The 272092-nt window shown below is 39.8% G+C and overlaps 3 protein-coding genes, 1 long non-coding RNA gene and 1 pseudogene across 9 annotated transcripts in view; 3 read left to right on the top strand and 2 right to left on the bottom strand.

Annotated features, from left to right (window-relative positions):
• The window catches only part of LOC143272908 (uncharacterized), a 92599-nt gene extending 74323 nt beyond the window's left edge, over positions 1–18276 (top strand). Inside the window, exons 7-12 of one of the 6 annotated variants that reach the window (XR_013050552.1) lie at positions 4263–4284; positions 6962–7033; positions 8427–8536; positions 8818–8972; positions 10924–11058; positions 18160–18276. This is a non-coding gene — a long non-coding RNA (uncharacterized LOC143272908). Of the gene's footprint in view, positions 1–3218; positions 3288–4262; positions 4285–6961; positions 7034–8426; positions 8537–8817; positions 8973–10919; positions 11059–18159 lie in introns of all 6 variants that reach the window. The other 5 variants (XR_013050550.1, XR_013050554.1, XR_013050551.1 and 2 more) reach the window with 5 other exon arrangements.
• Positions 18277–64852: 46576 nt separating this feature from the next.
• Positions 64853–135774, top strand: Itga4 (integrin subunit alpha 4). The gene is made up of 28 exons (XM_006972507.4): positions 64853–65319; positions 65655–65776; positions 81950–82056; positions 82150–82279; positions 84573–84640; positions 85912–86041; positions 87297–87382; positions 88278–88340; positions 88430–88567; positions 91981–92092; positions 93970–94064; positions 95184–95274; positions 95867–95912; positions 96277–96431; positions 99112–99266; positions 111507–111656; positions 113462–113538; positions 125804–125954; positions 126982–127077; positions 127719–127798; positions 128082–128171; positions 130254–130344; positions 131205–131312; positions 132129–132254; positions 133400–133519; positions 134592–134690; positions 135050–135169; positions 135544–135774. Exons 1-28 carry the CDS (start codon positions 65123–65125, stop codon positions 135637–135639), a joined length of 3099 nt encoding a protein of 1032 aa, XP_006972569.2. The 5' UTR covers positions 64853–65122; the 3' UTR covers positions 135640–135774.
• A 568-nt stretch (positions 135775–136342) lies between these two features.
• Cerkl (CERK like autophagy regulator) lies at positions 136343–242402 on the bottom strand. The gene is made up of 13 exons (XM_006972504.4): positions 242110–242402; positions 206200–206442; positions 175705–175836; positions 169375–169438; positions 162345–162487; positions 146768–146842; positions 145902–146079; positions 145768–145827; positions 145003–145028; positions 144809–144917; positions 142423–142519; positions 138780–138958; positions 136343–137975 (listed from the first exon to the last, which is right to left on the bottom strand). The coding sequence occupies exons 1-13, from the start codon at positions 242303–242305 to the stop codon at positions 137894–137896; spliced, it is 1584 nt and encodes a 527-aa protein (XP_006972566.2). The 5' UTR covers positions 242306–242402; the 3' UTR covers positions 136343–137893.
• Positions 162639–168605, top strand: LOC143272804 (tubulin beta-5 chain pseudogene; annotated as a pseudogene).
• Positions 242403–267049: 24647 nt separating the features above from the next.
• On the bottom strand, positions 267050–271031 carry Neurod1 (neuronal differentiation 1). The gene is made up of 2 exons (XM_006972503.4): positions 270947–271031; positions 267050–269447 (listed from the first exon to the last, which is right to left on the bottom strand). The coding sequence occupies exon 2, from the start codon at positions 269434–269436 to the stop codon at positions 268369–268371; it is 1068 nt and encodes a 355-aa protein (XP_006972565.4). The 5' UTR covers positions 269437–269447; positions 270947–271031; the 3' UTR covers positions 267050–268368.
• Between the last annotated feature and the right edge of the window lie 1061 nt (positions 271032–272092).

Genomic DNA, 272092 nt, shown 5'->3' on the forward strand with positions numbered 1-272092 from the left:
TCTGCAAGCTTAGCACAGCTCCCAGAATCATGGAAGCACTATAAATTATAGGTATACTGAATCCCCCACTATTGCATGAGAAAGTTAGGATCTTTCATGATCTAGAACCTTTAACTTGCCTTTCTCTCATAAGTAGGATGCCTTCACTGGGTTTGCCTCTGAGTGATTTTTAACAAAATGCGAATTAAAAGCTTAGTGGTTATTAGGTAATGGAAACAATGAATTGTTGGTCTACTTTGTATGATGAACTGTTGTTGGTTGTTTTATTCTTTACTCTTTGAAGGGCCTGCCACCAAGCTCCCAAATAAATAAACACAGGAAGGTTTATTCTTACTTATAAATTGTCAGCCTTAGTTTGGCTTGATTCTAGCCAGCTTTCCTTAACTTAAATTATCCTGTCTACCTTTTGCCTCTGGGCTTTTACCTTTTCTTACTTCTGTATATCTTACTTTTACTCTTACTCCATGGATGGCTGGGTAGCTGGGTGGCTGGGTCCTAGCATGCCCCTCTCCTTGTTCTCTTGCTCTTTCTTCTTTCTTGCTTCCAGATGTCTCCTTCTATTTATTCTCTGCCTGCCAGCCCCAACTATCCTTTCTCTTTCCTTGCTATTGGCCAGTCAGCTCTTTATTAAACTAATCAGGTGTTTTAGACAGGCACAAAAACACAGCTTTGCAGAGTTAAACAAATACAACACAAACAAACGCAACACATCTTTGCATCATTAAAAAATGTTCCACAGCATAAATAAATGTAACACATCTTAAAATAATATTCTACAACAATGAACATAATCTTTGGACACACTGTCAGGCATATGTCACCATCACTCATTATAGTGATGAGCATTATGAACAATTTTCCAAAACTTGGCTTTAAAGCAAAAAAAACACAAGAACTGTTGGCAGGACTATTCAAGGATTTGTCATTATTTGCTCTCATGATTATTAGTTACAGATTAAGGATCAGACTCTGGTGTTTCATATTAATTTGTAGATTTTTTATTTTTATTTTTAAGGGTGCAAGTGAATTCTTCCTGGAAGAAAAAAGTACAAAACTGTTGTGGTTATATTGACATAAAGTTCTTTTTTCTTTTGGCTCTAACCCAGATGTCTTACTTTGGCTTTATTTTGTCAATTACTATAAATAATAACTAGTCATTTTTGACACCATTTTTAATCATGTTGGTCCCCTTATTCATAAGTTCAACAATCCTTGACATGTTCTTAATTCTGTGTACGTATAAAACTTGGTATCCTATTTTACATGTAACTATTTTACATTAAACACTCAACTGATTTGTTCAGTTTTCAAAATGTTCCCAAAGGCTTTGTCATAATCAACACCAAAGTACTTTTCAGAAAAATAATATATATATTTTCAAAAAGGAGGAGGAAACCTGCTTTGTCATGGCCCAGTGCACTAAGGATGGGCAACAAACAGGGATGCACTTGGCTCATGCTCTTTTCTGGCATCTTTTTTTTTCCAGAGAAGTTTAAATAGTATGCTGTCTTTTCCTATAGGCATACCCTGAATGAGACATTATTGATGGAGTGGAGAAATGAGCTGGACATGGTGGTACAGGCCTTTTAACCTGAGCACTGAGAGGGCAGAGACAAGTGGGTCTCCATGAGTTCAAGGCCGACCTGATCTACAGAGTGAGGGCTAAGCCAGCCAGGGATATGTAGGGAGGCTCTTTTTCAAACAAACTAAAAAAAGAACAGAAGTGAGGAGGAGGAGGATGGTGGAGGAAGAGAAGGGGGAGGAGAAGGAATATGGGACTTCAGTGTAAATGATTCAAGAGCAAGTCAGAGTAATCGAATCTGTGCAAAAATATTTACTCGTTTACATCAATTGAATATTTAATGATGACCCTTGGGTTTTAAGGTAAGTGTTTCCTTAATATGGACATATAAAATAGAAAACTATCTACCTCTACTTTCAGAAGTGAACATTATCCATTTTGAAATACACTGAAATTGTACTGTGGCTTCATGCCCAACAAATGTTAGCAAAAAATCAGTTAGTGTAATTCACTCACCAATAGTGCAAATTATGAAATGATAGCAAAAAAAATCTACAATTTGAATTTTTAGCATATTAATTTATAGTAGTTACTCAGGAAGCAATGTTTTTAATGGATTAATATGCAGTTAAAGGGGGGGGGGGAGAAAAGCTTTGAGTATTGTGTTTAAACACTGAAAGAACACTGACATAATGCATGTGTGTTCAAGAAAAGCAAAAGAAATGGAGCCAAGTGTTGGGTGACACACACCCAGGAGGCTTCAGAGCAGCTCGACAGAAAAGTCGACTTATATCCAAGATATTCTCATCTTTGATTCATTATCTTTAGTATGATAATTACAGAATTATTCTTAATCTTGTGATTATTTTAAATACTTTTAATAATGTTCCTGGAATTTTGATGTTTTATTTTATGTCATATTTCTCTAGAACTTTAATAATACTCTATCTCCTCAGTATTCCTTTGTGTTTTTTAGACTTCCTAATTTAAAAATATTTAGTGAAAACAAGAGAACCTTAAACCAATACATTTAAAACGGATATTTGAAATGCTTCCTGCAAAAACAACTGCTACTTTCATAAAAATATAGATGAGACATAGAAGAACAATCCTGATATTTTGCACTGTTTTGGTAGTTTCCCAGCAAACTTTATTTCCGGTTGTAATTCATATAAGAATCAAGTGGTTCTGTGCCTATGACATATTTCAGTATGCTTAATTACTGCCGTTGGAGTTCTCGCCTTTCCCTAATGAATCACTGGCCTATTATGAAGAAATGACTCTCTCAAAGGACAATCATTTATTACACCTGAGCCCTTTTGGTTCCAACTGTACCACATGCTGCCTAATAATTTGCAATGATTTAGGAAGATTGCCATAACCGCTCAATTACTTAAGCGGCTTTGGATGCAATCTATATAGCACAAGGCACATCCTTGGCCTACATTTACAACTGTCTTGTTAATTAAAAAGAACCTAGAAACAGTTGTGTTCTGAGCATCCCACCTATGCTGAGGACTAAAAGTAGTCACTTATTTCTGTGGCCATCCAGCAGTTGTGCCATGGAATACAGCTGGGGAAAGGAAGACATAGACTGGGGTTCAGGAAACGGGATCTCAGATCTGACTGTCTTGCTTTTCAGCTTCGGAGCTTTGGGTAATAGTATTCTCTGAGCTCAGGTTCCTTCTCTTTATAGGATATGAGCCACCACTATGGATTTCTCAGCCATTTTCTTAATTAACATCATATCTCCATATAACCTATGGTAAGGTTAAAAATATTTTTGCAATAATGTTGCTAGAATATAAAACATCTCAGTGATTAATCAACATAATAACATATCAAATAATAAATAAATTAAAATAATGAAACAGTACTGTGTGATGGTTTGAATAAAATATCTCTCATCCTCTTGGGTATCTGAATATTTGGTCCCCAGTTATATTTTTTGGGTAGGTTTAGGCAGTTTGGCCTTGCTGGAGGAAGTATGAACTGGGGGTGGGCTTTAAGTTTCAAAATTCATGTGTCGTTTCTAGTACACTCTACTTCCTGTTTGATGTTCATGATATGAGCCCTTAGCTCTTAATTTTCATCTCCAGTCACCATGCCTACCTGCTGCCACACTTCCCTACCATGATAGTGATGGACTCGCATCCTTCTGGAACCATATGCCTCAAATAAGACCTTAATTCTAAATACATTGCCTTAGTTTTGATGTTTTGTCACAGCAATAGAAAAGTAACCAAAACAGAAATTGGTATCAGGGAGGAAGTATTGCTCTGACAGACCTGACCATGCTGGGATTTAAACCCTGGAATATGGGTGAGCATTGTAACCAGTGTTTAATGAGCCACCCGGAGGAGTTTGGGAGACCGTAGTGCTGAGAGCTATGTGGACTATGGAGGCCTAGCTCACAAGGATTCAGAGAGGACTAATATTAACAATTGGGATAGAAACCTTTCTTGCGATATTTTGGCAAAAAATGTGGGTACTTTTTGCCCTTGCCCTAGGAAATTTCCTGAGGATAAATTAAGAAGTAATAGACTAATTTATTTGTCAGAGAACATCAAGACAGCCTAATATTGACTCTGTAGTATGGTTTTTAGTAATCACTCTTATGGAGATCTACAAAGAAAAAAAAGCAAGTTGGGTAGAAGGAAGTGCAAAGGGTACAGTTTGGAGAGGAAAAGGACACTAGCAAGATTAATACTAAATCTTCTCTCTCTGTCTTTTATCTCAGGGTAGGAGCACTGGGGTTGCAGGTATGTGTCACCACATCTAAATTGTTTTAAATTTATATATATATATATATGTTTTATATATATATACGTTATATATATGTTTTATATATACACACACATATGTGTGTGTGAATTCCTGAATATATGTATATATACATAAATACATACATAATATTCCTAAATACAACATGCTTAGTCCATATATTAATTTTATGCATATGGTTATGATTTCAGGGCTGGTCACATAGTATTGGGTAATAATTGGCAGCTCTTCCCAGGGAAAGGTGATTTCTCCTGCTCTCAGCATTCCTTACTTGCCTGTAGTTCTTTATCCAGGCTTGGAGACCTTTCCACGTTAACATGTTTGATGGTGTTGTGTGCCACCATAGTTGACTTTCTACACTGGTTTTGGGATTAAACTCAGGATCTCATGTCTGCTTGACAAATACTTTATAGATCGAGCCATCTCCCCAGCCCCAAATACTCTATTAACTGTCACATTTTTCTTCACAGTTTCACTTGCGGCTTTTCTTTCTCTCCTTTGTCTGCTGCATCACTCATTTTGTTAAGCATGAATACTCTTTAAAATTAAAAAAATAATACCTAAGTTTTATGGTAAGTGGAATTTATATTTTGAAACACAGAGAGTTGTCGTCATCTTCCCTATGTAAAGTGTGGCATGGAAATTAAACTGCTGAGTTTCTCTAGTCGTACATACTCCACCTCAAATGTCTCACATTTAGCAAGAGTTTTATTGTTCTATTTGAAGTGGTCCAACAGCTAAGAAACTTCTCAAAGATTATATCTCATTCCCAAACTTTTGCTTGTAACAGTTTCCAAGCTAAAGCTTTAGTTACAAACATGAAGTCATTGGTTGACTAGTGTCACTGAGATACTAACAGCATCATAACATATGGTTTATATTCTCACATTATCAAATACTGATCAGTAAAGCAACGCCTTTATACATCATTTGTAGAAAGTATTTCAGGATAAGTTTATGTGGAAAGACAAAAATTGCACGTATACATAGTTTTTCTCCAGTGAATCATAATTTAATTTTTTAAATTTATTTAGATGTATGTGCATGTGCATGCATGTGTGTGCGCACATATATGTAGGTTGTGAACTTCTGCAGAAGTGCTGTGAGGCCCACAGAAAGCATTGAGTGTTCTGTGCTACTCTTGACCCATTCCTTTGATAAACTTATCTCTCTCTGAGCCTGGGGTTTACCTTTCTTTGGCTACACTAGAAGCCAGCCAGCCCCAGGGATCCTGTCTCCATATCCTTGAGAGTTGGGTTATAGGTATTGGCTGGAAACTTGGATTGTTACATGAGTACTGAGATCTGAACTCTGGTCCTCATAATTGTATGACAAGTGCTGAGCCCTCTCTATCTCCCATACTTTGAATGCTTGTGTTTATGTGAAAGGGGTGCAATAACTGAGATTTTGAAAATCCTTTTAGTCGTTTGAATTTTTATTCCTCACAAGGCCTTGCAAAACGTTTTGGTTAATGAAAAAGCAATAGTTTCAAAATACTAGTTAAATATAGAAGTATAATTCAATTGCTTCAATTAAAGAGTCAATTCTTCCGTTTAAACCAAATTACAAAGTAGAACCAACCCTCAAGTCATGAATTTTAATTTTTAAAAGCTGCATATATATCTCCTCCCTTTCTTTTAACATTTCTTTCAGAAAGAGCTCCTATTAAAACTCAACTTTATATATATAAAGTGTATATTTATAGAGCCCCAATTAATAAAGTATTTTTATAAGGAAAGAGCTCATGGTCATTAGGACAAGAGCCCCTAAAATTTGACCTTGTCTCTGACCACAAATGAGAAGCAATTATACCCAGAAGAATTCTCCAGGCCGATTCTTGCTAAGTGTGTTTATCCAGTCATCCGGCATGCCACACAGCTGGGAACTATTTAGAGGTCTGATAGACATTCCTGTCTAGGAACTTTGTCTTCCTGATTTTCTGCTTTGTATCATGTTAGAGACAATTTAACATGAGTACATAAAGTGTTTTCAAAACTACTTTGGTTTTTAAACAATCCCAATGTCTTTGAGGCATGATTTTCTCAAAAGCAGCTTTCTTTGAGACTTTGACACAATGAATTTAGCATATTAGGCATATAGGATGATATAAACAACCATAATTATTATTTTAGCCCAACATAGATACTGGCCCTGTGGATGGCAACTGGGCCTGGGGATGGGTGTTCTTTTGGGATTACATGCTATGGGAGAGACCTAAGGCAATAAAATAACAACAACAACCACAAGCCCAAAGAATTGAAAGAGCATTCCAGAAGAAAATGCTACATAAATAAGGGATATCTGGTCATCTGCTTTCTTTAAAGGCCAATTTTTGGGGGTCTAAGTATGAGAGGAAGGCATATAATTCTCTTCATGAAGTAGCTAATCTTTATCACACCCCTTTTTTCCAAATAGATATTTCAAGGTGTAAAGGGAAAAGATTGGGGACTGCAAAGAAAACACAAAGTAAAAAAAATAGACATTACCAAAGACAATGAACAGAACAGGCAGAAAGACAGAATACAGAGCCCTAGGTATGTTCAAAATAATAAGAGCCCACAGAATCACAAGGCATTCTAAGGGCCCGTGGCTGTTACAGAGTCTTAGAGAGCTAAAGTGGCCTATGTGTTTTTGTCCAAACCCCTTCCTCAACAGTAGAGTGACTGCCTGCTGGAGTGAAGATACGCTGGTGGTGTTTCGGGATTTAGAACTGGGAGTCAGCTTCTGGTATATTTTACTTCTTTCTTTACCAAGAATTGCTGTCAGCTATGATGTGTGTGTTCTAGCCATAAATCTGTGTGTTTCACAACAAAGACTCAACATGGAATAATATGCAATTTTAGGTACCCACAAAATTAGGTAGCTACTACATTTATGCCGTGGCAAAAATGTTCAGTGGGGAAGAACATCCCATTAATTGCTGGTGGGAAGGATTCAAGTGTCCTGTGATTGGAGTGAGGAGTACAAGTTACTTTCCTTTTCCCCAGGAATTCAGGCAGCATGGGAACTGACTATAAAGATGTCCTTGTTCTCTTGAGAAGGGAGTGCATGCAAAGTCCCCCAGCAAGAAAGGAAATTAATAGGGCTGTGATGATTATCTCCTTACTTATTTGAAAGGAATTCTAGGGAAAATTAAAAAGCACTGTGGTATGGTCTATAGTTAAATTCCTGGACATGTAATTTTAACATTGATCTGGGGCAGCCAGTACAGGGGTAATTCTGGAAGCTCTGGCAAAGTGGAGGCTTCATTCTCTGCATTCACATATAAAAACCTAATAAGAAATTTCCATTGATGATTAAGGAATGGAGAATAAAAATAGAAAGTGAGTGAGCCTTTGCCAGTGAATGTAGACAATGAAGTGAGTTCTGCTCACCCATTTACTGTGCTTATCTCAGGTGCTCCTTCCTTCATGAGAGGTAGGAGGCACCAATGAAATATGCCAAAAAATTTTCTGAGTGTGGGCAAGAAGTACCGCATGTTACCATGGAATTACTTGATCAACGTGCTTCTGCTCACATGGGAGAAGAAAACAGGTTTTTAGAAAAAGCCAACTTGGGATTTCAGGAGACTGAAAAACTCCCACAAAGCTAAGAAAACAACAGGGTGAAGAGATACAGATTTGGGGAATATTTAAAGAATACACATCTAGAAAGGTGTTAATATTACAAAATATGTGAGGAAATTAAATAACACAATAGCAAAAATGCAGACATAATTCAAAGTGGGCAAATGACCTAATAGACATTTGCAAAAGTGGACGTACAAAAACTCAATAGATTAGATGTAAAAGTGCCCAACGTCAGCAGTCCCGGAGGAAATACAAATGCAAACTACAATGAGCTACCTACCACCTTAACTCCAGTTAGAACCACCCTTGATAAGAAGACAAAAGGTATCCATCCAGTGAGAGTGGGATATAGGAAAAGGAAAACCCAGAGATGATGGGGAGAATATAAACTACTATAGCCATTTTGAAACAAAAAACAAAAAAAAATCATAGAAGGTCCTCAAGACTTAAGTGTAGAAACTAGTGCATGACTGGGCAGTTCTACTCCTGGGCAGATATGGAACATGGTATTAGCTCATCAAAGAGATAACTACACTTCCATTTAATTGCAGCACATTCTTCAGATCTAAGACTTACAGAACTGATGAGATGGCTCAGTAGAAAAAGGATCTGCTCACCAAGCCCAATGACCTGAATGTGACCCTGGGGACCTACTTACATGGTAGGAGAGAGCCCATTCCCTCAAGTTGTCCTCTGACTTCCACATGTAAATATATACATACAAACACATGTATATACACATGCAATAAAGATGTAATTAGATTTTCCAATCTAAGACTTCTATGGTTCCATAGTATTCCATTATACTACCATACTGTGCTTTATTGATTTGTCTGTTATTGGGAATTCAAATGAATTCCAAGTCTTAGATTAAATGCAAGATAAAAAGGAAGAACAAGCCTCTTGGATGTGGAGTCTTTTAACTACAGATCTCATGTCTAGGACTGAGCTGGTCATAGACTGCCCTGGATCTCCTCTGGCAAGAGTCTTTCCACTCATCAGAAAGAAGTCTTCCACCCTTCCATCACCAGAAGGAATTAGTGACATTGACAATACTAGGCAGGAGGCACTCCAGCTTCAGCAAGAAGCAGAGGCAAGTGGTGCTCAATTATGCCTCATTTAAGTGCCATGTAAGACAGGTTTCAGAAAAGGAGAGGAAAAAAAGCCAGAGAAGGGTTAACGGGATTCTCTATCCACATTTCCAATCCCAGCCATGGTGCTATCTATTAATTATTGGCTTCTGTACAGTAAAATAGTTTACTTTAGCAGCTTAACACACGAATAAAAATATATTATTCTATCCCACCTCTATGATGGTATAGAACGTGATGGTGTAGAATTTCCCAAGCTCTTCATGTAGTATAATGAGTGCTTGTGACTCATGGTACCTTGTGTGGTTGCACTTAAGTGGTTCCCAGCTCCCTCAGCTGGATGGATGCAAGAGGCCTGGGGGAAGGGGGTTGTTATTAGTTGACAGAAGACTTAGTTCCCCATGACATTGCCTTCTCTGCTGGGCAGCGTTTCATGGTACATTCATTAGCTTCCCCAGAACAAATGGTCAAGACAGCAAGAAGGAAGTCTTTTGACATAGTCTTGGGAGTTTCACTCTTTCAACTGTACCACATTGATAGACTACATGTTGGTCAAATTCAGCACCCTGCAGAGGCATGCACACCAGCAGTGAGGACCAGTGGAGCCATGGCTGCCTTTTCTACCTAACACTCACATTATTATTTAATGTTTCACTTAATCTGTATTTTTTTTAAGATCTTGAGTAATAATCAAGAATTCATGGACTCTATCTGCTCTATAAGCTATTACAATATGCTAATTTCACAAGCTTTAGTCTTGCTTGAAAGAGATCCTGCTGAGGTCAATGTAAGTGAAGAAACCCTCACTTGTACTAAAGTCCCTGTAAGTTCACTGTAACCATACTGGGCAGTAGTGGGAAGATGAGAGCATTACAACAAAGCCCATTGGCTGCTGTGCTTTTTCCTGACACTTGCCAGCCAGTTATCATCTGCAATTACTTAAAACAGGAACAAAGACTTGAACGATAAGGCTAAGGCAGATTTTTCCCAGGACATAAAACTAAACTTACCTTATTACATATTGTTACTCTACTGTCCACTCTCATAATGGAAGGCCATAAAGCACATTTAACTGTTCCCTGGAATGTCACCAGAATTAAGTGCTTTTCACTCTCCTCTTCATTTGGTTGTGATGGCTATAATGGTTATATCTTAGAGCTTTTGCAGCTGGGGCATCTAGAAATGCCTTCTGGTGTCAGAATTCATGGGAAATACTCAGTTTGGGTAACCTTGGTGTTTAAGTACGGTTGGAGAAAGCATGTCATGACCATTGGGTTTTATTAGCAGTCAGCCCTTTGGCATCATAAAATGCAGTGTTCTGAAACCAACTGCTTATTCTGTCCTAGGCTGATGACTTTATCTATGCTTTTGGCACTCCATTCTTGAGACCTCTTTACAATTTCCTGAGGATGTTGTCTTTACCTGAGTCCTTCATGGCCAAAGATGACAAACAGTGATGGTGAGGACCTGTGCTGATCATAGACTTCACCCATGATTCACCCTGAAGCCTGTGGCTATTTACAGGGTCAGGAATATGTGATTTCATCATATACCTGTCAGATTTACTTAGTGTTTATTTACTTCATTTGAGAAGACAATAAAACAATCTTGATTTTATTCTAAATTCATATTAGAGTTAATAAACTATTTAATAAAGTTATATGGTTAAGTAGATTTTCTTTGTCATTATGTTTTCAAAAACTGAGGGATAGTATAGAGACTCTCAAACAGAACATGTATTTGCCATGCCAATGCCTCCATGGTAAATCTATTTCCTTTTATTGCAAAACTTAACTTTCATTAATAAATATTTTATCAACTTAAAACTGAGCAGGTATAACCTCTTGGTCACAAAAACTGTGGGGAGAAATGTTAGCTTGATCTCATTATGTGACTCAGGTATTTGAAAGTGATTTATGCAATTTTAATCTTCCTCTTTTTTTTTTTTTACAGCCAGATTAGAAGCTCAGTGTATCTTCAGGACCAAGAACTCAATGAAGCTGGCTTTTCAAAAAAGAAATTATTTTTTAAGGCTATGACCATGAAGTGGGCATTCAAGGGACTGGAGTTAAAAGTGGATCTGAAAGTCAAGGTTGGGAAGTTTTGGTTATTTGATTTTGTTTGTTTGTTTGTTTTTAATTTCTTAAACATCATGTGTTTTCTGTCACTGTTGTTCCTTCACTCTCTTTCCTCTTTTCTCAAAAGACCTTGTCTGCTTGGCCTTGGCCCCTCCCCCATCCTTACATGGCATGATCATGTCAGTGTTAACCATCAGCTATCCCCATTCAAATCAGAGAAAGAAAAATAGAGTTATATATACCTCTCAATGTGTATTCTAAGAGGAATGACTTCTTGTTTTCTGGATAGGACTGAAAATATGTAAATGGGAGATTATGTAAATGTGGTGGTTTGAATAAGAATGGCCCCCATAGACTCATATATTTGAATGCTTGGTCATCAGGGAGTAGCACTATGTAAAAAGTTTAGGAGGCATGGTCTTACTGGAGGAAGTGTGTCCACAGGAGTGGACTTTGAGGTTCCCAAAGCCCATACCAAGCCCAGAGTCTCTCTCTGTAAGCCTTTGGATCAGGATGTAGCTCTCAGCTACTTGCCTAGCACTGTGCCTGCATGTCCCCATACTCCCCACCATGATCAGAATGGACTAAAACTCTAACACTCTAAGCAAGCCCCAAATTAAACGTTTTCTTTTATAAACACTGCCTTGGTCATGGTGTCTCTTCACAGCAACAGAACACTGAATAATAAGACAATCAGGAATGAAAATTTTTAATTTTTCTGAGAGAAAGGAAAGTTAAAAGATGAATTGTTTCAGCCAGCAAGAGACCTGTGTCACTGGTAAGGACACAGCTGTTTAATGAGTCATTTCATTAAGTTTTAGTATACACTAATTGTCTTTTGGGCCTCCTATCAAATCTGTCATATAGCTTTTGGATGACCTCTGCTTAGTCAAGATTGCCTTCTGTGGACTGTGGCTGAGTGTTAAATCAAGGTGAACATAGGCTGAAGAGCAAAAGGCTCCACTCAGCAGGATAGTCAGACCCAGGGAATCTCTCCTTCATTCTCTGAGAAAATGCTTCTGTAAATTTACCATATATCTGATTTTCAGACTTTATTTCTAAGAAGCCCCCCAAGCCCCAAATCTTGCTAGGATAGACTGATTTCTGTATTCCCTCTTTTATCATACTTCAGTGACTACATCATTATTCTGCCTCCTCTTCAGAACTTCATTCCTGCAGTTCTGAGAGCTACCTTAAATCAAAATCCAACTTGAAGTCTCCCCAGACTAAAGTCTTCCCAAGTCTGCTGCCTTTCATGTTGGAACCATGATAGTGCTGCCATACTATACCTTGCACTAGTTAGGTATTTACAGGTAAATACTGTCTTACATACTGTCCAGATTCCCCTCAGATGCCAAGCTCTGCACAACACATGTAAGCATTTGAAATTGTTTCTTGAATTAAATATACAAGTTAGTAAGTCAACTTACTGTCCAGAATTTTTATGATAATAGTTTGGAGTACTAGGCAAACACATCCATACTTGAAGGGCTGCATTTTTGTCGTGAAGATATTTTGACTTCTTGTTGGTCAAGTGATGGTCTTTGAGCCCTCTACACTATCATCTGTTCTAAAGCTAGTGTGAGAACATAAATGTGGAAACACTTTGGGAAGTGAAAACATGTGACTAGTAAATGTGGCTATTTATTGCTAGAGCCACAGTATAGAATTAACCCAGTGTTTTTCTGCACTGTACGGAATCATGGTAGTTTAGGATGATCTGATTTTTCCAAGTCAATTTCTTAACTGTGGAAGTAAACATTTGAAAACTGATATAGCAGTTGCAAGGGTGAATATCAAATTTTAAAAATGTGGCTCATGCCTATTTCTCTTTGTCACATTAATTTCATTTGCCAGTAATACGTTTCCATTGTACTAGATAGCAAAACTTCCACAATAGATTGCAAATGAAAATGTATAAGACAAAACGAAGTTGATCATTTAATATAGATATATTGTTCCAAATAATTCTCTCCAGATGGGAGATGCCCCTATTCTGAACATGGAGTGCATGGCAGGCAAAGAGACATGGCAAAATACCAGTACTCTCAAAGTTGATATGAAAGAATAGTAGATTGGTTGACAATGAGAATAGCACATCTGAAACATGGCAGTTCTAGTATAAGCATGCACTTAGACTTCCCCCATGTGTGTATTTATGTATGTTCATGTTCACGTGTGTGCTGGCGACATGGATACCCACAGGACAATGTCAAATGCCAATACCAATGTCATTCTTCTTGCTCTATCTATCTATCTATCTATCTATCTATCTATCTATCTATCTATCTATCTATCTATCTATCTATCTATCTATCTATCTATCTATCGAGACCGAGTCTCTTACTGGGCTTTGATCTGTTCATGCAAGTTCTGCTGGATGGCCAGTGAGCCCCAGGGATCCAAATGTCTGTTTCCTCAGAGCTGGAATGACAAGCATGCACTCCTACACTGCCTTTTTAAAATTTGGGTCCTCAATGTGAGAGCCAGGTCCTTATACTTACAAGGTAAGCACTTTACTGACTGAGCGATCTCTTCTGCCCTGGCCAATCTTCCTGAAACCCTTGATACATCTTTAGAAATGTTCTATACAGATTCTCCTTTTCAGTAAATGAATTTAGATTTTGTGACTTCTGGAGAAACAAGCAATCTCTCCTATAAGTGAGTTGGGGGTTTGGTTTGCTTAAAGAAAACATCTGTGCATTCCTTCATTATTTGTGACATTTGCCCAGTAATCTTTAAATTTGACTATCTTCCTCTTTAAAACACAACAAAACTCTAGCAACTGTGTGTTGTTTTGACAATTTAGCCACGGCTTTTATAGAATATTTTCTAAGTGGGAGCCAGAATGATATTTAGGGTAGCCATTATAAATGTTGTCAGAGTACAACATTTTCCTAGGTCACCGAGATAAGACTTTTCACATAGCTTTGGGGGGAGTTTAAAAACAAACACACCTATCCACATGGGCTCCAAAGTCTTACATTCATGAAACTTTTTGTAAATTTGGGGTTGAGGAATCATTAATTCAGAGTCACTGAATCATTAAGCATAGAGTTGGCTCCAAGAATACAGGAACTTCAGAGAGAATTGGACAGTTTCTTGTTGGGGGTGTGTGTTGTTTTGATTGTGCCTTTTCTTTGCTTTGATTTACTTGTGCATCCTTACTGGTCGTCTCCTGGAGTCTGTGAAGTCTAACTTTGCTTAAGATTCCAATCCCAAGCCATCCTTTGTCCTTGCCATGTTTTCTTCATTGTGACTCTAGCCAGGGCTGCTCTGTTATCATCACTAAACGCTTGAGCTAAGGACATTTCTGAGGTTCCCCAGACCATCAGATGGTCCTCTCACTGCCTTGCCCGTCCCAATCCTCTGCCTCCAATCTTGAGAAATTTCTCCATTCTGATCTTGGCTTTTCTTCGGTCTCCCACCTGTTTAAAGGTCCCCTGACTTCCTCCCTGTCTTTGTTGAGAATTTTGCCTACCTGAACACAGATAGCTGGCCCCTCCCCACAGTCACTGACCGAACTCTTCTCTCTCAGCTCATCTCCACTCAGAAACCTAACTGTGGCTTCAAGTGCCTCCAGAGACCTAGAAATAGGATCAGCTGTCAGGACCATAAAACAAAGAGCAAGACTGAGGTGATTTTATTGGTGGCCAACCTTCTGCTGGCTTCTTTCCATAGGCTCCTGTTGTTCTCTCTTAAGCAATGCATCCTCACTTATACGCAGAGGCCCAAAAGCTGATCTTTCAGAAGTAGATAGAAGAACAGTGGTTATCGAGTCTAAAAAAGTATGGAGGAAGGGTAGAGAGAGGATGATTAATGGATTCCGGTGAGCAGCTGACTTGGAGGAATGGTGTCTTGTGTTCCACAGCACAGTAGGAAACTATGGCTGGCAACAATCAGTTGCATAGTTTGAAATAGCTGCTAGAGAAGGAATTTCATGCTCCCAGCATCAAAAATAAATGAATGCTTGGGGTCATGGACATGTCTATCATCTTGATCATTACTTATTGTAGGTATGTATTGAAATTTTACCCTGCTATAGACACTATCTACCAATTTTGAATGCATTATAAGATGTTAGTTCAGTTCTGTTGAATGAATTAATCACATCACCTATATGTAACAATTTAAAGTAAGTTAAACAGTGCTGGTAACTCATGCCTCAGCAGAAGCAGGACGAGATGGGTGACCAAGAAGTGTCTGTGACCACATACTTGTATCATCTTTGCTTAGCTACTCTCAAGTCTTCAAAAAGCTTCCAACTCAGAAGCAAAACAGCCCTTCCTCAGTGAAACCCATCCCCGAGTCTGCTGTCTGCATCCTGCCCTGAGCAGCACTGCCCCATTGGCACGGCTGTGATCACTGCCCTCTCACCAGCACTGGCAAGGGTGTGAGCACTACACTATCACCAGCACCGGCACGACTGTGATCACTGCACTCTCACCAGCACCGGCAAGGGTGTGAGCACTGCACTATCACCAGCACCAGCACGGGTGTGAGCACTGCACTCTCACCAGCACCGGCACGGCTGTGAGCACTGCACTCTCACCAGCACCGGCATGGGTGTGAGCACTGCACTCTCACCAGCACCGGCATGGCTGTGAGCACTGCACTCTCACCAGCACCGGCATGGCTGTGAGCACTGCACTCTCACCAGCACCGGCATGGCTGTGAGCACTGCACTCTTACCGGAACTGGCATGGCTGTAAGCACTGCACTCTCACCAGCACCAGCACGGGTGTGAGCTATGCACTCTCACCAGTACTGGCACGGCTGTGAGCACTGCATTCTCACCAGCACTGGCACAGGTGTGAGCACTGCACTCTCACCAGCACTGGCACGGGTGGGAGCACTGCACTCTCACCTCCAGCAGCAGGTGCTTTCTGTGGTAAAGCAGCTGTGAAAGCTGCTCAGCCTGGATTTTTCACTTGAGTCCGTTTAACCTGAGCGCACACGGATGTGACAGACATAACCAGACATGTCTTCTCACCATTGCGTTCCAACTTCCCACCTTATTCTTATGCTTAGAGTTCTGTTGTTTGGTCTGTGCCTCGGGTTTTAGGATGAATACCAGAAGCTCCCATCGGTGATAATGCCTTCCCCACATTAACCATTTCAGTCCAATTCATTCCTTGAGAAAAAAAATAAAATCAACTTCCCCACAGCCTGGCTTCTCCCTCACCAGGTGTTGCCATGACAAATTTCATCTTTTTGATGGAAGCGGTCAGCGCAGTTCAACGTGCTGTTTCTCTTTTCCTCCCAAGTTTCATCTGGAGTTCAAACTGCTTCTCATTTCCTCCCAACTCTCAGGAGAATTGGATTTGTTCCTTTCTTTCCTCTTCCTGCCCACCTGCCCTGTTGTGTATTTATTCAGTATCCTCTCCGCGGCCTTAGTTTCTGGCCAGCTGTGTGTTGAAGGGTTGGACATCCTTGCATCTACTCACTGGTCTCATCTTTCAGCCTGTGGCTCCTATCCTGCTTGTTCTCACTAGCCACCTACCATTTCTTTGTTCTACAGTACCTGCTACTTGATAATCCCCTTAGGATCCAGGGTGAACACTGTCCTATTTAATACTTTAGTTTCTTATGACACTATTACATGTGGGCCTCACTTCTGACTGAAACCTATCTCTGAGATGCAGGTCCTCTACACTTGTGAACATTACATTGTCAAAGAAAACGGTACTTAGATTCTAGTTCTAAGAGATGTACTCTGAGAAGTCATTCCAGTAAGATCCCAAGGATCCTTAATAGCTGGATTTATTTTTGTTACATATCCAATATGGCCCACATTTTATGTAGTCTCTATGTGTGCATTCACAGAATTCTCATAAAGCTAGGGGGTATGGGACATCATCAGCTACATTCAAGCTAAGACACCAGCACAGAGGAGTTTGTGACTTACTTGTAACCCAAGTCCCCACTGACAATCAGCTTTAGCCAAGGACGTTTGCCTTCAGACCCCATGCTCCGTATCATCAGTGTCCACAGCATGTTTAATATTTATGTTCCTGTGTTCCTTCTCTTCTCTCAGTTCCTTTAAGTATTTCTAGAGCCACAAGCCCTTTGTTTGGCTGCAATCTAAATAAACAGAGAAGGAAGATTCCTTCTTGAGCTCATGAAATCTTATGACTTCCTCTTTATTCACCAAACTTCTATTTCTTTGGCAAATCAAACTCAGTTCCTTCCTTTTGATGACATGCCTTCAGAGCCTTTCTCATGACTCATTTTACCAAATATAGATGAACACTTGTAGTCCCATTGCAGACATTTCCTGTGTCATAGAAGAGCAGCTTGCTGAGAGCATGAGCCCTCCTCGGATACTCACAGCACTCATCTGAGCTCCCTGTACTGCAGATCCTTATTTCCCTCTGTAAGTCCTATGATGACCATTACACAGTTGAAGTCATTTTACAGCACAAAGGACCGTTTGTAGTCCTTTGCTTCCTAAGAAAGGGTCATATACTTCTTTGCTACTTTCCCTTTCTTCTTACAATGGCTAACATGGAACCTGCTGATATTTGAGTCCTTGGTCTGGATTCTTCTGTTTCTTTCCTTCCACCTTCCAATCTATAAGTTTTAAGACATATTTTTCTGGTTTTCAGTGGCAAGCAAGGCTTATGCTTGCTTTATTCTTTTACATCATCCCACTTCCTCATTTACACACGACTTAGCTAGCCTTCTTTCTGTTCTGTGTTACCTTTTCTACCTCAAGATCTTGCTAGCTTTCCATCTCTGGGGGATGGTCTTATCTCTGATTTTCACAGAACCTTTCAGAAGACGCACTTCAAAGGCTCCGTTTAGTGAGTCTATCACTACACCTCATTTTAACCTTCTGTGCCATTGTAAGAAAGATCTTAAATTCACCATCACTGCTCAACTTTCAAATGAGTTCACAAAGTAGTAGGCAGAAGAGGTTCCCCCAATTCAGAATGAGATGTCAGACCACCTTCATGACATGTAAAAGAGGTAGGCCAACTGGTTTTCCAACCCTTAGCTGAACATCAAACTGCAGTCTAGACAGTGAACTGGCAGAGTCATAACAACCACTGGAAATTAGAAATTACTGTTTCAGAGAGAACTGATGGCATGTTCTGAATGTCTCCTCACAGACAAACATGCTCACGAAGAAGGGATGAGTGTAGGAGTCATCATCCATTGGTTTGCCTGCTGGAAATAATTGAAGTAAAACTCCATGACCTTGACTTACATCCACGGGAGTCATGAAACATAGGCTGGTGATTACAAATGTCTAAAGGCAAGAGATGAATTGCTCTGACTGAGCAGCAGATTTCCAGCATTGATTAGAACTAAGGACACACAAATAGCCTATCTATCTACTATCTATCATCTATCTATCTATCTATCTATCTATCTATCTATCTATCTATCTATCTATCTATCTATCTATTTTTCTATCTATCTAGTGGTCGCAGGAGAGAGTACCAACTGAACAGTCTTTAAAATCGTGTCAGTAAGAGCCACTGTGGACAAGGGTGAACTTGAGAAGACCTGGGTTTCTGGATTCCCAGCAGCTGGAAGAGGAAGTATATGTGCTCACACAGAAGAATATTCATAAGGCAGCAGAAATCATGCAGTGATTGCATCACTGACTTCGATTTACTCTGTTTGCTCATTTCCTTACCTTCATATGGCCTGTCACTTGTGATTAGAAAATAAATTTGACAAGTGAGAGTAAGGACTTTGGAATATCATTAGTATATTTCTGAATGAATAATTAATAGCTATTGATTGGTTGATTGAAATAGATAAAGACCAGGAAGTCATAAACTGCCCCTCAACTCGTGAGAATCTACTTCCACCGAGTTTTGCAACTAAAGCTCTACCACCATGCCTATCTCTAGGCCAAATATTTCTAATTTCAACTGCTTTCTTCAGATTTTTAACTAGTTAACAACAATGATTACTGGATATAGTCAAAATTATAAATATCAAATACATAAGTTTAGACAGCATGATACTGGAAAATAAGAGTTTAGAACATCATAAGATTACAGATTATCCAAATGTGATATTTTAGAGGAAAAGTAAAATGTCAAATCTTAACAAAAACAATTTTACTTGTAATGAACTTAATGTAATCATTTACTGAGTACACATGCACAGAATTGGCTTCAACTTGTATTCATATGTGTAAATATATATTATATATAACAAATGAAGCTGGTATATACGTATATATTTATATATTTCATCTTATATTGCATGAGTTATATACTACTTTCTCAAAATGAAGCTAGACTGTTTATACAATACTGATAGTTTAAACAATAGTTTAGACTTCAGATTTCAAAAGGAAAATATGGGAAAAAACTATAAGACTGAAAGTAACTAACAATTACTATGTTAGGTTATTCCCTACCAATAATTACTTTAAGTATAAATAAATGCCCTGATCAAAAGATTATACCGTAGTTGAATATATTACAAAAAAGGAAAGCAAAATACAATTGTATGTTGTGTATAAAAGAATCATTTTATACTTAAAACACATACAGGCTGAAGTTAAAGGTATATAAAGAGACAGATTATACCAATGTCAGCCAAGAGAACAGCGGTGGCTATACATGTATCAAACAAGATAGGCTTTGTGTCAGAAATTGTCACTCTCAAGAGACAAAGAGGAACATTATATTGTAAGAAAAAAGTTAATTCACACAAAAAAATCACAATTTTAACTATCTAGGCACCAAATAAAAGACCACCTACATATATAAACCAAGCACTGACAGAACTTAAGAGATGTGAATAATAATGTAATGGGAGATTTCAAGACCCCACTTTGATGTATAGAGCATATGAGTAGAAAAATCAACAGGGAAATAATGGACTAGACTAACATTATAAACCAAATGTTCTAGTAGACATACATAGGGCATTCTACCAAAAGTAGCAGAATCCACATTCTTCTCGACTATACATGGAACATTCCTCTTCAGGAGAGATCACAGCCTTAACAAATTTAAGAAGACAAATCATATTGAATATCTGTTCAACTGACAATAGAATAAAAAGCAAAAGCAAAACAAAATCACAAATACATTGAACAAGACAACAATACATTAGACAAGAAAACTAGTGAGTCAAGGTGATGAACAAAAGAGAAATTAGATAAACACAGAAACAATACACATAACAGTAACAGGGTGCAGGAAGAGCAGGACCAAAAGAGAAGCTAATGTAAGGGCAAAGACCTGAATTAAAAAAGGAGGCTGGCCGGGCTGTGGTGGCATAAGCCTTTAATCCCAGCACTTGGGAGACAGGCAGGCAGACACTAATGAGTTAAAGACCAGCTTGGTCTACAAAGTGAGTTCTAGAATAGCTAGGACTGTTACACAGAGAAACCCTATCTCGGAAAAAAGGGGGAAAAAGGAAGAAAACTCTGATTTGATCATTACACAGTGCTTTGAATTACTGCAAGGTGTCTTATAAGTATTTTAATGATTAAAGAAAGAAAATGTCAAACTTGCTACCTCCAAGAAGAAGAATGAGTTAAGTTCAAAATTAGCAAAAGAGCTGGGCAGTAGTGGTGCATGCCTTTAATTCCAGCACTCAAGTGGCAGAGCCAGGAGGATGTCTGTGAGTTTGAGGCCAGCCTGGTCTGCAGAGCAAGATCCAGGACATGCACCAAAACTACACAGAGAAACCCTGTTTCGCAAAACAAAACAAAGTAAATCCACACATTACAACAGAAATGAAATGTAAATAACGCAAGAGTTGCATTTTGAAAAGATTAAAGTAATCATAAATAATATTAATCTTGAAAAGATTGATAATATCTAGTAAGATTAGAACAAAAGGAGAGAAATAGATAAAATCAATAGTAAAAGCCACCACAATCAACACCACAAAAATCAAAAAGGCTATTCAGAGTCTATTAGAAGCAATTAGACTCCTAATAAAAATATTCTTCCTACAAATACAGAGTCATGAAGGAGGGGAAAATATAAACAGCGCTATAGCTAGAAAGAAAATTGAATCAGGAATTATTACTCAGCTGTTTAAAAACAATGACATCATGAAATTTGCAGGCAAATGGATGCAACTAGAAAAAGACATCCTGAGTGAGGTAACCCAGACCAAGAAAGACAAAAACGTTGTATTCCTCTGTAAGTGGATATTAGCTGTTAAGTAAATGATAATCAAGCTGCAATCCACAGACCCAGAGAGGCTAGGTAAAAAGGACTCTGGGGGTGGGGGAGAATGCATGAATCTTCCTGGGAAGAGGAAATAGAATAGATTTTTCAGGTGTACTTGGGACAGGTGGGATCAGGTGGATGAAGGAGAGAGAGAACAGAGAGAATTGGAAGAGACAGCTAGAATTGGGTGGCATTTGGAAGGCAGTCTGGAAACCTAGTGCTGTAGAAACGTCCTGGAATCTATGAGGGTGACCCTTGTGAGGTCTCCTAGTAATGGAGGATATGGAGTTTGAACTGGCCATCTTTTCTAGCCAGGCAAGGCTTCCAGTGGTGGGACTGGGTTTCATTCAGTTGAATTGTTGGCTGAGGGGGGTCCCGTGGGGATCCCTAAACAACCCAGGATGATGCAAGGACAGTGGGTCACTCTCTGCAAACTGCCAAAACAACATCCACATAGCTCATTGAATGTAGCAAGATGGAGCTGGTACCCACAGGGAGTCTTTACCCCTACGTTCTAGTCTCTTTGGTATGGGAAGTTACTCTGCAAGATATGTACAGAAAGAGGAACCTGGATACCAACCCAGCCACAAAACCCATGACCTACAATCTGTCTTGCCTGCTAGATGTGTGAACCTGGACATCAACTCAGCCACAAAGCCCATGACCTACAACCTGTCCTGTGCGATAGATGTGCTGGAGCAGTGGTGGCACAGAGCTTGTGGGCGTGGCCAACCAATGTCCAGTGTAACTTGAGGCCCACAGAGGGAACCCACACCCTACTATACCTGGAGGGCCAGGAACTAGAGACTGGATAGCCAAGAGACCTAGGGTACAACCAAACACAACTAACAATCACAAAAATCAATAAAATGATTCCTAATGATCTTCTGCTACACTCAGATCAGTGTCTTGTCCAGTCATCATGAGAGAGGCTTCTTCTCACAGCAGATAGGAATAGGTGCAGACTCACAGCCAGACAAGCCAGGCATTATGGAGGTCTCAATTGGGTCCTTCCCCTCAGAGATCCAGGAACCAGTGGAAGTGGGGGAGGACAGATTGTGGGAGCCAGAAGGCATGGAGGACACTAGGAGAACATGGTCCCCTGAAGCAACTAAGCAGAGCTCATATGGGCTCACAGACTAAAGTGGCAATCATAGGGCCTGCATGGAGGATCTAAACCAGGTCCTCTGTGTACATGCTATGACTGTTAGCTTGATGTTTTTGTGGGAGTCCCAGCAGTGGGAGTGGGTGTAGCTAGAGTTTTCTCTCTGGGTCCCACCAAACCCCAGCAGTCCTACAGCCCACTTATAAAATAAACACACAGACCTTTATATTATTTAAACTGTTTGGCCTAATGGCTCAGGCTTCTTGTTATCTAGTTCTTATATCTTAAATTAACCCATTTCTACTAATCTATAAGTTGCCACGTGGCTCGTGGCTTACCGGTACCTTACAAGCGGGTGTGTCTCTGACTCATTTGCCTGTTCTTGGGACTCTTTTCTTCCTATTGGGTTGCCTTGTCCAGCATCACAATGAGGGCTTTTACCTTGTATTGTATCTTATTTTATCATGTTTGGTTGTCTGCTCTTTTCTGAAAGGAAACAGTGGGGGAGTGGATCTGGGAGAGAGGGGAGGTGTTTGGGGTGGGGAGAGAATGGAGGGAAGGGAAATTGTGTTTGGAACTATGAGAGAAGAATCTATTATCAAAAAAATAAGTAAATAAAAGAATGTAAACAAACAAACAAAGAAAAGCCAAGGGTACAATTATTTTTCTGATGAATTCCTCCAAACAGTTAAAAAATAAATATATATCCTTTCCTTCCAAAATATCTAAGAGGGTAGAATGCTATTTAATGAAGAATGCCAGGAAGAGAGGAGTGACTGGAAAAGCCTGCTGAGGAGGTGTGATAAAGTACAAACGATGAGGGTCCATGCACATGAACTACCAGAGTAAAGGCCCCAAGTAAGCTGGAAGATCCGTGACTATGAGGAGAAAGGGTGGGCACAGAGGAGCTCAAGAAGAAGCTGGGAGCTTTACCACAAATGTGGGGAGTTTTTTTTCCTAAACTCTGGAGGCAGCCATTGGATCATTTTAAGAGAAAAATTATCATGTAAAAAAAAAAACATTAAAAAAAAGTCACTGGACTGTCAAGTTGAGATCCGAGAACACACTTGACAATTGTTTGGGACAATTTATTTCAAACATTGTTTCCTAGTCTATTTTATAGGTCTTCTGAACTGTGGCCCAGAAATCTGTGCTTTAGAAAATACAATAGGAGAGGTGGATGTGGTAGTCCATACCTTCAATCCCAGCACCCAGGAGACAGAGGCAGATATCTCTGAGTTCCAGGCCAGTCTAGTCTACAAAACAAGAACCGGTACAGCCAGAGCTACACAGAGAGTCCCTGTCTTGAAAAACCAAAAAGAAAAAAAGAAAAGGAAAGGAAAACCCCCAGGAATTTGCCTTTTGCCATAAAGTTTGAATTCCATAGCCTTGCATTCAAATCCCCTTCAGGTTCTGGGCTCTATTTTATTTACAATTTCATACCCTATGAATACATTTCAGGTAGTGTCTTTAATAAATGCCTTAAGTGTCTTTAGTAAATGCCTTAATGAATCTATAAATGAAAAAAATAAGTGTATAGTATTTAAAAATAAGTGCCTTGGTATTTTAACGAAATACATATTTTATAAATGTATTTGAAAAGCAGCAATTTTCAAAACCAATTAGCATGAGGAATCCTTATGTATTTCAAATATTCATTAAATATCCACATTTTAAATTAGACCTTTGATAAATTTTATCAATGCAAAATATTACATTATGTATCTTCTAATTTTACCTACACATGGTTGGAAATCTATCATTAAAGAAGATTATTTACATGTAAATGAGTGTTACAGTGTGTGAAAGGGAAGAAAGCAAATACTCAGTAGTTTCGGTTGTTTAACTTTCAGTGTTTAGAGAGAAATTTCTAATTCCTTATAAATAAGCACATGAGTTCTTACATTTATATTGATGATTACCTTTTTTTCTCCTAAAGTCAAAGACATGCTAAGCAATGAAATAACAATCTGTAAAACATATATAAAAATATACTCAAGCTCATAAAGGGTCAACATACGAGATACATTTTTCCTAAATAGAAATAATGTGTAGGAATGAGCATAAACTAAACTATTGGGGCTTTCAAAAGTTCTTGAGAATAGCACAGATTGGTCTATAGAAAATCTTTCCAATACAGTTATAAATCACCTCCACAGGTAACATACAGCACACTAATTGAAACTAATGATTTAGAAGACCAATCTATGCAGACCTTTGGCTTTTGATATTTAGTGATTGACACATAGAGGGCTTTCCATAAACACTTTGTGGATTACTGAACACTCATTCCAGTTCATTCATATCATAATATGTCTAGGTTCATTTCAATTCATCTCAATATCTTTGCCTGCAGAATGCACTCCACCTGTTTTTCTAGTTAGAAACTTAGTCTGTACTGTGTAATGTTGCTACCACCCTGGTCACTTACTAGTCACAGATGAGCTGAGCAGGGCAATCCATCCAGACTAATAGAATCCATCACAGCTTTCCCACAAATATCCAAACCTACATGAGTACACATATTCCAAATACATATATATTAATATCATGTGCCGATAAATTTTTAATATGTTAATCAATACTATTTGTGCAATAAGCCATTATATTTGCATTAGAAAGAATCAGAACCCATAAGTTTGAGACACAATATTGGATTCCAAGTATGTGTTCTGAGGATATCCTACCAACAGCTAAATATATTTAAAGGTAATAAAAATGAAAGTTTTAAAAATTATGCTAAAGCTCTTTACAGAACAACTACTTCTATTGCCCTCTCTGTCAAAGCTTATGTGCTCCCAAGGGAGTAATTTGTGCATTTTTTGTGTGTTTTAATGCATCTTCTATTTTTAAATTATTTATTGTTCCAGTTAAATATTATGAGTGCATGCCAATTCCTCAAAGATCCAAGCAAAGATAGTGGGTACAATCATGCTGTACTCAACATAAATTCCTGGGTAAAGAAAACACTTAACAATTGTCAAATACTGGGTTGAACACAGACAAAAACCAATCTTGTGTAGCTGTGAGAAACTAAAACTTCAATCCAAGCCTTCTTTCTGTGATGCATAATTAGAAAACCAAATGAGGAACTTTCTTGGGAAGCATGGCTGGTTTAAGAAACCCCATCTGGAGGTGAGTGCCTGGGCTCAGCCTAGATCCCCATCCCTGGGCACCAATCACTCTGGGGAAGACCTGCCCAACTTGGTCCCAAGTTCTGGTCATGGGGCAGGATCCCTTCTACCCCCACCCCCACCGGGAAGGCTCCCCTTCCCCAAGACCCCCAGCAGATCCTGCAATCTCCAAGCCCTGCCCTCACGCCCATCATCGCCCAAGACCCCAGCCACTTCCTGAGACTTAGAGACCAGCCCCCAGTTCCCATCCTTCCTTGGACTTCCCATCTGGACAAGAGAGCTCCCATCTGGACAAGAGAGAGAGACTTCCTGAATCTGTCAGCTTTGTCTGGACCAAGTGCGCTGATAAGACCAAGAACAAACCACAAGGAGATGGGCAGACGTCAAGGCAGAAGTAGATACAACAAAATGAAGAAGAACAATACAGCATCACCAGAACCTAGCCCTCCTCCAACATCTAGATCTGAACATCAAAAATTGAAAGAAGCAGAAGAAAACAGCCTTATGAATAACATCATGAAGAAGGTAGAGGCTATTATAGAGGGAAAGACAAACAAAAAATGGGAAGAACACTATAAAAAACTAGAGGAAAGGACAAATAAAGCAGAAGAAAACAATAAAGCCCTGGAAGAAAACAATAAAGCCCTGAAAGAAAACTATGAAAATGCAATGAAACAGATGAAGGAAACAGTCCAAGACCTGAAAAGGGAAATAGAAAAAATGAATGTACAGGGGGCTGTACATTCAGACAGTGACGAGGCAGTCATGTGTTTGGGTTTACAACCAATGAGAAGGCAGAACAACATACTTTAAAAATACGAACCGACAGGAAGTAGCTCTCTTTTCGCGAAGCTGGGACAGCAGGAGGAAGGGTGAGATTTTAGCTCTGAGCTCTGACTTCTCGGCTTTCTCTTTTACATTGTTTCTGTGTTTCTTATTTAATAAGACGGTTGGTTACATCTACATCTGGCGCCCAACGTTTGTGTTACGAATTCATGAAACAGCTGTTTGCCTGTGGCCTTGTGAGCCCCAGCTCAGGCCCAAGCTACACTCAGCCGGTTGTGGTGGCACACGCCGGTAGGATTTGCTGAAGGAGACAGAGGCAGGAAGATCCCGAGTTTGAGGCCGGCCTAGGAGGCTTGGGAGAAGCTTTAGCCCGGACTGAACCACAAACAGTGGTGGGACCATGGAAGCAGTGGCTACTGCTCCACGTTGCCAGCTCCTTCTCATCGTGTTGGTGACTGCAATGCTGCTGCTACCTGGGACAAAGGGTTTACTGCTGCTGGTTCAGAGAAGAATTGCCAGGACCATCGTGTTACAAGAAAGCATCGGCAAAGGTCAGTTTGGAAAATTTTGGCAAGACAAATGGTGGGGAAAAATTGCTGTGAAGATTTTCTGTTCTAGGGAAGAATGTTCATGGTTCCGAGAGACAGACATTTATCAGACTATGATTGCTCCAAACCACAGAGGAGGCAAAAAAAAAAAAAAAAAAAAGTCTGCAGGAAACCATGACCATGCCTAACAGTGACTTTGAAATCTTTAAAAAGATGACAGGATCCTACAATGATGATTCCACATGGACTAGGATAAAGCCATTAAGCCGATTAACACCATGGAAAAATCGACTTTGGACTACAAACTGGTCAGGACAATTTCGAGAGGACTAGCTGAGATGATACAGCCTGACAGACTACTCGAACAAGGACTTGAAACAAGCCCTGAACTTTCCTTTTATGCAGAGAATGAACAAATGATACAAGACTTGACGATTAACCCAAAATTTTCTTTTCAAGATTCCCTAAAGATATCTTCACCCCTAGAAAGCAAAAAGAAAAAGAATATAGATATGAGATAGATAATCGAATCTACTCTGAGAAAAAAGATAAAGAAATAATAGGATAAATAGGTAGATCACTGAATCTACACTGAAGAAAAAGGGGAAGATATAAAAATGACAAAAGGTAGACTAATGAATCTATTATGAAAAGAAAAGAGAAAGAATATGGATATGATAAGATAAAAAGGGAGATTATGGAATCTACTTTTAAAAAGGAACTGCTTGTTTTAAATAAGATAAGTAATGAAAATTTTTTGGTCTAAGTTTATCAGATGTTATTGGACTGGACATTGTTAATATATATAATGGAGTTTTTATCTGAATCTGTCAAATGTTAATGGACTAGACATCATTAATGTAATTTTTGTCTGTATATATTGTATATACTTATTAGATAGTTTTTCTTGTATTAGTTATAAGCTTTCTTTAATTTTAGACAAAAAGAGAGGAGATGTGGTGGTATTGTGTTTCTCAAAATATTGTGTACCCTAATAAATTTATCTGGGGTCAGAGAACAGACAGCCACTAGATACAAAGGCTAGAAAATGGTGGCACTCACACCTTTAATCCTAGCATTCCAGAGATAGAAATCCCTCTGGATCTCTGTAAGTTCAAGGCCACATTGGAAATAGCCAAGCATGATGACACGCCTTTAATCCCAGAAAGCCAGCCTTTAATCCCAGGGAGTGGTGGTAGAAAGTAGAAAGATATATAAGGCGTGAGGACCAGAAACTAGAAGCATTTTGGCTGGTTAAGCATTTGGCTGGTTAAGCTTTCAGGCTTTGGAGCAACACAGTTCAGCTGAGATTCATTCTGGATAAGGACTCAGAGGCTTCCAGTCTGAGGAGACAAGACCAGCTGAGGAAATGGCAAGGTGAGATAGCTGTGGCTTGTTCTGTCTCTCTGATCTACCAGCATGGACCCCAATAACTGGCCTCGGGTTTGATTTTATTAATAAGAACTTTTAAGATTCCTGCAACATCAGAGGACACAAACAGAGGGAATGCTGGAAATAGAAAATGTGAGTAAACGAATGGGAACTTCAGATGCAAGTATGACCAACAGAATGCAGGAGATGGAAGAGAGGATCTCTGGTGCTGAAGATATGGTAGATTCTTCAGTCATCAGTCTGATTCATCAGTCAAAGAAAACACTAAAGCCAACAAAGTCATAACCCAAAATGTCCAAGAAATTTGGGACACCATGAAAAGACCAAACCTACAAATAATAGGGATAGAGGAAGGAGAAGAATACCAACTCAAAGGCACAGAAAATATATTCAACACGATCATAGAAGAAAACTTTCCCAACTTAAAGAAGGAAATGCCTATGAAGATACAAGAAGCCTATAGAACACCAAACAGACTAGACCCCCAAAAAAGTCCCCTCGCCACATAATAAATAAACAACTAAATGTACAGAATAAAGAAAGAATATTAAGAGCAGCAAAGGAAAAAAAGCCAAGTGACTTATAAAGGCAAACCCATCAGAATAACACCCAATTTCTCAATGGAGACTTTGAAAGCCAGAAAGACCTGGACAGGTGTAATGCAGTCACTAAGAGACCATGGATGCCAACCTATACTAATATACCCAGCAAAACTTTCAATCATCATAGACAGAGTGAACAAGACATTCCAAGACAAAGCCAGATTTAAACAATACTTATCCACAAACCCAGCCCTACAGAAAGCACTAGAATGAAAATTCCAACCTAAGGAACTCAGATACACCCTTGAAAACACAGGCAATAGATAAAGCCACAGCAGTAAACCCCAAAGAAGAGAAGCACACACACACTACCACTAAAAAATAAGAGGAATGAACAATCACTGGTCATTAATATCCCTTAATATCAATGGACTTAATTCACCTATAAAAAGACACAGGCTTACAGAATGGATATGAAAGCAGGACCCATCTTTCTGCTGCATACAAGAAACACACCTCAAATTCAAAGATAGACACTACCTAAGAATAAAAGGCTTGGAAAAGACTTTCCAATCAAATGGTCTTAAGAAACAAGTGGGTGTACCCATCCTGATATCCAGCAAAATAGACTTCAAACTAAAATCAATCAAAAGAGATCAAGAAGGGCATTACATACTCATCACAGGAACGATCCACCAAGATGAAGTTTCAATTCTGAACATTTATGCCCCAAACACAAGGGCACCCACATATGTAAAAGAAACATTACTAAACCTTAAACCATATATAAAACCCCACACATTAATAGTGGGAGACTTCAACACCCCATTTTAACCACTGGACAGATCTCCCAAATCGAAACTTAACAGAGAAATAAAGGACTTAACTGATGTTATGACTCAAATGGACTTAATCGATATCTACAGAACATTCCATCCTAACAAAAAATATACCTTCTTCTTGGCACCCCATGGAACCTTCTCTAAAATTGACCACATACTTGGCCACAAAGCAAATCTCAACAGATACAAAACAATTGGAATAACCTCCTGTGTTCTACCAGACCACCATGGTTTAAAGTTAGATTTCAACAACAACAAAAACTACAGAAAACCTACAATCTCATGGAAACTGAATAATGCTCAACTGAATCACCAATGGGTTAAGGCAGAAGTAAAGAAAGAAATTAAAGACTTCCTAGAGATCAACAAAAATGAAAACACCACACACCCAAACTTATGGGACACTATGAAAGCAGTGCTAAGAGGGGAATTATTAGCACTAAATGCCCACATAAAGAAATTGGAGAAATATCATACTAGTGACTTAACAGTACACCTGGAAGCTCTAGAACACGAAGAAGCAAAGTCTCCCAGGAAGAATAGATGCCAGGAAATTATCAAAGTGAGAGCTGAAATCAATAAAATAGAAACAAAGAGAACAATACAAAAAAATTAATGAAACAAAGAGTTGGCTCTTTGAGAAAATCAACAAGATAGACAAGCCCTTATCCAAACTAACCAAAAGACAGAGAGAGAGCATCCAAATTAACAAAATCAGAAATGAAAAGGGAGACATGACAAACATTGAGGAAATACAGAGAATCATCAGGTCATACTTCAAAAACCTCTACTCCACAAAATTGGAAAATCTAAAAAAAATGGATAATTTTCTGGATAGGTACCACATACCTAAGTTAAATCAAGACCAGATAAACAATTTAAATAGTCCAATTACCCCTAAGGGAATAGAAACAGTCATTAAAAGTCTCCCAACCAAAAAAAGCCCAGGAACAGATGGTTTCAGCGCAGAATTCTACCAGATCTTTAAAGAAGAGTTAATACTAATACTCTTTAAATTGTTCCACACAATAGAAACAGAAGGAACCTTACCAAACTCCTTCTATGAGGCTACAGTTACCCTGATTCCTAAACCAAACAAGGATACAACAAAGAAAGAGAACTACAAACCGATCTCCCTCATGAACATTGATGCAAAAATACTCAATAAAATACAGGCAAACAGACTCCAAGAACACATCAAAACAATTATCCACCATGATCAAGTAGGCTTCATCCCAGGGATGCAAGGGTGGTTCAACATACGAAAGTCTGTCAATGTAATACACCATATAAACAAACTCAAAGAAAAAAAAACCCACATGATCATCTTACTAGATGCAGAAAAGGCATTTGACAAAATCCAACACCCCTTCATGATAAAGGTCTTGGAGCGATCAGGAATACAGGGAACATACCTAAACACAATAAAGGCAATTTACAGCAAGCCAACAGCCAACATCAAATTAAATGGAGAGAAACTCAAAGTGATTCCACTAAAATCAGGAATGAGGCAAGGCTGTCCACTCTCCCCATACTTATTCAATATAGTACTTGAAGTTCTAGCCAGAGCAATAAGACAACATAAGGAGATTAAGGGGATACAAATTGGAAAGGACGAAGTCAAGCTTTCCCTATTTGCAGAAGACATGATAGTATACTTGAGTGACCCCAAAGATTCAATCAAGGAACTGATACAGCTTATAAACACCTTCAGCAACATAGCAGGATACAAGATCAACTCAAAAAAAAAAGTAGCCCTCCTATATACAATTGACAAACAGGCTGAGAAGGAAATCAGAGATACATCACCCTTTACAATAGCCACAAATGACATAAAATACCTTGGGGTAACACTAACCAAGCAAGTGAAGGACAGGTATGACAAGAACTTTAAGTCCCTGAAAAAAGAAATTGAAGATGTCAGAAAATGGAAAGATCTCCCATGCTCATGGATAGGCAGGATTAACATATTAAAAATGGCAATCTTACCAAAAGCAATCTACAGATTCAATGCAATCCCCATCAAAATACCAACACAATTCTTCACAGACCTGGAAAGAATAATACTCAACTTCATATGGAAAAACAAAAAAACCCAGAATAGCCAAAAGAATCCTGTACAATAAAACAACCTCTGGAGGCATCACGATCCCTGACTTCAAGCTCTACTATAGAGCTACAGTAATAAAAACAGCTTGGTACTGGCATCAAAACCGACATGTGGACCAATGGAATAGAATTGAAGACCCTTACATTAATCTACACACCTATGAACATATAATTTTTGACAAAGAAGCCAAAAGTGTACAATGGAAAAAAGAAAGCATCTTCAAGAAATGGTGCTGGTATAATTGGATATCAACATGTAGAAGGCTGCAAATAGATCCATATCTGTCACCATGCACAAAACTTAAGTCTAAGTGGATCAAAGACCTCAACATAAATCCAGCTACTCTGAACTCTGCTAGAAGAGAAAGTAGGAAGTAGTTTTCAATGCATTGGCATAGGAGATCACTTCCTAAATATAACACCAGTAGCTCAGACACTGAGAGAAACAATCAATCAATGGGACCTCTTGAAACTGAAAGCTTTTGTAGAGCAAAGGATATAGTCAACAAGGCAAAGTGACAGCCTACAGAATGGGAAAAGGTCTTCACCAACCCCACATCTGACAAAGGACTGATATCCAGAATATTTAAGAAACTCAATAAATTAAACCTCAAAATGCCCAACAGTCCAATTAAGAAATGGGCTATAGAGAATAGAGAATGCTCAACAGAGGAAACTCAAATGGCTGAAAGACATTTAAGGAATTGCTCAACATCCCTAATTATCAGAAAAATGCAAATCAAAACAACTCTGAGATACCACCTTATGCCTGTCAGAATGGCTAAGATAAAAAGCACTGAAGACATCTTATGCTGGAGAGGATGTGGAGCTAGGGGAACTCTCCTCCACTGCTGGTGGGAATGCAAGCTTGTACAACCACTTTGGAAATCAATATGGCGCTTTCTTAGAAAATTAGAAATCAATCTCCCCCAAGATCCAGCTATACCACTCTTGGGCATATACCCAAGGAATGCTCAATCATACCACAAGGGCACTTGCTCAGCTATATTCATATCAGCGTTGTTTGTAATAGCCAGAACCTGGAAACAACCTAGATGCCCTTCAACTGAAGAATGGATATATAAAATGTGGTACATTCCTACAATGGAATACTACTCAGCAGAGAAAAACAATGACATTATGAGGTTTGCAGGCAAATGGATGGATCTAGAAAAAAATCATCCTGAGTGAGGTAACCCAGACTCAGAAAGACAAATATGGTATGTACTCACTCCTAGGTGGATACTAGATGTGGAACAAGGATGACTGGACTGCTACTCACAACACCAGGGAGGCTACCTGGAAAACAGGACCCCAAGAGGATCGCCCAATGACAGAGAAATGGATGAGATCTACATGAACAGCCTAGATGTGAGTGGGGGTAATGAAGGGCAAGGGTCGAGGGAAAGAGAGCTTGGGGGATTGGGAGATCCCAGCTGGATCAAGAACAGAGGGAGAACAAGGAATAAGAGACCATGGTAAATGAAGACCACATGAGAATAAGAAGAAACAAAGTGCTAGAGAGGCCCACAGAAATCCACAAAGATACCCCCACAATAGACTGCTGGCAATGGCCGAGAGACAGCCCGGACTGACCTACTCTGGTGATAGGATGGCCAAACACCCTAACTGTCATGCTAGAAACCCCATCCAATGACTGAGGGAACTGGATGCAGAATCCACAGCCAGGCCCCAGGTAGAGCTCTGGGAGCCCAATTGGCGAGAAAGAGGAGGGTTTATATGAGCGAGAATTGTTGAGACCAAGGTTGGATAAAGCACAGGGACAAATAGCCAAACGAATGGAAACACATGAACTATGAACCAATGGCTGATGGTCCCCAACTGGATCAGGCCCTCTGAATAGGTGAGACAGTTGATTGGCTTGATCTGTTTGGGAGGCATCCAGGCAGTGGGACCGAGTCCTGTGCTCAGTGCATGAGTTGGCTGTTTGAAACCTGGGGCTTATGCAGGGACGCTAGGCTCAGCCTGGGAGGAGGGGACTGGACCTGCCTGGACTGAGTCTACCAGGTTGATCTCAGTCCTCCGGGGGAGTCTTTGCCCTGGAGGAGATGGGTGTGGAGGGTGGGTTGGGGGGAAGGGGAAGGGAGCGGGAGTGGGGAGAACAAGGGAATCCGTGGCTGATATGTAGGATTAAATTATATTGTAAAATAAAATAAAATAAAAAAGAAACCCCACCTGTTTTCCATTTTTGAAAAGACATTTCTGGTTAATATGTCTAAATAAAGGAATGAGTCAAAACATTGTGATTCAGTTTCAGACAAAAGAGTGCCCTTTTGTGTTTGAAGAAGACAATATATGTAGGATGTACCTCAGTTTATGTGTCCTGTGAGGTGCTAATTATCAATTATGTACACTGAAAAACAGCTGCATTCAGAGTTTGCATAGAAGATGTCACCTGAACAATGGCAACCATCCCATGTGACAGGCCAATGACCTTTACACCTTTGTCATCCGTTTCACACCATCAGGCTTCTTCCTGGGCCACGTGAGTAGAAGAGGAGCTGAACTAATGTTAAACTGAAGCATCCCACACCATCAGCCCCATGACATCTGTCTTGAGCCTTTTGGGGACACCTCGTCTCTTTAATTATTTCCTTTTCCACCATAACCATCTTTCTTCAAATCAATTTCCATACCCCATTATCTAGGCTGGGCGCTGGTGGCACACGCCTTTAATTCCAGCCCGACGGATCTCTATGAGTTCGAGGCCAGCCTGGTGTAGCGTTAGTTCTAGAACAACAGGGGCTATACAAAGAAACCCTGTCTCAAAAAACAAACAAACAAAAGCTAAAATATTTTATAATTCCTTGATCCTCTTCTGTTGTTTTGAATGAGAGGCTTGGGAATAAACAGCCTTAACTCAACCTAGTTCTATGTCTTTTTAAATGGCAATATCTGATCTAGTGCCTCTAGAGAAATATCATTGAAATTTGCTTATTGGTAGCATCCTTAGCTACATGATTCTCAAGTGTAGTGAGGGCCACAGAGTCCTGAAACTGTTTTGTTTTTTGTTTGATAATCAGAAGCTTCTATTTTATTATGAAATCTCCAACCGCATTCCTTATTCTCACTTTTACCAGGTAACCTTGCTTGTTTTCAGCTTCCACAGGGGGGAAAAAAAAGAAACCACCAAAATCGAACAGGCTGACTCTCCCACAGAGTCCACATTCCCTCCATGACAAACATACCCTCTTCCTGTGATTAGGCGACAGCCTTCCTTCTGTCTAAAAGTAGCCTCTCAACTGGGGTCCCATTTTCTCTTTGCTTCATAGGGGACCACATCCTAGTTGATAGTTTCCTTTACTGGTATATTCTCGGCCTCTTTTTTTCTATACTGACTGACAGTGTCACATTTAAGTTTCAAGATAAAAGTTTTTGAAACACTTCTTGATGTTTAATCTGTGGACATTCTCTCTTACATCCTTTAACTGAAAGTCTAGTTCATTTGATTTTAATTGTCTTCGTCTTCCATTTATATCTTGAAATTGTCTATAATTTAGTTGTGCTTCTACTTCGCAATGGAAAGGATTCTCATGAGAGACGTGAATGATGATGTACACACTGACGTTAGGTCATTGTACCCCACCCCCTTTATTCCTTCTTATTCCCCTGTATCTCCTGCTAAAAATCTTCCTCTTCCTATCTAGCTCCCCCCCCCCTTTTGTTGACCTGAGTTTAATTACAGTTGCTTGCATATGTGTGACTAGGGGGTTATCTACTGGAACACGGGCAGCTTTTCAATGACTATACCACTAAAGAAAACAAGAGTCCCACCTCTGTAACCATGAATTGCCCGGAGTCCCAAAGGAACGGGTGGATTTTTCGTGGGCTCCTCCTCGATCCATGATGAAATGGCATCGGGCTACTCTCATTGCAGTCTCGTGCAGGTAACCGCAGCTATGGCGAGTTCATGGGTGCAAGGGCTTCAACGGGCCCAGAAAATACTTTTGCACGATCCTCCCCAACTTCTGGCTCCCTCTTTCGAGATGTTTTTCAAGCCTGGGCAAAGTGACATGGATGTTTTGTTTAGAGCCGAGCGTTCCACGGTCACTTATTTTGTGCACTTTGGCCAGTTGTGGGTTTCTGCACTGGCTTGCTCACTGCAAAAGGAAGCTTCTTTGATGATGCGTAAGAGTGGTACCAGATGCAAAGATTCACGGCCAGGCCCCGGGTGGAGCTCCGGGAGCCCAATTGGCGAGAAAGAGGAGGGTTTATATGAGCGAGAATTGTTGAGACCAAGCTTGGATAAAGCACAGGGACAAATAGCCAAACGAATGGAAACACATGAACTATAAACCAAAGGCTGAGGGGCTCCCAACTGGATCAGGCCCTCTGGATAAGTGAGACAGTTGATTAGCTTGATCTGTTTGGGAGGCATTCAGGCAGTGGGACCGGGTCCTGTGCTCAGTGCATGAGTTGGCTGTTTGAAACCTGGGGCTTATGCAGGGTCGCTAGGCTAGGCCTGGGAGGAGGGGACTGGACCTGCCTGGACTGAGTCTACCAGGTTGATCTCAGTCCTCTGAGGAATCTTTGCCCTGGAGGAGATGGGAGTGGGGGGTGGGGTGGGGGGAAGGCGGTGGGGGGGAGGGGGAGAACAAGGGAATCTGTGGCTGATATGTAGAATTAAATTATATTGTAAAATAAAATAAAATAAAAAAGAATAATAAAAAAATTAAAAAAAGATTGGTGCTAATCTATGGGCATAAACAGAAGCATGTGGAAGCAAGTTTGACACTGTATCCATTTAGCAAAACAACATATTAGTCCTTCCCCTGGATCTTTGACTTCTGAGCCACAGATAAGGCTTATAGTACAAGGCATAAGTTCCTTCCTGTGGCATGGGTCTCAAATCCAATCAGAAGGTAGTTGGTTGCCCCCTCCCCCACCCCATAATAATTTCATGACTGCACCACTGTACATATCTTGCCAGGCAGATCATTCTTGTAGCTTTTGAGGTCCACAGATGAGTAGAACTATTAATGACTCTTCTACCTCAGCAGTTTGCCTAGCATCTCCAGGTACCGTGAAAGCTAGCTGCCAAGGAGGAAACTTTCAGCTCAGCTCTATCTTGATTTCTTAATGCCCTGCAACCCGAGTATACAGTGTATCCAATAATACCTAGGGTCTAACCATCTAATTCTGCTGGACAAGCAAGGGCATTGGCAATCAAATAGCCTATACTGTTCAGGAGCCTTGGAGTCTACCTGACCAACAACTCTTAGGACGATATCACCCACCTGGTACTAGGATTTTCCTTTAATTGCCTTGGGCTTCTGGGAAGAGCATTATTTATCCATGAAGGATGTTTCCATTCAAATTGTTCTGTTACTTTTTTTTTTTTAAAGAGAATTACAAAACTTTTATGTTTTCATAAGGATTTTTCATACCACTTTAATTTGGGTTAACCTCTTCCCTTCTCTCCCAAATCCAAATTTCTCATCCTGATTCACAGGTTCCACCCTGTCTTTTACTAGACATTTTCATTCCTAGAGAGCGAAATTTATTTTAATTACATAAACAGACAAGATCGTTATCACCCATGGGCTTTTACATGGTCTCTACCCTCTACTTGGCATCTGGCTGGCCCATCCTTCACTTTGCCTTCAAGTCTCAGCCTGAACTTCATTTCCTTTGAGCAGTTTCTTTTCACAGTCCAAGCCTCCGTCTTCATCCTGTCCTATTGAGGTTTTCATTTCTCACCATGAAACATGTTTGTTTATAAGTCTTTCTGGGCTCTTAAGTGTTGTGTGCTCAAGGATGGTATTTTTCATTTTCATTGTTGTGTCCCTGGCATCTCGCAAGGTTGCAAGCATTTTCAAATGAGTGAGTGAAATCACCTTTGAGACTAGGAAGGCACTTTACAGAGTAGGAGTAAAGTACATAATGGGCGAGGCTGTCTGCATCATAGACGGATCACATCATAACGCTGCCTGGAGTTTTATGTTTATTCTGGGGGTAGCGGTGAGCCACAAAATGTTCATAAACAACAGAGTGATGGGCAGAAGTTGTTTTAGAGAGAGCAGTTTGCCTTCTGTGTGTGAGGCAAACGGAAAGAGAAAAGAACTTGAGGTTGGGAAAATAACAAACTCGGGCAACGAGTAGAATTTTGTAAGACTGTAAAGGAAGGCTGGGAAATGGGAGCTGTTGGGGAAATACAGCAAGCAGAGCATCGACTGTAAAGGTGCCCTAGAAAGGGAAATGGGAAAATGACTGTGGTTGTGGCCCTTAGTAACTAAGGGAAACACTGCTGTGGTTTACTAGAATGGGGAAGCTGGAAAAAGGAATTCATTTAAAGGAGAAATTACAAAGAAAATGAAAGGATACAGTGAGGTCATAGGATCTCAGTACAAATGCACTTCTAAAGGATGGGATGGAGGACAGGACAGAAATGTCACCATGGCTTCTCAAGAAGCAATAATTCTTGGTAATCCCAAAGCATATAACCTGGCTCTGACTCTGAGAGCAGTGCTGGAGGACCTGGATTCTCTGTGTGAGCTGATGCATAAATGCTGGTTGCTAGAAAACATTGATACCGGTGTTGGACAGACAGAGGCATGGGCTACATCAGGTCTATAGGACCCCTTTCGGATGGCTCAATGAAGAGCAAGCCAGACAAATCCAAATCCCCACTGCTTTTCCTTTGTCTTTTGGTCAGTGAACTTCAGAGCTTTATTTTACAACAGAGAAGGCCACACTTCTGCCTGATCACCCCTGAACTTTGAAATTCTATTACTTTGAGGTTCCTGGTTTCTTACTTACAGTTTCTATTTTCATTATGAAATACCATGACCAAAAGCTACTTGGAGAAAAAGGAGTTTGTTTCTGTTTACAGTTCTACATCACAGTCTATCAGGAAGGGAAATCAAGGCAGGAACTTGGGACAGGAACTGAAGTAAAGATCACAGAAGAATGCTTCTTATTGGCTTGCTCCTCATGATTGCTCAGCCTGCATTCTTATACAACTCAGGAACACCTGCCCAGGGGTGGCACCATTTAATTGGCATTTATTAATTGACAGATTGTTTTAAATACAAGACTTGATGGTTTGTGTACATGTATATGACACCATATTATGACTTCTACAGATTCTCCTTTCATGATAAGAATTTAATCATGACCCGACACAAGAATGCCTACTCTATGTAAAAAGTACAGTAAAGACATTTACAAGTAAAGTATTTGGGCATATTCCCTTCACAACAATTTGAAACTGTCTTTTGGGACCTCATGCCTAGTCAATGTCATTTCAAGTTGAAGGGACTCTTTCCTTTGTGAGGCTTCTTACCACCAGAGCCTTCTGAATGTCTGTCTCAGTGTCTTTAGCTGGGTCCCTGTCCTTTGTGATTTAGCCTCTGGATAACTAGGTAGATACTTGGGGGCTTTCTACAGAGACCTTTCTGACACCCCTGCTCCCCAACATGCAAAGCAGCCTTCTTATCTAGGACCCACATGCATTCCTTGTGTTTCTCTTGTGTGTTCTCCATCCAGCATCGGCGGGCCATGGTGTTACTTTAAGAGCAGTTCCCTTTTCTTTCATCATGAGTCATTTCAGCCAGCCACCTACCTAAGCGTCTTATGACTAACGTAGCCCACCATGCTCAAGAAAGAGAGCTGGACTCACATAGGGAGCCTTGCATGGCTTCCTTGAAGCCTCTCATACTTTACTTAGGACAACAAACATGAACCTTTCAGTCCGTCTAAGACAGTGGTTCTCGACCTATGGGTCACAACCCCCACAGGGGTCACATGTCAGGTATCCTGTATACCATATGTTTACATTACAATTAACAACAATTCACAATAGCAAAATTACAGTTATGAAGTAACAACAAAATAATTTTATGGTTGGGAGTCAACACAAAGTGAGGAACTGTATTAAAGGGTCACAGCAATAGGTAGGTTGAGAACCACTGTTTTATAACATCTTTCCCTAGAGAATCTTCCTGTAATAACATTTTCCTGTCTTGAGCTTCCTGAACTTCTTTATAAAAGAGAGTCCTGTAGTTAATTATGGGTGACAAAGGCTTGTTCTTGTACTCATCCAGCTGAAGTCAATTAGCCCCCCATTTGCAGGTGTAGCTGAACATTCTATTACAACAAAATGGAGATACATTTTAGGCACCTGCCAAGATCATAACATCACCATTAGGCTGCTATGAAAATCTTGGTCCATAATGCCTAGAGAAAACTAACGAGGAAAACCATGGCATGTGAGACTACAAAGCTGAGTACATGGGACATACATACCTTATCTAACCAGATCTGTGGTGCTTGTTCACATAGAAACTGTGTATCAACTTCAAAGGCAGAATGAAGCTGCTGTGTGATAAAGGGTCCTTGAAGGAGGAAGAGATAAATCAAATAATAGATGTCAGAACACTTGCCTATGTGTTAAAAGCAGAGCACACATAAGCATATATTAAATACAGTCCACAAAATTATTCATCTGTTAGAAATTAGTTTTCCTTGTAGCTCTTACTTTTCTTTTGCAGCGTTAGAGATGAAAACCGTAACACCCTTGGAAATGGAAGTCAACTGCTTTGCCACTGCCCCACACTGCCATCTCAAACCCTGACTTCCTAAAACCCAGCTTCATCCTAAACAGAAACTCAGAGGGAGGGACTCTGAGACTTAGGAAGGCCTTTAGACCCTCAACACAGGAGTGAGGATGGGATTAAGGATTCCTGAAGAGGTTCATTGTGGGTGAGTTGCCATCTCCCTGTAAGGTATGCTTACTTCCCGTTCCCTACACTGAGTGTGGCTCTATGTAAGAAAAGGATCTTTGCACACAGTCAGATTAGAAAAAGTCATAGACCAACCTGGGGACACCATGCGATGACAAAGGCAGAGGATGGATCTATACAGATGCTGAACACCAAGTTCCAGCTGCTGCTTCCAGAAACAAGGAAATAAAGGATTTTATTCAGAGACCAAGAGGGAACAGGACCAGGTTCATACCTTCATTGCAGAATTCTGCCTTCAGAGCTGTAGAAGAAGACATTTCAGTTCCTCAACACTCCAATTTTGAGTACTTTGTTAGAGAAATCCTGGACAACTAACACTGAAAGAAAAACATTTTCATTTGTAAATGCACAGTATGAGCCCAGTGTGGTGGCCTATGAATGCCTGTAATCCTAGCACTTGGGAAGCTGAGGCAGGAGAATTACCCAAAGGCTGAGGCCAGCGCCTGGTGATCTACATAGTGAGTTGCAGGCCAAGCAGAAAATTAAAAAGAAAAAGAAAGCAAATACAGAACACGTAAAGTGTTTTCTTGGTCTCCATGAAGTCATGGCCTGGTTAGAGGAAGTAGCTTGAACTAATGGGCAGCATCTTCAGGTCTGGTGCTGCTAGATCAGCTGCCTCCACCTCTGTTTGTCAGCTGCTCTTAGTCTCTCAAGCTTGGGTACTGATTCCAATAAACCTCCTCAGTAGTCAGAAAAGGAAACAGCCTCATTTCTCAGCTTGATCAAAGATCTGCTTGGACAATTGTTTCTCATAGATATGAATTTTCTTGTTTAGTTTCAGACATTCTGATACAATGTAAAAATAATTCAGTCCAAACTTTAACCATCTCCACATTTTAAAAATAAACTCAGAGCACTACATTCTGTTCCAATAGGTTGTCAACTCAGTAAGAACCAAGCTGTCTGCACATTACTCTAACCACAAAATCTACAAATTAAATAATAACTTCACACTAGTAGTTTTATAATTATATGTCACATTGTATTCTTAAAGGGGAATTATTCATATTTCTTTCATTTTAAACCAAGGAATCTTTTTGGAGTGATGGAAATGTTAAAAAAAAAAAACAGACTATAGCAATCATCACATAATTCATCATATGGCATAAAATGATTGTATTACACATGTAAAATGAGCAAATTTTGAAGCATGGAGATAATTAAACAGCAGACTTGACCATCCTGGTAGGAAATATCAACTGTGGAGTTCCTTGCAGATTTAGAGTTTAGTAAGAGGTAATCAGAGATGGCATTTACCTCACTGCGGTATAGCCAAAGGGAGACAAAGATGTCATGGGTTTGTTGCAACAGTGTTTTGCAAAGAGAATCTGGCTGGATAAGCCAGGGTCTTGTCAGATGAAAGAAATTCCAGAGACAATGGCCCTCCAGAGGATAAATAAGTGATTTTTCTGCTATCTATAGCCTGCACTGAGGCTTTTGAAGACCTTTCAAGGCATTATCCCTGCCAGGATCTCTACAGGGAAAACAGTGCCAAATGCATCAATCCATTTGATGCCCAACTGTAAACATGTTGCAAATAGTATTCCAAAAAGTACAAGCAAAATTCCACTAATACATCATAGTATAGCTGCCTCTACTTTTAAAAATCAGATGGGATATTGTTTCTCAATGAGATCTTATGGAGACCTAGCTTTAAAAACCTTCAAGACAATAGCTATTTGAAAAGTATTAGACGTGGGGGTACATGGGTTCAGGTTTTGTTCCATACCATAATTGATTTTTATTTGCTAGTTCAGTAGTGAGTTTTGCATTTATCTTATAGGATCTTGCTGACACCAGTGGCAGACACCATTTTTTGACAATATTTTTTCACAGTTTGGTATGCAATGAGAACCTTCTTTGACAAATTGTTTATGTAAGCCATTCTCTTTATTAGTCATGTAATCTAAAATATAATTTACCAGCTTTTCAAGTATTTGTTTTTTCATATCTAGGAACTAATGACTTTGGTTACTTGGGAGACTATTGTGGCAGATTTTCCTGCAAATGACTATTTAAATGTGTTTTCTGTACAGGAAAAATATGTCACTTGCAAGTAATGGATTCTGATTATTTTCTAATGTTAATAGCTATTAATAAAAATCATTTTCAGCCATGTAGGTCATATTAAACTGTTAAATTCATTATTATTATATTATATTAAATATGTGTGACTCAGAAATAATAGGGGGATCTGAATGCAAAAGAAATAATATAAAAGTAAAAAGTAACTAGAGCATATTTTCTGTCTACCTGTGGCAAGCAGTGTTGTATGGAGAGGTAGAAAGCCACATGGTCATTAATCTTGAGCTTGGGACTTTATATACTTCAGTTTTCCCCTTTATAAAATTGAACCTCTTAGGATGTGGCCAATCTATATCACAAGATTTCTTTCAGTGTTAAGCGAGAAGTGCTGTGTAAACATACAGGACCCAAGACAGAGACAACGACAACCCTTGCTCATTTGTGACTTTGTGTTCTCAGCTAAGATGGCATTGCCTTCCTAAGTCCATTGTGTGGATATCTGTCCCAGTTACACTTGACTTCCTTCCCCTCTCAGTTCTGCTCTGGAGATGGGCTTCTAGTCATGGAGATGACAGGACAGATGGCCTCAGAGCTAAAGAGATGGTGTGCAGATCTATGAAAGACACAGAGCCACCTCTGACCTTGGTTGGAAGGAGAATGCTGTGAGCAGTCTTCTCAGCAGTGCTAAAATACACTGACAAGTGGGTAAGAGGGGAGGGAAGTGAAAAAGTGGGTTCTTCAGGAAGCTCACTGTATCACATGCATTTCCAGCTATGTCACTAAAAACGTTCTTAGATGTCATACAATCCCCATCAAAGAAAACAATCTTAAATTCATTCACCGGGGAGCACAAAAGAGACTGAACCAACCCTGAGCAGAAACAGTAATGTTGGAAGTATCATCATCATTCATTTCAAGTTATACTACAGAGCCATGGTAATAAAAACAGCACGGAGCCAAGCATCCCTGCATAAGTCCCAGGTTTCAAACAGCCAACTCAAGCAACGAGCCCAGGACCTGGTACCACTGCCTAGATGCCTCCCAAACAGATCAAGCCAACCGACTGTCTCACCTATTCAGAGGGCCTGATCCAGTTGGGGGCCCCTCAGCCATTGGTTCATAGTTCATGTGTTTCCATTCTGTTTGAAACCTGGGACTTATGCAGGGACGCTTGGCTCAGTCTGGGAGGAGGGGACTGGACCTGCCTGGACTGAGTCTATCAGGTCAATCCCAGTCCTCGGGGGAGACCTTGATCTGGAAGAGGTGGGATTAGGGGGTGCGCTGGGGGGAAGGGGAGGGGGCAGGAAGGGAGAGAACAAGGGAATCTGTGGCTGTTATGTAGAACTGAATAGTATTGTAAAATAAAATTAAAAAAAATAAATTTAAAAAAAAGACAAAAAAAAAAAAAAAAAACATCACGGAACAGGCATAGAAATCAATGGGACAGAAGAGAGGACCCAGACACAAACCACTGCCACTGCATCACTTCAACAAAAGTGTCAAATACACATGAGGGCGGACAGCCTCTTTAACAAACAGTACTGGGACAATTCACATGCTGGAGAACGAAACTAGTTTATTATCCCTCACCTTGCTCAAAATCCAAGTCCAAGTGGATCAAAGACCTTAATGTAAGACTCAAACCTCTGAAACCGACAGAAGGAAAAGGAGAGAAGATACTGTAAAACATGGGTATAAGTGAGTACCATCTGCTTAGGACTCAGTAGCTCAGGAAATAAGATAATAGTGACAAATAAGACCTCATAATACGGGAGAGCTTCCTGAGGGCTGGAATGTGGCTCAGCTGTAGAGCACTAGCCTAGCATAGCTAAAGTCCTCTGTTCAATCCCAGGCAAAACACACACACACACACACACACACACACACACACACACACACACACACACACACACACACGACTGCACAGCAAAGGAAACAGTTAAGCAAGTGAAGAGGCAGCCTGAAGAATAGAAGAGCATCTTTACCAGCTATACGTCTGACAAAGGATTGATGTCTAGAACACACAAAGAATCCAAAGCACTAAACAAATGATCTAATCACAAACTGGCCTAAGGAGCTGAACAGACTTTTTATTGCTGCTGTTGTTGTGTGTGCCCACCATGCTTAGTCATCGGGGAAATCCAAATTAAAACTACATTGAGATTCTCTGGTGCCATTCAAAATGGCTTTCATCGAAGAAGTATATAATACCCAGTGAGGATATGAGGAAAGAGGAACACACTGTATCCTCAGTCTGGTCTTTGCCTAGGAATTTTTTTTTTTTTGGTACCAAATTCTTCCTTGGGTTGAGCATTGGTGTTTCTTCAGCCTGTGAACAACCGGGACTCATTCAGTGTCCAATCACTGAGGCTTATTTACAGGAAGGTGGAAGTGACTCTGTGGGTGTTTATCTCAGAAACTACAAAGGTTTTTTCACAAAGCTGCTATGCATACCTAACCTTACTGCTTGTGGATATACCACTGTTCTCAGCACAGAGATAATAAGAAAACACAAAGCCAAACTTTGTCCTTAGGAGTTCAAGGACAAACATAAAGTTTGTGTGTGTGTGGTGTATGTGAAAACAAACAATTCAAAAACAAAATCAGCATTTTGGCAATCCCTTCCACATACCCACATTAATAACCACCAATTTAGTGATGTTACAGGCACAAAAAACTTCTTGGTGTATTGTAAAGAAAGCACATGGCAAAGCACTAAAAACTACACAGGATCCAAGTTTATTAGAAGGAAACTGTTCTCTAAAAAACTAGAAGTATCCACTCTATAACCCAGCAGGCCCCAGGGTTACTGTCCAGAGAATCACATTATTAAAAGAAGACAGAACACAGGGTTTCTTGTCAAAGGGCAGTGGAGAAGAGCAGGACAACTTTTGCTTCCAGGGAAATGAGTGTCTGTGAACCTCCTAGTGCCTAAAACCAGTTCTTTAACAGAGCAAAGCCTATGCCATTCATGTGACAGTCTGCTTTTCTCCCCCTACCCAACCCCACCCTTCACGCAAAGATAAACTGCTTCTTAGGCCCAATTGGAATAATCATCAGCTTTATATTAGAGAAGCCTGAGAAATACACTTTGTTTTTCCTTGGCTGTTTTGGTATATTTTGGTGTATTTTCAAACACTTTCTGTGCTTACAGACACTAAATCTCTTAGCACAAACCAGTCTGTTTTGCAGTGATGTTTGAGTGAACACCTGCAACCCACAGGTCACCTGAACAATGCTTCCCAATCCTGTCACAAAGGGAAAGGGTAAAGCTGTTCCGTCATCTTCTCAACAATGTAGCGATGCTCTCTTCCTCCAGGTACTAAGAGCCTTGCCTTAGACAAAGTAATATCATAACTGAGCCTTACAATTCCACTGTGAGTATTTTTAATCTCCCTTTGCTAAAGTTGGTAACTTTGAATAAATTAATGAGGTCATAGATTACCCTCAGAGGACTGATTTCTGAGAAGAATATGTGAGACTTGAAAAGGTTTTTTTTTTTTTTAGAGAAATACAAATGTCTTCCTCTGCTTGTTGTCCCACCACGTGTGCATTCAGCTTTTCTCTGCACTGTATCATGGTCAATGTGCTGGTCATTAGTTCAGGGCCTGGCTGTGATCATTCACAAGATGAACTACTGTGTCATGGTTTTGAACTGCAGCTATCAGTCAGGAGCATCTCTTTTCCCTTGATTTATGTTTTTGAGTGTGTTGAATGTTTTATAGATTTTAATATCTGTAAAACAAATAATGCATTTAGCCTTCAGACTCTGCCTCCAGGGTATTAACAACACCCTGCTGTACTATACTTGAATATCAAGAATCCAAATGCAGTGTGTAAATTATTTTACACTACCAAATTAAATTATTTTAAAACCTAGAATGAACACTCGCTCCTAACCTATTTCCCCTTCTAAATTAATCTGTATAATCTATAGACAGGCTCCAGACAAACAGAGCTTCTTCTTAAAGAATCTGCCTCTAGAATGTTAAATTGTGCTTTGATGCTTTCCTGGAAAGGATCTGTAGGTACTTTGAGAAATAACAGCCTAGATTTGCCTCTGATTAAGAATCTGCAAGCCATTTGCTTAACCTATCTGTTAGATGTGGTTAGTGACCACAGGCAAATTCACATTATGGGGCCATCTCTTTTCTTTTCCATGGCGTTATTTTTATGTGGTCTGTAGAAACATTGCAACTTGGGGAATTTATTTTTACAGAATCAGGAGGAAATCAATAATTTTGCAAAAAGATGTTCCTGGCTCTGAAAGAGTAAACATGTGCAGCTCGCTATTCCAGACATTGGAACTTTGTAAAGGTTGAGTTAGGGGACTCTGACACTGCAGTAGCAGATGGTATCCACGAAGAGGAGCCATCAAGTTTCCACGAAGAGGTGAGATACTAAAGCAACTCTTCTCAATTCTTAATTTGAATAGTAACAATTTTGCATAACAATCCAGCAGACACATGCACATGCGCTCCTACACACACACACACACACACACACACACACACACACACACACTCACATTTATATAGAATTGTAACTAAAACTTTATAAAGCAATACTACTAGAATTATAACAAAAACACTAATATATTGTACTCCATGCACCCTGTTTCTTTATAAGCTGACCACAACTTAGTGAGATATTTCACATCTCATTTAAGAATAGTTTTCAATTCTGGAAGAGCACCATGAAGTGGGTTCCAGAGAATCAGGAGGCTAGGAGAACAGTGCCAGGGCAAGCACATCATTTCTGTTCTCATAAAGACTGGCTAAGCTAAGAGGGGCAGTCTAAGGTTGAATTCAAATGCATGAGACCTTTGGTAAGTCAGTCTCCTTAGTTAATATAAATTCAATTTTAAAAATCAGGGAGCAATTGCTAATTATTATTTAGTCCAAGGCTGTTTGAAATAACAACTAAGTCTGTTTTCCAGTTTAAATTTGAAATAATCCCATACTTTTAGCAATGAATGGGGCAGCAAAAAAGCTATTTGAAGAGCCAGGGGCTCCTTTCTGCTCCCTTTCTGTTTTAAAAAGGGAGTCTGCACTGGGATCCAGCCTGATAATCTGCAGGTAAAATCATTTTCATGCACAAGAGAAAAGGTTAGCGTTGTTGTAGAATATTCTAGTCAGGCCGCAGGGGTTCTGTGAGCTCCTCCCAGTCCTTGTATTTAGGTTGGGACTCAATCCTTGGGGAAAATAAGGGCTGTGAAGAGAAGAAACGTTAGGAGCATTTGAAAAACTTGAGTTTGTCAGAGCATTTTGAAAGAACCAGATGCCAAAGGTAAATGCAGCAAGATTTAGGAGGGGATGAGGGGGAAGTCAAGAAAGCCTGGAGCAGCAGGAGAAACTGGAGCAGAGAGGGTGTGCTCATGTGGCTTCTCCAGGGGGAGGTAAAGAAAGGGAGTCAATGGTGGGGAGACCAGAACACTGGCTCCTGTCCAAAAGGGAAAGTGATGTGTCCAGGGTGTGTGGGGACTGTGTATAAAGCATTCGTGCGTGTGTGTGTGTGTGTGTGTGTGTGTGTGTGTGTGTGTGTGTGTGTGTGTAAACCTGCCCACCATTTGCACATGTTTACATAGAAGCCAGAGAATAATCTCAGATGTCATTCCTTAGATGTCATTCAACTCTATTTTTTTTTTAAGATAGGGTCTCTCACTGGATTGAAACTCAGCAAGTGTGTTGGCTGGCCAGTGAGCCCAGGAATGCTTCATCTCTGCTTCCCCAGCACTCCTGGTTTTTTACTTGGGATTGAACTTGGGCCCTTGTGCTTGCAAAGCAATTGCTTTACCAGTTGAGCTATTTCCCCAGCCCTATAAAGCATTCTTCATAGTGCAGATTTTGCTTGAACATCTATCATCAGGTTCTTGAAACAACTACAAAATCTTTCGAAAACTAAGCTTGTGTATTAATTTGAATTCAATTTTCAGCAGCTTGAAAAGAAGGCTTTAAGTTAAAAGTGGGTGCCCTTAATTAGTTCCAGGTTTCTAATCTAACTTCTATTGTAAATCATGCCCCCTTATTTTGATAGATAGAACGAGAGGCAACAAGGTATGATGGATTAGTAAGCCTTAAAAACAGAAGAGAAATCAAGCTAAGATCTGACAATATCATCTGCTCTCAAATGCACATAAGAAAAATTAGTTTGGGTTCTTTATATTTCAAACAATGCACAATGTCTGGTAAGTTAATGAATAATTTAGACTTGAATTTTAATGTCTTAGAAGATGTTTTTTAAGGAATATTTTTGGAGGAATGTAATACTAAAATTCAAAATCCAAAAGGCACCACCACTTATAATTCAGTGTCTGCCCATCTCAATATGTGATATAATTTTAGACCCAGTCTCCTGCTCTTAAGGCTTAGTAGGACATTGCTTATTGGTACTGATGCAGAAAAAGTCTCTTATTCCAACATTCAGGTGTTAGCGTTCTAAGCAAACACTACAGGCATGAACAACGGCTTCAGGTAGAGGTCCGAACTAAATGGGACTGGAGGCACAGAACTTTGAAATGAAATTTTGTAAGTGCTTTTCATTTTGTTTTATTACCAATAATCTCAGCCTCATTCTCAGGTTTAGATGAGAAAAAAAAATCCCATTGTAGTCTTTGCTACTTAAGGTTTCACAGTAGAAGTCTTCATATACATTTCTACTAATGTTTGTTACAAGTCAAATATCACCTTCTTTTTTCATCAATAACTTCGTAGCCCCCCATTCCTTCCTTCCACAGATATCTTCAAGTCCACAGTGTGAGACTCTACTGTTAAGTTTGAGTAAAGAGGAGGTCAGTTCATGCTTTGACACTTACGTAGAAGTGGTACAAAATAAAGCAAACATATGCTACAAGAAATTCTATTTGAACTCTGAAGAAGGCCACATTTGCCAAGTGTGTGTGTGTGTGTGTGTGTGTGTGTGTGTGTGTGTGTGTGTGTATGCATGCATGCATGCATGTGTGTGTGGTCTGTAGAAACATAAAGCAGCTAGGACTAGAATGAAACAAACAAAGCCTGAGATGAATTTGTGAAAATGCACAGAACCTTTTTACCTGTGACCGAGAGGGTAGAATGTAGTTATATAAAAGGGCAAAGCACTGAAAGGCTTTGTGCAGGGAAGCACCATGACATGACTTATGCTTTGAAATGTGCACCCCAACAGCTGTGTGGAGGGCTGACAAAGGAGACAAGAATGCAGGCATCAGTAACAAGCTCTTTCTGAAATGAGAAAAGGTGGCCGCCTGAACCAGCACAAGAGCAGTGAAAATGATTTCTTTTCGAAAACCTCCTAAAGGCATTGTTAGCTGCCTTCCTGGAAGCTACCCACCCCATTTCAGTCCTTACCAATAATGCTCGGACATTATCTGACATATGGAAGTCAAGGTTGGCCAGCTGTTCTCTGATATCCCATTCCTGTCATTATCCCTTCCCCTTCCTGGTATCCACCACTGCTCAGCATGTCCTGGTGGTCCAAAAAGACTTCTCAGAAAGTCAGCTGGGATATGTCTGCCAAGTATCTTGTTTTACTGCTGATAAAAGGGAAGAAATTCTATCCAGCTCTGCCTTCAACCCAAACTAGATGGAAATGGTAAAAGAGAAGAGGATGTGTCGTCCAGTGTGTTTGTGGTGGACAGGCATGTCTGAGCATCTCTGTGATGATTTACTTTTCAGGTGTTAACATGCAGTATTTACATAGATGGGCAAGTACACTGCCTAAACTCTCCTGAGTTGTGTGACTACAGGACTCCCATGTGGAAAATCATCTGGGGCACAGAGCTAGTTTGCAGAATACCATGATGGGAAGAGTAGACAAAAGCATGGTTGAAGGGAGTAGGGGGCTATCAGGGAGACCATGACCTCTACAGTGTTTCCAGGTTCTTATCACTGCCAGAAAAAGAACTCAGACGCATGATAAAGCAAAGAACTGGGAGAGAACCTTGAACACACAACAAAAGGATCCACTCAAGAGAATAGTGTAAGCTTCTTGGGTCAGTCATGTCAGTCACTAGGGGTAGAGGACCAGCACTTTTCCAGGAAAGCTTCCTGGAGTGGAGGCTTAGAGTTCACTCCTCTTTTCTGTCATTATGTAGGGGTTTAGGCAAGTGTTGTGGAGTTACATAATGTCTGCTAGGAACACCAATTGTGAAAGGCTAATGACAGAGGGATGTCATCATAATGAAGCAGAAGACACTTAGTATATCCTCTACGTCTAGAAAGTTGTCCCAGGTGGTTCTAGCAAGGTCTGAATGTCACTTCTGTGACAGGAAGTCCTATGGTAAAAATGTTCTGCTTAGGAATCAACCTCTAGACACCATGAAATTGCCTCTTCCCCTATGGAATCCAGCCTGCCTCAAAAAGCAATTTGATTTATAGCATCAAATAACATTCTTCAAAATCATGGCACATCAGTGGTGTGCTTAGAAAGCCCGCAGCAGGCTGCAGACATCTAAAGACATAGGTGGTAAAGCCTGAGATGAAAAAAGATCAACTACTTGGGAAAATCTACTAAAGGAAATGTTTGATGTTAGGATCTGAATACTTAGTCTTATTTATCATCAAGAATTAGAAGAGTTTTTAAAAGTCAAGTTCCAGTAAAGACGCAGGTAGAAATTTTTTTCCCAGATCCCCCCTTTTATTATTAATTAAACTCATTATAAACTTGAGTTTCTATGGAAACTCTTATGCACCTCCTTCTCCTTGGAAGAGAGAAATGGAGGAAAGGAGGGAGGGGAGGAGGGAGGGAAGGAGGAAGAGAAAGTAAATGAGCAAAACCTTTCATTAAAGGTAGTTCAGTTTGTGGTATAAAAAGCATTTAATTGACTTTAAAAATGTGAAACTACCCTAGACATTGTATTGTGACAATGTCCAGAGACAGGATTTTAACACAATTCATTGATTCTGGTAATAAAAGATAGAAAACTGTGAAATTTTATCTCATCATAAAAAAGATTAGTATGGCTTATAACTAAATGTCAAAATAGATTTCATTACATAATCTAATTCAATTTCTCAGATGCTCTGAGATGTTGGTAAAAAGGAACAATTTATGTTAAGCATCTCAGTTCAGATTTCTTTTTCTCCCTTCCTTCCTTCCTTCCTTCCTTCCTTCCTTCCTTCCTTCCTTCCTTCCTTCCTTCCTTTCTTTCTTTTTTTTTGCCAGCACTTCTGACAATAGGTTTTATGCACGAATTTGTAATAGAAACTCAAATAAGAGTATTGTCTTGAAAGTGTTCTACTCAAGAGTGTTATCCATAGTTAGCAGCTGTGACATCACATCAAAACCAGGAAGAATCTCAGGACCCACTGCAGACTTCCCAGGCATGGATTTGCACTTTAGCAAGGTCCCCATTGATCCATGCACACCTTGCATTTTGAGGAGTGCCACCTCAGGAGACAGTCTCGGGTGTTGCGTTATCACTGGTCGCTGAGTTCCCAAGATCAAGATCCCCACTCTGTTAGTCATATTTGTTCCCTAGACTCTCAACTGAGTTTTCAAAAATTCCCACAATATATCTAAAACTCGATCTACCTTCAAATATCTCACCAGTTTGCTTCTGTGATGGGAGTTCACTTAAAATTCCAAGATTTTCCATGTGTCTCATAATCTGACCTTTACTCACTTGTCTGAAAGGCAACAGTGTAATTCCATGCTGATTGCTCAGGCCAGTCCTGTGCCATGAGGATGATACCAGGATGATTGGCATCAGATATGAGGATCAGGTACGTCCTGTCCAAGAATTACCATGTCCTTGGCTGCCCCATGCTTTCTCTACTGAACCTAAGCTTGTTCTTTCTCCTGGCTTGTAGACTGTTGCTTCTCAGCTTTTCCCAGTACTCCTCCTTGTAACTCCATTCTCTGTTGAGGTTTTCAAGCACTAAGATTGATGTGCCCATCACCTCTTCTTAAGAATTGCTGCACCTACATTTGAAAAGAGTAAAGGTAGCAGGTATTTGGGACAGTGAAGCTAATCACAATCCACTGTCATCTAAGAATGAGGAAAGAGAACTGCCTTAAGACTGAGCCAGTGGAATCGGTGTTTGAAAAAGGGCTGGGTTAATGTTATTAATGGGAGAAGAAGCAAGGCAAAGTCTGCCTTTTCTGCTACAGAAAAGGACTAAGGAAACCCATCTTCAAGGGAAAGGGAACTTCCTTTCCAGGGACAGATTTTAAGTCGTGCTCTTAAAAATGATGATGTAACTATGTCAGAGGTGGTTCACTCAGGCTTCTTCATGGACAGAGCAGATGCGGGAAGGTCACTCACAACCCCATCTTTCTCAGCTTCCTTGCACATTTTAAGTTTTACCAACAGTGTCCTCTAAGAATTTCACATCACTAACCCTATATGCACTTTGCCTGTCATTCATGTTCTGCATGTAAACCACTTCTTACCACCCTCTACCCTTAATTTTCAGAGACATGCCCCTGATTGAATCTGATGATCATTTTGATACCTACTTATGGGTTGTTTTCCCTCTGTCTTATCTAAAACTCTGTTATTCATGAGGAGTCTTTTCATAATTCTCTCTGGTCTCCTGGATGCTCTTAACCATCCCTATCACAGATTAATAATAATAATGCTATCAAAACAATATCATTAGCACAAATTTCTCTTCTGAATCCCATACTCTGTGTGTGTGTGTGTGTGTGTGTGTGTGTGTGTGTGTGTGTGTGTGTGTACATGCATGTGTGGCATTTCACTTGCAAGCTCTCAGGAAATGCACACTCAACACAATTAAAGTGTCCCAAAGTATCTTCCTGTTTTGGTCCATTCATCTAGTTATACCTTATCGCAATAAAGAGCCACCCAGATCTGTGGATACCAAGTTGCTCTCTTGTCCTCGCCCATCCCTTTCTCTTTGGCTCTCTAACACCCATTTACTTTGAATTCTGGTTATCCTTTTCCTGCATTAGTACACCAGTTATTTAGCTAGACTCTCTACCTTGAATTCTGGTTATCCTTTTCCTGCATTAGTACACCAGTTATTTAACTAGACTCTCTGATTTTCATCACTAGTCTTCATAGACATATTATTCTATTGCATAAGATATTATCTTTAGGTTGCAAACAAATAATTGTCCTTCTTAGTTTGGCTTACTTCATTACCCATCCTCTGCTTGCTTCTGTGGCTTCTCTGACCACCACATGGTCCATGTCATATGTATAAAATACTTTAAATGGACTGTGTGACCTCACGTTTTCTGGTGCTCTGCTCCCCCATTCCTATCAGTTATGTACTACTCATCTCTTTTAACCTGCAGGCTCCATGCTATTCAGGAAGTGGAGGCAAGGGGACCAGAGGTCAACTCTAGCTTGCACTTCATGGGAAGACCGAGACCAGTGTCAACTACACAGAGCAATGTTCATTGGGTACAAAAGCATCTATTCATATTTGTTAACATTGAAATGAAGATTCCAGGTAGGTGCCTCCCCTTGGAAGATGTTTTTTTTTTCACACTTTATTCTTAGGTATAATTTACACTTTAAAGGAATAGCATTAATTTTGCTTAGTTTTATGTCAGTCCCATATATGCATTCTATAAATGTCTTGATCCTAATAAGTACAGTGCCTGGATAAGGCAGTTATCACTAAAAGTTCATGGAGAGAAAGGTGGACATGTAAATATGGAATAAATTCAAAGAATGCAGATCTGGCCTGCAGTTTTCTTGCTAAGGTCTAAAATGTATTTATCAGGACAAAGCCATTTGGAAACAAATTCCTCTCATGGAGTAACCATCACTCATCTGTAGGCTCATGGGTTGATGTCAGAGTCATTCTAGTTGTGATGTGGATGTGTAAAGGAGGAAGATCACAGGCCTAAGGATTCCAGAGCTGGCAAGTGGTCATGATGGCTCTAAGAGAAAGGGGCTATACTGTATCTGTTAAAGACGTCAGAGTTACAAACAGAGAATGAAAGAACCAGGCATCTCCTCCAACAAATGCTTCTCTCTTGCTAATTCCTCTACAGAAGACCTTTTGATGTTGTTGCTTACAAGTCAGACTGTCATCTCAACTTCAATCAATGTCCTCAGCCTGTTTAAACCCCCATGTCTCCCTTTGCTGACTTCTCTCATGAAAAATAGGAATTCCTCGACTTGAAGTTAAAAATCCCTTTAGAAATTCTGTCTGCAAAAGATTATCTAATGATGTTTTGAAATCTGGAAGAATTTTCTACTAAACATAGTTCTCTAGGCTTAAGAATAGCCTGGTGCTGTGGATAGTCTAGTATGGAAAGAGAGTCTGTCATGATATAAAAAAATTTAATCCCACCCCTACCTTTAGGCTGCTAGATTATAAATAGATGATGGGACTCAAAGTTATAGACATTCTCACCATTAATAACAGCATGGACCCCATGAAAAGCAATTACTTCAGTAGAGTCAATTAAATTTCATTTGACTTGATGAAAGTATGTTTCCCCCACTCCTGGAACTATTGCTATTAGCTGGAAACTAAACTGGAATTCAAAAGCTTTATAGATAATTCCGCTTCATCCGTTTGAACACAGTGTGAGGCTTGTAGAAGTGACAGTTGTACAAATTGATGACGTAAGATTCACATCACTCCCACCATGCCACTTGGTCTACTGCAAGGTCCATGGCTTTGCTGCTTGGCTGTGTCTACTGCCCCTAAAGAGTTCTTCAAAGCTGTTGAAGCCTTACAGTATAACCATTATATTATTAATTTGTGAAGATTTTAGAGCCCACTCATAATTGTTATCATCAATACATGTTATTATATCTCAAGTATGAGCAAAATAAAAGTCCTTCTGAAAAAAAAATCAAAATAGGTTTTTGTTTTGATATGTACACTTTCTCTGGCTAGATCAGTGAGCCTATAAATTATTTTAAATAAAACCATTAACTATATGAAAATATGACTTACTTAGATCTAGAAGTACATTCTATCTGATTTCATTCCTTCAGCCTCAGGTCCTACTGTCATACACTTACGGGCATGACAAGCACTGAGCTAGGCAGAGTGGCCTTTGATATCTGCTAGAGAGAGGGAGAGACTGAAGAGCTAGAATTCCTATAGCTTCTAGCTTCCTTAATTAATTGAGAAAAATTTAGTCTGAAGTCAGATAGGCCAGAAGTTAAGGTACATTATATTAACATATAAAGGCAATATGTCATGGGTTACTTCATGATGATTTAGAGCAAAGTCTTTCTCTGGTGACTTCAAACCCTGATTCATGGATAGCATTGGCCCTAAGCACATGGGGGAGTATAGTTAGTAAAGAGTAGACAATCACACTGGACAGTCTGTGGTGGCACACGCCTTTAATCCCAGCACTCAGGAGGCAGAGGCAGGCAGAGCTCTCAGTTCAAGGCCAGCCTGGTCTAAAGAGCGAGTTCCAGGATATTCAGGGCTTCTCAGAGAAATCCTATCTAAAAAAAAAAAAAAAGAGTAGACAATCTAAAGACCAGCCAGCCCTGGAGTCTCATATGGTCAGTTTTTAACATGGTGACTTTCTGTCCCATGGAAGCCCTGCATGTTTAAGACCTCAAATCCAACAGAGATAAAGCACTGCCCCTTCTGCCCGCTCAGAGCCTCTGCCTGGGGAGCTCAACTTGCCTTCTGCTTCCTTACTTCCTGCCTAGTCGCTGAGCCTCAGCTTTGTCTCCATTTCTCCTCTACTTCTGCCCCCTGGTTGAATGGATCGATCTTGGTTTCGTAAACTGCAGGGGGTTCTTCTTCACGTTAACCTCATTTCTGTACTGAGGCCTGAGGCCTGTCAGCCACTCTGATGGCTGTCTCTCTGGATAGGTCAGTTCAGTCCTTTTGAAAGGTACTGTGAGGAGCAGGAATGCAAATAACCACAGGTCAGATAACGCTGTGGAAGCCATTGACTCACCTAAATGAAATAAATAATCATGTTTAATTGGAGCTGAAGTTTTCTCTGGTCCTGCCCAGCTCCACGGATGCCACAGCCGCTTATAAAATAATCACTCAGAAGCTTATATTAATTAAAACTGCTCGGCTATTAGCTCAGGCCTAACACTGACTAGCTCTTACATTAGTTCTTAGGCTAGCTTTTAAACTCAGAGCCCATTTCTGTTCATCTATATGTTGCCACATGTTCTGTGGCTTTACCTGTGTGCCATTACATGTTACTCCCCAGAAGGCAGGCTGGCTTCTCCTAACTCAGCCTTCCTCTTCCCAGAATTCTCCTCTCTGCTTATCCCACCTATACTTCCTGCCTGGCTACTGGCCAGTTGGCGTTTTATTTATCAACCAAATCAGAGCAATGCACATTCACAGCATACAGAACAACATTCCCATCATTTTCCCTTTTCTTTCTATTTAAAAGGAAGCTTTTAACTTTAACATTTAATGTTTTATGGTGAGTACCAGTTGAAACCTGTAATCTGAAGTTTGCACAAACCATTGGGAACACACTTTCATAGACAGCATTTCCTGCCATTCAAGCATGCACTCTGAATGTCAGAGTTCAGATGGCAACTTTTAGTTCAGATGATTCTAGGCAAGAACTCTACACAGAATGACAAATAATATCTCTATATTTCATTATAGATTTTTCAGTGCTGTTTTCTTTTGTTTGGGTACTTTTTGTCTTATTGAGGTTTCTTTGTTGTTGTTATTGTTTATTTGCTTTGCTTTTCATTTTTTGTTGTGTTTTCTTTTTTGAGAGAGGGAAAGACAGAGAGAGGGAGAGAGAGAGAGAACATGCAGTTAGGTGGATAAGGAGGTGAGGAGGACCTGGGAGGAGTTGAGGAAGAGGAAACAATATGAAAAAAAATATTGTATGAAAAAAAAAACCTTAGGAAAAATAAATTATATAAAAAAGAATTAACTAAGACCGACTAAACTCATAGAGAAATATAAACATAATCTACAGTTCTTTTCCACTGCAAACTTCTAGCATCAATTTGTAGTGGAATAATCTCTGAGCTGCTGGCAGAAGCCAACACGTTGCCTGCATGGCTATTGATGCATCTCGTCCTCCTGACCTGGCTCCTCTGCTTCCTTTCTCTCTTTGTCCTCATTCTATGTCTGTGTTATATTAACTGGAGCGGAGATGGTGTGTGTATGTGTGTGTGTGAGAGAGAGGGGGGGGTATGTGTATGTATTCATGCACATGTGTTTGTGCCTGTATATGGCATCCAGAGGTTAACCATGTATGCCTTTCTCAAGTGCTCTCCATCTCATTGTTTGAGACAAGGTTTCTCTCTAACCTTAGAACTGATTCATTCAGCTAGACCGATGGGTCAATGTGCTCTAGGGAGTTTTCTGTCTCCTAACCTCACTCCCAATACTGGACTTACAGACACACAGCCATGTTTGGCTTTTGTGTGGGCTCTGGGGAGCCAAACTCAAGGTCATATGGTTGCATGGCAAGCACTTGACTGACAGCTGTCTCCCCAGCCCCAGCACTTCCTTTTAGTAAGAGAGTTCATCAAAAACACAGACTACTCAGTCTTTCCATGTATAATGACCTGAAGTTCAGGCCTCTCTAGTAGAAGTTTCCATGTCCTCTGATTTTAAACTGTAAGCTTTACTCAAGTCCATAATTCTCCTGGGACTTGTAAAGATGTTGTTATTGATTTTATTGTTATCGTTCTTTGTCATACTTGTCCCTAAGATCAGTCTGCGATAAGTCATCAGTCTAATTTTTTTATTTGACATTTCATTCTTTGAGTTTTGCAGTACTGATTTTTCTAATCACTTATTGATGAGAAGAATAAATCCCAGGTTAAGCCCTAAGTAAAAATCTTACCTGCACTTCAGAAATAGTTTCAGGTAGTCTTATCTGGCATGGTACCTTCTGCATCGGCTCCTCTGTCCTACCAGAAGCCCATGGGATTCCTAGCTTCCCTACTTTTAACTTCATAGCTACTTTGGTGCAGTTGGGAAATGTGCTCTTAAAATTATAAAACTTATGTGGTACCAATTTAATTTTTGATCATTTACAAATGGGCATATATGTGCATGTACAAAGGGAAATCAAACTTGCAGTTGAGAAACACTGAGGGAAAATGCCATATGACAGCCCTGGGAAGATAGATTAACCATTTCCATTCTGCATATACTTAAGCCAGAACAGATGATAGGTAGAAGATAGAGATAGACATATTTAGTAATAGGTGTATAGATAGATGTTGATATCTAAACATCTGGACATTAGCCTTGAAGATGAACCTCATCTTCTCACCTTTTTCCATACAGTTACCAACAGAGCTGAGGAACCCTGACACCTGTTAGTCTGCTTTTATGTGGTTTGCTGGTAAGTGTTGCAGACTTTGAAAGAATGAAATTTTCCTGCTGTTTACAGAGATGACAATTAGCATTTTAGAAATGCTTTACTTTTGTATTTCAACAAGCAAACTCTAAAAATATGTGTGCAGTTCCATTTTCAAGATTTCAGGCTTCCCAGAGCCCTATTTTGCTTATAAAACTGTAGATTTTTATGTAGGTCATGAAAGAGGGGAAATATCACTAGCAATGTTCACTATATTTTTAGGAACCTAAGCTGTAATATTTTCCCCAAAGTTTCTGCTGGATTCAAAGCATCCCAGGAAACTAGCACATTAAGGCTTGCTCTTGTTTCCCACTACTATCCCTAGAAAGCAGAGGCCTTTGTTCCTGTTTACATTCTGGCTCTCTTGTATCCTCTGATGATGCTTGGGTCCCTGGTGTTCCCTTATCTCTTTCATCTTGTCTGCAAGGACTAATCTGTCTGTTTCTCCAGTTTAGTCTGGCAAAAGGAAAGGAAGTTGATTTAGAGTTTATCTAAATGCTTTCTGACAATACTACTGTATCATATTTGGGGCTACACACATAACTGTTGTGTTGGAAGCTTTGAAATTCTTGTTTGGTCTCAAGCTTTTATGTCTCGTTTTTCTAGGTACTCAAATATTTAACTATGTCCTTAATTTCTTTTGTGTTTTCTAATTCTTTTGGATACATGTAAATACATTCTTGTTGTATGATATCATTTTATCTGCAAACAATTTTCCTTGTACTTTTTACCGTTCTCTTTTCTAAAGCTCCTATAAACTCTGTTTTCAGCTGGGGTCATATGTACAGAGGTTGGAGATAAAGATAGTGTTACATAAAGCACATTTGCATGGCCTCTACCCTCTGATAGCAGGAGAGGGTGATGCTGTTAGCTGTGTCTTGTGAACTGTTGGCATCTTGCTTGAACCAGTTGTTAAATCATTCCAGTGCATAAATCCAATCTTCCAGGTCAGATTACTTATGAGATAAAGCGTTGTCACATAATAACCATGTGCTGGGAGACAAGAATGGCCTTACACAAGGTCCTTTATACACTGTAACAAGAGAAGCAATTGTTTCTGTGTCTGAACTCAAGCATGAAATAGACTTGGTTTAAGAACTTATCAAGTATCAAGCAGTTTCTGGAGTTTAAGTTTCGAAAAACCATGGTAAAAAAAATGAGATTTGTCAAAATTGTCCATCTACTTTAGACAAGTTGCCCTGAACATATCACCCAGAAGAAACCTCTGCCACTGTTGAGTGACTTGTCTACACCTCCTTGCCTGGCATCCAACAGTTCCTTGTTTGGGGTCATTACTTGGTCTCTACCAAACTAAAACAATACTATAATAGGGGGAAAGATGGCTAAGTTTGAGGTACATAGAATGTTAGTTTGAGACATCCCATGGAGGGTATTAAGTTCCAGACAAGAACTTAATGGGGTTTTGAGTTGATTTCTGAGAGGAACCACTAGCAGTATCAGAGGTAAAGAGTATATGGATGGTGTGGTATAGGAGAAACTATGGACTTATCAGTGAACCAAAACTTGAAAAGTTGAAAATGGGAAATATTTATTATTTATTCTTGGGCTGCCCTATTGAATTTCATGACTTAACAAAATAAGGGCCATATGTCCTTTATCATAAATATCGCTATTTTGTAGTGGCATGCAGCAAATGCTCAATACATTTGCTGAACAACTGAATAAATAAACAGGAAATATGTACAGAAACAGTGCCTAAGAGTGCTTCTAGGGTAGAAGAACAGCACTTCTTGTTTCTTGTTGGGGGCTTCACTACTATGGGAAACAAAGTCCCACAGTATGAATCCTTAAGAGTGGCCGTAGAACCAACACTTGGACACACAGTTCATTATGGGGAGGGACGTATCCAAAGGGTAGATTAAAGGAAGGCAGGGAGATGGTAAAAATCTTCCTTTATGCATATATTTTTATTTGCATAGCAATATAAAACATACAATAATAAGAAACAGTTCAAACCACCACTTGCCAGCTATACCTCACTGAATGCTCTAACAATGCCTCAGACTTGACTGTGGAACTCAGCCAGCATCGTGCAAGCACACTTCTCTCCCCAGCCTGTTGTGTTCTGCCTCTTCTCTGCTAGTTGTTGTTTCCCATTGTGCCAGCATTATCTCAGCTCCTTAGACTAAAAAATACCAGTCCTGCTTTTCTGTGTTCCACTTCCATCATGGCAATCTAACCCATCCCCCACCCCCCCCACCCCCCACCCCCGCTGCCCTGCCCCACCACATTGTACTCCATGCACTCTTTCACTCCCCCTGCCCCATGTGGAGGGCTCCGAACTGATTTTTAGGTCTGCATTACTTGTATGTGGTTACTGCCTCTCCTCTCCCCATCTTGTATGACAGTCACGTTTGACCACATTCCATTGTTCTTTATCTGTTGTAAGTGTTTGAGATCTGGATCTGCTTTTTACACATTTAGCATGTCCCCCACCCCCCACTTCTGAAATTAGTGATGCTCATGAAATGGACATTCAAAACTACCCATTGGGTACCTACTCCTTGCCAACAGCATCTGAGTTGCTAGGACAGTAGGAACAGCTCCAACGTGTTCTCATTCTAGCAAAGACGCAAGGGAAATTAAATGTGGGATTCCTATAAAAAATGAGCAGGATTATCTGTGAGATGACAAGGCTTTACATTGGAAGGGAAGAAAATGTCTATAGAAGAAGCAGGAGGCAAAGAAGGAAAACCAGGAGGGAACGGGAGGAAGAAGGAGAAGAAAAGTCACATAAACATAAAGTCAGAGAGGACCATGTGCCCAGAGAGAGGGACAAGACAGTCAGAGACCTGGAGAAGAATGAAAAGAGCTTTGGAGACTTAAGGGATTAAGTAAAGTGGAGACGGCCTAAGCAAAGGCATCTAGGAACAGGCCAGGCCAGGCTTGGCATAGTCTGGGGCTGTGTCACAGGATCATACAGTTTGAGCTATAAGACCATAGGGGGCTGAAGCAATGGGTGAAAATGGACTTAAGATTTTACCAGTTCATGTGAGCTTCTTTGTGTAAAATTGATGACTTGGAGGATTTTAGAAGAAGACCAAGTAGCAGATTATTAAACAATAGCCCAGGTTAGAACATGGCATTGTGGGAAAGGGTAGAGGCTATAGAGACAAGGTATCAAAGAGATAAAAGGTAGGTATATGTTTTGGGAGGGTGAAAACTGAGTCTGCATCCACTCTGCCTCCCCAAGCAAGAGGAGGATGAGGAGAAAGAGGAGAAGGTGGGGGAGGAAAGAGGAGGTGGGGGAGGAAGGAGGAAGAGATGAGGGAAGCAAGGAGGGGAGGAGGGGGAGGAGGAGAAGGAGGGGTAAGGAAGATGAGGAAGACATTAATTTTATTCATCAAATTCATAGGATTTGGTTATTAATGGATTTCATGTTAGGGATAATAAGGAATCAAGGATTTCTTTCCAAGTTTCCGGTTGAACTGGCTTTTTTTTTTTTTTTTTTTTTTTTTTTTTTTTTTTTTTTTTTTTTTTGTCATGGAGGAGATTGGCTGAAGGAACAGTTCTGTTAGGGTGAGATCACCAAGTTAGTTGCAAGTGCACTGTGGAGCCACGCTGAAGTGTCACACAGACAGCTCTTTGTACAAGCCTGGAGCTTAGGAAGGTCAAGACTGAAGACATGACCGAAGACTTGTCATGTTAGGTGTCTTTTAAGACAAGACACAGGTTGGTACCCCCTGAGAAGAGATGGGGGGTGTGATAAATGCCCCTGACTTAAGCCCAGGGACTCTGCAGTGTTTGTCTTAGACGAAAAGGAGCCATCGAAGGAACTTGGCACTGAGGAGAGAGAGCATTAATTTTGGACTTGGTAAAGTAGTGTCAAGCATCTTTTATTGTTTAGGGAACAGGCTTATATGTGACTATCCTCTGGGCCAAGCAACCACCATCTTGGGGAGTTCAGAGTGGCCCTCTTGCAAAGTGATTATCCTAGCGGGAATTGTTGACTGTTTACAGAGGGCATGGCAGAGTAGGATGGCTCACAGACCCTCACCCAGGTATCCAGCTGCTCCCTACCACCATATGTGAAACTTGGCTTTAATTGCACTTGGCCTGGAGGAGGGGCCAGATTATGGGGGGCAGGGCTCCCCTGGGGATGGAGCTCCACCTATGGCTATAGGGAAGCCCTTATTTTTGCTGGGTTAAGGTTTTCCAGGTGTGGTCTGTGGGAGTAGAGAACCCATACACCAGTGATTAACCCTCACTTATGCTGTGTAAGGAGTTCAATAAACTTATTGGTTCCTGTGCTCGGTAGTTTTATATCAATGTGACACAAGCTAGAGTCATCTAAGAGGAAGGAATCACAATTGAGAAATTGCCTCCATAAGATTGGACTGTAGGCAACCAAGCCTGTAGGGCTTTTTTTTTTTTTTTTTCAATTACTGATTGATGTGGGAGGGTCCAGCCTGAGATGGGTGCCATTCTACCCCAGGTTGGTATTTTTGGGTGCTGTAAGAAAGCATCTGAGTGAGCCATCAGGAGCAAGCCAGTAACCATGATCTCTACATCAGCTCCTGCCTCCAGGTTCCTGCCCAGTTTGAATTCCTGTTTTGGTTTCCTGTAATGGACTATGATTCAGAATATGGAAGGTAAATTAATCCTTTCCTCTCCAGGTTGCTTTTGATCGTGGTGTTTTGTCACGGCAATAGGCACCCTAACTAAGGCAGTTCTCTAGAGTAAACTTCAGAACCATGCCTGGGGTTGTCATGCCTGGGACCTTAGAAGGAGTATTGTTTATGTCTCCCACTGGGAGGGATTTTTAGCAAGAGGGCTGTTTTCAAAGCTTGGGGAAGGAAACGGGGTTGTCATAGCATGTTGCGTAATTGTAATCAGAACGGTAGAAGTGGGGTTCTGCCCACTAGCCACTCTGCCTCTATCCGCCCAGATCAGAGTTTAACCCCTCCTTCCTGACTGGGTCGCGGCTCCCTTGAGTGTGCAGCCTATCTCAACCATCCTTGTCTTCCAACCCTCGTCAAGGGTCCCCAAACATTCAAACTTGGTAGAACTTTTTTCTACCATCTGGCCCTACTTTTGCCGGATGCTCCATCAGTCTTGCAGGTTTGTGGAGGTGTCCGGAGGACCGGGTACTGTCTGCTGCCCCAAATGATCTCAGTGAACGGTGACAGCTGCGGGCTGTGCTATTTCGTTGGTTTACCTGGCAGGCAGACTCTTCTTTTTTCATTTGTCTTTTCACGCAGCAATGGTGAGGAGGCCCGCATCTCTCCTGCTAACAATCATGGGCACTTGCAGCTTGCTTGCTCCAGCGCGAAACCAGGCCCATGCGGAGTGCTTTCAGCCGAGGCCAATCACCTGGTTCACGTGTGCTGTGTCTTTGGCCTCCGGTGGCTCTGTGGAGGCTCAGTATGACCTTGTTTCATGCTGCTGTCTACATTTCTGGTGGCAGGTGTGTCCTGGGGCAACTGAACGGCGCTGTGTACATAGGAACAGGTTATGAAGAAGTGAACAGGAGGAGGAGTTTGCTTAGTGAGGCAAGTCACAGAATTTCCTTAGCTAGCCTGGGTTTGGAGTCAGGCCGTTGCCTGACTTGCTCATGCATACAGACTCTACTTAAGAGGAAGTGTGGAGAGGAAGGAAGCCGGCACAAGAGGGTGCAGGCCTGGGAGCTTTGAAGAGACGAGTGCCTTTGTCACCAAAATGCTCCCTAAGCGCCTCCGGGTGTGCGTAGGGGGCAATTTTTAGTTCGTTGCAAACTGTAATTTCTCTCTGCTACACGGCACTTAACTGGCAAAGGGAGTTCTGGAGGTTTCTCCACAGTCCTGGTCCCCAAATTTGGGGGACCACTATTGGTCACGGAGACAGGCCATGGAGGCCAGTCACTGCATGAAGTGCCTCAAGGCTAGGCATCTAGCCCCAGCCAACTTTCAAAGGGGAAAGTCCTGCCCCGTTTGTGTTCCCCTCGGGGCCACTCTGGCTAAGCCCCAGAAGCCTATAGCCATCCCCATGCTCTGTGGGCTGCCAGAACCTGGCCAGGATGTGAGTCCCGGCAACCTAGGTCCCCTAGCGCCCCCTACAGCTGCGGCGGGGTGGGGGTGGGGATCGAGTTGGGGAAAGGGAGACAAGGCTGTGAGCCTCGGCACCACACCCAGGACCCCACCCAGATCACAGGAGCACCCAGCCCCAAGGCCACAGAAACGGGGCGTGGGCCAGGGCCTGAGGCATCCCTGGGCATTACGATTGCTCCGCCTGTGGCCACCAATTCCCCTCCCCTGGCGTCCCTCTCTCCGCCCCTGTCGCCCGCCAGTACCGGACACGCTGCTGCACTTCATCTCTTGGGGCGCTCTTCGCCTTGGCCAACCGTCGCATCCTGTGCAACTCTGGTCAGTGGCCGTTTGGTGTTGAATGTTCCCCACCAAGAGTGCATGGCTGCGGAACCGAGGCGCAGACCCGGGCCCCGAGGGGTCGCCCTCTGGGAAGCGGTGATGCTGTTGTTGTACCTGGAAGTGCCTGCGGGGTACCCCTACAACCTGGACCCCGAGAGCGCGCTGCTGTACCAGGGCCCCTCCGGCACTCTGTTTGGCTACTCGGTGGTGCTGCACAGCCACGGGGAAAAGCGCTGGTGAGTGCGCCCTCCCCAAGAGGCATGTGGCAGCGCCTCCGCCTCTGGGATTCCTTGTCTGAATCAAACTTTCCGCCCTCCTGGGAGGTCAGAGGAAAGCCTAGCTTCAGCCAGCTGGCTCACTGGAGAGCCTTAGAGCTAACTTATCTTAGGATGACAGACCCCAGGGTGCTCCTGGGACCTGGTGCTGGAGTCTGAGTCTCGGGTGATGGTGATGGGCAGAGGACGTGGGCGCCGCTCCCCATGTTGCCCACTGCCCAGCTGTGGTAACTCGGGGCAGGGTAGGTGGGCAGACTGGCTCACATCTGAGCGAACTTGCCTGGTTCTCGCTTTAGGCTCATCGCGGGGGCGCCCACTGCCAGCTGGCTCTCCAATGCCTCAGTGGTCAATCCTGGGGCGATTTACAGATGCAGGATCGGAGAGAATCCAGGCCAGACCTGCGAACAGCTCCAGCTGGGTGAGTTGAGTCCTGGACCAGGAGATAATGAACTTTCCCCGTGGGCCCATTGTTAGATAAGTTCTGGAAGACTTGGCGATGCCAGTTTCTTCTAGTTTAAAGTGCATGCTTTTCGATTTTAACCCCATGGCAGCTTGCTTCTGGTGATATTTGCCTTTTTCTTGCTTGAGGTTGTAGCCGATCGCAGTATCTGGTAAAAGCTCCCTCAGGGAAAGTTTCTTAGGATGCCTTTTGGCCAGCCACCTCTCACCCTCTACCATGTGTAAAACCTGCTTCAAAGCCAGAGGACCCAGCCCAGAAAAGGATTGTTAAGGATTGTGCTTGATCTCTGACCGTCTCAACTTTGATCTAGAATCACATCAGAAATAAAAACTTCGAATGACCCCACATCTCGTCATTTAGCCCAAGGGCTTTCCTTTCTCTTCCTTCCATAGAATATATACCATAAAAGAACAGGAGGGAAAAACGGCATGTCAACTGTTAAAATCATTAATATAGGAGGTCTAACGTGTAATTATTAATGTTCCTCCTCTCGGATTCTCCTGTTAAGCAGGCCTGTCTTCAGCCCTCATTTCTTATGTCTTTAAGTTTACAGAAACTTGAGACATGTGTGCTGATGGGGGAGGGACAAGTTTCATGTTTCAAAGTCACAAGCAAATCTGCTGCACACAGACACATGGGAAAAGAAAGGGGAACTAATATTAATTTAGATCTGTCTTGCTCCTAGCACTGTTGTGTGGATTGCTCAATGTTCCCCCCTCAAAGCAACTCTAGGTTATGATTGTAATGTTTCTGCGTTCCACAGTAGGACTCCAACACAGAGAGCTGTGGGTTCCTCCTTCAAAATTACTTACCGAGGCTTAGCCTTACTCTTCAGTTGTACATGTTCAGTGAAGAGAAAACCAAATGAAGGGTTTAGTGTGCTGGCTATAGAGATGATCTATCATCTATGATGATGAATTATAGGTGATAATTGGGACTTTTGAGATTGCCTTATTTCGTCTTTAACTTTTTAGAGTCATCTTTGTGTTGTTTGCTTGCCTGTTTTGTTCTGTTTCTTTCTTTGCACTTTTCCCTCAGCACCCATAAAAATGCAGGAGTTATCTGTGCATTGAACTAGGCTGCTGCTGCCACAAAAGTGCAAAGCATATTGGGAGTGGGAAGACACAAAGAGGGGGGAGGAGGACGACAATGAACAGGAGAGGGAGAAAACCAGCAAAACCAAATTTTATTTGGGAAAACAAGCTATTGTGAAACTTAGTTCTTTTTAAAGGAGAGATGGGCCTCAGAGCATCATTAGGCACCCCCTATTCCAAACCGCAGACAGGGGTGCATACAGGATTGACAGAGCTGTGTATTCGGAATGATTTTGCCCAGTATTTTCATTGCCTGAGAGAGCTGTGCAATGAATGAAGCCTTGATCTGACAGAGGCTTCACAGGGTATCCAGTCCTGGCATTCTTTCCAGATCCATGACATGACATCCTGCCTGGGGGGCACTGGATCTATTTATGGAGGCTTGCATTTAACTGGAAAGATCATGTCCTGGGATAGGCTTTTAGAAGTTGGCAGCTGTCAATTAAAGGAAAACCTAAATTCACTGCAGTGCAGAGCACAGCGTTTGCCACAGACGTTCAAGCACAGTAGACACATAAAAAACATTGCAAGTTTTGGGATGGATGAATAAAGAAAAGCACAAGTTTGATAGTTCTCAGTTTGATTGGTGGGTAGAAGAGTTAGCAATGGTAACCCAAAGTGCTGTTCCTTACCTTCAAGAATTGAGTCAACAAAAACACTGAGGTGAAAGACACAAAATGGAGTATAAGGTCCTAGTCAATTGATTGGTTACAACATCAACTATGGTAACACTTAGAATGCTTTTGTAAGGGAATTGGCTGAAGTTACTTCTCGGGGAACAATCTGAACAATATATTCCCAGTTTCTACAGAGAAAATTGTTTCTTCATTGAGAACAAATTTAAAAGTAATTTAAAGATGTAAGGTAAAATACTAATGCTCATGTCCAGAAAGAAAGCTAAAAAAAAAAAATCACCAATTGATTAGCAGGAACATATTAAGACTGTAAAGAGTATAGACTATGCATTATTACTTTTGAATACATTTTGTGTGTGTGTGTATGTGTGTGCAGAAAGAGAGAAAGGAGAAAGCTACCTACACACACACACACACACACACACACACACACACACACACACAAATCTTCTGGATGATTGAGCTATTTATAATTTTAAAAATAATTTTATTTATATTTAACTATATTATATAGTTATACTGTAAATAACTATACTTATAATTATATAGATAATTGTAATTATCTTATGTAGAATGTAAGTGATTATATTATGAAGCTTAAAAATGCTTAGCTTAGCTGGGCATAGTGGCACATGTCTTTAATTCCAGCACTCAGGAGGCAGAGGCAGGTAGACCTTTGTGTTCAGGTCCAAGCCAGCCTGATCTACATAGGAGTTCTAGTACAACCAGAGCTGCATAGTGAGACCCTGTCTCAAACTCTGCCCCCGACAGATACTTAGCTCAATATCCAGACATTGAAAAGTGAGTTATTTATTTTCTAATTAAAATATATGTGATATCTGCAATAAAATGTTATCAAAATAAGTAATTAGGGTCAATTAATGAACTAAAAATAAAATGTTAATTGTATAAACAAAAAATATAACAAATTGAAATGAAGCAAATGAAAAAGAAGTCATTGGCCCATCACAAAAGTTATGTTAGAGCTATTGTAGCTATCTCAGCAAGTAACCCCTTGCCTCTGGAATAACAGTACTTCTTATCGTGATTCTAAAAGTGTCCAGTCTTGTGAAATGGTGTCTATCAGATGTTTGGTTCAAAATATCATGAGTTGTTTCAACGTCTCTGTAGAATGTCAGACAAATGGCTGACTCAGATAGACTCCTAGCCTCTCCCACCCTAGCATCATCTATGGCTGATGTCATGACATACCATGCTGTATTCACTATAGCCATAATCAGAGTCAAGCAGGCATACTCATTTATCTACCATGCTCAGGGGAGACAGTGGCAGTGCCCCTTCAGCAGACCAAATTGGCTGATGAGGTAACACCAGCAGAGTTGCTTCTATAGCACCCAGGGTGTTTTCTTCCTGTGTTCTCAGCCTCTTTCTGGCACCCTGCCTATCTCGGAGGTGTCTGTTGTTTTGTACTCCCTTGCTACTTCCTTCCATGAACAAAAAAGTGGTCTCCCTTCAGAAGGACTGAGGTCTACATCCACTTGTGCAGACAGTGTCTAAGTAGGTCATGGAATTTCCACATGTCCACTCTCTTCTCTGTCATCTACTCTGTACTCTTACTGGGGGTTGTTTAATGAATTTGGTCCCTGAGAATCAGGATGCTAAAAATAATGACTTCATAATTAATATATTTAAGCATGATCCATGCTTAAAACACAATAATCAGCAAAGCAGAACACAATAACAATACATGAATGATTATCAGGTTTATTTGGGTATCAAAAGACACTCCAGATTTTTAATACTTTGTAGTTACCACAAATGTCTTCCCTTAATCCTCGTGTGTGTGTGTGTGTGTGTGTGTGTGTGTGTGTGTGTGTGAGAGAGAGAGAGAGAGAGAGAGAGAGAGAGAGAGAGGAGAGACCGTGGCTCTGGATGACTGACTTATCAGGGAATAGAATCTAAAGTTACACAGTTACACAGTTCAAGAAAGTACACTGGCCATGTGGCTTTTGAGGACGGGAAACGTCTGCAGTGAGAAGTTGTATTAAGTAATTTACCCAGTAGATGTCTGAGATAGTACAAAACTACGTTATGATTACCCCATGAAAGAAATATCTTAAAGTAGTATTGATAGCTTAATAACTCTTGAATTGATTTAACATTCCCTTTTACATTTGTAATATGGCAGCCTTGCATTTAAAAATGTCATGTGAGCACACATTACATCTCTATTGGACAGGACTAATCCCCCCGAAAACTTTCCTTGGGTGGGAGCACTCCTGCATCTGTGCCTGGGTGGGTAGGTCCTTCACTTCCCCTCATGTCCAGAGCTCTGACTGTTGAATGGTTAAGCTTCCTGTCTGGGCTTCTCTTTCTCTTGCTGGAAAGACCAAAGGTCCACAACAACTTGGTTACCTTTGTTGATTTTGAAAATATTTCTGGAAATAACATTGTCTTAGGAAATCTGTTTTTATATTTCATACCCTACTTTGAAACTGGTCAAGTTCCTAAGCATTGCATCATTTCTACCTGATTGGCAGGGATTAGTAATGCTAAAATACAAATACTTAACTATTCAAACTTCATATGTGTTCTGTGTGATGTTCTTTTTGTTTGCAACAAGCCTAAAATTATAGCTTATGAAGCTGAGATTAATACAGATTGGTCAACCTGAAAAATTGTCCCTGAACACAGGCCATTCTGAATACAGAAAATCATGGTATAGGATGCCATTAATAAGCTGAGGTTAAAAGGTAGAAGCTGGGGTTAGCCAAATGGCTTAGTTGTTGAAGGTGTATATCACTCTGGCAAAGGACCCAAGTTCAGTTCCAGCACCCACATCAGGCAGCTTTCAGCCACCTGTGATGATGCCAGCTCCAAAGGCATCAGATGTGTTTGGTCTCCAAGAGTACCTATATACACCCATGGTACACACCTACACACACACACACACACACACACACACACACACACACACACACACACTTAATATTTTAAAAGATTAGAAGTTCCCCAATCTCCCATACTTGACCTCTCAAAGGGTGAGATGTCCTTCTAATTGGAGAGATGCTTTCTTAAACATATGCTTATATGCTCATTGGTTAATATTTCTAATGGCTAAGATACTTTTCCTTGGCAAGAGATCTGGGGCCATGTATTACTACTCCATTGTGCATATGGCTCATGTATTCATTTAGTCATTAAACTGAGAGATATCCAAGAATCAGACCTAAGTGCCTAAAAGCAACACATTCTTTGTACAACAGTTTTCCTACCTAAGTGTTCATGTTGGACGAAACTGTGATGGGAAGATCTAATGACAAGAACAAAGTAGTGAGGAACTGAGACCCATGTGGGGACAGAGTAAATCTCAGCTAAAGGAAGAGATTATAAAAATAATATGCCACTGAGGGTGTGGCCATTGGTAGGTTCCCATGCTGCAGTGCATGGCTCCACAGCCTTGTACTTATGGGCAGCTAATTGGACTTAGCAAATTATTAGAAACAGGAAGAAGGACAGTAAGAGGAAGAGCAAGAAGAGGAGGAAGTAATGACAGGAGAAGGAGGTGCTGGGGGAAATGAAGTTATACCTGGTTATATTTCATTGCATACATCAAAAGAAAAAAGCATTCCAGACAGAACAATCATTGTGCATGGAAAGCCAAGGTCTTTGAGAGCACAGTACTTCTGAAGAACTTAAAACCAAGTAGGATTGCATCGCAGAGTGATATGGATGATAGATTACAGAGGTAATCACAGATTATTTCTGGAACAACATGACATTGAACCTATCCTGTGAGGTTTAAAACTTTGAAGTGGAAAGTTCAGATTGTGTGTTTGTCACATAGTATTTTAGTGTGGTATAATGAGTACTTTATAGTCAATATATCGAGACTAAGAATAATATGACAGTTTTTCCTATAATAGAGGCTACTGATGTTAAGTCCCTAACTAGTACAGTGGCAGATGTGATGGAGAAAACCAGAGATCTACAGATGTTTAGAGAATGGATTCAGAAATACTTGGTACTTTTCAAATGAGTTAAACACTAGGAAAAAGAAATCACCAAAGATGTCACTGAAGGTCCTGATTTTGGGGGTATTGGATGGATAACAGCGATAGATGCTCTAAAAGGATAGAACAGCAGGTTTTCTGGAAGGCCGTGTACTCCATTGGTGTGAAGTTTATACGACACAAAAGTAGATATCTATGAGTTAGATTTCTATGCCTGAGGACCAGAGAGAAGACTGTACCAGTGAGTCAGAGTCAAGAGTGATTGATATGGAAGGAACAGTCAATGCCATAGGGGTGAATGAGCTTAACCTGCAAACTGTAAGATAAGCAGATCAGAAGACCAAGGGTAGACACTAAGATTCATTCCTACAACTAGAGAAGGGGCAAGAATAGTACTAGTGAAGTCCACTTCAACTTAAACCATCCATGGAGCTTTAAGAATACCTGTTCTAGTTGCCCTGTCTCAAAATAATTGTCTCTAGGAGTTTGTCCAAAAAATGGAAGCAGGAGTTTCCAGTGGTCCAAGGATGATTTCAGTGTTCATCCATGGTTGAGAACCACTGGAGAAGAAAGAAGGGGCCTCGAGAAAGACAGAGCCTAAGAGGTAGCAAGAAAATCAGGTGCATTAGGCATTGTAGAAGTCAGAAGATGAGAGGGTTTTGAGAAAAGGTTTGTGGTTGGGAGTGTTAAAAGGCCCTAGACATCACAAAAGACAAGAACTTAGGTAGCTTCTCTGGGTTAGAGAGAATAGATTCATCAATAACCTTGGGAAGTCTAGTTTTAAGTGACAAAGACACTGTAAAGACTTGAGACATGAAGAATAAGAGCAGAGGATAACCCTTCCCATTGGATCTTCCTTCAACCCCTTAGCATGCTATATCGAAGAAATAAAGTTGAATAAGGTGTGATTGAAAGGCACAATGAATTCAGTCTAGATGATGAGAGGGGCAGGTGAGTGCATCATTAGTGATGACAGACAAGCATTGGCAGGAACAAGAAATCAGGTTCATCTGATACACGTTCTAGTGTGGGTCGGGCTGAAGAATAAGCCAGTTTTCACTACTTTAGATGACCACACAGGAAGAACCCAATATAACTAAAATGAATAGATACATTTTTCAGAGTTAGTGGTATTTTACAGACTTTGTTGCCAATTTCAGCATTTCCTCCAATGGGGCTGCATCAGCCTACATTCTGAAGACTTTGTGGCTTCTCCCCAGGAGACATCATTACCAATCCTGAGAGGTTTGGAAGTGACTGTCTTAAGAAGAAAGTTTCAAAATAGCTCAATGTGGGGAATTAGAACATGGAAGTGTGTTTGTAAGTGACTGGACCAGGCTCAGAAATTCCATGTTTGTTTTGATGTCCTTAGTTTATACCTATATATTTTTTTAAATTGTGAGAATTCTTTTTCAATTTTGAAACACTGTAATTCATATGAATATGTTCAGAAAAAATAAGAACTTACTTATTTTTCAGACCCCTTTTGTTTGGAAGGGTGTCTATGTCTCTGAAGTTAATTAGATATGTTCTCAAATTTTGCCTTGGGCTGAAGAGCTGCCTCAGTGGTTAAAGGTCAGGCTCAAGTCACAGCTGATCTGCAGACAATGTGTCAGTTCATAGCACCTGCGGAACTTCCCGATCATGACTTTACTCTGGGCTCAGGCTCTGTTTTCTTGGGAAGATTTTTTTTCTACTGGGCATTATATTTGATCACTTTTGTGTGCCAACTATGGTTTTTGCAATGTTTTATTCTAGCCTTTTCAACTCCCTACAGAGAAATGCCTCTGATCCTGTTGTGAGTCTTCACTAGCAAGGAAAATATGACAGCTCCTCACTGATTTTCCTTAAATCTTGCTGTCTTAGATCCATCCACCTATAGTCCTCCACACACACACCTATTTTACATGAGAACTGCAAAACAAAACAAAGCAAAAGAAAAAAACAAAAACAAAAAACAAGAGCACAGCATTTCAGGATGGACCACTCCAGGTTTAAGTGCAGGCAGGTTCCCCTGGATTTATTTTCTGTTTAGATTTTGTATTAGCATGCTTGAGTGAGTAAAAGTGCTTGCTGTGTTGACTAACAAGAAGTGGGGGCAGAAGAATCAACCAGAGGCTCCTGGGCCAACTAGCCTGGAGTACACAGCACAGTGGTTAAGGAAGATCCTGTCTCAGCAAGGTGGAAGGCTAGGAACTAGTGCTGACTTGTTCTCTGAACTATACATAGGATCCCCCCCAACACACACAAAATAAATATATAATAATTTTAAAGTATTTAAAGTAGTGTCCATTTAAGTTTTGCAAATGAATCTTTAAGTCCAAGAAATTACCAGACAACTACGAAAGTAGGAATTTTTTCTTTTATTATTTTCTAACGTCAGAAACAAACCTTACTAAATTTTAGTGGTAAATTATTTTAGAACTAGAATTAGTCCAGAATTGGTTTGTTACTAATGCCAGCATTTGAAAAGCTAACACTGAGAAGCTGGCTGTTTGTGTGGGTCTTTCTCCTTGCCCCCACACCCTCAGCCCCCACCAGGAGTTAGTTGTGTGACCTGGAACACTGTCTCTCCTTGTTAAAGCTTCTCTATATTTGGTGCTGGTATTCACAATAATGTCTACTTCAAGAATACTTTGAAAACGTTAGTTAATATGTGTGTTTACAGCTATTAAAATGCACTTGGTACACAGAAAGAATATAGTACATAACAGAATGACTCTCCTCCTTAAGTTATTCCCACCAAACATACCCATTGGAATACATTTTTTCCTTGTAGCTATTACAAGAAGTGTTACAGGTTTCCTGGAGGATTTTGAAGAAACTTGTGACTAAGAGACCAGCAGAGACCCTGAACCTAGAATCAGGTCTCCACAGATGACCTTGTTTTCTATAGTTCTGAGGCTTCAGAATGATTCAGGACCAACTCACATTTACAGAATTTCGACCTTATAACATGATGCTATTGCTCCGTAGGGACGGTCACTGTGGTGGGAAACCTGTACTGGAGTAGAACAGAACAGAACAGAACAGAACAGAAGAAGTTTAGAGGTGGCTTTGCCAGGCCTGTGGCAAATGGATTGCACAGACTCTTTTTCATATAACGGCACATAGAGTATGCCCGCTAGCCATTATTAGATTTTGCTAGCCATCCTAAGACCACATTTAAATACCTCTTCTTAACTAAAGGAAAATATCTTGAGAATGGTATCTTGTTTGGGCATTTAATTTGATATTTTCATTTCTGCTTGGATCTAGATTCGCTGGAAAGTGTCTTGAACATTTGACACTGTCCATGTCCTGTGCCACCTTTAACATGCTGGTGTTAATGGTTTTCATAACTCCAAATCATTTGGATTGCTATTGAGTTCTTAAACATCCCTGTTATCTTTTAGAAGAATCACCACCATGTTTAATTAGATATGTGAGAAAATTGCATTTCTAATCATAGATTTTATAATATAATGGGCTTATTAGTAACTATGGTTTGATAGGACAAACTAAATGAATGGGCCATTTGGGTTAGAGCTTGAGGTTGCTGCTCAACTCTCCCAACACTGTGAGCGCCCTCTGGTGTCTAAATTAAAATCAGCAGAAGGCAGGTTCCTTGGGAAGTGGAAGCATTTGCCATTTATTGAACACCTACTAGGCGCTGGGCAGTCGTGTATGCACAGGCATGAGTTTCTGTAATCCACATCTGTATGGATTGGTAGGTTTGATAAGTTGTTCATTTCATCTACCACTTTAGTTCTAGATGATTTTTTTTCTGATATTCTGAATTTGTTTAGATAATGGATTTTTAACAGGTTATTTTTACTCAGCAATGATTACTTCCTTAAAAAAAGATATCTGAAGTTAATGTCTCCATAGAACATAGGAAAATCAAGAGTTGTTCACTTTGTATGATTGACAAAAAAAAAAAGAAAAAAAAAAAAAAAGGACGGGCCAGTCTTAAATGTATGACATTTATCGTGCAAGAGAATGGAACTTCATATTCAAAAGACAGAAGCAACTTAAAGTAAGGGCTTTTGTTATTTTTCTGAAAACTGAAACTGTGTCATAAGTTTTGAAAGAGCAGATGCACTTACGCACTCTCTTACTATTCAGAGAGTGGAACTGAGCACCCCCACCAAATATCTGCTGGGGAAGCCACAGAACAGTGACGCAGGTGGCTAAACCAGACATCCCATTACACACACAAAAAAAAAAGCCCCAGCCTTCCTCACTGCAAAGCACTTCATTCAAACCCTCAAAGGTCTAGAAAAAAGGCCCTGGAGATTGACCTTTCCATTGGGTCTCTATTTCTTCAGTAGAAATTCCTCAATACTGAAGGTGACTAACATGGAGGAAAAGGGCAGGGCAGGACAGGGGTCAAGGAAATGAAAAGCTTCATGAACAGTACAGAGTTGACTTAACAAGTTATGTGATAAGTTTCAGGGCAGCTTGAGCTAGAGAGAGGCCCTGTCTCAAAAAAAAAAAGTTTATTTACATTCTGTGCAGAATTGCTATATTTCACACATTCTCAGATGTAAAAACAGATTTAGGATGTGAAACTGAATTCAGCTAATTCACACATCTGAATATTTGTAGAATTCTATTGTCGATGTTTTAGAATCATGGGAAACAACACAAAGATCAAAGGTTTTTTTTTTTTTATTCTAATCTTTTGATTTACTGGCTTCACAAATTTGGGTAAGTTCTTGATTCCTTTAAGACTTAGTATTGGGGGCTAAGGAGATCCTTCAGGTGGCTAAGTGTTTTCTGTGCAAGCACGAGGAACTCAGCTCAATTCCCAGCATCCAAGTAAAAGCCAGGCACTGGAACAAGCCTCTAATCTCAGCACTGGGGAGGTGGAGACAGCAGGATCCTTAGATCTCACTGGCCAGTCAATCTAGCTAAGAAGATAAGCTCCAGGTTTTATGAGAGACTCTACCTCAAAAAATACAGTAGAGAGCAATGGAGACTCCAAGGCTAACTTCTCACCAAACATATGTATTCACCCATGTGCACACATCTGTACACACGGATTTTACACATCCACAGGACTCAATTTTCTCATGAACAAAGGGATTAATAATGTAGTCTCCTGGCCTTACTGTGAGAATAAAACAGTGCTCATGATAAGGCTTCCCATAAAGTGATGGGCTGTGTCTATTATACAAAAGGATTATGTTGTGACCTATATACAGCTTAGTGTTTAACCAAATCCTTAAGATAACATTGATAGTGATATCATCATTTAATGTTCTATGCCCAGTTCTTGTGCAAGCACATCATATATCTCATTATTTCCCAGAATCCCTGCAGGAACCCACAGATCCCAAGTGACTTACAATCTCAAGTTACCCTACTCCCAGTCACACTTGGAAAGATCTTCAAACTCAAGTGCAATGTCCTTCACACCATCTGTTACTATGTCTTAGTATTTAAGGAAATAGTGTTGGGGAAGAGATGTAGGGAATATAGAAACAAATCGACTTTCTTCCATCTCTAAGTTTGATGAAAACACTGTAGTCCTTTGCCGTATCTAAGGGGTTATTATGGTGGTATAATATATTTCAAAATCCTCCATCCACAAATATGTATCAAGTGCCTGCTTGCTATGTGAGCAGCAGTGTTCTATGCTATGAGAATACTATTGTCAAAACACAGCCAGTCTCTCTTTCTTGAGGCAGTATAGAAGATAAAATTTCTACTCTTCCATTGTCCCTGCTCTATTTTCTGAGTGCTGATAGCAACACCAAGAAGGTCAATAGCAAAATAAAAGTGAGGGGAAGGAGAAGGAGTAAAGAGAGTACCCAGTTAACTTTGTACTAACAATCTTATTTTTCTCATTAAAATTACTGATTTTCATTTATGTATATGTTTGTATATACTGGTAGAAATCAATAGTTGGAAATTAAAAACTAACATAGTAGGCATATATCTACTGGAAAAGAGAAAGATGTATTATACAATGTATTTCCTCCCCAATTTGAAAAAAATAAGCTTAATTCTTAGAGTAAGGGGGATGGCTTCAATATGGATTCCCCCCCCCCTTAATTTGTACTGGGGAAATGCATTCAACTGTGCTAAGAATTAGCCATTTTAAGTGCAAAAGAGTAGAAAAAGATCACATGCTTATTTCCATTCACTTCCATTACATTCAACCATGTAAAGTACTTTCTCAGTTATGGGACTGATTTGGTTTGCTAAAAGTTTAGCTTAGTAATGTATAAGTTGACATGAAAACTGGATTATAAATCATTGCAGCATGACACTGGGTAAAGAAAAATATAGATTTGATTATGGTCTTGTCAGGGACAGTTATGAAATTGTCTTTTTTGCGACAGTCTTCACAAACATCACCTCTGTCCAAATGAATACCAAATTTCTTCATAAAGAAAGTACATTTAGTATTTAACTGTCTATTCCACTACCTAGCTGAAACCTACTAGGACAGATATTTCTGTTAACTTCTTCACACAGAATGGTAGATGCACAAAGTATAGAGGTTGAGGGAACTGTGACCCTTGGATACATGATGTGGTGACCCCAACCATAAAATTATTTCATTGCTACTTCATAACTGTAACCTTGCTACTGTTATGAATCATAATGTAAATATCTGATATGCAGGATATCTGATATGTGAACCCTGTGAAAGGGTCATTCGGGCCCCCAAAGGGTCACAAGAACTACTGTCTTAGAGGTCTGAGAAAAGCTTAAGAGATCTTGTCCATTCTGCTGGGATTTTTCTGGCACTCCCAAAGAGAAGGGGAAAATGTTCCAGAAACCAAGGAAGTTCAGAGCTGGATGGTGACTTACAGACTATTCCTGGAACTGATTCTTTCTAATAACCAGTGCTGAAAGTCCTTATGTGTTGTGGTTGAAGTTGAGGGTTAGCTGTCTGGGAAGCAGTGTCAAGAAGTGAAAAGAAGAAATATCACAACATGTATGTGTGTGTAGATGTCTGTGTGTATATGAGCATATGCATATAAAAATAATTCCTGACAGTTTTATTGTTTTCATTCCTTTATGGCTTTATAGTCATACTTTTGACACATATTTTGAACTGAAGATATGCAACACAAAGAGAAGATTGCTCTTTCCATTTATAGAGTTCCATTTTCAGCACTTCTTTCTGGGTTTTGTGTTGGGATGGGATGATGATCAATAAGATCTGAGCCTGACCCTAGATGAGTAAAGTCAGTGCTAAACCTTTGAAGCAGAGCAGAGCAGCTGCAAACAAATGTAGCTAATCCCAGTCAAAAGGAAGCCCTCCTTCCTACTGGTTAATGAATCAATGTAATTTCTTCCCAGTGATCATATCCTATGTCAGTAAGAGCCCTTGATTGCTAAGGTTGACAGTCCTTTATATAGAGTAGATAAATTATATATTTTTATTGTTTATATATTATATATTTTTAAATTACCATAAATCAGAGACCTTATATATAAATTAGAAAGTATCTGTTGTTTGCAACCACATAATAACACATGGGAAAGACTCTATCTAGTGGTACTTAACCCTATCCCCCACACTCCCCACATGCCCACTCACTTGGTGTTTATTCTGCTCAAGAGCAACTTAGTCTCACCACTAGAATCCTGAGAAAGTTTGACCACATTTCACGTCATTGTAAACATCTCTTCTCGTGGCTTCTGGAGGGCCTTTTGTTCCACTTCTAAGAATCATTGGTTTTTATGCAGAATTAAGAGCAGGGCAAGAGAGGGATGTGAGTCACACTGGAAGTAGAGGCCTAGGACCTTATTAGCTCTCCAAAGTCATCCTCAACAAGCCAGGTCATATAGAAGTCCTTCTGGAGGGCTCAGAAAACCCCAGACATGGAGAGAAGGGTGTTGGATGATAAGAAAGGGGCACCGTGAGCAGGAAGGCTGGGCAGCAACAGCAGTAACTGTCATCTGCAGGGCTACCACGACTGAGCAGGAAGCAGCTTGGATAAAACAGATAACAGCTTAACTTGGCAAAGGTGTCTCTAATGTTCGTTTAAAAGCGTAGGAAACAGAACTCAGCTAGGAAACACATAATTGCATACAGCATGCTATTCTCGAGTATATGAACTTCTGGGCCATTTTCAGCTAGCAATTTTCATGACATCATTTTTGTGGTTCCAAAGCACTGTGTTTGTTGTTTTTAAACTTGGGTGACTGTCTCTAGAAGAGAACATTTGTTTGCAAATATCAAATATAATCTTGGGGAAAACACCCATTTTTCATACATATGTGAACAGTGAAGGTAGCATTTACAGGCCCGTGTGCTCCTGCCTTTAAAAATGACAGCTGAACTGGAGGTGAATTAACTGGGTTCTATCTATAATTTTAGAAATAGTTTGGTATTTTCAGAGATCATATGTCATTGATTCTTATGGTAATGGAGCTTCAACTGCAGGCAGACTGGGTCTACCTTTGATGACCTGTTTTTGACATTAATTTTTAAATGTTGGTAATTTTAGAGACAAGTCAAACTAAACACTGCATCACAATGAAAATTAAATTTTCTTTTGGCCTCCCTTCCTGTATTGGTTTAGTATCATGTTGTTCTAGTAGCTCCCTGTGTTAAATGTTTTTAACCCTATTGACTGACACACAATATAAATACCTTTAATTCATTGGCTTTCTTTTCCTTCCCCCTTCTCCTCTCTCCTACCTCCACTCAAGCTTTCTTTCCTAATTTTCACACAGAAGATTATCCACGGGGCTGGAGAGATAACTCAAAGGTTAAGAGCACTGACTGCTCTTCTAGAGGTTCTGAGTTCAATTCCCAGCAACCACATGGTGGCTTACAACCATCTGCAATGAGATCTGGTGCCCTCTTCTGACCTGCAGTCATACATGCTGTATACATAATAAATAAATAAATAAATAAATAAATAAATAAATAAATAAATGTTAAAAAAAAAGATTATCCATGTCCATTTGGACCATTCTTTATCAGGGTTTGGGCTATGTCAAGCCTCTCTCCTGTTGCTTACCAGTAGTCTTTCTCTGGGTCTCTTTGCTTTCATTTCTCAGTCCGTCTCTCCTGGAATACTCTATTAGTAGTGGAAGGCATCATTGTTTTCCAAGAAACCAAGCCAGCAACACATTATCTATGTTCTATTCTAACCATGCTCCCGACATGACCTGAAATGACCCCTGCAATAGACAGGCCTGGCTGGACTCACGGAATAAGACTCCAGAAGAGAGTTTGGGAAACTTCCTTCAGCTCAGTTGTGTTGAAGGATTAGGTATTTCCATGATAGTCCCAAATATCTTCCTATACTTCTTACACAAAATCTTTTTGACTCAGAAAGCCAATACAAATGATTTCATTTGAAATATACCATCTTTATCAATGTAGGCATTGTGAGGCTGCCCAGGAAACTGTACATAGGGTTAAAGTTAGAGGGGTAAGCAGGTACTTAATGATAAGAAGGCCAGTGCAGGGAATTTTGCCATAGCAGTATAAAAACTTGGTGACCAGTGTTCAAAGTAAAGAGATCCAGCTTCCCCTATGCTTACCTCCTCTGATGGCTGCTAGTGCATTTATCTGCTGTTGCAACTGAGCACAGAATATTCAAGTGTTGACTGAAGATAAAATGTAACGATAGCAAAAAAGAATCTATGACACCCATCTTATTCTTCCTCGAATCAAGGATTTGAAATTACTTTAATACAGAGTTTTACTAAGACTCTGGCTCAACAGCAAAGGGTTTGTCCTGGCAAATCAAAGATCATTGCCATAAAGACGACTGTGGCACACTTTAGCAGGACTATGTCCCACCTTCCTTCATGCTGGGCTTTTCTGCAATTTATGCATTTGCCAGAGTGTGCCTGTTGATGTTTTCTTATTTACTGCTGACACTGTTCTGTTTTCAAAGACCTTTTATCTTTGTTGAAAGCATCAGTCATTCCACTAAGTCTAAAACACAGGGCATTTTGTTTCAAATGCTATGCGTTATTAGTATGCTAATTATAAGTTCCACTTTCTACACACTCAGTCATCATCGTCCAGCTCCAATAAATTGGACTTTAATTGCTGAGGACATTTTTGAAAGTGTTCTGATGATGTTGCTTATATTAATAAATGGGTAAGGCAAAAGCACACATTCATTTCAAACATTGGTCTCTGACTCTGGATCAAATAGACCTCCTTCATTTTGCTCAGGTTAATTAGCTACCTCCGGTATCACTGAGGCCACATCTTCATGGCATCTTCATCACTCAGAGGTCATTTCAAAAAAGAACATTCAGTGTATATGGAGAGCAAGTATGTTGGCAGAGAGTAACTCACTTTACCCTTAAATTGTACCCTGAATATAAGATATGACAAAACTGGCTGAAGAGAAACCCTGGAAATAAGCACCCAGCTTTAGCTACTCTATTCTTTTAGAATAACATTGTCATCAACAAAACTGATGATAAGCATATTTCTAAATTCTGCAGGTAGCCCCATTGGAGAGCCCTGTGGAAGGACATGCTTGGAAGAGAGAGATAATCAGTGGTTGGGGGTAACACTTTCCAGACAGCCAGGTGAAAACGGATCTATTGTGGTAGGTATTGAAGTGGGTCCACCTATCAAGATCCTGGAATCAGATATTCAAGGTGTGACTTTCACATATTTGTTTGACTTTTGTTTTATTCAGACTTGTGGGCATAGGTGGAAAAATATATTTTACATGAAGAATGATAATAAGCTCCCCATTGGTATTTGCTACGGGATGCCTCCCGATTTGCGAACAGAACTGAGTAAAAGGATAGCCCCATGTTATCAAGGTAGGTGTCACATGATGCAGCTAGATGGAGTCTCTGTTAATCCCAAAAATGGGAGGAGAAAGACCATTGACCCAAATTGTTATGGCCAAATTAATCAAAACAAGCAACTAAAGCAAGCTTTGGTATTTGTATACAGAGGTTGTTTTCCCCTAAGATAGGTTCAAGAGGTCTGCATTAGATGTGAGGAAGACAGGCTTTTACAGCTCACAGGCAGAGGGTTTCCAAATGGGGGATTTGGCAGACAAAATAGGTGGGGTTATAGGAGCAGAGCATAACAAGTTAGTCATAACAACCTCCTGAAGCAAAGACAAGATTGCAGGGTGGTCGTAAAAACAGGTAGTCAGTCATAAAAGGTAGCTGTAACAGCCCTTTAGAAACTAAAGTAGGGTTGCAGGATGATTATAAACAATTTTCTGAAACAAAGACATGATTGCTACTTCCTGGAACAGGCAGTGCAGAAGCATTTGTAGTTAAGCTCACAGGTGGGACACCGTCCAATCCTTGAGAACAGAGGTTTAATCATACACAAGAATGAACCTAATTTGTCTTTACTATAAGATGGAGTTAAGGCTAAGATGGAGGCAGGCTGTTTCTTCAAAGCAAAGGAAGGCTTTCACTAAGCGTTTCTTTGCATTTTCATTTTTGCCTGCTCACAGAGGAAGAAGATCTTTGATATGGCCATTGCTTAATGTAAAGCATCCTTGCCTTGTTTACCCACTACAGTCGCAATGCCCTATATGAGCACTCTGAGCTTTTGAAAAGCAACCCTAAAGGTTCATTTGGATAACTAGTGATAATTATCCACTTTTATACTAAATTTATTTTCAAATCACTATAAGCCTGTCTAATGCCTGGGAAGCAAAGGATCCTTAAAAATCATGAAATTACATAGAAAATTCTTATTAGAATGAGAATGACTACATTTCCTGTTTTTCTAGTAGCTAAGGAGTCTTTAAAAGGATTCAAGGCATAAGTATTCCTTGAAGATGTTAAGGATTAGTGTCTAAAGCAACTAATTGTGACCAAAGTGGTTGTGACCACTTTGGGGCTCAAATCACCCCTTCCATGTACATACAATAGTATGCCACCCTGCCATTTGGGCCACTGCAGGTGAATATGAAGAGCACCATAAGCCAGGCACAGAAAACAACACATAATAACACTTACATGTGAAATCTAAAAACACCAAATACTGAGAGAAACAGAACGGCAAAGTGGTTGGGGAGGTGGGAGGTGGGAGTGGGATGAGGAGTGTCTGCCACAGGATTGAGTTACAGTTTTGTAGGATGAATGAGTTTAGCAGTGTAAGGCACAGCATGACAGTTATAGCTAATGTTACAGCTTGTTGTAGGAGTTTGCCAAGAGGGTAGTTTGCCATTGTTTTTACCACCCACAGACAAAATGTCACCATGAAGACAGAGGTATATTAAGTTGCTTGAGTGAGTGGCCATTCTACCATGTGTGTGTTGACAGAATGTACTGTTGTGTACGTCCAGTATGTATAATAACTTGGGGAACCGTGAACCCAAAGCCAGAAATATTACGTTTTAGGTTCCCACACATTTTTTTTTTTAAATTTTTAGTACATGTTACAAATCCTTCCTGTGATGAGGAAGCAGGGGGAGAAATGCCTTTGCTTGTGATTCATGATGATAATTTGAAGATTAGTAGAGGAGAATTGAATGGTGTTAAATTATGACAATTATTATCGTTTTCAAAAGTGAAGTGCAAAATACAGATCTTAACAGTCATGTTTATGAAGACCTCTGAGAAAAAAAATAAATTACAAAGGATGAGATCATTATCATGAAAATTAATCCTGGGGCCAGAGAGATGGCTCAGTGGTTAAGAGCACTGGCTGTTTCTTCCAGAGGTCCTGAGTTCAATCCCCAGCAACCAATGGTAGCTCCCAACCATCTGTAATGAGATCTGGCACCCTCTTCTGGCATGCAGACAGAACACTGTATACATAATAAATAAACCTTTAAAAAAGGAAGAAAGAAAGAAAGAAAGAAAGGAAGGAAGGAAGGAAGGAAGGAAGGAAGGAAGGAAGGAAGGAAGGAAGGAAGGAAGGAAGAAAGGAAGAAAGAAAGAAAGAAAGAAAGAAAGAAAGAAAGAAAGAAAGAAAGAAAGAAAGAAAGAAAGAAAGAAAGAAAATTAATCCTGAAAAATTAGAGGACCAGGTGAGAAGGATCTTGTGTTCAAGGCCAGCCTGGGTTGCCCAGTCAAACTCTGTCTCAAAAAAATGTATATTCCAAATTTGTCTAAACCAAGATTGTATATTTTATTTTAGATTTTGTGAGAAAATTTGGAGAAAAATTTGCATCATGTCAAGCTGGAATATCTAGTTTTTACACACAGGTAACAGCCCAATATTAGCTCCAGGTATTGTGCACTTATAGAAGCTTAATTCCAGGGGTTCTCCACACTCATAGTAGATTTGGGGGTCAAAACTGAGTAACATTTGAGTATTGTCTCTTAAGCTGTAGACTACTATCACCTTATTTATCCCATTTGATTTTCCACACATAATTTTAGAAAATTAATTTGTAAATAACTAATACTACGCAAGACCAACTAAAATCCACACTAAAGATTACCATCTCCATTAAGAATTTAATGGACACCTAAAGTAGCTAGCTATTCATTTTGTTAACTTAAGAACCGAAAGTAGCTACCCAGTATACTGTTCTTAACTATGAATCGAGGGTGAAAGAAATGCATGAGTCTAGTTTTCATTAAAATTATGATAGTAGTGAGGGTTAACAGCTTAATAATACCCCTGAAAATCAGATAAAATCCCAACCACTTATTATCTAAAACTCTAGAGTATTATATGTGAGGTCACAATTATATCCATACCTCAGGTTAAATAATAATAAATAATAAATGTTTGGGGTTCTCTCAAAAACCCATTACAATTTTATGAATGTTTTCTTACTTTATGGAGATAAGACTGTATTGTTTGAATTAACTGCTTCTATACATGTTAACATATTTACAAATGCCTATAGCAATTCCTTCTTTAGTCCATGGAAGTGACTGTATTGAAAGTTCAGAATTACTTAGAGAATAGATTATACTTCAATTAGGGTTGATTGCTATAAGTTGTTATACAATAGAGACAAGGGCCTGCTCTCTTCCTCTCTCCTTCCTAGTTACAATAAAATATGACCTAAATTTCACTAGCTTTTTTATTATCTGAGCTGAAATTGTTAGGGACACTATTCAGTGATTTTTGCAAATTGAAATAAATTAAGCCCCTGTTAAGTCTCTGGTACACACAATTATCCTGGTAATGAACCCTAATGAATTACACACTGATGATTGTCTTTCACTGACCCACATTGCCTTTGTCCCCAAAGCTTACTCTATTGTTCAATGGCCCTTCCTACCTTTGGTCTCTGAAACCCACTGATAAGTGTGGAGAGAGCTCCAGAATTTCTTCTCTACAATTCTACTTTTAGCAATTCTGGTTTTTAAACATCTTGCTTTAAATGAATTAAATGTTTCCATTTAATAGCTTCATATAAAACGTATTTCCTGACAATTTACCTAGAATGTTGTATTTTTTTGAGAGGTTTGGGGTGGTGAGATTTAACTTTCAAATGATGATGGGTTTTCTTTTACAGGATTTGATTGTGATGGGGGCTCCAGGATCATATTACTGGACTGGTTCTGTCTTTGTCTACAATATAACTACGAACATATACAAGGCGTTTGTAGACAGAAAAAATCAAGTAAAATTTGGAAGTTACTTAGGTACTGTAAAAATTTGAGAAATTCAAATTATCTGTGCCTTAGAAATGATATGTGCTCCTCTAAACATCCTATTGCCCAGTAACAATTAGACACAACAGAAACTGTCTCAGTTAAGCATAAAGCAATTATGTTTTCATTAACTCATTATCTTATACTAAACATAGGTGACTCCAGTCATCACCACTATGTTTTTCATATAGGAATTGTTGAATGTCCTCTTTCTAAGACAGAGTCTTACTATGTAGTCCTGGTTGGTCTGGAACTCTCACAGAGATCTACCTGCCTTTGCCTCCTAAGTGCTGGAATTAAAGATGTGTGTCACCACTCCTGGGTCCCTAGGAAGGTTTTAAACTAAATGTTCATTCACTTAAACACATGTCTATGAATACATATGCATAAATTCTTACATTATCAAATGAAAACCAATGGGTCTTAAAATAGCATTCTAGATAAAGGAGAGCATTATGAAGTATATTCTAAAAGTTGTTCTTCCACCTTTTCCTTATAGACATTTATTTTAGTTTGTAAAGGTTATCTTGGATTGTTCCTCAGAGTTTAATCATTTTTATTGTCCTTTTCTCCCTTATCCTCATCATTGTTATTTCACAAGTCAAGAGTATCATACTTTACCACCGATATTCCTACAAAATACAAATTTTATGGCATTGTTTCCCTTTACAATAAAATACATGTGTTCTGTAGTTTCTTATAAAGCATAGGTTTGTTTAACCCCTATGTGCTTTAAATGTGAACATTTTTTTGTGCTCAGAAAGGGCACTAATAAAACAAGTAGTATCATTATTATCATTTCAGCAGAACCCATAGGACATCTCCTTATCTGTGATTGAAGAATGTCTTGAAGCATTTTTATGTAAAGTCCATACAATAGAAAAATGAAATCTGTAACGATTGTCATTTGCAAGCTTTCATCATCGACAGTTTTGGGTACTGTCGGATGTTGCAGCTGTAATACGAGAGAAGCCGGTTGCTCATCATATTGCACAGGGAATAACAGACCGGGTGTCAAGGTCATATTTTCAATGTTGAGACCTTGGAAATGCAAACCTACATAATTGTTCTTATAATATATATGTTAAACTTGCTTTAAATGACTGTTAAATTAATACTTTTTTTTTGAGGCTCTACCTAAAGTAATCATTTTGCATTCAGTTTTATTTTCCTCTGTGCAAAGAGTTAGAAAAGCACATGCCTGTTATGAATGAAGAGTCTCATGTATTTCTCTCCTTTTATGAAGGCTACTCAGTTGGGGCTGGTCATTTTCGAAGTCTACATACTACTGAAATCGTGGGAGGAGCCCCTCAACATGAACAGATAGGAAAAGTAAGACTTTTTCCTCTTTATTTCTTCACAAAGTTTTGAATGGATTACACAAGAGAGTTAGGCATTAAAGGGAAACTATAAACATTTTAATGATTATAAGATTAAAACGATGAAATTGCATCAATTGAATTTATGTAAAATATATTCATAGCTCTCAAAGAAATTGAGTTGGAAACCTTTAAAGGGAATTGTATAACTTAAATGGGACTTTGCTAGGAGTAAATTGCTTATAAAGTTTAATTATCTATACATGCCCAAAGAATGCATATGCTGCTTTTTTTTTTTTTAAGCAAAAGGCAGTTGAGGGGCTGGAGAGATGGCTCAGAGGTTAAGAGCAATGCTTGTTCTTCCAAAGGACCTGAGTTCAATTCCCAGCAACTACATGGTGGCTCATAACCATCTGTAATGAGATGTGGTGCCCTCTTCTGGCTTGCAGGGATATGTGCAGACAGAACACTGTATACATAATAAATAAATAAATAAATAAATAAATAAATAAATAAATAAATAAATAAGTCTTTTTTAAAAAGGCAGTTGAGACAGGTAACGCTGCATAATAAGACTAAAAAGAATAGAATAATTCTAGTTCTATATTTTTCTGCATTGCTATATGAACATTGGGCACTCCATTTTTTAGTAGACCTTTTTCTGTGCCTTCTTTGTAGGATCCAAAAGTTAGTTCCTCAGAGGATAGTGTTGCAAACCAGGCTTATTAATGTGAATCTTTTCATATCACTCTTCAAATTTGTAGCAGTAGCAATTTTATTAAACATTTAATATTTTATATCTGTCCAGTTATGTATTATAAAAATTGATGTTTCAATTAAACAAATTAAGTATTTTTTAAATGGTAAGAAAGTAAATGTTTTTTTTTTAATTATTTCCCCAATTGCAGGCATATATATTCAGCATCGATGAAAGGGAACTGACCATCGTACATGAAATGAAAGGTAAAAAGGTAGGTATGTCTCTGCCTTCGGGGTCACTGAGGGCTTCTGTGGATAACGCTGTACGCTCTCATTGCGCATGTGCTTTACTTTGGAACAGCTTGGCTCGTACTTTGGAGCTTCTATCTGTGCGGTGGACCTCAATGCAGATGGCTTCTCCGATCTCCTTGTGGGGGCTCCCATGCAGAGCACCATCAGAGAGGAAGGGAGAGTATTCGTGTACATCAACTCTGGCCTGGTATGTCTGAGAGGCCCCAAGCTGGAAGTCATTTATAAATTATAATTCAGGCTGAAACTGCTCTTATTTCAGAGTTCTGAGACTATGGATTATTTTTGTATGTGTGTGTGTGTGTGTGTGTGTGTGTGTGCGTGTGTGTGTGTGTGTGTGTGTGTGTGTGTGTGTGTGTGTGGTGTGTGAGTGCATGATGCATGTACATACATGCTATCCACACCACAGTGCACGTGTGAAGGTCAAAGGCAGTCGTCCTCTCATGTTTCTGGGATCCAGCTCAGGTCAAGAGACTTGTACAGGAGGCACTTTTATGAACTTAGCAATCTTGCCAGGTCAAATATAGAGTCTTGAGCTTATCTGGTGGACCAAAGAGAAACTTCTACTGCTGTACTCATGCACTGAGAATGAAACAGAGCATGACAGTGAGCAGCTATTCCAGAAATATGAAACTCAGAGTGCGATGGAATTTTTGCACACCACTTGTATGGATCCACTCTAGTAACTGAAATTTCCTTTAGTTTAATTTTGGTACAAATATAATTTAGAAAAATGGTTTGTGTAGATACTTTAAAATAGATTTTTATATACCTCAATTAATTATGGTCCTTATATATTTTAGCAAATTATAAAATGTTTGTTATTAGGAATAGATGTAGCATTCAATGTTTTTAATTTCTTGACTTGCAAACAGAAATAAGATCCACTGATAAAATATTATTGCACAGTTCATTTGGATTATATCCTGAAAATGGTATGAGATTGGTATCATTTATTCTGAAGTGCATACATTGTTCAATTAGATAATTACTGACTATTGTTCAGCTTCAAGTCATGAGCAGCATTTGTAGTGGAAACAGGTGCCTTGATTCAATCTCTAGAGCTCTGGCCTTCTCTGAACAGCACTGCTTCTTGACATTAAATCAAGCAAAGATCAGATACTTAGTGGCACCTTCTTTGCTCCTTTGGTTTGAAAAGAAGATCAGGCTGATCATGTCTTGGGACACAGCATCTTTTAGTTGAGATTTAGCAAAGTGTGCTTGTAACTTTGCTGACTCAAAAATTTCAGAGAGTTTGGTAAGTTCTCATTTCAAACATCAAACTAAACTCTATACAATGCAAAAGAGAAGGCTTCCAGTCTTATGAGGATGGAAGCATCCCCACATTCTAAGTCTAGACTAGAGGAGTTACATATGCAGAGATTTCCTAAACTAAAATTTTTTATAGAAAAGGCATATCATCATCTGGACAGTGATCTCTCAGAAAACAGTGTTGTACCACATGTTCCACACTTATCCATTCACAGACAGGCTTCCTTGTATTTAATAGATCCTTATTCAGCAAGTGTCTCTCATTTGTCCCTTGTGACAAATATCTGATAAGTTTCTCTTAACAAGGAAGTTAAAAAATAGTTTAACAGTAAAAACCACCTGGAAAGTAAAGGAACATTCCCCCCACTGCAATCTTAGATCATCCAATTACGAAAACAGATGAAAGAAATGCTCAGAGAACAAAGGAAGAGCCTGCCCACTAGGCTACCTTCTTTCCTTGCCTCTGACTTACCCAGAAGCACTGCAGCTGGATGCTGGGATCACTTTAGTAATCAGTTTCGATTGTTAAATCCTGTAGTGTGGATTTCTCTTCCTTTCTTCACATTTAACCTCTTTCTAAACTCTCTGAAATGGCACTAGACACTAAGAAGCATAATATTTTCTTTACCTGTTCTTGCCTGTGCTTGCAAGGGAGAGGAATCATCTGTTTTGTTTACCCTTGCTTTTATTTTTTTCATGGCTCATAGAAGTCCTAGACAGGCAGGCACTCCAGAATTATTTTCAATGAACTGAAAGAAAGAAGATCACTTAAATGACTTGGGTCTTGACCTAATCTACTAAATAGCTCTCAGGGGTCCCCAGTGAGTACTCGCTTGCCATTCTCAATGACTGTAGAATACTTGAACAAGAGCAATCACCACTCACTTCTCTTGAACTCTTCTAAAACAGCATTGTCTTGAGGTTATACATCAGTTGTCTTCTCTGAAGCCCTGCCTCCTTTCCTTTTAGTCCTCTCCTGAGGAGCTACTCCATTTCATCCCTCAGTCTTCAGATTTAATCCCGTGCCATAGGGATGCAAGTGATTGTATCTATATAGATAAATTCAAATTTTTTAATTCATTTAGAAAAATGTGGCCCTTTGTGAGAGTCTAGAATGGAACAAAGTATGAAAAACGCTGAAAATAATCCCAGTTGTGACCTTTCCCCCCCAGCTTCAGGATTGGGTGAGATGCCAGTCATGGGGGGGGGCATTGGAGTACAACATGGTAAATGTCAAGTGATAAGTATATGAAAAGTAGGCATGATTTACTTTGGGCCAAAAATATTTTAAGAAAGAAGTAGTATTTGAGAGAGAAAAACACATGAATTTCTCATTGTGCAAGAAAAGGAGAAGGACACTTGGCAAAGCATAGAGTGTGTATTTGTGGAATGAAGAATGATTGTGCCTGAGAAGAAGATGAGATATATAAGTAGCATGTGGGATTTGTTTTTAAAACATGGGGTTGAAATGATCAGAGCTCATTATCACAGCATCATTAGCTTATCTTATATATATTACACATATATGTAACAACTCACCTTCAACTTCAGAGATTCCAAAGGCCAGCTTAAACAATGTCACTCTTTACTCTCAGAGACCTCCCATGGCTTCCTATTGTTCACTTCAGAAAGAGTAAATTTCCTTTTTATTCAAATTGCTATATACTGTGGATATAGCAATTTGTCTTTTGTTGACTTGTTCATTCTATATATACCTCTCATACATGTAATGTGTTTTGCCAATCACTTTTCCTGCATATCAGAACTACGCCTTCCTTGTGGTAGCCATCTTGCGTGGACACTTTGTGAAGACTCTCTCAGGTCGTCTCTCCTTCCTGCTCCCTAGTGGAATTTCTCCCTTGCTTCACTTAGAATTATTTTCCTATCTTCTCATCAGTGTGAAGCAATTTGTACATGTACATCATGTACATGCTTGTGTTTAAGCCCTCCTTGTAGCCATGGTTCCTGGAGGAAACAGTGTTTTAGATATACTCCTCCTTGACCCCCTTCACTTGCTTGCTCTGCACAGTGCATTGTCTTTAGCAAGAGCTCAATAAATATTTGTTAAATTGAATTATCAAAATGATTTATTGGATTTTGAAAGCTAGGGATCATGAGTTAGACAATTTCCTATGTCCTCTGAGCTCTAATCATGCTATTATATGTGTTGACTTAATAAATATTTATCGAATTGAACTGAGATGTGTGTACTAAAGCTCAATCTGTGGTTTGACGCATTAGAAAAAAATCCATATCCAATTATAGCAGTAAATCATGTGTAAAGTTGTCAGGGAGTTTTGTAATGACACCTCTCTTCCCATTTCTACCCAGGGAGCTGTAATGGATGAAATGGAAGCAGCGCTCATCGGAGGTGACAAATATGCCGCAAGATTTGGGGAATCCATAGCAAGTCTTGGTGACATTGATAATGATGGCTTTGAAGGTAATTAAAACTCAAATTTTGCATTTGATTTCCACATTTAAAATAGTTCAAAGAAGAGACCATGCTTGTAGTGTTGTGCTCTTTGCCTTTCTATTGAAAATAGGGCCAGAATGGTCTGCTGTCTAGTTTTTTATAGTGTTATGTCAGTTATAATTGTCAGTTATTGATCTTTACCATGGTTAATTAGAGAGTGATAGTCAAAACATTTTATTGATTCTAAAGATACCATTATTTATAAGTAGCATAATTCTTTACACATCTCTAAAAATGATGCCTATCAAACTGTGATATCCATCACTTTTCTATTTTAAAAAGGATACTGATTTTGGAAAGAAAATACAAAGGGTATATACCATTGGACAATGACATTTAACTACCAGTACAATCCAGAACCTGACCAAACCCAACTTAGTCTGGTTCCAAATCTGGAGCACATTTTGGTGACCCCTGTTATGCCAGGAACACCCTGTCTGGATGCTGCTTTGCTATAGGATTTGGAAGAGTCCCAGAGAGAGTCCCAGATAGCAATGCTGAGGGTCAGGTGTGAGAACCAAGGCAGTGGCTACTGATACGGAAGCATTTCCATGATTAAATAAATGGCACTATCTTAACCATGTACGCTGCCTGGACATCATCAGCCTTGCTATAGAAATACCTGCCTCACTTCTGAAGAGCCCCTCTCAGTTTATTACTGAGAGTTAATTGATCTGACAAAACTGTCATATGATGAATATGTGTGAGAGGAGACTGTACAATCTCCCAGAGTGCAGCAATTTCCTATAATTTAGCAACTAAGTTCTTAATATTTATTTTCTTGGTTTAGAATTGTGTCTTCTTGATATTATCATTGATAATTAAAATACAGTTTGTATTTAAAAGCAGTCAGAATTACCACTGTGATTGTGAAAAAAAAATTCCAGACAATAGTAAGTGATATCATAAGAATAAACTTTCTGTTCTTTAGATTTCAGTCAAAATAATTAAAAGCATTGCACATTAATGGATATATTAACATACCTACATAGAGTCATGTGGCTTAACAATAAAGTGATCTTGCAGCTATTATTAATCTCTTTCCCCAGTGTCATAATCCAATATGAATCACAATAAATTCATTCTGTCATTATTTTTCAAAACAAGATATTTTCTGAAATCCTATTTGTCATGTGTGTGTATCCCTAATATATATCACTGGAAGAAGAATTGATCCAGAAATCATTTTAAAGGAATAGAAAAGTCTAGAAGCTCAAAACTAAGGTTGTACAATATCATATTATAACATGTCAGACGCTGTTCTATGCAGCCAATGTTTTTATCCTGTCATACTAAGCATGCATCTTGTTGTGTTCTCATTCTGTGAGTGAAGAAACCAAGACACATATTAAACACTGGTGGTTCATAGAATAACAGGGTACAGCAGAGCTATGGTGGGCATCCAGAGGTATGTCTGGAGCCCCTGCAAGCTAATCATTCTGAAAAAGTGCCCTTCACCACCATCCACACTCTTATTTTCCATGCACAGGCTGTAATGCATAATCTTGAACATTGTGATGTAAGTGTTTTATTTTTTTCTAGAAGAGTGGTTGAATTTCTTTGTAAGAGGGAGTTTTTATATTATGCCATACGCCTTTAGGATCATGAAGACTAGTTTTCAAAGTTCATTCTTGGTATCAAGAATTTCTAATTTTTTTTTAAAGATTTATTTATTTATTATGTATACAGAAGAGGGCGCCAGATCTCATTACAGATGGTTGTGAGCCACCATGTGGTTGCTGGGAATTGAACTCAGGACCTCTGGAAGAGCAGTCAGTGCTCTTAACCTCTGAGCCATCTCTCCAGCCCGAATTTCTAATTTTTGTACTGTTTAAATCCAACAGATGTTGCTATTGGTGCACCACAGGAAGATGATTTGCGAGGTGCTATCTACATTTACAATGGCCGAGCAGATGGGATCTCATCCACCTACTCACAGGTAAGACAGTATTCGGTCTTTCAAAGAGGCAGTGGTGATTAATGTACCCTTGTCATTTGACTGGTAATGTGGACTGCTTTTCTCTTTCAAGTACTTAACATTTTATTTCGCCATATAATATTGGTAAATGATCCTATTTTAAGTGACTCTCAAGATGACTCTCTCTAAACCATTTATTTCCACAGAGTTCTAGTCCATTTTGATTCTTGTCTTTAGCTTATTACTTACTCATGTCTGTGTGAGTGAGACATCTTATGTTTTCTTAAGGCAGTGGCCATGCTTTTCCAAGTATGCCTATTTGGACAGAGCTGTACTTTCCTACAGTTAAAGCTTCATGCCTCACAGAGCTAGACCATGTTTCTTTCAGTGTACAGTAGTTAAATTGATAACATCGCGATACAATTTTATGACAAAACTCTCATTTCACTTCTGTATCTTGAAAACTCAGAGCATTTCAGTGCATAAAAAGGCCTACATTCAAATTCTGAGAAGAAAAATCTTTTCAAAGATTCACTAGCTAGGTGGGTAAATGGTTCTCTAAATTTCATAGGGAAGTTAGATACATGTCAAGTAAAAGATACTGAGTTTTTCTCACTGTGAACAACAACCATGTATTTTTAATTCAGTGTCTGGACATGAAATGAAATAGATAGAAGAGACTGATAACAGGGGATGTTCTTAAATGCTAAGAAGCAATCTGTCAAAACCAGAAGGCTCTCATCATAAATCTGAATCGTAGGAACTGGTAAATAATAACAGACACCTTATTTCCCAAATAATTTGTTTATTTATTCATGCTAATTAAAGAAGCAGAGGCAGAACTTGAAAAAATTCAAAGACGTAGTAAGAATTATTTTGGAAATACTAAGAATTATACTGTAAAATGTTGCCTTTTTCACAACATAAATTTTTAGTAACAAAATAGATTTCAGCTGTATTTCAATGTAGAAAATTTTGCCTCTCTTAAAGGGTTTGGTTTTTCTAGAATGCATTTTGTGAGTTACTGTGCTAGGGCAAGCCTCAGAAGATCCATTATTTAACTAAGCTAACATCTTGGAAATATTAGACATTCAATAACTATTTCCTCTCAAAATCCCCCCCCCCATCTTTTTTTCTTAGCGAATTGAAGGACTTCAAATCAGTGAATCACTAAGGATGTTTGGACAATCTATCTCAGGACAAATTGATGCAGATAACAATGGATATGTTGGTGAGTAGAGAATGTGTCCAATTTTGGGACCAAAGAAAGCACCTTTGTGGGTGTTGTTTTATTGTGAACGTGGAAAACCGATGTGTAGGACTTCAGGTCACTTGTAATTATGTTTCTAAATTTTTAAGGTTTGAAGCTGGGTCTGAAAAGATCAAGTAATTCATCAGTTTTACACTGTGCATGACTTACTGTTAGAGCCCTTGTTCTTGAGAAAGAAGGAAGTACCTAAGAAATCAATCAAAGTGTGATGTGATGAAAAGAAAGGAGAAATCTGTTTTAAAAGATGTGAAAGCAGCCTTCTAGATGAACGTTTCTAACTCAAAGCAATACATTTCTTTTGGCAGGAATGTCACAAGTCTCTAGCATGCATTTTCTTTGCTTTCTTGTGAAAGGATTGCTACTATTTCTGAGTGAATAGATTCAGACATTTGGGGAAATGGATCTGAGGATGCTAGCTTGTCTTTTCTAGTTAATTTTCTGTAAATGGTGTTTTGATACAGTCAAAAGGTGATACGCAGTTAAGTATTAGTGGCTGCAAGGTAATTCTCTTTAACTAATGGTGATCATTAATCTATGCTTTTTTCCCCTCCAGATGTAGCAGTTGGTGCTTTTCGGTCTGATTCTGCAGTGTTGCTAAGGTGAGGGGGATGTGCGTCCACCGTTTACTGACAATAGGGCCTAATTGTAGTCAATGGGGGGGGGCAGGTTTCAAAAGTAGTGGTCCTGCTGATGCCCCTTTAGGTATTCTCAAGGTTTATTATTAAACTTTGGGGTATTTTCCTTGCCTTGCCTAGAAATAATCAAACAGATCATCAGATAAAGTTGATGGTTTCCTATATTTAAATGAAAACTCTTGATCTGTACACAAAATATAATCAAGCATGTATCCACATACCACTGTGTAAGCATTTTAATGTCATTACTTGGTTGTTGGGAATGTAATTATTGTCTTAAAGTAAAACAATTCTGTAACTAATATGAGTAATTTTATTGCTTTCTTAGGACAAGGCCTGTAGTGATTGTTGAAGCATCTTTAAGCCATCCTGAGTCAGTAAATAGAACAAAGTTGGACTGCACTGAGAATGGACTTCCCTCTGTGTGCATGGATCTAACACTCTGCTTCTCATATAAGGGCAAAGAGGTCCCAGGCTACATCAGTAAGTGCGCCCCACCGAGCTAATGCCTCACTGGAGTGGATTCTCGCTCTCTTACCTGGAAGTCAACTGTGGGCCCCCATCGCTTGTGCCATGAGATCTGACATTTTAGACATATTCTTTAGAGAAGAATAGCATAAGTTTTTGATTTGCACCTTTTGTCTGTCTTTTTCTGTTCTCCACTTCTTCTAGTAGATGGGGCACAGAGAAGGCTTAGCACTTATGTCAAAAGGCAGCGCTGGGACCATCAGCATTAGTTAAATCTGAACCCTCTCTGCGTAAGCTGGGAAATACTCAGAATCAAAAGACCGCACCACAGCTCCTCAGTTTGACAGAGCACCATTTTTATCGCTATTACTACTTTTCTAGCAGTCATGGAGATGGAACTGAGGGCCTTGGGGATTCTGGGCAGGTGCCACACTACTGAATTACATTTTCAGCCATACTGAGCTCATAAAACTTGGAGCTAATGTAGGTAGGAAGGAATAAGAGGCACAAGGTTATCTTTCTTGAAATATATGCTCCCATATTTGGATAAAGAAGCTTACCTGGAGAATATATATATATATATATATATATATATATATATATATATATATATATATATTGTGTGTGTGTGTGTATACATATATATGTGTGTATATGTACACATATATACATATATATGTGTGTGTATGTATATATATATACATATACATATAATGTGCAGCCATCATCAGCTCTGAGAACTGTGCCCATTTTCTATATACAGGGAACTCCTAACTGTCTGCCATATAGAATATAGCATTGATATGGATCATCCAAGAGAGTAGTTAATAGAAACTATTTAACACACACACACACACACACACACACACACACACACACACACACACATATTAGAATAGCTACTAATAAAAGTGGCCCACCATAAGTTATACATATACCTGGAATTATCATAATTTGGATATTAGTAATTTGTGAAATTGATTGTGCAATAATCTTATAGGCTGCTTTTATATGAAGATCATAGAGGCCATCAAATACTTATTGAGCCAAACTTTGTATGTATAATAGAGGTTCCAGTCTGAACAAGTCCATTATGTAATAGGCAGAATGAACCAGCATCTGTACTTTATGAGACTCATTTTTAATAATGCTCTTGAAAAGCCCTGGCCAGAGCAGGAGTAGTAAGAAGATGTGTAAACCCTCATCTGGTTATTGGCACCTGGGGAGTGTGACCCAGAGTGAATTACACATTAGCATAGACAAGATGGATTTCAGATGGATTATCTGAAAGATACACATGAATGGATACAGCTCGTTCCTTGTTCTTCCAACCTAATTGCACTGGATATTTCTCTTAATATCTGATAACAAATATATGGAACTCATAAATAGTAACAATGTTCTTCTAAAACATGCTTTATAATTGTCATCAAATGATTCCTTGTTAAGAATAATCCACACAGGAGGGTTGTTTGAAGCCAATGTGTTCTGCCTCTTGATGGAATAGGCTTTTATTTTCCTCTTTTCCTTTACCTTTGCTTTGGACTCAAGTGATGAATCTATAGATGGCTACTTCAACTGAAGCCCTCTGGGTTATTAAATTATAGTTATTGAAAATTTGAAGTCAGTTGATTTGGACTTTATTTTCTAAGTTCAATGACAGTTGAAAGATTTATTTGAAAATAAGTGTAAGAGCAAGGCAGGTTTTATGCTTATGTTGCTTTGAAATGAGTGGATAAAATACCTCAGAAATGTAAGTTGCTCTTAAAATATAAATGAATGATGCAGGCAATATATAAATCCTTTAATATTTCACTTACACATCACTACTCCTGTGCAGTGAGGGCAACTCAGTGGAGTGCTGGGCTTCACTCACTTTGTAAAGAGCCCACTTAGATTCAGGAAATGAGGCTTACTTCCTTGCTATAATCTGCCTGGATGATTTTATGACTTTTTTTAATCCCCCATTTTTTTTCTTCTGACCTGACCTGAGGATCTTCTTTTTCAGCTAAATATTTACTATGTCAGATTTGAAATCAACCCTTCAAACCACTAGAATAGTTGAAAGTTTGTGTCACAGTATGAGTAGTAAGGTCAGAGGATGAATAATTGTGATTCGACTCGACTGAAAGGAAGGGTTTTCTTTTTTTTGTTTGTTTGTTTTTTTTTTAGTAAACCATTTTATAAAGGTGTGGCTTATGACCTGTGTTTCCATTTTATATAAGAAAATTAAAAATATCAAGCCTTCTAATATGAAACAGACATAAGTAAATCTTACTGTATTTGAAGTTAGCCTTGAATCACACAAAATAGATTCATCCTGAGCAACGTTGGAGCTCAGAGCTCTGTCTACACTTCTGTCACCAGGTGCTGTGTAGGCTAGACAAAAGTGACTCCAAAGACTTGTATCCTTAGTAGTGATTTTGATAGTGTGGTTTTCACATCCTTACATGTGGAAGACTTAAGCAAATAACTAAAGATGCTAATAATGAAAACTTGAAGTTACTAAATCATTTTTTTATTTTATTAAAAACAATTTTGAAAGTACATTTTATTTCGCTTTTATACTTCAGTTTAACTGTTTAAAAATAATCTAATGAGAGAACTTGAGGTGTTTTCAGTATGACGCATGACTGTTAACATCTCAGTGTCCTGAGCCAGTATGCTGATCATGGTTCTTTCTCTGCTTTCGCAGCTTTATTTTACAACGTGAGCTTGGATGTGCACAGAAAGGCAGAGTCTCCATCGAGATTTTACTTCTTCTCCAATGGCACTTCTGACACAATCACAGGGACCATACGAGTGTACAGCAGTGGAGAGAAATGTAGGACACACCAGGCATTCATGCGGGTAAGGAAAACTACTTATTATGAAATATAGCATCCACATTGTCCATGCAGCTGCAACTTACTATATAATGTGTGTTTGTGAACTGTTAGCTTCCTGTCCCTGTTAAAACATCAGGCAGCATCAACCCAGGGGCTGTAAAGTCCACTTCCTGAGGTATCTTTGACTTGGTCTGATCACATTTGCCTTGCATCTGGAGACTTGCCTTCCCCGTCCTACAGTTGCTGTTTCCCCGTCCTCCTTTACTCACTTGCTTGGAAATAGACCTGAGTCATTCTGCTGAGCCGCAGCTCTTTTCTATAGCGTGTTTGGGGCGCTGGGGTAGCGGGGATGTTACTCCGTTTTCCATGACCCCCAGCTAGGCAGAAGCCAGCACAAATGCATTTGGATTTTTTGTTTCTGCTCCAGCTTTGTTGAGGTGTCGGTGGGAGATGGTACAGTTGTGACATGGTGGAGCTCATCTGTGGACCAGGATGACAGCTCTCATGGCGTTCTGGGAGCTATCCTGCCAAAGCACAGTGAATTTCATGTTTCTTTTATTAAAATGCTCATTCCCAAACCGAGCATCATGAGCCTCACATTGGTTAAATTTTAGAATATGAAGCTGTGCCAGGTTTTTTTCATTAGGGAACCGTGTACTTCATCAGGAAATCTATTGTCACAAGAAAGCCAAACTGTTCCTAGGAGCCCTTTCTGGGATTTGAAATAGTAGCCCCAGCTTAGAACTTAATTTTCCCTCAGATGCTTATTCTGAGAAAAGGCAAACAGGCATCAAGACTGGTACACTGTGCTGTGTGGAGAGCCCTAATCCCCAAGCTGTTTCCCCACATCCCTTCACAGGGTTTATAGTGTTAGAATGAAGCTATTCAGAGCCAAATGCAGAGAAGGATATTAATGTAGCCATCAGTTTTGTGGTGGGGATTTGGAAGGTTCTGTTCTTTTCTTCCTTCACAGATGTGTTTTAACTTCTATTAGTCAATTATGAGAGAGAATGGCTGAGGCCATTTTCAGGGCAAAAAGAAGACAAGCATTAGATGTTCTCAAGGAAACAGGTTGTGTTTAAGTTGTAAAAATAGCAGCAAATTGAGCTGGTTTATTTTGTCCTGTTCTCTGGCAATGTTCCTATGAATTAGGGATTTCCAAATTGCACATCTTCTGAGCATATTTGTAGTAGAATTACACTTTATCAAAGGTTTCCATGCTCTGTTCTATGTATCCTCACAGAATCACCATGGCTTTCATGATAATAGGGTGCACTGTTGACTTTAGGGCCTATCATGAACGTTCTATTACTTATCATCATCATCATCATCATTATTATTGCAAGGCTAGAGAGCAATGACAGTTTGCTAGGCAGACTCTCCTGCACTTAACTGCATCCCAAGTCCTATACTGCAACTGAAGTTTTCCTGGTCCTGCCCAGTTCCAGGGCCCTGTGGCCGCTTGGAACCAAGTAAACACACAGAGGCTTATATTAATTAAAACTGCTCAGCCATTAGCTCAGGCTAACTATTGACTAGCTCTTACACTTAAATTAACCCATAATTCTTATTTATGTTTAGCCACGTGGCTTGGTACCTTTTCTCAGTTCTGCTTTCACGTCTTGCTTCCTCTGTGTCTGGCTGGTGACTCCTGACTCCGCCTTCCTGTTCTCAGAATTCTCCTCTCTGCTTATCCCACCTATACTATACTTCCTGCCTGGCTACTGGCCAATTAGTGTTTTATTTGTCAGTCAAATCAGAGCAACACACATGCGCAGCATGCAGAATGACATTCCCATCACTATACTATAGTGAGCATTCAACGACGTTATCTAGTGATGGGATGGGATGTTATTATGCAGGGCTTTAAGAAGTCATTGTTTGCTCCAATGCCTTTCCCCCTTTTCTAAGTTACTTTGAATTTTTTAAGTGAAGGAGTTTTTTTTTTTTTTTTTAAATCAAATTCATAAATACAAATGCCATGGGTGACTTCCACTTTCATTTACAGCAAACTCAGAGAAGATCTAGGAACCACCAAAGCAGCAGCCACAGCTCCGAGTTCTGCCACGGAGCTGTAACCACTGCTGTGGAAGGGGGCACAAGTGTCAAGAGCGTCAGTTTCCCACCCTTGCCTGTGTGCTTGCCCACATCCATTAGCTTCTTACACTACACAGTTGAAAGAACAGGGCAGCAACCCCAAATCCCTCTCCCCTCTCTCTTTCTAATAAAATAGAGGTAAAGATGGGCAGTAACCTGGCTGGTTCTTCTGTTCTGTAAAGATATCTAAAATCAGAAATGTACACATTTGACTTAGAGCCCCTCAAAATGACATGTGCTGATATTTCTTGATATTGTATTCAGGGGGGCTAGGGATGTGGCTCAGCTTGTTGATCACCCAAAGAACACGAGCTTAGTCTCCAGCATAAGTGTCAGTTAGCTCACAACCGCCTGTAACTGTAGTTCCAAGGGATCTTACATTTTCTGGCCTCCTGTGACTCCCACACACATCTCTCCATATCTCTCCATATCTCTCCATCTCTCTCTCTCTCTCTCTCTCTCTCTCTCTCTCTCTCTCTCACACACACACACACACACACACACACACACACACGTATCTATACACACATACACACATATGTGTCAAATATGTGTTATACAGACATATACACATAAATAAAAATAAAAATAAATCTTTAGATTAGTGTACTCAGGCCTAGGACACTCAGGATTCAGAGGACTTCCAGCTGGGGGATACCAATTAAACTCAATTTATTCATTCACTATGTTCTCTAGGTGGTTATTAAATACATTGTGTCATATTGAGACACTTACACATTATCATTGAATGAAAATTAGCAAGACCCCCTTCACTGAAAAAGAAACCTTCAGTATTCTAGAAGATTATACAGATAAGGCAAAAGCATATAAAGAAGGTAGGGAGGCAGGAAATAAATACAGTACAATATAAACAAGAGCAGTAGGGCTCATTTGGGAGGTGACATCTAAGTAAACACTTCGAAGGAGTGAGGACATTGCCCATGCAAACAATGCAAGGCAGTGGCTCCCAACTTTAGTGTGTAACAGCAACACCTATAGGACTTTTCAAATACTACATGCTAGACTGTGGCTAGAGTCATTGACTGCATGGGCCTGCAGAAGACATGAAGATTTGCCATTCTGCCAAGTTCCTGGGTGATATTAGTGCTGCTGGCTCAGGAACCATATTTAGAGAATCTCAGATACAAGAGCAGAAGGTTTTAGGAGCTAGGCAAAATACATCAGGACAAGAAGGTGGCAGGTTATTTTAAGGGACAATGGAGAGTTGAGGTTGACTAAGAAATGAGCAGTAGGGCTGGGCGGAACACTTGCAAGACAGACCTGTCAGGATCTGTGGGTTTTTCTCTGAGTGAGATGGAGATCTAGTATAGAAGTTTGAGCTGGGTGTATATGAATTCAGTATGAAAAGCACTCTAGCTGCTGTGAAGAGGGTATTGGTGGATAATAGGTAACAAGCATTGATACAGAAAACACTCCTGATCTCACTAAGGTCAGAGTGCAGTGGTAACAGATGGTTTGAGAGGTATTTGAAGACAGAGTCTATGCTGCTTACTAACAGATACTATATCAGATGCTTGAAAAGGAGATTCATCAAGATGACTACAGAGTGTTAGTCCAGGCAACTAGATATACCATTTCTGTCAATTAAGACAAAATATTGCAAAAGAAATTTTGCTTGGAACATTCTATTGTTCAGTTGTTAACTTGCTGAGATGGAGACACATTTACCTTCCCAAATTAATCTTAGTTAACCACTGGTGTTACTCCATGCTTGGAAAGAGATAAAAAGAATACATCATATCAATACCCTGAGATTCAGTAATTCAGTGTCTTAGAAGTAATATGTTCTATTAAAATCATGAAGCCCACCTGCCTACCTATGTAGTAGATTGTGTTAGCTTTCTGTTGCTGGTACAAAATACCTGAGGTGGATGAAATTATAGGAAGAAAAGCTTGTTTTGCCTTCTGGCTTCATTACATAGTTGTCCAGCTCTGTTGTTTGTGAGCCTAGGATGGAACAGAGCATATTGGTGGAAGAGGAGTGTAAATTGTTCACTTCATGGGGACCTATGAGACAGAGCCTCTGCCAGCCAGGAAGAAAGACTGGGAGGAAGAACTTGGAAACAAGTTAGGCCCAGGACCCACCCCTTTGAATTAAAGCCCACCTGCTCAGTTTCCAGTTTTCCAGTAGCTAATTAAAATAGGGAACTGTAAAAGAATGAGCCTGTTGATGAGACCAGAGTCCACTCTACCTAATCTCATCCAGACATACCACCATTGTACTTGTACTAGAAACCAAACCCAACAAATGGGCCTTTGAGGGACGTATCAGATCTAAACCGTAATGTTTTAAGCTCTTATATTTCTGAAACTTTGGTTTTTAAATGAAGATAGTTTATTTTGTCATGTAAGCCCTTTACATAGCTTGTAAAGATCATCTTCTTACCATAATCATTGTTTCAAGAATGATCAGTGTTTTGTTTGTGTTATTATCTGTCACAATTGCTTACAGTTTTGAGCAACATATGTACATAGCTTAATGAAGTGTTATTTGCAAAGAAGTTAGGTTTTAAGCACAGAAGACCATCAGCTGGTCCATATATCAATATGGTCATATATCAATACATTTCTGCTCCAAGGCTGAGTGCCAGCAAACTGTATAACTGTAGTGATACTGCGGCATTCTAGTTGCAGACTGAATGTTGCAACTCAAGCTAATTCCTTCATAGATTGCAGGGATGTTGAAGGAGGATATTCTCTTTCAAATAATTCTGTTTTTGTAGTCTTAGTACAAAGGGCACAAAATGAATAAATGTTTAACAAGTTTCTAGATGCTGTATTCTCTATGCATTTTAAAGTAATTCTTTTTTGGTGAATCAATAAGTTTTATGGGGATTACTCATAGGAATATGGTGAGGTGTTACTTACAGGAGCAGAAATGACTCAAAGACAGTTGAATATCCAAAGCCCAACCTAACGTGAGTTACAGTTCACAAAAGCAGGGAAACCTGGACACACTGCGCAGTCTGCAGGCAGCTTAACAGGTTGGAGAGTGTGTAGCAGGCTTTCTTTGGGGTCACCAACCAGCTCCCAAATCATAACATGGAGATTTATTATTAGTTACAAATGCTTGGCATTATCTTATGTTTTTCCCACTAGCTCTTACAACTTAAATTAACCTGTTTCTCTTTATCTATGTTTTGCCTCGAGGCTTTTTACCTTTCTTTCATTCTGTATGTCCTACTCTATGTCTGGCCAGGTGACCTGACTGGCTGGCCCTGAGTGTCTTCCTCTCTTTCTCCCTCATTCTCCTCCCTCCCCTTTCTCTCTCCTAGAGCCTAGATTTCTTCTCCTACTTATTCTCTCTGCCCGCCAGCCTTGTCAATCCCTCTACTGCTAGCTATTGGCTGTTCAGCTTTTTATTAGATCAATCAGCTGCCTTAGGCAGGCAAGTTAAAACAGTAACATATCTTCACATAGTTAAACAAATGCAGCATAAACAAATATAATAAATCTTTACATGATTAAATAAATGCATCATAAACAAATGTAACATGTCTTTACATCATTAAACAAAAGCAGCATAAACAAATGTAACACATCTTTGTGTAGTTAAAGTAATAGTCCACAACAAGAGTGTCCTTTCTAGATAGTTCAATTGGCCTAAGCCCCTTCCAAGCAATCAGTAGGTTTCTGCTTTTTTCCTGGGTCAAGGATTAACTGAGCCAGTTTGCTTCAACACATGCTTTCCACCATGATGTTCTACCTCATCACACAGAGGCCCAGGAGCAGCAGAGTCAAGTGATAGTGGACTGAAATCTCTGAAACAGTGATTTACACTGTTTTTCAGATACTTTGTGGAAGCTATAGAAAAAATGATTCAAACATAAAAGGATAAAGCTTGTGACCAGGTGTTGTGTAAAGGTTTCCTCTGAGACTGAAACATTCTATCAGGCAGCAAAGTTCCTTAAGACAGAAATAAAACAACCTCAAAATAGCCTCAGGAAGTCCCTGAAACTAACCAGATTCACTAGGTCACTTCCTCCTGAGAATAAACAATGAAGAGTCCTGAGATTCACTTTTAGAGGAGCCAAGCTGAAAAGAGGACTCTCAGACAAGCCAAGCTAGGAGAATTCTTCAAGGGAAAAGTGGAATCTTAGGATGGATGTCCTTTCTCCAAATGCTATATCTGACAGTTCAGTTCATACTTGTTGGTTGTTTTTTACTCTTTTTGGGGGGCCTGCCACCCAGCTCCTAAATAAATCACACACAGAGGCTTATTCCAAATTATAAATGTCTGGCCTTATCTTGGCTTGTTGCTTGCCAGCTTTCCTTAACTTTAAATTATCCTGTCTACCTTTTGCCTCTGGGCTTTTCCCGTTCTCTTACCTCTGTAAACTTACTTTTACTCTCACTCTGTGGCTTGCTGTGTAGCTGGGTGACCGGTCCCTGGAGTCCTCCTCTGGCTACTTCTTTTCATTCCTCCATCTCTTTTCTTCTTCTTCTTCTTCTTCTTCTTCTTCTTCTTCTTCTTCTTCTTCTTCTTCTTCTTCTTCCTCCTCCTCCTCCTCCTCCTCCTCCTCCTCCTCCTCCTCCTCCCAGATTTCTCCTTCTATTTATCCTCTCTGCCTGCCAGCCCTACCTGTTTCTCTCGCCTGCCTTGCTATTGGCTGTTCAGCTCTTTATTAGACCATCAGATGTTTTAGACAGGCATAGTTACACAGGTTCACAGAGTTAAACAAATGCACCATAAACAATAGTAACACACCTTAAAATAATATTCCCCAACATTACTCTTTATTTCTTTCTAATTCATACTTCATTCTAAAATAGACTTGTGTGGTAGCTAAGGGATGAAAGAAACATAACTGTAGAGAGATAATTGAGAAAAGACAGCAGTTTCTTTGGAACCTAATGAAAATAGCCCATGTGTGTGTGTGTGTGTGTGTGTGTGTGTGTGTGTTGCAGTGGTTGTATCAGTCTGAATATACTAAAAGTAATAGATTTTTACAGATTGCTGGAATTATTTGCATTGTATGTGACCTGTATCTCAATAAAGGCATTTTTTTAAAAAGCATCTCCATAGGCCTCTCCAGTGTTAATAACATGGCCCTCCTCCCCCTGAACTCATGCAAAACGTGTTAGAATAATTATGCCCACACATATATGTGGATTGATGATTGAAAGACTGTGATAGAGGTATTAACTTAACTTCCAATCTTTTGACTCTTCATGTGCGCAATGGACCCATGAGTAAGTATCTTCAAATGTTTATGCCTTGACGTAATATCTACCTTCATATTTTAACCAGCTCTATTGAAAAAATTTCCTCTTGTAGCTAAGTGTAATAAGAAGACATGGACCTACAGTTTAGTTCTCAAGTTGGTCAGACATACAGAGTTCTATGAAAGAGAAAGAATACAGAATTTGGCTAATTTTAGGCATGAGCTAATTTGCATTCTTGTGGGTACTATTTTATGACAATTCACATAAAAATGTGATGTTGAATTTTCATTATTTTTAATATAATAGCACAAGTCAGTTCAAATATAAACTTGTAAGCAAATTTCCAGAATACCTACTCTCCCAAATATTTCTCTGTCACTCTAAGACATTTTAAATATTTTATTTATCTTCTGTCTTTACATGGGGTTGATAAAGTTAAATAAGTGTGATTTTCTTACAAAAGCACATGCACATTTCATATATTATGAGAAAGCATAATTAATAGCAAATTAGGATAATGAAAGTAATGTACACCAGATGTAGAGAAGACCTCATGGAAAATTAGTATGAATTAGATAACATGTGATTTGGTCAAAGCAAGCTTGTTGAGAAGAATTAAAACAGTGGACATGTGGAGGGACATTCAGTGGCTGTCTAGTTCCTATGCCCGGGGAATAATTTAATCAAGTTCGCTATTGTAATACTCAGGGCTTCAAGCTGTTCAATTTTCACAAGTCGATAACTTGGGATTTGGGTTTTGATTTGCAGCATTCCGATATGGTCAAGGTTTCCTGTTGAGATGATCATTTACCAAGTAATTTAATAAAGAACATCTGGAGACAAAGAATAAAAAAGTAATCAGGTATCCCAACACTTAGTTCAGGTTCCAGCTCTTTCAGGTGCCATTGATTACTATAAATCTAATAGTTGCTACAATGCCATTTTTTATTTAATGTTCTTTGAGTGACAATAGTCCCACTTTCTTATGCCTACAAATGTTTCTCAGCATTTATTAAACTAAATTTCAGTATTTGGTTGGCTAAATTATATAGCTACATTTGGAGTAATATATATGTAACATTGTAACATCTAGGTATTTTGCATACATAGCCATCTAACCATCCCAGCAGTATGTAGATATCACTACCATCATTGCCATTGTCATTTTCAGATGCTATAACAAATCATAAACTAAGTAAATAAATAACCTGGCCAAGGTTATACAGGTGGTAATAGACCTATTACAGGGTATCTAGGTTCTTGTGTTTTGGAAGTAAATGATTCAGTTGAGAGCAGAGATACTTTAAGTAGAAGTTTATTTAACAAAGTAAAACAAAATTTTTGCTCCAAGAGTGACTGGAGAAAGCTCCCCCAAAGGAGGGCTAACATCCCAGTGGGTTCTGCACTGTGAATTTTTAAGAAGCTTTTATGAATATCTAAGGGATGGCTGGCATACTCAAGGGTAAAGTGAGTGACTCTTTCCATCACAAATCATGGTGGGCCAGATACTCTTTGGGATATTTTTTCCCCATGCTCCTCTAAAAGCCCGTTTTAGATAACCAAACCATGACATAAATGACATCATAATGAAGCTGAGGTCTTTTCAAGATAAAGACTCTCCATTACTGCACACCTGTAGGAAAATGCCCTAGATCCCCAATTCTCATACAATGGTAGTAACTTATGTCCATCATCAAAGACATTTAACCAAGAGGCATTCTAATGTCAGGAGACATAGCTACAAAAATTCAGCTATCACATCTTACATCTAAGTTCTGTTTTAGACAGCTTGAGGATCTCATGATCATCTGTCAGTTAAGACTTTTTTTTTTTAAATTGAAGCATTATCATGAAAGCTGTGGCCAAGGTTTTGGATACCTTTTCTAGTTATACCAACAGGAGTTCTACCTCTCAGCTTTTACCTAACAGACCCAAGATTTGAACACTAATTTTCTACCTTTAGACCAGGTATTTTTAAGCATAGTATATGAGTATCCATAATGTGAATAAACGATGAAACAATTGTATCCTTTCTATTTATAATTGTGAAAAGGACATTGACTAAGTGCAATCTTTTATGTAGTATGTACTACCTTTTTAAACTTATTTAATAGATTTTTATAATGTGAATAATATAGCAGTAATCTTGAAAAATAGGTTTTATCCTACCTATTAAGTACTATTGATTGCTAGCTCATTAAAATCAAGTCTTTTAATTTGCTTCTGGGAAGTGATCTTTAAGCCATGTTCCAATAGTGAAATAATCATAGATAAATAAAACCTGGACCACTGCTGTTTACTCAGCAGGAGAATTGTGAGCCTGCTTTCAGGAACTCAAATACAAGATTTTAGTACAGGTTAATGTGGGGAGACAAGGAAGCCATGAAGGAAAGTGTAAAAAGCAGATGAAGTCCTGAGTGAATATATGTTGCTGACATGGGCACTCCCAGGCCAAGGACCCAATGCCTCAGACCCATGGTAATGGCAAAGCCTTCTTCATGTGGGTCAGCCTTGGAACTTGCAAAACTTTCCTCTGATCAAGGTGTGGATATTGACAGTGTGTGCAAGTGTGAGTATTTATGAACAGTTGACTGGTGTGTGCAAAAACTAGCAACAGCAACTTGTTCTTTACAGATGTTCACAGCCTGAAACTTCTGGCTTATAGGAAACTCTTACTGAGACAAGCTAATCCCTGTGCTGTGCATAATAAATGCACCGAGGTGCCCAGTTAGTGTATAGTTGGCACCACTCCATCAGAGTGCACAGCCCACCTGACCCGTTTTTCGGTATGTGTGTCTGTGTGTTTGTGCTTTCTTCATAACTCCCTGTACCCAATATGTCTACCTTGGAGCCACTCGAAGATGTGGCAGGGTGAAAAAAATCTATCTGTCTTTAGTGAAAATAATTGAGTTTCTTGAATAGCTGAGAAAGAATTTGCTGAATGAATTCATTAAAATGGAACTTGTTAATTGAAAAGGACATAGGAAGTTTGAGTCAATCTGAGCTTGATGTTTAAATGGTTCATATGACAGACACCAAAGTCTATGCTTGGTTCTTCAAATTATTTTCTAGATATAGTAACAATTCTATGCCAAGAAAAATGAAGACTATATGGATTTTCTACATGGTCCTGATGTTTGTGGACTGTATTTGTTCATCAAAACAAGTTTTCCCAAATTCTGAGATCATTTTTAATTTTTTCTTTTGTTGTACTTAACATGGTTGTATATGTTGGCCTTTTACACATCTTATTTCATGCAATGTTCAGTTGACTTCTGTTATAAATGGTCATGTATTGCTTTGTTAGTAAAATCACATTAGCCTCCAGGGCAAGGAGAAAGAGACATCTACCTGCTCACGTGCTTCAGATCTTCCATTTTTGTCTAGTGAGTCTTGAGCAATTGACACAATGCTTTGTATCTTACCTCACTCCATGCATGTGTTTTCAATTCCAGAACAACTTTTGGCTCTATTGTGGTGCTGATTTCATTGAATCCTGAATGCTTTCAGGTTATTACCAAATGATTAGATTATTTGAACTTGTACCTATGTCAGGTAATAATTCTGATAATAAGATGACATAATTTTAATGAAGATATTAGTAAATAATCAAATGAAAATACAATAAAACATTCCAAGTTCATGAGAAATATTCCTAAAAGAGATAAAACTAATGTATGCCTGTAGAAATAAAAATTAAATGTATTGAAACAAATACATGAGGTATATACCATTGGAGACACAGTAAAACAAATGTTAACCTAATCATTCAAAAGTGTGTTTTTGATCATGTAGCAAAAAGAATAGACATAAGAAGTGCTATGTAGAAATCAGGAAGACAGTACATATAAAAGAACCCTTTACAAAGCAGAATGAATTTCTTAGAAATCAGGAAGACACTACATATAAAAGAACTCTTTACAAAGCAGAATACATTTCTTAATGGTTACCACTGCTGTGTGATTGATAAATAAATCTATGAACTCTTTTTTTTGTGAATCATAATAGCACAGCAAACAATAAAACTATCACAATAAAATTCAATATACTTAGAAGTATAAAGCTAACATTTTTTCTATATTACCAGTCATGATACTAGATAATATAAGGGGAAAAGGTCATTATGATAAATTGCAAGAAAGAAAATTTCATAATGAATATGAAGTTGAATGAATAAAACCAATTACAATGTCTTCTAAGAGACTTAAAGAAATCTTATTGAGAAACATTATTTCTCTATAAGCTGTGGTGATATTTTGTTGTATCCTAATAAAACATGCCAGAAGATCAGAGAGACAAAGGAACAAACCATTGCCACATCTCACATTGCCAACTCCACAAATCCTCTGTTTGAAATCCTCTGAGTCCTCAGCTGAAAAGCTCCAGCTGAAAAGCTTTCCTCACCCAGAAAGGTCTTCTGCCGAAAAGGCTTCTAGCCAAAAAGGCTTTAGTTCCTGTCTTCTCATGCCTTATACACCTTTCTCCACCCAACCAAATCACTTCCTTCCTAATGGCTTGTTCTGTCTTCTGATCTTCAGGTAGAATTTATTAGAATACAACAAACTATCACCACAATAAGCATGTAAGATAACATTAAATGGAATAAAAGTGTTGAGGAGAACTTTGAAATTATTTACCAAGTGTGTAAATGAAAAATGTTTATATTACAATACCAAGCTACAAGAATTGTAGAGAGTAGCATGGAAGAGGAAGTGCTGAAATGCAGACTTTTGCAAATATTATCAGATAGTAATAGTTTCCCATTCTGTTCTCTCTGTGTTGTCTCAAGCAACAGAGTTATTTCTGTCGTGCAAAAAGAACACACATTTCAAGTTTTTTGAAGCAATTCTGCTAAAACATGGGTTTTGCATTTGTGTCCTTGTGTTTCATCTGGCCTTTCAGAAGGCAGAAGTTTTCTGTGTCTTTTTTATTAATGATTTCTTTTTTTATTTGTACATATGATTTTCAATTCTCTTAGAAAGATGTGCGAGACATCCTCACTCCTGTTCAGGTTGAGGCCTCTTATCACCTTGGGCATCATGTGCTCACCAAACGAAACACAGAAGAGTTCCCGCCACTTCAGCCAATCCTCCAGCAGAAGAAAGAAAAGGATGTGATTAGAAAAACGGTATGAGGCTTTTCTGGGATTTAAAACATCATGGAACATAATTGAAGAATTTTTTAAATAGGACAAAATAAATTGAAATGTGCTTGAATTGTTTAGAAACTTTTGTGGATTGTTAATTGTGAATGAAAATAGATTTAAAATATGTCTCTCTCGGTCTCTCGGTCTCTGTCTTTGTCTCTCTCTGTCTCTCTCTCTGTGTCTCTGTCTCTCTCTCTCTCACTCTGTGTATGTGTGTGTACCTTCCCATGTATAAATATTTATGTAAAACATGTAAATTTTTCTCTCCTTGAATAAATGAATTGCTCAAGGGAAGCCATGTTGGACATTGGTTGTACTGTGAGTTAGCTATCCAATGTCATTTCACACACTCACTGATCTTCCTTTCTCATTTATTTCTCACTTTCTTTGATTATGTCTCTCTCCCTGCCCATGGATCCACTCTAGATTGCTCAACTCAACTGCTGAAGTTTTGTCACTTATAAACACATTTTTTATGTGACACAATTTCTCTTTTAAAAATTGCATTATACTTTTTCAGCCGCATCCCAATAACAGCTGCATTTTAAGAGAGTCCCTGCATTCTGACCAACGAACTGCTGTTTTTTTCTAAAGTGTTCTCAAGTACTTCAGTTTCCCTAACAATACATTTATTCCTGCGAGTCCCAGTGTCAAGACCTTAACTGTCTGACAGTACAGACACAGTTAACAGGCTGCATTAGAACACAGTCAAAAGCACTCATTAAAGCATGCACTGATGGCAGGTAGAAAACCACTCCTGTCTAATTTAGAATACTCAATCAAAGGAATACAACAACCTAAGAGCAAATTTTTAGAGTCTTACATGAAAATAGTTAAGGGAGTCAGTTGGAATTTTTAAAAATTCTTCACTTTTCAATACCAACTATTTTCCAATAGCTTCAATAATTTAAATAGCAATACTGTTAAACACATAGGGGAAAATGTTAGCAATTTGTAGCTGCATTTTATTCTTAGAACCACGTGCTCTCCAATTAGGAACCACAGAACGAAAATCATACTGACTTCATCACTTGGGGGAACATTTCCGCTTGCACTTCTCCAGGTGTGGGTGTCTACGCTGTCATGCCGTGAGACTGTTCACTTCCCAGTGCGTGTGCGTCGTTCCTTCTTTGACTTTCGAGATTGCCCCTTTTATTTGCACCTTCCCCCCCTCTTCTCCTATCCCCATCGTCATCAATTATTTCATTTCTTTGCTTTTACATAGTGTATCCCTCAGGTCTTCCTGAGGAGTAGATGCATACCCTGCAGTGTTGTTCATGGATCCTTTTGAATAATTAGAAATTAATAAATCGAAAAAATCTTCATGACAGGCTACAGTTTAATTTTGTTCAATGCTTCCACAAAGTTATGCCTCTCAGTTTCTGTGTATAGCTGTACTCTTTGATATAATTCACTGCCCATTCCTGAGCTAAAATAAGGTAGACATACTTCTGTGTAATAAATTTGATCAGAATGTAGTAGGAGAAAGTAGGGGGAAAGCAGATTAAGGGTGCTTTTGCAGCTGATATTCTAAATATCTGCATAGTGTCTTTAATACAAATATTTGACTTAACAAATTTAGGCCTAGAATCTACTATGGGAACTGAGAAGTTTTTTTAGCCCTGAAACTATGTATTTGAATCTCTTGACTAGTTCTCTCTCAGATTGGACCTTGGGGGAGGCGTAAGTTATAATTTGATGTGTGACTTTTATTTTTGTCAAGCACAGGTGCCTTATTCTTTAAATACATAGAAATTAAAATAAAGGTTATAATGTTTTATTTCCAGATAAATTTTGCAAGATTTTGTGCCCATGAAAATTGTTCTGCTGATCTTCAAGTTTCTGCAAGAATTGGATTTTTGAAGTAAGTATAGTTTACTCTGTTTTTCATCAAAAGTACATAAATGGTAAATGTATATGGGTTCCAGTGAGAGAGGAACTAACCCATGAGTGTTGGCATCATAAAAAAAATCTACAAACTGACAACATTTTGTTGTGAAGTATTAAATGATCCCTATGTCATTCATAATATATATATATATGAGCATTAACATTTTTTAAAGAATAAAAGCATGAGTAGCCCTAAAGTTTTATGAAGTGTGCTTTAATTTTTTTCTTGTAAATTAGAAGATATTTCAGGATTTAATTCATTTTTGGATATCATTATCATAGTCATAATTATGTTTCAACATTTGTTAAGTGCCTAGTAATAAGAGTTTTCCTGGTAAAAAATGAACTTTATTATATAATGGTTAGTATATTTTATGGCTAGAAAAATGGGTTATACAACTCAAACTGATATGCAGAATAATGTATTTTGACAAATTTGAAAAAATAAACCAATTTGTTCTAAATTCATAGGATGATAACCAGAGTAATAAGAGGATACAATGTGCTTAGACTAGCCTCTGGCATTTAGCAAGAACTGGATAAAAAGGGATGTCTAGTGTTACTTTATAATGGAGAATAAACCACTGTAATTTTGTATCATGTAGAGATTCCCAATATTCAAATTGTTTTGCACATCTGTGGACCTCAGGAAATGAAAGAAGGATAAGGATGTGGCAGGGACAGGGCAAGGGGATGAGAACTGGTTCAGGAAGTGGGACACAAAGGAAGCCAGAGCTACTTGTAACAAGTTCAATTTGGTGGGTATACTATTGCATTTTATGTCAACTTAACATAAGGAACAGTCATGTGGGAAAAGTGAATACCAGCTAAGAAAATGCCTTCACCAGACTGGTCTGGAGTCAAGCCCGTGGTGCATTTTCTTGATGATCTGATTGATGTGGCAGGGCTTAGCTCACTGTAGACAGTGTCGTTTCTGAGCTGGTGGCCTTGGGTGCTAGAAGAAAACAGCCTGAACAAGCCACTTCTCACCTGTTCCTGCTTCCAGGCTCTTGTCTTCCCTGGTTGATGGACTACAAGTTGTAAGACGAAATTAATTTTGGTCATGGTGTTTTATCGTAGCAATAGGAAATGTAACTAAGAAAATGGGGCTTTGATACATAGCTCTCTAACTGAAAATCACTCTCAGCATTATATTTAAAATTCCCTCTACACATTAGAGACTCGTAAGTTTGCATAGGGAGAAGAAATGTAAATTTTACAGAATAAATAACTGCATATCAAATGTTGGGAGTACTTTTATTTAAAGATCTTAAAAGCAATAGGAACCCTTTTAGAAACTATAAAAGAATCTCCAGAAAACCAAGCCCTGATAACCAGTGGGGGGTATAAAAAGGTAGCATTAATATTAACATTTCATATCAAGATTAGATAACATAATGATGAGAAGGGTCATGGAGTTTGCATCTAAAATGCAGAAGGAAAGTGTTAGCAGCAAATTTTAAGATGAAAATCTCAGTGCAGTAGTACTCAAATATCAGGAATGGTGATTAAGGCAAGAAGGGAATACTGGACACAAAAGATAGTTGTTGTTTTTTTACATATTTCTTTTCCTTCCATTCTCTCTCTCTCTCTCTCTCTCTCTCTCTCTCTCTCTCCCTCTCTCCTTCCCTCTCTCTCTCCCTCCCTCTCCCTCTCTCTCTCTCTCCCTCCCTCTCTCTCTCTCTCTCTCTCTCTCTCTCCCTCTCTCCTTCCCTCTCTCTCTCCCTCCCTCTCCCTCTCTCTCTCTCTCCCTCCCTCCCTCTCTCTCTCCCCCCTCCCTCCCTCCCTCCCTCCCCCCCTCCCCCCCCTCCCTCCCCCCTCCCCCCTCCCTCCCCCCCCCCTCCCTCCCTCCCTCCCTCCCCCTCCCTCCCTCCCTCCCTCCCTCCCTCCCTCCCTCCCTCCTCTCTCTCTCTCTCTCTCTCTCTCTCTCTCTCTCTTGAGACAGCATCTCACTAATGTAACCCTGGCTGTCTTGGAGTTCACTCTGTAGACCTGGCTGGCCTTGAACTCACAGAGATCCCTCTGTTTCTGCTTCCCAAGTGCTGGGATTAAAAGTGTGTTTCTGACTTTTATATATTTCTTGAGTGTGACTTATTTAATCATGAAAAGGCATAGCACATGCGGGTCAGAGGCTGAGAAAGGGTAAATAAGAAAGGGTAACCTTTGGCTTAAATCCCAAAGGATGCTTTTCAGTTCCTTCTTGGACTTGCCCTGAAGCGTCTGGCAGCCTTTTACTTCAGCTGCTTAAGCTCTTTTGCTTTCATCGCCTTGTTGAGGTCCTGTTGTATTTTCTCATCTAGCCTCTCCTCAATTGTGTTCAGATCATCTCTGATTCCCATTCATGACCAACCCATTTACACAGGACCATGTTTTTCCTGAGTAACCTTACAACTATGACCCCTCCTGGCTTTCCCACGCTGCCTATGCCTACATCAGCATCTTTGAACATCACATCCCATGGTCTGTTGTATGGCAAGAATTATCAGTATCCCATAGATTGATTCTGATTAGTCATTAATCTGGACTGGTGTAACCATTACTTCACTGCCTGAGTGAGAAACCTAGATCTCAACCTTTTTGTCTATTTACTTTTTTTAATGCTTGAGATCCTGTAGGCAAACATTTCTGTCCTGCCAGCTGCTCCCCAAATAACTATGCAGAGACTTAATATTAAATATAAATGCTCAGCTGACAGCCTAGGCTCATTTTTAGCTATCTCTTGTAACTTAACACATTTTTATTAATCCATGTGCTGTCCCAAGGCTCATTTACCTCATGTACATACTTCCCATCCTGCTCTCTCTGTGTCTGGCCAACGACTCCTGCAACTCTGCTCCTTTTCTTTCCAGCATCCTCCTAGTCTGGCTCTCCCACCCAATCTCTTCCTGCCCAGTTATAGGCCAGTCAGTTATTTATTAGCTAATGAGTGTAATACATATTTACAGTGTACAAGATTGTTCCATAGCAAGACCCTATAAATTAGTAAAATTTGAAGTACTGCCACTTAATAGTATTGTCTACCTTCTCTCTCTCTCTCTCTCTCTCTCTCTCTCTCTCTCTCTCTCTCTTGTCTATCTTCACTATTTTACAAACTAGGTACCCAGTAGTCTCCCTAGATCATCTAGTCTTCAGGCTTCTCAGGCACTGTCATTAGTACTCTAATCATTATGTGACCAGCATGACCAATCTAACATCTACAGTGGAGGTACAAGGAGCCCTTAGTTGATTGGTAAATGATAATGATTTGGTATCTCATTTTAGACTTAAAATTTATACTCTCCAGTCCTGTTTCTCACCACTACCCTAGGTCTCTTTATCATCAATGGAAGAATGCTTACAGTTGTTTGGCCATGCCATGTATTCTCATACCGGCCATTTTCTCACTTCTCCTATTCATCCACCTGATTAACCTGCATTTATCTTTTGAATCTCAGCATTTCCAAAAGATAGCAGTCTCTGTCTCCAGCTCCTTACCCCTAGACCCTTCCATACACCTAGGTCTATGACATAGTACACACTGCATTGAGAATCTTTCCAGGTTCTGGCCTGGAACCTGCTGTAAGGCAAGTCCTGTCCTCAAGTCTGTATTCTCAGAGCCTAACAGAATGCCTGGAGAACAGGAGGTGACTAACAGAGGTTTCCTGAGAAGAGAACAAGAGTTCCAAGACTTATAAGTAGAGGAGTTAGCCTTGAAAAGGAGTTAAGAGTCACTTTAGCTTGGGCTAAGAAGCTGGGAAAGATAATTGATTGCTTCCTTGCAATTGTGGAAGGAAGAAACATGTAGAAAAGTTATGGGTTGTTACAATGGAAATTCAATTTCCTGGATGGTGAATGAAGACTTAGGGGACAGCTTGGGAAATGAAAGATCCAATGTGACTGTTAAATGTAGAACAAGGGATCAAGTAGGAAAGAGCAGAAAGCTTAATGTACAGTGTTGATTACCTTGTTGGGGAAGACCATGAATTCTTCTCAGTCAGACAATGCCAAGTTCTTCCATTGGTCCTATGACATACCTGGGCCTTGGGTTCTTGGCCCCAGCTTAAGTTCCATCTCAGGAAGTGGCCCTTAAATCCAATCAGAAAAGAGTTGGTTGCTCCCGTAACACCTGTGCTACTATTGCATCTGTGGCCGTGTCTTGCCAGGGTGGTCATTACTGTACCATGCAGGGCTCACAGATGGGTGAGGCTGATGATTACTTTTCTCCTGAATAGTACTCATAGCACCTTCTGTCCTTGCGGAAACATAGGGATGAGGCTTCCAGGTCAGTACCAGCTTGATTTCTCAATGTTCTATGCTTCTTTAGCAATAGAGTCTCACCATAAAGTTCTAGATGGTGATGAAGAGTAATGGTAATACCCTGTTATGTTTTAGGGTCTAGGGGACCCCACTGACCAACAACGCCAGAAGCAATAGCCTTCTTCTATCCTTGAGCCTTTATTGCTAGCCTATGATATGTCTGCAAGAGGAATTACCTCCTCATTATAAGATAACTCTTTCCATATATATGTATATGAGTACATTTTAGGAAACTTCTACTATAGTACGTTTTCATTTGGCTTTTTTAAAAAGGTTTTTAGTGTTATCCCTCCTCTACCCTGTCCTCTCATTCCTACCCCACTTAACCTTTTTTGCTCCATTATTTTCTACAAGTCTTTATCACACCAAAACCAGGGAAGCAATGTAGTGATGAAGACTTTCACATGGGAGGTCATGTTGATTAGGTTCAACTCTTACATCCACCATTTTAACAGCAGGGTAGCCTCTTAAGAGAAGCTTTTTAGCCGGGCCGTGGTGGCACACGCCTTTAATCCCAGCACTTGGGAGGCAGAGGCAGGCGGATCTCTGTGAGTTCAAGGCCAGCCTGGGCTACCAAGTGAGTTCCAGGAAAGGCGCAAAGCTACATAGAGAAACCCTGTCTTGAAAAAGAGAAGCTTTTTAACCTCCTCTCTCTTCGCTCTAAAATAGTAGAAATTGTGCCTTTTTTATAAGATATTTTAATTTTTAAAAACGCACTTAATCCAAGTTCAAGGCCTGGTCCATTTGAGAGTTCAATAAAAGGTGTTGCTGTTTTTGGAATGGTATGAAGTCCACTGTAAAGCAGTGGGCACCAATCCTTTTGAATCAATTTGGAAAGTTACACACTATTTCTATGAGGTTAATGATAACTCATTTGAGGGATGTGCAAATGAGAACTCTCCTAATTAAGTTTCAGAGCCACATAGAAAGCTTTTGACTGTGTTTTGAAAAAGTTACTCTGTGTCAGACAAAAATACAGCATCTCTCCATGTAGGTGTCTTCTTTCCTTTCTCAGTAACAGTCTGCAAATTGGGGCCATATGTTGTGTGCCTACTTCTGGCTCTAACTCTGCTGGCACTAATGGTATTATGTGTCCCAGATCTAGATGCCTGTTTATGTAAATGCATTTACTCACTAAAGAGCATGAGTTTCTGATGCCGGGAATAATAAACGCTCAGGATATGATGAGCAGTGCTGATTCACATTCCCTCATGGTTCCATTAGGCTGAGGCCTCTACCTATGTTCCAAATTCCTGGGACAGTAAACCAGCCAGAGGAGTTACCATGGTAAAAATAACAGTGAACAAACATGATGTTAGTTATCCCAATCACAATAATTGGTATTAGCCATCAAGGAGTTTATAGTCAGATCTTTCATATAGATCAGGATGTAAATGACCTGTTTGTTTTGATAATAGTTAGGAGCACTTTGAACTTCCTGTAATAGGATGTTGACTAATCCTGACCTACAGATAATGTCTTTGTGGCATAATGTCGGCAAGGAGATGGCAGCTGTAGGTCTTGTATGCGGCTAGGAAGCCTGGATAGGTGGTTGTTTTGCATCTTCTTTTGGCTTTTTTTTATGATTATAATATTTTAACCCTAACATTCCTATCAAGGAAAGCGGTGCAAGAACAAGAGTGTTTTTGTTTGTTTTGTTTTTTTCTTTTGGAGGTTTTTCAGAAAAGATAGTCCTTCTTATGCCTACTCTAATTTGACAGCGTGGAGTCTCCCAAATCTGTTATGGTTCAGGGAAAATGGAGCTCTTATGATCACATTAGCTATCAGACTTCATTCCCCAAAGCTGAACTAGAAATTCTTGTTCTGTAATATCAAGGGAATGTGGCCCACTCCCTGAATAATCTGGGCTTCTGTTAGCAGGAAGTGGGGAACTCATTGGTGAGCAGACAGTAAGTGGTGGATGGCACCTGACACCATGTTTTTAACTCCTCAAAGGGCCAATCTATAGAGTTGTCCTTTTTTTTAAAAAAAAAAAAAAGTCTCATTGACCTCACAAAACTTGGGAAGAATGAATTACATGCTTCTATACAAAAGTCCACTCACTCACTACCCAACTTCCAATCCAAACTCTTTTTCAATTCTCCCCTTGAACTTTATTGCTTTTATTCAATAAATAAAGTCCAATAGTTGGTCTATCCCAGTGGGCAAGGTTCCTCAGTGTTTTATTTTCTTTGCAATAATAGTAAAGAAAAAGAAAAGAGGATTAAAACTTGACTTTGGACTGGAGGCCACTTGGTGAAGGCTACCCCTTTTTTAAAAAAAATATTAAGAAATTTTCTATTCATTTTACATACTAACCACAGATTCCCCCCTCTCCCCCCCCCAGCCTTCCTCCCTAACCCACACCCCATTCCCACCTCCTCCAAGTCAAAATCTCTCATGGGGAGTCAGCAGAGCCTGGTACATTCAGTTGAGGCAGGTTCAAGCCCCTCCTCGCCTGAACCAAGGCTTCGCAAGGTGTCATGCCCTAGGCACTGGACTCCAAAGAGCCGGCTCATGCACCAGGGACAGATCCCGATCCCCCTGCCTGTGGGCCCCCAAAACAGTTCAAACTAAACAACTATGCAGAGGGCCTGGTCCAGTCCTATGGGGGCTCCACAGCTATTGGCCCACAGTTCATAGGTTTCTACTAATTTGGCTGGCCATCTCTGTATGTTTTCTCATCATGATCTTGATGTCCCTTACTTATAAAATCCCTCCTCTCTCTCATTGATTGGACTCCTGGAGCTCAGCCTAGCGTGAAGGCTACTCTTTTGTCAAATAATTCTGCTGTGTGTCCTTAAACATTAAAGTGTGAAATCTGCTGTGTTTCTTTAAACATTAAAATGTGAGAACCATTCATATTATATTTTGCTCTGGCATCTTTTTTTTCTTTTCTTTCTCTCTTCCCTTCTTTCTTTTTTGGTCCCTACCATCCTGATCAAAAATAAGTAAGCTACAGAGACCAGACTGATTTTATCAAGAAAGAACAGATTGACAATACTAAGGTTTTGAGAACATCTTGTAAAATCCAGTCGTGTTCACTGGGACAAAATGTAGAGCCTGGTATTAGAGCTTTCTCGTTTCCTCTTTCATTTATTAAGTTATGATTCCGTGTATGCACAGTACCTGGGTTTGTGTCAGTTGTGTGGACTCTAAGCAGCTTTGTAAATTTCAAGCCTGCATTATGCATGTTTTAATGAAGAGTGAACTGTGAGTCCCGAGGAAGCCTGTGGTTCGGTTGTGCCACCCGTCCAGATGTGCCGCTGGCTCGACATCATATCATGTAGAACACTGGCTGGTGTCTTTCCAACGGCATCTTGTTAAAGAATCAAAATCTACAGTGAGGGGAACATTTAAAATGAGTAGATTTAGGACTGTGGTTAATTGTGCAAAATAGCTGAAAATGGAAACGAAACCAGGAGTCTTGCTGACAACGTGAGCGCGGTGCTGCTCCGCTCGGCTGCCGTCTCCGAAGCTGCCTGTGCGTGCCACGCTTCCACCTTCTGTTGCTTGTCGGAGTGCCAACTTCTCTCCCAAAGGTGTTCAGTGACTAATGCTTTGGTTCCAAGCCAGAATATTTTATAAACATCTATTTCTAAGCAGCTCTTGTACAAGTCTTAATTAAACTTTAATGTCAAGCTGAAGTTTACTTTTAGAGAACCTTGAAAGTCCCTTCGGTCGTAACATGAGGATAGAACAGTAGAGAGAAGGCAGCACGGCTCTCTTCTCACCATTTAATATGCACTGCCAAGAAGATGCATGCTGGCAAAGCCCACGGGCTCACAACATGGGCAAACCGCACCACCTCCTAAGTGCTGGGATAGCCCATGAGCACCCAGTCAAACATCTCTAGGATAAAATGATAGCCAGGGCCTAGAATGACTATTTTGTTTCTTATTACATGTTCTTTGTGCCTTTTCTCAAATCCAAGGCTCTGAAAGGAGAATTAGTTCGCATGGGGTGTCCCTTATTTTTTCTCTTCTTTTCTACAGGGTACTATAGGGGTGGTTAAAGCTAGGGGGCTGGATTATTTTCTCTGTTTCTACATGGGGATTCTAAGGGAGAAATCCTATAGCCTCTGCCAGCTGAAATAAAGAAGCCTCTGTTGAACTCAGAATGAACTCAAGCATGTTGATGCATGCCTGTAGTCATAGTACTCGGGAGCATGGAATGGGATCATAAGTTCAAGGCCAGCCTGGTCTACCTATAGTATGAATCAATTCTACAACAAAAAGAGTACAATCTAAAACAAAAATAACAGCAAAAGTAATGGGCTTTAGTTAAGTATAGTTATATCACATTTCTTGTTCGATTTGAAATTATTTTCATCAGTCAAATAGGCTTTATAGCAGGGGCCAGCCTAATCTTTCTTATAAAGAGAAAGCAATATTTAAAATTTCGAGGGCCAATGTACACAGTTTCAGTTGCTCATCTGTACCCTTGTAGTGCAAAAGTGAGAATGGCTGGACTCTATAAAACTTTATGAAAACAAAGGAATGACTTTTAACCTTAGGCAGGAGTTTCCAGATACCTGCTCTATTGACCTGCTTGCTTTTTATGTAGCAATCATTTAGTACAGCTTTATTTTTTCTAGGTAAAAATAGTTTCCTATAGTATTTATTGTTACATAAATTTATTTTGTTAGTATAACTTATTTGAGCTCCCCAAACCAAGATTCAGAGATTTGTAAGGAATTAATCTTATATTTTAAAAACAAAGTTCAGATAAACAGAAGTACAGGGAGGGGAGGGGAGGAGGGATGGAAAGAGACCATACACAGCAAAGCTACATGTATGTATGTGTTCAGCATGAGACTGTTATAGCTTTACATTGAAAACTGCTGGAGCCCAGATGATCACTGAGTGAGAAAACAAGAAGAGGAACAACTCCTGGGGTGGAGCACGGACATTTGCAAACACTGGTTTAAGTTCATTTTCTTGATCAAATTTTGAGTAAAAGAAACAGCACTCAAAATCACAGCTACAGGGAAGGATTACACACTCTCTAATCCAGTTTCTATGAACTATAAAACTGGGCAAAACTAGAGCATTAGATTTTGAAAGTTAATGGTCTGGGCAGTCACTGGAAGGGAGGCTACAGGTGTGTGTGTGTGTGTGTGTGTGTGTGTGTGTGTGTGTGTGTGTGTATTCCCATGTGGACATTATCTTTTCTTGGGTTGGGTGCCAGCTTCATACCTGCATTCATTTTTATGTTACGTGACATATGTGGCACGGTTAATGAGTCACACCTTAGGATGTTTGCTACCTTCTACACCAAGAGCTTGGATAGGAGAAAGTAGCGAATAAAGGGGGCAGAAGTTTTATGCAGTAAATAAGTGGTCCAGTTTCTTAGAAATATGCTGTTGGGGTTTTAAGTGTTGGAGAAAAGGGTTCTAAACCACAACTTTGCTTATCCACTCCGAGCTTGAGAAGACTTCATAATTTTGGAAAGTAGTTTGTCCTTCCAGTATTGATTTTGCCTTGATTGCGTTGTGTCATTAATCTGGTTATTTTCAGGAGCTACATCACTACTAACATATTGGATGTGGACTAGAGTGGAGATCATATGACTTCATAGTGTTGGACATTAATTTTTTTAGTGAGACATTTGAAATGTTTGTATCATTTAGAATAGACAAACATACTATCTAGCTACAATTTCACAGCATATATATAAAAGATTCCATAAGCCATTAAAAGTGAATAGATCCGCCGGGAGGCAGAGCCAGGCGGATCTCTGTGAGTTCAAGGCTAGCCTGGGCTACCAAGTGAGTTCCAGGAAAGGCGCAAAGCTACACAGAAAAACCCTGTCTCGAAAAAACCAAAAAAAAAAAAAAAAAAACAGTGAATAGATCCATACCTAATACATTTTTTTGGCTTTTTATTTGTCTCTTGACTGTAACTCAGTCCTTTTCATCTGATACTAATTTTTTTTAACACAGTGACTAATTTCTATGCTCAGATAACCATGCTCCAGCTTCTCACTTCCGTGAAAGTTTAGATCAGTGCTGAGAGAAACTGACTTGACATTGTAAAATATGCTAATATGCTTCTCCGTGTTTCCTGGGTGTTACTGCTGTTCAAGCTGACCCCCAGGGGCAAGGACTAACTAAGTTGGCACATAAAAGGGAGGGAATACTCAAGGTGGAGGGAACTTGGAGGAAGTCAGAAAGCATCTTGTGTTTAGGCTGCAGTCTGTGGGTGGATGCAGCTAATACAAGGGAATGCCCTGTGCAGTGGAAAGTGAGGCAAAAGCCAGTCCTCAGGAGCCCCAGGGTCCTACTGAGAAGTGGGGTTGCTTCCCTCTCTCAGAGTCACTGGCAGCACTTGCCCTGCTGTGGGCATTGTCTAGTCGGCACCGTTGGCATGATAGCAGAGGGGAGGACGAATGTGAAATCGAAATAGGAGGTATAATCTACATCGACTCTAAAATGGTCAGACTTTGTTATCAAAAAGATCTTGAAGACTAGCAAACCTGAAAAATCAGATGAATGATCAAGACCTGGTCATTCACGAGTTATTTCCATGTATTTCTAATAGTTGTTTTTGTTGTTGTTGTTGTTGTTTGTTTTTTTGTTATTTTGTTTTTTTGAGGCAGGGTTTCTCTGTGTAGCTTTGCGCCTTTCCTGGAACTCGATTTGTAGCCCAGGCTGGCCTCGAACTCACAGAGATCTGCCTGCCTCTGCCTCCCAAGTGCTGGGATTATAGGTGTGCACCACCACCGCCCGGCCCCATGTATTTCTAATAGTTGTTTATGGTTATTTGAAAATATGTCCTTTGTCTTTCCTGTGAAGTGCGGAAATGCATTTTAACAATATGCTTTGTTAGAAAGCATAGTGGCTAACTTACTACATGCGGCTTCCAGTTTTACTAGATGATTCATCCATCTCCAAGTATTACTTTAAATCAGAGATCTTAAATCTGTTCTTAAGTATCTTTTTATGCCTCTTGGTTAGACTGTCTCCACCCAGTTGGTATGGCATACATCGTTCTCCAGTTTGAATTAATTAATCCGTTTTTTTTTTTAATTTTGAAATTACTTGATTGCTATGGGGAAAAGTTTAGAAAATCATAACATACTGCAATTGAAAGTTGTGAGGATTTTTTATTTATTTTTATTTTTATTTTCTTGCCTGGAAAAGGTAGACATTGTGCTCTGCAGAAATGAGCAATTGGCTCAAGGGTTTAGAATGTTCTAGTTCTGTAGCCTTTCATTTTGCTCAAAGTTCTGCATACTTGAAACATTTTAGGGATTTCATGGAGTGCTCTTGATCCAAACCTTCACCGAGTAGTCAGTTTATCATTATTGCAGATTGGACTGCCAAGGCCTAGCAGAGCTAACTGAAACCTTACCTCCAAATGCTGGGGACTTTCCTAAGGCCTGTCCCCACATGTCTAGATCTCCAGTGACCTTTGTTTTTTAGTTCACAGGACACTGATTCATTTCTGTGATTAGCTTTGTCAGAGGCAACCAATTAACTGTGTCAGAAAGGTAGTCTCCTTAGTGGATCTCTGTACCACCCACCTGTAGGCCAGAGCAGTTCTATGCGTTACTCCTGCCCAAATCCCCTTACGTTTTCTCATTCACCCTGTTCCTCAGTTTCCCCTCTTCTAATCTTTGGCTTGGGTAGAAGCTAGTTCAATCAATGTCTTTTCAAAGATTAAATAAAAACTTTACAAAATAATGGGGAAAAGGTAAGTTAAACAAAAGGGCATTAAAACAAAAGAATATTTTATAATAACTAATTAAAAATCAAACAAATAATAGTATCAAACTTTTCTTTGGGAGCAGCTGGTTGAACATATCTGAAATGAGAGATAAAAATTTTAAATTTGTCTGTATGAGATTGTTTGTGGTTGTTTTTCTAAGTTAATAGTTTATATCCATGAATATTTTATATATGGAGAAAGAATTTTTTACTTCAGTTACTTAATTTCTAGGCCATATGAAAATAAAACCTATCTTGCTGTTGGGAGCATGAAGACCATAATGCTAAATGTGTCTGTGTTCAATGCTGGAGATGATGCTTATGAAACAACCCTGAACATCCAACTCCCCACAGGCCTATATTTCATTAAAATCTTAGAACTGGTAAGTGCTAGAAACCACAATAGTAGAATGTACTCAAGTTTCAAACAAACATTAAGGGCCATATTTACTCCACTGATTTAGTATAAACAACTCAAGTTTTCAGCATAAGGTTTCAACATCACTGAGTTATTTTGACATTCTTTTTTCCCTAACTCTGAGACACAAGTTCCTTGGGGCCTAAGTGGAAAGATGTTAGCTTTCTTCTTTCTCCTGGGGTGCCACTACTTCATCCCTGACACATGTTTTTAAGATGCTGACAATGCTCATCTTGAAGCATCCTCCATGCTAATGAACCCAGGATTCCTGCTCTATGTTTTAAGTTGAGGCTCTCAACCTTCATCCAGTACGTCTGAACTATCAGCCTTCCTCAGTCCTGAAATCCTCTTTTCAAGTCAGGTCCTGGAGTACACACATAGATGTATGTTACCACAGCACTCCAATTATTGTCACTTTAGTCCATCAGTGAAGTATTAGTAAGGTTGAGTTGCAAAGAGAAAAGCCTCCGGCACATTTGCCTTGCTATCTCCACATCCTCTTGCCAGTCAGCCCCAGGGACCTTTCACCTTTTAAAAGGAGCCATTTACACTTTCTCCACATCACTGAGCAGCTACTTCAAAAGGAACAGGAGAAATTCTAGGTACTCAGAGCCTATCCTTTGATATATTTCTATCAGGATTACCATACTACAATTAAAGGCTTTAAACAGATTTCATTTATATCACACAGAGGAAATACAGACCTTGTGGCTTTCTTGTTCCCTAATATTTCAAGAATTTCCTCCTAGATAAAGTGGGAAACAGGAGCGCTCACACCCAGGAGCTGTTTATGGAGAATTACATGGGTATTAGTATATGCATATTGCTTATGTATACACATCTGTATCTTCTATTATAATTCTACATATTATTCCCAAGCTAAGCAGAAAATTGTTTCCTAAGACAACATTTTTAAAAGCCATCCCTAAACATATGTTATGAATGTCTAACTCTCTTTCTCCCCCGATTAATTGTTTTATTTTTTCCTTTAGGAAGAGAAACAAATAAACTGTGAGGTGAAAGAGAGCTCTGGCATGGTGAAACTTGCCTGCAGCCTTGGCTACATATATGTGGATCGTCTCTCAAGAGTAAGCGTTTAGTGTTTGTGATTTTCACTTGCCAATAGGAATGTGTTTTTCTACCTTCTCCTACCTTTGTGTCGCATTAAAAATCTATTTTTGAACTTAGTTGTGAAGCTAAGTGAGACCAAAGTGTCCTGAAGTGTTTGGGCCTTGTGTTCATATTCTTAGCAACGTTCATTGTTTGGGGTCGGGGGTGGGGGTGAGCAGGGAACCGGTTATGTCAAGACAGGCAAGTAAATGTGTCAATCAGAATGTTTGCCTGTTCGCTCTTTTCCAACACCCCCACCCCCATCCCAGGTGGCCCTGTCTGCCAGGCATGTTACCTCTGCCATACAAAAAAGGTGTTTTTGGCAACAGTCCTCAACCAAGTTGTTAAAGCGTTCCTAATGGTGTCCGTCTGGGCCTGCCAGTCTTTACATCCAGAGAAGGCTTTGTTTCTGAAAGTGATGCATGGAAATGCTTGCGCTTTGAACCCAACGGTTTCTGTGTCTTGCTACCGAGTGAAGGGTGGAACTTCTGCCACATCTAGAGTAGTCCACTCTCTTTTCCTTGAGCAACAACAAAATCTATTAAGGACAATGAAAATATTTCAATCCATAAAAATGCATTTTAGAATTAAAAGATGGGTCTTTTCCTCTGCTTTGCAGGTAGATATTAGCTTTCTCCTGGATGTGAGCTCACTCAGCCGGGCAGATGAGGACCTCAGCATCATTGTACAGGCCTCCTGGTATGGTTCAGTGTGTAAGAAATAACTGTCATAAAGGACATGCCACATTCTGGAGATGGCTTTTAGGGATCCATGAAGCCATGCTCTGATAATTGTCTATAAGCAGCAGCAGTGGAAATGAAGAGAGCAGTTTCTACCAACCCTGTCGGGAAATGTCCTGTTGCTGTTTCTCTTTCTAGTCCTACCTCCCCCAATGTTACCAGACAGCCCTCTATTAAGTCTGCACGGTATGCAGGTCATGCTCTCTGAGGCTGGGTTCTCACATGGTCTTCTGTTTCTACAGTGAAAATGAAGAAGAAATGGACAAGGTGAAGGATAACAAAGTGACATTATCGATACCTCTAAGGTATGAAGTTATGCTGACTGTTCACGGGTAAGTAGAGACAGACGCCTCTGGATTAGAGAGGACTTTCACTCCTGCTTTTTTTCTTATATTAGTGAAGGAAGTGTGTTTGAGCATGTGTAAGTGGAAAAGATACTGTGTCTCTGTGATTGCCTCCGAGTGCAGTTGCTTGATTGGCGATTCATTATTTTAATCCACTCTCTAATCGGCTCTGATGCTACATCAAACTCGTGGCCAGCTGCTAGAGATTTTGTACTGGAAGAGCCCCAATAAGCTTTCAGTGGGCCACGGTCATCCTGCAGTTTGCAAACAAGGGGCGCAGGGTTGTGTAGTATGCAGCTTCCGGCGCGGCACCCGGTGGCCATGGCAGGGGAGACACAAAGCCAAACTGCAGCTCTCCAGAGCCCACATCTACCTGTGTGGCAAATGACTAAGGCGTGAGAGAGCAGGCTGTGAGGTGTGTCCTGTCTATTCTTGAACCCTGAGAGTGCTCCTCAGTCAGAACCCTGGGGGCCAGCTTTATTGTTTTCTTGTGGTTTTAGTGATTTCTGAGTGGATCCTTCTCTGATTCAAAATGTGTGGCTAGAGAATGAATAAGGGGAATACCAAAACCTGCAATGACTCCACTGGCAGTTTTTCAAGCTATTAGTCTGTGTCTTAAACATTTTTGTTGTTTTTGAGACAAGAGTTTCTCTCTGTGTGGTCTGGACTGGACTGCAACTTGTATAGTCAGAAGGATATTCTTTTGGTTTTGGTGATCATCCTGGCTCTGCATCCTGAATGTTAACTCTATACACATGTACCAGCATGCCCAGTAATCACTACACTACAAACATTTAACTCTTTGAGTATTTCATGCAATGTATGTCGATCATATTCATCCATCAACTGCTTCCCCTAACTCCACCCAGATCCACTCTACCTTCCTAAACAGAAATTTATGTCATAAAAAAAAAACTCCAATTTATGCTGCCCTTGTATTCCTGAGTGTGGGGCCATTCACTGAAATGTGGTCAACCTACCTGCAGCACATGCATTAAAGAATACTGACTCTCCCTCCCCAGAAAGCCTTAGCTGTCCACAGCTTTTTAGTTAAGGATGAGGACTCATGGGCCACTTCCCTCTTCGTGCTAGGTGCATACATACATTTTAAAAACACTAGAAGATATGAATTAACAGAATAAAATGGACAAATGCATTTTATTTATTGCTTTAAATATAACACATCCCTCCATCATTTTAAACATGCATGAAGAAGGCATCCAACTGAGTAAAAGGTCGTTTTCTGTAACTGATGGAATTGAGTATCAGTTGTATGAAGGAGGGAGGGAGTGGTCCTTTTCAGAAAAGCAGGCCCTGAGAGTCAGTGGTAAAGCAAATCAAAGCTGATTCATGTCTCCTAGCAGGGAGTATGCACACTTCTCAATTTTTCACAAGATGAGCACTTCCATTTCCACTTTTCACATGTTAGTATTTGGGACAAAGATAACAAGTATTAAACTACACAAGTATGTGTTGCTGGATTATTTCTAATACCTTTCCTGCCTCCTGGATTCCTAATTTCGAACCACCTATTATTAGCAGCTACATATGAGTGACTTATGCAGTAGGGACTTCCCCAGAATGGCACCTTCTCAGTGCTTTTTGCTCAGCATCCATTTGTCTAATGGCAGGATTCAAAAGTCAAAAATCTTGCATCCTAGCAAAAGCTTTGTCTTATAAGTTGGTGCTTGGCTTGTTCCCAGAAATTTGAGGTTCAGCAGCAGCAGCCATCAAGAAATAATAAACAGGTTAGATGGAGCTACCACACCCCGAGGGAAAGTTAAAGCTTTGGCTCAGGCTTGCCAACTTTGCATGAATCATCTTAGGGCTAAAAAAGTGCAGATGGCTCAAGCCAGCAGGTGTGGGAAAGGCAAGTATGTATATTGGTTAGAATAGGCATGCCGTGCCCCCCCCCCCCCGGCTTGTTGTTTCATCAATTAGAGCTTGTATCTGACCAAGAAACCAAAAGGATGTTGTGTTGCCTTTTAAACATGCTATATTCCAATTCTAAAGACAGACTGTCCAGACCCTCATCAAAAAGTACATTCAAGCCGACCTTATTTCCGGCAGGTTTGTGAACCCAACCTCATTTGTGTATGGATCAAGTGAAGAGAATGAGCCAGAAACATGCCTGGCAGAGAAGCTGAACTTCACTTTCCACGTAAGCAAAGCTGGTTTTGTTGATGTTTGTAACAAATGGGAAGGGAGAAAGGATTGGTCTTGATGCCTTGTTCCAGGGGGATTCCTGTCCCCACAGTGTCCCGCAGCCTTAGTGACTAGCTGGCTGCCCTTTCCTCTGAGGCTACTGTTATTTTTCTCATTTTTCTTGTCCCAGATTTTCTAAGATATGTGAACACTGGGAACAGGCAGAGTTTGGGGATCTCTTGACCCTTCTGAAGATGCATTCAAGGCAGACAAGTCAAGGGAAAACATGGTTGGGGGTAAATCAGGAAATCTAGAGTTGGTTGAGGCTCCTTAACCAGCCCAACATTACCACGTATGTAATGGAAGCATTTACCTTACCTTTCTCCAGGATCAACGTCGTTGGTCTGTCATCCAGGCAGGCTTCAGGATTAGGACAAGCTTCATCAGTATTGAATAACCTTTCTTTTTCTTTTAAGTTCAAAAAATACTATCATATAGAAGTATTAATATACTAATAAAAACTCATTTTTTGAAGATTTAGCTATTAAGCAAAAATTTTGGTTGGTCACAGGTGTTAAGAGGGAATGTCTACAAAAGTGTTTGTTTTAGTCAAAAGCACTGTTCAAGCATTGTTTGAGTAGTATAGCACTGTATAGAACACAAATCTTGGATTACATAATGAAACTGGGCCAGAGAAAGGAAAAGCAGGCATATGTTGGAGGGGCTATTTGAACTGGTTAAACTGGAAAAATTATGACTATGGATAGTCTGCCTGCTTTGTCGTGTATCTGCCAGCTATACATCCTCCATTTCGGCTAGTACTTCTGCATTTATAATTATGAAAAGGATTTTTAAATTCTTTTCTTTCTTTTTCAGGTTATAAACACTGGCATTAGCATGGCTCCAAATGTTAGTGTGGAAATAATGGTACCCAATTCTTTTCTCCCTCAAACTGATAAGCTCTTCAACATTTTAGATGTCCAGGTAAAAAGGTGACCCCTTTGTCTGACCTATGTTAAGTGTGTCTTAAGTACCAACCCCCTTTATCCTGAGGACAGTTGTGAAGATGGAGATTCCCATTCATCTCAGTCCCCCTCAATACTGTGAGCTCCATATGCATTCACTGAGAGGACCTTGAATATAATACATTTCTTCAGGACTGTAGCCAGAGGCAGCACCCGCATTCTCGTACACAATCAGAAAACCTGCTTCTTCCTTCTTTATTAATTGTCTTATATTACTTTCTTTGGGACATGAACCTGTGGAGATATAGTTAGTAGAATGTTGCACAAGCATGAAGCCACTATGGCAAGGACAGGAAGGGAAGCCCCCTCTAAGGAAACATTTGAATCAGTTCTCATGCCGATGTTCTCATGTTCGTGAGATTTCTTTTTACCTCCGAGTCTCAATCAATAGCAATCACCAGAAAAACCTACGTCAGGGAGTTTGAAATCTTGTTTTGAAAATTTACTTGAATTCCAGATTTAGGTATTAGGATCTGTAGTTTTATCATATTTTGTTCTGTGAAACCAGATGAGGCTAATGTTCACTTGCCATTTTTCTTCCCCATTTCAGTAAAGACAGACCATGTTGTCAACTTATGACCTGTTGTAATTTGGTTAGGATTTTGTTTGTGGACTTACCAGAGATTTACTCTTTCACAAATAATTTTGTCAAAAATACTTTCACAGTTTTGGAGGTGCTTACTGTATTTTAGTAAAAGCAATCAATCAAAACTTTTAAAGTCAGGTTGTGTGAGCTCTCTCCAAAGACAGGTGATTTTTTTTTTTCTGTCTTTAGGCGACTACTGGGCAATGCCATTTTAAACACTATGGAAGAGAGTGTGCATCTGGACAGCAAAATGGTGTAGCGGAGACCTTGACAGACATACTCAAATTCTTCTCAAAGACTGATAAGAGACTCTTGGTAAGTTTCCATCCTTCAGATAGGCATTTCAAACTAAAACATTTAAAAGCAAATTCAATGGTGGCTTGAGCTGCCAGGAAATGGTAAGGGATACAAGCCTAGGCGATATTCCACGGGTAAAGAACAGGCATGACGCAGTGCTGAGATGGGTCTGGGGTTAAATGTGTGTTACGGGGTTTCATTGCTTTACAAATGCCTCCCATGTGCCACCCAGACATTGTACAGAATCCTCCTGACACCAAGTCACCCGGGCAGCCATATTTATAGCATGAGATTCTCATTCTTTCCATTTTGGTGACTTTATAAGAGAAACTGGAGAGGTTGTGCAGCAAGAAACAGAGCGTGTAACTGGGGGAGACTCTAATTACAAATCTTACTTTTCATCTTGTCCCAGAAGGTTCAGTTACTAAGAATGATAGAAACACATGTTACACTTGGAATACTTTGTTATAATTTAGGAGACAAAAAAAAAATGCTTGTTTTATTTAAAGCAAGAAGAGTTTTAAGTGCTATGAAGGAAAGATGATGTTTATAAAAAGGACAGTTTTCTCAACGCCATTAAGGATATTTAAAAACACTTTATCGTATTCAGTTCTGTGACTGCATATAGGAAAGAATGTCATGTGTGCCTGTGGGAGGCAGAGGACAACTTGCAGGAAACAGTTCTCTTCTACCATCCTGTAGGTTCTGGGGATTTGAACTTAGGTCTTCAGGTTTGGCAGCAAGTACTTTGACCTGCTGCTGAGTCATCTTGCTGGCACAGTAAGGAGATTTTTAATTTATATAAAGTATGTTTTGAAATTTAAAATTCATATTTAATTTTTTTTTGAGAAAATACAGGCGTGTTGCAGTGCATGCATGGTGTTCAAAAAGCAACCTCAGGGGTCAGCCCTTCCCTTATACCATGCTTGAGGCTAGCTGCCCCTTGAAAGGTCTCTCCTCTCCACCTCCTATCTTGTGGTCAAAGCAGTGGGATTATAGGCACAGGCAATCTCCCTCCAGTTTTTCACAGGATCGGGGCATTCAAACTCTTATTTATCCTCATGCTTATTGGCAGGCGTTCTATCTACTGAAGCCGTCTTCTCCAGCTGTTAATTTTTTAAATGTAGAAAATTTTAATGCAGTGTTTTTACATTCTCTTCAAGTATTGCATGAAAGTCGATCTACACTGTTTAGATTTCTTATGCAATTTTGGGAAAATGGAAAGTGGGAAAGAAGCCAGCGTTCACATCCAGCTGGAAGGTCGGCCATCCCTCTTGGAAATGGTGAGTCTAACATCAGATAACTTTGTGACATAGATCTACAAACTGGGTCATGTTTACATAGACAGGATAGTATGGCAACATTCAACAAATACAGAGAGGAGAATATAATTCGAGAATAAAGCCCAAATCTCATTTTCATTGCATCAACTGACAGAGATGAACTGTGGAGTTGTTTGGTTTGGTTTAGAAAGCATGCTACTCTCTAGGAACCTTAAGTAAACAGAGAAACTTGACTCCCTTTCAGTCACATAGCCTTAAATCATCCTTTAAAATATAACGTTGGAATCCTAAAACCAAGAAGTAAAATTAAAATTTGATTTCAAAGAAGAGCAAACTAAAACATCAAAATCTATCAACTGAACCTGTGTGTGGTGGCTCAAGTCTACAATTCCAGCACTCCAGAGATGGAGGAATACCACTTCCAACAAATTGTTATCTCTCTCCATATGTGCATAAAGGCAAAGAAATGGTATTATTTATTTTTAAAATTATATCTAAATACTGTATTCTTACTTACCCCTACAAATGTACAAATGAATGTATTTTTAAATATTCATGGAATCTGTAAAGCCCTTTCACAGATCTCCAAGCTTTATGGATTCTGTTACAAACTCCCTACTTGAAATACTAAAGCTCAGAATTCACCCACAGATGATCATACAATTAGATTTTATTATCATTAGCACAAGATGTTATCACCAAGACACTAAGTAGGATGCGTGTATTTCATTCAGAAACAAGTGAAAGACAAACCTGAGGGAATGCTTGCCAGGTCAAGAACACTTGTTTGTGGATAAAATTTAATATTACTGAGAAAAATTATATTGCTCATCAATAACTTATTGTATACAATAACCTGGCAAAAAATATTTAAATCAAGTGATTTGCAACATGGCCACATTGAGTAAAAGGGGTTCCATGAAATAGTTGGTCATACCTTTGAGCCCAAAGGAAGTCATTATAGTTCAGTAAGTTACAGAAATTCTAGATAGCAAAGGTGGTATTTATATTGACATGTCTTCATGAAATAAACTACAAATCAAACTCTGTTGATTATTTCTTTTCAAAACAGGATGAGACTTCATCACTCAAGTTTGAAATAAAAGCAACAGCGTTTCCAGAGCCACACCCAAAAGTCATTGAGCTAAATAAGGATGAGAACATTGCCCATGTAAGATTGCCCTCTTAGGTGCTGTATGAAAACAGTTTGAGGGTATTTGTAAGTAGTGCCCTTTGGCACTACTCCACGTCAGGAGTCAGTGTGTGACCAGGTCATAGAGGACTTTCAAGCCCTTACCCACTCTCCACAACTGATGGGAAGTTCACAGAGAGCAGTTTGGTAGCAGTGAGAATGGGGGGATGAGAGGAAGAGCCATGGAGCCCATTCTGCTCACGGTTTCTGCTTTTTTTTGGGCTGAGACTAGGAACGGGACAGGGTGGGGAGCTCTGGTCTCTGTAGGCTCCTGGGAGGCTTTCAAGGGAAACACCAACGCTGCTGTTTCTGAGTGTGTGTTTGCTCTGCTTGCACAGGTTCTCTTGGAAGGGCTCCATCACCAAAGACCCAAACGGCATTTCACCATCGTGATTATTACCAGCAGCTTGCTTCTTGGACTTATTGTACTTTTACTAATTTCATGTGTTATGTGGAAGGTAATCCTTTAACAGTTATTAATTTCTTGTCTTTTATGGACAGTCTACCTTTAATAATTACCAATAGTTAAACTACTCAGAATGTCTTTATTGTCCCTAACTGAATGTCTAATACTGATTTAAGAGTTATTCTAATTTCAAGAGTCCATTTGGAAAAATGCATATAATGTTGAATATCAATTTGTGGTGGAGTGTGTATATATTACTGCCAAGTCCAGAGTTAACCCAGCATGCTCCATGCTGACCATCTTTACACTCTTTTCACAGCTCATGTAGCCTGGGACATAGTTTTAAAAGTATTCTACACTGATTAGATATTTGATGTGCATATTATTGGTTCAGAACTATACGCTTGTTATCTAATCTGTTTTCAGGCTGGGTTCTTTAAAAGGCAGTACAAATCTATTCTACAAGAAGAAAACAGGAGAGATAGCTGGAGTTATGTCAACAGCAAAAACAACGATGACTGAAGACTTTTAAATTAAGAGAACTGAACAAAGACTCAGGTAGGTTAGGGAAAGATCCTGTTCATAAGACCCAGGATAATTTCTCTTTTTCCATGTACTTGTGACATACTATGTCTTAATGCAGGGAATAAATATCTCGAAGAAAGAAAATACAGAAAGGTTGCTTTCCAGCAGTCAAATGGATCAGTAGAGAAAAACACTAAAGCTCTTGACTTACTCATGAGAAGTGAACTTCTGAAGATGACTTGAAAGAAACTCCAGATTAAGCCAGATGGACTTAAAAGGAATAGTCTTTCAAGGAGATATTGACTACACGTGCCCATGTCAGTGAAATAAATGCTACAGAATGGGCACTTGTTGGTTTCAAATACACCTTTGAGACATTTTCAAAGTATGATGATGATCTTTGAAGCCATTTAGAGTTTTTCAAAAAGCTGGTTCCAGATTTTCTAATGGATACATCATTTTACAACAGTGGATTTGAAGATTTTCATTGGTGGCACATCATCATTGGGCTGTGTCCCTATGGCCCTTTTATTCAGCAGATACAATTTTTTAATGCCTGGTGAACAATATCCATGCAGAGCAGGATGGCTTCTGGACAAGTGTGGCTCCTGGACAAGCGGCCCTCTCTGGACTTGTTTTTGCATGTATATACACTTTTCTAAAAGAGACAATTATCACTCTACTTTTTTCTTTTATCAAGAGTGCCCAGGAATATTTTTTTTAAAATTTTATTTGTAAAACCAATTCTTAAGAATTTTATCCTCATAACAGATTATAAATATTGCACTTTAACCTTTACATGCTGATACAATATGAACTCACTGGTGATTTAAAACTGTGCAAAGAAAGATTAGGGAACCAATATTTCATACAACATTCACTATTTCAAATTAAGCAAACATGAATATCTACTAGGATGTTTTTGTTTTTTCTTTTTCTGGTTAAATATATATATTAACCAGGACTGTAAAAAAAACAACAGTGTTTTACATATGGAGAAACAAGTTCATAGACTGAACTGCAAGTCACCAATGAAGCTTGTATGCAGTAACATAATAAATGTGACATCAAATTTCCATGAGATAGTATGTTTGATGTTACACAAGGTTCTATTTTAAAGGGAAATATCTTCCACTTGGGTTTTACATAATCATTTTTTGTACTATTTATTTCATATATGTGATTTGACAAATATACATTTTCATCTGGATATTATGTGTAAGAAAGCTATGGCCAGATTTTGAACATGTGTTGGATGAAAGGGCAGCCTTCACTGTTAAGAAGAAAGATTGCTTTACAGGAAATCTCTGCTGCCAGCTGGCCCTTCCTCAGATTTCCTGATTTCATGAGAGTTGCCTGTTCACTGCGCCTGGAGAACCAGAGTGTGCTGGGGTTTGGAAGAGATTTTCTGAGCGAGGAAACTTGAGTAAAAGAGTGCAAGCATCAACTCTGTGTGCACAGACAAATATTTAATTAAGTGTTTTTATTTTTAAGGCTATTTTTTTTTTATAAAAGTACATATTTATAGTTTTCTCATAAGAATTAAAGTAGTTATCTCATGAGGATATCTGTGTTAATACATGAAGATCAATATCAGTCTAGACCTATCTTTTTAAAGGATGGTCTCTGAAGAAATTTAAATTTGGATCATTACACTGAAAAGTGTCGCCACCGAACCCCAGCCTTTCGGGTACAAAGGAACACAGCTACCTCCTGGGCCACAATTTTGCCCAGTTAGAAAGATACTTTATGTATATTTTTAAATAAAACTTATTGTAAACTTAGAAATGTACCTGTATAATAAGCTTAAAAATCTTGTTACTTCAAAAGATGACATTTTGGGGCTGGCTTGGGGGACAATAGCCTAAGTGGAAAGATTTTTTTTTTTAAATTAAGTAGTTGTTCATGGTTATATCACTAGCTCCTTGTGGAGTTTCAAATTTTATAAAATCTATATTTTATCAGGCTATAAAAAATTGTAAAAAAATTAATAACAAAAAATATCCTCAACAATATTGACATAGCACAATGTTGTTTATATTAGATCCAACAAATGCCTTCCAAAAATCAGAATTTGATTTTTCATTGATTTCATATTTTTATCTTGATTTTCAAAAACCTAGATAGTATTTCTAATTACATTAAGATAGATGTTTGAAACAGATACTTTCATTCAAAAATGCATTTTCTATTTGTGTATATGTTACATACCATATTCCTTCATAGTAAATTTCTACTTTACAGATTTCTTTTATATGCAATTACATGCTACTTTGGAATCATTCATTTCTTCCAGGCTTCCTCCATAAAGCCTGATCATTCTTGGGTGCAGTCTATAAAGAATAATATAAAACTGATTATTTCATTTACCTGCCATTGTTATTTTTCACATACCTCATGAGTGTGTTACATAGAGCACAGATTAACAACCAACAAGCAGGACTACAAGCCAGCAAGCTGAAGGACCAAAACTCCAACATTTGTGACCATTCCAGAACCTTCTCGATCACCTTTCCAGCCTGGCTAATATCTTTCAATGCCTCTGTGAGGAGGCAGTTGTGAGAACATCCCTTCTGGGGGTGCTCCATATACACTTCAGCCTGCTAAAAGCCAGAGGGCTTACTGGGAGTGAGCGTGTAGGCTCCTACAACTATTCATACCCATCATGCGCTCTTGTCAATATGTACAATGTGGTTAATGCTTTGTAAAGCTTGAAAAAGAGCCCCCATTGCTATATATGCTGTCTTGAAAAAAAAAAAAAAAACAGGACTTGATAAAAAAAAAAAAAAAAGCAGTGTTCAACACAGTATTATGGTATTACAGCCCAGTTTGGGGGAGGGGGCTAGAAACTGTGGCACTATAAATATTATCTTTCCAAAAGGCTTAAGACTACCCTCTAAGACCAACATTGTAAATTGTAAACACATTATCAGTATAGCTTATGCAAAATAATGATTTGCAATGCCAGCACAAATGCTCATATTTGTCTTTATTGAACGGTGTGCGTGTCTTTTTACAGTTTGCTAACTTACTGGATTTTAATCTTCTATACGGGCAGTTAAGAGGAAGAACCTCATATTCTGTTAGTAGCGTTATGTCTGCTATTCCGCACAGCGAGTGTGAACTAGTGGGCTTACCTAATGTGGACCTCGGATGCAGCTTCCATTAAGTCACCATCCACATTCCAAGGAAATCCGCTTTCTGGAACAGTTGCAAGGTTCCCACCCTCCTCCTGCTGGTTGTAGCCATTGCTTTTACCCCTGGGATGGATTTTTACTTCTTCAATGGTGTAAGTCTCCACAAAGGGAAAGTTGAACTAAATAGAACAAATGCAAATAATAGTGATGCCTTGTTTCCCCTTTATTACAAATAAGTTTCACCATCATACTGACATTTTTTATTATTTTGAAACTCTGACAAGATAGCCCAGGTTTTCTGGGAGGGGGGGAATGCTTCTTTCCAGAAGCTTTCCAGGTCCAATCAACTCTACTGTATGACAGACAGTTCATACTTGTGAAGAATTTCCAACAATAACAATGCTATAATTTCCATTTAACGATAGACTTTTCAATTGATCCCACTGACTTCATTGTTACCTTTAGCTAATGTGAAACAAACTTGAGCATTAACTTTCACACTTGGAATTTAATTCAAAAGAACCTAAAATTCAAAAGAACCTAAATCTAAACTTATAGACAGTACATAAGAGAAAGGAAAAAGGCAATCAAATATGATTTCCCAGGTCTTCACCTGCTGTTTTAACAAATGGACACAAAGGACAAAATAGTTGTTATTAACCATTCTAGAATGTCACTGGGTAATGTCCAAGTTGCATTTTTTTTCTTTGCCAAAGTAAATTATTGGGGGTTGAGGAAACAATGAATCCTCAATTATATCTGTATAGAACCTTCTTCCAAGTAGGATGAGGTGCCAAGATAAGAAGGGTTAGGACGTGAATATCTGGGGTAGGGAATAGACGAGATTTAGTCCCTCACAGCTGTTCTCGGTTAACTCACAGAAATGCATCGCCAATGAAATGGGTGGTCATGCAGTCGCTTCTGTAAGGATGGGGCAGGCACTGAGAGCTTTATACCCAGTGTGGGAAATCTAATGTAGTCAGGACTCAAATAGCCTCACTGAGATCCAGGCTGGTCAGAGTTGCTGGGAGCTGAGTAACCATGGATTCCACTGTGTAACTCAATTTATTGTACAGATTAAGCTATAATATCTCCTGGGCCTTTGTTCTTTGTATGTAAACTAAGGATTTGGGGGGAAAGACTGGCCCTTAATTTGTTTTAAACAACTTACAGAACTTTGTGCTTCCTTGAGGTTTATATGCAGAAAGGGGAGGGGAGACTATGTTTATTAAGGGATAATTCCCAAGCCATCGTTCTAAAAATTTGAAATGATTACGGATTAGTATCTGTATTCCTAATAAAATTATTTGGCTATCTTAATTACTTTGAAGAACTCAATTGCAAAAAGGTTCAACATAAATTGTGTCCCCCATCCAAGAATTCATATGCTGAAGTCCTAATCTTGAGTGTCTTTTCAGAACACAACTGTTTTTGAAAATATGGTTTCACACAACTACATTAAACATAGATCTACCCCAATATGACTTGTATCCTTGTGAGTGGTGGAAGTTTGAATTAATTGAAAAATTCAAGGGATTCATGTGTCCCAAGGGACAGCTACATGAAAATACAGTTAGAGAAGAACCATGTTCCCAAGAGACAGTGGCCTCTTGAAAAAGTAAACCAGCTGATAGCTTCCTCAAGTTTTAGCACTGAAAGGGTGAGAAAATGGGTTATCAACACCCATGTAGTACATACTGAGGAAATGGGATGCTGTCCTTGGTAAAGAGTTTAGAGAAGGAGAAATCAGGTATTTTAGGTATTTTAGGAAAGCTCAACAAAAATTGCAAAAAAAAAAAAAATCAAAAGACAAAGAAACTGAAGCTATAAATTCAGAAGAGGGAGGAATATAAAAATGAGAACTAACAGATGCAGTTGAGGTAACGTTGTGAAGAGATGGGGCAAGGGTTTCAGAGAGACTGCAGTGTGTGGAGAGTGCAGAAGGGGAAAAGTCAAGGTCAGCCACAGGTCTGTTGGACTGGGAGGCCTGTGGGGGGGGGCACATGCAAACCTTCCAGCCCAGGGGAAGCCCAGGGGTCCTACAGATCTGACAACCCTTGAAGAGTGTGTGCTTACATAGAAAGCAACTGAAATAATGAGAACAAAGAGAATACCCAGGAGACGGGATCCATAGAAGGTAGAGTTCTTTTAAAAGTTTTAAAGTCACTTGCCAAAGGTGGCCACAGAGAACAAGAAATGTGGGGAGAGAGAAGACCCAGCAAGAGGGTGCATTTGAAAAAACCCTGAAGGGTAGTTTTATCCTCCATTTCATTGAGTTGGGAGTCACTATAAAAATAGCGAGGTGATCTTCAATGTGTTCTACAACTGTTCACAAATATTGACATTCCGGCCATGAAAATGTGGCTCAGAGAAAGAAATGCGAAAACAATTTGCAATTTGTTTCCTTCCCACATACTAGCACTGCTGCGGATTCATCATCACACAGCAGAGAATCCTACTGTAAATAACATATATGTAGTCTTTCTTACATGGTAAAGTTTTTAACAATGCATGACATACTACCATATTTCCATATTTGCTTATAATTTACAGAAATTATTATGTGAATTACATATGATTATAAATACCAGATAAATGTAATTCTTTATTGTAGTGTGAAATTATGAGTCAAACATGGGGGACCTGGAGGGCTGGAGAGATGGCTCAGCTGTTAAGGGTACTTGCTGCCCTTCCAGAGGACCCAAGTCTGGTTCCCAGTACAAAGGTCAGACAGCTCCCAACCACCTGACTCGAACACAAGCCCTCTTGTGGCTTCCAAAGGCAGAAACAGACACAACAGACACAGTCTCTCTCTCTCTCTCTCTCTCTCTCTCTCTCTCTCTCTCTCTCTCTCTCTCTCTCTCTCTCTCTCTCTCTGTCTCTCCCTCCCTCCGACCCCCTCCCTTCCTCCCTTGCTCCCTCCCAAGTTGTTGCTAGAGTAGTCAGCCTCTGATGGTTAGCTGCATTTACTGCCCTCCTCCTCTCATGTGTCCTCTCCTAACTACATCCAAGCCCCATTCATAACATTAAGAATGTGTCAGTCTACAGGGTGTTCCAGCCACACTGTGTATTTCAAGACTAACAGCTAGGGCATAGTGCGAGCCCAAGGATATAGCTCATCATAGGTACCATTTCTCTTTCAGTCTAACCACTTAAGTGGAAGTATCGCTACACACATTTTGAATAACATCTATAAAATGGGTAAGCACATATCTGCAAATCTATTGCAATCCATGAATATGAAGCAGGTGGTAAACAAATGTCAGTCAAATCTTAGCATCACAACTTTAAAATCTGCTGCTGTAACACGAAAAAGAAGGAACTCTCAGATTTCACTACTTTTCACTCTGAAGAACAGCTTGTGCGTGTGTAATTGTACCCTTAACTTCCTTCACTTTCCAATGTAATCCTAGAATTTTGGTTTTTCTTTGCACAATGGAAAAAAAGTATAACCCATATGTCAAAAGGAGGAAATGGCACACACATTTCAAACTTTAAATGAGGGGCTGGGGAAAAAGGGATTAATGTAGGCAGAAGAAAAAAAAAGTTTTTCATGAGGCAAGACCTGATGTTACTCTCTGAAGCCTCTTTCTCTCCATGATTTTGAACTTTGCAAAAACATAACAAAAAGGAACGGCTGTACCTGATTCTTTATGCTGGAGTATCTCTTCAAATGCTTTACAAATTCTGGTCGAGTCGTGTTCCGTACAGCTATGAGAGCCATGCTTCCATTATTTAATCTGAAATTAAACAGTTGTATTTAAGAATTAAGAAGTTTATCACAGACTGTGTCTGAAACCACCCCCATATCATTTTGGCTCACAAACATAGAATTCACCAGAGGATACTGACCAATATCAAAAAATCACCATGTTGAACTGACCTAAAATATTTAAACTACACTTTGCTGTGCTCTTGCTGAAGTGAGAGAATCTTTCAAATTAGTTTTATTAATCCCTAGGGTTTCTTCTCAGCAAAACCTGACTGCATGGGCTCTTCGAAAATCAAACCTTCATACACCCTAGTCACATCAAGGAGTAATATTAAATCTGCCACAATTATTTAAGAGTTCTGAACAGGAAGCTAAGGATGCATTTTGAAAAGTGTATGGTAACATAGTGTACATCTGCAAATGGTCTGAGATAACCTGCAGCTAGACGTTTTTCTAAAATCTAAACTGTTTATTTATGGGCAGAAGGTCTATGTGACACAGAAGACAAGTCAGAGTGCCCTGGGGAGAGGAGGCAGAGTGAAGAATAGCTACCACATATGTTCAACTAGACAACAGAGCATTTTAATCTTGCAGGACACTTCCAGCCAACAAGAGAGACTAGAAATCTAAAGGTGTGGTCTAGTGCCAACCTAGACACCCACAAATTCATTAGCTTTGGAAGACATTTTGCAGAAATACATGCAAATAATTTCATGCTTGATTTCAGTGCAAACACAAAGTTGTCCCAAGTATACCAATGATATTTAAAGGAGCCTTTAAATCTATGGAGGCTCAAGTAGAGCTGTGAGGACCCTTAGAGGTCACTTCATCTTCTAGCCATTCTATGTAAGGATGGACCACTCCCAATGGAAGGCACACAATGGCAAACAAAAGAATTACTAACAGCAAAGCTCTTATCTTCAGATAAGGGCCCAATACTCCACTATCCACTATGTTGTCTATTCCATCTGGAAGCAAACAGCACCAGAGTACCCATGGCATTGTCTTTATATATCATTTTTCTTAGTGGTATGGTTTTATAAACACTATCCCTTCTAATTTGTTCCACATGTTTGCATTCGGAAGAGAACTACTTTTAGTTTCAAAATGGATATTTGCTTAAAAGAATGTGCAAATAAAAGAGAATACTTCTAATCCTGTGAAGATATAAAAGGCCTCACTGCTTATTTCATTAAAATGTAGCCAAGGGACTCCTATGCACCATTGTTCACATTAAGTGAACCAAAATGTCTCCCTGACTGAAAGCATCAACATAACCCAGATCCCCTGCCAGAGAAGTACGTGCTCTTAACTACTGAGCCATCTCTCCAGCTTTTAGATTGAGGATTTGCTTGTAGTAGAACTGGAGAGCAGAGACATTCACAAGAAACCTCAACCTTTGGTATACTCTTCGCAACAAGCAGTGAAGTGAAAGCAAACAAAAAGGCACAACACAAAGTCATGTCAAGACTCAAGGAATACTTTAGCCAGAGGGTTAGTAAAATGCCAGTGACTATATGGCAGTTTTTTTACAGTTCAAAATTGTTCACACTCTATTGTGCAGACAAATCCTTTAGGAAGATTTAATATCATACAAAGAGAAACTACCTTGTTTACCCATATTTCTCATTCCTTTAAAAATTTAATACTTTATTAATTCTTTGAGAAGTTCATATATTTTGATAACATTAAACCCCATTTGTTCCTCTAATTCCGCCCAGATCCACTCCCTACATTCTTACCCATTCCCAACTTCATGTTATCTTTCGTCTCCCAATAATACACTGAGTCTATTTTGTATTGCTCAACTCATGAATGTGGGGGCCATGCACATGATCAACTACCAGTGGCCACATCCTTAAAGAAAACGGGCTCTTCCTTCTCTCAGAAACCATCGACAGTTCTTCCCCTAATCAGCTAGGGGTGTGGGCATGAGCCCCTCCCTGTACCATGCTAGATAGAGCATTGACTGGCTGAATCTTACACAGATCCCGTTCAGGCAACCGGAGCTGCTGTTGAATGCATCAGTACTGTCTTGTCCAGAAGACACCATTTTACTGCAGTCCTCCTCTGACCTCGGGCTCTTACAGTCTCTCCACCCCTCTTCCATAATGGTCCTTGAGCTTTGGTGGGGATCAGGAAGAGGATACGGATGCCCCATTTGTAGCTGAGCACTCCATTCACTGACATTTATCCTCTGCACTTTTATCAGAGAATACATGTTTAACACATTTCTAGATAGCAAATAGTTGAAGTATTCCCAAAGAGAAAATTATTTATAAAAATGTAAGCATTTAGCAGTCCTCAAAATACTCACCTGGTGTCAGGTGCAAAGCCCCTGGGAGCCACTGAACACAGACAGGGGATTGCCATGATGCTGATGTTCAAGAACTGCCCTTGGATGGTTTGCCATTGACCACTATGGTCTAAAGGAAATGGAAGTGGATGGTTACTTTCTCTCCCCAGTCACTAGCGCAAGGTAGGGCTTATAGCACATTCTTTCTGACTCACCAGATTCTGGAGATTGTTCTGTTTTACTAGAAGTAACAGAAACAAAAATATGTCACACATATGCAAAGCTAGCATCTATTAAACATGAGGAGACTAGAGAACCCATAATTGCATATGTAAAACATTCCTTAATAGATTATCACTTATGGTATAAATGTATTATAAGGAACAATTTTCATTTTTTAATGACCGGAACTCTTCCTCAATGTTGCTTTAATATTTAAATTCCATGCTACTCCAAAAATTCTCATAAAGACCAAAACTGTGTGTTTGAGGCTTGTGGCTGTACCTAAAGTCTGGATCCTGGCAGGCACTCAAATAAGTGTTAGACAGATAGATCGGTGGATGGCTGCCTGTCTGTCAGTCTGGAGGGATGGTTGCTTCTGAAGACAGGTGATAAACTCTTTGTTTACTAGAAGATGTAGGAGTGTATGATTCTATACTCTTCATTAGTATTTGAGAAAACAGCTAAAAGCACAAGTCTAATAAACTGCTTAAATCAAAGTAGTTTATTCTTTGAAGAGAAATAAAGAGGTGCAGTGGTTAAGAACACTGACTGCTCTTGCAGAGGGCCCACATTCAGTTCCTACCACCACATGGCAGCTCACAATTATCTGCAACTCCAGTTTCAGGGGATCTAACTCCTCTTCTGGTCTGGGCACCAGACATGTATATGGTACATACATGCAGGCAAATCAATTGTACATGTTTTATTAAAAATAAAAATGAGTAACTATATCAACATTACACAGAGCTTTTATTTACCTTTCTTGTTTGTCCTGAGAGCAACCAGCTGGTAAAAATGATATTTTGCAATCCTCTGGCCTAAATAATGAAATTCATAATGAATAGTCATTGGTGTTAGGATACAGAATTTTTGCCTTAGGAAAAACACTTACTGAAGTTTGGCCAAAGCTTTGAGTACAGCAAAGTCTCTCCGCCGACTCGGGGACATCCATCGGTATTTCTCTGCCAGAGCCAAAGTCCTTCCACCAAAGCCGAACATGGCCGAGAACCCAAAGCGAAGAAGCTTGCCAGCAGAGCTAAATGTGCAGACATCTACTGTCTGTATGTGACCTTGGATGGTGTATGCAGTCCCCCAGTGAGTGGTTGCAGCAGCAGACAGCATAGAGAGAATGTTTATTTACTTAAGGAATATTGCCAGGTACCATACATCATAGCTACTAACTACCCTTGCTTTCTCTGCATCTGTCTTTACTATAACAACTGTAAATGCCACTTCCAACTTTTCCAGGTGATGAGCAAAGAAACTCAAATTAGTAAATCTTATAGCCTTGCATGTGATGCCGAAGTAGATGTACCAGGAAAACAGAGCTAATATTGTTTTTGTATTGCGTTTATCTGAACTTGAATGCTATCACACGTGAGTATGCCCTGGTAGTTTTCCTATAATATGATTTGAGTCCTGAAGTACTGGTACAAGCCAACAATAGCACAGATTACATATGCAAATGTATGCATGGACTTTTTCCATTGTGTTTTAAAACTGATTTTAAAATCCATTACTATATTTTCCCCATCAAGATTATAGTCAAACTTCGTTTATTGCTCTTTTCAAAGCAAGTAGTTGAAATGAAAGGCAATTTAACTAGAAGATGACTTGCCTTTGAGCTTTAGTCAAACATTTCTATGCTTAGAGACAGAGAGCTTACCATTCCCAGAGAAGACTGACAGAAACACAATAGTTAATTCTGTGAACAAAAGCTTCCTTCTCCCACCTGGACCTCTCTAGAAGAATTCTCACCCATTATTATGTGCATAGTTGCAGTCACTACGTGAGAAATTCCACAAAGAGAATGTGCCAGTACATTCGTAGATCCTGCCAAAACAATTTTGAAATACATATCAGTAGAGTCTGTGTTTTAAATTAACATGTGCTCTTATTACACATAACCATGTATGTTCAGATAAAAATTAATGGAAGTTTATGACAGAAAAAAATGGATTAAAAAACATTAGAAATACAGCTTTCCATTCACAGCACAGATAAATGTCAAATGTTTGCAGAACTGTCAAACTTCTAAATGATTTAAAAGTTAGAAAAACTCCCCCGCCCTTGCCCCTTGACACCTGCAGCTGGTGGGGTACCTGACCCAACCCCTCACCGGCTACAGCATTCAGGAGAATGGTCCTCTGCCTCATGTGGGCAGTACAGCAGAATAGACAGGGGTGCAGGTAAGCCAGCCCTGAGCACCTGAGAGGGGCATAACCAGTACAGCCTCCCTTGTCTTCAGTGTGGTGGTGGGGAGGAGGGAAAGATGCCCTCCCCTCCTACCCCTACCACCTTTAGTTGGTGAAGAAGCTGACTCCTTTACCAGATGCTACACTCGGAAGAGCGGGCCCTGCATCTTGTCTGGGCAGCACAGCAGGACTGACCCTGTTGAGGAGGGCACAGGTGAGCCAATCCTGAGACTGTGAGTGTGGGAGACCTAACCCCACCCCTCATCTGCCATATGGTGGCATGGGTTGGGGGAGAAATGCCCATCAATGCCCGAGGCAGGAGGGAGAGCTGGCCCTGAGGTTATAAGAGCAGGAAGAGCTGCTCCTGCCCTCCACCAGCTGCAACACTCGGGAGAGCAGGCCCTGTACCTCACCTGGGCAGCACAACAGAGCTGAGCCTGCTGGTGGGGGTGTGAGTGTGCCAGTCCCAATGCTGTGACCATGGAAGAGCTGTCCCCATTACTCACATGGCAACACGAAAAGGGAAGAGATGTTCCTCCCCACTGCACCCCCCAGCCCTTCAACACCTAAGGCAGGTGGAAGAGCTGGCCCTGAGGTCATAAGAACAGGAGAGCTGCTCCTGCCCCTCATCAGCTGCAGCACTTGGTGGCAGCCCCTACACCTCACCTGGGTAACACAGTAGAGCTGTCCTTGAAGGTGTAAGTGTGGGAGAACAGGTCCTGAGGACATTATTCTGGAAACCTTACCCTGGTGACGAGGACATGGGAGAGCTGACAGGCTGACCAACCCTGCAACTATCCAGGCCCACAACCAGAGTTATGTGTTGGCCCACCCCAACATCCACCCCATCTGTGAACTCCTGGATCACGGGGTGGCATGGGGGGTTGGGAGTCGGTCCTGCAGACCCAGGACTGCAGTACCTCCATGACACAGGGCAGCAATGGGATGTCCAGGAAGAGTTCCAGTGAGGGCCCAGTGTCGGTGGTGTAGCAGAGACCAGGGGCCTCAAACCAGACCAATAGTTCTTTGTGATGAACACCTACATGTAAAAATCTATGGATAAAGCGGTTTACTGTGTGACTTACTGTACCACACTATAGCGTCCATGACAAGATTATCCCTTTATTCCTTTTCCCCCTTTCTTCTCTTAAATTTTATTTTGTTTTATTTTTTGGGAGGGTGGGTGGGTGGGTGATATCAAGAGACATGATGTGAAAGACACAAAGAATAAATAAAAAGAAAGTTAAATAAATAAAAGTTAGAAAATACCACAAAATATTAGAAAATGGGCTGGAGCCCAGTCATACAGTGCTTATAAGGCTAGCATATGTAAAGCCTTTCTCATGTACCACAAATAAGAGAATAGTTTATTGACTCATAGCTATTTTGATCATGATATTTATATTCTCCCTTCAAAATTACAATTATATAGAGGCTTATTCCATCCAACTTTAACGAATAAGCCTTTAGCTTCTATAAAAAAAAATGGGCACTAACAGCAGAAGAATGTCTGTATTGAGCAAAGACAAATGCATAGATATATAAATAAGAAAAATTCAGTCAATAATGAAAAAATACCTTATCATTTTAAACTCTGACAGGCATGTTCAAAATACATTCTGTGAATCTTAGAGGTAAAACTCTCACTTCAAATGGGTTTCCTTTCTACATCTGAGAGGAAAACTGTCCCATGTGAAGAGAATACTTAAACTGATTATTGCCATCTAAAAATGTATATACAAGATGTAATTTCTGATTTTCATAATCATTGGGCTAATCTAAATACTCTAGGATTCCTCCATCTACTCACTGGAGGGAAAAGCTCCCTAGTGAAGGTCCTGTGATATTTATATGTGACCAACATCATACAGGCTTGCTTCCAAAGGGATAAGTAACCACTCCTCCTCTCAAGGCCAGTAAGAACACTGGAATGTATGGGAAGAGGGTAAATTGGGCAATCCGCTGGATTTGGCTGGCCAGGGGCATTTCTGTGACCATGACCAAGCACTTCAGTAGTGTCACCGGCAACTGTCCTTTGATATTCAGTTGCAGAAGCTGAAATATCTCAGCTGCTGCTACTGTCAACTAAGATGTCATTGAAATAAGCATTACATAACCAAACATTAAACAACAATAAGCACATTTTAATAACTAATGACAAATAAGCATAATTAAACCAAAACTCTAGCCTTAACAATACAATGCCACCAAAGCTCACCTCACTAACTGCTAAAGTCATTCCGACTGATTTGCCAAAAACAAGCTATGTTCTGACTCTAATTACTTAAAATATGACAATATGACTGTTTACTGAAAGGTGCCCATTATGAAGAGCACACAGATATCAAAATCATCCTAGTTTTGGTCAGAACAGTTACTCAAGAGAACTAGATAAGGATATTGGAAAAGAAGGAGTTAAATTGTCATTGGTGCAAATAACATGATCATTTAGAAAACCCCAAAGACTTCAGTAAAGTTGCAGGATACAAAATTAATATGTACATATAATATTTTTATTTACTTATAGCAAACTGTCTCAAAGAAATCAAGACAATAAGCCATTTACAAATACTACCAAAGATACTTAGGAGCAAATTTCCCTGAAGAAATAAAGGACTTGCAAGCTTAAAGCTATAAACATCAATGGAAGAGATTGAAGGTGACAGAAATAAATGCATAGCTATCTTGTGTTCACAAACTAGGAGAGATATTCCTGCTAAAATATCGGCACTATCCTAAGTAGTCCCTATCAAAGGATCCAAAGCAATCTCTTTGAAAATTTACATAGCGCTTATACCCTAACTTCAAAATCTACTATAAAGCCCTAGTTGTTGAAACAGCATGCTGCTGGCATTAAAAACAGGTATATATATCAACAGAATATAAGACCAAGACCCTAAATGGATAACTCGAGCACTTATGGTGAAACTGGTATTAAATAAACATACAAAAACAAAACAACAAAAGAAAGTTATAGTCACCAAAACTAAACACTGGATGTCCACATGCAGGAGAGTGAAATCAGACTCTCACATAACTTGTACCCAAACCCAACTGACAATTGATTAGATACAGCCAGACCATTAGTGGAAGCCAAGAGAGAGGGAGAGTGCCATGCTGTTGTTCTAATCCCCAAAGGAAAAATGTACACATAGGATTATACCCCACTGAAAAGCTTCACATAGATCAAGAAACTCTAGAGTTGGAGATGAACAACAGAACTGGAAAACACATGGGAAAGCCCATAGCTGATGAGGAGCATCCAAAATACAGACAAGTGTCATTTGTGAAGGCAACCCAGCCTGAGAAATATGTTTTTAAGTGCCTTTGTCACCATGCCAACTTCAAAGAGCAGATTCACACAATCCGGGATTGTATAACCTTGAACATGCCTAAACTATATGCCATTGCTCCTAGCTTCAAGCCAGGTTGCTGTGCTGGAAAATATAGATTACTCTAACACCATGGTAAGGCTATATCTAAAGTAGAGGAAAAATACCAAGAAGTATTTTAAAAACAACAATCAAAGGTGCTTATGTACCATGAGTGGGGCTTCCAGAAATGAGGTTGATTAAATCAAGGCATGGGTGTAAAGGACTTGGACAATGCTGCACACTATTATCAATTTTATCAATGCTATACTTCTGTATTATAGTAAATTTAAAGTTTTTATTAGTACTAAGTTAACTTTAGCTTCCTGTGCATGTATAACCTTTTACATTTTTAAAACTTTTTGACTCTTTTTCTATTAACTGGAAATTCCCCCACCCTTTTATTGACAACATATTCTTTTCTCATACAATATACCCTGATTAAAGTTTCTCCTCCCTCTACTCCATTCAGTTCCTCCCCACCTCACCTCCCATGCAGATCCACTCCCTTCTTTCTATCTCTCATTAGAAAAGAACAGGCTGCTAAGAGGTAACAACAAAACATAAAAAATAAGGTATAATAAGATAAAACAAAACCCATCACATTGAAGTTGGACAAGGCAATCTAATAGAAGGTTTTTTTTTTTTAAAAAAAAAAAAAGCCCAAGAGAAGGCATAAGAATCAAAGATCCACTCGTTCACACTCAGGAGTCCCATAAAAATACTAAACTAAAAGCTATAATATATACACAGAGTACATGGTGAAAATCCATGTAGGCCCAGTGCTTGCTACTTCAGTTTCTGAGTTCATATGGGCCTTGCTCAGTTGATTTAGGGGGCCTTGTTCTCCTGGTGTCCTCCTTCCCCTCTGGCTTTTACACTTTCTTTCTGTTTAATCTTCCAATGGTTCCCCTGAGCTCTGATGGGAGGGATTTGATGGACACATCCCACTCGAAGCTGTGTGTTCCAAGGTCTCTCTCTCCCTCTCTCTCTATAAATAATGTTTGGCTATGGGGCTATGTATTTGTTCCCATCTGCTGCAGGAAGAAGCCTCTCTGATGATGGCTGAATAAGGCACTATCTATGAGTTCATAATAGTTATGTTAAACTATGGACTTTTAAAATTATGTCCTTGCTGTGGGATGTCTTTCTGTATGTTGTGAATATGTGTTGCTTCTATTGGTTAATAAATAAAGCTGCATTGGCCTATGTCAGAGCAGAATGGAGCCAAGCAGGAAATCCAAGAGAGATAGAGAGAGAATGGTGGAGTCAGGGCAGATGCTGCAAGCAGCTGCCAAGAGAAGTAGGATGTGAGAGAGCAGGTAATGCCATAAAGCCACGTGGCAAAACATAGATTAATAGGAATGGGCTGAGTTAAGTTGTAAGAGCTAGCTAGCAAGAAGCCTGAGCCATAGGCCATATAGTTTGTAATTAATATACGCCTCTATGTGTTTACTTGGGTCTGAGCAGCTGTGGGGTTGGGTGGGACACATGAAAACTTACATCTATATTTGGTGCCCAACATGGGGCATGAGTTTCCACCTACAACCCAAGAGAACTTAAAAAGAGATACTAGAACAGAGGTAAGAGCAGCTTCCTAGTTCATGTCTCTCATTACTGACCACGGTACAGAGGCAGGTAACAGAAAGTCTACAAACTCATGGAAACTGAACAGCTCTCTGTAGAATGACTACTGTGTCAAGGAAGAAATAAGAAAGAAATTAAAGACTTCCTAGAATTCAATGAAAATCCATGTACATCATACCCAAACTTATGGGACACTATGAAAGCGGTACTAAGAGGAAAATTCGTAGCATTAAATGCCTGCATAGGGAAATTGTCAAAATCTCATACTAGCAACTTAACAGCATGCCTGAAAGCTCTAGAACAAAAGAAGCAAATACACCCAAGAGGAGTTGATGGCAGGAAATAATCCAACTGAGGGCTAAAATCAATAAAATAAAAACAAAGTGAACAGTACAAAGAATCAATAAAGCAAAGAGTTGGTTCTTTGAGAAAATCAACAGGATAGACAAACCCTTATTCAAACCAACTAAAAGACACAAAGATAATATCCAAATCAACAAAATCAGAAACAAAAAGAGGGATATAACAGCAGACACCGAGAAAATTCAAAGAACCATTAGGTCATACTTCAAAAACCTGTACTTCACTGGATTGGAAAAATCTAAAAGAAATTGACAAATTCCTTGATAGATACCACTTACTAAAGTTAAATCAAGGTCAGATAAACAATTTAAATAGACTTATACCCCCTAAAGAAAGAGAAGAAGTCAATAAAAGTTTCCCAACCAAATAAAAGGCCAGGACCAGACAGTTTTAGCACAGAATTCTACCAGACTTTCAAAGAAGAACTAGTACCAATACTCCTCAAAATATTCCACAAAATAGAAACAGAAGGAACATTACCAAATTCATTTTGCAAGGCCACAGTCAGCCTGATACCCAAACCACATCAAGATTCAACAAAAAAAAAAAGAAAGAATTGCAGACCAATTTTCCTCATGAATATTGATGCAAAAATACTCAATAAAATTCTGGCAAACCAATTTTGAGAATACATCAAAAGATCATCCACCATGATCATCACAGAGATGCAGGGATGGTTCAACATATGAAAATCTGCAAATGTAATCCACCATATAAATAATCTGAAAGAAAAAAAACTCACATGATTATCTCATTTAGATGCTGAATTTAAAGCATTTGACAAAAATCCTACACTCCTTCATAATAAAAGTCTTAGGGAGATCAGGGATGCAAGGAGCATAACTAAACATAATAAAGGCAATTTACAGCAAGCCTATAGCCAACATCCAATTAAATAGAGAAAAACTCAAAACAATTCCACCAAAATAAGAAACAAGACAATGTTGTCCATTCTCTCCATATCTATTTATTATAGTACTTGAAGTTCTAGCTAGAGCAATAAGACAATTAATGGAGATCAAGAGGATATAAATTAAAAAGGAAGAAGTCAAAGTATTGCTATTCACAGATAATATGATAGTATATATAAGCAACTCCAAAAATTCTACCAGGGAACTCCTATAGCTGATAAATATCTTCAGCAAAGTGTCAGGGTACAAGATTAACTCAAAAAATTCAGTAGCTCTCCTATATACAAACAAAAATCAGGCTAAGAAAGAAACCATGGAAACAATAGCCACAAATAATATAAAATATTTTGGAATAACTCTAACTAAGCAAGTGAAAGACCTGTATTGCAATAACTTCAAGCCTTTGAAGAAAGAAATTGAATAATATATCAGAAAATGTATATGATCCCATGATCATGGATCAGTAAGATTAACATAGTAAAAATGGCTATTTTACCAAAAGCAATCTACAAATTCAATGTAATCCCCATCAAAATCTCAACACAATTCTTTACAGACCTTAAAAGGACAATATTAAACTTCATATGGAAAAACAAAAAAACCCAGGATAGCTAAAACAATCCTGTACAATAACAGAACTTCCAAGGTTATCACCATCTCAATTGCAAGCTGTACTACAGAGCAATAGCAATAAAAACTGCATAATATTGGCATAAAAACAGACAGGCTGATCAATGGAATTAAATTGAAGATCCAGATATAAATCTATTTACCTAAGGACACATGATTTTTGACAAAAAGCCAGAAATACACAATGGACAAAAGAAAGCATCTTCAACAAATGGTGCTGGTCTAACTGGATATTGACATGTAGAAGAATGTATATAGATCCATATTTATCACCCTGCACAAAACTCAGATCCAAGTGGATCAAAGACCTCAACACAAAACCAGACATACTGAACATGACAGAAGCGAAAGTGGTGAATAACCTTCAATTCATTGGCACAAGAGACAAATTCCTGAACAGAACACCAATAGCACAAGCCCTAAGATTGGCAATAAATAATGGAACCTCATGAAACTAACAAACTTCTGTAAGGCAAAGTCACTGTCAAAAGGACACTGACAAAACGGTAGCCTACAGAATGGGAAAATATTTTCACTAACCCCACTTTTGACAGAGGGCTAATATCCAAAATATATAAAGAACTCAGGAAACAAGACATCAACAAACTAAATAATCCAATTTTAAAAAGGGGTACAGATCTAAACAGAGAACCCTCAATAGAGGAATATCAAATGGCCTAGAAGCACTTAAAGAAATATTCAACATCCTTAGCCTTTAGGGAAACACAAATCAAAATGACTCTGAGATTACATCTTATACCAGTGGAATCGATAAATAAATAACAAAAGTGACAGCTCATGCTGGTGAGAATATGGAGCAAGAGGAACACTTTATCATTGCTGGTGGGAGTACAAACTTGTACAGCTATTATGGAAATATATAGAGAGATTCCTTAGAAAATTGGGAATCAATCTACCTCAAGACCCAGCTATACCAATTCTGGACATATACCCAAAGGAGGCTCTATCCTTCTTCAAGGACATTTGCTCAACTATGTTCACGGGAGCTTTATTTGTAATAGCTAGAAATTGGATACAACCTAGATGTCCCTCAACCAAAGATTGAAAATAGAAAATGTGGTACATTTACACAATAAAGTATTACTCAGCTATTAAAAAAAACAATGTGGAATTTGTAGGCAAATGGATGAAACTAGAAAAAAAAATTATCCTGAGTAAAGTAACCCAGACCCAAAAAAGACAAACATGGTATGTACTCACTTATAAGTGGATATTAGTTTAAAGTAAAGAATAACCACGCTACACTCTACAGACCCAGAGAGGCATAAGTTACAAGAAGGGCCCAAGTGGGGAAATAGAATAGATTTTGTAGGTAGACTGAGGACAAGTGGGGATGGGAGCAGGATGAATTAGGTGGTAAGGGGGAGAGTACTGGGAGAAACAACTGGAATTGGGTGGCATTTCAGAGGTGAAATAGAAACCTAGTGCGATAGAAACTTCCAGGAGTTCATGAGGGTAATCCTAGCATACACTTCTAGTAATGCAGACATGGAACCTGAACTGTCCATCTTCTGTAACCAGGCAAGGCTTCCAGTGGTGGGATTGGGGCACCAACCTTCTACCTACATTGAGTCATGCCTGCAAGATGAGCTGGTGTAAAAGTGGTGAGAAACTTGTTGAGGTGGCCAATCAATGACTGGTCCAAGTTGAGACCCATGCCACAAGAGGAAGCCTGTGCCAAACACTGCCTGGATGATCAGCAACCAGAGTCTGGATAGCCCAGAGACCAAGGATGAGGACCAAACATGATAAAGAGAGAGAGAGAGAGAGAGAGAGAGAGAGAGAGAGAGAGAGAGAGAGAGAGAGAGAGAGAGAGAGAGAGAGAGAAAGAGAGAGAGAGAGAGAGAGAACCAAACATGTCGATAAAATGATTACTAGTGATACTCGTAGGCTGGAGCCAAACATAATCATCATCAGAGAGGCTTCATCCAGCAACTGATGGGAGCAGATGCAGAGACCCACCGCTAGATATTAGGTGGAGCTTGGGGAATCCTGCAGAAGAGAGAAAGGAAGGATTGTAGCAGCCAGAGGGCTTAAGACACCACAAGAAAATGTCCCACAGAATCAACCAATCAGGGCTCATGGTGGCTCACAGAGACTGAAGCAACAATCAGAGAGCCTGTGCAGATCTTACCTAGGTCCTCTGCAGATATGTTCTGGTTGTTTAGCTTGGTGTTCTTGTGAGACTCCTAACAGCAGGAGCAGGGGCTGACTCTGACTCTCTTGCTTAGTTTTGGGACCCTTTTTCTCCTATTGGGTTTCTTCTTCCAGCCTTAATATGAGGGGATGTGCCTAGTTTTATTATAGCTTGACATGCCATGTTTGGTTGATATCCCTGAAAGGCCTGCCCTTTTGAGGAGGAGTGGATCTGGGGAAGAGGGTGCATGTGTGGCAGGGGACTAGCAGGAAAGGAGTGAGGGGAAACTGTGGTTAGGATGCAATATATGAGAGAAGAATAAGTGAAATAATGAGAGAGAGAGAGAGAGAGAGAGAGAGAGAGAGAGAGAGAGAGAGAGAGAGAGAGAGAAAGAAAAGAGGGAGGGAGGGAGGGAGGGAGGGAGGGAGGGAGGGAGGGAGGGAGGGAGGGAGGGAGGGAGGAAGAAGACAAATTTCAACCAAAGCTACTTAAGATGTAGAGAAAGAGAAACCCTATTTACCATTGGTAAGAATGTAAACTGGCATAGCCACTTTGGAAATCAATATGGAAGCTTTCCAACAAACCTAAAATAGCACTACCATATGACCCAGATATATAAGCCTGGGTGTATTCTGGAAGTACTCTAAGTTAACTACCACAGAGATACTTGCACTTCCATGTTTACTGTGGCACTATGCACAATAACCAAAATGATCGATCAGCCTATATAGCCCCAACAAATGAATGGGTAAAGAGGATGTGGAATACAGACACAATGGAGGTTATTTAGCCACAAGAATGAAATTCTGTAACGTGTTCTCTTACACACACACACACACACACACACACACACACACACACACACACACACTGCATAAGAGCAGAAATTAGAGAGTAGTATTGTAACTAACAGAATGAGGAGATTTGGGAGAATAATGAAAGCTGCATGTCAAGGACACACCTGTAAGTCCATGCTCATGCACCACTCTTCACAATAGCCAAGATTTAGGATCAGCCTCTTTGCCCAAGATATGAATGCATAAAGAAAGATGTGATATATATTTATAAAAGAATGCAACCTTGTAAAAGAACATAGCCTGGTGATTTGTGGCAACATGGACAAATGTGTAGGATATTATGCAAGATAAAATAAGACAGACAGGTATAGAGAAACAAACACTGTAAAAATCTCACTTAATGTGGAATCTGAAACAAAGGAAAAAAACTGAACTCACAGAAGCAGGGAGCAGGTAACAGTGGTGGAGAGATTGGAAGTGTAGCGCCATGTTGGTCAAGGATACAAAGTCCATGTCAGAATATCAAGAGTTCTGTTGTAAAACATAGTGACTACAATTCACGTGTAACATGCTTGAAAATTGCTAAGAGTAGAATTCATTTTCTCATACATAAGAAAACGATAACTATGTGAGGGAGTGAATATGGTAATTAGTCCAATTCAGCCTTTCCATGGTGTCTACATATTCCAAAGCATGTTGTACGTGTAATCATGAACAGTTTTCAGTCCTTTCAAAATGAGCGAGGAAAAGCCATTTAAATCAATTATGATAGAAATAAATTAACTTAAGGAAAACCTGTTTCTCAAGCCTCACATTAGATACAATGAATCAGTCTACAGTTTTTAAGATGCCCAGGTAAATTTTATAAAGGTGCAGTCTATGAATAAGCAGTAGCAACATCACCTGGTTCCTAGGTTTCACCTCCAACTTGTGATGTGAATTGAATATGTGTGTGAGCACATAGTGGACCCAGGTAAATGTTTTCACAAATGCACGGGGTGATTTTTACACTCTTGGTCTGAAAACAGGTAGTCTAGAACCCTTTACTCTGGGGACCTTTGACTAGAACTCTGCATCAACTTTTGGAGTCTACTGCCTAGGTAATGTTCATATGGTTCATGACAAATCTGGATTTATCCAGAAGGAAAACAAATCAGTTTTTTTCCTGCTGCATCAGATTTAAGTAAAAGCTTTGGAAAGGAGACATACTTAGAGGGGGGTCTTTAGTAATATTGACTGTAGACTTTCATGTCATTTCCTCCATTCCTGGGGTTGAAGAAGACTGTAAAACCATTCATTCTTCTGGAAAGACTTTAAGATATACAATGTAATGATGTTAGTCACAATAGCTATGCATGTATCATGACTCAAGAAAAGGGAAGACAGCTCCCCAGGATCTTGAAGTGTGATGAGTGTTCAAGCAATATCCTTTGGAGATGCTAGAAATCAGTTTGCTTCATGACCTGTCAAGGTGTGCAACTGTCCTCCAACACAATTTAGTTGTCATTGGAAGCACGACCAGATGTCAGAAATCATTCATCATCTACACATTAATGTGTTACCTTTAATCTTTGGACATGAGTGTCTTTAGCACTCTGAAGAAAACATAAAAGTTCATGAGAAAGTGCATTTGACATCATAAAATTACAGATAATATTTTTTTTCCTCCAGGAAATTGTATGCTATTTGAAAAGATGTCCTCACTACACTGTTCACATAAATAGCAGAAGGTAAACATTTTAATTAGCAGGAAAAGTTATTTTTCTGAACACCACCAGTAACTTTGCCCACCAGCCCCTCCCCCACACCTGCTGAAATGTGCTAAAAACAAAGAGCTGGGTTGAGATGGTGGGGAGGGGGGTGCAGCAGTTCATGAAAGAGAAAGTGAAACCCTGCCTGGTAATGTACTAGGCAGCACACACAGAAGCAATAAATAAATGAATAAATGAATAAATAAATAAATAAATGAAAAAAATTGTCCTTGGAAGTGCAAGCACTTCTGCAGAACAATTAACTTAATTAACCAGACAGCATGAATATTCATAAGGCTGTTAATGTCTCCTACATCCAAGCAGATAAATGTGATGTAATGACTTCCTAGTCAAGCATATCTAAAATTCTCATGAAAGCAGCACCTACATATCGCTTCTTTGCCTTAAATATCATAGAAATTAACAGTCCCTCGGCAATATCTTATTCTACCCAAATTAATTGGAAAGCATGAAATTTATTTATGCAAACTCTACAGGAATATATGATTCAGAGCCATCAGTGTGTGGATTAGGTCTTGTTTTACAACAACCGGATTGCTTTTTTATTTTTATGTCCTCTCAGGCTTCTCTCACTATCCCCCATCCCCTTCTAATCAGACTCAGTCTGTATAGTTCCTTAGCACCAGTTCCCATAGCAACAAACACAATTCCTAATGGCCAGCAGTTCAAATACTGGCTTCCCTACATCTGATACATTGGAGTCTGAGGATAATTCAGCAGCTTAGTCTGTTGGCTCAGTGGAGTAATTTACTAAACATTCTCCCTCTGGGTGTCTCTCTCCAGGAGGCAAATGGCTTCAAAGGCAGACTCTGTCTACTCATGGGCAGCTTGGAAACTTCCTGCCTAGCTCTTGTTCCCATTCTTCATCAAAAACCCTGACTAGGCATAGCATCCCCGTATTAAAACACCCCACACATGACTTTCCCATTCCTATTAGACAGAATTAGCAAGCTGCAACTCCTATCCAACTACCAGAGTTGGCAGCCTGCTGTATCTTCAAAACAGAAAGATGACAATGCCATTCCTGGATATAGCCACTGAATAACAGGATATTTTCAAATTATAAATAGGCTTTGAAATTAAGGGGGAAAAATTCCCAATACCTCAACATTATGCATTTGTAAAAATTGGTTACATAATATAGACATAATGACCAATTTTTATAAGCAGCTCCCCTCCATGTCAAAAGCACACTTCTTAGAAGATGCCCTTTCCATTTCTGAGCTATGGTGGTTAGTGAATGACCTCAGAGATCCAAGTGCTAATGAGAAGAACTGCAGCCTGGGCACATATACTGCCGGGAAGCTTCCACCAGCTACAGGCAGAACTACTAAAATGACCCTGAAGGTCAAAAAATAAAACAGCATGAAACAATGGTCCAAATTGCCTCCCCTCCCCCCTTTTTGGTCAAGGCTGTTTTGTTATCTTCTTTGAGAACATTATTGGTATTTGTAAGTACTTTAAATTGTCAGGGTATATTCTAATCTCTCTCACCCTTTAAATGATTGGCCTTGTAAAAGACTCCATACTTTACAAAGGCATTTGGATCTGTTCTGTTTTTTTTTTTTAATGATATTTCTATAGTTATCTACTGAATAATGTATGTACTTGCAAAATCACAAATATGCTTCACAATAATAAAGCCCTAAAGCTAATCCCTTAGGGAACCACTCACATATTAAACACATAAGTAGAGCTATCTCTACAATAGCAATTCTAAATTTATGGCATGGATATGGTTATTAAACAGAACATTGAATTTTCTTTTAAACACATACTTTTTTTTATTTTCATAAGAAAAATGTATTTTCCTGTTTTTGTCTTAACAATTATACATAATGATTTTTTATTGGTTAGTTTTATGTCAACTTGACATAAGCCAGAGTCATTTGGGGAGAGGGAATGTCAATTGAAAATGTGCCCAACCAGATTGGGCTGTAGGCATTTTCTTGATTGGTGATTCATGTGAGAAAGTCCAGCTCACTATGTGTGGTGTCACTATTGGACAGGTGGTCTGGATGCTATAACAAAGCAGGCTGAACAAGCCATGAGGAGTACGCCAGTAAGCAGCATTCTTCCATGGCCTCTGCTTCAGTTCTTGCTTCCAGGTTCCTGCCTCAAGTTCCTGCCCTGACTTCCCTTCATACTAGACTATGAGCTTTAAGCTGAAATAAACCATTTCCTCCCCAGGTTGCTTTTGGTCATGGTGTTTTATCACAGCAATTTAAACTCTCTTTAAAATGAAAAAGTAACAAATTCCCTTTATGATTGTTCAGTGGAATGAGTGAATTATGTACATAATAACATATTCTTTCCTTAACTGTACATAGTCTTGCTCTGTTTCACTTGCTTTGATCCCTGCTTTCTCCACAAGTAATTCTGCATCCTGTATCTAAATAAATTCTCTTGGACTAGGCTCCATTGAATGGTTTCCCTGACCTAAAATATCCCATAATTTTGTACTGCTTCTCAGGTCAAAGTCAGCCCCCTTTCTGTGGCACGTATGCAGAGTGTCCATCAACTGGCCTGCTATTACACTCCCATCTCCTATCAAAGGCTCCCTTTCTATTCTTCAAGCGTTTCCAGGGTTTGCCTTCATTTTTATTATGGTGGAGCCTATATTTTAAGTGTTCTGTATATTCACACAACTTAATAAACATTATTGCATATTCCCCGTGCTAAGGCACTAGAGATATGCTTGGGATAAGAGATGAGGAACCTGAGAGCCTTGAAGGAGACTGCCCTCCTGGACCTGGGTTATCTCTCCAGGCAGAAGGAAGTTACCTGTTGAAGTTACAGTTGCCCAAGTTCTACATTTTACCTCACAGGATACTGTAAACATCATATGTAGAGCAGCCCTACTTTGAAACTTCCCATCTGGTTCTGGGTGTCATTAGACTTTTTCATAGTGAAATAAAAATTCCTCTGATAATTGCCCAAGTGTCTATGCACATCAAAGTTCATAGTACAATAATCTTGTAATCAAGTGGATATTATACATGATTCTTCTAATATAGATTAGAAAAAAATGAGGCTCCAAAAGATTAAATTTCTTGCCCTATATTTTACATTTGCTTGTTGAAATGCTGGACGTTGAGTGAGGCTGTTTCAGAACCAAAGACATTTGAGTATTATTAGGAGATAGGAAATGGAATTACAGAAGAGAACATTGTACAGATTTGTTTTTGTCAACATAGCATGAGCTAGTACTATCTTGGAAGAAGGAACCTCGATTGAAAAAATACCTCCACATCAGACTGGCCTATAGGCGAGTCTGTGGGATATGAGGTATTTTCTTCATTAATGAAGAATTAATATGGGAGAGTCCAGCCCACTGTGGTTGGTGCTACCCCTGTGAAGATGGTACCCAGTTGTAAAGATAGCTGAGAGAGCCATGGGACAAGCTAGTAAGCGACACCCTTCTGTGCCTCTGCTTCAGTTCCGGCCATGGCTTCCCTAAGTGATTGACTGTAAGCCATAAGATGAAATAAGCCCTTTTCTTAGACAAAGAGGACAGGGAGCAGTTTAATGAATCTGCAGCTACTCCTTGCCTGCTGGTATTAGGCCAAGTGGAAGCTGTGCACCAACGGGAGTCAGGAGGCAGTCCATCTCCACCCCAGCATTCTTCTGAGCTCTGAGGAGCAGCGCGTGGGCTGCTTCACTAGCAGATCCATCTCCACCAACACAGACAACACTGGAAACAGAGAAGCAAGCAGAAGAAAACAAATTTGTTGAATTCATGAAATTTAGAATTTAAAACATTTTCTGACCTTCCTTACATAGTGTATATGACTGGGTAGTGGATATGATCACTCAAAATAACCTCAAGCCTTTAGTAAGGGACAATGGCTCAGAAGACACAGCACTACACAGGTACAAATGATTAATAAAACCAGACCCTTCACAGTTCTCCATAGACCAAATAGTTTGAGCTACAAAGTAGTAAACAGTGAACATCCCAACTCACATCTAACCAGCATTTGCTTGTTAACATCCAAAAGCATGTCACTCCAAGTTTTTGAACTTTTATCTGTTTGGTTTCAAAATTTCCCAATGTTTTATGAACTCTGTCAAAATCCTTATCCATGACCATGTACATGCTGTGTGTGATCTAAAAGGACCATATAAACTCTTCCCCCACCACCACCCCAAAATATAATTGAGTTTGAAAGAGCTTGATTCTTATATACATAGGATGGCAACACATGACTACAGGTGACAGCAGCATAGTTATGTTCCTCCTTGCTAGAGTCAGGGAGGGCCTTTCCATGAGCATTCTGCCAAACAAACAAACAAACAAACAAACAAACAAATAACCTGTAAAACTCTGCCATAATATAGAAGTTCGGAAAATCTTTTGAAACAAATCCAAATTATAACTGTAACAATAGAGTAAGTGTAGACGAATTTCTAAATGGTCTTATTAAATGAAAAACACAGAGCCAAATATAGGGGTGAAAACCTTAGAGATCAGAGAAATAGGAATAGCCACCAGCCCACCTTACTTCACCAGCTCTGCAGCTTCCAAATTTGAGCCACTTCCTGTCTTACCCATGCCTTTATTGCCTTGCTTTTCAGCCCTCTCATTGGCTCTTAGCCCAGCTACCTCACTTCCTTGTCACTGTCTGTCTGTACAGACCCCCAGGTCTCTATGGTTGGTACTGGGTTGGTAAAAGGTGTGTGTCACCATGATTGGCTCTGTTCCCTAGTATGGCCTTGAACATACAGAGACCCTGCCTGCTAAGTAACTGGATTAAGGGTGTGTGCTGCCTGACTTCATTTACTTAAAATGGCTCGCCTTTTCCCCCTGATCTCCAGGCAAGCTTTATTTATCAAAGCACAAATAAAATATCACCACAAGTAAGTGTGACTAAGTACCATTAGTGAATATCAGTTAGTGGATATGACTGCATACATATCAGACACTGTTCTCAGCACTCTCCTGGTATTAACTTATTTAAGTGATAGCTGCAGATAATAGATAAATTGATAACCTCAATTTACATATCAGGAAGCTAAGGCTTAGAATGACTAAGGAGCTTTCCCATGGTCACCCACTACTAAGTATCTATCATTCAATTTATCATTTTCATTCTATGTATGAAATCCAAAGAATGTAGCCTTATGGGAATTTTATTACTTTAAAAATAACTTTGAACCAATAAAGTCAACACGAAATTGAATGAGTTAGAAAAGAATATGCTGATTTGTGTTAACAACTACTAGATCACTGTTAATCTTCATCGTCAACTGCATTTAGGATCACCATGGATAGAGACTTCTGGTTAAGTCTATGAGTCTATTTCTAGAAAAGTTTAACTGAGGAAGGAAGGCTTAGACTGTGGGCAGCACCATTCTATAGACTTTCATTCCAGACCGAATACAAATGGGAGAAAATGGGTTAAGCACCAGCATTCATCCCTCTCTGCTTGTAACCACGGAAATCATGTGACCTGCAGCCTCACATGCCTGCTCCATGCCTTCCCATCATGAAGATGGTGCCACCTTCAAACTGTAAGCCAAGTCAAACCCTTCTTCCCTTAAGCTGATTTTTTAAAAAAATTCTGAGTATTTTGTAACTTTACAGGAAAAATAACTAATATAACTAATCAAACTGTTAAGACGGCCTCCAGGTAGATGACATAAATGAATGTATTTAATATAATTATGGGAAAGAAGAAAAATTCACCCTTTTGCAATAAGTTACTTTACAATGAAAAGTTACTCAAATGACCCCTCTGCATCTGTTAAGTCTTGCTGTTCTCAGGGTGAGAAAACGTGGCCACTGGACTCAGTAGAATGATTCTTTCTAGAAAAGTAGAATCAGGGTACAGTTATTTCCTTTTCTAAAAGAAAAATAACAAAGGTTTTTAAGGGATTGCTTGCATATCTTCTATTACAATCAATATTATCTTTGAAATGTTGAGAGTCAGATTGTTTTCTGACTCAGTTTGGCTTAAAAAAAACTTACTAGTACAAATACCACAGTTAAATCTGAGAAAATGTCAATGACAGCCAAGTAACATCTACATTATAGTTTATATATCTAATAGTATTATGAACAAAAGAGTAATGCTGTATAATCCAGAAAATTACACACACACACACACACACACACACACACACACACACACACACACACGAAAAGCAAAGATTAATATACTAACAATTTCATAAACGCTACAGGTTGTTTAACAGTGTTCACTTTATAGTAAATGCGACTGCCATGGCTTCTAGTCATCACAGCTGACATCATTCTCTTCTTTGCCCTTATGTAACTTTTTTTGTCAGGCCATGTAAATAAGGGGCAATATGGAACCCAACCTCCCCCAAGTTTTAGCCATGGATCCCACAGTGTTTGCTAGAACACACTGGGGTGGGACAGCAGCTGTCATTGAGTGTTGATCTGCTGTTTCTCTTGGCTTTCGAAATATGTCACAATGTGTCTTCACAGAAGCATATGGAACTCGTTTTTAAAAACTCTAAAATCTTAGGAAATAGTATTTCTTAAACATCATCTAGCAAACTGTTTCACTTTGCTGACTAAGCTGCCCTGGAGCTTTTTTGGACTGCAGCTTCCCAGCCTCCTGTCTAGAAGCCATGAATAACTTACTAACCACTTCCAATCAATAACTCCACTGCCATCAAAGAGGAACACCACAGGCTGAGCTCCTGGGGGAATGTGATTCCACCACTCATCAAAATGAAATGGCATGTTCGGCCACATCCCATCTTTAAATCTTTTGTATAAACTTTTTTCAAAAATATTCTTATGGTCATTCTTTTTTTTATTACTATTCTCTCATATATTATATCCTGACCTCAGTTTTTCCTCCCTCCTCTCCTCCCAGTCCTCTCCTTCTTCCCCTCTTCCCTGGATCCACTCTTCTTCCTTTCCCTTCAGAAAAGGGCAGACCTCCCAGGAATATCAACCAAACATGGCATGACACGTTACAATAAGACTAGGCACATTTCCTCATATTAAGGCTGGACGAGGAAACCCAATAGGAGGGATAGGGTCCCCAAAACCTGCAAAGAGTTAGAGACAGCCCCTGCTCCCGATGTTAGGATTTCCACAAAGAACATCAAGCTACACAACCATAACATGAATGCAGATGACCTAGGTCAGACCCATCCATGCAAGCTCCCTGATTGTCCCTTGTGTCTCTGCAAGCCCCCATGAGCCCTGGTTAGTTAATCCTGTGGACTAATTTCTTGTGGTGTCTTTGAACCCTCTGGCTCCTATAATCCTCCCTCTCTCTCTTCTGCAGGATTCCCAGAGCTCTGCCTAATGTATGTCTGTGGGTCTTAGGATATACTGTGAATAAAGGTGGCACAGAACTGTGGGAGTGGCCAGCCAACGACTGGACTAACTTGAGACCCATGCCATGAGAGGAAGCCTCTGCTTGGCACTGCCTGGAGGGCCAGAAACCAGAGTCTGGATAGCTTGGAGACCTAGGATAGAACCAAATACCACCAGAAAAAAAAGTGAATGAAATGAGTCTGAATGATATTCTGCTATACTCATAGACTGGAGCCTAGCATAATTGTCATCAGAGAGGTTTCATCCAGAACTGATGGGAGCAGATGCAGAGACCTATGGTCATTCTTTAAACAGGTTCAATGAGAGATATTTCCTGTCTGAACAATTCTTGTTAGAGATTTGTTCTCTTGAAGTGTTTGTTGAAATAATCATGTTTCCACTGTTTCACAACAGTCCATGCATTTCTAAGTAAGGGGAATTAGAATTACCTTTAATTAAGGTAGTTACTCCAACCACACCAGCTCCTATTAGAAAAGCTAAATCCATCAAAATAAATGAACTATTTAAAATATTTGGAACATAGATTACTTCTAATAGAAATTTAAAATCATTATACACCCAAAGTAAATCAGTATACCATAGGATTAGAACAAATCAATGGACTTACTTAGTTCACACAACAGTTTTAGAATGTGTAATAACTAAAAGTTTTATATATCTTTTAATATCATAGTGCAAAATAATTTCCACATGGGAAATAAATTAAAAATTAATACGTTTATGTAAAGGGGAAAAAAACCCTTTCTCTGAATTTGAGCAATCCTTTTTCCTACTTCTAAGCCATTCTAGATCCCCAGATGGTGTAATCACCAAGAGAAGACACTGACAGATACCACACTCATCAGAGCGTCTCATGCCACCAGTGAGTAAGTTCAGATTTCATATGTACATCTGCTACCCTGACTTTTATTTATATAACCAAGGTCCAAAGCAAGGACTTAGAATGAAGCCATGATCTTCTTATACTTGTAGCTTGGGACTTTGGACCACACTAAGTCGCTCATCATTTGGCATAAATTTCCCAAACACATTTTTTTAAATGTACACTTCCAGAATCATTTCCTCCTATGTAGCCTATTTATCCTTCTGCTCACTTCTAGGTATGAAATTATACAGTAATTGCCCACCTTGTCCTCTTGACTGTCAATGCTTTTATAGTATAGCCATCTAGCCTTCTTATGTACCCTTTTGTTTAATCATGTTTTACCTTCTAAATTTTATGCCTCACTAGGCACTACTTTCTTTTACTGCAATTCAGTGCTTTCTTTGATGGTAACGATACCCTTCATGTGTCTTAATATTTCCTTGGAAGCTTTAAAGCTTTCTTTTTATTTTGGGGAAAATGAAGATCAACTGCCTTTCAAGACCTCAGTGGTTCACTGGTCTTTTCTTCCCTTCTCCCCATTGCCATGTGGCAATCATCCACATATCATCTTTTAAAGCTCTCAGATAGCGAGTCTTGCATAAACACCCTCCCCAAAGTAATATGTTTTCATTATGTACATTAATCCATTACATTTGCAATCAATTCTGTATCTCATTTGCCTTGTTCCTAATGTTCAAATGCCAGTGAGCAATTTCAGCACACTCCAGCAAGGCATTACAAGCAAGTTTTCAATGCCTGTTATGAATGTCTAAGACATCTGCTTCTCCATGCTCAAGCTGACCATACCCACCAAGGGGGACTCCAACCACCTGGTGTCTGGCACCATGAGCAGTGTCACATCACTCTGTTTCCCTGGCCAGCTCAACATCAACCTGGCGAAAGCTGGCTGTGAACATGGTGCCTTTCCCATGCCTACATCCCTTCATGCCCTGCTTTGCCCCCACCTCACAGCCCTGGGAAGTCAGCGGTGCAGTGCTCCTAACAGTGCCCAAGCTCACACAGCATATATTCAACGCTAAGAACATAACCACCTGTGAACCACACCATGGGCCGCTACCTGATCATGGTCATTGTCTTTCGGGACCCAATGTCCATGAAGGAGGTGGACAAGCAGATGCTGTCCATCCAAATCAAGAACAGCAGTTACTTTGTAGAGTGGATTCCCAACAACATCAAGGTCACCATGTGTGACAGCCTGCCCTGGGGCCTGAAGATGGCCTCCACCTTCATCGGCAACACCACCGTGCATCCAGATGTGCTATCCAAGAGCATCTCAGAGCAGTTCCTGGCCATGTTCCACCACAAGGCCTTCATGCACTGGTTCTCAGGTGAAGGCATAGGTGAGGTGAAGTTCACCACAGCTGAGAGTAACATAAATGACCTGGAGTTCCAGCATCAGAAATACCTGTATGCCATGGTCAAAGACAGGGAAGAGGCTTTTGAAGATGATGAAAAAGAGATCAATGAATAGGGGGTCTTAGGATGCTCTGTGCTTAGCCCTGGTATGGGGATGGTGCCCTATCTAAGCATGTCACAGGTCCCTTTCTAAACCAAACATACCACGGTTTTCCCCAGGTTATCCAGAGCAGTGTTTTGCTTTAGCAGAGAATTGACGGTCTCATCAGATCAGAGAGATTTTGTATTGAAATACTTGAAAGCGAAGTAGCAGGGCATAAAGGGCTCAAGAAAGCAACCACCTTCCAGTTAGGTGCCCAGCCATCAGCGCTATCAGGGGAGTTAGAATAAAGACTTGCTTTTCATCCCTGGTGATAAAAACTAAAGCCACACAGTGTTGCCTTAATTGATATGTAATATAGAACTATGTGACAATCCATTCATAATAAAATGCTAAACCTGTAAAACAAAACAAACAAAACAAAACCATATCTACTTAGTCAATAAATTATGAGATAATTAAAACCAGCATCTTTTATTCATTCAGAAAATAGATTTTGTTGTTACAAAATATCTATTCCAATCAATCACAGCAAAATTCATTATTGAATAGCTATTCTTGCAAAAGAAGACCACAGCATTGTTACACTGTATGATGAACATAATAGTTCTCATCAATGTTCTTCTTTATATTGACATGGTAAAAGCCAAACACTAAGGATTTTAAGTAAAAATATATGCACATTAAGTATAGGGTTTCTTGATATTTATAATTTCTCTTTTTGATTCGCTATGTCAGGTCCTTAGAGATGGATGACCATGATATATTAGCATTAATTACTAGCATATGTACATGAACAGAGCCTAATTCATTATAATGCTTTAAAATGATCAGTCCCAAATAGGTGACTAAAAGCTAAGAAATTTTTTACTAGTATAATTTTTTATATATGTGCAGATTAAAAATACAACCTACCCATCAAATCCTTGGAGTTCACATTCGTCAAGCAGGGACAGGGCATGCCCTTCATATTCTGTTACTATTAAATTAAAACAGAAAATAATATTTTAAACAACAATCCACACTTTTTAAGCTTGGTTTGGCAAAATATTATGTTCAAAACATATGGTCAGGTCATAAACAAGTATTTATTCTTGAATATTTGAACCATAGGAAAAAGGATTAAATATTCATTGTCTGGTATTTTATAGCTTTATGTAAAAGGTGACCACATAGTTGTTGCAACTATATAAGTTATTTAGGGATGGATATCCAACACACAGTGTTTAGGGCGTTTATCGTGGTGCCTGTGTGTTTAGTTTTCCCTAAATAAGACACATTTCCTTTCGATCAGAAGCTTGGGAACAGGAGTATTTTGAAAATACAGCATATTTGCTGGCATTGAACAGTCAATGTTAAATCACTTTGGCAACCTTACATGAATAAATTAGTTGAAAGGTTAGTATAAGATTTACATACCAGAAGAACATGTATCTAGAGATGCTAGACTCAAAAAAAAAAACAAAAACCAAAACGGAGCTGGATGTGAAAATACACAGTAATGCCAGCCCAATGATAAGAAACCCAAACCCGGGGGAAGCCGGCATACAGGACCAGAGCCCAGGTCCACAGAGGAAATGAGTCTGTCACACCACATCTCTGTTGCCACAGTCACTAATATCCCGTGCAGCACTGAAATGCCAGTGAAGACAGGATGAGTGGGCACACTGCAGATGGCACCGAGCATCACAAGCACATTTAGCATTTTCTGGGGCATCCCTGCCAGAAGAGGCAGCCCAGCTGTATCCACCCATCAAAGATTTCTGCTGACTGACATGACACTGCAGATGGATTTTTTTGTGTAAGAATGTGCATCATTATATGCAAGATTACATTAATCTTTCATGCCTGTCTGTCCCTGGTGCCAGCAGTGTTCAAGCTTTTCCTATGATGTTTTTGGATATTGTTAAAAATTATTAGTCTTGGTGTCTGAGAGAATCATTCTATATCCAGCATTGTTACATTGTAATTCTCCCCAAGCTTATTCACAAGAACGAAATCCCTGATAAATTCCAATCAGAGGAAAGATATAAGAAAATTTAAAATATCAATATTAATAAAGTTGCAAGGGTACATTATCATAAAAGATGTGTGCTGATAACTCATTTACAACCATATGCATATAATCATGTACAATCTTAAAATGCAATGTAATAAATGTTCTTACACATGTTCAAAATCACTAAGGTTGTTATGAAGAAACACATAGGTTGTGAAACAAGTTTTCACACTTGAGTTTTATGCCAAAGCGTACTTTTGAACAAAATTTTCAAATGTATTATAAAATTCACTTTAAAGTTATGTTTAGGCTAAATGTTTTTTTTTTTTATTTAAGTGAGAGTTAAAACATCCTGATTTTTTTTCTTTAACATCTCAACTGGCATTTGATTATATACTAATGTAACACATCTAAGTATAGGAATCTTAAGGGATATTGAATAAATTAAAAAATAAATCACATTTTTTTTCTGAAACAAAAAAGGAAACAAATGAAAGAAAACTGACTAAGAAATGTAGAGGTGTAAACTGTTTAATAGGATGAATAAAATAAACAGCCTCTGGAGAGACTTAACATATTCTGGTGACAAAAGCATCTATGACATGAACTAGGAAAACGTGATGTAAAGGAAAAGAACGCAGAAAAAAGGACAAACTGTGATGACTATGCAAGGTAGAGAAAATCAAAACAAGTAACTAGACAAGCTCTTGTGGGCTCCATACTCAGACAGAGCCATGGTCATCCCACCACAAATAATCATGAAGAGGGTTTCTCAACAAAACTATTTTTTTCTTTACTATGATACTGCCTTTCCATCTACTTTCCTTTTCCAATGAAGTCGGCATTCTGTGTCCTTTCAGTATTAGAGATTTGAACCTGCCCTTCACCGCTCTTCACCTCAGCACGCCTCCACTTCAGCATAAACGTTACTACCTCAGGGTACTATGTCCAGGGCAAATAATGACCATAATGAATTTGAAATAAAATCAGATGCAATATGATTTAGACACAAAGAAACATGTCTTGGTCTGGTACTCAAATTTTGCTATGGGATAGGATACTGAAATACTATTTTTTTCCTCTCCGACAGGCATCCCAGGATGCTCAAAGCAGACCCAGACCAGGATGCTCAACTTCTAGCACCTTTCATAACTTATGCCCCTACCCCATACACATGCTTTGTGACTGAATTTCTCCAGATGGCCTAGTTTTCTGCTGGGTGAAATAAGGAACGAGAAAGCTACAAAAGTAAAGCCACGTAGAACAAACGAGAAAAGAACACAGAGTCACAAAGGACCAGAAGCCAAGAGCATGACCACATAAAAAGAATGTGATTCCACAAGAGCTCCACTTTCTGAACAATGCTCCCCATCACAAGGAGGCAGAATTATCTGGTGACTGGACATCCCCAGGGGCTCTGAGCTGACAGAGATCATGGGTAAATTCAGAGAAGCCTCTTTCAACCATGATGATGACAATGACCATGAGAAGGTCTAGTGCTTTCTTCAAAGCAAAGTGCCTGTTGTGAATACACAGAAGGGCGCAGAGCATGGTGACTGCACACCAGAAAGAAAGCACTAATTTTGTATTATTACAATGAACAACATTAACGACAGTAGATAACAATTGTCAGGAGGTAACTGTCAGCTCTCACATCCTTTGCATTGTGCAGTGCTCTCACATCCTTTGCATTGTGCAGTGTATAAGTAGCCCAAAACCATCCAGCTAAGAAGACAAGTAGATTTGTGATACAAACAGTGCTCCTAATCAGCAAGCTATGTGGCCTTGGGCTGGATCAGCTGATACGTAAGTAGGCATGGAGGACGTGCCTTTGCTGGTGTGCACAAAGGCAGACTGCACTCAAGGACATCAAAGTTGTTGAGTAACATGACACTCAGCTTCTAGCCTAGGGTCCCAAGCTAAGGCTCCTTGATAGCCACAGGGAGAGCCAAACACCTACAGCATGCTAGCTGTATTCTCTTCAATTCCTCTCCATGTGCAACCACACTACTCTACCAGGAAATTATTTTCTCGGACTTATCTACTTCTCTGACTTTTCCACTTTTTTGTTCTGTAAATTTATCCTATCACCCAATGACCTCTCAAAACTCCAGAATTTTTTCTTTGCTGTTATTTTTTTGAGACAGGGTTTCTCTGTGTAGCCCTGGCTGTCCTGGAACTCACTCTGTAGACAAGGGTGGCCTTGAACTCAGAGATCCACCTTCTTCCCGCTAAGTGCTGAGATTGAAGGTACCCTTAAAGGTACAAACTCTAATATCTTCTTTATCTAGAGAGCCAGAGAGAAGAAATATGTTACATATTAGCCTGGACTTACCATTCATTCTCCTCTTTGACCAGTGGACCAATATGTTACTAGAATAAATGCCTGTTTCTTCGAGGGATTTCCAGAAGCCTTGCTGATGCTTTTGTTAGAGAAAATCCTACATTGGTGGAAGTAGCAGCATGGTGGGGTACAGTTTTAACTCAAATGTTTCAGAAAGGGCTGATCTATATTCAGAAGTGGCTAGAGTTTCAGCACAAATCGGAGTGAGAGAAGTATACATTTATTAATGCATAAGATCTATGTTTAAAACAAATGTGGGGGAAAAGTATTACACATAGGTGCAAAAATTCAAATCAGGCCAAATACTGACACAGTATGACTTTCCCTAATAAACTACAATAGGATGCAGTAGATGTGTGCTCTTTTGAATTATTCTTCATATATTTTCTTTCCATTAAAAGGTGAATTCAATCCTGTTATATAACTTTACAAAAATGAGAGCCTAAACTAAGGACCATATTTGTATGACACTTTAAGCAAGGTAGGCAGAAAAGCTGAAACACTCCCAGCAGTCACATGTTTGTTCAGTCTTTGAGACAAAAAAGAGAACATTTTATGTAAATGTTTTGCTGATATACAGAAGAAAATCCTCAGCTTTCTTCTTTTTCTCTTCCTCCTCCCCCTTTTTCTCCTTTTCCTCTTCCTCCTCCTCTTCCTCCCTTAATCTTGATTCAGTTGGTGGACTCATCTCTGCCAAACCATATTATCACACCATGATTTTTAAAAAGTCACTAAAAGATGTGTTAAGCAAATTGTTGAGGGCAACATAAGATTCAACCATGTCTGGAATCAGGCTTATATGGGAAACATTGCTGGGGACCCTTCCCAAGGCCACTTTGCCCCTTTTCCTTAATAGGATTCACATTCTATTCAGACATCTTTTTTCAGCCTTCGTGAAGAGGGAATCTACCCTTAGTTCCAGGAAAGGAAACAGCTGTACTGTGTGAAACATAGATAATTAAACCAAAAGAAAATTTGGTGCATGTTAGAGTCTTACAATATACTTGCCTTTCGTCATCCCACTAGGTAAGAAAAAAAAAAAGAGGCTGCAATTTAATTTTCAACTGTTTTATGAAGATAAGACAAACCGGATTCAAGATAAATTCAAAATTATGGAGGTATAGCCAAAATAAGAAACTTCCAAGATACCATGATATTATGGGTTCCTTTTCTACACTACCCCCTTCTATCTCTGTTCCCTCACTTAAATATGTCTGCTACTCTCCTTTTCCCTCCCATTTCTGCCTCCTTTGCCTCTTAAGAAGTATCTGGATCACGTGGTTTTCTTGAGCCCTCTCATCAAAATTAGTATCACCTCCAGACAACTTAGGTTTTTATGCGTATGCCAAAACCACAATATTCAGTGTTAAGTATCTGCTTGAATCCTCAATAATTATGCATTCTGCCCAGAGCAAGAAATGCCACAGAAATTATTTGCTTCTTTGTCAGGCTGACCTCAAAAGCTTGGGCACAAGTGGTGTACTTGCCTCAACCTCCCAAATACAAGGTACAATAACTAGGTTCCAATGAGACATTCAGAAGCTAACTGATACATAGTCATGTCCATGCAAACTCCTGAGTAGTGTTCACATATGTAAAATACAATGGTTGTTCATGAGTTTGATATTCATCTAACTTTTAATTGTCTCATCCCAACATGGACCTCAAATCATTCTGATCTTTGGAACTATTCCATAGACAATAGGGATGAATCTGGAGTGTGTGTTTCCTTTGTGAATCATCTGTAATACCAAAGTTATAGCCATAACAAACTAACTTTTCCACTGTAACTTCATTTAATTCAGGAATTCATTTGAGGTAGTTTTTTTTTTTTTCTTTTACTGCTATTTGGTTATTCATTTATTTTCAGTAAGACAGAGTTTTGCTATGTAGCTCAGGCTGACCTCAGACCCATAGTCTTCTTCCTCAGTCTCCCAAGTACGAGGATTATAGGCATGGGCCCCCATTGTTGGGGGCCTTTAACTTTCATAGTGGCAGATGTCTTTGAGGTGTCTGAACTTCCTACAAACCTACTAGAGGGAGGAACTTCCTTCCACCTGAGCACTTCAATGCACTGCATTTCAAAGACCTGATTAACACTATGAGACCCATCTCTGTCTGTCACAGCTGAGCAAAGCCAGGTCCCTCCTCCCAAAACATGTCCTTATGACTAGGACACTCCAACTGTACTCTGGGCTTGTCTCCCGTGCGGCTTAATTACATAATAGACTCTACTGACTACAGTGTGCAGCAGATTCCCTCTGCCATGGTGAAGCCATATAAACAAAGCCAGGAAAGTTCTGGCTTTAGGCAGTGTCCACCCTTCCTAGTAGCTGGGCATATGGTGAGTGTTAATAAAGCAGGGGAAATTGGTCTTCAAATATTAAATGTCCAAAAAGACATTACTAACATTCTTTCTATTAATTTGGGGATTAGCAAATTCCTGTCTTCCTTAGCAAGTAGCTAAACACACTCTTAGTTTCCACAAAGGATCCAAGCTCCCAGTTTCTCCTAAATCAACTAAAAGCAGCAGCTTGGTGCTTCATTTTGACCTAACCAGCAGGGGTCAGGGTCAGAACAAAAACAACCCAAGGGAAGAGCCACGGAAAAACATTAGGAAGAAATGTGAATATAGCAAACATTTTGAAGATGTCAAAAGCCATAGCTTCCTTCAAACAACACCTAATAATTGTTACTGTGAAGGAGGTCTAAAATATTGATATTTCAACACACAATAGCACAATAAAAAAGCAAAGCAAATGCAGGACAGCTCTGGAGCTGGCGACAGGACACATGCAGAAAGCTTTACTGCTAGGAGCAGCTGCTTGTGCTTAGGAAGGAAGAGTGTGTGGGCTCCCTGTGGAGTCTTCAACAGTAAAGTTACAGAGGGAAAATGACTCACTTGTCACATCAGTCTTTATCCCCGCAAGCTTCAGCAGAGGTTCCACCTTCTCGTAATAGATTTGGACAGACTCCTTTCTGTGACTCTGAGGGTTGAGGAGGATCTTTAGAGCCTTTGGCCTGCTTGAGAAACCTAAAACAAAAACAGGTAAGCTTAGATGCTTAGATATTCCTATCAGAATATCATACATGACTCTAAATAGCATTTGCTATTTGTATCTTAGATTCTTCCTTGAGTGTGGCTTTTTTTTTTTTTTTTTTTTTTTTTTTTTTAGCCATCTGCTTTCCTAGAGGCCAAACACGATGCTTTCCCTCTTCAAATAAGCCATGCATTATAACGAGCATGTTGTTCAGAAAGAAAGGTATCAACAATAGCAACTTGTAAACATGGAAGCAATACTGATGCACACTGACCTGCTCACAGATGAGGCACTTCTTTGTGGAGTCAGGCTGTGGGCTGTGACAAACAAAAAGGTGCATTTTCCTCTCCTTAGATATATACTTACACTAGAACTGGGCATCTAATGACCTCAGGTCTACCGCCCTCTGACCTATCCAATGACTCCGGGGACAGACTGAGCAACCTGGGGTGAGTCACTGTTATCAAGCAGTGTGGTGCATACTGTGGCTGAAAGGAGACTTGAGGTCAGAGTTCAAATCCCAGAAGGTTGCAGGGAAGAAAGTGCTTTTCTCCTAGGGACTGGGAAGGCATCCCCTCTCAGAGGCCAGTGGTGATGGGTTGCCTCACAGTCGGGACTGAGATTTGATACCGCAATTTTCTGGGCAAGAGGCTTGGCACTTGGAGCAGGTGCAGAGCCAATTGTGTGCTGTTAGGAAGGGGCAGGAACCAAAAGAAAACTGACGACCATTTCTTTCATGGTAAGCTGGCTCTCAGAAGACAGAGTTTTAAGGTTACAAAAGCAGTTAACATTCGTTTTTACTAAAACCATCACTAAAGATAAATGGAAGAAAACGTCCGCTTATATCAAACCCTATGTTTCATTTTTCACTTAGGGAGAATATTTTCCTCTCTCATGATATTTGACGTAATAAACATCTTTTACCAGCACATACTGTTTTGAATTCAGGGAGAGCTTGAGATGAGGAATGGACAGAACCATGCTGAAGTCTTTGGACATTCCCAAGAAACCTTTGGAGATAAGAAGCCTCATGGTTCTCTAGATCACACATGTGGAGACCCTATCCACACCGCATGCCTCACTTTTTCTAGTTCTTGTATTTGAGTGAGCACTGAGGAGCCTGCTAGCTTCCAGGCCACCTGGGTCACTCACCATCAATCCCCTCTGGTTTAGAGCTCTGGCACCTGTGTGCTGGGTGCTCCCCCAGTTTGCATAGCTCCTGTCCATGCTTCACTGTTCCAAAGCTACCCCGGCATCTCTCTGCTGTGGACACTGCCCAGACCCCTTAAAATGGCCTTCAGAGACTGTAAAACCCAACCTAACCCAGTTCCTCTCCTCTCACATTCAGCATTCAAGTAAGACTCATTGAACCTTTGTGTTCAATCCTAGAAAGAAGAGTCAGAGAAGACGCAGCTGGTGCTTTAAAGGAGAAATCAATAGTGCAGGACAGTCAGGACCAGTGGTCCTCAACCTCCCTAGTGCTGCGACCCTTTAATATAGTTCCTCATGTTATAGTGACATGCCCAACCATAAATTTTGTTGCTACTTCATAACTATAATTTTGCTATTGTTATGAATCATAATGTAAATATTTGATATACTGGATGATCTTAGGTGATTCCTGTGAAAGCATGAACGTGATCAAGGAATCAAGACCCCCAGGCTGAGAACCACTGTTCTAGACTCTCAGAAGAGACATGGAACACAGTGGGAGTGTATAGGGGGAATGTATGTTGCTTCTTAGGGGTCTGGAAAAGCCCTCTTGAAGAAAAGAGTATTTGAGTAGGACATTCCCCCACCCACATACCTAGAATCCCTTCCTCTATTACTATCTGATTCATTAACAATCTGCCCAGGGTTGGAGATTCTAGATACCAGCCTAACTGAGCACACAGAACTGTGTTAATACAGCAAAGGCTTTTCTGGGGCTGTTTCAATTCCCTTATGACAACTCAACCCATTATGGCATCAGATGCCAAAGCTGGCCCTTCTTCACTCCGGTGGTTTTTGTTTCTGTTTCCAAGATGTTTAAAAAAAAAATCAAAATTCTACCATTTGTTTTTCAAGGCTGGCTCCAAACTCCACATCCTCCCAGGAGCCTTGCTTTGCCATCCCCAGAGTCCATCCCCTTCACCACTCTGTGCCCAATTTACTCTAGGCTCCTCTGTTACCTAGTGCTTGTACCATCTATACAAAAATCTCTGACGGAACATCTTGGGACTTCCACTATCAGATAAAAATGGGAGACTTGACAGTAATACATTACATTGTACTGGGTTTTTTAAACATTCAACTTGACAGGCTATGTGGATGCTAAGCAAATGATGAATAGGGAAATTGTGTCTTAGAATAATAATCTTATTTTTAGGCATTAGAAAAATTGATTCAGGCAAGAAGTAGTGGGTACCAGAATCATCTGGTGACAATCAGGGAAGGCTATTTACATATTCCTAAACTCTGCCCCTTTACAGGACATGGAAGCACCTGCAGCTGCATGCCCTGTGAGTCTCTGGATCCAGTGAAAACACTGCTGCTGTCCCTCTCATTAAACCATGGCAGAGTCAGGAGCTGGCATTAAACTTCAGGCACCAACAGTCAGGAGGAATGCCCTGGTCCATCTACTTGCAGTGGGACATTAGCCTGAGGGTCCTCTTCCCTTTTGTAAACAGGCAGTCCCTGCAAAGTTGATGTTAAAAACCCTACTTTAATTTCTCCATTTTCCTATGATCCCAATTTCTTCACCAACACCCCCATAACTATTGTGTATCAAGTAGAAGCAGAGGACCCTAGGCTTCATTAGTGAAGTCCCGTCCTTACAAAGGTGACATCTTAATGGCAGAACACAAACAAAGTAATTCAGAGTAGGTTAAAAGGTATCTGTTCTAAGAACAAAATTGCAGCACAGGACAGAGAGAAAGCAGAGGTGAGGAATAACTCCCTGGAAGGGAAAGTCAGGTCCCCCAGAGCCTTACAAGTATTTCCAGGGACTTTATTTTTTGTTGCTTAGAAAGAGATGTATGGTGAATTTTAAGCGAAGTGATAATATAACCTTTGTCTTTTAAAGGCTCACTCTGGTCTCCATAGAGAAGGTGAACACAGTAGGTCTACACGATAACAAAGTCAGTAGAGCTGGTTAACACTCTGAGTAGAAGACAGTTGTTCTTGGACTGGAATGGGTGCAATCAATGTTAAAACAAAAACTAGATTATATATTTAAAGTAGAACTGACTAGAAGTTATGACCTTTAGATATGGCTCCTGAAATAAAAGTTGTCCCGAGGAGTCAAAGGTGGGTAGACATCATGGAAACAGAAAGAAACAACATGTATAAGAACTAGTGGTATAGTGAGCATCATCTTAGTAGGTTGATGGGTTTTATGGGGGAGGAGATCAGGAGGCTTAAGAAGACCAAATGAAGTAGGCTGCGGGGCAGTGGGGCGGGGGTTGAACTTGAGAGGGAGAGTACTGTGCGTAGTAGAAATGGGAAGCTAAGAACTTAAACAAGCTCCATGTGATGCTAAAGGGCTCTGGGGCACATTATGAATGTGTACATTGTGAATTATGAATATAAATATGTACAAGGTATTGTTGCTCATATCTGTAATCCCAACACTCAAGGGGCAAGGACAAGAGGATCATTGTGAGTTCAGGACCCACCTGGACCCCATAAAGATGTCTGGGTCAGCTAGAGCTGTATGGTGAGACCCTGTCCAAAAGAACAGAAATCACAGAAAATGACTATGGGAGAGTGTGGCTGAAGTAAAACACTCAAGAGCTTTGAAGGAACGGACACCAAGACTGAGAGAACATGCATCAAATGACTTCCAGGATAGTATAGCAGAGTAACTGCCAATAGCTTCAATCTTGAAGTTAAAAATAAAAAAAAAAGCATGACCCAGGCAATTGTACAGGACCCCTTGCAATAAGCAGTGCTAACTGGAGGCCTGATGGATGGGTGTCAGCGCTAAGTGCTTCCAGGGGTGGAGGGAGAGAGGTAGAAGGAAGATTCTCTAAGCATCTCCCAGGATGAATGGTAGAGGCCGTCACCCCGTGAGAGGACTGCAGGGGGAGCTGTAGGCCATCGGGAGAGCTGGGTCACTGCTAAGGCAAGAATGAATCCAAATAGTCATGTGTGGAGGAGTATGATAAGCAGGTGAAAATGTAGACTTTGCTACCGGTGGGTCATTCATCCCAGAGGACAGAGTGGAGGTTTCTACAGTTGAAGAAAGCAAGAACAGTGCTGGGTTAGTTTTGCAGAGTCCTTGAGGATGGTGTCCCTAATGAGTCTCCTGTGGGCCTGTGACAGAAATAGCACTGCTTACAGTTCTGACTGGAGAGGAGGGTGGAAGGTCTGGTCCTAAGCAGTGGAGCTATAAAAACCTTTGTCCTCAACCACAGACAAAGCTAGCAGAGAAGCAGCATTGACTAAGGCTAGAGACCTCCATAGCTTTTCTTGCTCATCTGACTGCACTGTCTAAACCTGGAGCGAGATCCCATTGAGGCCTTAGGACTGTGCTTTCCTTTGCCACAAACAACCTCAGTGGAAATGTGTATTTGAGACCTTTGGTAGACCAGTGAAAGCAAAAACAAGGAACAGAGCTCAAAATCTCCTTAATTTGCCTGTTCCAGGACACCCAGCTTCCTTCCTGGGAGGCAAGTACTCATAAGGAATCCTTCCAGAAATACATGTACACGCACAAGCAGTCTGCATATATACTCTAAGTCACTATATGTCTTGTTTACTTTAGTGTGTTCATTTTAAAGACAATTTCGGTGCTAGTGAGATGACTCATTGGTTAAAGTGCCTGCCTCTGATTCTGATGGCCGGGGTTGGATCCTTTTCTACTCTTTGACAAAGGATATGTAATTAGGAGGTCTATTCCAGTCTAGTTTCAATTTAGCATTTTCGTACGAGAGAAGTTGGAAAACTGCAAATATTTAAGGGTTGCCTTCATTTTTCTGTGATCTGGTATTTCACGAAGTGTCTTCTGTGTTTTCTTGGTTGTATTAGTTATTACAGTGGTTTGGCCTGTATGAAAATTATTGTTGCTTGTTGTGTGACTTAGAAAGTGGTGTCCTTTGCTTTGGTTTTTATTTATGACACTTTTTTTAAATGCTGAAATGTCTCAGTTTTATATACTGATCATTGAGTTTCTCTAGCATTTATTCTATGACCTCTGAGTCTTATAGCATATATAAAAGTTCTTAGAGACTTGAAAACCTTCTACTTTTCTTTTTAATACTTTTGTGGTCTCAATTTCATATTTTTAAAAGTCCTATCTGAAATTTATTTCAGTAGATGAAACAAAATAGAGATTTGACTTTATTTTTTCTTCAGTTGGCAATCCACCTGACCCAACATAATTCATTAACTGATCAGTTGTTTCATCCTGATGATGTTTGTTTCTTTGATTCATTTTTTTGGGTTTTCACTGTTTTGAGCTTGGGTTTAAACACAGGGCCCCGTGCATATGAAGCATGAGCTTGTCACTGAGCCACAAGCCCAGCCCCATGGCACAGAGTTAAACGTTGCTCTTAGATGTCCACAAATGCTAAAAGCATTCGTATCTATTGAGTTATGTAGTCTGAGACCTGTTCACTTAGCCACATGTCAATATCATTTTGTTGTGGTTGTTGTAGATGTTGTTTTGGGTGCTAGGAATTGAACCCAGGACCTTGCACAGGCTAAGTGCTTGCTTGAGCTGTATCCCACAGGATCATTAAAATCAATTTATCTAGCACCAAAAATCCTTCTGGTATCTTACAGGATTATATTAAAATAAAATTACCTTAAAGACTTTATGATGTTCAATTTCTTTTATACAAAAAACATATATTTCCAAATAATTCTTCTCTATCCCTTCAGTACCATGCTGACCATTTTCAGATAAATGTTGAACAGTTGTACTGTTTTATCTTTTCTGTTGTTGCTGTCAATATAACTTTCCTCCCATCCATCTACTTACTTTAATTTTGGCTATAGAAATCAAAACTATTGATTTCTGCACATAATCTATTTTTAATTCTCCCACTTTCCATCATAGGTTTTCCCTGTAACCACTTAAGATTTTCTAGGTTAACATTTACTTTTATCAGCAATAATGATCATTTTGCACTGCCTCTTTCCAACTGTTCAAGAAATCTACTTGTTCCAGATTCTCTGTGCAGTGGTTGGTCCCACCTGTGTGGGCCCCATCTAGCCACACTGATAATAAAGTGCAGTCCTGTCAACTCTAGAATCTAAGAGGAGTACCTTAGTGTTTTCCCACAGAGGCTTTTGATCAGACATATACTGTCACGATGCTAGCATTACCATCTAGGCTGATCCCAGTTTTCCCTTTGCAGACTTGTGTTGTCGTGCTGGTATCAACTTCCTGAACACATTATAAATAAAATCAGAGTTTCACCTCTTTTCCTCAGCAACATTGTGTAACATGAATCTTAAAAGGTCTCATTAATAAAAAACAAACCCAAAACCAGGTATTGGGGTGAACGCTGAAAGATCAGAGAAACAGAACAAGCCACAACTAACCTCACCTTCCAACTTCTCAGCCAATCCTGTTTCCTCAGGCTGAAAACCTCTAAGTCCTCATCTGAATGGATCTCAGCTGAACTGCTGCTAAGAGCCTAAAAGCATAGCTAGGTTCTAGTTCCTGGTCCTCATGCCTTATATACCTTTCTGCCATCACTTCCTGGGATTAAAGGTGTGTGTCACCATGCCTGGCTGTTTCCAGTGTGACTTTGAACTCACAGAGATCCAAACGGATCTCTGCCTCTGGAATACTAGGATTAAAGGTGTGTGTGCCACCATTTTCTGGCCTCTATGTCTATCTGGTAGCTTGTTCTGTCCTCTGATGCCAGATAAGTTTATTAGGGTGCACAATATATTGAGGGACACAATATCACCACACGGTACCATGAAGAAGCCACTGGATAGTATAATCACAGAACTACTCTAAGCATCACCTGGCATTTCATTAGAAAGAAGCACCCTAGATACGGTGCACCAAGATTTCTGGAGGCCAGGAATCTATGTTTAGATAAGCTATTCTAGTAACCCTTACATCCACTAAAGTGTCTACAGGACCAATAAGCTGGGCTCTTCCAAAGTCAATGCCAAAGAAAACACAACAGCTGGGAAAAGAGAGGGAATATCATTCACATGTGTTTAATTAAGTGAGAGATTCTTAATAGAAATTAAGTAAAAATACATTATAGAAAACAGAAGCTTTTTTATATGGACCAGGAACAACAAGCAATTTTGGGAGATAACTGTATCTGGGTATTAGTGAAATGTCTGGTTTTAGAGGTACACTTCAAAGTATTCAGTTGGAACTATTCCACTGCCTATCATTTACTTTGTAACACATTGCTACGATGTGTAACACAAACATAGGAAAGCAGGAGGAACTATGAAATCAAGGGGATGGAAATACAGGTGCTGCTCCAGTCCCTTTTCTGTTGCTGTGATAAAATACCCTGGCCTAAAAGTAACACGGGGGAGAAGAGGATTTGTTTAATTCCATGTATGCTCCATTATCACAAAAAAGTCATAATGACAAACACTTCTTTTCTGTTTCCTGGTAACACACACCACCATTTGAGAGACTGGAAATATATTTATTTGTTATTTTCAGTTCCTCTTGTATTAATAGAACAGAATCCCCTTGAGTCAAAAGCTTTGTGATTCTGCTTTCTGCTATATTTAATGGTCTATAGAAAAGTTATCTGGCACACAGTAGATGTTCAATATATATCCAGGAATAAAAAGAGAAAATTATAAAACTGAAGTTTCAATTGCAATAAAGAAACCTAATTAAGAAGATTAACACTGACCAACTGTAATACAGAATAATTTCCAAATTGCAATGATATAAAACAGATTAAAAAGCATAAAGCACTTATGTTAATTCCTAAAATAAAATGAAATGGCTAAGATAAATATTTGATGGAGAACCAAAGGTTTATCAAAAACAGGTTTGTGTCAGACATCTAAATTCATTGGAAGGAGTACTAAGCATGAGAAAAGTAACTACTTCTTTACTGCATGGTAACGCAACTCGATCTTTATCTCATACTGATCCTCTGTGTATGAAGTTAAATTTGGTAGAAAGTATTTAAGAGCTAGCAAATTATTTTGTAAATTAACAGCAGCATGGGAAATAAATACTGGTCCTTTTGATCAGAACTTAAATCAGTTCACTTTCCAGAAATAGATATAATCCAATGCGAGCAATAGAGTTAGGGGGAAAATGCTTCCCTTAGTATGGGTGAAACTGTTTGCCTCAGAAAGCAGCCTCCATTCTTCAGTCCTTGTCTTAGACTCAGTGTGATATCCCTCAGCTCCACTGGGCATTCGGCCTCCATCATCTCAGGATGCCGAGAAGCAGGTGGCCAAGAGGATGGCACTGATAAGCAATGAAGCCAAGGCAAAATTCACCACTTAATACTGCCAGATGATTCTGCAAGCCTATTTTCCATGAAAAGAACTGTAACTATGTAAAAGCACTCAGAGACTCTGAAAATCAAGTGAGGCAGGTAGGGCATGGCCCTTTGAGTTTTAAGAAAAGGAATAACTCACAGGACAGATAACAGAAAGGGAGATAGTTTATTTTCTTGATGAGAAAACAGGCATGCCTTCTGGACTGAACAGAAACATTTTCACAGAAGATGGGAATATAGAAACACTATGAGGATGTATGTGAGATCAGCAGCTACACAGAATCCAACCATTGATCAACAACACTTCAGGCTGCTACAACACCAGGCATCAGAGTCGGGATCTCATCAAGGGACAGACTGATTAATAGAAAACTATACTGAGACATTTAAATCCCCACCCTTAGGAAAAAAATGAATTTCACAGTGGCAGTGATCACTTATTCATAACTGTACAACAGTATAAGCATCTTCCCAGTAGATAATCCAAGATTTAAACAGAAGCATGAGTCAACATTAATATGCAGCTGACTGGATTCTCAGTCCCTTGGTAACCTCTCAATTCATACTCTGGAGTAGAGACCTTTTTAGCACGCCAGTTTGCAAGGAGCCAGCAGTGTAAAACAGAATGGCCAACTGCTCCTCTGTTAGTAACAAATGTGCTAATATGTACTAGTTTAAACTTGATCTATCAGTGAGTCAATGAACCATGAAGGGTGGGGGTTAATCAGGGTGTTCTCCAAACAAAGGCTCCTGAGAGCTGCAGGGACGCCACCCCCAGACTCACATCTGTGCTGTTTTGAGTTCTGTGCGATGGAAATGGCCTGGTGCTCAACACGGTTAAGAGCCCAGAATCCTGCCACAGTCTTGTAGATATTCACAAGTATTTCACAGAGGAGAGCAACCAAACTGTTGGAAAGGTAAAGTACAAACAGGAGAAACAAACTCCTCCCTAGCCATAGTGCTTAAGAGCTTCTGATGGTAAACTGTACCCTGTTAATGAGTAACAGGGTGGTAAAAGCCTTTCACGGAAGATCTGACTAGTTCCCAGCAGAGCTGAGGTGGTGACATTCTATCTTAGGTGATTTATACTAAAACTCATTGATTTCCCTTTATTGTCAAACAAAAGCATATGTGTACTGATCTTTTCTCCTAAAGATATAAATAATTCTAATGCCACAGTTCGACTTAAAGTAAAACTAAATTCACCTATAGTTTGCCAGTGTAAATGTTTCTCTTTTTCTAACAGCTAAAATGAAGGGAACAGCAATTAACAGGAAGAATCGTCTGCTGGTGGAGAGGTCGCCTCCATACTTCAGTATTTAGATAATAAGGGATCCAACACCAGTTAGATCTTGAGTGAACAAGCTAGAGAGGAGAGACAGACCGGAGCCGGTTCATCCGATAGACCAAGTTACTTTTTACCACCCATCAGATCAGTTAAAATAATTAGTATTTAAATACAATTAACATCGCAAGAATCTAATTTAACAGCATAATTGGACATTTAATCACCCACCAAAGTATGAAATTATAAAATAACAGATAATAATTTCATAAATGTTTCTAATTTAATGATTTAATCAGGTTGTAAAGTTTTACTAAAGCAGCCTCTCTGGATCATTTGTAAGTGGTGTAGCTGGCTGTGATTTTTAAAGAAATGTTTTCAGCAGTCTGCAAGGTCTCAGAAGCCTGCACCCAGCAAAGGAACAAATGCCCAAGTGAAAAGACAGCATACAGAATGGGAAAATCCTCATCAACCACACATCAAATGGGGGTTAATACCCACACCATGGAATGAACTCCAAAAGCCAAACACCAGAAAAACAAGTATTCCAGAAAAACAAACAAACTGAATCCACAACTGTAAAAAAAAAAAAAAAAAAAAAGAAAAGAAAAAAAAGAAGAAAGAAAATACAAAAGGTGAGTATATATATGCCTGTGCCCAATGAATACATTTACAACACAAACCCTCTTAGCTATAGCCCTTGAAAACATCATGAAAGAGGCCCCAGAAATATTTTAAGAAGCAGAGGACCAGGGAATCTGCTGTGAGATAGTCTCTCCTAAAACAAACAAGAAAACAGGACACAGAATAGAGGAGTAGGGGAGAGGGGTAGATTTGCAAGGAGTTGTAGAGAGCCATGGGAGTTAAACGTGGAAAAACAAAACACAAAAAGCAAAGCTGTTACACATCCTTAGCCATCAGGGAAATGCAAACAACAATTGGAGCTTAGTGGCCTACTTCTTTCCTAGTGCCCAGGAGGAAGCAACCAAGAGGCAAGAGGTCCTGGTTTTTTTTTACCAGCAAGAGGAAAATTAAAATTATAACATGTCCAAGCAACCTTAAATGTGGTTGAATATCTAATAAAAAACATTAAGGAAATAAGGAAAGGCAGAAACAGAACTTAGAATATTCACAAAGTACATGGTCATTTATGGGAGCAGAAATTATAAACAAAATCAATGAGGGAATAATATATTTAGAAATTTAATTTTTGTTAGGCAGTGACTAGGTAAAGGGGGAAAGGTAAATAAAAACTGTGGAATTCCTTAAAGATTATAGTAAAATATTTAATGTTTGGAATCTATGAGCTTCATTATATATAGCAGTAGGAATTCAGAACCTTTAACATCTGCATCAATAAAAATGAGAGTAAAAATGAATCTGTAAGTCCAAGATTTAGAAATCAAACAATAAAAGAAAACAATAGTATGAGAAGGAATATAAAAAAATGAGCTCAGAAATGAATAACATAGAGAAGGAATTCAGTAGGTCAAGTTAATAAAATAGCACCTGCAATCCCAGCCCTCAAGAGGTGGGGACTGAAGATCATGAGTAAGAAGTCAGCAAGACCACTGTGTCAGATATGATAAGATAAAAAGGCAGATTACTGAATCTACTTTTAAGAAGGAACTACTTGTTTTAAATAGGATAAGTAATGAATTTTTTTGTCTGAGTTTGTCAGATGTTAGTAGACTGGACATTGTTTTTAATGCAGCTGGTGTAAGGTAAGACTGTAATCTGAAGGTTTCTCCAGTCCCACCAGGCCCCATCAGTCTGATGTCCTGGTTATAAAATAATCATCCAGAGGCTTATATTAATTATAAACTGCTCGGTCATTAGCTCAGGCTTATTACTGACTAGCTCTTACACTTAAATTAACCCATAATTCTTATTTATGTTTAGCCACATGGCTTGGTACTTTTTCTCAGTTACACATTCTCATCTTGCTTCCCCTGCATCTGGCTGGCAACTCCTGACTCTGCCCTTCCTCTTCCCAGCATTCTCCTCCCTTGCTTGCCCCACCTATACTTCCTGCCTAGCTACTGGCCAATCAGCATTTTATTTATCAACCAATCAGAGCAACACATATTCACAGCATACAGAAAGACATCCCACAGCACTTCCCCTTTTCTGTCTAATCAAAAAGGAAGGTTTTAACTTTAACCTAATAAAATTACATATGACAAAACATTTATCAAGCAAGAATTACAGTTACAATATCTAGTCTGTTTGTATTTGGCAAAATTAAAGAAAATATTCTATCTATTCTATATTTGTGAGTCTAAAGTTTCATATCTAATTTATCTTTTATCACAACTAAGGAAAATTATAATTATAACTATTTAGTCTTCAACTATATCAAAGACCCCAGAAGGATATAATATTACCTAAGTAAATGGGAAGAGCATTGTAAGCAACTTCCAGAAATCTAGAATGACAGAGACAGCTGGCTGCCTGGACAGTCACCCAAACTTCTTCTGCAATGTTGTGGCATCATCTTAAGCCTACAGACCCAGTCTCTCAGTCATTTTTCCCTGTATCCTGTAGAATGTCTGGCAGTTTCTTCCATGAAATAAGAACCTGAAGGACCATCTTACCTTGAAAAATTCAGTGGTCACCTTCCTATGGGTCCTACATGTCCAGTTTGTATGACATTTTGTTAAGCAGTCCAGGCAAGAACAGTTTCTTGCCCAAATGGCTAACTTTTGCCATGAAGAAGATAAATTCCATATGGAGTGTCTTTGGTGCCCATCATCTGAGGCATTTTGAGGACAATGAGTATGTCTAACATTTAATTTCTCAATATCAATTTCCACTCAAAGAAATTAGAAATGTTGAGAAATCTGTTGCTTCCAGAGGCTGGGGCAAGAAAGAAAACCACAAAGTCTGTGAATCACTTGGCTTTCTGTTACCATTAGAAATGCTTGACTGATCAACTCTCATAGTTTATTTTAGCTCACTGTTTGGAGGTTTATATCTACAGTTGCATTGTCCCATATGTGTGGAGTATGTCATGGTGAGGGCACATAGCAGAGGAATTTCCTTTATCTCACGGCCAAGTACAAAAGGAAAGCACAGGAAGACAGACCACAGATTCACAATTCAATTGAGGACATGCACCCAGTGACGTGAATGCTCCAACTGGGCCCCACCTCTTAACATTTCCACTTTCCAATAGCATCAAGCTTTAATATATGGGTTCCTGGGAACCATCCCACAGCCAAACTAAAGCAACAAAATACCTCATGATACCCATAAGTGAGCAAGCACACCAAAATTTTGAACAGCAGTTAAAACAGCGCAGGGGCCAGTTTCAGGGGTGGGTCGAACTTTGCTTCACACTCTAAAGATTTTGTACCATTTCCAAACAACTTGCACAACAAGAGAGCTTACTTACTGGTCTCCCTGGACAGGGAATCCCTCATTTGGTTGCAGTCACATACATACAGTCCCAGTGCGTACAGGTTGGTCCCCTTCCTTCTCTTCTTTTCTTTCCCTGTCCCTCTCCCATCTCTTACTCTCTCCCTCCTCCCTCCTCTCTCCTTCCCCTCTCCTCTCAGCTCTCTCTCCACTCTGTTGATGTCATGACATGAAGGGAAGTAGCCTGAGGAATTGAGTGACAGGAGAAGCAGCCTGCCGCAGACACTGCAAAGGGCCCCGAAGCCACACACGCAGGCTTTTCTCTTCTCTTTTGGGGGAGAAACCAGTGTGTGTAAGTAATGGAAACAGAAAATGAATATTTTCAAGATATGTAATTTTCCACTTGAGAGAGATTGTTTTTAAATGAACTAAAATTGATGCTTTTTAATTTTTATTTAGGTGTTTCCCCCGCCCCTAATGCTGATAACTGGCTAATTTGAGAACTAATTGTCCAGTACTGCAGCATGTTATCTATTGAAAATATTCCAACTATCTGCCTCAAACAAAAAATCCATTCACAAAAGATTGTAACAAAATTCCTGAAGGTGCATGTAACAGCTCTATAAACATCACACAATTATGTTAGCATCAATGGTTCTCTAATGAATGCCAGGGGGTAATAATAACTCATGGCCTAACATGAAATATTATTATTTCTGTTTGTACATATTGTAGGTTTGTCACTTTGTTACTTTTTACTTCTTTTATTTCCCATGGAAAACTGGCATTCCATTTTAGCCTCATCCAAGTACTGATTCAACTTTGAATTCCCCCTGAGTATAGGCTTAAGGTATTTGAACCTGGTTTGCAAAGCTCTGCTGAAGGTAGGAACCCAATAATTAGTCACAGACCAGTATGTTTCTATGCGTTTTTCCAATTCCTCTAGGTTAGCATAAAGAAACCACTGTCATATCTTCCATAGTGCCTGTGCATTTCACCCCAAGGCATTTGAGGACTCTCAATACTGATTCATGATGAGAAAGTTACTTCAGTGTTGGGACAGGAACTATAATAGTACTGCTGGCACCTAATTCTGCCTGCTCCATGTCTCTAAAGTTCTGAATCACGGTATTTGGAACAAAATACTAGAGATAGATTATCTTCAATGAAGATGACATTGATGCTTCTGACAAGTGCCTGGCATCTATCTGAGGGAAGAGTCCTAACTGCAAAGTAACTATGATAGATTGAAGTCATACTGTAGCTTATATAGACGGAGGGGCAAGCACATGGTGACTATATAGTCTTAGGAGGAAAAAGGGGGAAAGATGTAAGTACATGCTAGTAAGAAACAATATTATTCAAAACAAGCCAATGCTATTTTTTTAAGGTTCATCAAAGTCATTTGATCTGTCAGTTTCTCATTCATTTTTATGTCTTAATAATATTCTATTGTATGAATAAGCCACATTTTATTTCTCTCCAGTATTTGATAGCTATTTGAGTTGTTTTAACTTTTTTATTATTAGCAACACACTGCTGTAAACTCTCATGTACATGTTTCATAGGTGCACATTTTCAGTAGTTTGAGGATATATTCCTAAGGGTAGAATTGTTAAGTAACAGAGTAACAATGTTTTGCATTTTGACCAACCACCAAACTGTTTTGCCAAAGTGGCACACCATTTTACAATCTCACCAAATCCTTGTTTTTAAGGCTCTGATTTTTGTACAAAAGCATTCAGTCATTCTGTCAGACCAAACCAGGAAAAGTAAGCTATAGTTCAGAGCTGTTCTATTCCATTTACTATGCAAAGCCATTCTTGGTGTTTGCAACTCTCAGCCCTTTTGAGTATTCTTGCAGTGTTCACCTTTTCCTCCACCACTTTTTTTTTCTTCTTTTTTTCTGGTTTATTTCTATCTATTACAAATGTATAAAAAATCCTCCATCAACGCTGCTGTTAAAAGCAGAACCTTGAGAAATATACCTTTGGTTTGCCTCAGAAAAGGAACACATATTGCACTGTAAAGTTTATAAAATTGGCGCAAAACATTGTTATAATGTTACAATACCAGTTTTAAGAGTTCAGTGACTAATGGGGAGCTGATGGGATACATGCAGAACTGTGAAAGCGATCTCACTTAGCCAGCTGTACACGTAGACTGTAAATCTACATTCAGATCATTTCTGAACTAAGACTATCATCTCAGTTTATCTGTTGAGGTCAACCAGGAAACCCTAGAATATACCTTGATTTTTGCAAAAAACAAAATAGGGGGAGGGGTTTCTTCAGCATTTCAGTCCACGAGTAACAGTATCCTAACAGGCAAAGTGTTCTCTCACTGTCAACATAGAATGAACTGCTGCTGGAGGTCAACTTGGGTTTTAATTTGCATTAGCACTTACAAGCATAGTAGTCCAAGTTGTTGACCTCATGACTTTAAAAAGTAACTCTAAAAAAGTAAAATGGCCCTTCTTGGAAGATTAAAGAAAGACATCCAGCCACAGTTGTAAAAAATCTCATCAAAACAATATACCCTTTTATGAATTACGCCTCAATTAAAAAAAAAAAAGTAGCCCCAAATAAGAAGCAGCTCTGAAAAAGAAAATATAACTTAAGATATTTGAAAAAAAACAAGGTGAATACAGGTTCAAAAATAATTAAGATACATTTTCTTAAGGCTACCTAGAATTAGGTTTTAAAGAATTCTACCATTTCAAGTTTACCACTAGTTACTAGATACCTATTTACAAACAAGATGTTCACTTTTTTTGTTCCTTTATCAAGAGAAAAATCTACCTTCAGACTATGAGGGTGGTGATGGGGAGGGACCAGAAAACAAGATTCAAACAATCCCATGCAAATATCACATTTTTCAACTGGAAGAACTCCAAACTGCACTAAAAGTTCCAATCACCAAGACACTTTCCATTGAAATGATTCAAGTACAACTACATGGCACCAAGGCCTAGGCCTAACATAGGCCTGACAACCAAGTCCTTGCTTTCTGGAAGAAAGGCCTCAAAAGTCCCACTCAATTCCACATAACAATACTTCAAAGATCAATTAGGTTTTCTTTTCCTTAATATTTTTGTTTTTGACTTCTAATCTTAAAGACTAGATTAAAACTCAGCTCATTTCCCAGGAGGCATTGCTTCCCTTTGCTCCACGAAAGAGTCCACCAAGACCTCTTCCTCAAAACCATCCAGCCCTCAGCCTCCAATCTGTGCCCGTGATGCATCTTTCTCAACATCCTGAAAAGGCAATGTAGGTAAAATATGCTCACAAACACCAAAACTAGCTGTCAGAAAGGCGTAACTAGCTTTATAATTTAAGTTCCAAAACACAAATACTTGCAGCTTGATCTGCACTGACAATGATTGTCGAAGCCCAGAATTCAACATTCACAAATTCTCATTCACACACACAAAACACACCATTATCACACAACCTGTGTCTTTGAGAGAATCTTCCGCTCCTTAAACCTTTGGCCTCCCAGTCAATCCCAAGTTCAACCAACTTTAACCAAAACTTCACTCAGAATTTCACCAAGCTTTTCACCCACACATTAATGCCTGTCACATCCTTCATCAACTGTCAAAATCTGAAGCCTGCTCAGAGATCGCCAGGTAAAAGAAAACAAATGAAATACACAGAGGCTATTTCAAAACAGAACATGACCATCATCCAAAAAAAAAAAATGTCACGATTCCCGATTGGGATCATCTTTTGTTTCCCACGTTGGACTATTTCACACTCCGGCATTGGCCAAAGGACATGAGAGCTGGTTCTGGAGCATACAGTCTCTCACACAGGTGTCCCCAGAGGAACACCAGAGACAAAGTCACGCAAGGCCTCTCCCGCACAGAGACTGTCCCACAGGGGCAGTGAGGGAGGACACCCACTAGTCCGTGGAGATCCCTGAGAGACCACGATTCTCAAAATCTGGACTGTACACAATTCACATCAGCCCTGCCCAGGCACCCACCGGAAGAAAGATGCAGCTGTTTGCCGGAACTCAGCACTCCACTCTAGATCTCTGCTGCCTTAGTCTCTGTCGCGGATTTCCGAGTTCTGGTAGTTACCTGGACCACTGAGGCATTGCCACAAGACTTCTTCTCTTTTGAAACATCCTTTTTCTCTAGATATTAGGATAGCTACACCAGCTTGTTTCTTAGGTCCATTTGCTTGGAAAGCCTTTTCCCAGCCCTTTACTCGGAGGTAGTGTCCATCTGAAGTTAAGGTGTGTTTCTTGTATGCAGCAGATGGATGGGTTCTGTTTTCTTATCCATTCTGTTAGCCTATGTCTTTTTATAGGTGAGTTGAGACTATTGATATTGATGGATATTAATGACCAGTGATCGTTAATTCCTGTTATTTTTTGTGGTTGTGTTGTGTTTTCCTTCTGTGGTGTATGTTGGTGTGGGATTATCTATTGCTTGATTTTTCATGGATGTGTTTAGCTTCTTTGGGTTGAATTTTCCCTTCTAGTGCTTTCTGTAGGGCTGGGTTTGTAGACAGGTATTGATTAAATCTGGTTTTATCCTGGAATATTTTGTTTACTCCGCCTATGGTGATTAAGAGTTTTGCTGGGTATAATAGTCTAGGTTGGCATCCGTAGTGTCTGCATGAGATTTGTCCATGATCTTCTAGCTTTCATAGTCTCTATTGAGTAGTCTGGTGTTATTCTGATGGGTTTACCTTTATATGTTACTTGGTCTTTTTCCTTTGCGGCTCTTAATATTTTTTCTTTGTTCTGTGTGTTTAGTGTTTTGATTATTATGTGGCGAGGGGACTTTTTTTTTTGGATCCAGCCTATTCGGTGTTCTGTAAGCTTCTTGTATCTTCATAGGTATTTCTTTCTTTAGGTTAGGAAAGTTTTCTTCTATGATTTTGTTGAATATATTTTCTGTGCCTTTGAGTTGGTATTCTTCTCCTTCTTCTATCCCTATTATTCTTAGGTTTGGTCTTTTCATGTTGTCCCATATTTCCTGGACGTTTTGTGTTACAACTTTTTTGTCTTTAGTGTTTTCTTTGACTGAAGAATCTATTTTCTCTATCGTGTCTTCAGTGTCTGAGATTCTCTGTTCCATCTCTTGCAATCGGTTTGTTATGCTTGTTTCTGTAGTGCCTGTTCGTTTAGTCAGGATTTCTATTTCCAGCATTCCCTCAGCATGTGCTTTCTTTATTGTCTCAAATTCATTTTTCAGATCTTGGAATGTTTCTTTCATCTGTTTAATTGCTTTTTCTTGGTTTGATTTGATTTCTTCCCATTTTTTGTTCATTTTTTCTTCCATTTCTTTAAGGAAGTTTTTTATTTCCTCTTTAATGGAGTTTTTCATTTCCTCTTTAAGGGAAGTTTTTATTTCCTCTTTAAGAGAGTTTTTCATTTCCTCTTTAAGGAAAGTTTTTATTTCCTCTTTAAGGTAGTTTTTCATTTCCTCTTTAAGGAAAGTTTTTATTTCCTCATTGAGGGAATGTTTTATTTCTTTTTTAAGGGCCTCTATCATCTTCTTAAAGTCATTTTTAGGGTTGATTTCTTCTATTTCTTCTGTCATGGTATGTTTAGGTCTTGCAGGTGTAGAATCACTAGGTTCTGATGTTGCCATATAGGTCTTTATGTTGTTGCCTGTATTTTTGCAATGGCGTCTACTCATCTTTTCCTCTGTGCGGTGCAGGTGGTGTCTGTGTCTGAGAGTGCCTCTCTTGTTCTAATTTTTAGTCTTGGTTTAGTAGGGGTTCTTGGTTAAATTGGTACTATTGGGCTGTTTCTTCAGGGACAGCTGATTTCAGTCGGTGAATTATATACTTATGATTCTGGTGATCTGGTTTAGTGGCTGGGTAGCGCCTTCTTCTGTGTTCCCAGGTCACATTTTATTCATTTGTCAACTCCTCAGATGATCTTGTTTCTTCAGACTTCAAACTGTAGGCATCTGAATCCTCTCCCAGATGGGTTTCAGCTGAGCAGGGTAGTCTCACCAACACCTCCAAGTTGTTGGGTTTCACAGGATCAGCAGTTGGGCCCTGGGTTGTCCCCAGACAGAGTGCCCAGACTCGCCCTGGTTCCGACCCATGGAGATAGCCTCTTCCCCAGGTGTTGGGGCCAGGGGCGTCCCCGCTCCAAGCTGCATCCTCCCCTCTCTGTCCCCGGGCCTGTCCACCCGTGTGGCCCACCACCACAGGCCCACCCACATCCACTTGTCTCCGCCGCCGCCGCCGGGCCTGTATGTCCCCCGTCAGCTGCTGCCGGGTCTGTCTGCCCCTGCGGGCCGCCAACGGGCCTGTATGTCTCTGCCGGCTGCCGCGGCCGCGGGCCTACCCACCTCTGCTTGTCACTGCCGCAGGGCCCATCCACCTCTGCAGGCTGCCACAGGGCCTGTATGTCTCTGCTGGTTGCCGCTGGGCCTGTATGTCCCTGTCGGCCGCTGCCACCGGGCCCGTCCACGTCCGCAGGTCGCCGACCTGTGTCCGCCTGTCCCTGCCGCGTGGCCTGTCCACCTCCGTGGGCCGCCGCCGGGCCTGAATGTCTCTGTTGGCCACCGCCGCCGGGCCCGTCCACCTCGTCTGCTTATCTCCGCCGCAGGGCCTGTCCACCTCTGTGGACCGCCGCTGGGCCTGAATGTCTCTGTGGGCTGCCGCCGGGCCTGAATATCCCTGTCGGCCGCTGCCGCCGGGTCCGTCTACCTCCGCCGGCCGCTGACACAGGCCTACCTGCGTCTGCTTGTCTCCGCCATCTTGAATCTCTTTCTCTCTATTTCTATCGCCAATGCTATTTTTAAGAAAAACCTATCTCACTAGCAAATCCAGTTAAAAGTAAGGTCTTTGGACTCATGTATGAAACAAGAGTAATTTTTTTAAGAAGCCCTAAATTTTGTTCTCATATATGGACACCCAAAGAAGATCAACCTAACGGGACACAGATTTGATCTAATGGCAAACTGGTGTAAATGACTCCTTTTGTGATGGGGACCAATTTAACGCTCTGGAGAAATGGCTCAGGGGGTGAGAAGTCATCTCGCAAGTATGAGACTCTGAGCTCAGTCTCTACAAGCCATGTAAAAGTCAGATGTGGGGACACATAAGCCTGACCTCAGGCAGGCAGAGACAACAGGATCCCTGCAACACGCTGGCCAGCCAGGCTAGCCTGACTGGTGAGCTCAAAGCCAATGAGATATCCTGCTTCAAAGGAGACAGACAGCATAGACAATGTCCCTATTGATGATACTACCCTAAGTCTTCTGGCCTCCATATTCATATACACACACATTAGTAATAGGATTTTCGGCCTTTAAAAACACTTAAATCATTTTACTTTTCTTGTGTTTAAACTAAAAAATGATAACCATTATAATGTATTCAATTTCACTATTTGTTGCCATGCATTGTTTCAATTACTCCAGCCTCACAACAAAACACTTAAGTAATTTTGCTCCTGTATTTCTATGGGAATATATTTATAGTTCTTGATGCTATTATGAGGATTTAATGAGACAATTCATAAAAGTTGCTTACAAAGTATGTGGCATGTAGTAACTGCTTAATAAATGTCAGTCATTATCATTAGTCTGAGTTTTAAAATAATGACTCTCTGATATTCAGTTAAGAAGTGGTGTTAACTAATTCATTTAACAGCATGAAAACTTAATTCAACATTTTACTGGAAACATTCAGAGGATATTCATTTAACACTCTGAATCTAATCACATGGAAAAACCTGACAAAAACCACCTAAATTGTTTCTCTAAGAAGTTGAATTATACAAAAGACACTGTCGCCAAGGCTTCTTCCTTGCTGAACAATTTGACACTGATATTCTCTAAAATGAATATGCTCTTCAGCTTTTATTCTCAAGATACTCTGTCAATGAGTGAAGCAAGAATATAATTTTCTTGTACAATACAGCAATTAATTTTTTCAATATAATTATAATCAATTACATACAAAAACATATCCCTCCCTGAGGATAAAAATGCCACAGGGGGTGTTGAGAAGCCCTTGGGAAGATTGCTGAGATCTTTCATTTCAAGTATAAATAGAACTGACTGTTTCTAAAGAATGAATTCTAGCTTCCTATTGGCTGAAAGGGCAGTGGTTGTGAGAGCAGGAACTAGAAGGAACTAGAAGGAGCCCTCAGAAACGAGAACAGGGGAAAGGCTTTGGAAACAAGCAATGACCCAATGTGACTGAAGGATGGATGTTGGTTAACCTTTAAAAACATATAAAGCAAGAGTATACATGTTCTATATTCTCTCTGTCTCCAAAGGCATCTTTGGTGAGTGTGGTGTATAGGGGTTTGCATATGTACATCCAGGAAACTGAGTTGTTTGAAGTTCCCATTACCCATGATTCTTGCTCCCAGCAACACATATATTAACTAAGGAGTCCCTATTCTGTATTCAGTCCTATTCCCTATTCAGCTTGGGCTTGTCCTATCATATGAAGTTCTTGGGGGTCTAATGTTATGGTTTGCTGTGTTTACAAACTGATGCTTAGTGAATTTTCACACTACTAATTGCTAGAATGGAAACAATTCAAAATGTGAAACTAATATTGTAATATGTGTAACTAATATTGTAGGTTTAAGAAAAACTGAAACTCTTGTCTTATTAGCAAAAATTACATGATTGCTGTGCTTTCTGTTTGGAATCTCAGCTACAATCATAATAAAACTGGAGTTCTGAATGAACTATTCTTTTGATAAGACAATTATCCTTGAAGAGTTAAATGGTATTGGTTGTTCAGAATTTAATAGAGACAAATTTCACTGTTCTCAATGTCCAGTTCGGTAAACAATAGAAAATTCAAAAGAAATAAACATAACTGAAGCAAGTTTATTTTAAAACTCATTTTTCAATACTTGGCTTGATAAAATATAGGTTTTCTATTTACAGGTTGGTTTGTAAGAAATATTTTACATAAAATTACTGAGAGAGAAAAACACTTAAATATACTTATAATGAAGAGCTTTAGTGTGTTCCTATGCCAATGATAATAATAGTAATAATATCATTCAGACAGTCTCTGATGTTTGATTGTAGGGTTGCCACTCATACAGTTTTGGGTATTCAGACCCTATGAAGATTCTGTGTGCCTGAGTAAGCTGGCATGGGAGCATGGGAGGCTGCTGGGTGCTGATAGGCTACCATTTGTAGTGATGACACATTGGAGATTTTCAAGTGTTTGTTTTTTTGTTTTTGATTTTTTTTTCTGGATGATAAGTGGTTCAACCAAAGGTTTACTCAGAACCACTAAACAAAAAACATAGATGCCCCTCAACTGAAGAATGGATATGAAAAATGTGGTATATTTATACAATGGAGTATCATTTAGCTGTAAGAAAGAATGACCTCATGAAATTTACAGGCAAATGGATGGAACTAGAAAAAATCATTCTGAGTGAGGTAACCCAGACCTAGAAAGACAAACATGATATGTATTCACACATAAGTGGATATTAGGGGTAAAGTACAAGATAACCAACCTACAATCCCATACAGGCAGTCACGGAGGATCAGTCACAACACAATTCACAAATTCTTGCTCATTATGGAATTACTTTAAAACATGATCAAGAAGACAACTGCGATGCTTCATGTGCTATCCCTAGGTACAGTGGTTAACCAGACTGCTGGTGTCACTGATGGGAAGACATTTTCTCTTCCTGTCAAGGGACTCAAACCATAGCTCTTAAAGTTTCAGGCATTTTCCTAGGCAGGTTTTCCTTCCAACACAGTAATGGAAACCTAACATAAAAATGGGGACTTTTGACTGTTACTCCATATTATTACATGCACCAATATTGCACACATCTGTTCTTTGAACTGTTATGAATCTTCTGGGTTCTTGGGGTAATGTTTTCTCCAGGAATACAAACCCAACCCAAATAAGCAGTTTCCCTTAAAAGATGGTGGACAAATTACAAACACTGGGGGGGGGGGGATGAAGAAAGAAAAGGCAAAGATTTTGTACAAACAGAAATCTAAAAACTTTCTTAAAGGGTTTTGGTGCCCTACACACGGGGGCAATTTGTATGTACTAGTGAGTAAACACTAGCTCTAAGCTTCTAGCTCCTCAGATAATATGGAACCTTGGTCCAGGGGTTGCAATGATGTCACTGTATGGCTCTTCCTGTGTGAGCTTGATGGCTTGCTGCTTTTTTCCTTAGCTTTCTCATCTAAATTTATCTTAGAAATCTCTTCTGCCTTATGAAGGCTTGTCTCAAGCTCCATAATTTTTGACTTGAGACTTTCCAGTTCATCCTGGTGACACTGGCAGGCATCTGAGAGAGAGGGGGATTTGTCCACAGATGGAACTAGAAAAAATCATTCTGAGTGAGGTAACCCAGACCTAGAAAGACAAACATGATATGTATTCACACATAAGTGGATATTAGGGGTAAAGTACAAGATAACCAACCTACAATCCACAGCCCCAGAGAGGCTAGATAACAAAGAGAGCCCAAAGAGGGATGCTTAGATTTCCCTGGGAGAGGGAAATAAAAGAGATCTCCTGGGTAAACTGGAAGCAGAGGTGGGGGGAGATGAAGGGATGGGAACTTGAGGGAGCAGGTTGGCCAGGCTGGGTGCCAGAGGCAGTTTGGGGGCAGGTCTGAGGAAGAGAGTAATTAAAGAGACATCTTGATGTGGGGGGGGGACTTTTTGGGGTTTGGGAGAAACCTGGTGCCAGGGAAACTCCCTAGAATCCACAAGGATGATCCCAGCTAAGACTCCTAGCAATAGTGGAGAGGGTGCCTGAATTGGCCATCTACTGTAATCAGATTGGTGAATACCCTAATTGTCATCAGAGAGCCTTTACGCAGTAACTGATAAAAGCAGATGCAGAGATCCACAGACAAAGGAAAAGAAAAAGAAAAAAACAGCAGTTAGCTGAAGAGTGAATAGTTGATGTAGAAAGTGCACAGGGAAGCAGGGAGGTTGGGACTCGTTTTTTAAGCCACTGCAGGAGGTGGGCATCACATGATCTTTACTGGACAGAGTGCTCACACGGAATTGGGCTTTGATGGTAATATAGAAATAAGAAAGTGGCTATAATACTCTATTGGTGAAATTATTAAGACTACTCCACGTAGTTAAAAGGGAGATTTATTTAGTGGCGTAACTTACAAATGAAGGGATAGGTAGGTCTCAGGATCTGGGAAATACACAGCGCAGTCCAGCGGTGTTCTCTGGAGAACTCTGCTCAGTCTACCTCCAATGTCCAGGGTCCAGAAACCAAGAGAGGGAGGCACATCTGGATCTCGGGTCTTCAGGGCTCTCTCTTGGCCCTGCCTTGTAGGCATGATAGTTACTGAAGCCTCAGTGGGGGTTGGAACTTCCAGATCAAAGCTGGAATGGCTACCCACTGCAATACTCAGTTTTTACATGTGTTGACTATGCACACTTATGGCAAAAACATTTAAAACTGACATACAAGACTTTAGTGTCTAGTTGACTGATCACTAATTAGTCTTTTATTTCTTTTCTCAACACCTCAGAAGACAGCTGTACTTCAAATATAACAACTTTACACACTAAAATCTTTGTCCCTAAACAAATTAAGTACTGCCAACTAATATTGTGTACAACTGAATGTCTATCTCTAGCAGTCCTTTAACAGATTACAGTGATTGTTATGAGGGTCCTGAGTTCGATCCTCAGGACCTGCACAATGGAAGAAGAGTACTGAGAAGTCTTACAACTTGTCCTCTGACTTCCACACATCCACCATGGCACATGGACCCATGAGGTTGTGCGCTTGTGTGTGCATACACATACACACAAATAAATGCAAGTGTAAAGTTTAAAGTAATCTTTATGATATCAGCTTCTTATGTTTCCTTCTAAGTACATCATTTCTCATCATATCAAAGTAAACCTTTATATTATGTATTCTCCACCTAAGACAATTCTGCCTGGTTAATTTAATCTCGTGTGTGTGTGTGTGTGTGTGTGTGTGTGTGTCTGTCTGTCTGTCTGTCTGTCTGTCTGTCTGTCTATGATTTGCTTATATTAGATAATGTAAGCACTAAACAAAACAGTATTAAGAAATGTTTGTTTTTCATTTTTTTTCTCAAGGAGCATACCATAAGAAGGTCAACCTCATGTACACAGATTTGAGGTAATAGCAAACTAAGGGGAATTGTCTTCTTAGGAATAAAACTAGACATTTAAATACAATTTCTGTTTTCTCTGTGCTTCATATCTGAAAACTTATTTCAGCTGCTGCAATAGAATTGCAGGCTATACTGCTAGAACAAAACAAATAAAATAAATACGGCTCGTTTATATTTTCCTGCCTTGTGAAATTAGCATTCAGATATGAAACTGAACAGTAATGACACCAGAACTAAATCTCCCCCAATGTGTGCTAAAAATGCCATTATTTGTCTCTATTAATTGGAAATAGACTAACAAGCCCTAAATATATCAACAAAATTTAATAGTCATGTTCTATAAGAGCTCTTCTACCTTTTGCTCATTCCTTCTGCATTTTCTCCTAAGGTTTTTTTTATATTTTATTTCATAAATTCCCCTGTGAATATATATTTATATTTAGTCTTTGATTGTTTTTAAACTATATACTATCACTTTCCAAGCATGCCTTTATTCCTATAACAGTGGCTTTTTTCTTTACTTCCTCACATATTGCTCTCAAAGTGCTTGGAGTTTCATCTTCTCTAGAGGGAGAGAATATTGTAACATATTCCTAATGTGCCCACATCAGGACACCTTTCCTTGGAGGCAGAGTCCTCATTCCATTGGACCTACTCATTTTCCAAGTCACTTAGCAGACACTGTTAGAGCTTTTTTACGTTTGAAAATATCTTCTTGTTGTTTCCATAGGTTTCTGTCCACTTTGAAGGTCCAAAATGTCACCTGTGAGGCTGTCTCAGGTACATACTAGGAGGCCCAAGGATATTCATTCAAATCTAGATTACCATTTCTACGGAAAAGCTTAGATCAGGGTCCAATGGAGCTTTCAAATCACATCACTGGGAAACTCAAATCTGTAAAAATAGAATTGTGCCTTAATGGGATAAAAATGGACATATCTAGTATATACACATACTATGTTTAAAGCTGTGCATATTTATCTTTGTAACACGTACATATTTGAAGTTAGAAAACATTATGCTAGACCACTTTTGATATAATGATGACACTTAAAAAAAACTTTAATTCTCGTATCAGTGACTACAGTTTGCATAAGTTTGTTTGGTGTCTTCGTTGTACATTTGATCTACTTTAAAAACAACATATTGTTTTATCTGTCTCCAGGGCAAGAAAAATTTGAAGAGTACATCTCCATTTTTAATTTTCTTTATTATTTTTACTATATGTAACTGTGGGGGTTTTTTTGTGGGGTACAGGAGCAGTTTGTGCATTTGAGTGCAAATGTCAGCAGAGGTCAGATGTGTTGGATGCCCCTGAAGCTGTAGTTATAGGCAGTTGTGAGCCTGCTGGCATGGGTGCTGGGAACTGAACTCAGGTTCTCTTCAAAAGCAGTAGATGCTCTTAACCACTGAGCCATCTCTCAAACCCCATGTATCTTTCTTTTTTTTTCTTTTTTCTTTTTTGAGGGAGGGTGTTTCTCTTTGTTTCCAACACAGAGAACAGAATCTGTGCATCATGTGTGTTGCATGAATGAATCATATTGCCTGCTAGTTATAAAATTATGACAGTTTTTCTATGACTGATGTTGAAAAGAAGCTGGGCCCACACCTCTAATCCTAGCAATGGGGACGCTCCGAAGGAAGAACATGAGCTCAAGGTTAGCTTGAGCTATGTAGACCTAGTCTCAAAAACGCAAATAAAACAAAGTTAAAAGATTCTGTACTCAACTATGCTCAGAAAATAGGGTCAAGAGTAAAACTAACTGACTTTTAGATAAAAAGAAAAAGTTCTCTTTTATATTTATAAACCTGTAATTATTTAGTCAATGTTAATTAGTTTTCAAATCTCAAGTATTTGATATTGCTTTCTTCCTCCAGCTACTACTGCCAATTTTCCTTTAAAAATTATCACATCTTATTCCTTGCTCAGATTCCAAGTATAATTGTTCATATTTAGAAATAACACACTGTCAGAACTATATAAAACTGTAATTGTTAGATTAATTAAGACTAGAAGACCACCCACTTGAGCCTTGAATGTCTCCATGTTTTTCTCGTTAGAAGAATAGGAGGGAGGTGTAAGTGTTGGCAATAAAAGAAAAATTCTACTTGCTCAATCAAGATGAAATTGAAAATAATTTTGAATTCAATGCCATTTTTAAGAGAAACTTGTTTTTACTAGCAGACCCAGTTAGAAGTAAGGACTTTGTCCCTGGAATTAAAATATGGTTATCGAATATTTACCTGAAAGTTGTATACATTTTTGATATGCAAAATTTCGGTCACCTCCCAAACTTTTTATAGACAAAAAACAAAGCAAAGCAAACAAACAAACAAACAAAAAACTCTTTAGAAGGGGAAAACTGGGCAGTGGTATAGGCAATGAGCAATCACTCTGTGCCAAAACTTGATAGTTTAATGAATTCTTGAATTATATAGATCTGAAAAAAGGGGGGACCATTAGATTGTAACCTGGAAAAGGGAGATTCTGTGTGATATAGCTGGCAGAGAGCTTTGCAGCCTCAGACATACCTTTGTGCATGCTGGAGATGATGCAGATGGCCTCCAATGGGATAAGAAGACCCCTAACTAATGCCCTGGGTCCCTGGATGCAGAGATGGAGCAGATGCTTTCATCTTCTTTAGGGTTCTTCACTGTCGTCAGAGGCCTTCAACCCTTATTGTCTGCATTGGTTGGTTTTAGAAGTCAATCTGTTTGTTTTCAGTGAGCCAAATAATTCTGCACTCCAGGAGCAAGCCAGGGAAAATGACCCTACGTAGCTCACTGTTTTCTACTCTTCTCTAAATCAAAAGTTCACAGTGAGATCCCCAGAGGATGTTTGGCAAAGATGTGTAGTTTATTCATCTCTGTAATTTGACTAGATTTTTAACCCTAGATCAAGCTAAAACATCATTCGTTAAACTAAATATTTGGACAGTGTTTTCAGAGGTATTTTGTTTGAGTTTTGACAAGTCTCTCTATTCCTATAAAATTGCTTTTACTAAATTGAGGTTTGCTCAGACGTCCTCTGCTTACTTGCTGTTGACTTTATGGGTGAGATATATTGAATTTGCCCCAGCAAGCTCTTCATAAGCCCTCTGGGAGATTTCTTAGACCTTCAGCACAAGGAAGAGCTTCACTCTCCTAAGCAAATGACACACTCTTAATTTACTGACTATCTAAGCCTTTTGAATACCTTCTCATGTTACTAAACTTAATTGAAATCTTTTGGAAGAAATTTGAAATAACAGCTTTGAAAAAAATTACTCATGACAATGGATTCTTTCTAGTTACAAACACACTTTTGTTGTTGTTGTTTACAGAGAGATGAACCAAACACTGGCCTATGTATGGTTCCCTCCTCTTGGAAGGCAGGTCCTCTATAGATCCCAAAGGAGCTGATGAGGAAGCAGACTTTCCCAGGCTAACAGCAGTCACTTATGCTTATCAGCTACCAGCTATCCACCATAGGCCAGTGTGGGTCCATATGAGATTCTGGATCAGTGCTGCTGAAGCTGGAAGCTCCTGACGTCACCATGACCTGCTTTTTAATCTGGTATCCAATGTTGTCATCCAACCCCAAACTGTAACAACTACTCCAGCTACTTTTGCACTGTTCAACCTGATAAAATATTTAAAATGGGTCAATGGGAAAATAATCTCTAATCTCCAAATGAGACATTTTAAATAGGGAAGTTTTATACAGTTGAAGTGCGTGATACTTAAGACTTTTAGCATCCAGAATGTAAAAATGTCACTTCAAAATTTCAAACACACTGAGTTCATTACTTGACATATTCTCACGCACATACTGACATTAACCTTCAGGAAAAAAAATCTACCCCAAGCTAGACAACTCTCAATAAGTAAAACACATAGCAAATTACAGATTATCTTTTTTTAAAAAAAAATCTTATTTTCAAATGTCCAACACAGAAATGTACTTTGCTAGCAATGTGTAGATAGGAAGCAAGCTCAATAGAAATGTGACTTATGACAATAAAGATATTTCTAAAAATGACTCACAGGGCTGGAAAGGTGTGTCAGCAGGAAAAGGCACTTGCCCTGGGAACCTGACCATCAAAGTTCAATCCCCAGAACACACATGAAAGTAGAAAGAGAAAACCAACTCCTCAGAGTCATCCTCTGACCTCCTCATATGCACCATGGCATATACATCTACACTCACATACCACGAATGCACACATATATAGAAATAATAAAATTAAAAAATTTTAAAACATTATTAAAATAAATCATTTTAAAAAATTCTTAGGGAACCGGAGGGATGATGGCTCAGTGGTCAAAATGTTCCGGGCTTGGTTCCCAGCACCCACAGGGTAATTCACAAACCTCTGTAACTGCAGTTCCCGGGGATCCAGTGTCTCTTGCAGATTCCATGGGCACTTTATATACATAGTACACAGATATCCATGCAGACACAGTACCCGTACATATAAACAAAATAAATACATATCTTACTCAGAATTATTAAAACTTCATAAATATGGCTTTTCAAAAGTTAATTTGGAATTCATTTTATAAGATTGGGATTACTCAGATGCCATGATCAAACAAGGATGCTATCAAAAACCTAAAAATAATACCCTTTGTGGATACTTGTGCAAGAATGCTGTACCAAAGTTGTACCAAATTAATTCGATAGCATATTAAAAGAACTATATGCCATGATAAAGTGAGATTTATTCGTGAATGCAGGGACAGTTAAATACACAATTATCAGTCACTGTACTGTATCAATCACATCAACAAAATAAAAGGAAAATTATATGATTTTCTTAGCTGACATTACAGAAACCACCTAACAAGATGCAAAATCCCCTCATGATGAAAACAACAGGCTGAAAACAGAAAGACACTCTCACTGCACAATCAAATGTTCCTCTTGCCCAGAAAAGTAACTTGCGGTTTTAAATTTTTTTAATTTTTATTTTATATGTATGGGTGTTTGGCCTGCATGTGTACCATGTGCATTCCTGGTGCTTGCGAAGTCCAGAAGAGGGACTCAGGAGTTAGAGATTGCTGTGAGCCACTGCATGACCACTGAGCCACCTCTCCAGCCCCTGACATGAGATGTCACTTACCTATATCAAAGAAGCCCATGTTCGTTAAAAAACCCTGAGGTGAGCACTTACCTTCCAGAATTTTCTTGAACTCTCTGAACCATATGTCACAGTGGTCTTCACTCAAGTTAATGAGATCGAGTGTAGAATCCTTTAATTTGTTTAGTTGTTCCTTCAAGCAGATGAAGAGGGTGATGCCCAGCAGAGTGCCTTTGCCAGGCTGCTTCACAGAACAGCGCCGCTTCAGCTTTACGGAAAATATGTCTTCAAGTTCTAGGGACTCTCCGCTGCCCAGCTGATGACACTTGGAACCACCTAAAAAGGAATTAAACTCTCAGCCAAAACCATTGCTTCCCCATTTTGATGCATGAAAACTATCTGGAACCCACAGAACACAAATCACTTATGACCTTCAGAAACTTCAAAGCACCCAATGTATAAATAAATAGACAAAGAACCATAGACAAAGCAACATTTTAGTAACAAATTAGCAGCACGACAGTGATTCCAAATACTGAAAAAGTGAAAAACACTGACTTTGCTCATGGACATGACTCTGTGATGGCTTGTGAAAGTAAAGGAAACACATATTACCTCTAAAGTCACAGGTGTGCATACAGCATGAGAGCAGAAAGAACTATTTAGGGGGAAGCAGGGGACAGCAAGAAGATGGTAGAGAGGATGGAGAGAAGACAGTGGGGGCAATGAGTGAGAAGGATAATTAACTATATATATAGTTATATTATACACATACATGACTTTGTATGCTAGCTTTAAATTTTATTTAAAAATAAAAAATACATGGGGATGGAGACGTCTCAGAAACTGACAGTCTTTGCTCTCATAGAACCTTCACGACTCCTTAACTCCAGTTCCAGGAGCTCCCATACCCTGTTCTGGCTTCTATGGGGGTCAGGCATACATGAGGTTCCTATACATATATATATGCAGGTAAAACATTCATACACATAAAATAAAAATAATATTTTTTAAACAATTAAAAATATATACATTTTAAAAAGATACTTTAAAAATCATGGCATGGAATTTTTATGTTTGTCTCTGACTGTGGGTCAGAAAATAATTGTGGTAAAGGAGCTTTTTTTTTATAAAGCTTACACTTACAGAAGTGATTTATACTTTGAAACTAAACCTCTGTGTCTGACTAAAGAGTAGTAGAGACTGGTGCTGTGGGATGTTCTGTATGTTAAATGTGCTGCTCTGATCGGTTAATAAATAAAACACTGATTGGCCAGTAGCCAGGCAGGAAGTATAGGCAGGACAAGGAGAGAAGAGAATTGTGGGAACAGGAAGGCTGAGGCAGAGAGATGCTGCCAGCTACTGCCATAAAAAGCGAGATGTAAGTAAGGTACCGGTAAGCCACGAGCCATGTGATAATGTATACAAAGAAGCACAGTTGTGTGTGCACGTATGATTGAGGATAAGAGCCAACATGAGGAGTACTAACACATAGGAAGGGCAGGAGTTCTGGAGCAGCCAAAGGCAGAGCAAGACTCTTTCAGCAGTGTCAGGAGTTGCTGAAGCCTGGGAAGAAACTTTCCAGTGAAGATGGGTATACTCTGCAACTTTGATTGCCAAGACTTCCTTGCAAGCTTCATCAAGGACTGTGGCCTCCTCTCCTAACCACACAATAAAGTATAGCCTGACTGCCCACTGAGCACATGGAAGCTCCTGGAAAAAAAAAAGAGGAGAAGAAAAATCTCTTTTCTCCATGATTAGGCAGAAGGAGGATCAGGCAGACCCAAAGTCCATTTTTCAAACCTGTCATTCTCAGAAAGCTCAGGTTTCAGGCCTGGCTGCAATGCAGTGCTCTAATCTGTCAGTGACTTAAGAATCAACACTCTCACAGTATCAGTTCCATGGCCTTTTCTCTGAGCATCCAGACATTGTATGTCATAGAAAATAAGACAACCATATTACGACAGTCACCACCCAAACTGATCAATAGAGTGAACCTGTTTGACCCAAATGCATTTACAAATGAGTCATTCCACACACACACACACACACACACACACACACACACACACACACACACATACACACACACACACTTTCTTATAGACACCCATCAAATAACTGCTCTCACTCTGCTAGACTTTTCTCTAGTACAGACTTCTCAAACTACCAGTCTCAGGATGGATTGTCACATATAAAAGATCAAAGGACCTTGCATAACTTTCATTTCTGTAGGCAGTATGTATCTGCATTGACTGTTTGGGAAATTAAAACTAAGACACTTTAAAGTACACAAATCCAAATGCTTATCATCACATTTGCTACTCCTAGTTATCCAGACATTCTGGTTAACTGCTTAGGAAATAAAAGACTTAATTGATGGTGGAGGCAGGGGGAGAACTCAAACTGTAATTATAGGCTATAGCATAATGTATTTATAAGATTCCAAAGAATCAACTTAGTCATTAGACCTAATAAAAAATGCAGACGAATATGTCTACATCCAAGAAGACATAATAGGAAAATAGAAATCCCATACAAATTAGCATATTATATCTTTGAATAAGTTAGCAACAATTGATGCCAGAACTGAATGAAGGAGGAAAGCCATTCAAAATTTACTGAAAGACAAACTGAATAAATGGAGATACTTTAAGTTCCAATCTTGCAGGTTTACAATCTCACTTCAAGAATATTTGTCATACAACTTTAACCAAAATCTCAACAAAAATTTTTATGTTTCAATGAGCAAGGAACTAATTCAAATGATTTGCAAGTTCTCTTGGACTGCATTACCTAGCAAAGGGTTCTACAAACAATGAAGACAATTGCCTGCCCTGCCAGGTATAATTTGCAAAATTGCAATAATTTCAATTCTAGAAACAGAAACAAGTGGACCAGAGAAATATGTCTGTGCATTTGAAAATTCACTAATGTGACAATGGTGGGATCTAAACTAAGTGGAAATGAGTGAAGGGTGGTTGAGAGCTAATTAATCATTTGAAGAGACAAAGCCCTATCTCATAAATTACAGCAATATTTCTAGATCAGAAATTTATATAACCTAAGTTTGAAATGTGTCAAGTATACCAAGACAGTCAGACAGAGAGATCAAGTTAGCTGGCCTAAGAATTATTTAATCACTTTAAAAGTCCTAAAGATTCATAAAGAAAAATCCGGAAGAGAGCAAAGGCCAAAGAGAGTCATTTGCAATACTTTCATGGAAAAGTACATAAAAGACTCAAGCAGGCATTCCACAAAAGAAGGAATGCAAATCGACCAACAAACATATGAAAAAGTTCAACCTAATTAGTAATCAAAGAAATGCAAATTTAAACAACAAGACACCACTCTGTGCCTTTTAGATTGGCATGGGATCAAAAATAAGGCTGGGTGATGGTATAGCTAAAGGGAAGCAGCCTTGGTGCTGGCGAGAATGCGCAAATGGGTAGCTGTGGGGGGACATGTCGGGAGTATGTATCAAAAGATTCCCAAATGTTAATTGCAGCAGTATTCATAATAGCAAAACTATCTGAGGCCACGGTAGTGCCCTTCCGTTGGAGGATGGTAGATTAAATCATGGCTGCCTTCTGTAGCTCTTAATTGAACGAGTGTCATTGGTGTGTCCCCATCAAGAAAGACATTGACACTAAGAAGAATGAATGCTTGCAATAAAAGCAAATTACACAGTTGTGTGTGTGGGGGGGGGGGGGTTGATCCCGCTTACATAATACTCAGAAAGAACCCAAGAAATAGCCATAGAAAACAGCTAACACCAGTTACCATCTAAGAGAGATAAAATCGGGAACATGAGATTTAGTTTTTCTTGTAAATCTTCATTAGCTTTGCCTTTCAGTAAACAGCAGCACACGTAATTTTACGTGTAGAAAGGAAAATATTGGAGGCATGAAGGCTCAGTGGGGAAAGAGGCTTGCCACCAAGGCTGACAACAAATTCTGAGCAAGTCCTGAAAATTGTCCTCTGACCTCCACCTGACACCCTCACACATACACCCTGAAGGAAGAAAGGAAGAGAGGGAGGGAGGGAAACCGCTTTTGTATGCATGGTTTTGATTCCGGAATTTATTTTTCAGAGTTTATCCCAAGAGAATGAACAGTGACCACAACTGAAGTAAAAGAAAGCTCACCCACTCATTGTTTAGATAAAACCTGGAAACAACTTCAATGTGCAATAATAGAATGTGGGTTTCATGAAACACATTAACGTAGCAGGAGACTGTAGCACAAGTTAGATTTAGCATTTTGATTAGACAGGGGTCCAAAAATGCATATTTGAATTCTGTTCACTTGGCTTTTAAATGTTTTTATCTTAAAGGCTTCGGCCTAAATGTTTTATCATCAAGGGAGGTGGTGCTTAGCTGTACCTTTTTATTTGTTGAAGTTTGTAAGCTATAAGCAAGAGATCTGCTGGCTCTGGAAGACAGAACACCAGCCTCCTAGATGTGAGGTTAATGAAGGTCTCCCCCACTTCCCTGTGGAAAGCCCTCGGGCTAGCCTTAGGAAAGGCTAAAGGTTCTGGAGACTATCTGATGGGATAAACTGAAAATCTTAGCTCATTATTTCTCCTCAACCTCCACTCCAGGACACCCTTTGGACACTCTCGGGTTATACAAATTATTTATAACACACGTGAGTAAAAAGAAGAAAAGAAAGCAATATTGTAAAAAGAAGTGGCAATTCTATGAAGAATGACTACCTGTCTGCATCTCTTAAGGATTATTTTAAGAATGACTTGGATTCCTTTTATTCTACAAATGAATCAGAAAAGGGCTTTTGAAAACAAGGAAGCTATTTTAAGTGCTGAACAAAAGGGTTAGATCTTAAATCTCTACTTGGGTTTCCTTCTCCTGAGGGGATGGGCTGCTTCACACTGGCCACTCCTGGGACAGTATCAATTTCTGACACAAGGAAAGCAAATGTTTTCATAATGACACGTGAAAGCCATATTTTCATGAACAACCTGACACAACCGGACTGTAAAGAAGAGCTCAAAGTAAAAGCAGAAGCATCACTGGTTGCTTGGCATGTGTTTTGAATACAGCTTTACTCCCACCTTAAGGATACATGGTACCTTTGTTGGGGAAAACTCTGGAGTTATACTTTATTTATAATTCATGTTTGACATCAGGAGATACAAATACGGAAACGATCTACGGAGACACTGCTTTCAGGCTGCTAATGTTAGCTCCTCACACCACGTACAGCTCTGCTTGGTGGCATGTGGCTTATTATTTGAAATCTATTGGCTCGTTAGGATCATATTGGTTGTTGCTAGTCGCTTCAGAACACTAACTGTCCTCTCACATTACTTACAGAGATACTGGGACCATCTGTTCTTGCAAGGGATTTAAGTATGCGTCTATTGGATAGCACGCTATTTATTTAATTCAGTACCCACTTCCTATTGTATCTTCTGGGGGGGGAGGGGGAGCCAATTTAATTACAGGGAATAAAGATAACCTTTCCTGGCAGGTTACCCTGTCACCATGAGAGCAAAGCAGGACCTGCTCAAAGTGGGTTACAGGGGTGAACAAGGAGAGCAAAGCCAATGATACTTAAGGATATTGAGCAAAGGTTTAACAAAAATAGGACAGTGAGTGGCACTTTTAAAAATATGACTGTAAGCCCAGGGCTTGTCTGCATCAATCTTGGCACATCTGCCTGATGCGGACCGTAAACAGGATTAAGGCTGGGTTTATCTGCCTGGTGCTAATTGTGCTCATAGTTCCCGCACATGTCCACTTTTTAAAACACTGTCTGGAAAAAAAAAAAAAAAAGCCAGCCAGCCTGCTGCATAGATGGCTCCCACACAACACCCTGGACACACACACACCGTGTATTAGATGGTTAGGCAACGTGACGCCTAACAGGTTTTTTTTTCCTTTTTCTTTCTTTCTTTTTTTTTTTTTTTTTGGCTCTTCAGAATTACTTATCTAATCCCCTAATTAAAAATACAAAATTCTGTTTGAATACACCACATACTGAGATAAATCTGTGAAGCAAGGGACCAATAAATTTGAATACACTCTAATTGTAAGAAGAAAACACAATGTAATTGTTAATAATCAGGTTAAACTAGGGTTTAGACAAATAGGGCCGATCCTGTAGTTGATGGAAAACCCGCCTCAATGCATTGCTCTCTTGGAGAATGTGGCAAAGCATTTGTTAGCAGAGATGCTCAAAAACCTAAACACACAGGCATAGCAAAACAAAGCTAGGGAGAACCAACATTCTTGTCTAGTAGAAAGATTAGGAAACTTTCATCTTATTTTGAGAGAAAACGGGAATTTCCAATCCACTACTAATCTCACATTTTTACTAGATCAAATTTAATATTAATGATTATTTTCCTGCTTGTGCGTTTCTTCCAATTATTTATTTCTGTCAAGTGTAAACACCTCAAATATGTTTCTTAGGATTATAAACATTTGAGGCTGTAAAGACATTTTTGCATCAAGTTCACAATGAACTAATGAAAAGCCAAGAAAATTTAAATATTGTTTTGTAGCTTGGGTTTTAAAATACAGATAAAAATGCCAATTCTTTATTGAGAACAACACCCATAATGTAAGAAGTGAAATAATTAAAAACAGTCTATATTTAATCATAATTATCACAAAAATGGCATTAGAAAATATAGTATTGGTAAAAAAAAAATTAGGCTATGACTCCCAGTCCCACACAATCTTCTATGCTAAAGCTATTTCTTGATATAAAGTATATTCATGTTGCAGACACCTTGGCCAGTTCTGAGATCAGTTTCCTCTAAATCTCTGCAACACGAGAATATTTCATTTTTCTTGACTTTTCATAAGAGACATATTTGAGGTGCTTAGACTTACAGGATGCACAGGTGCAAGAGAATTTCTGTTCTGTTAAAGATGGTAGTTCTCCATTGTCTGCCATGTTGGCATCTATACTTGTGGTGAAAAACCAATAGTGGTTAAAGGCCTGCTTTGGGCAAGACCACAGACAAGACCATTCAATGTGACTAATAAACACCCGCATTCTCCACCAGTGGTTCTTGATGAGGAAAGAAAGCTATTTATTAATTTTTAAATCCCATGTGCCAGGTATACATAAAGCACTGCTGCCATGAACAAAAGTGATGGTCCTCTCCAGAAAAGCACAGATACCACTTGAGATGCTGCTGACCTTCCCATTTATCATGAAATGCCATCTCTACATACGAGACCAGCTGACTGGGAATGTATCTCAGTGGGTAGAATGCTTGCTTAGCATGCATGAAGCCCTCCCTGGGTTTGGCCACGGCAACACATAATCAAGGGTCATAGTACATACATGTAATCCCAACACCCAGGAGGTGGAGGCAGAGGCAGGAGATCAGAAATTAAAGGTTATCCTTGGCTACAAGAGTTAAAGGCCAGCCTGAGCAAAAGACCATCTGACCAGGAAGGCTGATGGCATTTGGACATAGCTATTTTTGCCCAGTATTCTCTGGAAAATGAACAAAGCAAGCCATAGAAAACAATGGAAAGCACTGTCTATAATAAAATACAAGATTGTGAGGCTATGACTCCAATCCCACACAATCTATGCTAAAGCTCTTTCTTGATATAAAGTTTATCTCAAGTTTTCTAAAAGATATATGTTCTGCAGGGGGCTTTACAGCTTCCCATCTTAATGAAATTTTCTAGAGAGGCTGGCAAGGATTATTAGTACATCTGACTTTTAAAAAGTAATCTACAATAAAATAAAATCTAAAACCATAACACAGGAGCCCAGTTTTCCAAATGGTCATTTTATAAAAATCATGTATGAATAATTGGTGTGTTCAAACAGCAGAATGAGATAAATGAATTGAAATTGCTCAGATTCTACATGGTAACTCACCTTTAAGGAACCAGCACTTAATGTTTTTTTTTTTAATTAAGAATTTGTTTATTCATTTTGCATACCAACCACAGATTTCCCCTCTCATCCCTCCTCCTGGTCCCCCCCCCAACCTATCCCCCATCCCCTCCTTCAAACAGGTAAGGTCTCCCATGGGGAGTCAGCAAAGCCTGGTACATTCAGTTAAGTCAGGTCCAAGCCCCTCCCGCTGCATCAAGGCTCTGTAAGGTGTCCCACTATAGGTAATGGGCTCCAAAAAGGCAGTTCATGCACCAGAGATAGATCCTGTTCCCACTGCTGGGGCTCCTTAAACAGACCAAGCTATACAACTGTCTTACTTATGCAGAGGGCCTAGTCCAGTTCCATGCAGGCTGTGTTTTGCTACGGTTTCAGAATGATGGTTACAGGGAATATAGTGCTTTCCTTTCTTACACCTGAGTGATGCTGGATTTTCCTATACACATCAACTAAAACAAATATTCGCAATAGACTGAAGCAGTAAAGGGAGAAGCCAATTCATTTCTTATTCCACCAGATGTTAAAGAGATTCCCAAAACTATGAGACAGTAAAAACAGTATTGTTTGGGGGAAATGTCTTAAATAGTTAAATAAGTGTGTTATTTATATTAACATGTAGTAGGCTTACTACTGTCATATATTCTTTCCTGTGATGTTGAGGGTCCAATCTAGGGACTTCTATGTGTCAGGCAAACACTCCACTGCTCAGCTATCGCTGCAGACCGTTCATTCATATTTTAAAATGTCTTTAATTTTAACACAACAAAAATCAGTGGATTTAACTTATATAAATAACATCTCTTGGTGGTTTTCAATAATTTAGCTTAGCCCCAAATCGAATTTTGGGAACCTTTGATGTGTGTTAAAAGGACACAGTCTAAACTATATGCTTCAATCTCTTGCCACTCTGTATCAAACAGCTATAATTTCATTGTTATTATTTGTTGATTGAATGGGTTTCTATGTATTTTATATATAGAATCTGGTGAACTATAATAACACTTCCAATTTATAGCATGACTTTATGCAACATGATCAGGCTTTGTCATTACTACAGGAAGGACACTCAGGTGCCACTTCTGCTGGGACCATTTATTGCTTACCTTATTATCTTCCTGTCTGTCTACGTGTACTCATTCCTATGTCACTTTTATACCTCTCCCTTAATGGAAACACTGATAAATCCAAGGGTGGAGGGTTCTACAAATGACGCTAACAGAAGATATAAAATTAATGGATTCACTCAAATCTCATAATCAAGCTAATTCTTTGACCTTATCAGTTCATATATGTTGATCAAGTTGTACATGCTGGTAACTGATATCCCACCAGACGGATCCTCTGTGAGCCCCAAGAGAACTCAATCTGCTAGCATGTCCATGCCTATCCCCATCTATGCTTTCTGTGTCCTAGCACTTCACTCGGTGCTTCAAAAATAGGTCAGTCTCTCAATAAATGCTGATTGTAAGTGCAGTCTTAGCAATCAAATGAATCTAATCCCACTATGCACATGTCCACCTCCGAACCTTTGCTCCTTCATTTCCTGGCAAATGGAAGGCCTTCTTGAATCTAATCTCTTCAAACATTAACCAACTCTCAGGGCCCATTAGCCCATTATTTCCAGGAATATCCTTCATTGTTGAATCCTTCTAAATTCTACAGTCTAGAAATAGTCAAAAGTCACACACCAGAAGTTACTGGTAGCATTCTACTCATTTTCTGTACTTGTTTTTCATATTAATCAAATGATTCCAAACTTATGCCATAGTTATAGCTAAATTAGAATGTAGCAGTTTAAGGCAAACACAAATGCTTTATTCTTTGATTTTATATAGTTGGACACTTACTGTATTCCACATGCTTCTTTTCTATATTAAAGTGCTATTATTTTTGTACTTGGATCTTATAGGCAACCCTCTATTTGAGAATAAAGTTCCTTGTGTTTTTGCCCTTCAACTCGATAGACCGGGACCTGGGACAACAAGGATAATGTCTTCTGTTAGGTTGTGTATTAGCTACTTTCTCAACACTGTGACTTGATGCTTGATAGAATCAAGTCAAAGGAAGTAGGAGTTGTTCCAACTCACACTGTGGAGAACACAGTCCACTGCGACAGGAAGACATGGGGGTATGCCACGCATTGGCTACTTCAGATCCATAGTCAGGAAGCAGCAAAGAGATCATCTGGACAGAAGCCACCTGGGCTATACCATAAAGCCAGCTACCCACTGCCCTCCAGTGACCTACTTCCTCCAATTAGGCCCCACTTCCTGAAGGTTCCACAACCTCCTCAGTGTCTCCACCTGGGAACCAAGTGTTGAAACACAATGTGCCCATGGGTACATTTTACATTTAAACTATAATGGATTCTGAGGAAGGGAGTCTAAATGTGGGATTGGCGCTTAGTCAAGACATTTTCATTCCACAGTCCAAGCCAACTCACTCTTGCTCCTTCTAGAAGACCTCAAGGCTAGTCATACCTTCTTTGCTTTCAACTGCAACATTCATGTCAACCACTGTGATACCAGTGCAAGCTAGTTGTCCTTGGGACTTATAGAACTCACAGTGAGGCTATCATACATTACTTTATCCAAAAAGCCCTGCTAGTTAAAAACACTGAAAGACTCGATATATCCACTTATATGTAGTTTCACTCTTAAGACTCTCACTTGAGCCTATGAAATTATCAGAATAGCTAGATATTCACTTCTGGACGACTTGACTCCTCCCAAGCAGATCTGAGTTGTTGGAAGGCAGCAAACCCAATGCTGGAGAGATAGAAGTCATTTTTTATCTAGAGGACAGGACTTAGAACCACACTGGTATTCATCTACGGACCAAAGTAACCAGGAGCAGGATGCCAAAATCCAGACCAGGAGTTAAAGGCTAGAAAAGAGGCATGAGCAGCCTCCTGAGACTTGCTAGAGCCTCTCTCACTAATGCTGAGGCAAAACTGTGGGTGAATGGACCACTGGGTGGCTAAGGTGGAAGAAGAGAGGAAGGATGAAGGAACATTAAAGAGAGATTCCCAGAAGCCACATACATTGAACATCCAAAGCAAACATTAAATTCACATAATCCATGATCATATAAAATATTTATAAACATTTATTTACTATCTGATTAGTATATGCAAGCCTAAGATTTATGGAAACAAAGGCAAGGGAGAAGTAATTGAATTATAGCTTATCATGTTATTTTTAATCCAACTTAATATTCAAGACAAAGTTCATGTTTATTTTTGATATGCTAAGCATTTTCATGATATGAGATTTTGTTTCATTTCTACCATTAAAAGCTTACAATGACAAGTATATTTGAGTTTTGATTTGTTTCTGACATTAAAAAAAGTCAGGAAAATATAATATGAATGAATTATTAAGGAAGAAAATATCAGAAAATTATAAAATATAGTCAAATTCACCAACACTGAATTATTTTCAGTTTCAGCCTAGAAAAAAATATAATTTAATGAAGTAAATATATGTTAATAAAAACTTTAAAATAAGCTTAACATATTAAGCTTATTTTTATTTATTTTATTTATTAGTAAATTGGTATACTCTAGACTCTTACCGACATGAAACACATTACCTGCTACCTTCACATTTGAAATAAAATCACATTTTAAAAGTCATTTCAGAATGAAACTAAAAGGTCAGCTTTTTTTTCTTTGAAAAGTGCTTAAAGAATTTAAAGAGTCTAGTACTAAAAACAAGTTTGATGTTTTTAAATTAATCCTACATGCATGATATTTATACAATGTTTTTCCATTAAAACAGCTTTAAGATAGTTTTTTTCTACTTTCTTTTATATAATCTCTACCACACAGCACAAGAGGCTGACACTAAAGATAGAAGCAAGAGAGTATTGCTTGATAATGTGAAATTGTTTAAAGAAAGTAAATACTCTAGATCACATAATTTTTTGGTACCTGTTTAGTTGGGCTATGCAGCAAGTGATGAACATAAAATGGCTGATAGGGTTTCAGCCAGCCATCTTCTCCTCTGGGCTGTAATACTGCTGTCAGTTTTTTTAGAAAGATAAATTTGATATCAATACGATGTGACACAACTGCATCAAACCTTAATTTCACTCACAGTGAGAAGTCACAGGATTAAATAACACTGTGCAGTCTTTTAGAAAAGTTTATTGCTTCCAGATGGATTCAAGTTTCCCTTCAGCCCTGATTACATCTAATATGCACAGGGTGCCAACATTATAAAGGACAGAGTCAAAAATATCATTTATATAGATAGCAAGGGGCAGGTGGGGGAACTCTTGTTTTCTAAATAGGTTCTAGGACTCAAGTCTTGACTACTTTAAAGAAATAATAATAAACAGTAAAATGTGTAAGTGCTATATTATTTAACTGTCTTGGATAATGGTTTTTCTATGAAAAAGACAAAAGGAAAACCACAAATCTACAGTAAAGTAGCCATAAAATGACTCCTAGCTCAAGCTGCATGCTCTTTCCCCCATGTGGGGTTGTGCCATGTGTCACACCGCATGGGGCTTGCTACCAAGATGCCCACCTGTGCCTGTGGGGCTGAAGAGGCTTTCATTTCACTAACAAGAACACTACTAAATATAAGCCACTGCAATCAGAAATAATGCTTTCAAAATATTGACCTCACATTAGAACCTGCAAGCCGACTTGCCTCTTATATTTACTGTTTGGTTTTATTTTCTTACACAATCCTAGTATCACTACACTAATGTTTGTTTATATCTCCCACAAAAAAGTGCTCTCCCATAATATTAAACAAGAAATAAAGTTGCAAAAATAAATAAATAGCCAATAGATAGACAGACAGACAGATAGATAGATAAAACTGTATCCACTCTAGCTAGTCTTTGAGAGAGCAAAGAAAAGATAACTTCTGTTTGAAGAGGGACTTTCGCCAGTAGATCAGGAGTCATCCTCAAAAATACAGCAAAATTATAATAGGATTTCCACTCTTCTGCCTCTCTTAAGATTCTTAAAGTGTTCTGAAAAAAAAAATACTGTGCAAATACTGAAGTCAAGTGACTATAAATAGCAAACAATTTATTATGTGTCCTTAAAATAAATAAGCAATTTAAACCCAACTATCGTCCTGAAGCTGGAAGAAAGGGGAAAAAGTATAATTTCTAGGAGTACATAAAAATTTTCCAGCCGAAGAAAGAAGAGTGATTTTTATTGTAATTGCTACTCATGTCTAACTCTCTCCAGTGAATTGTCAGCAGAAACAAGACAAATATCACTGTGATAACTTATTATCTTCATTTTCTTTAGAGAGAAGTAAGTTTCTTGATGTAAGGGATACAAATGAATGTTAAAATGTCAAGTGAGGATTAAATTACTCTCAGATGTGATTTACAGTCACATGTCAAATCAATAACAGATCAATAAGAGAGTTCAACTACTTACATTACAAGGCACTAGAAGACATAATGCATGAGTCATTCATCGACATAAAATCCATGAAGTATTTCTGATATTCCTAATATTAATAAATGCTTCCTTAACTACCACCAAATTGCATTTGTTTGCAATAATGGTGAGCTATCCTTAAACTGCTCACACCATCTTCAACAAAACACCATATTTAAGTGAGAAGTGATTTGCATGTTTATATGTGCATATTAGAGCTGCACATGTTTGCATATAAACGCAGATACTTATGTATGTGTGCATATGCTTGTGTGTGGATATTCTTGTTTATGTGTATGCATGATTGTGTGTGCCTGTACATGTATGTATTTGTGTGTGTGTGTGTGTGTGTGTGTGTGTGTGTGCTTGTGTGTGCTTATATGTGTGTTTAGGCCAAAGGATGACACTGGGTGTCATTCTTTAGGAGCTGTCCACCTTGTTTTTATTGTTGTTGTTGAGATACAGTCTCTCCCTGGAACCTGGGGCTTGCCATGTAGACTAGGCTACTGGGCCAGGCTCTGGAGATTCTCCTGTATCCACTTCCCCATTGCGTGGATTACAAGCATATACCATCATGCCCAGCAATTTTACATAGATCCTGAGGGTAAAACTCAGGTCCTCACACTGGTACAGCATGCATGTTACAGACTAAGCCATCTTCCCCAGGCCTAGAGTTTACTGTTTTAAAACTAACTTTAAATTATTGGCTTAGAAGAAGAAATACTCATAATGGATCAAAAATTGAGAGATGCTTGAGACAAGGATTATAGAAATCCTCACATTTGTAAACTCTTCACAGACTGAGATCTCCCTCCTCAGTCTAGACTCAGTAATGTTAATGTTTCATTCAAAAATACTAATATTTGATTATAAGATGTTGTCATGGGCCAGTTATGTTAGACACCTTACATACACCATATTAGCAAGTATTTAAATTTTAATTCAAAGCTAGCTCCCTGGGTTTCCTGATTGAGCAGGTGTAAAAGCCCTGTGTGAGAAGCACATTGGGGGTATTTTTGAAGAGTCAAGATGTGGTAGACGCTTGTGAGAAAGCAGTAGGGAGATACAACATGCAAATAGAAAGGTCAGAAGCTGGTCTGTGACATAGGAGTATTCAGACTATGCTTAGGGTTTGGGATTTTACCTTCATTGAGCAGAAGGATTATGCAATCTGATGCACAATTTTAAAGTAACATCTAGTGGCTTCATAGAAAACAGAGTGGTGAGAATATGACTAAAGAGAGCTGAGTAACAACAGCGGTACAAGACCCCACAGAGTTTGACAGTCATGGGGTGAAAAAGAAAGAGCTGAAGCTAGGTATTCTCTGGGTAGTCTGAGGTGAGAGAACTAGAAGGAGGGATCCTTGATCCCCAAAGTGTACCTTTGGGGGTTACAGGAGTAGAGTTTTTGTTGCATAACACAGTAAGTTTCAGAAGTCTATTCGAGATTAGGAAGGCAGTTAGTCCATATTATTCTGGCATGTTTTGCATAACTTGCTTACTAATATAATGGCTAGCTTACATAAACTATGAGAGAGTTTGGGAGTATATTATTAAACGAATCCTCCAATCTAGATTTAAAGAAATCATCCCAATTGATGTTCCCTCTTCTCAAATGACTTTAGCTTATTGTCAAGATGACTAAATAAATAAATAAGTAAGCAAGGAAGCAAATAAATACATACATACATACATACATACATACATACATACATACATACATACATAAACAGACACACTCTAACCAGGACAGTTATTCAAACTCAATCATTTCAAAATGTTTCTGTAAGTTTCCTTTACTGGGAAGTTCTGCATCTATTCCAAACCAAGATGGAATGGCTAATTTCTGGACAAACACTGATGATCATGTGGTACAGTTGAAATTTGCTTATAGTTACCTGGTTTCATGGTCTTGAGATTTTTCATATAGATCCTGGATTTTGTTGTGGAAATACACACTGGCTGAGGAAGAAGGCATTCTCACACTGTGGTAATGGACCCCAGCTGCTCTGACACCACTGCTCTGAGCACTAAGATACTACATGAGGTAGCATGCCAACCCGAAAATGTGCCACTCTCCTTAGTCATCACCGTGGCTTCTCAGACATGTGAAAACTATGCCATAGCAACAGAGGTGGCTTGGTTGCTAAGATTTTGAATCCAGGTGATGGCCTATCTGTAAGATGATTATCAACAACAAAATACAGGCTGATCATCTAAAATAAACAAAAATAAGACACATGGCACAATTATGTCAGAATAGCCTTATGGTATAATAAAATCCATACCAGAGACTTCATTTATTTTCAAAATCATTTTCTGGGAAAAAAACAAACAATTCCTCATTTAGGTGATCTTGATGCTGAATGGATCCATAGATCGTGGCTATGGACAAACTGAGATATTTTAGCCTCACACTCTAAAACCAACACAATTAACTTCTAAAATGTTGGTCAGGGCCTTTGTAACTTTGCATCTTCCAATGTTATAAAAGGTTCACACAGTAGTTCTCCAAATGATGTCTAGACAACTCTTCTGTGACACTAACCTAAGAGGATGTGTTGTATTAAACAGGAGAGGGCAGAGAGGGTGCACTGACTTGGAATCAGAGGGAAATAAATGATCAAATGCCACAGACACCTATGTTGAACATGTCATAAGGCCAGAGAACTGCCGAGACAACTGTAGTAAAGGAGTTGCTGAGGTGCTAGAAGATCAGAGATGAATTCAGTTGTTTAATAGGATTCTTTAGTGGTGGACTTCCTAAAACAAAACCAAGCACAATGACAGCATCTCCACAGGCCATCCCCAAACCTCAGCATCAACCTTTTAGGCTTTGGTGTCTTCAAAATGTCTTTAAAAGGTTGTAGAAAGAACTCTCCCCAACGTAAAACTTAAACAATGAGGCCTCTTCTCTGTCTTTTAAGGGAATGAATGAGCTGCTCTGTACTCAGGTTAGTGTATTTTAGAAGAACTCTTACTGTTTCTCTAAAACACGCAGTGTGCAGTTACTGCTTACACAGGATTGTTATAATCCAGCCCGAGTAGTTAGTGCTGACACCAGCAAGGTAGTGCCCTTTGTTTGCCAAATTTTTGTTTTCCTAAGAACCAATTCTACTTCATAAAGATATGTTTCCAGGATACATATAATTATGCTGCATATAACATCTGTTGCTTTGTATTTCCAGAGCCTCACAGAGCCAAGATAAGAATGAGGTTCTAAGTCTGTGTAAAAGGGGAAATGACTAACGGAGTAAATGATTTAATACTCAGAACAGCTACTTAAGAGAAGGTTTGAGCAAACGACATGGGTTACTTTTCACTGTGTTCAAATACAGTTAAGTCATCTGAATTATTCTGTCAGATTATTCTCAAATGGCTATTGTATTGTTTTTTAGTATCACGACTTGTTCTGATTCATCTTTCCTATGATTTCATATAGGAATCTAGGGAACCTTGTACTTGGGTGTCTTCCAAAGTTAGCCACCTGACATAAGAAATCACTTCTGATCAAATATAGCTGGGGGAAAAATACTGGCAGACTATTTTCTAATATTTCACCCTCAGGTGCTCACTGGAGTCAGGTAACAGCACGGCACTGCCTTTGAAAATGTAGGTCAGAATTCTGACTGGGCTCAAATGTGGCTTGCTCAGATCTGAATGGCACAGAATGTTCACCTAGGTCACTTCCCCTCATTGCTGTTTAGTGGTTTAGGTATAGAATCTTGTAGCCCTATGTAGAATTAGGTTTAGAATCGAGGAGCTCCACAAATTTTGCAACATTCAAAATAATTATTTACTGGTAAAACCTACATCTAAGACTTAGAGATAAGGAAATACTGATTTTGGTACCAAAATGCAAAATAAGTATCTAATGAATAAGAGGGGACCAGAGGATAATCTGTATCTGATATCACCAATCATATTAGTAATCAAAGGCAAAGCATTGTAGTTCGAAGTTCACACTTTGCTAAACATTTACATGAACAAGGGAAGTTATGACAATGCTAAAAGCACTCAAGTTTTTTTTCCTCCCATTTCTCTAGTCTGTACAACCAAAAGACTTATGTTCGCCCTGGATTTAGAATGATCAGAATCACCAAGGTCCTCAGAGCCTATGCTGAGAAAACCTACTTAGAATGAAAGAAAAATTAAGCCTCCTTTTCCAAATTATTTCAATGTGCTTTATTTCATTTGGGAGCCCACAACAACACTTATTTCTTGTTTTGTTTGTTTGCTTGTTTTTATGTACTTTTAAAGCAAGTAACACTAGCTAGCCATTGTATTAAAATCAAGATAAGCCTTACCTCACAGGAGTAAAAGTTACTTGCAGAGTTGGAGAAGATTCAAATACAATTTTGTAGTAGACTCACCCAGTATGGCTGTATGGCCCGGAATTCATACAATGCCCAATCACCACCCAGTGAGACTGTATCTGAATAGGGAGAAGTGACGCCATTAGCTTTTCTGAGGGGAGTCTCAGGGGAGAACTGGTATCCTTAGAAGACAGACAAGATCTCTTGTGTGCTCTCACTCTCTCCAGACATAGGGGAAAGGCCATGCCAAGACATAGCCAGAAGGCAGCTTCCCCACTGTGAAAGATATATCATTAGAAATCAAACCTGGGACACCTTGGACTTCCAGCCCTAGAAGTATGAAAAAGTCATTTCTGCTGATTAAAGCCATCCTGTCTGTGCTCCTTTATTAAGGCAGCTCCAACTAATTAGTAACCCATCTTCCTTACCTTCCCCCCCCCGCATTAATTTCTTATTCCACAACATTTCAAAATTGTCTTCACTGGGTGATCCATTGTTTTATCATGATACTGAAACATGGCAGCCACATAACTCGATCATTTCCCTCCTTTTGCTCTAGGTTCCAATACCTCCCAGTGTGAGTGCTGAAGAACAATCAATACTTTAAATATATAGTGAGTTTATTATTGATTCTAACATTCAAGTTATTCTGAGAGGCCGCTGAATTATTTTAAGTAGCAATTCATCAAGATAGCAAGGGCTGCAATACAGTCTGGTGACACAAAGATTAAGGTAACTAAGAACTTGTTTAAGAAGTGAAAGTATCATTTATGATATGACTCACAGTGCTTGCCAAATGGGTCAAGTTGAAATCTCTTGAGTCCTTGATACTTTGAACCCAGATTTCCACTGTGTTTTTTGTTGTTGTTGTTGTTGTGGCTGTTGTTTTTGGTTTTGTTTTGTTTTTTGAAGTCTTCTACTAGAGCAAGAGTTTCTGAGCTTCCAAATCCAAGAGCTCCTACACTGAGTTTCTAACCAAGTCTAGCCTGCAACTAAATGGATCTGTAGAGGTGCATCATAGACCCAAAGTGACATCCTAGAACTGTAGTCCCTAAGACCCCTCAACTCATGCTTCTTTGCCCACAAATGCAGTCCTTTCCTGATTGGAGGGCTGAAGGAAAGATGAAGGAGTTCCCAGATGGAGAGACTCTGCCTCGTGCAAAGTATGCCCCCAATTTTAGGGCACACACCTTCAGAGGCTCATATGTGAATGACTTTCAAATCTCATAAAAAGACTCCATGGTGTAGAAAAATGAAGAAGATTGGGGTTTATTCTGCATGTTTCCCTAAAATCAACATGGTCTGGTGTTTACATTATGATTTTCCCTAACCCTTTCTAGCCCTTGCCAGTTTCAATTTAAACCATAGTCTGACATAAAGGACTCTAGCCAGACATCTGACATACAAAATGTAAAGTACCAAATAGAGCAGTAATAAGGTAATAAATATATTGTGGTAAAAGGATTAAGTAAAACCAAGTAAATAAATTTTACATACATGGATAATTTAGTACAAAATAAGCATGTTGCCATTTAAAAAGTGTTTCCATGGCTCCACTGCTCTTACCCAAGTTTTGTATCTTTGCCTTTTAAATTTAAAATAGGTATTGACCTTATTTACTCCTATATCATCATTCATAAACTTTAAAAAGCATTATTAAAATTCAGTGCTTACGAGGACCTTTTAATTTGGAAATATTTATTATCCTAAGGCCCAACTAGATTTTTTTCACTTATACATAGGGATCAGAGAGACAAAAGAAAGAAATCCAATTATTTAAAGCAGTAATCCCTTAACACTAGGATTTTGTTTTAATTATGAAGAGTGTGTCTTATTAAAAACAAAACAAAGCCTGTCCTTTAAGGGAAGAAATCTGATGTTTCTCTAGTGAACATGTAAACAAGACTTCCTAAATAATGCTTAGACAAATTAATTTTGCTTTTCTTCTATTTCCCATGGTATTATTGGATTTTTAAAAGAGCATCAAATAAATAATTACAGGCCCACCTGCTCAGGGTAGCTACAAGGCACTACACAATCTTAATGGGAATATGTTGCTTCCTATTACCCCCATCCTTATGGGCAGCACAGACAAATTCACCATGTTGAAAGCTAACCAAAGTGTAGGAAAGAAGGATTCATTGAAAACAGCTAAGTAGTCTTTTATACAGCAAATACCACTCTAGATACACAACACCTGAAAACCCTTTCCAAGAATGTGTCCCCAAGTCTTCTCACTCCTCAAATACCTTGTGTGGGGGAGATGGTTCAAAGAAGTAGATACGAGAACGTAAGCCCTGTCTACTCCTCAGGAAGCAGGGAGTCACTGGGAACGTCTCTAATTCAGTCTAGCTTCAGTTGTACATGGAGACAAACGAAACCACAATTTGGGAAAATGATATTCCCTTTGGATTCTTCCCACCAGCCCACTTAAGCGGTTGAGTGTTAGGCACAGAAGGCTGAAGCAGATCCCTATTTCTCAAGGGACACTCCAGTCCCTGGCTCTCCTATTTCAGGTCCAGATGAAAAGCTACTCAGGCACTCAGCTTCACTTGGGTCTTATCATCAAAACCAACTCTTGTGGAGATCCTAGTCCAACCACCCCCTGCCCAGTAGAACTGAGTTTTTGATGAGAAGCCACACAGACGCCACCGCAGTCAACGGTGAGCCACTAGAGACAGGCACAGAATGTGATGTCAGCCAAGTGGTGGCAAGCCATGGAACAGAAGGTTATTCTAATGATGTAAGCCACCCAAGGGGCAGATAGGGACCTAGGGAAGCCAGGGCTACCCAATGAACATGGAGATGTAAATGATGGCACTGCTGATACCCCGAATGTGAAAAAGGCCAGTGGCGGAGACAGAAAGGCGATCAGCCGAAAATAAGAGTGCACTGTTCCAATCACGTTAACACACGTTGTGGACAGGACCATAACCACTATGTGTGTGTGCTTTATCAGGTTCAAGTTTAGTGGTAAGTGTGTAAGTGTAGATGACACATTTAACTAATAATGTCCTCTAATAAAATAAGGTGGAAAGTCTATTCATTTTCCAGCAAACAAACAAACAAACAAAACAAACAAAAACAAGAAACAAAACAAGGGCACATACTACTATTCAAAGGAAATTTGGGATTTTCATTTCACCAATAGTCTAGATTCACTTACATGCCACAAAAAGATGCCATATTTCCGTCTTTGAATAAATATGATCTATAAATAGAGGAAAACAGAAGATAAAGGGAAATGGGACCAAGGGGAAAACAGAGATTAAAAGGAAATGCCAGTGTAAGTTCTGAATTCCTGCTGTTCTCCAGCAAGGCTGGAGCCAGAGCCTGAAGGAAGGGCCCCTAGGCTGTCAGACAGTCGATGACCTCTGCTATCTACAAACTAGTCCAGCGCCTGTGAAAACAGATTTCAGCAATTGCTAGTCTTTTCACTTCCGTTTCCTTTGCCTGACCTTGCAAATCACCAAAGACATTAAAAAACGCTAGCAATCCAACAAGATACGAGCTAACCAAAGCCAAATCACTACTAAACACATGTGTTGTCATGTTTACAGAACAGTGTCATGTGTGATAGAAAGTAATCTGCGGTTCAAATTAGGAATGCTCGAGGATCCATTAAAAGGGCATCTTTTATTTTCAAATGTCAATCAATGACACAGTTGGAAAAGCGGTCACGAAAGGGGCTTTTTAAAATACCACGTGTAGGTAGTGTCTATTTATCTCCTAATTATGAGATAAAAATGCTGGCTCAATTTAATTTTTATCAATATACAAAGCATAAACTGAGACTAACAGTGGAATATTATATATTTGTATTTAAAATGTGACTGAAAGACTCAAAAACTTAAAAACGAAACAGTAGATACCACCACAAAACTAGCAGATGTTACTTAGGGTCATCTGTACAAAAACATAAGCATATGCTAAAGAAATCTGACACTATCGTGGAATCAGTTGGTGTCTAAAATAATAGCAGCTCCTTATGTCAATGTGGTAATATCCGTATCAAATGCACAACGCATCATGTTGCAACAGTGTATGCAGACAAAAGAGCATGCTAGCAGAGGTAATGACCAGGGCTCTAAGTTGGAAATGGAATACAAGGTTATTTCTAGGATGCTATATTTGCGGTGAGTTGAAAGCTATGCATGGTTTGAATTTTCAGAGTTGGCATTTCACCAATCTTACTTTGACTTTTATAAAGGCAGAACAGACCACATAGCAGTGTCTGAGTTTTTATAGGGACCCCCAACGTTGTTTTATTTACTCAAGAATAGGTACTATTCTTGAAGCCAATGACAATACTAAGTTTAGAATATAAACAAGAATCCTTTTACCGATGGTTTTAGTGTGGTGCCCATATCTATTGGCTGAGCAATATGTAACTACTGGCTCAATATCTTAATGTAAAGAACCACACAGCCTAAGAAGTGCAGCATCTACTTCAACACAGAAGGCTGAGAACTTCTATGGTACTACTTTGGGCATAGTCATATCACCCAAAATGAAGCAAGGAGTATTAAACACAATGGATACTAAGTAAATGTGTTGAATAAGGACTTTAAATACTCAAATCCAAAAGGCATCCCATAGCTTTCCTTGTTAGGATTCATGCTGTACCCCTTGGGTTCCAGAGCACATCATTTCCCACACACAACAGGATGCAAAAGTCCTCTAAGCACCTGAGATTCTCAAGTACCAAGATGACTCCGGGGGTGGGGGTGCGGGGGAAAGTTGACCCATAAGACATTTGTTTTCCAAGATGTTTTCAGCACCAGAGTACATTTGGTCCTGATGCAAAGCTTCCAAACAACCTAAGAAATGATAGCTATCTTTAGCTTAGATACCAAAGACATTTGTTTCTTGAAATATGACAAATGTTAAACTTAATAAAAGTAAACCACTTTTATGGAAAATTTAACCTCTACGTTTTTATGAGCGTCTACTATAAATATTTATATGAAATATTTAAATATACATGGGATATTAGTGGGGCTATAAAAATATATGACATCCAACAAAATTTTCAACAGTATTTATCTGTATAATGGAACAGCACAAGAACATATTGTCACCCCTTTTTACTTTCAAAGCATGAAAACATACATAAAATATAAGAAACTCCAATCCATGGCAGCAGCTGCCCACTGATATTGGTGTTACTCTCCCTACACAGAGGGACACGATAGTTTGAGTAATATGTGTGTAACATCCCTACATCTACAACTGGGCTACACATTAATATTTACACTAAGCCAAAATAATAAGATTTTAAGATGTAAATGAACTTTTTATGATCTTAAAATGCTATAGTTATTTTCTATATTTAAAAAAATGACATATTTACATACTGCTATTTCATGCTTCTATTTTCCATGATATCTGCTGGGAATGTTCAAAGATCATAACCTTATCAATATCTAATAATATTTTCTGAACATAAAAACTCTAAGCTGCCATTATTCCCAGGCAGCAGCCTCCATTCCAATAAGAATCAAGATACAGGCAGGAGAGACCCTGAGGCCTCTAGACCTTAGGCTTGATGAGGTTCGACTTACAGTCTTTCAGAAATGATTCCTCCTGCTTATGCCTTGTTCAGGCAACTTCCCTACTGCTGGGCATGTTACTAATGTTACTAATCCCTGACACATTTGATGCAGGGTATTTGGGAGGATTTGTAGCAGAAATAATGCTTTGTAGTCTTATCATTTTCGAATGGATTTTAGCAATATCCATGATTTATAGATTACCTACACTGAAAAAAGGTGTCACCATTGCAGCAGTTCTTTTCCTTGAACCCTACATCCTCCAAGCTCTAGCTCTGATAATTTCCCACGCATCCATTCTCCCTGTCTCCACACACTGCCTCTTGGTCCTCTAATATACTAGCTATCCTCCTCCTCTGTGACCCATTGGTATATCCTGTCTGCTATCTTGTTTGCCATTCCAAACCCAAACTTGATTTCCAAAAATTAAAACAATAAAAACCTTGATTTCCACTAACATCCAGCCTGCACCGCGCCTATTTAATATTCAGGATGAGAAAACATGTTAGCCCTGTATTCAAGTTTTGTATCATTAAAAACAGTCACCTCTCTATCCTTATAAGCCTGCATGATTCTACTACACACACCATGTATGTATTCTCCAAATAAGCACAAGCCTTCCCAGCATGTTCTCAAAAAAATTCTCAGGACTGTTTCCTTCTCCCTTTGTTGATGTTGCTAAATGCCAGTCAGACTCAGAACCCATCATCAAATTCACTCTCATCCTATTGTTTCCCTAGTACTCCTTCTGCCCTTGGAACAGATGGTTTTCCTCTTTAGCTATTTGTATATGATCATTCACAATACCCTGTAATACCTCACCTACACAAAAAGTAAGTCACCAGGTTATTATCTTGCTGGTATTCTTCAAAGAGATTATATATGCCTTGAGGTAGAAACTGTCAAACTGATTATAGTGTCTATCAGAAACCCCAGCACACAGTGAGAACTCCCTAAATGAACTAAAAACAAATGATTTAATAAGAGAAGCACAAATTAATAATAGTATGCTGAAATACCATTTCTCATCCCTAACACTAGTTTTGAGGAATACTCCTTTGAGTATAATGACATAAAACTAAAAAGCATAATGCATTCCAGGAATTTAGGAGCCTTGGGAAAATTTATACAGACATTTATTCTTTGATTCTACAGTTCACTAAGACTGTTTCAAAGGCACGCTGGGAAAAGTGCAGAAGTGCTGGCACTAGGTCTTTTACTACATACTATTTACAATACCAAGTATCACTAGAAGTTCAAACCATGAATGGACATCTGCTCCAGTGAACTATGGAACACATTGGATAGTGTCAGGCAAGAGGAAATGACTCTCACTGTATCGTGCTACAGAGCACACCACTGCAGCACGCTACAGAGAACTCTGCTGAGTGGGAAGATGATGCGAGCTGTCATGTATTTTAATTTTCAAAGTCCAGTGAGGTGGGCTCATGAAAAATAAAAGATTAATCCCCAAACTTGGAGAAATGGCTCTATAGTTAAGACCTAGTACTGCTCGTAAAGAGAACCTGAGTTACACTTCCAGCACCCACCTTGTGGTTCACAATTGCCTGTACCTCCCACTCTGGGGGGATGCTACACCTCTCACCTCCACAGACTCTTCACTCAAATGAACAAACATACACTCGGACATGCATGTGTACATACAATTTAAAAATTTGAAACTAAAACTAAATAACTTATTAAAATTCCCATTTTCTTCATTTACTCAGAAATTACAAATGGACAGAGAAGTGCAACAAACTCTCTTGTTAACTGTCTTAAATGCCAGAAGAAGGCATACAATCTTCTCTTAAAGGTTTTAGGATTAGAGTTGGGAGTCTGAGTCTTCACTATCACTATGCTGGATATGGGACCAACAACTCCTGAGGGTGCTAGGAGATTCTAGATTCCCTGAAGAGGCAGCGTAATAGAAATTGTAGGCATGAGGATCAGGTTGCAAACTTTGAATCCAATCAACTCCATTACTAGTAAGGCTTGGGGCAAGTTATTTAATGCCAAGAGTACTTGTGATAAAGTTCCCTTTTAGACTACAAAGACTTGTTGCAAAGGTTAAGCAATATAAAACACTTAACATAGAACCTGGTGGTATAAACACTGACTGATGTGTGTTCACTGTTTGTAGCTAAGCATAGGGCATTGTTGTGTAGCAGCAGTAGAAGTTTGCACAAAACTGTTTCTGATGCAAAATCTTGGAGCATTCACAGGAATCCCTGATGCCAGCTGGTATGTTAGTTTAGACTTATCTTTGTGCTTACTGTAAGTCCATAGCATTATACCAATGATATAAAAAATAAAATAAAAGGCTGTTAAATATTTACTCTCTGTGTGTGTCTGTTTGACTGCCTGTATATTTGCATGCCAAGTCCTAGATTTAGTCATTTCTTACATTGAGAACCCCTAAAATCTTATTTGCATGTCAAACTTCAGCATGAGGTTGAGTTTCCAGCAATTCCCTCTCCTTCATGTCTTTCCCCATCTTCCCTTCACTCGCCCTAACTCTGGGAATCACAAGACCATAGGGAGAACCATAGCTACGAAGAGTTCCTTTTCTTTGGTACCACACATACGTATTTATGTGCATGAGGCATAACTCACTCCCTCAGCATGCAATGCTCTAGTGTCAGCCCCACACTTCTAAAACTGTGCCAGGGATTCAGTCATACAAAACACTTTTGAGGGGGCTTTGTTTGAAACTTGGCCATGCTCTGCTGAATTGTCAACGTAATCTGAAATGTTATCATCCAGTCACAAAACAAGTACAGGATTGTGATAGTCGAACCGTAAGACCTCATAACTGCAAGGAGTTGTATCTGCTATATTCCTGGTCCTCTTTAACAATGATAACCCACTCTGTCAAATTGAAGTGGATTAAAAAAAAAATGTCCCAGCATAGGCAACCATCTCCTGCATCCAACAGTGCTCTGTTGTCTGTACCCATTGCTTTGGTTCTTTGAGTCTTTTTCTTTGCCATGTGTATATTTCTGCAGTCCTCTGCAGGACCTCAAGCTCTGGACAGTGCCATCTGGATCATGTCTTTAATCTATTGACCTTCGCCATCTCCAGCCCCGGAGTGACTCTCCCTGTATGTCCCTGAAGGGCCAGTAAAATTTGTCTCCTCTCCCAGGGGGCACTTTTGTACCAGTCCCATTTCCAAAGGGCCCGCAGGAGTAAAGATAAGGGGGAAGAGAAAGGAGAACCAAATGGGTCAAGTTGGAAAGTCTTGTCTTTGGTTGGTTCATGGGCTCTTCATCTTTTGGAATTTCACAAGGTCACAGTGGTCCAATAGGATAATGACTATTTCAATTCAGTAGCAAATTGACAGTTGTCAAATTTCAGATCAAACAATAAACACCGTGACTGTGGTGAATAGTAGAATGGCTTTTATGCATTTAACTCTATCACTAGTCAATTAATGGACAAATAACAAATGCCATCTTTTCTACTCAAAATATTTAAAGCAGCTGCCACTTCAGCATTTCCAGATTCAGAATTGTTAATTTTTTGGTTTGTTTTTGCTTCTGATTTGTGCCTGGAGCTGGAGCTCCCCTGCCTTGGTATCCTTAGTACCATCACACACCCCCTAGCACTCAATTGCTTTTCTTGTTGACAGGCCACTCAAATTGCATGACTCTCCATTCTATGCTGGGGTAAACATTTTGAAAATGATACCTTCCCGTGTAGACATACACACTAAAATTAAATCCTGAGAATAAAGAAAACTTTTCCTCTTTCTTTTGTTCTTGGCAGTACCAGGGATTGAACCCAGGGCCTCACAAGCATTCTCTCCCTGAGCTCTATCCCTAGCTCAAAAATGAACATCCCCACTCTCTGTTTTATCATGGCATTAGCTAGTGAAGTTGCCAGCAGCCTCTTGCATATATTAGACTTAAATAAATTAAAATTCAATCTTACTTCCAATTTTGTTCTTCTCACATACTAGCCATGTCTCTGTTAACTCAAATAGCCACTGGCAGGTGGTGGGACCTGTATTGGCCAGTTCAAAATGCAGCATCCCACAAGGTCTAACTGGCAGTCCTACAATGGAAAAGTCACTCTGTATTTGTTCTATGTTATTGTTGTTTGTTTTGTTATGAGGAAGATCAGTTTATCTTAATAAAAAACAAAAATCTTGGGCAATATTTATAGGGTAAATAGACATTTTTAAAACCTTGTTAACAGGTAGAATACAGTCACTATGTAAAGTGAATCTTCAGTCCTGTCTTTTAAGAATTCCTTCAAGTTGAATAGCTTTGGAACACACCACACTGAGGCATTTTCTTGTTAATGTGTAGAATGACAACTCAAAGCATAGTGTCTTACTAATTACTGCTTCCCTAATTCACATGAGGAATAGGTCATTTTGGGGGTTAGTCCCTGCTTCCATTATTTGTGACCACACGGCCCTCTGACAGATGTCTCAGTTTGGATGTACACAGCAGAGCTCTGGGTATCTGTTTCGCTTACATCTGTTCCCAAACAGCTTAGGCAGATTAATACTTAGAATGTGCCCTGCTCAGCTAAATCTCAAGTAATCACCAACTCCCATTGTCTTCAATATAATCATTTCTTTTTCCCATGGTCACATTTTTCTGTATTACCTTTCTTATTGCTAAATTTCCAGTAAAGAAATGTGTTTGCATTAACAACGTATAGATGGGGAAAATCACTTTTGCTCGTAACAAGAGATCCTTTCAAGACTCTATTATGAAGCCTGGCTTTCTTGGATTTTACTGACAGTGGTGGGAATTTTTTTTTTTTTAAAGAAAACAACTTTAGATTGTGTCAGAGATAGTAAATGCATAAAAAATAGAGTTGGGAGTTATAATTGGAAGCTGAAACTCTCATTTTATATAAAAATGTTTGAAACATGATATTTTAATGTTAATACAATTATAGAGTCTGCTCGGAAGTTTGGGAGAGACCACGTGATCATAAAACAAAATTAAGATGGGATGAGACGTACCTTCTGTCTATCTTGAGATATCAACTAACAAGCAGACAAGGCTTGTGAAGTGGCCCCTGTCCATTTCTCATCTCGCCCTGGTGCCAGGGAAGTGAAGTGTATCCTGCTTCCCACATAGTTCTTCTAATGAGAAATTCACTCAGGTACAAAGTTTCCGCCATAAAACAAAAGCTTCTACACACACACACACACACACACACACACACACACACACACACACACCAAAAGCCTAAACCCATTGGCCATTCAAACCTTACTCAGACTTATTTCATTGGATAAAAATGCCCTGGTTTTTATTCTTTAAATCACGGAGTCACAAGTGATCAGAACTGGTGGTCTTTAGAGACTTTAGTATAATGCAAATCCTTCATTTTGCAGGTGGGCAAATTGTCTCTCAGCCGGGTTAGCTGATTTGTTTAAGTCAATTACACACTTGCAGGCTCAGAGTTAAGACCTAAAAGCCTTCTGTGCCCATGCCTGAAATATGCCGTATACCATATATGCAAGCAGATGCCAGAAATGTAGGGGCTCCAATAATGTATTCTCACACACTTCAAGGTGTTGACTTCAAGTAAATTATGAATTTGGTGAAAATTCATTACAAATCATCATTTGTAATGAAAATCTGAGTCACCTTCCCAGGCCAATGGTGAGATTTACTTTGTGAAATTTTTTTTAAAAGATCATATATTTGTACAGGTGTGTGTCATGCTTTTCTGTTCCCTTAGATCCCTCACTGCAGAGCAAAAAGGAAGAACAGAGGAGACATGTTCCAAGCATGAGAAGCATTGGGCTTATTGATACATGCCATAGAAATCTCTAAATACATCATTTGCAAATGACATACAACTAAGCTTGATCTAGCCTTACACCCCCATTCCTTGCTTTCTCTATCAGTCACTTTTGTTTTGTGGACAAGAGATAACATCTGATCAAACAAGACAATAAAACATCTTCATGCTTGGGATGTACAAAGTCTTGCACCTTCTACTCCTATCAAAGACTCCAAATTAAAGACTGCCACTTAACAAACACAAATTCCTAGAAGTGAGTCATCGGTTGGGACAAAAACAATGCATTAGGCAACCCTTACTGTTGAGAATATTGAACTCTGGAAATATCTGAGCTAGTGAGAACATAGGCTAACAGTCATAGTATAAAACAGATGAATTTCAACAATTGTGGCTATATGCACTGGATCTTCAAAAGACTAGGCTATCAACAGTCCGTCATGGATCCATATCAACAATCCATCATGGATCCAGGAGAAGCCCATAGGGCCCTATCCCGACCAGTTGAGCTACTGTCTACTGATGGATTCTGGGGGAGAAACAGTCACGTCTTCAGTTGTGTAGCCACTGAGGAGCCCACCAGGACTAGATCCAAACTCGTAATTGCACAAATGATGCTGGGAAAATTCCGTGGGCCTCAAGACTTTAATGTTTGAATTATAGGTAGGAGGGGATGTCGATAGGGATGAGAGAGACTTCAGAGGGTATGAGATTACAATAATCAGAATGTACCTTATACATATATGAAATTGCCAAATAGCAAATTCAGTAAAAGTTAAAAGATAAATAGGTAAATGTCAGTTTTATCTATCTGCCCACATCTTTCTGAGCTTCTCTGTAAATCTTGGCACTTTATACCCAGTCCTAACACCAGTTGGAGAAAGGCCTGCATTAGGCCCTCCACCTGGCCTGCTCTGTCTTGGCAAAGTCCAAGTCTTGGGTTTATGTGTCCAAAATTTACATTTGGTCTCAGAAATCTCACCTGACTTGACACCCGTTTCTTTAGGATATTGTCACCTTCTAAATCACAGACACCTCGGTTGTCAACTACCTCATATCATCAAGAATGAACCCATCCAAGATCTACAAGTATAGTAGTCATAATTTGCAGTTCTAATCAGAAGATCATTAAGGACCATTGCAGCAATAAAAAATATCATTCTCTGAACTGGATAATGCCTTATGGTTCATATAGTTTATATTACAGTGCCAGACTCCTGGTCATTATAACCCTGAAGCTGAGCAAAGCAGAAACTCCCTGCTAGACTCTCACAGAAAAAAATGGGGCAGCACTAACTCTTGTATTAGAAATCTGGAAACAATGTAAAGTTAAGACACGCAAGGAGCTTGTCCTCTAGTGAGAAAAAAATGGTTATTCGTGTTTCAGTATATGAAGCCCAAATGCCTGATGAGAATGGGGAAAAATCTATAATGAGTCTTCATTAGTTTTAATGAGTGTAAACATGGAAGCATTGAAAGAAGAGTAGAGGACGCTAATTCTGAGCAGCAGGAGTCACACAAAAACTCAGTCTATTGGGGCACTATTTCCGTCATCCCATTCATTACAAGGCTGGGAAGTCTGAGGAATGCACTGAGAAATAAAGATGCAGAGTCAGGCAGGTGTAGATCATGGAGACCTTGTGCTATGTTAGACAGTGTCTCTCCTAGGCCATTCCCTACTCAGTGGGTTTTCAAAGAAACAAACTTGGTCCTACTAGGCAAAGTGGAAGCTAAGAAGACAGATTCACCACTCTGATTAAGAAACTTTCACTTTGATGGGCTATGTGCTGTGGAATAATCCTTCTACAGGCTGTGAAAATATGTTGGTCTCGTTATTAATAAAAAGATGATCGTCCAATAGTTAAGCAGGATTTTGGGGGCAGAGAGAAAGCTGGGGAAAACGGTGGAGTCAGAGGAGTTACCAGAGAGACATGGAGAGGAAATAGGAGGTACAAGATGAAAGAGAGGTAATGCCATGTGGCAGAGTGTAGATTAATAAAAATGGGTTAATTTAAGTTATAAGAGCTAGTTAGTAATAAGCCTGAGATACAAGTCAATCAGTTTTGTTGTTGTTGTTGTTGTTGTTGTTGTTTTTAATTAACAATGAGAACTGGTTATTTGGGAGCAGCTGCTGGGATACAGAGAAACTCAGCCTACAGTTATATATTGGAGATGAGCTTCACAACATTTTTATAAAGAGTTCCAGTTCTTTTATTTTATTTGTTTTTGAGGCAGGGTTTCTCTGAGTATCCCTGGCTGTCCTAGAACTCACTACACAAACCAGACTGACTTCAAACTTAGAGATCTGACAGCCTCAGCCTCCCAAGTACTGGGATTAATGGTGTGTACCACCACAGCCTGGCTAAGAGATTGTTAAAGTGGAGAAGGGAGGTGATAATTCTCTTGTAGATGATGAGGAATCAATACTTAGTATTTATCATGGTACAAGACACTAGACAAAACTGAAGTTCATGAGGCCAGCAATCAGTCACAAACTTGCTCAATCAGTAAATGTTGGTATGTCTGGTACTTGCCAGGATGCTGAGAGTAAACAAAACAGATGTTCTCACTGTCTTCCCTTCTCCAGAGCTAGACCCCATCATTTTTCACTTGCACTGTGCCAAGCAAGCCACAACATGTGGATGATAGTAAGAACTCATCTTACTTCTGCCTAAGGATTGTTGGCCTGGGACACAAGACAGAAGCTAAGGTAAGTGAATCCTAATCTCCTTCCTTGTAGGGTTGCTGGAAGAAATGAGTCAGGTTAAGGCGAAGGCATAGTGGCTTTATCCACATGGTCTCTAAACTCAGGCCTGCTCCCTCATTTTGCCCCTTGGGCCTAAGCATAGTACCCCTACTGCCTTATTACTAGTACAACCAGTTCTCTTGGGCATCACATCTTGTCTGACCTTCAGAGATGTGGTAATTCCTCCTTTACCCATCAGAAATATGTTCCAGTGGGTAAAGTCTGAAACTATGAATGGTGCTGACCCCAATATACAAGCTCTGCAAAATAACAGCAGTTGGTCAAATATCAAAGATATCTAAAAAGCGACTTTGAGGCAATTAATACATACAATGTGGATATACTGGACAGTTGGAAGATTCATGGGCTACACTGCCTGGAAAGCATATTTAGAGTCATAATAGATCAGACTCCTTGGGAACACCAAATTTTACAAGTATGTAAAATGAAGTCCCAGGTGAGACTGAAGAGCTAGGTGCTGTTGGCATCAAGCTAATAGAGTTAAGTCAACAGGCATAAGAAGGAGAAACCATAAAGGGAAGGACTGTAATTTCCCATTGGATTGAACAATCAGAAATTGTTTCCAACCATTTCCTGGGCACGTTCTGCAAGAGGAAGAGAGCAGGATTAAGGGATAAGTCAGAGGTGACTCAGAGGAGGAGGTGTGAGACACCATTTATCTAGAAGCTCATTAGACAGAGTGAGAAAGAGGTAGGGAAACAGGGAAAAGGAGTCTTTAGATCCAAATGGAGGGCTGTCAGGAAGAGCAAGTCTTGAGCACATTACCATGATTAAGTAAAAGTGCTGAGAGAAAAAAAAAAAGCTAATATCAACGGATGAGGAGATAGCATTCTTCCTGAGCCTAACGAGATAGACTTGAGAGACTATATGTAGGGTAGGCACCTATGGAGACATGGGTAGGCACATGTGAATGGAATAAAACCAAAGTCATTAACACAGAAGAGGCTTGGAAGGTGGGCAGTTTCAATAGGGATGGAACAGACCACAGCCTTAGGATAGAGATGCTGTGAACCAATTTTAAATTAAAGAAAAACATGAGAGAACTGTGGTGATATATTGTGTATCAAATAAAATTTGCCTGAGGATCAAAGGACAGAGCCAGCCACTAGATTAAACATAGATGCCAGGCAGTAGTGGCACACACCTTTAATCCTAGCACTCGGGAAGGAGAGATCAGTTTGGATCTCTGTGAGTTCAAAGCCACCCTGGACTACATGAGATTGATTCAGTCTAGGAGAGAAACAGCCAGGCAACGGTGGCACACACCTTTAATCCCAATATTTGGGAAGCACAAAGCCATTAATTCCAGCACCAGAAGGAAGTGAAATGGCTGGGTGGAAAAAGGCATGTAAGGTGTGAAGAGACAGGAACTAGAGCCTTTTGTCTGAGGACTCAGAACCTTTCAGTCAGAGGATGCATGGAGATAGGACCTCTCCTTCCATTCAGCCTGAGAATTTGGTAGTGGAGAGAAGTTTCTCTAGTGACTTGTTCCTTTGTCTCTCTGATCTTTCAGCATTTACCCCAATATCTGGCTCTGGGTTTTTTATTATAATGCCATTTAGAATTCATGCAACAGAGAACTTTATTTTTTCTTCCAAATTGAACCTGAATGTCTTGTCCTCGGGCCTCTGTTTACTTTGGGAATATTCTATTACAATCTTGACTGCTGCTTACCAGTTATTATCCCCAGACAACAGCCTTTCATTTTCTGCTCTTAATTTATTCCTTCAACCTAGAATGTCTTTCCAACTCCCATCATCAATTTAGTGAGATGAATTGTCTCCTCAAAATTCAGATCCTGTTGGAACCTCGATTAGAACCATACTGGGAAATAGTCTGCCATTGTAATTCAGCTAAGAGATTACCCTAAATTTAGGGTGGCTTTTATTTATGACGCCACTGACCTTATAAGAATGGAAAGGGCAAATGGAGACAGTGTAAGTCCATGTGAGGACATGGAGTTATGGAACCACAAGCCAAGGAATGCCAAGAGACACAAAGGCTAAAAGACACAAGGAAGGATTCCCACCTCTTCAGAGGGGTATAGGAACTGAACTCAGTACCTCACACACCCCAGGCAATCAGCCATCAACTCTACCATTGAGCTACACTACAGGCCCTCCCTTAATATCTTGATTTCTGACAACAAACCCTTATCAAATACCATTAAGCTCAATTTTCCTGCCCCACCCCCATTATTTGGTACGTAGCGACTTAAACAGCTAATCGATCTTTTATGCTAACTTCCCTATCACGAGCAGATTGCTTTCCTTTGAACACACTGAAATTCTTCATGGTGAGGCCCACATCCAGTAGCTCTTTAGATCACCTCACAAACTATTGTGTACTTCACATTTGATGAATGAGTGGCTGGTGGTAGTCTCAGCCTTTGTACTCAAGTCTTTAGGTATCAAAGACACTAGTCTTCGGGTTGCATCCTTAAAACATTCAGCAACCTGTCTGAGCACTAAGTACCAAAGCATTTAGGCTGTAAGGGAATAACTGCTTACAGGGTTACCATCTTCCTTAAGAAGATCTAATAAACTAAATGGACAACATCTCTTCATTTAAAGAGAAAAGGCCAAAACTGTGTTCTGGTGTGTCTAAGCCTCCCACCTCGATCAGTAGACCCAAATGAGCCTCATCTCTACAGAGAAGGATAACACAGCTGTCACTCCCAGTCAACCTTGAAGCCAGTAAGGGAACTGCAATCACTATGGCCATACTCACTCTGCCAAAAAAGACCATCAATTAATCATAATTTTAGCAGTAATGGCCTTCAAAACATACATTAGTGTCTTCCCTCATCATGCTCAAGATGGGCAATTTAGGGAAGATCACATAGTATTTGGTTTCATCAGTAAAACTGCTAAAATACTATGAGTTTAAAAATTGAATGCTCTCATAACAGCTCATATACACCATGCAATAATATCCAGAGACCTCATCACCCCAGCCTGCATCCTTGGGATGCCCAATACCTGCCAAACAACAACAACCATGACCTCCTCTACCACACATCCCAACACCAGGTCCTCCTAAGTATGAAGGCTCCGGTCCAGTCTCTCCTCTGCTCTGGAGCCCCTTCACTCATTTCTCGTAACTCACATCTATGCCACTGAACCCCACAGGATTTAGCAAAACGCCTCTTGAGCTGTTCTACAAATAAAAGTGCTAGGCTTCTGAGGCTCCAATATTAGAAGCTCAAGGTGTTTTAAATACCAGGTGTTAATTGCAAAGACAACTAGTGTGCTCAAATGAAGAGAAAGAAAACCAAAGGGTCTTAGGGCAAAATTCAACAGAAGCAGCACTTGCAAACTTCGGGGTAATAAAACTGTCAAGAGAGCTTTTCAAATTCTATTACCAGGAGTGCTAATTAAAGCTATTTTTCCTAAATCACCACTCACTATGTAACAGCATTTCTTTGCTCATGTCATGATTTGCCTTTGTGCTGCAGCGTGGACCTACACGGGGTCCCACTGCACAGTCTGATCCTATCAGCTTCTAGGTTAAATTGGTGCCCTGGGCTAATCCAAATTCTAGTTATAAACATTTATATCCCCTAACTTGGCCTGATTTACGGACTAAGAGAAAGATTCCACATCCCAGCGCCTAGCTTGTAATTTCAAAGGTGCAGGAATATACCTCATCTTGGGTTTTCAAAACACGTGAAAACATTTTGCTTAAATCCCAAACTAGCGTTGCTTAAGTGGCCGCCATTGCACATGCCCCTCAGCCAGAATTCACACACCTAGCTAATGCTGGTCCCTGACTGGATGGTTTCATTTTGTTAGCCTTTTGAAAGAGAAACTTTCAAACAATGACTTTTCCATTCTATGACAAACCATAGCACAAGGAGTTTTCTCCGGGGGGCGGGGGGAATCAGCTGTTTTTTATTTTATAAACATGTAGCTAGTTAAAATAGGCTGTAAACCACATCCCATTCTTCGCCAAGTCACCTCTAACCGAAGACGCCTTGAAATATTTCTACTGCAAAGTGCAGCATCGCATTTTCTAATCAAAAACTTTAAGTCAATAGACGGTAAGTTTAATTAAGTAAAACACAAATCTGTGATGCGATATTCTTTAGAAATTCATTAAAAATCGGGTTTCAAAACTTGTTCCAGGTGGAAGGTGGACTGTAACTTCCTTGTTTTGCAATCACAGCCCCGACAGGAGGCAGGGAGGCGGAAGGGTCAGCTGGGTTTTGGTGTCGGGAGGAGGCAGGAGGACGTGGCGGCTGCGGAGTGTGGGAGGCGTGGGAAGATGGGGGGCCGCCACTCACCCGCCGGGAGCTCGGGCTGGATGCGCCGCCACCGCAAGGCCCGCTCGCCCAGCACCACGTCGCAGCTTTCCCTCTGGATCTCGAAGATGCCCCGAAGCAGGACCCGCTCCGCCACCGCCTCTGGGAGCTGGGGGGACCCAAGGGGCGCCCCCTCCTCCAGGGCGCCCACCCGGTTCCCGCGTTTCCCCAGGAGCATGGCTGGCGGCGAACTGGGCGAAATCGGCGACCCTCACGAGGCCTTTTAGGAAGGAAGAGTGTCTGCAGCCTCGGCCTTGGCCGCGTCCGGTGCTGCCAGGGCAACCGCGCAGCGAGCCTGAATGGAGGCGGGGCGGGAAGGCGGGGCCGCCCGCTGGAGTTTCCCCTGGTCTAGCCGTGCAGTGTCCACTCTGGGCCTTGCTGCGCGGTAGGAGTTCGCCGGCTACAAGCATTCCCCAAATTGGCTTGGGAGACACCACCTGGTCCCTTGTTAAATAAAGTTCAGGTTCTTATCAAATAGGTCTGAGGGTACCCAAAATACCGAATGGTGGCTCATACCTTTCGTCCCAGCACTCAGGCGGCAGAGGCAGGCAGACTTCTGAGTTCCAGGCCAGCTGGAGCTGCATAGTAAGACTCTGTCTCCCAACCCCCCACCACAACCGCCCCCAAATCTGCATCTCTAAGAATCTACTGACTGGGTGATTGAAGAAGCTGCTAGCCAGGAGACACACAAGAGTTTAGGTGTGGAAGACTCTGTCCACCTTCTCAGGGGTCTCCCCTGAGATTCCCCAAGAAGCTGCGTTACCTCTATGAGGACATCTGTATCCTTGCCTAGGAGCATCCACAAACTCCTGATTTGCTTAGACAAATGTGCACCTTACAAAGCTAAGATTGAGGGGAAGCACATCCCTGGTGTCGTGCAACTATTTAGAGCCTTTCCCCAGATGCCTCCTCTTCAGCTTTGGCTGTGCCTGGGCCTAGCACTGCTGTAGAGAGACTGCAAGGAGCTGGTCTTGTCCAGCGAAGCACAGGCACACAACCACTGTTCAGCAGTGAGGCCTCAGTGTTCACCTTCTCTTCCTCTTGATATCAGGGGCGCTTTTCTGCCACTGTGACTGCATATTAGAGCTACCTGGGGATGGGGTGTGTGGGGGGGTGTCCTGACCATCTTTGAAGCCAATTGAATTGCAGTCTTCAGGGATGGGGTCCAGATTTCAGACACAGTTCCCTGGGTAAGTCCAGTATTTAGCCAAGACTGAGAACTGCAACCAGAAAGCAAGAGTGGACTGAGCGCTAAAGGGGATTTACAAGGTCCTTAAAATGCTATGGGGTAGAAGTCGGGTGTTGAAGGGGGATTTAAAACCAGGGTCTCCTGTACTAAGGATTCCGCTCATCTCATGGGCAGCCAATTCGCACTCTGTCCTGGTCACACTCAGTCGGAAGAGCTGCAGGAGAGTTTCTCGGCTCTCAAAGCTTGAACTGTTTGTTGTTGTCAAATCACTTCCAAACACAAATCTCCAGCATGCCAGGTAAGCAGGGACTTCAGTCCAAGGCACTGAAGGCCAACACTCAGCCTTCCTGGGCAATCAGCAAAGAGCCCCGGTTTCATCTGATGGCAGCCAGGGAGCTGTTCCTGGGAGCAGGACCCCAGCTTCGGCTAAGCCTCTTGCAGGTAGTCACTGATGGACAAGGGCTGTGCCTGTCCCAGGAAGAGTTCAGTTCTAGAGTTAACTTCTTGTATTCACAGCTGTCAGGCAGATTCGAGCTCCTTGGCATTTGAGAAGCTCCCTGAGAGCCAAAGCAAACAGGCCAAGGCAATGGCTACTTCTCAGGACCTTTCAAAGGGGCAGGTTGCCATTTATCAAGCTTCAGCCAGGCCAGGAGTTGCAAACATTGGCTTTGACTTGCCTTGAAGATGGAAATAATAAGGTCCATGCTCCCACTCTCTTTCTCTCTGAAGAGCTGTCTTCTTCAAGGGTACTAAAGATTTCTGTGCTTCCAGACCCAGGTCATTAGGATCACACACACACACACACACACACACACACACACACACACTGGCCAGGGTCCCAGAGATGATGCCATCAACTCCAGAACTGTTCTGAACTTCAGATAATTATGTTCCCTTTGGCTAAATCTCACCTCTGTTTACCTGACCAGTAAACTTCAAAGATGTATCTAACTCAATATTTTCCATCACAAATAGGTTCTTCCCAGAACGTTTTAAATCAATGAATGTCGTCAGAATCCCACACACTATCTTTTTATGCTTTGTCTCGTGCCTCCCATTCAACTCACTACAAATCCTGTTGAGTCCACCCCCATGGCTCCCTCCTGTCAGCCTGCCCTCATCAGTGCACTAGCGTGCACAAAGACAAGAAACCATACAGGTTGTGAGTGACAGGACACATCTGCAATCCCAGCCCTCAGGCGGAGGAGTGGAGGAAGGAGCGTCAAAAGTCAGGGTTTTCTTTGGCCACATAATGAGTTCAGGACCAGCTTGAGCTACAGGAAACTGTCTAAATCAAAAACAAAATCAAGGCGTCAGCAAACCTCCCATTTTTCTCGGGGAGTTCTCGTTCCCTGACCCTTCGAGCTCCTAGAGCTGTGCTGCTTTGGGGTTCCACTCTTTCTTCCGTCTTCCAAGCCAGCAGTTTTATAATCTTTCTGTTTCCATTCATCCATCTCCTTTCTTTGTCTGACCTTGAACATTCTCTGTCCCTCTTACAAGGAAGTGTGTGATTCCATGAGAATCGCCTAGATCATCCTTCGCTCAATGGCATTCACAAAGTCACCTTTGCTACAGAACATAATGTATTCACAGGCCCTAGGGATTGAGATTCACATAGTTATAGGCTATTGTTAATCTACCACACTCCCCTCTGTTTTTCTTTAAAGAAGTTACTGTTACCTGTTATACACTCACATGTATATACTTCTTCACGTGTTGTCTAGCTTCCTCACCAGTGAGGAAGCACTTAGTATCAGGACTGCAGTATAAGAAGTACTCAGACATCACCTTGTTGCTGTAGGAAATGAGCTCCTTTAAGGCAGAGCAATTAGCTTGTTCACCACTGAGTGCCCAGCATTTAGCATAGCTCCTAGTATACAGGAAGTGCTCAATAAATATCTAAAAGGGTTAATGAACTCCTTCAACATTTGTAACAATGAGTCTAAAGTATCACAAATTTTTTCTCTTAGTTCCAGAAAATCAATTGTCATCATAAATGATCCATATAAGTGCCAACCATAATCCCTAAAGACATACTCCTGAATGTCATAATTCTAAGTGTTAAAACCCCTAATGATTAAAAAAAAAAAAACATAAAGTGTATAATCCCCCAAATCCTGATCCTGAAAGCTAGAATCCCAGATGATAAAATACTCCAAGTCTAATTCTGCAAACCCATGATTCCTGTGATGTGTGTGTGTGTGTGGGGGGGGGTGTGCTTAAAATGGAAAAGCGATAGGAGGCCAAATTCTAAGAGTTTGGCTCTGAAATATAGCAATGACCAAAACTTCCATGTTAATGGCCTCCACTTGTGTTTCTGCAATGTCACTGACTAGTTCAAAAATGTGCACAGTAGAATGGGATGGTAATTATGCAACAGCCCACCTAAAAAGTGATCTGTGTAGCATAAACAGTACAGGAGAGTCCCTGGGAGACAAGGTACTTGGCTTATTCAAGGGCCATAAGGGACAGAAGCAAGAGAAAATGATGTACTTCCAAATAAAACACCAGGACAGTTTACAGAAGGGTTTTTCTTTTCTTTTTTTAATTATTTATTTATTCTATTTATTTATTTATTTTTGAGGCTTACAGTTACCAAGGTTTAGAGTCCATTATGGCAGATCAGAGGTAGAAGGCTGCAGGCAGCTGGAACAGCAGTTGAGAACTCACATCTGAAACACCACACAGGAAGCAGAGAAAACTAACTTGAAATAAGTCACTCTTTTCAAATCTCAAAGCCTGCCCAGTGACATACTTCTTCCTGTAAACTTCTGAATCTTCCCCAGATAGCCATTAACCAGGGGCAACATACTCAAATGGCCAAAACTTATCAGGAACACCTCATTCAATCCACCACAATGACCCAAGCAGCCTGTGCAGAAAAGGGTTGATTTCCACTTACAGTTTAGAATCCATTATGAAGCGAAGTGGAAAATCTAGGGAGGAACCTGGAAGCAAGAACTGAAGTCATGGAGGAACGCTGCTTCCTGGCTTGCTCTCCAGGCTCACATTCAGCTACCTTTCTTATACATCCCAGGACCACCTGCCGAGAGATGACACTGCCCATATTGGGCTGTGCCTTCTCACATCAATCAAGAAAGTGCCCCCACAGACTTGCTCACAGACCAATCTCATGGAAGCAGCTCCTCAACTGAATTCCCTCTCCAGAGATGATTCCAACTTTCGTAAGATGAAACACACCAGACACAGACATAACCACACCCACATTCACACACACACACACACACACACACACACACACACACACACACACGTATGCATATACAGAGACACACACATATAAACACATGTGCATACACACAGACAGTTACATACACACTCACATGTACAGACACATACATACACCATATGAACACATACACACATATATATGTGCATACATACACGCACACTCACACACACACACACACACACACACACACACACACACACACACGAACCACCACAGATGGGGAAGTTGGAGGAGGTGGGCAGAAATGAGATCACAGGGGGTTACACAGGTCCTGTTTCCAATGGCTAATCTTAAAAAATTATTACCCAATGAATTATGTTGTTGTCAATTTGATAGTACTCAATCCTTTGTCAGCAAAATTTCAACTCTGAAGCTAACGGATTCTGGGAGGTTGAAGGAATGGCATAGAATTGAATGCTCACTGGCCGGAGTTCAGAGCCATTGCAGTTGGTCCCCACCAAAAGAGCTCCTTGTCCCCTGCCCCATTGTAGTGTCTCTGTTGGCAATGGAGTCATCTGTCTCCATCTGACACTTTGGGAAGTGGTCCAGACTTATGCAAGCTGTTCCTGTAGCCTGTGGCCCTGGAGTTTGCCTCACCTCTCCTATAAGCTTGGTTATTTTGTTTTCAGAACATATTTAGGGCCCTCCTGAAAATATTATTCTTTATTTTTTATTTTTGCTTTTTGGGTGTATGAATATGTGAGAGCAGGTGCCAGTGGAGTCCAGGAGAGGGGTGTTAGGTCCCCTGGAGCTAGAGTTGCAGGTGGCTGGGAACAACTGCACATGGATGCTGGGAAACCATCTCAAGTCCTCTGCAAGAGTAGTGCATAGTCTTAACCTCTAAGCCATTGCTTTAACCCCAGAAAACACTTTATTAATATTATAGAGATTCCCATGGTCTTCTAGTGAGACTTCTACGACTTCTGTAGCCTGTTGGAGACCGACTCTGGACAGCTGTGTCTTGAACCTTGTGTTACCTGCCACGATTTATCAAGCCTCGTGTAAATAAGAGGCTTTTAGTCTAACCTAGGAATGTAGGATTAAATAAACCTCTTTAAATCAGCTAGCTGCAGGGGCCTGGGACCAAAGCGACCTCCTGCTGACCCTCCTTAGGAATTTTCTTTGTCCTCTCCTCACTCCTGCTCCCCCTCCCTACCTGAAGCCCTGTTTATAAGCTCTAACACCAGTCAATAAAGTGAGGCCTTGACGCAACTCAGACTGCTTTGTCTTTCTTCACGCGCTTGGTCTCCTTTCCCTCTCGCCCCCCATTGATTCACAGGTGGTCCCTCCTCGAGACCCTCGAATAACCTGGCCTGCTGGACGGGTCAAGTGGCGCCCGAACGTGGGGCTCGAGGCACGGTGGCTCACTACTGGACGGCAAAGAGAAAACGGGGTCTGGCCAGACTCACTAGGGTAGAGGTGCCCCAACAGCATCACTCGTGCGCCGCGGGCAGCCTTGAGGTAAGTGCCGTTCATCAATCAATGGGTAAAGCACTCTCTAAAGAGGCTCTCTTCATTTAGGAAATGAAGATTTCAGGGAGAGGGGAATAAGAGTCAAAAAGAAAGAAAAAAAAGATTTAATTAAGTTTTTCTATTTTGTGGAAGAAAAATGTCCCTGGCTGGTTATTAATGGCCCGGGCATCTACCCTTTGACGTGGAATAAAGTTGGAAAGGCTATCAATAACTTGCTTAAGGACGGAGAGTACGTCCCTGATGCATTCTTTAGTTTCTATGGAGTAATCAGAGATGTTTTAAAGGATTCAGAAAAGGATAGTAGGGTGTCACATCTTCTGGCACTTGCTGAGGACCTATTAAACGATGTGTCCATCCCAGAAGACGGTAAGAGTGAGGTTGTCACAAATCACATTGAACAAAAGACCAAAAGACCCACCGGGACCCTCAAGGGTCCAGAGGTTTATTGACATCTACCGGTAAGAGCGCTCTCTGTCTTGTCTCTGTCTCTGTCTTGTCTCGTTAAGTTTTGTGCCAGTCGACTGATTTGTACTTTGCAGGCTCTCACTGGGACAGACGTGTCCGGACAGTGATCCTGGGAGGGAAAGAGAGACGTCTCATTCCCTGATTTGGGCAAGGGACCCCCTAGTCCCGAGCCATTTGGGGCCACCTCAGAGGTGACCATTTGATTTTAGGAGTCTACTCCAGGGAGTGCTCAGAAGAGGAGCATTTTTGGGTACCTTTCCCCATGGTGGGAGGAAGTGCCACTTTGTATTTTGTTCCGGGAAATTGTTAGAGCCATTTTGTGGGGGATTTTTTTTTTTTTGTATGTTTTATTGTGGTCATTGTTACTTTACACTCTGTTTCTCTTCCAAGAAATAAGGTACATGTCTGACTGACAGGGATGTGAAAGCCCCCTGATGTCTGTTTGATCTGGATTGTTTTTGGTGTGATTGAGCCTGGAGGGTCACTCTCCACAGAGCACATCAGGCTGTCATTGTTCTTGGAGTTTTGTTGGTTGTCTCGTTGGGGCAAAGTTTTTTTTTCGTGTGCCCTTTGTCTTGTGTGTAGTGTGTTAACTGTTCTCATTGTTGACTTGACTGTGACGGACGCTATGGGACAGTCCCCTTCTTCTCCACTAGACCTTTGCCTAGCCCACCAGAAGGATGTGCGAGCCACAATCGAGGGGCTTGCTTGCTGTGAGTGAGGCCATCATCATCTCAGTGCTGATGTGCTGGTACTTGGATTGCCTGTGTAATTGTCATCTGTTTCTGCTACTCATCTCCCTTATTTTCCCGGGGAGAAGGAGAGAGAGGCACAGCGAGGGCCACCTCCCTCCTTCCCTAGCTCTCTTGCTTTCAGGACTGCAGGCAGCTGGCTGCTCTCACGAGGGTGGGGGTGCGTGCTCTCGGTACAGGAGGGCTAAGATTCTCATGTCCTGCTCTGGACAGGACAATGGCTACCTGCAACTGACAAAACTGTGTGAACACTGAACAGAGATAGTCAGAGGAGTTAACAAAAACTTTTTTTTTCAGGAACACTGGCAGCCAAGGACATACTTTATGACCACTGCTCCCCCTCCCTTCCTTTACTGTGATAACTTCAAAGTCTCTTCTGCCAGCTAGGAATTTCTCTTGTTAACCCTTCTCTGTCCTGATTGTGAAACCTCAGTAACCTCCCCCCCCCACAACTTCATCCCCTACAGACAAAGAGAAGCTAAAACCAGGATTCTTAAATGTAGATAAGAACTTAGACGCCTTTTTCCAGGTGGCTTTATCAACTACAGAAACTTAAGAAAACACAGAGTTAGGATATATGACCATCTGACAGAGACTAAGTGGTCATAAAACATCCCAAACTCCCCAAACTCCCCAAACCCGGGAGACAGCTCATAAAACTCCTAAACACGGTTGCTAAACTAATGAGAAATAAAGATAACATAAAAAACTACTGATATGAACATAAAAGAGGGATGTGGGCGGTGGGAGATGAATTATGTGGTCTGTGCTAGCCTTACAAAGAAAGACATGTGCTCCTTCCAACCTCCCTGCTGTGTGTGAGAAGTTTGGAACTAGCCCCCCTGCCGAGGCTTGTAAACTTCATTTGTGTAAACCTTGTTTTTGCATTCTGTACCTGAGGTCTCCAGTGGCTTCTTTGGGGATGCGATCTGGGCATAACACTGATATTGCTTGATAAAGAAATGTTAAATCACCAGTTCAAGATACTAGGAAAATTATGCTTTTGTTTCCACAGGAAAAGTAAAAATTTACATGGGTTTTGGTCATTTGAGTTCAATGTGTTACAAATACTTGTCATCATTTAAGAAAATTGGTTTCAAATTATTGTTGGTTTAAATAAAAGTTTAGATAAATGATTTTTGATATGAGGAAGCAGTTTAAGATATAAAAATTTAAAGGCTTAAGCATGTCATGAGGGTTTAAAAAATATAATGAAACTTTAAGGTCTAACTTTAAAGTTTAAGTAAACATGTTTCAGATTTCTTTCTCTTGCTATTCTGCTGTTTCATGGAGACTCCAAAGGGTCATAGTTTTAAAAATGTCTGTCTACTCTGCAGGTATGAATGAAAATGTGGCCACATGTATGTTTGGTTTTGAATGTCTGAGTTTGCATGCATGTCCTTTGTGTTTAGGAATACAAGTTAATACTAGTCATCTGGCTATCCAGATACTAGTTTAAAACATAAACGGTTCTATTTAAAATAAAACAAACTGAGAGGTATATTTGACTAATATATCTATAGGAGAACAAATTAGCCTGGTCATTATTACCAAACTTAGAGATATTTTCAAGATTAGGCCTAGATTTATTTGGCTCAGATACATTTAATAGATAATTGTCCTCAAACCTGTCAATGATCTGATGAATATGACATTTAAATTATTTGATTAAAAACTTACTATCAGAAACAGAGACTCCCAGCTCCCCAGATCCTAGCAATGACTCCCAAGGTCTCCAAAGAAGATATGGAATGACAAGAAGATGCCACCTGAATTGCAAACAACACTGACCACAGGGCAAGATGCCTCAATGCAACACCTGCCTCCAGGACCCAGCCCAGACTGTGGACAAGTAGTAGGACACTGTCAGTCTTCCGTGTCCCTATTCCACAGAAAAGGTACTCTGCCTTATGGGCTTGATGGTGGTAGAAGATTGATGTTGTTCTGACTGGTACCTCCAACGCTATAGAGACCTGGGTAGGGATTGATCACTGTAATTTATAGGATTGGATGCTTCTTGGTCTGCACTCAGATATAGTTTATCCTTCTCAGATCTTTGATGGCTAGGCTAGCTCTAACTTTGTCAGCATGGCAGCATCAACCAGATCCTTCTGCAAGGCCATAGCTAGCCTTTTAGCTCACTTTTAAGAAAATGTTCTAAGATGTAAAAATTGAAATAAATCATAAAGGTTCGGATATGAGTCTAAAATAAGATATGTTTCAGATTACTCTCCTGTTCTATGGTTCAGAGCTTAACATTTAGGTGTCCTGATGAGCTGATAGAGCAATGACCACTTACTGTTCAGTCACAAGCTCAACATTTTGGATTTGTTTTAGATGTGATCTAGATATATCTAAATGTAAACCTAAAAGTGCTTCTCACCAGGCCAAAAAAATCTCTGTCTAATTTATACCCGGCTTTCTGGACAGAAGTAAAATGCCCAAATCTGTAGTTCTTATTGGGACTCAAAGGTATAAGTCTACTTCTGCTGTTTTACAGATACCCATTACCTGCTTTGTCTACAATATGGATTTCAGTACAGATTGGTAAATACTAATGTATCTAAAACTTTTATGTCATTCTGCAAAAAGGCCTCAAAGGATCAAAAGAGTCATAAAAACATAGACCCACTTCACAGAGGTCGAAAGGACCCCAGATAAGTATTCCTAAAGATGGTATTTTTCCTCTCTCCTGGTCTTGGGATTAGTGCTTTCCCCATTACTAAGGGTATGGACCTAAGGTTTCAAATAAGTTCATAAATTTTAACCTCTGTTCCTAGTTTAAATCTGTCTCAACAGATTTCTACTTGGCTGGCAGACACCTCCAAGTTTCAGTTGCTGACTCCACCACTCCAGATGACTGTGGACTCCGGACATGCTAAAGAGTAACGTGGACCAGCCCAGCTCAAATGATTCTTCTCTGTCATTATGGTTTCAGGCAGCTACATGCTACTGACGAATGCCCCCTGCCCAGTCTTTGACCAGATTTTCAGCCTTTTGGGGGAGGGGCCCTGATAACGACACCCCATTGCCAGCTTGAAGCAGTTCCAGAAGAGAATACATCGTCCCATTTTCCTTGTTCAAAAAAGGCTGAAATGCTGGGTCAAAAGAAAACTCCCTGGCATAGAGACAAGATGGCTAATTATACATGAACTATGCATGGCCATTACAGGCCATGAGTTACTAAAATAGGCCATGAGGTACCAAATGTAATGCCATACATAATTTTAAGATTAAAATTTGCCAAAAAAAATGGGGGAGTGAAAGACCCTAGCCCTTCAGGCTTACACCCCCAAGCCTAAGGAAAAGAGAAAACTTCAAGCACCAAGAAATGAGAAACTAAAAATCTAGTTCCAAGAGCAACCTGACTTAGCCATTGTTCAATCTCCCCTGCAACCATATAACAATGTAAAGAGATTTCTGTTAAGAGATGTGCTCAACTGTGACTGGGATAGTTGCAAGTGTTCCAGGAAGGACCACTGTGACCTTTGTGTAAACTCCACTCCCACCTTGATACCCCCCCCCCCTTGAGGTTTCAGGAAAAATGTACCTGTTGACACAAATTACCCGCCTGTGATCACTCTGTACCCAGACCATGATCTTGTGAAATGAAATTGTATGGGAATTGTAATCTTATGGGTTTTTCCTTTATTAGCCTTTATGGGGCTTCAGTAAGATGCGGCTCTTGCTCTTAGGAGCAGGGTTTGCTCTTCTATACAAAAGCTTTAAAGAATCCCCTTGGCTTTCTACCCTGATCCCCACCCTCCTGGCCCCCCTGATTATTTTCCTTCTCCTTCTCATTACCTTTGGTCCCTGGGCCTTTCAGCGGTTGACTCGGTTTATCAAAAATCAGATTGATTCGGCCTTACCACGACACGTCTCGATTCATTATCACAGAGCAGATTCCTAGGAGGCCAGCCAGGAGCCCCATCAAGGACTCAGATTCAGTGTCCTAAAGCCCTAACGTCCCCACGGTCTTGCTAGAGAGTACTCAATGACGGGAATAGTACAGGGCCCACGCAGGAGACAACAGTGTACAGAGGTCGTTGAGACCGGCTCAACATGGCACCTGCCATGCGTGGGAGTCCCCCTGTATAGCCTAAGACAGAGGCTCTCTCGGACCTCCACAACCCCCATCACATGGACTTGGTCCATTTTTGAGAAAAGAGGAGGATATGTTGGAGACCGACTCTGGACAGCTGTGTCTTGAACCTTGTGTTACCTGCCACGATTTATCAAGCCTCGTGTAAATAAGAGGCTTTTAGTCTAACCTAGGAATGTAGGATTAAATAAACCTCTTTAAATCAGCTAGCTGCAGGGGCCTGGGACCAAAGCGACCTCCTGCTGACCCTCCTTAGGAATTTTCTTTGTCCTCTCCTCACTCCTGCTCCCCCTCCCTACCTGAAGCCCTGTTTATAAGCTCTAACACCAGTCAATAAAGTGAGGCCTTGACGCAACTCAGACTGCTTTGTCTTTCTTCACGCGCTTGGTCTCCTTTCCCTCTCGCCCCCCATTGATTCACAGGTGGTCCCTCCTCGAGACCCTCGAATAACCTGGCCTGCTGGACGGGTCAGTAGCCAAATCCTTCTGGATGTAAAGAACCAGATGAACTGCTGGATTATCACTTCTTCTATTCAATGCTCTGGAAACAAATACCCAATGTATAAGCATAGCAAAGAAAGACATGTTCAGGATACTTCCTGAAAGACTTTTGAAATCAGATTTTGTTTGTTTTTTATTTTGTTTTTTGTTTTTGTTGTTTGTTGTTTTTTCAAGACAGGGCTTCTCTGTGTAGCTTTGGTGTCTTTCCTGGAATTCATTCTGTAGCCCAGGCTGGCCTTGAACTCACAGAGATCCTGCCTCTGCCTCCTGAGTGCTGAGATTAAAGGCTTATGCCACCACTGCCCAGCCCTTAAAATCAGATTTTTTAATGCACTAGTATATATATTTTATATATATGAATGCAGGTTTCGCCATAATTCCAAATGACAAAACACCAAAAGTTAACATCCCAGTGAACAAAATCTCTGAAGTCTAAAATCACAAAATATCAAAATCCCAGAGGTGTAATTCTCAAAGAATGTTTAATGTTTTAATTTAAATGTTTATTTGTTTAGATGAAAAAAGGACAGAATTTCATAGGCTGCTTATATAATAAAACAAATGACAATGACACACATAATTTGCAAACATAAATACTCCGCTATAATAAACACAATTGCGTGAGCATAACTATTATGAACTGGCAAACCATATTTATGCGAAAAGATAAAAAAGTCAAGTACACAAATGCGTGTCACTATGGTTGGTGTTGTAGTTCTACTCCAAAATAGTTGCTAGCCGGCTATGGTCATTATTGAGAGAGAGAGAACTTAAGCAGGTGGAGACTGGTTAAAGCAAATAGGTCAGTGATGATGTGCATTGGCCTCTGGCCTCTTCCCTTTCTATAGTAATAAAATAATGATGATGATGATGATGATGATGATGATGATAGCAAAACACTGAGTCATTACAACATGCACAGCCATCCCAATGGATGAAATCGCAAGAAATCTTTCACAAGTGCAGATTGCAAAGAGGAGAACTCTGCATTTATTGAAAAGGGTTTCGATGTATGTAGGTAGATACAAAGTAATTACACACCAACTAAATGTTATAATAACACCTTTTTGGTATGGTAAAATTTGCAAAAATGTATGTATAAAAGGGACTAGAACTCTCTAAGAATCCTCTTATTATGCATACCTATGGCAATGGAATTGATGCCAAGAATAAATGTAGAGAATTGTACAAACAATACTGACAATTTAAAATAGTATGTGGAAAATAAACTTTTTAAAGGGGGGGAGACCCTAAAATGGGAATTTAATATCTGTAGTAGTGCATTACAAAGATAGAGAACAGGTAGCCAGCAAAGGTAGTCTGTTAGAGTTGGCTGGCACTCACAAATGATTCACTGTATTTTGAAATTGTGCATCAGGATGGATAGCTGCCTTTTTTTCTTCTAGAGGCATGGATCTTTTGGAGAACTCATTCCCATTCATCTGTGTAGTGTTGCTGGTTTTAAAACTCATCTGTGCTTCAGTAGACACTAACACGAGCCTATGCAACAAACAGTACATACAACATACACTGGCCTGTCACAGCTTTGCCTGGGACATCAGTTGACTTCATGTCATCCTTGCAAAAAGACAGATCGATCTGGCTAATCAAATGTTGACCCCATACTCAATGACATTTTCTTCATTTTGCTTTCTGTTATGCAAAATCGGAATTGACTTTTTGAAAAGAAGTTTTTTTGAGGACTTCCTCTGTTAGCAATGTGTCTACATCACTTGTCCCCTTCCTCCTCCCTTCTGTGTCTCATGTTCCTTCCAAGATTCATGAGCTCTTCTTTAATTATTATTGTTACATGTACATACATGTGTACTTTAATCACGTGAACAGGCTGATCACTTGGGACTGTACAACCTACATGGAGCTCATTCCTGGAATAAACCAGGGCCCCCTCTTTCATCTGCATGGACCCCCTGCAACACTTCATTAAGGATGGTGCCATGTGACTTTCCCCTTTCCACCTTGGCATTTCAACAGGTGTTGTCTACATGACCACATTACTGAGATTTCATAAGGGCAGCTTCCCTGTCACATGCAGGAGACACTGTCTAGCAGCATTTTCCAAGATTTTCTCTGAGCATTACTGGTAGGGGTTGTACTACAAAGGTATCAGTTGGACACCCTCCCCACCCCAGCCAGTCACCTATTTTCTGCATTTTGACTAGTTGTGTATCTTGGTAATGGTGCCTATCTGTTGCAAAAATGTTTCTTTTTTGATGAGGGGTGAGCGGGACACTTATCTGTGAGTAGAAGGATAAGTATTTAGAAAACAGTCAGAAATTATACTGGTTTAGGAACCTGGCAGTAGTAGGTTCTCTTCTGGAGCCTATGACCTCTCCAGACATGGGTAGTTAGCTGGGTTTACAGCAACAGGTATGAATTTCCTTTTATTAAGCAGGCCTAAACTACAATTAGACATCTGTTGGATAATCCCCAGGATACAAGTGCCATTATTGCACCATTAGAGATATCTTGCAGATCCAGTCTTTGTGGTTCTGAGGCTTTACAGCTAGCTAGGACTACCAAATGCTTCTCTTTCTTGGCAGCTTGCATAACAAGTACTGGCACTATTAGAGCGAGTATTCAAAGGGGAGGCTGCAGGTCAACACCAGCTCTGTTTCTTTAAGTCTTGTGTCTTCGAAGTTTGTGGTGTCTCCAGCAATGGGATCTTACCTCCATGTTCTGGCAGGCAGCCACCAGCATCAGCCACAGTTCATGTTTGAAATCATTTTATTTCTCTCTCTCTCTCCACATTCTTCTGTCATATTGCTACCTTAGCTTTCAGTGACCCAGTTTGCTTATTTATGCATCTTATCTCTTGTGCTGAAAATAGTGCTTTTAGGGTGCAGGAGACAGCTTAGTGGGTAAAAGCATTTGCTGCATACACAACCCTGGTGACCTGAGTTCAGATCCCCAGAATAAACATTAAAAAGGTCAGGTGCAGCAGCATACACCTGTAATCCTGCACTCCTGTGGTGATATGAGAAGCTGAAGCTGGAGAATTGTCCAGAAGCTTGTGGGTCAGCTAGACTCCAATATGTAGTACAGCAGCAGAGTCAAGAGCAACCCTTCGTCAACAGGGTGGAAGATGCGAACTGACTCCTGAAGTTGTCCTCTGACCTCCACACATGTGCACCCCGAGCACAGGCACACGTGCCCACATGCGCGCGCATGTACACACACACACACACACACACACACACACACACACACACACACTGCACACATGTAATAATAATAGTGTTTTAATATAACAAATGTTCAATAATTAGGTTGACTGTGCCAATAAACAAATTGACTTTAAAATTTAAGTTCTACTTTAATCTCTGATCTTATTAAATGTACTATGCCTCATGAATAGGAATAACAGAAAGAATCACGACACAAGTCGGTATTTATTTCTGCACATCAACATGCACTTGGAGGTCAGTTTGGGTCATGTCCACCTCTCAGTTATTCCTGATGCTCTGTGGGCCCATTGTCAAGGTATCACAGGGAATGTTTCCTTTTCATGCTGAGTGGACATTTTGTCAGAATGTTCCTGCTACTATGGCTCCTGCTGCCTGCAAGGTAGAGGGCCATATGTCCCTACAACAATTACAGAGAAAAATAGAACAAACCCTAGAATCCCATCAAGTCAGAATATCACATTTTCTAAATGTGCCAGGTTCCCACTCACCCCTCGGTTTGAACCTGTTGAAAATGAATCGCTCAGCTACATTCTAGGACACATCTCGCAGGTGATATCCAGGGTTTCAGTGGGCAGTCACACGGAGCAACAGAGGGAAGAAAGGCTGGATTCGCTTTCCCTTCTCTCCGGTGTTTTAAAAAATCCCTCTAAGGTTGGTTCTGGCACTCATAAATTTGTTTCGACTGAGCAGAGAGCTGGAAGCATCTCCCAGCAACTGCTAGCCATGCCGCACTATAGAATCTTAAATTAGGTATAACCAGGCACACAAGTGAGGCAGGCACACAAACCTCCCTTCATTTGCTTTATCAAATGAAAGAAGAGAAATACTCAGTGTCCCTTCTCACTGTTGAAAACAGCTACTTGCTTCCAGGCTTGTTACCCATAGGTAGCAGGGTTTGTACTGAACGAGGTGGCTTTCCATCTTACTTCATTATCTCTCACACTTTCGGATATCGGCCAACAAATCATACAACTGAAAGTGCACAAATTAAGATTGTATTTCTCACATGAAAGAGAATATTTATCAAGTGATCCAGAGTTGGAATGCTGCTGTATTGCCTCATCCTATGTGACGTCATTAAGAAAGAGAGGGCTTTGTAATGTTCTACCTTGCTATCCCCACAATGCAGCCAGGACTCCCCACTGGCAGCTTCAAGATGGTTGCTAGCATGCTGGTGTCAAATGCTCTCCACAAAAGTGTCCAAGAACAAGGAATGAAGAGTAGGAAGGAAGTTTTTCCTTGAGCCAGCCCACTTCCCTTTTCCTTCCCTATTCTCTCTGAGAAGAAAGTATTTTTCAAAATCACATTTCCTCTCGGGTACTACAAATGAACATCAGGCAATAGAGCTGTGCTCTGGGAGACTTGGGAACATGTCTTTAGTTTTCAGGTGGGAAATGAATTATACACAGATTCAATATACAGAAAAGAAATTGGAGATTGCCCTAGGCTGCTTTCTAGCCCTGTGGTAAAGATTGTGACTAAGAGCAGCTTGAGGAGGAAAGGATACATTTGGCTTATATTTCCTGATCACAGTTCACCATTAGAGAAAGCCAAGGCAGGAACTCAGGGCAGAAAACTGGAGGGAGGAACTGAAGCAGAGAACATGGAGAAATACTGACTGGACCATCCCAGGACCACTGCCAAGAGGTGGGATGACCCACATCAACCAGCAATCAAGAAAATGCCCACCAGAGACATGCCCATAGGCCAATCTGATGGAGGCAATTCCTCAATAGAGATTCTGTTTTTCCAGATGTGTCCAGATTTGTCAAGTTGATAGAACCCACAAAGATAGGTAACAACTGGTGAGGCAGCCACCAGTTTGAGTGGTCTTTTTCCTCCAGGTTGTATAATCTCTAATATTGGATAACAACCTCCAAGCATTTTTGACTTACAGCACTGACACTTTATTATTTCTCATGATTCTGTGAGTTGGCTGAACTCAGCTGTATGGCTCTGCTCCATGGATTGTTAATTGAATACACCGGTATTTGGCTGGCTGCAAAACATCCATGATGGACTCACATGCCTTGCATTTCCAGTGGGGTTGCTGGATTTTATGAAGATGGGCCAATGTCTCTTTCCATGTAGCCCTTCAAAATTCAGTAGCTCATCCTGGACTTTTAAAAATGAGTCATGAAATAGGATGTAAAGTTAATTGCCCTTCTAATTCAAAGTCTGTTGTGGAATTTTTGTTTTTGAGCAGCAGATAATTGCATAAAAGTCGGGGGAAATTTCAGGGTCCCACTCTTAAACAAAAAACTATAGGCAACTGCTGAGAGAGAGAGAGAGAGAGAGAGAGAGAGAGAGAGAGAGAGAGAGAGAGAGAGAGAGAGAGAGAGAATGAATTAGCTTCTCCCATGGATAAGTCTCTCATGGACAAACCTTCTGATTGGTCATCATGCAATAAAAAATGGTCAGCCCTGTATCATATACACTCAAACAACAATGTGGACTCATCAGTTATATTTATATATTGTGCATACATGTGTATAAATATCTAACAATAACAATCAAGGAAAAAGGGGGTTTTCAGCCAGGCATGGTGGGGTAGGCCTTGCAACCCTCCAGTTACTATGGAGGTGGAGGTCAGGTAATCACAAGTTTGAGACCTGCCTAGGCTACAGAGAAAACTTAAGGCCAGTTAGGCCAACTTAGTAAAAGCTTGTTTCAAAATAGAATAGGAAGGAATGGCGATAGAGTTCACTGGAAGAGCACATATGTGGCATGCCTAAAGCCCTGGTTTAACTGCTAGCATTGTTTTTCCCCTTTACCAAAAGTCCTAGTGAAGTCTTCTTGTACAAGATTTCATCCCCCCAAATCTAACAACTTTAGTCATCAACAGGGGAAAGGGAGGGCAGGGGAGGAGTTAGGATGTGATTTGATTTTCAATTTCTCCACTGGCTTAAAACAAGACCCAATAATATAAGTAAGCAGGAAACTAGAAAGAGCTGTGAAGTGCTGAACTACAAACTCCAAAAACAAAGATTGAAAACGTGGTAGCACACATTCTTAACCCTAGCACTCAGGAGACAGGCAGATAGATCTCTATGAGTTCAAGGCAAACCCGCTTTACAAAGCTGTGAGGGTCTCTGCAAAAACCACAGCCAGCACACAATTTTGGGGAAAAAAAAGGTTTCATAGTGATAATTAACTCAGTTATGTGTGCACAATAAAGCTCAAGGTGTGACTGATTCTAAACTCTTTATAAAGTACACGTGATATCTTCCATAAAGATGGGTTCTATAGATTGATCACATGTGACATCTTAAGGGTCTGGGGGAGGATCTGGTGTGGCCTTGGTCATACAGATAGCTCAAAAGTCACCGGGTTATTAACCACCTCCATTCCTAAACTTCTGGGCAGAAAACAAGCTATACATCTCTCCATCTGAAGAGACAATCCTCCATGTTTAACATTCCTGTTTCCCCTAGTGATTATCTGTGAGTACAAAAGCCTCTGTGCCTCCTACAGAAAGCAAGCTCTAGGCCAACCAAGGCTAAAAACAAAACAAACACAAAACAAAAACAAAACATGAGGTCCAGATGTATAGAACAGCCAATCTTCTAAATGAATATCAAGAAGAGGATGATGATGATGATGGTGAGGAGGAGGAGGGGGAGGGGGGAGAGGGATGGGGGAGGGGGAGGAGGAGGGGGAGGGGGAGGAGAGGCAGCAGGAGAGAGAGCAACAGCAGCTCACTAACGTGTGTTTAGAGCAAGGAGGATAGCCACATAATCCAATGCAGAGCTCTCCATAACTGCCTCGGTGTCTCAGCTCTCAGGTTTCAAGCTCAAAGATGATCACTGGCTAAAGACCCCAGATAACCCTGAAACAGTGACAGAACTTTGAAAAGTGATGGCATTTAAATTCATTAGGACCACAAACATTAAAAAAAAAAAAAGCTATAAAATTGTGTGTTAGATGAGTGTTTGTGGAACTATGTAAATGTGACATTTCTGCAGAAGCTTTATTTAGTAGAATCCATGCTGTCCCACAAATAAAAGTTTTCATATGAAGATTAGATAATAGCTGATATTTGATACTTTATATAAAATCTGACATAGGGATTTTTTAAGTCACCATCCATTAAATAAAAATATATGTTCAAGTTCACTCACGTAAATAAAACTCCCTACAACTTTTATATAATCCAGGTAATTACCAAATTACTATTTACCATCTTGTTCAAGAATCAAACCTAGTACTAACTAAAATATTCTAGTAGTGACACACATGTGACTGGATGTTCACTGTGACATTTTCAAGAGAATTATTAACTTTTCTATACTTCAGTATGTTTAATATCAACTTGAAGCAGACTTTACTGTATATTCTAGCTTCATAGGGCTACAATAACAAAGTACTACAAATCAGTGACCTTAAACAATTGCAATGTATCATTGTTCTGATGGCCAACATCTGAAATAAGGTGCTGGGAGGGTTATTTCCTTCCTAGAAATTCAGAGGTAGAGTCTTTTAGCTGTTAACAGTGGTCCAAGGTCCCCACAGGCCACTCGATCATAAATGCATTGCTCACATTTCTGTCTTTATCTTCACCTGCTGTTACTTTTGTGTGCTGTGTATTTGTGTATCCTGTCCTTTTACAAGTACATTAATGATTGCATCTGGGGCCCACACCCATCAGGCTGACTTCATCTCAAGTTTTATCTTATATCCTAATTATCTGTGGGAAGATGGTATGTCTTCATACTAATAAAGATAGGTAGGTAGGTAAACAGACAGACAGGCATAAAAATGTAAAGAAAAACGTACTATTGGTCAATTATGAAGTAAATCTCTCTTGGTTAACAGTTTAGAGTCCAAGTACATTGAAACAGATGTCCTTTAACCAAAAATTCTCATGTTTGTATTAAAATGTGCATAAAGCAACCTTGACTTTACTAAGAAACTGCTTTGGTAAAGAAATATTTTAAATGTCTCTATTAATAATTCATTATATATTATATGTATTTTGGTATTAATATTATTTATTGTCATATATTTAGTCATACATGATATCTATGAACTTGTTACTGATAACAAGTCATGCTGTTATCAATCTGTTTCAACCTGTTATCTTTTTTATTGTTGGATGTGAACATTACTTAGTCATGTACTCCACGCCTGTGGCACATTATAGTTCCATAATTTCCTCCTCTGAGTAGACAATCCCCACAACTGTAAGGACACCAGTGGAAAGGAATTAACAGTTCCCTTCAGCACTATGAGACCCATTCATTGACGTCACTATAACCTTAACTGACATCATTGAGAGAGAACACCAGAGAAACAGCAGCAATGTGCTAAGTTTATAAACTAACCATTTTAAAGTAGAAATTATAGCTTGGTATAATTTTATACAGCCCTAAATATAGAATAATAGGAATGCCAAAAGAGTAATAAATAGGAGAGAAAGGGGTAGCATGAATGCAAGAGAATTCTTAATCTGTGAAAGGAAAAGCCTGATCTAGAGACAGCCTACAGTACTTTAATCTTTTTATCCAAGTCCCCAATTATATTTAACCAAAATAAATAATGCAAAATTAAATGAATCAATCAATAGATAAATAAGAAAGAAAAAAAAAGAAGACTGCTAACTCAGGGTTTCTGATTCTAAGTGGGGAGAGGAAATTCAGTATCACACAGTGTAAGAGATTAGTTGCAATTGTTCTCTTACAGAATCAATGAAAATGGGGATGAGACTTACTTGTGATATATGCCGCTCTCAATGAACTGGTTTACAGCACTGTGATTCAGGCAACAGTCTTCGGCATCAGATGTATAGTCTGGTTTCTTGGACAATTAATATTTACTGAGGCTCCCCTAAGTCTCTAAGCACCAGGATAATAACAGCAAGGGAAAAATACAAGGTTCCTATTCTTGAAAAGCCCACTATCTGTACAAGGTGATAGGAAGTTTAGAATAACCTCAACAAACAAATAATACTGAGTAGAGCAAAACTCTAGCAAAGAAAAAAAAAGCAGGCATAATATAATTGAGTATTTTAGATACAGTTGAACGTGTTGGCTACATTAGGTGAATGTCAAAAAAGGTTTATTTGAGGAAGCAGCTTTGAATAAAAACCTAAAAGAAGAAAACTTCGAAAACAAATTCCAGACATGGGAGTTTCCTGTCATTTCCCACCTGTAATTTAAGGCACAAGACAGCTTTAATGATCCCTGGTACAAATGAACAAAAAAGCATTGATTACTGAGCTAGTGTGGGCCACCATCTTCCTTCAGGAAGTTCACACCAGGGTTCGCTTTGAACTTTACTACCATTAACTCGAATTTCTCAAATAGACTAGATGAGTATACTTACTGTCTCTTCTCAATGTCACTTTAATTGGATCTATCCCTTTGGATATCCATACTTAGTGTATCTGAAGATTTAGTCTACCCTTAACACAATCTTCTGCATTTCAAGGCATTTTTAAATTAGCAATTTATTCGGAACTCCCCAGGGACTGTGGCCTTGTCAATGCCACTAGCTTGGCTACACTGCTAATTCCATCAGAGCCATTGAACCAAGTGTTAGTGGATGTTCGAGAGAGTGCATGAGTCAATTGCCAGCACAGAATCCTTCCTGACAGAGGAAGGCATATGATCTCAACTTCTGAGTGCAGACAGTGCAGATTTCTAGCTGAATGGTTCCTGACAATGGTGTCCTCTGAAACATAATGCCTGGCCAGGAGCCAATGGTTATGCCACCATACAAATCACTGTTCATCTGACTCCAGAGTACCTCTCCGCAACGATAACATGAGTTCTCAGTCCTGGTGTTCCACAAGACGTCACATTGGCTCTTTTATTTTTTCATGGATACTCAAATTGAAATTTTTATTGAGATGATTTTCAGGAAATAAGAGGTGATGGATGCATTAAAGAAATGAAAAGAGTTTCAATGTAATTTCAAAAACAGCTTTGTTATTTTCCCATTTCCCATTAGGAGAAAATAACTCTGTTTTTGAAACCTGGTTTTATTAATTGTTTAATAGATATTTTCACTTTAAATTTCTCATATAATTATGGAACTAAAACAGCTTGATTCAAACTGTTAGCTAATGATCCATATATCATTTTAGTAATTGCAAATTTTAAGCATCTTGCAGAAGATGCATCAGTTTTGTATGGATTTATATAGACATTCAAATGGTGAAAACATACTGATATTTTTAAATCAATAAATTATGCTACTTAAAGTTTTATTACAATGTTATTTTCCTGTAATATATTATAAACATAAAAATTAGTAGGCTATCCTGAATATGTGATCCTCCATGGAAAGTTGCAAGTAATTATCTTTTTAATGGTTAAAGATATATACAGCATATTATATAAAATTGAAATTGATATAAATGAAACCTAAGTTTTATGGCATAGTCTTATTCAATAGGAATTATATACTAGTTAAACAATTTAGCCAAACTTCATCTCCAAGTATGAAATAATCTGCCAAATTTAAATGTCAGCTTCTTCTAGGAAAAACTTTTCTAGGTGCTTTAGCATTAACAGATAGAAGCATTTTCAATGGTAGGAACAGCAATTGCTCAAAAGGAACACAGAACTTGAATACTGTAAAAAGCACCACATAGCAAAACCATAGGAAATATTTTTTTCCTGGATACAGCCAAAGCTATCAGAATTTTTTCTTCCTTTCCTTTCTCTTTCTTTTTTAATTTGTCTTCACCGAGCAAACTGTGTTCTTATTAGCTCCATGTAAGAATTAAGCAAATGTAAAAACTGTAAAAGTCTCTTTAAAATATGGTTAACAACTCATAAAAGAAGTGAAGGAGATAATTTAAAGGATTTCTTATGGTTTGAAAATGCCTTCCAAATATTCATTAAACATTTAAGTGAGTAAATGTGTAGAATATGTTTCTGACACTGGAGCTGGTTCGGTGGTATTTCTCCCATCAGATGGAAGTGCTATGCGTTATGCAGAGTGCATGCAGTTCATTCATGCATAAACAATATCATTTTCATAAATTAAAACCTCCCCTGCAGAAGGAACATCTGTGCCTGCCTTTGAATAAAAGATGGTGGCATGCGAGTTACTCCCTGACTGACTGAAAGAATCCCTATGCTTAAGAGTGAAATTATAAACACAAAATGAAAAAGCAAAAGAGTGAAATGGGATCTTCATCCTTCATTTCCACGTTTAACGAAACCCACAGTCTAGCTGTCTTTGCTTTCTGTTTTAAATGTTGAGATGCTTAAACCACTGTTCTCCGTTCTTCGGTTCACTATAGCAACAGTTTTTAGTTTGCATGGAGATGTCTAATTTTAATTACAGGTGAAATTGAGCTGCTTAATAGATCAGATCAGATCTGAATGTTCACTTCATGATGTCCTGTACTGGGGAGGCTAGAAGTATTCAAATATTAGCATTATGTCTCTCAAAGTCAGAATGGGAGAAGAATTTAGGGTAGGAGAAGCAACAGCTTGATTCCAAAAGAACTGTTCTGATTCATTTGGAAAGAGACTGCTGTGTTTGGGATAAAGGTGGGACCAGCTTAAATGTATTTCTGTGTATTATGAAGGCTGATGGAAAACATGTGTAAATGATGTATTTTAAATTACACTCATTTTTTTGAACATTGAAATATCCCTTACTGCTACTGTCACAGCTTGATGTGGCCCCATTGGCAATGTTATTACTGTGGCTAATTGTTCCTGTCCATTAGATTACTCACATTTTTCTGGAGCAGCTTGCTAAATGAGGTCAGCTTTCTGGAACCCTTAAATCACCAATGAGAAGGAGATTAAAGGAACATGGTTGGGAAGGGAGGTAGGCATCCAACGTGGCATCCGAATCAGAGAAGGAACAATGGAGTTACTAATGACAGTAATCAGGGAACCACAGCAGAGCCAGAGCAGAACTGCCAAAATTGCTATTCCCTAGGAATCCAGACTGTTAGTCATTTCTCATGGGAAGGGAAATGCCAAACAATTGTTTAAGTGGACTTACCAATGGACAGAAGTTAAGTTGTGGTGTGTGTGTGTGTGTGTGTGTGTGTGTGTGTGTGTGTGTGTGTGTCTGTGTGTGTGTCTGTGTGTGTCTGTGTGTATGTGTGTGTCTGTGTGTGTGTATGTCTGTGTGTCTGTGTGTGTGTCTGTGTGTGTGTGTGTCTCTGTGTGTGTCTGTGTGTATGTGTGTGTGTCTGTGTGTGTCTGTGTGTGTGTCTGTGTGTGTGTATGTGTGTGTGTGTCTGTGTGTGTGTACTTATGAAATTAAAATCCAAAATGCTAGGGCTGCATAGGAGCCTGGGGAGCAATATACCTTCCTAAAGTAGAATACAGATAGTATATTCTTATGTACAAAAAAAAAATCACTAACACTTTTGTGGAAAATTATTCAAGTAGTCCTAAGACACTTACAGAACAAGTATAAAATGCCATATTTTCTGGGAATCTCTCAATTATTTAGTTTCCCTACAATATCAGATATATAATTTTTGAAATTCCAGCACTGTTTTGAAAAGAAGTTATTTAGTTCAGGAAAATGTATAAGTAACAGAACACTATTATATGCAATTTTTTTTTGTCTTAAATGGGTAAACAAATTAAACTAAGGTATTTTGGGGTCTTTCTGGCTAATAACTAAGTAAATCCACCTAAAAATAAGAGAAACTTCTGACAATCATTTCAACAAATGGTAACAAACACACAGGTTAAAAAAAAAAAAACCCTACCCCAAAAGTGAAGAAATGTAAAGAAAAAGCACAGTCATTTGTCCGGCTTACCCTGCAGCCCAGTATTCCAAATCATGAAGCAGTGGCGAGGTCTATCTGTTATCTATGAAGAAGTGGTGACCCCTAAGCAAGATGACACACTGAACATTGGACAACCTCAATTTTTTACTTTCCAACTAGTGCTTAACACTTTCAACCCAGCAAATACCAATGTTGATCCTCCTCAGTACAACTTGATCCTCCAAGAACCACTTTTCCAAGAAATGAAACAACTGTTCTGATTTTCAATACTATTTTTATTGCAACTGCATGAGTGTTTTCTAAATTGTGCATTACACCATAATACACAGGATTACAAACAAGAATACAGTAAGGTCAACTCCAGTAGTACCAGCATCACATCTCAGACAGCACTTATTCTGGACTGCATTTTTACATGCAATAGCTATGGTTCTAATTATGAATCCAATGGTTTGAATTTTATTTAAGCTACTGTACTAACTGACTACATACGGTATAAATCCCAACATTAACAACCTGAATAAATTTAGGCTCAGATTTATTACATGAATAGATGACAAACCACCATTTGTTTTGACTATGTATAAAATCATGCATTTATATTTTCTGGAAACATCAATAGCTTCAGACACTCCATGAAATTATGGAATTCAAAGAAAAGACTAAAATGAAAGAGTGCAAATTGTTTGTGATAGTCAAGCAGCTTTTGATTTAAAGGAGTGTGAGTGTTGGCATCTATTTATAATATGTATATACAAGCTTGTGCAAGTAATGAATGGATCTGTTTTGGGAAGGAATGCATCTCTCTTTTCATCCTCTTGAGTGTTATGGGTCTGGTTTCTGTTTTAAGGAGAGGGACGACTTTAAAGTGAAATGGATTGCTCAAATTGTGCAATTTGTTGTGTTTTGTTTTGTGTTTTTTTTTTTTACAATTAGAGAAGAAAGAAGTGCTAAGGCAACGCAATAACTTTCTAAGCACTTTTCTGCTGGTTTAAATTAGTTAAATTATTTTGTATAAATTAGATATAATTCTACTTTTCTGATATGTATAAAAATTGATGAAGCTGCATGGTTTTAAAATAGGAAATCCACGTTATAAAAAGTCATTAAAAATTCTGTACAAAATCACAACAAAATAATTCAGCATGGGAAAGGTAACAAGTAGTAAAATGCTGGTTGAAAAATATATATTTATATATATATTTTAATTGGCCCATTTCTAGTTCAAAAATTGCATAGATCCTAATTATTGCTTGCTTTTTTTTTATCCCGATCAGATAATTAATATGATCTGAATACAGCTACACGAAATTCGTGGTACACATTTTCATTTTTACTTTACTGTAATTGTTATTATTTTTAAAATAGAAGAGCTATAGAAAACAATACATAAGGTGAACAGGAACTTTGATCCCCTGTTTCTTCCAAAGGCAGTAACGACAATAAATACATATATCACTTGAAGCTTCTTCGAGTATTTGCACTTTGCAGCAATCGTAGCAAAAAGGCTGCCTTCTGTAAACACGACAGTCACTGTAAGCACAGTGGGTTCGTTTCCCAGGAAGGGTGAAACTGACGTGCCTCTAATCGTGAAAGATAGCATTGAGCTGGGCACTCATGACTCGCTCGTGATGCGAATGGCTATCGAAAGACATGATATTGTCTATGGGGATCTCGCAGCGAGGGGCAGCGGCCCCGGAGAAGATTGATCCGTGGCTTTGGGGCCCTGCCAGGGTCGCTGCAGGGTAGTGCATGGTAAAGGCATAATTTTTTTCAAACTCGGCGGATGGTTCGTGTTTGAAAGAGAAATTGCCATTGATGCTGAGCGGCGGGCTGAGGGGTCCGTCAAAGGAAGGGCTGGTGCAATCAGTCAGGGGGCTTTCAAAGAAGGGCTCCAGGGCCGCGCTGTAGGCGTGTGGAGGCGGCTTGACGTGGAAGACATGGGAGCTGTCCATGGTGCCATAGGGAGGGCTCGGTAGCCCCGGGGACTGATAGGAGTAGGGGTGCACCGGGAAGGAAGCGCTGGCTGTCGGCAGATGCGGGGGCATGTCCGGGTTCTGCTCAGGCAGGAAAGTCCGGGGGTTGAGCTGCAGGCAGCCAGCGACCAGGTTGGTGGTGGGCTGGGACAAGCCTTTGCAGAGTGTTTGAACGAAGGAGACCAGGTCAGGGCTTTTGCCAGAGCGCAGGATCTCTGACAGAGCCCAAATGTAGTTTTTGGCCAAGCGCAGCGTCTCGATCTTGGACAGCTTCTGGGTCTTGGAGTAGCAGGGTACCACCTTGCGCAAGTTGTCCAGTGCTGCGTTCAACCCATGCATGCGGTTCCGCTCACGGGCGTTGGCCTTCATGCGCCTTAATTTAAAACGCTCTAGGCGCGCCTTGGTCATCTTTTTCTTTTTGGGGCCCCGTCTCTTGGGCTTTTGATCATCCTCCTCCTCTTCCTCCTCCTCCTCTTCCAGGTCCTCATCTTCATCCTCCTCCTCTCCTCCGTTTCTCAGAGAATCTTCCTCCGCATTCATGGCTTCGAGCTCGTCCTCCTTCTTGTCTGCCTCGTGTTCCTCGTCCTGAGAACTGAGACACTCATCTGTCCAGCTTGGGGGACCTTGGGGCTGAGGCTCGCCCATCAACCCGCTCTCGCTGTATGATTTGGTCATGTTTTGACTTCCTGTATTCAACAGGGAGAGAGGCAAGCAGAAAGAAGAAAGGAAAAACAAAAAAACAAAACCCCACTACATTTAAAAGCTAGATAAGCCTTCAGCTCCCTCTCCCTAATCCTGCAGAAATGCACACGAATAGAAATACACAGGAGTCCACTGCAAAATGGATGCCTCTAGGAAAAGTTAAACGCAACGCTTCATGCTGGCATGTTTATGATGCCTCGCTGCTGCGTAGTAGATAGTGCTGGCGTTGTCGGGAATGGCAGTGGGTATGTTTCCTTTCCTAGTGATCAACTTAACTGTGTGCAAGGCGATTGACTGTCTGGCCTGATGCCTGCCGTGTGTGGAAACAAGTTCAGTGTACATGTTTTTCTGCATGTGTCCCAAGTCACTCCCAACTCACAAAAACGATTCGTTTGGAAATGGAACATTCTGAACCCATCTCTGTTCTGGATTCTCAATACTTAGAGGTTTAAATAAATAGAAGAGCCATTACGTAATTTACTAACACTGACCCCGATTTTTAAGAAGATTATACAGGAGGGAGATTGGAGAGCCAGTGCACGAGGGGAAGTAGTTTCTGCCAAATTATTTTCCTATCAACGGCACATTTGGCCACAGAAGTGGGCACAAGTCCTCCATCCGTCCCTAGCCTTTCTTTCCTCTCCTCACACCCCCTGCTAAATTCCCACCTTGTACAAAAGCTCTGGCTCCCAGGCGAGGCTCTCCCACGCGCCGGGGATCAGGTGCCGAAGGCTCCTCTCTAATAAACAGCCCATTGAAAGGGCCGCCTGCTCTTTATTGGGGCTTTTCAAAGTTCGCCTCAAACCTCCCTTTAAAAGATTGAGTAATTACAATGGTCAGCGACTGGCGATGGTGAAGGTGCCGCTTCTAATAAGGACTGTAAAAAGCCTTTAGTAAAACAACCGAATGTCTGGCCCCAGCAGAGGCTGCTGGGGACTTGGCTGCCTCTGGGACAGTAACAGGTAGCACAAGTCCCCTTTCCTCTCTCTCTCTCCTCTCACACTTGAGCTAAACTATCTCAGAATCCGATTCGTTGTCCAGGGTGTGCGTACTCCATCCCCCCGACATAGATGGTTTCATATTCGCAGTGCGCCTAAATATCTGTACACAAAATAAAACTCTGGGCAGCAGGCATTTTTCCTCTCTTTTCCTCACCAGAGTAAGTGAGAACGTGAAGTGGTTGTTTGCTTTGGGGACTTTCAAATAATCGCTTACAAATAATTACAGTTACTCCCCCCCCACCATAAACATCCTAAAAGCTCTTATACTATTAAAAATTAAATTTAATTAGAAAGCCTGCAGGGGGTACTTGAGTGCTGGGACTCATTATGTGCAAGTACTTGTGGGCAATTACGGGGAGGGACACTGGTCTCAACACATAGACAGCCGGCTCCACGAATGTGCGCATGCAAAGTACCAAGGTACAGTTCTTCAATTAATGCTTTTATTCTCGAGAGAGGAAAAAAATAGGAATCGTAATTACCTGTTGTTAGAAGGTCCTGAGCAGTGACGATCTCATAACCCTGGAGCTTCGGGACACCGTGCCTTCTGCGTGGGCGAATTCCTCGTGTCCCGGCGGCGCGGGCGCTAGGGTTATATAGCCGTGTTGCTGATGCTGAGCGCGGGCGGGGCCGCGAGCTGAGCAGCGAGCAGGTCCCTGCGCCCCGCAATCGCGCACGCGTCCGGGCTGAGCGCCTCCCGCCCCCACTCACCCCTCCCCAGAACTTCCCTCCCGCCCCCTTCCACCACCACTCCCCTCACCCCCACAGTACCTCCGCCCCTGCTCCTTCCTCCCCGGCATGCGCCATATGGTCTTCCCGGTCCAGCCAAGAGCCGGGAACCACGTGACCTGCCTATTTGTATGCCGTAGAGCGCTCCATTCCGGCCCCTTTGTGGCCAGAAGAAAGTGGCCCATCTGTCGCCAGTTAGAGACTCCGCGGACCTGTTTTTACCCGCAGGAGAGATTAACCCTTTGTGGCGGCAGAAGGCAGAGGCCGTAGGGGAGGGGTTTGCTGGAGGCGAGCGGGAAAGGTTAAGATCCTAGCCTGCCTTAGCGCGGGAAGGGTGAACCAGGCACAACCAGGGAGACTGAGGTGCGCTGAAGAATCTCCCCTTGACTGTGGTCTCCGGTGCAGCTTGACTCTCTGTCCTCTCGGAGAGGCCCATCTCTTGGCTTCTATCCCTTGGCAGACGCTTTGCTCATTGGCACCAAGGGGTGGCTGGCTTCTAATCTTCATCACCCCTCAAGGCAATAGTATATTTCATATAAAAATGACCTCATCTGGAAGCGAAGCTTTCACTAGTTCTCAACCTTTCTGACTAGATCACCCTCTCCCAATCTCCACAAGACAGAAATTTTGTACCTGCCACTGGACTTTCAAAATGTGATCCTTTGTATCCTCCTAGTCTTCAGCTGCTCTTGTCCCTGGAGACAAGACAGTCTTCAAATCTGACCACTAGAATTTTGTGCCTAAAGCTAGTTTTGCCAGCAGGCCTTGGCTCCATTGGCCTTCAGAAGCATTTGTAGTAAAACATGACCTCACCTAGCCTGTCTAAGAAATGCTGAGATTCAACACCCCTGTGGCCCCAGCTCGGCAATTCACTCCTGACATAGACATAATCTCAACCA

The sequence above is a fragment of the Peromyscus maniculatus genome, chromosome 4, assembly GCF_049852395.1.
Source record: "Peromyscus maniculatus bairdii isolate BWxNUB_F1_BW_parent chromosome 4, HU_Pman_BW_mat_3.1, whole genome shotgun sequence".
NCBI lineage: Eukaryota > Metazoa > Chordata > Mammalia > Rodentia > Cricetidae > Peromyscus > Peromyscus maniculatus.

What these genes read in the sequence shown, in the direction of transcription:
- Itga4 (XM_006972507.4), top strand. Translation starts at nt 65,123, where the DNA reads ATGGCTGCGGAACCGAGGCGCAGACCCGGGCCCCGAGGGGTCGCCCTC. An exon ending in GTGAAAACGGATCTATTGTG is followed by an intron (nt 82,057 to 82,149) that starts GTAGGTATTGAA and finishes TGTTTTATTCAG; the next exon opens with ACTTGTGGGCATAGGTGGAA. An exon ending in AAAATTTGGAAGTTACTTAG is followed by an intron (nt 86,042 to 87,296) that starts GTACTGTAAAAA and finishes CCTTTTATGAAG; the next exon opens with GCTACTCAGTTGGGGCTGGT.
- Cerkl (XM_006972504.4), bottom strand. Translation starts at nt 242,305, where the DNA reads ATGCTCCTGGGGAAACGCGGGAACCGGGTGGGCGCCCTGGAGGAGGGG. An exon ending in CCAGCCCGAGCTCCCGGCGG is followed by an intron (nt 206,443 to 242,109) that starts GTGAGTGGCGGC and finishes ATTCCTTTTTAG; the next exon opens with GTGGTTCCAAGTGTCATCAG. An exon ending in ACTCCAGCATAAAGAATCAG is followed by an intron (nt 138,959 to 142,422) that starts GTACAGCCGTTC and finishes TGTTCTATTTAG; the next exon opens with TTCAACTTTCCCTTTGTGGA.
- Neurod1 (XM_006972503.4), bottom strand. Translation starts at nt 269,436, where the DNA reads ATGACCAAATCATACAGCGAGAGCGGGTTGATGGGCGAGCCTCAGCCC.